General features: G+C 39.4%; 5 protein-coding genes, 1 long non-coding RNA gene and 2 pseudogenes across 7 annotated transcripts; 2 read left to right on the top strand and 6 right to left on the bottom strand.

Moving 5' to 3' along the window:
• Positions 1 to 10,711: 10,711 nt before the first annotated feature.
• LOC148873879 (glutathione S-transferase TCHQD pseudogene) lies at positions 10,712 to 12,753 on the bottom strand (annotated as a pseudogene). Its single transcript, XR_016099912.1, has 3 exons — positions 12,531 to 12,753; positions 11,340 to 11,624; positions 10,712 to 11,267 (listed from the first exon to the last, which is right to left on the bottom strand). The product of XR_016099912.1 is annotated as a glutathione S-transferase TCHQD pseudogene (transcript).
• Positions 12,754 to 64,066: 51,313 nt separating this feature from the next.
• Positions 64,067 to 67,867, top strand: LOC148873878 (protein kinase STUNTED-like). The gene is made up of 10 exons (XM_088962010.1): positions 64,067 to 64,454; positions 64,552 to 64,649; positions 64,735 to 64,984; positions 65,108 to 65,839; positions 65,942 to 66,190; positions 66,285 to 66,448; positions 66,547 to 66,626; positions 66,705 to 66,852; positions 66,946 to 67,095; positions 67,233 to 67,867. Exons 1-10 carry the CDS (start codon positions 64,271 to 64,273, stop codon positions 67,473 to 67,475), a joined length of 2,298 nt encoding a protein of 765 aa, XP_088818136.1. The 5' UTR covers positions 64,067 to 64,270; the 3' UTR covers positions 67,476 to 67,867.
• Positions 67,868 to 71,245: 3,378 nt separating this feature from the next.
• Positions 71,246 to 73,474, bottom strand: LOC148873877 (uncharacterized). Its single transcript, XR_016104488.1, has 2 exons — positions 73,210 to 73,474; positions 71,246 to 72,041 (listed from the first exon to the last, which is right to left on the bottom strand). It is a non-coding gene; the product is annotated as an uncharacterized LOC148873877 (long non-coding RNA).
• Positions 73,475 to 96,105: 22,631 nt separating this feature from the next.
• Positions 96,106 to 185,263, bottom strand: LOC148873875 (protein CHROMATIN REMODELING 24-like). The gene is made up of 16 exons (XM_088962007.1): positions 184,046 to 185,263; positions 157,344 to 157,451; positions 157,195 to 157,250; positions 157,028 to 157,118; positions 129,901 to 130,038; positions 129,726 to 129,803; positions 116,147 to 116,218; positions 113,951 to 114,031; positions 113,747 to 113,865; positions 106,671 to 106,782; positions 106,320 to 106,388; positions 105,229 to 105,323; positions 99,045 to 99,173; positions 98,040 to 98,105; positions 97,804 to 97,936; positions 96,106 to 96,504 (listed from the first exon to the last, which is right to left on the bottom strand). The coding sequence occupies exons 1-16, from the start codon at positions 185,096 to 185,098 to the stop codon at positions 96,463 to 96,465; spliced, it is 2,442 nt and encodes an 813-aa protein (XP_088818133.1). The 5' UTR covers positions 185,099 to 185,263; the 3' UTR covers positions 96,106 to 96,462.
• On the bottom strand, positions 171,203 to 184,014 carry LOC148873876 (uncharacterized). The gene is made up of 3 exons (XM_088962009.1): positions 180,945 to 184,014; positions 171,546 to 180,870; positions 171,203 to 171,321 (listed from the first exon to the last, which is right to left on the bottom strand). The coding sequence occupies exons 1-2, from the start codon at positions 181,347 to 181,349 to the stop codon at positions 180,277 to 180,279; spliced, it is 999 nt and encodes a 332-aa protein (XP_088818135.1). The 5' UTR covers positions 181,350 to 184,014; the 3' UTR covers positions 171,203 to 171,321; positions 171,546 to 180,276.
• A 16,992-nt stretch (positions 185,264 to 202,255) lies between the features above and the next one.
• On the bottom strand, positions 202,256 to 202,855 carry LOC148873874 (uncharacterized). The gene has a single exon (XM_088947590.1). The coding sequence runs from the start codon at positions 202,853 to 202,855 to the stop codon at positions 202,256 to 202,258; it is 600 nt and encodes a 199-aa protein (XP_088803716.1).
• Positions 202,856 to 208,209: 5,354 nt separating this feature from the next.
• ARC5 (P-loop containing nucleoside triphosphate hydrolases superfamily protein) lies at positions 208,210 to 218,075 on the bottom strand. Its single transcript, XM_088963356.1, has 17 exons — positions 217,648 to 218,075; positions 216,578 to 216,742; positions 216,320 to 216,442; positions 215,930 to 216,151; positions 215,371 to 215,504; positions 215,192 to 215,284; positions 214,943 to 215,006; positions 214,647 to 214,695; positions 214,385 to 214,467; positions 213,649 to 213,806; positions 213,487 to 213,547; positions 211,741 to 211,803; positions 211,504 to 211,604; positions 209,499 to 209,556; positions 209,047 to 209,397; positions 208,519 to 208,683; positions 208,210 to 208,434 (listed from the first exon to the last, which is right to left on the bottom strand). Exons 1-17 carry the CDS (start codon positions 217,978 to 217,980, stop codon positions 208,372 to 208,374), a joined length of 2,286 nt encoding a protein of 761 aa, XP_088819482.1. The 5' UTR covers positions 217,981 to 218,075; the 3' UTR covers positions 208,210 to 208,371.
• A 13,893-nt stretch (positions 218,076 to 231,968) lies between these two features.
• The window catches only part of LOC148873872 (putative calcium-binding protein CML44 pseudogene), an 11,873-nt pseudogene continuing 3,515 nt past the window's right edge, over positions 231,969 to 240,326 (top strand).

Here is a 240,326-nt window from a genome sequence, read left to right as displayed (position 1 = left end):
GTTGGTTGACAAGGAAAGTAGGAAAGCGAGGAGGCAAGAGATCTGTATTGGATGTCCTTATTGCAATTTCAATCGAGTTGGAATATGGGTTCAGCCATCTACGATTTGCAGTTTTGGAAACTGCATACTACGATCTAATTTTTGTTTTGCAGGGTAACAGTCCAACGAACAACCCTTCTAGTGATTCTTCATTGTCTTGTATCAGTTATTTAATTTCAGATCATCATTCTTGAATTAAAATCAAACTCTAGACCCATTCGAACCAGATTGGACCAAACTGGTTGGGCTGAATCTGTGGTTCGATGGGGGTTATTCACAGCCCTAAAATTTCATATATTGGTCAAGGAGTTGATGATTAATTGCAAGATGCAATTCGGCCCACATCTGTAAAACCCAGTTTTAATCTGTTAAAATTGTTTTAGCCCAATTTCAGCATAAAAGCTATATGGGCCGAACTGCTCTTTACACTTCAGCCCATATACCTAGATAATATTAATTAGTAATATTATGAAAATTTATGGGCTTTAATTATGGGTTTTACAGATATTAATTGATTGGATCAATTATGGATTTCATGCATGTGATGTATGGATGTGTTATGTGCAGCGTTCATGGGCCATAAGTACTTGGTCCATGCTGATTCAATAGTGACTCTTGCACACACCATGGCTGAATGCACATCATTACCATGGTGTCCTTAAGGTCATTGGATGATCTCCCTTCGTGGTGGGCCTCACACCAGTTTCCTCCCCAAGAGGAACCGTGCGGAACCCTAGCCGTTTAGGGCCCATCTAAATCTAGCTTTATGAAAGCCAGTGGGAGCCACTTTGGTTTGACCTAAATTAAACTAGGGCTTAATCTTCCGTTCCTTCCACTAAAATATGAGTGCATGTGATAGGGAGATTCATGTGATGAACTCTCTAAAGGCCTTCCATCATTAACATAAAGATGGGTCGTTCATTAATGAGGAGATGCACCATAAAATTGAGCTATCCATTTGCTGCTAGATCTATTGGATTGCTTCATAAGATGATATGGGCGTCATAGACCAATGTGGGAGGGGCCTATTCTAAAATGGAAGACTCTCTCACGGTACCTTGGCGTTCACAAATATGATGGGTAAGTACTCACTGGACATTTTAATCCTCCTAGACAAGATGGGATCAACCAACAAAGTTAGATTGGGTGGCCTTGGTGCTATGCCACCATTCTCTATCAAGCCTAATTCAATAGATCTTTGGAGGCTTGGGGCCTGTCATATTGCCTATAGAGGAAGATATTTGGAACAAAACCAAATTTCATTTAGATTTAATTTGCAAAGTACAAATAATGTTCTAATATTGGTCGATGCTCTAAGGTGAATTGGACACCATTCGAGTGGAGGCTTCTTGCATCATGCTTCTAAGATTCCAACTTTGATGCTTGTCATTGGTTAGTTGTTGGCCTTGGGTAACCATTCCTCAGTCCTATTTACGAGAGATGTGATTCCTGAGGTATTCTCATTAGATGAGGTACTCAATTTTGTTCTTGATTCCCTAGTAGTCATCAATGTCGTGTCCATGGTCTCTGGAATTTGTAGTGCTTATCTTAATCTCCTAGTTGGATTTGAGCTTGTGAGGCCATTTAAGGAAGGGTTTGTCTTGGACTTCGAGCAAGATCTAATAGTCGTAACTAGACATGTTCATGGGCCGGGTGGTCCGACGGGCCGACCCGTCCCCCGGACGGGCTTGAACGTGGTTATAGGCCCACAGGCTTAAATTCGGGCCAAAAAGCCCGGCTCACAATAAATTCGAATCGGACTCGGGTTTTATCAAAATAGCCCGGCTCGAGCCCGGCTTGGCTCGACCTAATATTAGACTTAAAGTGAGTAATATGATTATGTCCATTTGAATACATTTTTTGATTTAAGAATGTAAACTCTGTTTTAAAATATAAAAGAAAGGGGGAAAAAACATATTGTAGGCCCATTGTTCATTTAAATAGGAAAAAAAAAAACTATATGAATTTTTAATTCTAATTTGAATAGGGAAAATTGTTTTTTTTTTATTAGGTTGGGCTTTGAGCTCGAGCTCAGGCTTCAGGCTTTTTATCAGGGTTGGGCTCGGGCCCAAGTTATAGACCCGTGGGTCGAGCCGGGCTCGGGCCTAGCATATTTCCCTTAACGACAAGTGAAAGCCTAGCCCAGCCCGGCCCGGCCCATGAACGGGTCTAGTCGTAACTTGGTGCTTTTAGGATCCGACTAAGGTCATCAACTTGGGATATTTTTTGTCCTCAAAGTGTGTTACTAATCATTCTAGGCTTTCGGATGATGGGCTCAATTACTCGAGGCCCAAGGATTATGGTTACTCAGGGGTGGTCATTTTCCTTGGCTACCAAGTTTGCTACATTGAGTGGTAGGGGTTGTGGCCCTAGCCCTACAACTTGTTCAAGTAACTCATGCAACATATCTGCTAGGTTTAGTTGCTAAGGTGATTGCATTGATCGGTTGAATGCTTGGAATCTTGTCTTTGTTGCTGAGGTGTTTCTTAGTGACTAAACAATAGGGCAATAAGGCCATTGATCTGATGGTGAAGGTTCTGGATTTGTTATTGCATGCTAGGTCAAACTTCTTTAGCTGAATGTTGAGGATTTAATGGAAGAGGTTGGCTTTTAGGTTGGTTTTTGTGGCCATGAAGAATTGTTGGGAGGGGGATTGATTGTTGAATCCCTATTGGCAGTGTGTATGTCTTTGGAGGCATGGTAGTATGGCTTCTTGCTTGGTTCCCACAGATGGCGTCAATCTGTTGCTGTCTGAATCTGGGCAACAACTAAAGTGAAGAGATGATGAACCGAGTGGAAGAACTGGGGTGCTTTTGTAGACTTGCAAGAAAGCAGAGTCTTGAGTTGTGTCCCTAGGATGAGCTCTTTGATGATTAAGTTGGTAAGTAAGCAATGAATCGTTGGATTGAGTAAAGAAGCTAGTCAGTGAGGAAAGTAGGAGAGGCAAGAAAGTTGTATTGAGCATTGTAGCAAGGTTTTCAAACGGTTGTTAATCCGGACAGTCGGACCATTTGGCCCAAGAACCGTCCAGGCAATCGATTCCGTTTTACCCTAAACCTGGTCTTTGGCCAAAAACCATTGAAAAAGTCAACAACCCATTGATCTAAGCGATCGGACCATCAACCCATTGACCGTTCAACGATTTTGACTATTTTTTTATTTTTTTAATTTATTTATCAGAATGGGCCATCCATTTGAACCGGATGATTGGACTGTCAACTCGAAAATTGATGGCCAGAACAGTTCTGCTTCCATATCATTTTTTAAAACCTTGCATTGTATTATGCATTCCTTTTTCTGGGATGTCGTACTTATAAAATAGAGAAAACGTCATGTTCACCAAGGAATCCTAGTCTTATAGGGGAGATGGGTGGTAAGACCAACTCATGATTCTCAATTGTGTCATTATTGGTGGTGCTTTAGGTGTAGGTGAGTCAGGATGGTGGAGCTTTACTTGTAGGCGAGTGAGGATGGTCGGCTTAGCAGTCAAATTAGTTCAGGTCAACAGTAGCTCTTTGGTTTGTCTAGGACACACGGTAGCACAGGATTGGGTTTCAAATATCGGCCTCATTAACAGGCACACATAGTATGTGTTTGGTTCTGTTCACATCTATTGAGTAAAACGCTGCCAAATAGGTGTTTGGTTCCGTTTATGTTTATTGAGTAAATGCTGCCAAATAAGTGCTCCATCAGCAAAGACTTCATTAATTGCACCCGTATGAATCAATATTTGCAAATTCTCTGCGTCTCTCCCATTTCAGGAAGCTTCATTTTAGAGTTTCCTGAAACGAGTAGACGTTTATTGGCACTTTGCTGATGTGGTGCCTAATGGCGCCTATGTGTCATAAATGCCCTCATTAATTGTTTTTCTTGGTTTTGTAGCCACAGAAGTATCAAACATTTACTCAATAAACTTAAACGGAACCAAGCACCCTTATAATATTTCTAAAACTTTCATTTGTTTACAAAACGTTTCCCCTAACTAAAACTTTTTACCCATTTATTCTTGAAATGGCTTTTGAGACCCTCTAGCTCCATTGATTGTCATTATACTTTAGGAGACTTTTACAAAAGAAAAATAGTTTCTTTTGTTTCATATTTCTACTTTATGAAGGTAAAAATCTAATTTCATTTTATTTTTACTTTTATTTTTATTTATCTTATTTAATTAATTAATAATTTCCCTAAGTAAAAGAAGAAAGGGTATTGTTAAGCATAATTGCCTTCACTTCTATTCATAATCAATAAAATATTAGATAGAAATGAGATTCGTACTAGATATAGGACTCAGTTTTTTTGCAAAGAATTTTCTGCATTATTGACAGTAAGGAGGCAATTGAATTAAGCTCTAATCAAATAGTTCAAGCTCGAGTTTGGTTTAAGCTTCATTTATTATTTGAACACAAGCTCAACTAGTAAAAAGTTCAGCTCGAAAGCTTGCAAACCTGGCTTGATTAATATTAATATTTATATATATATATATATTATAGAATATAAAATTTATTTAATAATATACAATGAAACAAAAATATTTTATGTAAAATAAATTTTTATATTGTATATAATCTAAGAATATACTATATGTTTATTTCATAACTATTAGTATGTATTAAAATAAAGATGGCCACATCAAATGGAATTTCCTTTCTCTCCTTACACAACCCAGACTTCTCCTTGGTTCTCTCTCTCATCAAAATATACACATTCCCAATCACCTAAATCATCTCTTCTCCTAAAATTTTAATAATTAATTTAAAATATTTTTATATATAAAAATACTAAAATTATAAAATTAAATAAAAGTAATTAATTAAGTACATTTAATTATCTCAAATAATTACTGTTATTCACTAAATACTTAACTAATTAAGTAGACTTGATAATTAATTACTTAGTTAATTAATACTAAAAATTACTTGAATGATTGATAATTAATTATAGTTAATTAATTATTAAATTTTGCAAAAAAATAATTTAATAGTAAATTACCATATTTGATGAATTATTTAAATTATAATAGTTATTATTTTAATTACAATAAAATTATTTTAAAATAATTAATAATTATGGTAATTATAATTAAGCTATTACTGGAAATTACTTAAATTATTAAGTATTAATATAATTAATAATTGTGGTAATTATTATTGAAAATTACCATAATTTATGTATATTGTGCTACTTAATTAGTTACCAAGTTGTTTGAAAAAGTAATTTAATAGAAAATTACTGTTAATTTAGTGAATTTACCATAATTTTGTCAAGTAAAATAGTTAAGTAATTGACTAAATTATTTAAGTAAAATATCACAGTAATTAAAATAAATTTAACATTTATTTACTTAAATAGGTAAAATAAATTTATAGTAATTAAGATCAACCTAGGCCCAACCCTTAGAACTGAGCTTAAAGCCTGAGCCCCAAGTCAAGCCGAATCTATCCACCCCGAGCCCAAGCCCAATGCACACTAAAATTTGATGACTAGGGTTGAGCTTGGGTTAGTCAATAAGCACACACTAAAATTTAACCTAAATATATATGTATGCATGTATGTATATGTTAGTGTGTATATAAGTTGCCCAGTGACTAGGCTTGGGCCCCACCCCAAAAATTAAGAAATTCTTAACATTTAGGTCTAGCCCAATCCAAGGACCGGAAATCCAATCCTAGACTATATATATTTGTGGGCTGGGTCAGTCCAAACTTGGGCTACGCTCGCCCAAGTTGTACCCCTAGATGGTCCTTTTTGAGTTTAGACTCGTAATACATACGAGCCCCTTAGTTTGATGCCAATATGGCTCCATATGTTATAAAACAGCTGTAAGTGCAAATTATTTAACAAGCCCATATAGGTAACTTATTTATGTGCTTAAACAATCCTAGTTAGCATAATTATTAATTGCTATTATTAATAAAACTACAAAAGTTATAATTTTAATCCATTTAAGTCATATTTCAAAATTATAAAAATTGTGAAAAAATAATTCGAATTTGTAAATAAAAAAAAAATAATAATAATTTTTATTAACTGAAAATCAAATTAAATTACTAATACTATAAATAAAGTTAGTTTTATAAATAAATTAATAAATAATAGTAATCTTATAAAATTAAATTTTCTATGAGAAATATATTAATTTTAAAACTAAATTTTATTAATTCAAATTCTGTTTATAATAGTCACATTAATAAAGCCTTACAATAGACCTATAGCCTAACGTGGCCCATGTCCACACCTAATTAACAATGTTATAGGGCTCTTTCTACCTCTCAAAAGAGTGAATACATAATAAAAATAGACCAATGGATAATAAGGATGTCAACCCAATAACCCATAAAGCAATTTCCAACGAATCAATAGCTCTTGAGTTTTCAAAATGTGTCACAAAAATACACTTGAAAGACTGCACAGGTTGGGTTGTTATAAGGTTGAACCTTTTAGGGTTGAGCATATTGGCATGGGTTTGAATTAACCCTTCCCTGACCCTCCCATGCTTTCACTCAAACCCAACCCATCCCAACTCAATAGTATGTAGTTTTTGAACCTGCTCCGACCAATAGGGCTCAACTTGAAACCGTCCCAACCTGTATTATAGTATTTTATTTGTATTTTTTGTGATACTTTTTGAAAACTCAAGAGCTATTAATTTAAGTTGGGAATTGATTTATGGGTTTCAAGGTATTGCTTCTCCAAAGTGAAAGAAAAAAAAAATCAAAACAAATAGTAAAATAAATCATATACTTTAAGGTTAGGGGGTTAGAAGTTAGACCAAATTATAAGAATGCCCTTTATATGTGTAGGAGTATTATGACTTGATGGGCAAGGATTAGTCAAACCTGAACCCAATTTGGGTTAAATAATCAAAACTCTAACATAACTCTACACCCAATTTTGGTTGAAAGAAACTTGGGAAGAAATCATATTATGACTTGATGGGCTAGGTTGGCCAAACCTGCACCCTTTTTGGGTTAAATAATAAAAAATCTAACCTAACCCTATACCCTAATAAGCTTAACCATAACCTGACCATGTAGGGGTGAGTCAAGTTGAATTTACCCATTGACATCCCTATACGAGATAAGCCACTCACTAGGGTTTCAATTTGGATTGTGATAAGAACAACTAAACATAACTCAAAAATATAATACTTGATTTGGCTTGGACTGACTTGGTTCAATTAGAAATGTCAAAAGGCTTTTTCTACTTCAATTTTGCTAATAAGCTGTACATCAATTGGGTCCCAACTAAAATATTTATAAAATCGAAAAGTATTCATTTTTGAACTTTAAAACCAAATTCAATCTCATTGAATATATTTAATTGAAGCAAGCTCAAACAAGAAAACAGAGTTTGAATCAAACTCAATTTATCACTATGCTTAACATATACATTTATCTGCTCTTGCTACATTATTTGGTGAACTCATCGATAATAGCTATCTTGACCTAAGGACTGACTGCATTTTTTTTTTTTTTGCATTGGTTTTTTCGACATTCAGTAATATTTATTTTGTTATAGTCATTACTCACCAATTTTTTTTTTTAACAGATCTTTTTTTTTTTGGGAGGGGGTAGGATATGAGACATGATACCGATGAGGAGCTTCTATGTTTCTTGTTGTAACTTGTTATGTACTAGCACAAGGGTATTTCTGGCATTCCCTTATTTATTTGTTATAAGATCACCCTAAGTATAAATTCCAACTTAGGTGCTACCAGCTACATACTTGTGAATAGAACTAGTTTTCTCATCCTCTTCTATTTTTCTTCTTTCCTTTTTTCCCTTTTCTCTTCCTTTGTTCTATTTTTATTCTTTTTCTTCTTGTTGGACTACATGGTATCAAAGCATTGATCTGGGCATAATCTTCTCAAGTCATGTTCCCTATCTGGAACTCTATTTTTGATTGGAAGAGGAAAAGAAAACTCCTTCAGACTGACCTAGCCTTTCAGTCTTCTTGTTTTTTCTTTTTCTCTCTTGGTCATTGTACCAAGAAGAGGCTTTGTGGTGATTGTGTTGCCAGTCGAACGTAGTGAGTAGTATTTCTAGGGTTTGCACCTATTTTTTATGGACTGTGGGTTGTGGAATCACTATTGTACTCTAAGTATGTACTATTACAATTACATTTACGTGTGTGATTGTTGTGAATGTCATAATTTGGGGTTGTAGGAGCTGGTTGTCTCCTTTTCTACATAAGCTAAAGTGTTTTTGGCTAGGGTTTTTTGGAGCCCTTTTTTATAGGTACTGTTGTCCACCTTGTTTAGTGTGTTGCTATCTGTTTGGATGGTTTGTGAGCCTTCTATTTGTTTCAATAACAGTGTCGTAGAAGTATAGAACTTCTTTCTTAGTCTTTTTCTTGGAAAATCAACAAAAAACATTGGGTAAAAATGACTCTGAGGATTCAACAGCCTTAAGGAAACCTTAATAGGGGGAAGTGGACAACATGATTTTTTTTATTGTCTACTACCCCCTTTGATGGCTTGAATTATCTAGAAAGGTCTAAAGGCATTAAACTTTATATCACAACTAAGGGGAAGCTAGTTACATAAATGAAAAGATTAAAGAACCAAAATTTGGTATAGCTGAACATGATAGATGGGACCAAGAAAATAGTATGGTTATGTCATGGATTTTAGGTTTCCTATTGCCACATGTAAAGATGGGCCGATACAGCTTGTGAGATTTAGGAACAAACCAATGCAACTTACTTTGGATAGAGCCATTTTGCCAAGATTTACTAGCTCTAAGTAGAATCATCAACTTGTAAGCAAGGTGATGTAGCCTATTTGCATACTATTCAGCTGGAATTGGACTATTATTAGACTATTGAGTGGAAGAATGATGAAGATGCTAAAGCATACGGAAAACTTGTCTCCCAGCAATGAGTGTTTGATTTTTGTTGGGTTTGAATCCCATTTATGAGCCATTTCAAGTGCAAATCTTGGGAAGTAGAGAACTTCCTTCAGTTAAGGAGGTATATGCCTTAGTTCAATTTGAAGAGAGCATAAAAAATCTAATGAATGTTTTTTAGGGGGAGCAACCAATTGCTTTAGCTGCAAGAGGGGGTAACACTAGAATAAAAAAAGGAGAATCAAGGAAAAATGATGACAATGCCAAATTGTAGTGCACACACTACCAAAAGCCTAGACACACTCGAGACCTGTTGGGAGTTAGTGGGGAAACCTAAATGGGCAAACAAAAATCAAGACACATCAAAGAAGCCTCCTCAGAAAAAATTTACCTCTATAAATCTAGTTGTGCAAGATTCTCAATCAAATAATCTTACTATTGGTGCTTACCAAGAGCATCCTATTGATTCTAACCTTAAGGAAGACATCATTCATCATTAAATCCTTTAGAGATCATTTGGAACTATATGGTAGGACTTTTAGACAAATAGATAGATTGGCTACCCCTTCCACTTTATTTGCTTTTACATCAAGTAAAAATGCTTCTGCATTTCATAGTTCCATAGTTCCCTTGGATCATTGACTCAAGAACATCAAACCATATGACTGATAAGTCAAATTTATTTCTAGAACTTCCTTTTTTATTTGTTATAAGTTGTCACCCTAAGTATATATACCAACTTAAGTGCCGCCAGTTACATACTTTTGAATAGAACTACTTTTCTCCTTTTTGTCTTCTTCTTTCCTTTCTCCCTTCTCTCTTCCCTTCTTCTATTTTTATTTATTTTTTCTTCTTGCTGGACTAAACTTCTCATTCTAGGTTTAGTATCCATCTATGAGAGCTGTCCACTTTTTCGCTTCCATGAATTTCAAGGCATGGAAAGCTAGAAGAGTTATGTTTTACGAAGAGCAAAAGAAGAGGTCATGGCTCTCATTTCAAGTAGCGTTATTTTTGTGGTTGTTTGTTTGCTTTTAAGCTTTGGAGCAGCTCTTCACGTTTTTCCTTAAAAGTAGTGTTCTTTTCAGTCTTTTTATTGACAAAGAATCCAATTGCTTACCAACTATATTCGACTCTTTCCATTTCTCTCAGGCCAGTTCTCCTGGGTTCCTTTTGTCTCAAAATAAAGGGAGTGGAAAAGAAATAGAAACCCATTTTCATCCCTTTTGAAGTTTTAAAATTTCTGCATTCCTATGAAGGTTTTTCTTTTTTGTTTGGCCAATTAGAGCAAGCATATACTGATATGCAACCACGAGTAGTTTACCCAAAAAAATGTGATCGAAATTGTTCTGTTGCGTCTGAATGAAACTGGAAAAGGTTTAAAAATCAGATACTTGAATGAACAGAGGATAACAAGGGAAGAAAAATATACTTAAAGCGTGATGCTAGTTCTCACTTGGTTCAGCTTTCAGTCATACTTAATCATGCATTATATGCACTTCTTACAGTCAAGCTGGTATCAAGCTATATAGTCAAAACAGAGTTTGCCACTATTTCTAGGTAAAATTTTCCACCATCATTTTCTTAGATCTTCACTTCTCAACTGTTAATTTATACAGTCTTAAGGATTCACCATAAATGATCTCTACATTACAACTTCAGCTAAAAAGGTCATCGTTGAAATAGTTGGGGACCCATTGCTTAACAATAGATATGGCACTGAACAGAGTGGAATGGCGGAACAGGATTCAAGCCAATAGTTGAGATAGGGCTTAAGCTTAATTGAATCAAGTTGAGCCGGCATAAACAGTTTAGGTTCAGTCCCAATTTTATCCAAAAATATCAATCCCTGGATGACTTTTGGAGTCAATTGAGAACAATCCCTGATCAACTCTTAGAAAAATTGATGGATTTGCAGCACAGAACAACAATGGAATCTTAAATCTTACACAATGCATGCATATGCAATGAAGGTTGTACTTACATGGCAACACTTCAGTGTCATGATTCTTGAGGTGGGGATAATGACACAATCCAATCACAAACAAGCTTGAACCGTTACAAACAGAAGTTGCTATTGAAGAAAAAGCAAAATCAACAATATTACAACATTCAAGAACTTTATGAAAAGTGGCTATCATATCATATGCATCTCTCAGCTTGAGGTGATAGACACTTGCCAACTCTGGAGACTCAGCCATTCGAGCAATCACAACCCGCCTTATGAATTTTGAAACAAACAGACGGTACTTTTCAGGTATGTGTGAGAGTGTGAATATTTTGGGGTTCCATTCTTGTATCTTATGCATCCATTCTTCAACTTCTCTGCTACCAGTGGTAATATTATTGATGCTTGAAGAGACTAGTGCAACTCTTTCTATATACCTGTAAATATAATGTCACTTGGCTTCTATAATAGGAAAGCAAATGCGAGGGCTTAATGCAGATGAAACTTACTGGATTATGTCAATGGTGTTGAAGATTATCTGAGATCCATTCTGGAAAACAGGCAACTTTGCACTTGGATTTGTGCGAAAGAATGAAGATTCCATGTTCTTTCCTGTGAGAGGATTGACATGGTGTGATGTGTAATCAATGCCATACTCTTCCAAAGCAAGCCTTACCTTTTGGCTGTCCAAGGAGTAAGGATGGTGGTATAGCTGCATGGTTTCTTCAACATCAGCTCTTTGGATGTTGTTGGTTTGTGTCAAAAGTTGAAAGCTTACAAATCAACTTTCATACCTGTATGGCACAAAAACACGCTTCAATACAGGGCTGAAGGAAATAGCCTTAATAATTGTGAACAGCCAATAGATATTCAATTGGAATTTTAGGACTATTGAACATGGTAGCATACATTGTAAATGGGGTATTGAAGGTATACATGTAGAAACCAGAGGAAAATTTCCAGAGAAATAACAACTATATAATAATGAACTACGTCACTCATTGTCCCTAACTGAAGTCAGTCACCCTTCTTTCTAGCTCAACATGGTGGTAATTTCTTAAATTAAGGTTGTTTATTTCATCAGAAATCTCACTAACGAGACAATTTCTTTCACGACTTTAAATTTAACCAATTTTTCTTGGAATTTTGATAATCTGTTTCAATTTGAACTCCCACTGAAATGAAAAACAGGTGAAGTTGAGGATTTCAAGAGATTTGATCAAAATGTTGAATTTTCAGTGATGGCATAGAAGGAGATCATAGAAACAGAACCTGCCACGATAGGCGCTCTATACTGTGTTGACGACTGATCACCAGGGCTGAATTGTGCCCTTTACCCCTAACAATTGGTTAAAATATTTGTCTCGGATTTGGTTCAATAGGATAAAAAATTCAAACTGAGACCAGTTACATAAATCTTCTGAACTCTTAAATTATTATTCCATTTTTTTGCTTTTTTTCAGCAAAAGCCAAAACCTTATCTCCCAAGTCCTAACTCAACTACACTGAAAACCCGGTACTGCAATCGACAGCTTTACAACTCGATCCTACGAATTAACACGAAAGCCAGCTCAATTTGCAGAAATTCTGAACGGGAGAAACAGTTATAACAATCGAAACTCATCGAACCTAAACCACGACTATAAATGATTCTACTGAAACCAAGATCTCAAGTGTAAAATGGGTTGCAGAAAACATACCAAAAAGAAATCTCGAAACTTGTTGAGGGATGGAGACGAATTTGTGTGGGTTGTGCAGGATTGGAGTCGTAGTGCGTGTGCTTGCTTTAATGGACAAACCGAAAAGCTGTGAATAGAATATAGAATGGATTGAAGAGAAACTTCCTTCGGAAAACGCTCGAAACGCGAATGGCCAACTGGCCAAGGCGTTTTCCAGAGTGGACAAGATGATAGATTGATAGTTAGGAAGGAATATTTGCAAATATTGATCCAGTATAACAGATTTTTGGGTCCAACTGTTGAATGGGTTGGATTAGGTGAATGCGCAAGCGATAGATTGGAATCTTCTGCCTGGATGCACAAGGTCTACCGTCCAAGACTAAAGATTCCAATCATGCGGTGTTCTGATTCCTTCAAGTTCAAGTAGGGGGCCAACTCGCGTGGTTTGCGAGAATTGGGATGAGTTGAAAATCAATTCAATCCCAACCCTGAAGGTGCAAACCTCAGGGTCGGGCTTGATCCAACCCGAGCTCAGGCCCAAGTTTATCAACTCAAACCCAATCACTCAACAAAATTGGTTGAAACAACCTGACGTTAGAACAGATACTTTGAAAATGGAACACTCCCCGCACTTTAAAACTCCCTTAACTCTCAACATACTCCCCGCACTCAAGTGCTCAGCCTTACAATCTTTAATGCCTTCCCACTAACCAGCGCGGCCTTCTGCTGTTGCAAGTCTAAAGATGCGTCCCTTTCAAAAATGGCTAAAGATTCTTAGGACTCGGGGAAAACTATGGAAAACCATAATTCTCCGGTTACGACCCAACAGATCACAGATCTGGGTTTGGAGCTGGAAAAGTATATAACTGTGGGTAGGAAAATATTAAGAGGCAACTAAATGTGGAACCGGTACGAGAAGAAACTGAGGTGGTCAGGAAAACATTAAGAGGCAGAATCTTCCACCGCATTAAAGTATCCATGGAGAATGTCCATGCATTTATTAAGAATGCATGGAACCCGTCGCACCACGTAGAGGTTGGCCACGATGATAGCAGTGGCTGGTTCTTCATTTTCGAACAAGAAGATGATCTCTTGAAAGTCCTTAATGGTGGCCCCTGGTTCATTTGGGGGAACTGGATGCTGGTAGTAGTCTAGCAAGATGGAACTGCTGGAGAGAAGATAAAGTTGTGCTATCAAAAAGTTTGGCTATAGATGTATAACATCCCAATAAACTACATATTCAACCACAACTACAAGGTTTTTGCCTTTGCAACAGGAAGAGTGTTATATGACAATATAGAGATTGAACTGGGGAAGCCTACTCATTGATGCATGGTAAGGCTTCATATAGAGATTTACCTCAGGAAGCCATTATCAAGGGGTTTTTTCTTGAACAACAACAACATCCCAGTCTGGGCCATATTTGCTTTTGAAAATCTCACAAAATTGTGTATCTACTGCGGGTTAGTAGGTCACAACGGGAAGAAGTGTAAACTTATTCCTAAAGCAACACCACTCAACGAAATCATGTTAGAGTTAGAAGAAAGAAAGCTAGATGAGCCGGGTGAATGGCTACGAGCAGAGCATAATCCAGAGAAGCCACTTATTTTTCCGATCCAGAGAAAGTCTCAGGAGAATGCAAATGCATGCAAGCAGCTTCAGATCGTAAGAGGAGACTAGAGCTTAGAAGAAGATTCGGAGGATGAACTGGTTGAGAAGCGGTAGAGAATAACAGAGGGTTTCCAGCCACTGGTGAGAAACAATGGCAAAGGCAAAGAACGAGAAGTGAAAACAAGCCACAGTGAGTCAAGCGAGTCATCAAAGCGGAAGCAAGATGAGTCCAGCAATAGTGCAACTCGAAAACTGTTAAAGCGAGACTCTCTTATTCGGACCTAAATACCAAGGACAAGCAAAAGCAAGAAATGATTAATCCGAGCCTGAACTCCAAGGAGAATCAGTTTAAAATATACTCGAATGCAACCAGAGGATTCTGCATAATTAATTCCACCACTGGCTCGAGAAGAAGAGGGAGACCCTTCAAATACTAATCCTCACTAAAAGACAATTAGATTCCCAAGCTATGTCAGACATCCCCCCAAATTTCGGCCCAACTCTTGAGGAGCTCATTGGTCTTCAATCTATAGCATCTCTAAGGAAATGGATTCAAGAAATGAGAACTCCGAGCATTAACCACCTTGAGACAAACTCAATCACCAGCTCCAGCACCCCAGATCTCTTGCCGGTCAATCTGGGCCCAATGATCTTGCATGATCAAGACCTGGATCACTCTAAAAGGAGCCTTGACAAACTTACATGTCTGGAGGACTCATCATGGATAGAAGCCTGGGACAGTCTTTGGACAGAGCAGTAGCAGTGGGTTGCATCCTTAACAGCTCTTGTAATTTAGGTATTCACCTATTTATATTCTCTGTTATACATTATATTCATTCAAATAAACCTACATTTCTCTGCTTCGAGTTATCTGGATTTAGTCTACTTAACTTATTATCTTAGCACAATTGCAATCACTATGAGAATTTTGGATTGGAATGTAAGGGGAGGGAAAAGTAAAGAAGTTCAAAGAATTATTAGGAGATGGTGCAAGTTACAAAACCCATACATTTTGTTTCTATGAGAAACAAAAATGTCAAATGAAGAAGCCATAAAGTGTTTGAAATCCCTGGGGTACTATAACTTCAAGTCCATAGGATCAGTAGGTTTGAGTGGGGGACTGTTATGCGCCTGGAAAGACAACCTAAATATATCTGTAAGAAATAGCTCTCAGAGGTTCATAGAATTAACCGGGGGTAGCATTGACTCAACTGACCCCTGGAACATAGTGCTCCTATATGGAAAACCTAGCCATGGGGATAGAGCTGCTTTTTGGCAATAGTTCACAACCTCAAAATCATACCTAAGAGGAACTCCTTGGCTACTTTTAGGGGATTTAAATGACATAGTCTATTTAGAGGACTATGTGGGACCAAGTAACAGAACTAGAACATCTCAGTACCTCCGACAACTGATTAACCATTTTGCCCTCTAGGACTTAGGTTACTTAGGACCCTACTTCACTTAGACAAATATATGGCAATGAAAAAAGGGGTGAAAGAAAGATTAGACAGAGGTCTTGCTAGTGTGGAACGGCTAACCTGGTCCCCAGACACTAAATTATCAATCTTAGCAGGTATAAACTCGGATCACTCCCCAATTTTGCTTAATACCAAGCCTGACACATCTGAAGGGAAAAAATAGTTCAATTTCTTGCCAATGTGGGTAAATCACAAGGAATGTGATAGTATTGTTACAAAAAGTTGGAACCAAACAGTTGTAGGCTCTAGAGCTCACTCAATTACAACCAGGCTCAAGGTCCTAAAGAACCACATCAAATTTTGGAATAAGACCACATTTGGGGATATTCACAAAAAACTAATACAACTAGAGCAAGAAATTATGTTAGCCCAGTCCAACCAAGAATAAAATAGTATGCTAGTTGATCTGGAAGCCTAGTACAATAAGTGGCTCCTTGTTAAGGAACAACTATGGAGACTGAAATCCTGAGAATTATGGCTCTCAAAAGGGGATAGAAATACAAAATTCTTCCACCATAAAACAAAGTTCAGAAGGAGATGGGCTGCAATTGAATATTTGAAAGAAAACCAAAATAGTAAGGTCACTGGTTCAAGTGCTATAGCAAACCTCCTCAAAAACCATTTCCTAAGTAGCTCTAGGCAAGAAGAAAATTTGACCCAACCCTCTTAGAAGGACTCCAATTCAAACAAATCCCTGTTGAAGAGAGTCTAAAACTTCAACACCCCCTCAAAAAGAAGAAGTTCAGCTAGACTTGTTCCAAATAAACCCCCACAAAGCTCGAGGCCCGGATGATTATATAGCTTTCTTTGTTCAACACTATTGGAATTTAGTTGGTGATGAAATCACAAGTATGATCCAAAGCTTCTTTCATTCCAAAAAATTGCTAAAACGGTTGAACCATACCAATCTTGTCTTCATACTAAAGAAGAGAGATGTAGAGAAAGCAGAACACTTTAGGCCAATTAGCCTAAGTAATGTGCTTTACAAAATCCTAGCAAAGGTCCTGGCCAATAGAATGAAGCCTCTACTCCTAGACCTAGTTCAACAAAATCATGCAACTTTTATTATTATCTTAGCAAACGAGATCATCCACAAGCTCAAAACTCAAATAGGAAAAGGGAAATGGGCAGCCTTGAAAATTGACATGGCCAAAGCCTTTAACAAAATGGGTTGGAGGTTTCTCATAGAATCTATGACAAAAATGGGCTTTCTAGCAGCTTGGTGTGAGTTAACCTAGCAATGTATTTCCACCCCATCCTTCTCAATCAAGCTTAATGGGTCATCTTTTGATTTGTTCACCACCAAAAGAGGCTTAAGACAGGGAGTCTCCCTCTCTCCTTATCTCTTTATTATTGGAATGCAAACCCTCTCAGTCCTCCTAAATAGAGAAGAAAGTCTCTCAAAACTCTAGGGAATAAAACTTGCAAGAAACTCAAATCCCATCACCAACCTTTTATTTGCAAATGACTGCTTTTTATTCTGCAAGGTTGACCATGAATCCTTCCATCAGATTAAAACCACACTCAGGTTATTTGAGCAAATCTCGGGGCAGCACATAAACTTTGCCAAATCAGGGGTTATGTTCAGTAGAAATATGCACAGAACCCACCAAAAGCTGCTGAGCAGAGTAATAAAAATGAAAATAATAAATTATAGCTCCAAATATCTTAGGACTTGGTTAGTAGAAGGAGAAAATAGGTCGAGTAATACCAACAAACATCTGACTAATTGTATCTCCCAAAAGATAGATAGAACATTGGCAAGCAAAAACCCTCTCTCAAGCTGGTCGTACTACTCTCATCAAAGCAGTTACCCAAAGTATCCCTTTGTACATCATGCAAACAAGCTTCATTCCCATGGGTTTATGTAGAAAATTAGATAGGCTACAAAAGAAAATTTGGTGGGCAGGAAGATCCAACATGGCTACAAACTTTAACATGAAATGGTCTACAATATGTTCTCCCAAAACCCTGGGAGAACAGATTGAGGCTCTTGAACCTTAGGGATAGCCGTTGGGCCCAGCAACTAGAAGCAAAATATATCAAAGGAAACTATTTCTTTGACTTGAAAACAAAAGCCACAGACTTAGGTTGGTGGAAATGTATCATCAAATTAAAAAATGAACTGAAAGCTCATCTTTTCTGGAAGCTCAGAGATGCTAGAATTATCTTAGCATTCTTGGACCCCTACGTTCCCCAATTAGAGAGTAATGTCCCGGCCAAAAGAATTGAAAGTCTGGAACCTCCACACTTAAAAGCGTGTGATTTAATCACAGATCATCTAACCTGGAATGTTGATTTCCTTCATAACTATTTTGAAGATAGAAGTGTGTAAGCATTTTTGAACATTCCCCTTAGGACTTAGGCTCCTTTGGAAAGACTCAAAGAATGGGGAATTCATTGTAAATTCAGCCTATCACTCTCTTCTAGTAACCACACTACAAACTCAGATAGGTATAGTGAGTTGGTCCAAAATCTAGAAGAGTTCGTGCGCCCATAGATGTCAGATCTTCATGTGGAAGTTCCTCCATAAAGTTGTTCGAACAAAAACAGAAATATGGATCTGTAGAAGAAGAAAAGACACTTGGTGTACCTTTAAGGAATCTCTAAAAACCTAAGAGCACCTCTTCTTGGAATGCCCTCTCTCAAGGACTGCTTGGATGCAGGCTCAAGTTGGACTTGTGTCGGAAGATTTTCTAAGCTCTAGACAAGAGGATCTAATTCAATGGTAGTTGCATCATAATAACCACTTGCAGAACAAAGCCTAAAAATACAATTATATTGCAAAGATCCATGTTATCTTCAGAAGTGTATGGGATACAAGAAATTATCAAAACTGTAATAAAGTGAAACCAGACCCTATTCAAATAATGTTAAAGGCTGATAGTTACTGCACCATTAAAGACACTGAGATTCAAATTTCAAATTCATTATAACTAAAAATAGATTGGGTCTTGCATCATGCTCTTCTCACATATCTTCCGATCATCTTAGTGGATGGTTCATGGAGTACCTCCACGCAAACTGCATCCACTGGACTCTTTATGTTCTCTCACAGGTCTCCTCTTCTCATTGCAAAAGGATAACCATGCATGAAAAAATCACCAACAACAGCTAAGCTCTGGGCAATAGTAAGAGGCTTATGCAAGTTTTTTTGTATGACTGTTAAAGCAACTTTGTTGCTATTGGATGCCAAGGAAGTTCTGCTGAAGCTAAAAGGAATCGGGAAAAACATCATGTGGGATCTGCAGGCTTTTTATGATCACATATCTGAATTACTTTTATTTTTTGATAAAAGAATTTATGAATATGTATGTATGTATGTATGTATGTATGTATGTATGTATATATATATATGTATATGTATATGTATATGCATATACATATACATATATATACATATATATAGCACAGTCTACGTCAACATGCCTCTCCTTGCTCCATTACCCCTAAGTTCAAATTTACACCCCACAAGGGACGTGTTGTGGGGCACCCACTTGTGGGGCAAAGTCACTACCCCGACCCTGCATTCTCCCTGACTCTCTCTCCTCTCCTCTTCACATCACTCCTATTAAGCCATGTCAGCATTCCCAATCCAATTACCTAAAAATATTCTTGGAATCTCTCTTCTAAGGTATCTCCTTTAAGCCATTAGGAAATGATCACGTTACCCCACTCCCCAATCAATTCCTAAAATCTCTTTCCCTCAATTTATATCCACTCTTTCTCATTTAAAATATTCATATCAATCAATAAATAGTTAAATATAGTTAATATTTAATTGAATCCATATTCAATGAGTATTAAATAGTGTTATTACCAAAAGTTAATAAATATGGTTAGTGATGCTGCGCAATCCAAGCACTCCTAGCTGACAGTCGATTGGCTCTTAACTAGCGGTGGACGGTACCTGAGAAGAAGACGGTGAAAGATTCCCGGGGGACTTTCCCGGTGGGAATACTCCGATGCTTAAGTCATAACGCTTGATAAAGCAGTAAGTAGTGCAAAGAAGGCTAAGAGTGCAGGTCGCGCTAGATCAAAGAGAGCTCGAGATTAACTGAAGATTCATTCAAGATACCTTTGCCCCTTTGACTATGGGGCTCTTAAATATGGTCATTCTTGTCAAATCGGGCGTAACCGCCACTAGACCCATGTCGTTGTTAGACAGTTTTGTATGCCCTTAGCTTCAATCAAAATAGTATACTTTATGTGTTTATTGTAAATGAATAAAAGTGCATATTTGATTCATGTTCCCTTGGTATGTTTCTGTGCAATACCCTTAAACTGGACACTTAATGAGACTTGTGTTAGTTTAGAATGTTCACAGCTAGTGGATTGGTCTGAGGAGACCTATCCTGACAAGGCTGACACTGTGGCGCCACCAAGTCGGTTGGGGTGGCTTGTCTCAGCTACCGGGGTGAGACCCTAGGCACATACATTGTAGGATTAATTGAATATTTGAACTGAACCAGATTTCCAGTATTGCTCTAGACCTTGGAGATTGATGGGCAAAACTGGAAAGTTACACCCGACCCCTAGACTCGATTATGATACTGCACTAGGTGTCAGATTGGGTTGTTTTTGATGTACAAATCAGTGAGATCCTTAGTGGGGGTCAAAACCTGGGTATGTTGGGATAGTCTGAGAATTCATTTGAGTGGGTGATCATAGTGACAGGATCAGCCCCTTTGTCGGACAAAGGTAATGATCGGGGATGCACTCTAACTGATGGAAACCAAGACTGCCGACAACCGATTTCAATCATTGAGATTTGTTTTGCAAAATATATTTTATAAGAGATATAAAAGTATATAAATTATGGTTTCGAAATGATTTGCAAAAGGTTTTAATTCCCGGAATCCATACAAGAGAGAGTGCAACACTGTTCCTTGCAGCTGAGGGAGAGGTCATCTCTCGTCGGGCAGTGTATGATCATTATTGGCTGAGAGGTTAAGTGTAAGACCATTGAGGATAATACCTGATGGGCTAATCTTGCATCTGCCCACAGTCCCTGCGTGTTACAAGGTGGCTTGGCCCAGGGACCACTTAGGATAAGTGTTGGGCCCATAGAGCCCATCTGATGGGTTTCAGGGGGTGCACTGTCCATAACAGTGTATTCAGCCAAGCCTTGTAACAAAGGCTGGGCTGAACCCATGTGGCTAATGTGATCAATGTTTGGGTCCCACGCCATACAAGGTAGCCCAACTGGGCAGCAGTTTGGAAGGCTAAATGAATACATAACCTTAAATGGGCCTTAAGCCCATTTCGATCTGGGCTAATTTGATTAGTCACTTAAGGGGCAAATTCTGAGATGAATTAGCTAATAGGATTGGGCCCACACCTTATCCACTTAGAGAGTCCAAGATCTAAATAAGATTTGGATATGGAAACTTCCTAATTAGATTAGGAAATAACTAATCTAATCTGCAGATAAGATAAGGGTTATCCCTTATCTTAAAGGGACTTCTAATCCAGATATGATTTGGGTTAGCAACTCCTAATGGGATTAGGAGCTGATCCCTTTAAGTCTATAAAAGGAAGAGGGGCGGCAGCCTTTAGACAATCACAAGCAAGCAATAGATAGTCTTGTCTTCAGAACTGAAATCATAAAAGAGAAAATTCTGCACCTTGCAAATACTCTCTTGCCGCCTCCTTCCTGCAGCCGCCGCCTACAGCAGTTCGATCCCTAGTTCTTGGGAGAAATCAAGATTGGATCTTGATTCCAATCTTTTGGAGAAAAGATTGGTGGGAGTTGTATTCATAAGCCGTCCAGGTGATTCTTGAGAAGGATCAAGTTCTTTTGGAAGAACACCATTGATTCTGCTCTACCCTGCACTGCGCCATTTTCAGTGGGAGTAGATTTTGGATCCTTCCTTGGGTGTGAACACCTCCATTGGGAGATACTACTTCTCTGTATCAGGTATTATCTCTCCCTACTTCTTTTGGTTCAGATCTGGTTCAGTTTATGGTTCAAGAATGATCATTGAAAATATGATTTTCTAAATGGGGAATTCGATTCCCAATTGAAGGGAGAGATTTTTTTTTGAAATTCGCCCCCTTATTCCACAATCTTTGGGCGTCCATCTCTGCCCCCCAAGAATGATAGGCTGAGGCATGTTATCTATGTACACGGTTCTCATGGTGTTATCATTGGTGCAGGTTAACAGGGACAGGGTGTCGGCCTCAGCGTTCTCTGACCTTGGGATTTGCTTGATGAAGTGTGACTAGAAGTTGAGCAGAGCTTCTCTTACTTTGGCTAAGTAGGCAATCATAATTGGTTCACGAGCTTCGTATTCGCCTGTGACTTGATTGACCACAAGCTGGGCTGATGTCAATATGCTTGCCTTTCATTTCCTTGGCTAGAGCTAGCCCGGCTATTAGCGCCTCATACTCCGCTTCATTGTTGGATGCCGCAAACTCGAAGCATAGTGTGTACTCCAGTTTTGTGTTGCTTGGCCTAATTGGGAGAGATGCTGCACTAGTTGCTACCTCATGGTGCTCGAACTCAACCGGCCTGGGAGCTTTGGGCTCACCCGAGCTGGGGGCCTCGTGTTTGACCGGCCTAGGTACTTCGGAGCTGAAAGTGCATTCTGCGACAAAGTCTGCTAAGGCTTGGGCCTTGATAGTAGTTCGCAACTTGTATTGGAGATTGTACTCGTTGAGCTCAACGACCCACTTGGTTAGTCTATCAGAGACCTCAAGCTTAAATAGAACTTGTCTCAGAGGTTTGTTGGTGAGGATGATGACAGTGTGAGCTTGGAAGTACGGACGGAACTTTCGGGCTGCAATGACTAGTGCATAGGCCAGTTTTTCTATCTCTGGATATCTCATCTCTACTCCCTGCAATACTTTACTAACATAGTAGATAGGTTGTTGGACCCGATCTACCTCTTTTATCAGTACCGAGCTAACCACCTCGTCACTTGCCGTGAGGTACAACTCTAAAACATCGCCCTCCTCGGGCCGGGTTAAGAGCGGTATAGTAGCAAGGTACTTTTTGAGCTCGTCAAACGCGATCTGGCAATCTTCAGTCCATTCAAACCCCTTGCTTTTGATTGCTTTAAAGAAAGGCAGGCAGCGGTCTGCCGACTTGGACATGAAGCGGCTCAGAAAAGCTATTTGGCCATTCAACCTCTGAACCTCCTTCAGTTTTCGGGGTGGTCTCATGTCTAGGATGGCCTTTATTTTATCCGGGTTGGCTTCAATGTCGCGCCGGTTAATGATGTACCCCAGGAATTTACCCGAGGTGACACCAAAGACACACTTATTCAGGTTCAATTTCATGTTAAATCTACGCAGAATTTCAAAAACTGAATGCAAGTATTGTATTAAATCATGTGAAAACTGGGTTTTGACGACCGTGTCGTCTACATAGCATTCTATTTTTCTGCCAATCAATGGCTAAAATAATTTATTTACAAGTCTCTGAAAGGTTGCCCCCAGCATTTTTAAACCCGAAGGGCATGACCTTGTAAAAGTACAGGCCGAGCTCGGTTATGAAGGTAGTTTTTTCTTCATTGGCTGGGTCCATCCTGATCTAGTTGTAGCCCGAATAGGCGTCTAGAAAACTCAGCAACACATGCCCTAAGGTTGCGTCTACCAGACGGTCGATCCTGGAGAGTGGGAAGCAGTCCTTTGGGCAGGCTCGGTTCAGGTCGGTGTAGTCGATGCACATGCCCCATTTACCGTTAGCCTTCTTTACCAGAACGGGGTTGGCCACCCAGCTTGGGTAACGGACTTCCCTGATAAAATCGGCTGCGAGGAGCTTCCCAACCTCCTCGTCGACTGCCCTCCATCGCTATGGGGCTAGGTTGCGTTTCTTCTGTCTAACGGGCCTAACTACAGGATCGGTATTAAGCTTATGAGTTATGCTGCTAGGGTCTATACCAAGCATTTCTGTCACGGACCATGCAAAAACATCTAAAATTTCAAGTAGGAAGTGTACCGATTTAGATCGTAGAGGCTCCTTAGTGGAAGCGCCGATCTGAAGTGTCCAAGTTGGGTCCTATGTCGATGTCGGGATGGAGACGGTCTCTTTCATGGGCGCAGCTCACTCCTTGCATTGCTCCGTAAGTCACTCCAGCTCGAGGTCATCGGCCACCTTGGCTTTCCTTTTGATGGCGGCGACGTAGCATTTGCAAGACTCAAGCTGGTCACCTTGCGCTATCCCGATTCCGAAGCCCGTGGGGAACTTCATGGCCAAATAGTAAGTGGAGACCATAGCTCGTAAGGCGTGGGTGATCGGCCGACCTACTATGCCATTGTACGGGAAGGGGGTTGCGACCACTAAGAAGTTTTGGTTGATCCTCACTATGCTAGGCCAAGTGCCGACTTCCATAGGTACTGTAATCCTTCCTAGGGGCCTGACTTTCTCTCCGCTGAAGCCTACCAAGGGAGTGCTCGTGGGCTTTAGGTCACTCTCTTGGAGTGAAGTTGGTCGAAGGCTGCTTTGAAGAGGATATCTGCTAAGCTGCCCGAGTCGACGAGGACTCACCTGACTTCAAAATCGTTGATCTTTACCTTTATGACGAGCGCGTTATCATGGGGGTAGTGGACCCCACACGCGTCATCCTCTATGAAGAAGATTGGGTCTTCCACTCTTGGCCACTTTGGGGGGTTCTATTCTTCCCTGGCAGCCTTGGGAGCTGATGTCTGAGCTGTAGCTGAGGTGCAGCCCCCCACAATCGAACCTCCAACAATCACGTGGATGGTCCCCCGAACTGGTCTCTCTTCCGGGGGCTGCCTCTGCGGTTGCTCTGTCTGCCTGCTGGATTCGAGAGCATCTCTATTCTGCTCCCCCTGCGGACCTGCTTTATTATCATTATTATTATTATTATTATTATTATTATTATTATTATTATTATTATTATTATTATTATTATTATTATTATATACAAAATTTCTCAATTACCCGCGACGGATGAGCTCCTCTATCTTGTCGCGAAGGTTCTTACATTAGGATCTGCCTTCAGTCGGGGTGGCCACTTCACATATGGGGTGTCCTTGATCGCCATAAGGAATTTGGCCCGCTTCGCGTTCAGGGGCATGTAGTCCACCCTTTCTGCTGTTGGAGCTCGGAAAGGCTGATTTGGTCTTGCCCCCCGAGCATGGTCCTTCTTCTTCTTGCTATCATCTTGAGTTGGAGGCTCTGTCTCCCTTTTCCTTTTCTCAAGGGCTTGCTCACCCTTTTGGTTGATCTCTTCCTCCATCCCTATAAACCGATCCGCGAGCCTGAGGAACTCGGTTACGGTCTTGGGCTGACTGACAACCACATGCCACTTGAATTCTTTATGGGTAATTCCTCGCTTGGCCACGGTGAGACGAACTGCGGGGTCCAGATCGGATATTTACAAACAAGCATCATTAAACCGCTTGATATAACTCTGAATGGTCTCCCCTTCCTTCTGGACTACGCCAAGGAGGCTTTCTTGAGTTCATGGGCACCTCTTGCTGGTGACAAAGTGGGAGGTGAAGATTTGCACGAACTGCGCCCAGCTTCTTATCGAACCGGGCACAAGGTTTTGGTACCATGTGCGGGCCACCCCTTTGAAGGTGGTGGAGAAGGCCACGCACATACAGGATTCACTGGCTCTTGCTAGTTGCATCTGGGACTGGAAGGTGTCAACATGATCATTCAGATCAAAGGATCCATCATACTTATCCAGTGGAGGGAGCTAGAAGTCCTTTGGCGTTGGGACAACAAGAAGTTCTGGCGACAGAGGGGAAGGAACTGAAAGGAGAGGAGTAGCTTTTACTTCATTTGAGCTTACCTCCTCCTTACTTCCGAGCTCGGGCAAGACGCGGGTAGCAATTCGGCAAGCTCGTCTATGCCGCCGCTGCTGCTTCGTCGGCTCGGCGTTGGTGCTGTTGGCTTCAGTATTACCGAGCTCGATGGGCTCAGACTGCTGATGATAGCTGTGAACCGAAGGGCCCTGCCTGTAATCTGTGGCTAGGACCTCGAACTGGTTTTCTACGAGCGGGAGCTCGAATTGAGAGTGCTGAAGTGATACGGGCCTGATCGGCTGGGAGGCCCCTGACCTTCCTATAGGCTGCGAGGTGGGGGTGACTGGTCTCTCCTTCCTACCGTGGAACAAGGCTTAGCTCTTGGAAGGATTCTGAGTTTGAGAGGCCTCTCCCCGGCGAGGACGTTCACTTTGGCGGGAGGGCTTAGCCTGCTTTGAGGCCGGATGCCGAGGAGGAAGCGGCTGCTGGGCCTGAGGCAAGGAAGGGAACTGTTGTTGGTACTGGTACTGAGAAACTTGATGCAACACTTGCTGCTGGTAGAGTTGGAACTGCTGCATTTGAGCTTGCATGGCTCGCATACACTATACTAGGTCTTCCAACTGGTTATGGTTGGTCACTGGGGGAATAACTGAAGGTTCAGCAAAGGTCGCTCCAATTGTGGAAAGGGAGTGGAGCATTCACCGGTGCCACTGTGAGAGGCACGTTCAAGCTAGGGATTCCGTCCGCAGAGAGGGGGATAGTAAACTGTCCAATACAGACAGTGGGGAGCTGGGGTTGCTCCCCAAAAGCATTCTGGTCGGCACCATGTCCGACATTGCTAGAGGAAGCCATGAATGCTGAGTTCTTAGAGGAAAATCGCAGAAACTAGAGGAAGGCTTCCTAAAGCATTTCCCACAAACGACACCAAATGATGCTACACAATCCATGCACTCCTAGCTGGCAGTCATCTGGCTCCTAACTGGCGGTGGACGATACCTGAGAAGAAGACGGTGAAGGATTCCTGGGGGACTTTCCCGGTGGGAATACTCCGATGCTTAAGTCAGAACGCTTGAGAGAGCAGTAAGTAGTGCAAAGAAGGCTAAGAGTGCAGGTCGTGCTAGATCGAAGAGAGCTCGAGATTAACTGAAGATTCATTCAAGATACCTTTGCCCCTTCGACTATGGGGCCTTAAATATGGTCGTTCTTGTCAAATCAGGCGTAACCGCCACTAGACCACTGTCGCTGTCGTTATTTGCCAGGGTTGCGTAGGTAACAGTTGCAGAGTACTACCCAATCGAATGAGTGACACATCCTGGAAAAGACATACATGCCACCTCCTATCAAGAGACGTGGGTGCAGTCTGTCGGGCTGGCAGGGACTGCACCGTCAGTCAGGAGACGTGATGTAGTCTGACGGGTACGGTCTTGTCAGATAGAAGCTTCCTGAAAATGCTGCGTTGCTTAGTAGCAAGCTCCTAGAGGTACTTCGAGGTGATTCTACTTGAGGTTGCCTTTAGGGCAATTCTCCTGCCTAAGTATTGGAGCGAATTGGTTAACTTAGCTCGCGAGCTGGGATAGACTTGTCTTGGAGTATTCCCTTTTAGCATATTGGGGTCCTCGAGCTCGCGTTGTAGCGAGCTCACCTTGTGGCGAGCTATAATGTAGCGAGCTGTCCTGCGAGCTCGTTACTTAGTTGCAGCTAGGCTGTTACGCTGAGTTGTCGCTTGTGTTGAGTCACATCCATGTGTCACCTTCTCAGGCGGTCGAGTCAAATCACCCTCCATCAGTTAGTAAATTACCAAAAGTTAAATATTCTTATTAGAATAGTTAGTAGATTGCCAAAAATTATTAAATATTGTTATTAATTAACTCATTAGGACTTTTTAATGTATTTTGGGTAAATATTATTATATTCATGTTTATTAGTAACATTTTATAGAAATTGAAAACTCTTTAACTAATTTCTATAAAATTGAGAATTATATTTAATAATTATCGAAAAGTATAGAATTTTAGTTCTTGCTATTATTATAGTTAAAAACCGAATGTAGATGGGTGAATAAAATAATATAATGTTCGAAAATGAAATTATTAATTAATTTATATTGGAAAATAAAAGATAAATTAGTATAATTTTGTTAGTAAACTACCTAATAAAAATAAATACTTAATAAAAAATTAAGATAATTTTCAATACATCTCCATAACTACAAAAGTGTAATAAAATTTTCATAAAACTACATTTTCATAAAATAATAATTTGGAAATTAGAAGATATAAAATTTTTGAAAGTTTATTTAAAATGTATTAAATAAATATTGCAAATTATTGGAATATTTTGGAAAATTTATTACATTTGATAGATTTTGGAAAGCTATTGAAAATTTATGTAATTTTCATTGTAAATTATTGAAAATTATTAAAGATAAATGAATATGGGAAAGGGAAAACTGTAATTTGAACCAATATTTACACAAATTATTAAGATAAATTAGTATAAAATTGGAAAATGGAAATTATTGATTAGTTTGTGTGAGAAAATATGATAAATAAGTATAATTCTATAAGTAAACCATTTAAAAAGAAAATAAATTATTTAATAACAATTTAAAAATAAATTTGAATAATTTTTCAAAATTACACAAATGTAATAAAATTTTCAAAATTTTCATAAAATTACATTTTGAAAATTAAAGACAATTTAGTGTACTTTTAAAAATTTACCATGTGGTTAATACTCAGTATATCCTTTTGATAATTTTTTCCATCAAATTGAATATTGGGTTGACGAGGAGTGGGTGCCTTGCCTTGAACCCGCCCAACATTAGGGATGGAGCAAGGAAATTCGAGGATTGCCCATCACTGATGAGGAGTGTGTGCCTTGTCCTGAACTCACCTGGCATTAAGGAGTGGTTGCCTTGCCCTAAATCTGCTTGACACTGGGGGCAAGGTAGGGATGGGATAGAGTGTTCACATTAAATTAACAATAAATAATTATCTATAAGTCAACATTAAATGAAAATACAAATTTTTAAATTTTAAATATTAACAATAATTTAAATACTTTCAATTAATTAATAACAAATTTTGATTATTAATTTATTAATTAATTAATAGAAAATAAAATTATTAAATCTTTCAAAAATTTCCGTACATCACACAGGTCTCCACTAGTAGTTTCATATGGTCATCTTGTATTGAAATTTAATTGATGATCCAATTTAAGAGTATAATTGATTAAAGTTGTATACAAATTTTACACATATTATATACATAATTAAAAAGGATATTTTTTATATAAATATAATACATGTATGTATTTTGTTCTGATAAGTTCAGGTTGAATGGGAATCATATTGAATTGGCCGGACAGACTTGGACCAATTAGGTTGGCCCAAGTTTTTGGCTAGGACTATCCTGTAGCCTGAAAACTGACGACGAACCCATGCAAAAACTCAGGTTTAGACAGGCCAAGATTAAATTGGGCCCACTCAAGTTGCAACCCTAAGGGTACAAGTGAATTAAACTCGAATTCGATAACAATCGAATTCAAATCTCATGGTAGTTCCAATTAGTTATTGATATTCGAACTCCAATTTGCGTGATCAGATTGGCTGCCCACGGATTCCGTGCACTGGGAACATCTCCCGTGCTTGTGATGGGGAGATATTCCCAGTGCACGAAGGAGATGGGCAGTGAGGCGCCAATGGATGCGCTCGGTGGGCAGCCAATCCCATCTCCCAATTTGATCAATAAAATATTTGACTTGAATGCTCTTAAACCTAATTCAAACTTAGCATCTGTTTGGTTTATAGTCAGAATCGGAATCGGGCCCAATGCACGAACTGGGTGGGCAGTGGGGCGCCTGTGGGTGCGCGCTCTGTGGGCAGCCTATCTCGTTGCCCAATTTGATCAATAAAATATTTAATTTGAAAGGTCTTAAGTCTAATTCAAACTTAGGGTCTATTTGATTTACATTTAGAATCAGAATCGAAATGATCTACTTCTACAGTCTGTTTGGTTTAAACAGGAACTAGAATGTCAATTGAAATCAGCTGGAATGAGATTTCATTCCTAAGGGAGAGAGAATGAGAATGAGATTTAGATTCCACCCAACCAAATAGTTGAAATTAAAATGGCTTATTCCGGTTTTGATTCCAGACCCTTATTCCTGTAAACAAATTCGGATTTTAATTGAATGGAGCCAAGACAAGTCAAGATCTCCTATTCACGAAAACTCTACCTATGCCTACTCACAATACACTACCCCCGTAAATTGGAAACATATTCTCCTGCATAATGCTATGCAAAGATGAGATGTTGTCCAAGAATGAATTCAATAAATGTGGACAGGAAATCCGGATTCAACCATGACATACCGAATTTGACTCGGTCGGTTCGATTGCACCTCTTCAAACAAGAAAATGGGAGATCTGGCTGTCAAAAGGTGGGACCCATCATAGTTAATCTAATTCTAAAAAGAGAAAAGTTGCATGATTAGTAGAATGGTCGAGGAACGTAGTATCTTTGCTGCAGACAAAGATACAAGCACTTTCGGCAAGAAGTAGGAATCATGTCTTTTTCGGTAAAAGCTTCACTGAAGGTAGAGACTAGAGGGGGCCCATCTTGCAGTGGGCTCCATTGTTCCATCAATTAAATTTAAATTTTACAAACACATCTTTTTTATCAGTGAAAATTTTAGCTGTTTGGCCGTGAAACCCCATTTTATGACTTGAGCTGACCTCATCTCCCACGAAGTGAGAGAGGCTGAGGTCTTTTAAATATCCAAATATTATTCGTTTTATTCTTTTTAGGTTTTGATTTTTTAATTAATCAGTAGGTGAGTTTTAAATAATCAAGCTGAAGCTGTGTTAATAAGATGGTTGATATTATAAAATGGTATGAATCTTCGCTCTCGCTCATAAGCCATCACTTGGATTGTGGGACAAGAGATGTAACAATAAAAAATAGGGGTGATCATGGGCTGGGTCAGGCTGGGTTTAAGTCCAGGTTTATATTTCTTATATGAAAAATATTTTATATATAATATAGATTATAAGTGTTGTATTATAATATATATATATATATATATATATATATATATATATATATTAATACTTTAAACTAATCCAACCTAATGACCCATAAATTGGGTTGAACAGAAGTCTTAGGCTGCACTTGGCTTTCTTTATTTTAAGAATTTATCTTCTTTTTGCAATTAAAAATTCATTTTTCACTGGGGCATTTGAGCTGCAAAAAGAAGATAAGTACTTAAAATAAGAAATGCCAATACAGCATTAGTCTCTAATAAAAATGATTTTTTTCACGAGTGTTTTCAACCCATCATTGACTGGGGCAGTCCAACCATGAGGTCAAGACAATCAGGTTCAACTGTTCACCCACAAAGGCCCAAACCCATGAATATATAAAGATCCATTGACTTGGTCAACAAGATGACATCAGTGGATAATTAGCAATTTGTGATTTGTGCAAGGCAAATGCTAAGGTGTGGAAGAAAGTTTTTCCCACATGATACAAAAAATATTGTAAGCCCTTGCAAGTTAATCAATTGCTTGGTGCGCTGGAAAGATAGGGGTTTGGAATTGGAATGGGCTGTTTCAATTCCAACAGTTTGGTTGGGCAGAATCAGAATCTCATTCCCATTCTTCATTCCTACTGGAATGCCACATTCCCTGCCCCTCCCTTGGGAATGAAATCTAATTTCTATTAATTTCAATTCCCATTTCCATTATTGTTTGAATGAAATCTCATTACTGCTGATTCCAATTCTCATTCTCATTCCTGTCTGAACCAAACAGACTATGGAAATAGATCATTCTGATTCCCATTTCAATTGTAAACAAAACAGACTTCTAGAATGTCAACCCTATATATTTAAAGCTCTGTTTGGTTCGTATGAATAGGGGTCTGATTTTGGAATCGGAATGGGCTATTCTGATTCCAACTGTTTGGTTGGGTGGAACCGGAATCCCATTCTCATTCCCTACCCATCCCTTGGGGAAGAAATCTCATTCATGCTAATTTCAATTCTCATTCCCACTTATTTGAACCAAACAGACTACGGGAATAGATTATTCCGATTCCAAAAGGATTTCGATTCCAATTCTGGTTGCAAACCAAATGGACCCTAAATGCTTATTGTTATTTAAGCATAAAATGTTCTCTCATTCCATTATGTTTAATGTCATATTGTTAAATTATTAACGCTTAAATAATTTCTTAGGGTCCATTTGATTCGCAATCAGAATTGGAACAAAAATCCCCTGGAATCAGAATCAAAATGGTCTATTCCCATAGCTTGTTTCGTTCAGACAAGAATGGGAATGGGAATTCAAATCAGCAGGAATAGGATTTCATTCTCAAAAGAGAGGCAGGGAATGACCATTCCCTCAAATGGGGAAATGTCATTCCAGCATGAATGAAAATGGGATTTTGATTCCGTCCAACCAAACAGTTGGAATCAGAATAGTCCATTCTGATTCCGATTCCAAACCCTTATTCCCGTGTACCAAACAGGGCCTTACTACTTCAACCTGTACTTAGGACCCATATAGTTGGGTAAGGCTTAGAATCTTGAATGAATGATGATGATAAAATTCTTATTTGTTTATCATGCTGAAATTGGGTTTTATAACATGTAGATGTAGTTAATTCACTTTTTACCTACCTTTTTGTTTTCTGCCAAGACCAGCCCATCAGGACCTCACATGGCCCATTGCAGAAACCGGCCCATAGAGGTGGACTGGGCTGAACATGAATTTAGTGATACGTGACCCAATCCAACTCCAAAACCCAATCTTATTTGGACCTAGACCCAAATAATAACATTTTTTTTTATTTGGCCTACTTTTGGATCCAACTAGGCCCACTCTAGGTTCAAACTGTGCATTCCTTAGTCTACAGTCCACCACATGATTCAAAGTATTGACATCATATGTATCCAAGCATTGGAATTGTTATGAGAAATCGCCATGGAGAGTTCTTGTTTGGTCAGGTTATTACGAGGGATGAGGCAGATACAGAAATTACAGAAGATAAGCTTTCAGAGAAGGACTTCGTATGGCAAGAGACCTGAAGATCAACCACATCTATATTGAAGGAGGACATGCGCAGAAGGTTGTTCTTATCCTGTTGGACCCTCACTCTGAGGTCTCTTAATGTCCATTTGGTTCGCAGTCGGTCAGAATCAAAATCTGTGGGAATCAGAATAGTCTATTCCCTTTGGCTCAGACAGGAATCGGAATAGAAATTGAAATCAGTGGGAATAGAATTTCTTTCCTAAGGGAGGGTGAGGAAATGATCATTCTCCCAAATGGAGGAATGTTATTCCACCAAAAATGGGAATGAGATTCCAATTCCACCCAACCAAACAATTAGAATCGGAGTGGACCATTCCGATTGCAATTCGTGAACCAAATGGGCTCTTGGTAATTTCACTCAACTATCGCTAGTTGAAGGGATCTTTTACTTGGATTTCCTCATGCATGCATCTGTCTCCTTCATTCCTCGTATATGCATGATGCAATAGAGTGGCTCATATGTTACGATACCATGTCCCATCCCTTGCATCCTGTGGTTTCACCATGTACCTAGGGCTGTCGATGGACTGGATATTGGCCCAACCGATAAGTCGAATATGAGTCCATTACAGATGGACCAGGTCTAATCCAATTCGATGAATACTTTTGACCATTAAGTTTGGACAGATTCAACTCAATATGTCTTATTGGACCATCTAATCTGTTTAAATTAGTTTTAATTCAGATTGGTCCAACCCAAATCTGGTCCGTTGGCGCCCATACTCTTTTCTTCTATCAATGGATTCGATATTGGTTCAATCTGACCCATTCTAATGTAAATTTATTACAGATGGAACAGGTCCAATCCAATCCAAAAAATACTTCAAATCATTAAGTCTGGACTGGTCTAATTCAATGTCTTATTGGACTCTCCAATCTGTTCAAATTGATTTTGATTTGAATAGGATCCAACCCAAACCTAGTCCATTGACACCCCTATTTATACCTACTGCAACAAAACAATACCAACTTACCAAGCTGTTGTTGAGACCCTAAAATATCGGACGTCTCTAGCTTCTAAACCACCCAACATCATGAATTCAAGCTTAGTTCTGGAGCATTGAAAATTTAACAAATTCCTAAACCAACCTGACCCAAATTGCACCCCAACATATAAAGAATATTGTTGATGGTGATGCGCATTTGGGATGTAGGAACAAGCAAAGAAATCTATGGCAAGGCTGAAAATGGATTCGAATTTAATCCAATTCATTCACGTAGGATTCGGATATCCATTTAATCACTCATCAGATCAAATCATATTTTAAAATGTTATTCATTTATTAACCGAATTGAGTTTTTTTAGTGGAATATTAATTAAATTAAATTGGGATATTGCTTGATTCCATACACCAAGATCTGATTCAATTATTTTAAGATCTTCAGTATTCAATTGTTTTATTGTTGTAAACTAATAGTAGTTTTGTACAGATTTATTAAATTCTAAATCAAATCTGGTTAATCGAATAGATAAATGAATGAATGAAATTCGAATCTATGTTTAACATATACATAGGGAATGCAAACGGATCGGACCGGATTCGAATCAGGGTATATTTAAATCCGATCCGATATTATTCATGTTGGATCCAATTTGATCATATCTGATATGGTTCTATTTGAATTCGAATCCTATCAGTAATATAACAAATTTATAAAAATATAATATAAAGAATATATTTATAAATAAAATATTTATTTATATTTATCAATATATATATATATATCGGATCGGATAGAAGAATGATCCGAATCCATTATTATTTCTGATCGGATAGAAGAATGATCCGAATCCATTATAATTTCTGATCGAATTCTATTATCTGACCTAAAGATCCGAACAAAGGTGATCTGAATTCAACCAAATAGAATCGTTTCAGATGAATTTGCACCACTACATATACATCAAGTATCAAATTGTATTTGGATAGATCAAATTTGAGTAACACCTATGTCCAAAATTCAATATAAAATACCAATTATTTTAGCCTCTTTTGTAGCAAAACCTTTGTTTTCCATCCCTAATTTGTTTCAATTCATCATAAAAGAGACAAAATATAGTTTAAATATTTCACCCTGAAATTTTTTTCCACCAATTTAATATTGAAACAAATAGAACCTTTTTGTTTGTATTTTTTGGGGAGTCTTAAACAGAACCTTAAAATAAAGAACAAATATTAAAATAAAAATAAAAAATGGCACAATAGTAGCTTTCCCACTCTGTGACATTCAACTATATATATGGAAAAAATACGGAAAATGTACCATTAGGTACCAACAAACTAAATACCAAATAGGAAAATTGTCTCATTAGATAGTACAATTTTTTTTTAATATTTCTATTGTACACGTTGCATGGGCAAGTTCTGAGGGCAAATCAGAGGCCATGACACATTTATGATGGTCCTGTCGAGCCATTAATGGTCCCACATACCCATTACATACCCATTAGGGATGTCCACAGGTTGGGTTTGTCACTAGTTTAGGTTCAACCCAAATCAAACATGAAGTTAGCACAACCCACAACCCAGATCCGGACCAAGTAATCAAACTTTCCTACGGCTACAGCTTGGGCTTGGGTTTGGATTTGGGTTAGGGTTAGGGTTGAAAAGTATGAATCCAATTTAATCGAGTCATTGACCAATTTGGTCCAACTCAAATTTGATTTAACGTATAAATATAGATGTTATATAAATATGTATTTATGTATGTTAATACTTATATTTATATGTATATATTTATTTGCTCTATGCATTTATGTGTTTATATATGTATATATGTATATGTATCTATGTAGATATATAGGTATGTATATTGTATGTCAAAAATCTAAATCTTAAAAGGTGAGTTTTTTCTAAAGGGAAAATCTATGATACGGGAAAGATATGAAATGGAAAGATCTTTGACTAATCAAAACCCACTCATGAATTTTGATAAAAGGCACCTGATTTACTACCACGTTTTTTATTCTAATTTATTGGTCAATTGTTTTTCCGATATCATATCTTTTCTATATCATAGTTGAATTCATTATATCTTATAGTAAAATTTGTTTATTTTAATTCAATTTTAATTTGTTTTATTAATAATATATGATACTTCGACTATTTTTAGTTTAATTTATTTATACCATTCAATATCAAATTATTTTTTCATTTCGATTTAGATTTGTATAAATCCACTGGATAAAATCCGATTCAAATCCAAATATAAATGAACCAAATTTCGATCGCTAGCCATACCCGATTTGGTTCAGTCCATTTGCACCCCTATAATCGTCTCATGCATAATACAAGTAAGACTATCCAATTTGGTCAATTAAGCATATACATATACAAATATATCAACGTTTCAATGTCAGTGGGTCGGATTCATCACGGGTTCCAACCAACCCGAACACTATCCAAAACCCAAGTAAGACTGATCACACAAACCCCCCAACGCCATTAATGCGAAAAAGGGACCCCCAACCCCTAAAACCCTAAAATGGTTTTGGTTCTAGAGTTTAGAATTCCTCAGACTGTGTCATAGACACCGAGTCATCCAACTCGGTAGATGAAAATGTCGGTGCGGATGGACAAAAATGAAAGTACTTCTCCTGGCTCTCAACAAATACAATCCCTTTCGTAGGGACCCCTGAATCCAATATCCGATTCTCATGATCCATCTTCCCAACGAACCAACCAACAAAAAACCCATTTTTTATTGTGAAGCCTGAAGACTGAAGACGACCAGATGTGGCTGACATGGATTTGCCGGTGACCGTTCGACTGTTTTCTTAAAATCAATTCAAGCATGATCGTGATGTCTATCTTTTTTAATCCACCCCTCCCACCTTACATACCATATATATCTACTAACCCACCGTCCAAACGGATCGAATCAAATTCATATGGATAATATCTGAATTTCATTCAATATCTAAAATATAGATTTGTTTTAGATATTAGATACAACTGGTTCAATTGGTAAGATTTGAGATCCTGTTGTTAGGGTTTGGGGGTTGTGGGCAAGGGGAACAGTCTACCCCATCAAATAATACCGAAAATACTTGTAACCAATCAATTTAACCGTCAAATCGAATCAAAATGAACCAAATTAAAATTGGCAGTTTGGTGGAGTCTGGACTTAGCAATGGTTTGATAACTATGGGAGGTATTCCCAATCAATAGTGGGATGTGCTATCAGCCCCCAACAACGTCTCACAGCACATTCTGGTCGTGTATTAGGAATATTTCCCGATGATGATATCACCAATTTTGATATTATCATTGTGAGATGTTTTCAATACACAGCAGGGATGTGCAGTAGGATGTTATGAGGGCTGATTTGATCTCCCTGTAAAATTGGTGTGAGGAGAATATCTGAACACTTGATTTGGTTTGGGATTCTTTTAAATTTTGGTTTATCATTTTAGTTCAATTTCCTGAATTTTATAAACTAAACCATTTTATAAATTATCAAATAATCAAAATCCAACTTTAAGTCATCGATAACAAATGGATGAATTCTACATAATATGGAAAAGATATGATATCCGAAAAACAACTGACCAATAAATCAGAATCAAATGTGATAGGAAACATAGTGTTATTTATCAAAATTCATAAATGAGTTTTGATTGATCAAAACTCTTTTCATACCTATCTTTTCTGCATCATAGATTGGCCTTAGGGTTTTAAAAATGTATCATTCCAACCGTAGTGTGTCAATTACGATAATTCAATGATTTTGCGTTGACTAAAAGTATTTTTTTTTTCGTACCAAACCGTGATAAAACAATTTGATGTCAGAAATGCTTAAAACTGTATTCTGCTGATTTAATCTGAAATTTTCTCCAAACTGCACCTAATGGGACCATGGACACCCATAACTGATATTCATCATCATTTTATTGGTTAAAGTTCTTACATTTTCATTCCCTTTTTTGGTAATATTTTCATTCATTTTATGATCATACATATTGTCCGTCTGAATTTAATCTAATTAATAAATGAATCATAATTTAAAATCCAATTCGATAAATAGATATCATAACCCAACTTAAATCAATCGGATTCAGTTCGAATCACGATTTATTTGCAGCTCTACGTCTAATAAAGTGATACACTATATCCATCACATATTTGAAACTGATTGAATTGATTATACATAAATGTGATAATGCCCCATGATAGTGATAAATGCCGAATTCACTTTTGTTACGAGACTCTCTTAGTCCAGGACAAAAACAGAAAATCGTGACCTTCGATCTACTGCAGTGGTTCCATCAAAAGGTCACTCAATCATCTAATTATAACAGTAAATCAAAGTTTGATTAGAGAAATTTATTTACTAGGTAATTCTTTTTTAGAAAAGATTTATCCGGGTAAATGCATTTACCTATGTTCTTTTATTTTTTATGTAAATAAGGCACTAACTATTTTATTTATAAAAATATATTATTATAAGAGACATTTTTATCCCTTTCAAGTGTTGATAATTTTTTTTAAGGTGAAAAAATTATTTATCTGACTAAGAACAGGAAATTAAACTTTCCCGGTCTCTATATAAATCTGAAAAAAAGAATATAGGATTTTTAGTCAATAAAAAACAAAATGTCATTGACTAACTTTTCCCCTTCTCAAAATCCAGAAAAAAAACACCCCCTAAATGATTATTTATTATTGGCATAAAACTCTATCATACATCATTAATTTCACAACCAACTGAACAGCTTATTGCGTTCAGCTAATCCTTTTAACTGAACAGCTGTTACGTTCAGCTTATCCTTTTTCTCCACCGAATTCGCAGGATGCGCAGCCGCGGGTGTGGTGTCTGGTGTGGGAGAAATCCAAATTCTTCAGGATGGGCTTCTCCGGTCCAGTCCAACTAACCGACAGTTTCGTTTCTTTTTCGTGCAGTTACAATGGTAATTCTTGGAGTGAATATTTGACCCAAAAAAACAGATTGATTAATTAACTCATATTGGCCGTAGATGTACCTTAGTGGTCCCAGTTAATCTGTTCAAGCTTTCACTTCAGCATCGGTAGATTGCGTGCCACGTGTGAAGCTAGAGCCTTTAAAAAAAGTCATCAGTGATACATCGAGAGCGTTCAACTTTTAGACCCGGAACCAGAAGTCCATGTGCGATCTGTAAGGCTGTAGAGTTATTTCGTACGTTGTAGCTACATCATGGGCCCATCACCACCGTACGATATGTTTTATATGGAGGTGGGGCCCAACCGTACAGACATTTGAATCCATCATTTGAAATCAGTAGTCTTAGAGCTCTATTATTAGTACCTGAATATTGTTATGGGTCCCTTGATTTCTCCTATTTTTCTGGTGAAGAGAAAGGGGCCCCACGAAAGCGCAGTAAGGCCACAGCCCTCTAATTAGGGACGTCAATGGGTCAATGGATCGGGTTTTCCTTCATTCTAATCCAATTCAATTTATTCACCCAAGCCCGATCCAGAAGTCTTTCCATTGTATTTTTCATAAACATTTAAAAAATTTAAAACCATTAATGTATTAATTTAAGTTAGAATTCAGTTTATAGGATAACCAAAACAAGCATGAAAAGATTAAAGATACGACAATGGGAGATAGGCATCTACTTAAATATGTATATAGGTAAATATGTATACAAATGTATATATATATATATATATATATATATGTATGTATGAATGTGTATAGTTGGATTAGGCTCGGACTGGATTTGGACTATCTAAGTGCTAAGCCTAGGCCCAGCCCAACAAATAAGAAAGCCCAAATTCTTGGGCCCAAGCCCAACCCAAGGACCGAAAATCCAAGCCCAACCAATATAAAATTTAGGGCTGGACCGATATTGGCTCAAATTGGGCCTGCCCAAGTTGCACTCCTAATTATAGGTATCAAAATACAAGAATACCCACTAAGTATGTGAATATCATGACCCAACAAATCACTCGGGGGGTGCTTTTTCTTTTTGTTTTTTTTTTTTTGGATTTTGAGAGGAGGGAAAAGTTGGTCAATGGGATTTTAGTTCCCATCAACCAAGAAACCCATGTTCTTTTTTTAGATTTATGTGGGTATTAGGAAAACCTAAGTACCACTTACCTGGGTAAGTGATACCCATCTCCTAGGTGGATAAATAAACTTTTCCTTGGAAGAAAATTGCCAACACTTGAATAGGACAAAAATACTCCTTTTAATAATAGATTTTTATGGCTAAAACTGTGATTGCCTTATTTATTTGAAAAATAAAAGAACAAACACTAAAAAGTGAACGGGCCTTAGGATGATAGGATCAATTGCTTTCACCATTATATACTTACTAGTTACTTATCAATCAACATGAGGCCCTACAAAACGTTGTTTTCATTGGTTAGATAGAAAATAATACATAATTGAAATCCCTACTCAACTTAGGTTGAATCATCAAAATCCGATGTGGCCAATACTCTCCAAAGGAGGAAAATTTGCAAAGATGGTCGGTGGCAATAGTCCTAGACCTTTGGTTTCGCAATCTGATAAGGTTCAACAACTTCAACCTCTAGTGAAGTAGACGATTGAAGGTTTTAACTTGATGACTCTGAAACAAACCTAATCGAAGCAACGAAGAAGAAGAGGCACTATGTAACTAATAGAGGTTTGAAACTCAATTTCAAATTAATCAAAAAATTGTGTAATAGAAGGCTTGGCTAACTTATTTAATGCCAAGAAAAAAAGGTAGGTAATACAATTTTCATGCCCAACTGGTATCCCAAAATAACTAAGCAAAAGAGATGGTTAGTACAAAAGATTATTAATGGAGGGTGATTTGGCCGACCAACCATGAAGAGATATGTGGCAAGCCTGAACTGTCTAGTGACACCTTGGCGCTACGTGAAACAGGTCGACTAGATTCGAGATGACCTAAACCAATTTGCCCAACTTACATCTCGACTTGGAGAGGATAGCAGATCACCTCCTAATAGGGCAACACACACCACCTCAGGAGAGCCAACAGAGGACCTCGTAGGTTGGCTTGATTTTGACCTGAGTAGCCAAGGACTTGATTGACTAGTTGACATTTGGGGTACTGAGCTACCGACCTACGTGGTGGAAGACACTTATCCAGGGTAGTATGCCTTTTGGTCTTGAGCTAGGTGGTGACACATTACCTACCTAGTGTGGATGACCTCAGCTCTTGCACGACTCAGAAAGACTGGATGAGGATCACCACTCACATGGGACAAACATGCCTCAAAGATAACAGACTTATAAGGCCCGACGTACCTAGATATCTCGGACCCCAATGCCTATAAAAAGACCTCAACACTCCTTCATAAAGTACATGTAATTAAGTGCAAACTATCTCTTGTAACTATCAATTCATTATCTCACCTCAGCTCAGCTAACTTAAGCATCGGAGTGCTCTCCTAGGTCTAAATACTTTGACCTATCCATCTTATAAATTGGTCCACCAACCTCAACACATGTCATCTGAGTTGTCCTCCTGCAAGGAAGCAAGCGATTTCGAGCACCCTCGGACAAGTATCATGGTGTGTCCATGATGCTGCAATGAGAACCTTGGGTTGCATCAAAACCCTAATCTAGTGTAAGAACCCGACCCTATAGGGTCCGGTCAACATGAGTTTACTTTAACACGACCCATTGTAATCCCTACCTCTAATCTCTCCCGGACACGCAACCAGTACTAATCGCCTTCTCCTAAAACAAACTTGCCGACAAGTGTCTTTATAAGGATGCGAAAGAAAGTGAGGTGGTGATGATAGAAAACCGACTAACCATGCATTAGTTAACCCTATTACTACGGTGATGGTGGCGGCAACGACATGAGAGATGATGGCGGTGGAAGCCCAAATTTTGGGAGCTGGCTAGGTGTGGTGGGCCCATGATCAGATACGGCCCATTACATAAATGATGCCAACATAATTCGATATGATGGGACCCACCACTGATCAATGTACTCATAGAAGAGTATTGTCAACGTGGGGTTGCCGCGACATAGGCCGCCACGTGTTGTGTCTTAAACTAGGGTCATGTGATTGGAGGGAAACTACGGTGACATGGCATGTGTTTTAAACAGGGTCACGGACTCAGGGTGGCTGCTGACGAGACGACTGGCGGTACGGAAGGTTGTTACCATTGTGCCGACGAAATGAATGAAGTATATACTTGTCTAGACTCTAGAGTCTACCTTTATTTCACACATGTAACCTTTGATAAAATGACCAAAATGCCACTCACTGATCTTCTTTTGGTTAATAAATGCCACTTCAAACTATCTGGTTATCCTCTTTAGGCCACAAGCTTGTTTGAAGTTTGATAGAGATTCTGCATTTTTACTCTGATATGCTATACACAACACGCTGCCCACTCAGCTTCATTTTTTTTTTAACATAGCTTCCAACATTCACATCTCTTAATATCATTGGGTTTGGTTCACATTGGCCCAAATTTCTTCTCTTCTTTTTTGCTTTGAAGAAATGCTTTTAATAATAGACTTAAAAGATTATTTAATCAAGATTAAGGCCCTGTTTGGAATAGCTTAAGTTTTATCTTTTGTAAGTAGTTGCTTTGCTTTAAATGTTTTGATGAAATGTTGATTCATGGAGGTTAGGGCTGTGAATGGGTTGGGTCTGATTCGAGACATCCTATACTAGTCCCATCTTGATTATTAATTAGAACAAAACCATAAACCCAAAGCCCTCCCAATTAAACAATCGGATTTAACCTCGATTATATTGACAACTATAATTATTTAAACAAATAACAAACTAAAATTTGGTTTTTAATAATATAATATTAATAAAATGATGTTAAAATAACAAATTATTTATCAACTGTTTTTAATAACAATTATCTTATACATTTTCTATCAAATTTACACTATTACACATAAAATATAATAAAAATGACAAAAGAAAGAAAAACCTTTATATATAATTATCAAAATCAATTCAGGTTTAAATTGGTTTGGAACAAACAAGAATCAAGACCAATTCAATTATTAATTAAGACAAAATCATAGAACTAGAACCAATATAATCAATTCAGTCAATTTAGATCTATCAGGTAGAACCAATCCATTGATAACCTTAATGGAACTGGCAATGGTTTGAACTATTGTATGAAAGTTTGAGGATATGACCGGAGATAATGGAACAAATTAGTGGGGGAAGATGATGATAGGAGTTAGGCCTCGTTCGCTTTTTGGTAAGTTACTTACCCAGGTAAATGCAGTTACCTGGGTAAGTTTTTCCTAAGAAACATTTACCCGGGTAAGTGCATTTATCCATGTTCTTTTATTTCTCATGTAAATAAGGAAATGACCATTTTATCCATAAAAATCCATTATTAAAAGGGGCATTTTTGTCCCATTCAAGTGTTGGCTACTTTCCCCTTATGTGGGAAAGTTATTTACCCACCTAAGAGATGGGTACCACTTACCCAAGTAAGTGATACCTAGGAAAATAAACTTTGCCTGTTCCCCACATAAATTTGAAAAAAGAACATGGGATTCTTGGTCAACAGGAACCAAAATCCTATTGACCAACTTCCCCCCTCTCAAAATCCAAAAAAAAAAGAATACCCCTTAATGGGGAGAGAAGAGTAGTTGAAGGTCCTCTCACCCCCATATTGAGGAATCAATATAACTTGTATTCTTTCTTTTTGAGATATTATAGAATATTCCATTTATTAAGTAGTTATGCATATCAGCCAGGTGGGCAGTTATGAGCCACTAACTTGCATATTCATGACTTAACCTAGATAGTTATTTCATTACCGAGTTTAGTCATTAAATTACCTAGGCTGGTCATTGGATCGACCGAAGTATCTCAAGTGGTGGTCTACCCTCTTACATGGAACTATTAGAAGAGGCTTTAGGAATGAGCCACACAAGGTTCTAAGTATAAAAAATGCAAGTTGCAATGGAAAGGCGTTTTTAAAAGACATATTGGGATATGCCTTAGATACACATGCGTATTGGAGAAAAATCAAGATGTGCATAAATACATATGAAAACACCATAGATACTTCAATAAATTATAAAAAAACATCAATGCCACTAAATTTAAGGCCTCAATGAGGTATATATACATTATATTAACATATTTTAGTGTGTTTTATGAAGAAATGCATTGTAAATAACATACAAAAACATATAGACTTGTGTAAAAGGGTTGTAATAACAAAATATCAATGCTTGATAATTTCGTACATGTAGAAAAATGATTAATGATGAATTAAGGATGATTAAGCATCTACCATTACATATTCATAATAAAAAAAAGATATTTAGCAATGAAAGTATATATAATACATAACTTCATGAATGATAATGTTCATTAATAACCTATAGTGTGTGTGTGTGTGTGTGATAGATCATTCATATATCTACAACATATTTAATCCTTATGGTTAGATTACTAAAAATATAATTAATTATTAATTATTTTTAATTCTTAAAATTATAAAAAGCATAAATAATTATTGAAGAAAAATTTCCAATTTCTCTATAGATATGGCAGATCATCTGTAGATCTATAATATATTTAATCTTTATGAGCATATCACATGAAAATATAAATAATTATTATTTATTATTTAATTTTAAAAATTACAAAAAAATAAAAAATAAATATTTAAGAAGAAATTTCTATTGCTTTATGGATATGATAGATCATCCATAGATGTAAGCATATTTAGCCTTTATGGGAAGATCAAAAAAATAAATTTTCATTTTTTATTTTATATTTTCTTAAGTTCCTTTATAAAAAAAATCCATAGATCTACTCATAACACCAAAAAAAATTGTGATCTTCTCAAGCATTCAAGAAAAGAAAAAACATATTATTAGAAAAGTTAAAAAAATTACCTTTTTTGCAATATTTTCCAAATCTTGAAAAATTTTCAAAAATCTTGATGATTCACCCCCTATCAATATGGTTTGGAGTTTTAGAGTCATTTTAGGGTGAAAGAAATTCTTATTTTTGGGGAAAGAAGGGAAAGAAGCCTTCTTTCTCACTTTATTATTATTTTTATTTTTTATTTTTACATGTCACAAATTTGTAGCACATCTTCCAATACACCCTGATACACTAATATGGGGTGATATGGTGGAAAAATTAAGAAACACCTTATTTCCTACCATTCTCCATATCATGTAGTTAATGATATGATATGATACACACTGTGGCGAGCATATCGTGTTGAAATTTTAAACCTTAAAGCCACATAAATGATCGTATGATGACCAATCACCAAAAGCTAAATAGCACGAAAGTCCTCTAAAATGGGAAAATTTGGGTTATTTAGGTACTTCTTTGACAACATTACCCCACTTAGTCCCAAGGTTCAAAGTGTCGATACACCCTACTATGCTAGGAGTGTATTGGTACTTTGTACCTAGCAGAAGCCTCTTTTAGTTTTTGAAACACAAAAATATGTTAGGGGTAGGTCTTGGGATCGTCTACCCGGAAATGGGTCAAAAGGCCCAAAGGCCTATATTTCTTTCTTTGTACCCTCATCAATATGATATGATACATCCGATATAGGGCATGTATTGTGTGGAAAGCTTGAACCTTGCTCAATTTCTTGGTTGTCGTTTTGGTTAAAAGAATATTGAGGGAAATTACTCTTTTGCCCCACATCCATGGTGACATGTCATATGTAAGAAGCTCGTGAATAGCTTGATCTATTTTTTACAAATAGACAACATTTTTCCCTCCAAAATAGCCACTTATTAGTTTTGGCATCTAGGGATAAAGTTGTGATGCTTAAAGAACACTATACCTAAATTACACTGAAAAATATTACCTTTTAAGTTTAAAATTTGTTCATGCATATACATAAATGCATAGATACATACATGCATACATACATACATACATACACATGAATGGTTTCAAAAAAAAAAAGAAAAAATACATACACATGAATAATTTTGGGTCCAGTTGGTTGATGGTTGTGTTTCCTAAGGCCTTAAGTGAACCCAACCCAAAGTTAAATCGGATTTGTATCTTTGAACCCCAACTTGACCTTCTCAACTCAACAACCCAATCCAACCCAGCTTTTTAGAATGAGTTCGGGCTAACCCGGCCCAAGTTGCACAAATAATATTAGAGTATCCACAGCCTACTTAGAGATATCAAAATAGTATTTCTATAAACATCCTTTCCACAATCATCTAGGCATTGCATTGCATTGGCATTTTTGTATAAATGAGCACTTATAAACAAAACTTTTTTCTAATTATGTTTAAGGTTCATGTAGCAAAGTATTTAAGTGTAATGATCAAGACATATGTTGATGCTAAATATACATCATCATGTTCTTTTGCAATTGGCTTTCATCATAATCACCAACACAAAAATACTACTGAGAATGCAACATTTCTGCTACAAATTTGGTTGAAGCAAATGCTGATTAGGCATTTTCAGAGTTTTTCTCTTTTTGTTAAACAATTTTGTTATAGTCAGAAGATGACAACTCAAAGAAAGTGATTTGTTAATTTTACCAACACTAGCAAATGATTTTGCTAGGTTTGGTACCATTGTTATAGTGTTGTCACATCACATATGAGCCTTTTTTTTCATAAAGGTATAAAAGTCACTTCAGCTAGAGTTATAAGACCGCCTTCCACACCCAGAAATGTCAATTTGACGTTTTCGATAATAAACATCAATGATTAGTCCCACATGTGCATTTTATGGTATATTTAATTTCAACTATACAGGTTGTTTGGTATCGATGGCGTTTATAAGATAAACATTTTGTATGATTTTGTCTTAAAAAACGAGACAAAATCTGCTTTAAATGTTTTGTATGATTTTTTACACCTCAGCGCCATTAGGTGCCACTAGACACCATTAGGTGCTATATAAGCCAAATAGTGAAAAATCGATCTTGAAAATGAAAAACCGTCAAAGTTGGTGTTTTTTATAAATGGTTCACACAATTTTCGAGAGAGCCATTTATCAGATAAATGGCTCAACCAAATAACTTTCTAGGTGTTTTTTGTTAAATGCATCTACAATGAGCTGGCACCATTTCTTTGAAAAGCTACATCGATACCAAACACCATCATAATCTTCAAATAAAAATTGCATGCCAATTTATATTGATCAACCCAAAACATTTTAGGTATAAACAACAATGGTACCAACAAAATAGTTAGGAACTCACCAGAGTTTTCAAATTTGAATTCAATGGCCAATTGTAATAGCCTGATCATTATTTTTCAACCCGTATTAGTGTAAGGGTACGTGCCATATGCGCATGCAGTAAAAACAAAAAGGTATAAACTAAAGGGGTTTTTATTGTTTAGTCCACCTCAAAAATCGTAGCTCCACCGTACAGTTAGGGGTAGGTGCCAGCTTGGAATTGATGCCAATTCACGGGCAGGTATGGGTGTTATAGGTGAAGCTATTTATAAATTTGAATTGTTGTAGGTCTGCAGTTCAAATCAAAATTCTACGGTGGAGCTGTTTATAAATTTGAATTGATGCCAATTCAAAGATGCTAAAACAATATTTAGTTCTTAAATATTTGTTACTATATTACTCCAAATGTCTTAATTTATTTATTGGATTCAAAGAATAAAATGTTTGAATAAATGTTGTTTGTAAGTGTTAACCTTTTTATGATATAATTCTATTACTAAGGACCCAACATTCAAAATTGTCATCCCCCTCTTCAAAATAGGAGGCACAAGATCAAATATATAGGATTACAAGCTTTCCATGGTATGCCCAATGAGCCTCACATCACATGCACCCTGCTCTGCCCTAGTCCAGATCACCTCCCAACAAAACACGTTACAACACCCTGCCAACAACATCTGCCACTGCACATCTCATACATGATGGGTCCCACTTTTATGGTGCGCCTCAGCTTTATGGCAAGATGTGCGGTGTCAGATGTTGTTAGTAGAGTGTTGGAACTCATTTTGTTGGCAGGTGATCCCAACTCACTCTGCCCCGCCCCCAATTCCCCTATAATGTGGTATGTAGTGTAATACCAAAAAATGAGAATGATGCTATTAATTAAAATACTATGGTTGAACTTTTTTGGCATGCCGAAACCAATACAAGTATAAGTAGTATAGATATTGTAGCATGATTTTTGTTAGCTAAACTCCATAAAACTAACTATATGAAAAGCATGTTTTGAAGATAAATTATATTATACACATCATAAATTTTTTTAGTAAAATTCCACTTTAGTACCCTGAACTTTGAGGGTAATGTCAAGTTAGTATTCGAATTTTCAAATGTGTCACTGTAGTATTCCAACTTTCAAAAAGTGTCAAGTTGGTCCCTGTCGTTAATCGACCATCATCTGATCACGTGATTATATCTACAGCTTAAAATTTTTGAAAATATTAAATTTACCCTTCAAAAAAAGGCACTGCTCACTATCTCTTCTACCTTGAGACTGAACCATTTTTTTAATCCAATCCATCTCTAGCCACCGATATCGATTTTTACAATTTAGCAAACAGAATTTGGCTTAGTTTCCAAGCAAAATATATGTACATATATATTCACAACGACGTCTAGAAAGGTGAGAACAAAATGGAGAAAAGAAAAATGATTTTTACAGTGACTGTTTACTTAGTTCTGTATGGAAATTGCTAATTAATAACATGACGATTATGATGGTTTTCCATAAGGCATAAAGCAATCCATGAACAAGCAGATTGTGGTTTCATTGAGTGTTGATTTTTAAAAGTTTGTGATGGAGGGTGATTTGGCCCGACCTCTTAGCATGGGTACACATGTGCGTGACCTTGCTCAAGCAATGACTTAGCATGACAGCACAACAAGTGCAATTGCAACTCAGAGGGAAGGGCCCACCGAGTTCAGCCTGGCAATTCGGCGGGATAAGCTACTCGCCAAGAGCCGCCTGACCTGCACCTCCTCCCTCTAGGCTAAGACGTTCCGAGCTACCTCCGAGCTTGGGACCCCCTGACCTTTCCTAATGCCCGAGCTCCTCCTAGTGGATTTTGGGCCACTCCCAAATAGAAACACCCTGATCTGTCTCTAGATACCCCGAGGTAAAGATACCTTGGGCCGGGCAGCTCGGTGTAGCTTGCCACGGGCAGCTCGCCACTTGCGGGATAGCCCGACCACCGTACCCGTTAAATCTGGGGACAACAGCCATGTCCCTCATCAGACAGTGTCGTGTCTGCCACCTTTAGAGGGTGCCTTACACCTGACAGGCTACGTACCCTGCAATGACGGCCCCGCGTGTGCCACCTCAGCCCTGCCTGTAACGGTTGCGACAGGATGACAATGGCGGTTATACCTGCCCTGTCAGAGGCTAGTGGGTCTGATGCAACCGAATTCTGTTATAAGAAGCCCAATCTCAAGGAACAGAGGTAACTTCCACATACTTGCGCTATCTGCACTCTTAGCCATCATCCTCTCTTTGCATCTTTCACAGAATTCTAACTTAAGCATCAGAGTGTTCCCACCGGGCAAGCCCCCAGGGATTCTTCATCTTCTCCATCTCAGGTACCTTTTAGGAGCCACGCAAGTGCCAGCTAGGAGTGACCGGATTGCGCACCATCAATTGGCGCCATCTATGGAACCGCTTCTAAAAGCCTTCCCCTAAACTTTCATAGTTCTTTCTTCTCTGAAAACTCAATGTTCATGGCTTCTTCAAGCAATGCCGGACGTAGCATGGAGATGGATAACACCAGGGAACAACCCTAGGTTCCCACGGTCTGCATTGGGCAGTTCATCATTCCCCTCTCGGTGGATGGAGTCCCTAGCCTAAATGTGCCGCGAGCAGCGGTGCCTGTGGGTGTTCCCCTTCCCCCTCTCAATTGAAATGACCTTTGCTGAACCGACTATCGTCCCTCTGGCGACCACCCAGAACCAACTCGACGATTTGATGAAGTGCATGCGGGTCATGCAAGCTCAAGTGTAGCAGCTCCAGCAACACTAGCTTTACCAGCAACAAGTGTTGTACCACGTCTCCCAGTACCACTATCAGCAACAATTCCCTCAGTTGCCTCACCCTCAGCTCCCTCCTCGGCACCCAGCCTCACGGCAAGCTAGGTCTCGCCGCCAGGCTGAACACCCTTCTCGCCAAGGAGAAGCTTCCCAAAACCCCCCTTAAGAGCCAAGCCTCCTCTCACGGCAGACAAGAAAGACCGGTCACTCCGGTCTCGCCGCGGGCAGTCAGATCGGGAGGACCCAGCTCGCCAGGTCTACATCACCTTAGCAATCAAAGTTCAAAACCCCGCTTCTGGAGAACCGGTTTGAGATCCTGGCTACAGACTCCAAGCAGGATCCCTCTGTCCGCAGCCATCACTAGCGGCCGGAGTTGTTTCCTGCGCAAACAATTCCTAACAGCACGGAGGTGAGCAGCACCAATGCGGAGCCCGCCAAGAAGTAGAGACGCCGCCGTCGAGCTCACCGATCTACCACCCACAACCTGCCCAAGCTTGAAGGTAGGGAAGAGGTAAGCTCGGATGAAGTTAAAGCTCCCCTTCTTTCTATTTCTTCCCCCTTGTCTCCCAAGCTCCTGGCTGTTCCAATGCCTAAGGACTTCAAGCTCCCCCCTCTCGACAAATATGATGGGTTGTTCAACCCAAATGATCATGTAGACACCTTCTAGTCACAGATGCACCTGGCAAGGGCCAGTGAGTCTTGCATGTGCGTGGCTTTCTCCACACTTTCAGAAGAGTGGCCCGCACATGGTACCAAAACCTTGCACCCGGATCTATAAGAAGTTGGGCATAGTTCGCGCAAGCCTTCACGTCCCATTTCGTCACCAGCAAGCGGTGCCCGCGAATTGAGGAAAGCCTTCTCAGCATAGTCCAGAGAGAGGGAGAGTCCATCTGGGGCTATATCAAGCGGTTCAATGATGCATGCATGCAGATACCATGCCTGGACCCCGTAGTGTGCCTTGCAGCAGCCAAGAAGGGTGTGACACACAAAGAGTTCAAATGGCACATGGTAGTCAACCAGCCAGCGACTATAACTGAATTTCTCAAGCTTGCGGACATGTTCATAGCCACGGAAGAAGAGATCAACCAGAAGGGTGAGAGTTCGCCCGAGAAAATAAAGAGAGAAGGAGAACCTTCCAGCCAAGGAGACATTCTAAAGGACATAGCTCAGGGGGCAAAGCCAGGTCAGCCGTTCTGAGCTCCTGTAGCGGACCGAACTTATTACACCCCACAGAATGCAAAGCGGGCTAAAATCCTGATAGCAATCAAGGATGCCCCATACGTGAAGTGGCCACCCCGCCTGAGGGGGAATCCCAATGAAAGAAATAAGAATTTGTATTGTAGTTTTCATAGAGACCATAGTCATAGTACCGAAAACTATAAGAACCTCGGCGACGAGATAGAGGAGCTCATCCGTCGCGGATATTTAAGGAACTTTGTATAGAATAATAATAATAACAATAATAAGGCAGGTCGGCAAGGGGAGCATGGTAAGGATGCTCCCGAGTCCAGCAGCAGGCCGGCCGAACAGTCACAGAGGCAGCCTCCAGAAGAGAGGCCGGTTCGGGGCACCATCCACATGATAGTGGGAGGCTCGATCGTTGCAAGTTGTACCTTAGCGGTAGTTCGGACATCAGTTCACGAAGCTACCAGGGAAGAACAAAATCCGCTGAAGCGGCCGAAGATAGAAGAACCAATCTTCTTCATGGAGGATGATGCGTGAGGGGTCCACTACCCCCACGAAGACGCGTTTATCATAAAACTAAGGATCAATGATTTCGAGGTCAGGCGCGTCCTCATTGACTCAAGTAGCTCGGCAGATATCCTCTTCAAAGCCGCGTTCGACCAATTTCAGTTGTAGGGAAGTGACTTGCGGCCCACAAACACCCCCTTGGTGGGTTTCAACTGAGAAGAAGTCAGGCCCCTTGGGAAAGTAACAGTACCTGTGGAAGTCGGCACATGGCCCTGTGTAGTCAGACTCAACCATGACTTCTTGGTGGTCGCGACCCCCTCCCCATACAATGCCATAATAGGTCGGCTGATCACCCATGTCCTACAGGTGGTCTCCACTTATCATTTGGCAATGAAGTTCCCTACAAACTTCGGTGTGGGGGTAGCGCAGGGCGACCAGCTTGAGTCCCGCAAGTGATATGTCGCCGCCCTTAAGGGGAAGACCAAGGTGGCTGACGACCTCGAACTGGAGCGGCCTATGGAGCAGAGCGAAGAGCGAGCTACACCCACAGAAGAAACAGTTGTTGTTCCAACTTCAGCAGCAGACCCAACTCGAACACTTCAGATCAGTGCTTCAGTCCAGGAACCCCTACGATCCAAACTGGTAAGTTTCCTATTTCAAAACTTAGATGTTTTTGCATGGTCCGCGGTAGAGATGCTCGGCATAGATTCTAGTCTTATAACTCACAAGCTTAATACTGATCCTGTAGTTAGACCCGTTAGATAGAAGAAACGCAACTTAGACCCGGAGCGATGGAAAGCAGTCGACGAGGAGGTCGCGAAGCTCCTCGCACCTGACTTCATAAGAGAAGTCCATTACTCAAGCTGGGTAGCCAATCTAGTGCTGGTAAAGAAGGCTAACGGCAAGTGGCGCATGTGCGTTGACTACACCGACCTAAACCGAGCCTGCCCAAAAGACTGCTTCCCACTCCCTAGAATCGATAGCCTGGTGGACGCGACCCCGGGGCACGAGTTGCCGATTTTCTTAGATGCCTATTCGGGCTATAACCAGATCAGGATGGACCCGGCGGACGAAGAAAAGACTGCCTTCATTATAGAGTTCGGCATATATTGTTACAAGGTTATGCCCTTCAGGTTGAAAAACGCTGGGGCAACCTTTCAAAGGCTTGTAAATAAATTGTTTGAGCCATTAATTTGTAGAAAAATAGAGCGTTATGTAGATGACATGGTCGTCAAAACTCAATTCTCACACGAATTAATACAAGACTTACATTCTGTCTTCCAAATTCTGAGACAATTTATTATGAAATTGAATCCAAACAAGTGTGTCTTCAGTGTTACCTCGAGTAAATTCCTAGGATGCATCATTAACTGGTGCAGTATTGAGGCCAACCCGGATAAGATTAAGGCCATCTTAGACATGAGACCACCCCGGAAGTTGAGGGAGGTTCAAAGGTTGAATGGCCGCATAGCCGCCCTGAGCCGCTTTGTGTTCAAGTCGGCGGACCGTTGTTTGCTTTTCTTTAAGGCAATTAAAAGCAAAGGGTTCGAATGGACCCAAGACTGCCAGTTCACGTTTGACGAGCTCAAGAAGTACCTCGCTAGTGTGCCAATCTTAACCCAGCCCGAAAAGGGCGATATTTTAGAGTTGTACCTCTCGGCAAGTGACGAAGTGGTCAGCTCAGTACTATAAAAGTAGATAGGGTCCAACGACCCATCTATTATGTTAGTAAAGTATTGGAGGGAGCAGAGATGAGATATCCAGAGATAGAGAAGCTAGCCTATGCACTAGTCATCGCTGCTCGGAAGCTCCGTCCATACTTCCAGGCTCATACTATTATCGTCCTCACCAACAAACCTCTGAGGCAAGTCTTACTTAAGCCCAAGGTCTCTGGTCGATTGACGAAGTGGGCCATTGAGCTCAACGAGTATGACCTCCAATACAAGCCGCGTGAGGTCGGTCCAGCTAGGCAAGTCACGTGACGAAGCAACTCGTGCCCCGAGGCCAAATCCACTCGACGCGACATGAACTCCCTGCGCTGGGTCAACACCGCCAGCACACGGGTACACGTGTGCATGACCTTGCTCAAGCAATGACTCAGCATGACAACACAGCAAGCGCAACTGCAACTCGGAGGGAAGGGCCCACCGAGTTCAGCCTGGCAACTCGGCGGGATAAGCTATTCGTCGAGAGCCGCCTGACCCGCACCTCCTCCCCAAGGCTAAGACATTCCGAGCTACCTCCGAGCTCGGGACCCCCTGACCTTTCCTAATGCCCGAGCTCCTCCCAGTGGATTTTGGGCCACTCCCAAATAGGAACACCCCGATCCGCCTCTAGATACCCCGAGGTAAAGATACCTCGGGCGGGGCAGCTTGGGGCAGCTCGCCACGGGCAGCTCGCCACTTGCGGGATAGCTCGACATGGGGTAATTCGCGAAAGAGCAGTTTGGCATATCGCAGGAAGATCTCCTGCCCGACCACCGTACCCGGCAAATCTGGGGACAACAACCATGTCCCTCGTCAGACAGTGTCGTGTCTACCACCTTTAGAGGGTGCCTTACACTTGACAGGCTATGTACCCTGCAATGACGGCCCTGTGCGTGCCACCTCAGCCCTGCCTATAATGGCTACGACAGGATGACAGTGGCGGTTATACCTGCCCTGTCAGAGGCTAGTGGGCCTGATGCAACCGAGTTTTGTTATAAGAAACTCAATCTCAAGGAACGGAGGTAACTTCCACATACTCGCACTATTTACACTCTTAGCCTTCATCATCTCTTTGCATCTTTCACAGAATTCTAACTTAAGCGTTGAAGTGTTCTCGTCGGGCAAGCCCCCGGGGATTCTTCATCTTCTCCATCTTAGTTACCTTTCAGGAGTCACGCAAGTGCCAGCTAGGAGTGATTGGATTGCGCACCATCAGTTTGGATACTACAGTGACACGTTTTGGACCAATTTAACACTTTTTAAAAATTTAAATACTGCAGTGAAACATTTGAAAGTTCGGATGCTAACTTGACATTACCCCAAAAGTTCAGAGTATACCCTAAAGTGAAAATTTCCCATTTTTTTAAAGTCATTAATTTTTTTTTTCAAAGGGAGATATCAAAGTTATCATTATGCATTGTGCATATAAATTGATCAAAAGAAAAAGAAAACTTGATCACTAACTATCAATTATAAACAAGAAATGGCCCATTAAAGAAAGTATAAACATGAAAGACAAAATGACTTTTTTGCTTTATTCTCTTTCCGACTAAGATTGATCTAACCTATTTTGTCGATATTACGTGGTTCTCTTGTTCTTACCTGGGTTGAGTGTCGGTGAGGTTATTAGAACTTAGCAGCCATAACTTTGGAGGTAAACAGGCTCCTTAGATCTTCAGAGTTCAGAGTCTTGGTTCGCCTAATAATCCAAAATTTCACAATTCACCACATCGCACAATGTGTTGTAACGGGTCTTCCTTATAGCTGTGATCGGGTCGGATTTGGATTGGTTCAGCAACATTCACCCTATGAATTAACAGTGACTGAATTTAATAGCCCAAATATTCAAAACATATTGATATTTTGGAGTTTTGTCTTTAAAGATAAAAATCGTTTGGTAAGCAATTTAGTCTATCAAGTTTTAAAAAATGCATTTAGAGGCTATTTATCACGTAAAAAGACCATAAAGCTTTGTATGAAGCTTCTTGAAATTTAAAGTTTTCGATCTTTTTGGGTCTTTCCGCGCATACGTATTGATCTCATCTTTTCAGCTTTTTATTACCAAACGGAAAAAGACCAATTTGAGCTTGCCAAAACTCTGAAGACTGTTTCATCAACCCTCTTATTTTGCTCTTAGCAAATTCTCAACTTGTGGGACGTGGAATTGTCTCACTCAAGAATGATTATGTTACCAATAATTTTTTTTAGTGGATGACCAACCAAATTGCTTTATGGGGAATATCTATTGCCTACCATAGGAGTTTGAATTAATGGTGAGAGTAATAGAATTGTCGGCATTGTGTTCATATCCACTAATCTTGCTATAGAATCTTCTTTGTGGGGTTTAAAAATGATGGGAGTCTTGAATTGTTCTGTACTATTTTTGGTTTTTAGCTTTAGCTTTTCTACCATTGATAGATATCAATGGGTTGTGGTAAGCATTAATTGTCTTGTATAAGAAATTCTTTAATTAATTTCTTCAAGGAATATGACAATAACGTGAACATTTAAAAGCATTTACCACTTTTATTTATATTTTTCTCTATTTTATATATGTTTCTTTTTTAATTAGAGAGTACAGGATACTATAAAAGTTGAATAAGAGTAGGTGACTGTTTCTGTTTGCTAGGGTTGTAATTGGGTGTGGATTCAGTTCGGAACTGGCAATTTATCAATTCAATGAAATTGAAATCTAAAACCCACTTAAATTTAGGGATCTTGGATAGAATTCGAATCTTATCGAATTTGGATCAGATTTTTATGTAATTAGAATCCACTTCATATTTCTTTAAAATAAATACAAAATTTATTATTTTAACTTGTACATATATATACACACATGTATAATAAGTGTATATATATATACACTTTATAATATATAAAATTATAATTTGAATTATATATAATTGGATTCGGATGTTAATTGGGTCAGATGTTGAATGGGGTTTCAGACTTTCGGAGTCCATTTACAGGTCTAATGTTTGCTAGTATGCATGATTTTATTAGTCAAAACTAAGGGTGTCAATGGACCGGTTTTGGATTGGACCCCATCCAGTCCAAAATCAATTTGGACAGATTGGGCAGATCAATAGGACATATTGGATTGGATCAATCCGGTCCAAAATATTTATTAGACTCGATTGGACCTGGTCCATCCATAACAAATTTATATTGAATTGGATTGGATTAAGCCACTATCTGGTCCATTGGTATAAGATAAGAATATATGTGTCAATGAACCCACCAGGTTTGGGTTGAAACCAATCTAAATCAAAATGAATTTGAATAAATTGGATGGTCCAGACATTGAATTGAACCGGTCCAAATTGATCTAAAGCATTCATTGGATTGGATTGGTCCATTTATAATAGACTCACATCAGACTGGACCAAATCCAGTCCAATTGACAGCCCTAGTCAAAACAAAAACAATTAATATGGTAGTTGTTTTCATTTTGAAAAGCAAAACCATTGAGGAGGAACACCCCCTAAAAGGGCATCTAGAAAGTGAGTTTGTAGGAAAGATAGAGAGAAATGTGACTTTAACAGGGTATGGTAAAAGTAAAACCCAAGAAAAAGTAGGACAGTTGAAATAAGACGTAGAGGGTGAATAATTGAAGCTCAAGAGATCTTGCCACCTATAAAAATTAAGATTTCTTTTACAAGTAAGTTTTGTATTAAAAAAAAAGGAATGGATAATATCATTTATCTAAGGAGAATATGACATAAAAATAAACATTCACTACTATACTTCTTCAAATGTCTTAACCATGGTTTTTAAAATTGACCTGGAGACTGAATCGGTCAGAGGTCTGGTTACCGGGTTGAATGGTCCAATCATTCAAATCAAATGGTTGGCCTGTCCTGACAAAAAAATAAAAATAAAATAAAAAAAGGTCAAAACCGTTCGAACGATTAACTGCCCAGGTCAACGATTTGCTGACCAAAATCAACAGTTTTTTGAGAAAATCCAATTTTAAGGAAAAACGGAACTGATCACCTAACCGATTCCTGGTTTTTCTGGTCTGATTTTAAAAACCATGGTCTTAACTTATCAATTAGGAATCCATTTTCCACAATTTTTAAGTCAAAAATGACAATGGGCCGAATTATGTGATAAAGCCATACTGACCTGGGTTAGGGTCGGATCAGCCTTAGTCGAGTTTCGAGTTGAGGTGAACCCATTTTAAACTTAAAGATATACATGTCGATTTTTCATCATTGAGATATTTGTGTATATAGGCTTGTTTTATGTAACTGCATATGTAATGGGTCAGTTCGAGTTTGGGTTGGAGTTACTCGATTAGTTGAGCCGGAAACCCCTTCCAAACCTGATCCATTGACATCCCTATTTATTGCAATATTTAGTGGCTGACTTATAATAGGGTTGTTCTAAACTTGTTACCTTTTCCTATAGGGTTTAGGTTGGCTTGTTTTTATGATAGAAAATGGTTTACGTCTACACTAGACCTTTTCATAGGTGGACTCAGGCTTAAGTTTTGTCAAAATCTCAATGAGCCTGGCTAGGGGTTGCAAAATGGATTGGATTCTGATCCGATCCAATCCTATTTTGTTAGATTCAAATATCCTCTATTCGGATTTTTGGATCAGATTAAATCAGGAAATGGGATCCAATCAGAAATTGGATTAGATTCGGATCGCCCCCTATTCAATCCAAGGTTTTAAAAACTGATCCAGAAATAGAATAGTTCTAGCTACCGGTTTTCAGGTTAGTGGTTCAACTGTCCAGGTTGAACGGTTCGAACGGTTTGCAACTTTACATTAGGGCAAATATTTATATGTTTATATGAGAAAGGAAAATGGAGAAGAGACCGTTGTCGGTTGAGAAAGAAAAAAAAGAAAGAAATAAAGGAGAAAGGAAAAAAAGAAAAGAAGAGAAAAGAAAGGAAAGGAGGGAATGAGGGAAGGAGGGAAGAAGAAGGAAGAGGAGGAGGAGGATTTGATGCTCACCTGTGACGATAATGGCGATAGCAACGACAACATACACAAATCTAAGATTTGAGATCTGAGATCTGAGTTCTCGGATCTCAGATCTGAGATCGATTTCTCACTTTGCAATGTCTATACTGTAGTCTTCCTCTTTTTCTTCTTCTTCTCTCTCTCTTTGTCCTGGATCTCAGATCTAAGTTCATGTCTCAGATTGGATCTCAGATCTGAGGTCTTATGTTTCTCTCCTCTTGCAACTTTTTTAAATTGTGAACTGCTGTCCGGGTCAAACAAGTCGATGATTCGGCTGCCCGGGTCAGCAGTTTTTTACCCAAGAACGGGTTAGGGGTGAAACAAGATCAGTTGCTTGGACGGTTTCTAGGCCAAACGGTCCGATTGTTCGGGTCAACAGCGGTTAAAAAATATTGATCCAATCCAATATATATGTTATTTATTTATATAAATATATATAACACATATATGCTATTTATTTATAAATATATTATTTATATGCATTTTTGTAAATTTGTTATATTAATTATTTTTTATTAAAACATGTGTGTGTATATATATATATGATGAAAATAGTTGAAAAGATACTTGTATTTTTTGTTTTTCCTTTTTTAAATTATTATATTTTATTTTTCTTTTAGTAATTTATTAATATTTTAAGAAATTTAAATTGAATCGGATCATATATCCAAAAATCTGACTTCTTCATCCGATTTGAATTCAAATCCATAATTATGAAATCTGATCGAATCTTCGGATTGTATCGGATCAAATGGATTGACTGTTAGCAATGTCAGATCAAATTCAGATATACCTTGATTCGAATATGATCCGATCAGTTTACATCGCCAAACCTGGCCCAAAGCCTGAGCCTCAATGTAAAACCAAGCCAGAAGCTTGGCCCGTGGAAAGGTCTAATCTACACTGATCCAGCCTGGGTTCTAGCCATTAAAAGAGTTTAGTAACCATCAAATTGGAATCCATCTTTTGTTTATGCTAATTAATTAATGGCCAATCTTGAAATTTTGTGGATTTGATTCCAATGGCCAATTGTGGTATCATGATCATTATTAGAAAACTTCTATTTAGAACTAATTATTTTATGAAAAGCATGGCTTTATGATGAAATGTTCCAAACAACATTTTTTTCTGTTCATGAAAAGGAGATATGAATTTAATCACTATACTTTGTACATACAAGTTGGTCAAAACTCAAAAGAGAATTTGATTCTCTAAGTCTCAAAAGAAAGACAAAGCGGTTTTGTTGCTTTGTTCTCTTTCAACTAATATTGATGATCTAACCTATTTTGTCAATATTGCTTGTTTTTTTCATGGGCTCAGGCGTCATCGGTGGGGTTAGAACTTAGAACTTATCAAGCATGACTTAAAAGGAGAATATGTTTGTAGTACTTTTTTTTTTTTAGAAGTCATATATTATAAGTTGAAGGGACTACGAAGAGTCAAGCAGACAAAAAAGACTTGAATGAAGATAATAAGAAATGATTTAAGCACTCATAATTTGACAATAGATATGACATTGAACAGAAATCAAGAAATATGATTCATGTAATTGACCCCATATAGTTGTGACAAGGGTTGGCTGATGATGATGGTTTTTAGCACCCTGTTTTGTTTTTCTAGGAATACAAATCTAAAGGAGTGTTCGACAATGTGAATGGTTTTATTTTCAAATTTCACATTATACGAGATTTTTTGAAATTGCTATTTGAAATTGGTGAACACCCCTACTAATCCAAATTTCAAATAGCAATTCACCACATTGTACGAGATTTTTTGGTATCACAAGTGTTGGGTCAGACCTGGTGACTCTGGATCACCTGCTCACATCTACCCACATGACACTACCCCCATGAATTGGGAACATCTCCCCTTGCATAATGCTATGTAGAAGGATGAGATGTTCTCCACGTGGCTGCAATTATATGTGGGTAGACATGGGCAGAGTTTGTGTGGACAGAAGATCCAGACTCCCAAATGGTAGGTAGATTTTATTAGAGACTCAAGCATGAGATAGAGCAGGGTGCATATGAGGTCCACTGGGAACTAGCTATACCATAGAGAGACGAATTGAAATGGGATAGAGTAGTGTCCAAGTGAGGCCCACTGTCCATGCCATAAGAAGATGAATTCTGATCTGCTGCACTTGTTTGGGTTGAGCTTATATGCACTTAGCATTCAGCCAGTGACAACTATTCTATTACATATGTATAAAGATGACATGCATAATAAGACACTTGTCATAGATCGAATGCAATGGTAGGAATACAGTGAGAGCATGACATCTAACCACACACCAGGTACATATATGTTTCCATATATTTAACATACAAGTACAGAAAATATTCCTAATATTCAATTAAGGGAAATTATCTAAAACTCACATTGAGTTTTCAGCATTTCTCTTAAACTCACTACAACTTTTCAAAATGTCTAAAACTCACCATGCCACTAACTTGACATTAAACAAACTAGCGGGTGTTAATATATTACCATTTTAACCTTCATAGAAAAATATAAAATATATGCATATATTTTAATAATTAGACATGAAAAATAGAAAAAAAGTTCAAAAAAATATTTTTAAATATAAAATACATAAAAACACAGAAATTTCAAAAAATGTAAAAAAGTATAGAAATTTCAAACAAAATAAAAAATTATTTTCAAATTATAGAAACTATAGAAATTGAAAAACAAAATCAGAAAATAAAAAATGTAGAAAAAACACAAAAAATTATAGAAAAACACAGAAATTGCAAATAAATAACAAAAAATACAAGAAAATTTATAAATTATAGAAAATAGAAAAATATAAAAAAAAACAGAAATTATAAAAACATTAGAAATTATAACAAAACATTAAAAATGCAAAAAAAAAACCATAAAAATTGAAAACTGAAAAGAACCTTTTCTTCTAATTCGCCACCCAAGGGTAATTTGATCATAAAAATTGTTATTTATGCTGATGTGAACACCTCTGTTAAGAAGCATTAACGGTGCACTAACAGAAGATAAGTTTTAGAAAATAAAACTTACTGAGATGGTGAGTTTTAGACATTTTGAAAAGTTGCGATGAATTAAAAAAAAATGCTAAAAATTCATGATAAATTTTAGACAATTTCCCTACAATTAAATGTCTTGCTTCCACCGTATTCACATGAATTTTGCTTACAGAAGATGCAGGACCCTTTTGCTTCACCCCACCACATTGCACAAGCTGAAACAGGTTTTAAATGGTGAAGGGCCTTCTTAAAAAACCACCCACTTTTGCGACGGGGAATTTTATTACTTAGTCAAGACTCAAGACTCAATTTCACTGTTCCTGCCTTGTCTTTACTTTATACTGCCAATACTTACTATGGTTTCACGTCAAGACAATCATACCAAAATTTTACTCCAGTCTACTTCCCTCATTCTACCTACTCCTCTCCTCTCTCACAAAGGTTGAAACACTGAAGTAGCTGAAAAATATTAGAAAATAATTCCCAAGCCCGATGGCCTTGTGCATGCTCTTTCTTAGACAGATGGGCCCATCAATTGGTGGGCCCTGCTTATTTGATATCCAACATGGGGCAAGTTATTTGGGCCCCAGAACCAAAATAGTTATTTGATGTAGTGGATAAGTAGCTTAATTTTTGAGATAAGAGTTTAGGGAATGTAAACGGATCGGGTTCAGCACAGATTTGTCTCAACCGAAATCCATCTCATCCCATATATAATAATAGAATTCGGATCTCCTACCCTCATTCTTCCGAAACACTTAGGGAGTAGGGGTGTAAGTCGGCGGGTTCGGCTGGGTTTATGGTCAACCTAGGCCCGACTCTTAAATTTGGGCTTAAGGCCAGAGCCCGGACTAAACTTGATTTTTCCAATCCAAGTCCAGCCTGCATTATAATTTGATGAATTTGATTTAGGCTCAGGCCCGGGCCGGGCTTGGATTGATCAAAGAATCTACTCTAAAATTATACATATATACATATATACATACACATATATGCACACACATATATATATATATATATATAGCTCGGGTCAAGTTTGGGCTACCTAAGAGCTAGGCCTGGCCTCGGCCCAAAAAGTAAAAAAGCCCAATTTCTTGGGCCCAAGCCTAACCCGAGGATTGAAAAACCAAGCCCAACCCATGTACAATTTTGGGCTGGTCCGCTTCAGGCTCGGATTGGGCTCATCCAAGTTGCACCCCTATTAGGGAGAGATGTTCTCAATACACAATGAGAACATATAGTCAATAAAGTTTATATATCAAATATTTCAATGTTACAATATTAATGAATCAGACTTAAAACGGGATCATCTGAACCCCAACCCAAAAGTAGGGGTGGCAATGAGCCGAGTTTTTCACGAGCTGCTTAAGCTCATAAAATAATTTTTTTTCTAAATATTTTTATAATAAAATATTTACAAAATATATAATAAAAAATTTTTAAAACGAGCCAAACTGAACCAAACTCGAACTTATGAACTTTTGACTCAAGCCGAGCTCGAGCTCAAAGTTTTGGCTTGAACCAAGCTTGAACCTTGTAGAATAGTCTCGAGCTGAGCTCGAACCTGATACTATTCGACTTGGCTCGGTTCAAATCCACCCCTATCCAAAACCCAATTAATATTGGCCCGACCCGAATAGGATCGGATTATTTTACCACTTAACCCGACCCATTTGACACACCCCTAGACTTCTTTTTCTCTACAACCAAACCTTTTTTTCTTTTACCATTATGATCTCATCAAGGTCCTCATCAATCAAAACAATCAGCTTCACTTCATGCATGAAGATATTACCAACCAGAGCCTTGTTTCATTAGGAAAGGCAATTGAATAAAAACGTATGAATCAGTTGCTAACTCCAATAAATAAATTCACAAAAGCAGTAGACACCTTGCCACGAACCACCTGCTTCATGCCCTCCCAAAAGCACGCAAACGGGTCCGTATACAAATGGTTCATGCCAAAGCTCGGAATATCATAATACAGAGAGAGAGAGAGAGTGAGAGGATGGTGCATGCCTTGGTCCCACTGGTAACCCTGGCCCCACTTCTGATACTCACGGAACCAACCATTAATATGGTTTAAATGGATGTTTACAAACATCACACTCCATTCCCCGTTATAGATCACAGTCTGTGGGTCCCATGAATGATCTAAATGAGTGGTCAATTTGGTTCTCTCTTGGGTTGGAGTAGTCGAACCCCCCCCAATCCCATATCAAGTAGATTCCGATCAGAGGGCAAAGAGTCTTCCCTAATGCGAGGGGACCTTCATTGAATCAGAAACCAAGAACATGGGGATCACTGATATGGTTTAAGATTTTAAATAGATGGTTACAAACATAATCTGTGGGCCCCATGAAAGATCTAAATGAGTGTTTTTTTTTTTTCTGATAGATGAAGGAATTGAATATGGTTCATGGATTGGAATCTTTTTTTTTTAATATATTGATGGAGTTGGAACTCCACCCCTCAAAGTTGTGGACCCAATTAACAACATATGGTTATGTTTAGGGTTTTTTTAGGGCTTACAGTAAAATTAGAGTTGGGTATGTGTATCAAGTAGATTCTGATCAGAGGGCAAGAAGTATTCCTTAACGTGAGGGAACCCTCACAGAATCAGAACCCAAAAGAAATATCTAATTGGAATTTATTTTGAGGGCATTTTTGTCATACAAAGTATCACCTTTTAACCTTGGATTATCTTCTTTTAACCCTCCCGTTTTATTTTCTATTGCAGTGCTTACATGGTGGAGCATAAAAGTACCAGGATACCCTTATCTTAGGGCACAATAAAATCAGCCAGGTCTCAAAAGGCAAGCAAAGCATTATCCTTGGGTGCTACAACTGTAGATTTGATCCCACATTTTTAAGGCATCAATGGCCTTATCACCATCTACGTCACCTAAGGGGACACATAATGGGCCCACCACCATCCGTGTCAACAATGGGATACCCACGTTGCCGTGTGTTGATTCCTTTCCCCCTTTCAATTGGTCAGGGCCCACAACCATCCACATCAACTGGGCACTTGCATTCATTCCATCTTAGAGTAAACTGGTGTGGTGCTTGGTTCAACCCATCAAGCAAAATCCAAATTGTGGGCCCAACAACGCTGTATCCATGCCTATTCTATCAAGACCAGATGGGCTTGGGCCCTAGTAATCATACCATAAGTATCATTTCTTCATCATGATTTAATAATAATATAAAATAATCCAAATTTATTTACTACAGTGGGCCCACTTGCCTTTCCCAAATGAACGGTTGAGATTGATATGAAGAGATGCTGTATGATAATATAATGGGTCTGGCTTACCGTATACTGCATTCTTCCTTTCTCTCTCACTTTTGGTTTGCTGTCGAGAAAAGCAAATAAAAGCTAAGCAATGGCAGTTAAAAGCCATGTTGGGCAATGATGTATAAATCAGTTATTTTCAGGCAAAATGCGTGGACGAATGGAGGGACCGAAGAGCAACGGCGGGAAAGAGAAAATCGTTGGGATCTGATTGACGGAGTTGAAGAAGCGAGATGACAATGATGAGAACACTTCTCACCGGAGGGGTAACCGGCGGTGGCGATGGTGGGGATTGCCCGACGGTTGTGGTGGGAATGAAGTTGGATCAGCAAAGCAGAGAGTTACTGACATGGGCTCTCGTCAAAGTGGCTCAGCCTGGAGACAGAGTGATTGCTCTGCATGTTCTCAGCAATACTGGTGAGGCAGTTGGGAAATTAATTGTTTTTGGTTTTTGTTTTAGTTTACTGATTGTTAAGTGTTGATTTTGGTTTGTGGGTTTCGTCTTTTTGGTTAGAAATTCTGGACAAAGATGGTAAATCATCGCTTCTCTCGCTTGTTAAGGCGTTTGATTCAGTGCTCGCAGTTTATGAAGGATTCTGCAACCTGAAACAGGTTTAATTTATTAGTTCTTTTGATCTCTTTAGTTTGTTTTTTAATTTCGTTGCAAAAAGAGACTAATTTGGTGGAAATGTTGAAGGTGGATCTTAAGCTTAAGATCTGTAGAGGGTCATCGATCCGCCGGGTCCTGGTGCGGGAAGCGAAGTCTTACCTTGCTACTAAGGTCATTGTCGGGACTGCTACGCACCACCATGCAATTGGGTCACCGGTTTCGGTTGCGAAGTACTGTGCGAAGAAGCTCTCGAAGGACTGTTTGGTGCTTGCCGTTAATAATGGAAAAGTCGTGTTTGAAAGGGAATCAAATTCAGAGTCCATCGGTGACTCACGAGGTTGATATTTATTTCTTTTCTATGGGTTCTTTTTTTTTTTTTTGCAGAGAAAGTGTTTCTGTAACATTCATTCTGGACTTGATTTTTAATGAAATTCTTACTTAATTTCTTCTTTTGTTACAGGAGTGAATGATCGTCCAACGAAAAAACTTATTTGTTCAATTCACCGGTCGTTCAGCAAGAGCTCCAAAGTACTAAATGAAGTCTCCTCTGCTGTAGTAGAAGGGAAAATTAGTGAGGAAGGTCGGCGAAATTCTGAGGCAGATGCCCTGAAAGCCAGGGATTTTGACCCAGTTTCCATGAAACGGAATTGTTCAATTTGTACACCAGACCCTGTTTCAAGGGATACCCATGGTTCCACAATTTCAGAGGAATCTAATGGTGGCAATGCTGAAGATAAATCTTTGGCGTTGGTACCAGTAAAGACTTCACAGGTTACATCATCAAGTTCAATTTCCCTGCGGGAATTACCTGAGCTAAAGCCCGGTTGGCCACTGCTTCACCGTGCCATTTTACGTAATGAGAAAGCTAAAACTTTTGGGAAATCATCAGTAAGGCAGATCTCTGTAGTCCAATGGGCAATGCGACTACCCAATAGGAATCTTTCGGCAGTTGTGCATCCTGACAGCAAACACACTACTCGCGATCAATCTGAAGATCGTTTATCCAGTCTGAATGGAGAAAGTGGTGCGATTGTTCCAGTAGGAACTGATGCTAGTGTACCTCCATCTTCCCCCCGCTATGGACTGAAGAGACTTCCCAAAGAGTTGGAAGGGCTTCATGAGAAATACTCAGCAACTTGCAGATTGTTTGGCTACCAGGATCTCCTCTTTGCTACTTCTAACTTCAAGCCAGGTTTATTTTACTTACCAGTTTTGTGTTTATATTTATAAATTCTCTTTTATTCCTATTATGTTCAATGGTGTTTCCCTCTAATGGTCTTCTCTCTAATTCCAGAAAATTTGATTGGAAAAGGAGGTAGTAGCCGTGTTTACAGAGGGCATCTTCCCGATGGCAAGGAACTTGCAGTGAAAATATTGAAGCCATCTGATGATGCGTTGAGGGAATTTGTTTTGGAAATTGAGATCATTACTGCTTTACATCATAAGAACATCATCTCTCTCTTTGGGTTCTGTTTTGAGGACAACAATCTTCTCTTGGTTTATGATTTCCTACCGAGAGGAAGCCTAGAGGAGAACCTTCATGGTACATAACCTCTTTGTTTGGCTTACCATTAAATTGCCAGCTCCTGTTATGTTCTTCTTCTCTGATCTACTGTCTTCTCCCTGGTTTCTATCAGGTAATAAGAAAGACAATTCAGCATTTGGTTGGAAAGAGAGATATAAGGTGGCCCTGGGTGTGGCTGAGGCATTGGAATATCTGCACAATCTAAGTGATCAACCCGTGATTCATAGGGATGTAAAATCATCTAATATTCTTCTTTCTGATGATTTTGAGCCACAGGTGATTTTCTTTTAAGATCTGTTCGTCAATTATCTGGAGTAACTTTATTTGTATATGGCACTAATTTTTCATGTTTCCCTTGGGTTTTTCTTAATCAGATCTCAGATTTTGGACTTGCTAAGTGGGCTTCATCCTTGTCATCCCATATAACTTGCAATGATGTTGCAGGAACTTTTGGGTATGCATCTTTTCTTGCTCTGATTACTTTTTGGGTTTAACTGAGTTGAGATTAAGTTGTCAAATTCTTTTGTGGCAGATATTTGGCTCCTGAATACTTCATGTATGGCAATGTAAATGACAAAGTCGATGTATATGCGTTTGGTGTTGTACTCCTAGAACTACTTTCTGGAAGGAAGCCCATCAGCAATGACTGTCCAAAGGGCCAAGAGAGCCTAGTTTTGTGGGTAGGTCCTCCCCTGTAATCCTCATGGTGTTCCTTGACTCAGAATTTTCCTCTTCATATCAACTGATAATGGGAAATGGGTGATTATATCCAGGCAAAGCCAATTCTTAATGGTGGAAAGACCATCCAATTATTAGATCCATGCTTGGTTGGTAGTTATAACCATGATCAGATGGAGTGGATGGTTTTAGCTGCTACTCTCTGCATCAGACGTTCACCTAGGTCTCGTCCTCGAATGAGCCTCGTAAGCCATCTCTCTCTGTAACTGTATATATAATTGGAGTCGAAAATTTTCTTCCTCTTCTATGATGTGATAAATGAAGCATTGGAGTTAAATTTCTCTCATCATTAAAATTATATTTTCTCTTTATTGGCTCACAGGTATTAAAGCTCCTTCAAGGTGATGCAGAGGTAACCAAGTGGGCAAGGATGCAGGTGAATGCTTCAGAGGAGTTTGATGCTCTGGATGATGAAGCAATTCCACCTCCTAATATCCAGTCTCATCTTAACGTTGCATTGCTTGATGTGGAGGATGATTCACTCTCTGTGAGCAGCATTGAGCAAAGTGTCTCATTGGAGGACTACTTGCAGGGAAGATGGAGCCGCTCATCAAGTTTCGATTAACTTACAGTTTCAGCAAGTAAAGATAGAAGCCATCTTTTGCTTGTTCAATTCTTTCTGTATAGTCTTGCCGGTTTGGTTGTTTGTCTTTTGCCCTTTCTATGCTTTTTTTTCATTGCTTAGAAGTGGGTCTTGGATGAGAGGTTGTTGAGAAGGTGTTCCCTCCTCCTTGCCTTTGTTGTAGTTTTATCTCAGTCTCCATTTGTTTGGGCTGGTTTTAGGAACCTTTATGTCAGCTCTGTTTGATCATTCTTCATCAGAAAGATCAAGAGCTCAATGTACTTGAAATTCTCTGTAAACATGAGTACAAGTTAACCACTGCTCAATATGTGATATCTGAAGATTTGAAGGATAATAAAAGCATACTTGCATGACCGTTGGTTTTCTTTCATGAATATGATGCTTCTTATGTTATCAACTGTGAACATTTCTTGTTTCATCCTTTTGAACTGCCTAGGTAGTTTCTACTTTCTAGCTATGATACCCAGATACTGACATGGACACACAGACGTGTATATGGGAAAGAAGGATATGACTCTCCATTCCCTAAAATCTTAGACATCAATATGAGTTGATCACAAACTATAAACTCTTAAGATAATAGGAAAAAAAAAAAAAAAACTGTAAACAAAACCCAGTTGCTTGCAATCGTGCTTGATGTCAGATGCTTGATTACTATTGTTGAATTGGGTGTGCAATTCCATTTCCTCCCTTCAAAAGCCCAGCTTCATCCTACTTTCCTCAACCTTTTTAAGGTCAAGTGTCAAGTCAACTATCTCTTTTATACCAAAGAAAACCACTGTAGGAAACTACTTTGTCTGCTATCCAAGCAAAAGTAAACATTGAATCAAGTCAACCAGCAAACAATTGATTCTACAACTGGATGAGAAAGGAATATTTAGAATACCAGTCCATTCAACACAACACAAACCACTGCAAAAGTTGCTTTTAGAAACAGAATTTTCAACAAATGGGCACTCAAGTCAGCATCAGCAATCCACCCAAAACGAAATTGGCAGGTAAAGATATCTATTAACCGAAATCTTAGAGCATATTCTTCACCAAAAGATAAAATAAATAAGTAAAATAAAATAAAATAGAGCATATTGACCTTATCATCTTGTCCACAATTTAATGACCCATCTGTTTCTGATATTGTAAGAAAGGCTAAAACTGTAAACCAGATGCATTGAACTTAGTCTCCCAAATTGGGGGCCAAAGTAACGAGAAAACCTAGAGCACCGAATAGAACTGGGTGACTGAGATTTGAAGCACCTTCACTGTGTACATGTGCTGCTGAATGACGCTAGCCCAACCAGTCTCTGCCTAACCACGTCAAGGGCTGATGTGGCTGATCCGAATTGCCCGTCAAATGTCAGCATCAGGTTGGCCAAGTGTTCATGTTCTTGTCCACCTCGGCCCCTGAACAGACCATGTTCTGGACTTCCCAATGGTGTGATCATTTTATTTTCAATCTGTACATATGTTGAGTGCCTGTGGGGCGCACATGTGGGCAGCCGATCCCGTCTTGCTGAATGTTATCGGATCATCTCTCACTGACCGTGCCCCACAGCCCCTGAACAGGAGTTCAGATCTGCACCCAACAATGTCCCACAGTGCATTTCCGCCATGTATTGGAAACATCTCCTGATGATATATCAGACCCGATGATGTCATCATCAGGACATGTTCTCAATACAAGGCGGAGATGCACTGTGGGACGTTGTGGGGCACCCCATTGTGGGGTGCAGATCTGAACTCCCTGAGCAGGAGAACGGCTTCGGTCAAGGCTGTATAGGCTGCTTGAACGGGTGTTGCCCTGATGGAAGCCAAATTCCCTTAATAAACCATGTTTTGGATTTTTCAATGGTAACAATTTGGTTTTATAGGTGTTTATTGAAAAAATACTGTCACATCAACGTTATATAGGCATTGGTGTTTATTGCAGATGAAATAAAATGAAACAACTATTTGGTTTCACCATTTATCAAATAAATGATAGAAAACTGAAACATTTTGATTTTTGTGCATGGGGCATTTGAGAAAATGTGAAATTCTTGTTTCTCCAACTGACTGTTTTTTGAAACCAAATATTGATGCGACACACTTTAATTGGTATTAATCTGAGGTAGAGAGTAAAATCATTTAAAGTGACGCACAACCAAACAACAAAATTAAGAAACGTTTAAAATAAAAAAATATAAATAAGCATTTAAAATGAAAAAGTACAAATAAATGATTTATCCATAAATGTCCACGGAAACAAACACATACTATGTGAACAGCTGATCTCATCTCATTAAATGTGATTGGATCGGCTGCTCACAGAGAATGCCCCAGGTTCATCCCCTCCATGAGAACATCTCCTGTGCTTGTGAGGGGCGCATTATGTGGGCAGCCGATCCCATCTCCTGCGGAATGACGCTAGCCCAACCATTCTCTGCCTAACCATGTGAAGAGGTGATATGGCCAATCCGAATGCCCATCAAATGTCAGCATCTGATTGGCCAAGTGTACATGTTCTTGTCCACCTCAGCCCCTGAACAGACCATGTTCTGGACTTCTGAACGGCAACCATTTTATTTTCGATCTGTTCCAAATAAAGAAAAAGGCGGAAACCCAGTAACCTACCATATGGGTGGTTGAGGTGAGTGGGTATAATTCATGGAACCCTTTTGGGCTGTCATGTCAGCTGCTCACATGCAAGAAAGCCCCATCTGGGTCTGAAACCCGATTGTTGCTTCACAGATATTCCAATCAAACAAGAAACAACTCTAATTGCTTCCTGTAACTATACACAGTTGCTCTAATTGTTCTGAAGGAGGTCTGGTCGCTAGCTCTTGGCTCTTCTAATTGGGTTTTTGGGAGTTGGAATTGAGCTTCAGGATTCAGACCAGCAAACAACTTGGTTGTTTCTTTACTTAACCACAAAACAATTGGTGGGTTTGATACTTCATGGCAGGTTTACTGGGTATGACTGAAAAAACAGAAGAGGGCATGTCGAAAGGAGCTCTTGAACAAAAACAAAAAAAAGGCAGCATTGTGCAATGGTGGACAAAAGGGTTATACCTTCCTCGATTAAGTACCAGACACCGGAGAACCCCAGATTCACCTTTCCATCCTGCTTTGTCCTCTTGCACCGGTCAATCCAAACACAGTTCAGAAGAAATGAATTTTACCCAAATGTGTAGAAGAAAAATCAACATAAGAATTTGTGCTACTTTATTTCTGTTACTACCTTTCAGATTTCTTTCTAGTTCCTTTGGATTGTTATTACAAACCTTGAAATTAATTCTATAATTTCATCTAGTTATTGAACCCGCTTGCACCCCTTGACCGGGGCCAAGTTAAGTCGGGTTGTGGTCAACACTAATAAAATCCCTATACAAGATGTGAACTCCAAACTCTATTTCAGGTTGGGTTGGGTTCAGGTTCGCCCAACCTTTCAACTTCTTTTTGAAAATGTTCTTATTTTCTAGATTTAAAAGGTTAAATCGGTTGAGCTCAATTTAGATTTTGCTATGCATGTGTGCAATTAAGGTTGCGTTTGGAAACAATGCAAATGGAGTAAATCTCAATTCGGGGTAAATTTGCACTCTAGTTCACTTTTGCCTTTATTTGACAACATGTGACATTTGTCAATGCATATTTACATTAATAATAAGATGTAAAAGTACATTAATAAAAAAGAAATAAATGGGCTTTTGATAAAAAAAAAGCATGTACTTTATTGGAATTTGTATTTCTAAAAGTATGTTTGGTAAGAAATTAAATTTGTCAGTACAAAACTAATCCAACTTTACAATTTATATGAACTGTTTTACACTCTACATATTTGCATCGTTTCCAAATGCAGCCTAAATAAAAAATAAATAAAGATATTATATAATCACATTTAACTTTTATGACCTACACCAAAAAGATTCAAAACTAAGGCAAGACATATATCACTCTAGAAGAAATTTGCCTAAAATTATTGACATACATGCATAGATAAATAAATACAGACAGACATTTATGGCTACATAGTTGCATATATACAATGCATAAATATATGCATACTAGCATGTTTGTATAATATTCATATATAAGTCAGATTTGGATTGAATCTGATTGGTCAAGGCTTCAATCACAACCCAAATCAAAATTCATACTTTTCAACCCTAACCCTGACCTGAATTTCGACCCAACTTTTAAGGATACACTAGGATTAGGTTTGGGCTTACCAGCCCAGCCCAAATTGCAGCCCTAATTAATCCAACTGCTCCCTGGAGATTTAGTAGCACAAGATCTTATCATCTTAATTGTCATTTATATTAGCAGGTAACCAACCATTCATACTGAATCACACAAAGGATCCATGAATTAACTGGTTCAGTTTTCTATTGGGTGGCTGAACAATCTCAATAAACCCATCATAACTAAGTCCATAGGCCTTAATTCTCATGGAAAATACATGCCGATGTGACCCTCCTGTTACATCCATACACGCTGCACCTCAAATGTCATTCACTCACAACCACATCCTTTGTGAGACCAGAGTAACTTCAGCAGTCTCCCTTGTCCAGACTGTCTAACAAATTATCAAATAACCATTTGTTATTTGTCAATTCAGTTGGTTGTTGTTATAAATGCACAACCCCTGAACTTAAGTTCAGATCGGTTTTTCACATTAAGAAAACAAGAATAATAACCCATGAGCCATCATACCATCATACAAATGAATACTTGAATATGACTTCAGCTTGAAAATTCCAGTTTCTTAGTAGTATAAATGCAATGTCATTATCTAGAGCTTAAAATAATTATAAAATCTAAGGTGTATCTGCTGCACCTAATGGTGTCAATCGATCGGTTTTGGATTAAACCCTGTCCAGTCTAAAATTAAGTTGGACGGACTGGACGGATCAACAAGATATTGGATTGGACCAATCTAGTAAAAAATATTTACTAGATTGGATTGGACCTGGTCCATCCATGATAAATTTATATTGGATTGGATTGGATTAAGTCAATTTCTAGTCCATTGATATAAGATAAGAATATAGGTGTCAATGAACTAGGTTTGGGTTGAAACCAATCTAAATCAAAATGAATTTAAACAGATTGGATGGTCCAGACATTGAATTGGACCAGTCCAAAATATTCATTGGACTGGATTAGACCTGGTCCCTTTATAATGGACTCACATTGGACTGGATCGGATTGGACCAAATCCGGTCCAATTAACATCCCTAACTGCACCATATAGTAAAAGACATAATTGATTGAACATAATAGTAAGTATACCTTGTTAAATGTGAAGATACACCTTGTAAAATATGAAGTTGTGGACTAATGAAAAGTAGACTTTAAGGTGATTGATCGAGATATAGATTTAACGTGCAACCAATATTAGTAAGTGTATCATAGTTGAACTTTAGAATAATAAAAAATTTTCATATTTTTCCTTATATCACCCAATTGAACTTTGGTTAGAGGGATGCACAAATGGGATATTGACTTCGGCCAAGATCGGGAGTGCTTATATTAAAAATAAGTGCTTAAAAACAAGTGCTTACTTGAATAAACACTTATTTGCATTCGACACCCAGCTTTTTCAAGTGATTATTTAAAAAAAAATAAGCATTTATTTCATATTGGGTGTTTAGTGGTATTTTTCTCCAATAAACACTTATTTTTTCAAGAAGACAACTTTAACGATTGTGAAAAAATGACAGAGGAGAAGAGACATTACCTGGTTATCGACCAAGGAGGATTGATTGTTCTGGATTGAAAAAATGATAGAAAAAAAAAAGAATTGCTGCTGGTTGGAGAAGATGGAGGAGAAGAGAACAAAATGAGAAGAAACCAAAGAGGATACAAAATAGAGGAAAAGAGGACTGATCGAAACAGAGTATATGAAAAAAAAACAAAGAGGACTGATCGTTCTTGGCTGAAAAAACAAGATAAAAACAAAGTGAAATGAGAAGAAACCTTACCTGGTTATTGGCCAAGGAGAAGGTGCTGCTGTTGGTTGGAGAAGACGCAGAAGAGAAGCTCAATAAGAGAACCCTAGCTTTTCACATTCGAAGGGCAAAAAAAAATTATAAAAATTAAGTGGGGATAATTTTGGAAGAAAAAAAAATCAAATATGTGCTTATTGAATAAGAACTTAAAAGTTAGCTATATATGAAATAGAGGAAAAGAGGATTGATCTAACTAGAGTATATATGAAAAATAAAAAACAAAGAGGATTGATCCAAAAATGAGAGAAAAAAAAATGAAATGAGAAGAAACCTTACCTAGTTATTGGCCAAGGAGAGGGTGCCGCTGTTGGTTGGAGACAACAGAGGAGAAGAGAAGCTCGATAAGTGAACCCTAGCTTTCTACATTCAAAAGACAAAACAAGAAATTATAAAAGTTAAGTGGGGATAATTTTGGAAGAAAAAAAATGAAATATGTGCTTATTGAATTAAGAACTTAAAAATATGCTATAATTTTAGACTTATCTAACAAGCACTTATTTTAGTCTTATTTCCCAAATGCCGATAAGTGCTTAATGGTGTGGCCTTGGCCCAAAATAAATAATTATTCGAATAAACACTTAATTTTAAATACTCCCAATCTTAGATTTTGAAATTTGAAATGTAAGACAAATTATTTTTCTTGGAAATACATTAAATTCTCCCATGCTCTAAGACTCTTAGACATGAATGAACACTAATTTGCATTACATGCTTATGAGTTGTCCATGAAGACATTCTAGATAGCCCAATATCCTGAACAAGGATGATTTCTTCTTCCTATATATTAATGACTTGGCTAGAACTAAAAATCTGCAACCACCTTTCATTCTCTACTTGTCATCTTTGTATAAGGGTTGTGCATGCAAGGTTAAAATAAGTCTTAAAACGCTAGGATATTCAAAGTTAAGTATCAAGTGTGAAAATAATAGGTATTTAACAAAAATAAAAGCACGGAAACAGTGCAATATTCCTTTTTTTAATTTCGTTGGTCTCATAATTACTAATATATTATTTTAAGTTAATAAAATCATCCAATTCAAAGTATTCAATATATCAATAGATATGACATTAAAAACTGATATATTTCATACAATATGCACCAGCACATTGCCATACTATAAACCTTAGGGCTATGCTAAGTTTTACTTATATAGCTCTAATTTGTCAGATGCCCTCATGTAATATTTATACTTTTAGAAAAAAAAAATAAAGCCAAAGTAAAAAATTAAACACTGAGAGGAAAAAATGTACGGGAAAATTAAGAACAGCACAATGCAGATTTCTGAATTCCGCTGCAGACCTATAAACATTCAAAATGTCAAAATCCCTCATTCTATACATCAATGCCCATCCGTGAATTGGCATCAATTCCGAACTGGCATCCACCCCAACTGTATTTTGGGCCTAAAAATTCTGACATTGGGCTGAACTGTCATTCTCCCAAAAATATATGACTCTTTCATACTTGACATAAATTAAGCGACAGTTTCCTTAGCTGCAGAGAGATAGTTGTGGTACATATATACATATATAAGCCTTGCCCTCATAGACTTTTTGAGAGCAAATTAGTAAATAACTACATAAGAAAATTAGTTATTATACTAATACAAGTAATATGGTATATATTTAATAATTACTTGAAGAGAAACAATGTTAGAACAATTATTTGTTATACAATTTAATTGATCGAAGACCATCTATGACACCTATGGCACCTGTTAGAAGAAGTGATCTGTTATAAATTGAAGTGGCTAGATGAATAATGACAAACCGAAAAGGAATATGCCACTGAACAGAATAGAATGGAAAAACAAGATTCATGTAGCTGACCCTATATAGTTGGGACAAGGTTTAGATGATAATGGTGTAATTGAATTAAATAAAGAATTATCCTTGAAAAATCAGGAGAGAGAGAGAGAGAGATGGTGATGGCCATATGATGACTATATGACCCACAATTGCAGTTTTGGGTTGATGAAGGATAAAAGGATTATGAACCTGATTTGCGAGTTAACATTTTCACCTCACAAGGGGGCGCCCCACAATGTCCCACTGAATATCCCTGTCGTGTATTGGGAACATCTTCCGATAATGACATCATTGATTCTGATACTATCATTAAGAGATGTTCCTAATACACGACGGAAATGTATTGTGGGACGTTGTGAGGCGCAAATGTGAGCTCCTGATTTGCAAGCAACCTAGACAAAGAGATTGTAAGAGGATCCACAATTTGCAGTTATGGGTTGCTCAAACGATTATGAACCTGATTTGCAAGCAACCTCGAGAGTGACCCTGCACAGAGTTACTATTTGATGATGTTGATAAGCTTTTTAAACCACAATTTGCAGTTATGGGTTGCTCAATCGAATATGGCACATTCTTTTCCGACCTTGGCATGGCAGCCCAATGGCTAAGTATGTGAGAGCTATCATGATTCGTGAGGAAATGTTATAATCCATTCTGAAGGATGCAGCAGTGCTGAACCAATTCTTCTTTTTTTTTTTCTTCATTTTTTCTGCCACTTGAGTTCCATTTTTTTGGGCTTTGTGTTCATTTTTTTGGATAAGCTTAAGGATTTGTGCTTTCAGAGCTTAACAATGTTTTGGCGATTTTTTTAATATTTTTAAAAGAATTTTTATCAAAAACATTTTTTGCTCAATTTTGTTTTCTACCTAGAGTTCAAAAGTAAAAGCTTATCCAGTGGAATTAAAAGCCCATTTGGGAGAGCTGAAGCACAGCATTGGTTAAGCTGTTTAGTCAATAGCCATGTTTTCAGCTTTCAAACAATTTCTGACTCACTAGGGATTTCACCACATATGGCTTATAGGCTGTTTGGATGATATCCACACCCACTTTGCAAAGTCAGAAGTAACTGTGTGAAAACCCTCCAAACGGGCACTAATTCTCCCAAACATAGAAGATGATAGAATCAGTCTCTCAACACTAGTCTGAGGATCATGGTGATCCAATTGAATGGTTCACAGTCCAACCTTGGTTATAACAAGGCAGAGGTTATACAGATTGCACCAATAGATACCAGATTGATGAGTGATTAGAATCACATAAGTAATAAAGATTGCGCCAATAAGGCTATACAGCTTGCTATGAGGTATTTTCAATGTAGAATGGCTGAAGTGGCTGAAGTGGATAAAAGAATTAAATAACAAGATATTCAAGAGTATATCAATCAAACCAATTTAGCTTCAACCTCCTTAATCACTTCTACAGCAATACAAAATATAATCTATTCAGTTCAGCCACTTCAACTGTTATCAAAAGATTCAATTAAGGGGGTGTTTAATATTGTGGATGAGAAATTAGATGGTGTGGATTGATTCATTGGGCCCTAACTATCGTGGTGTGGTTGATTTTTGTAAGTACTCGTCACTGTGATGTAGATGGTGTGGATGCCTGTGGACAAACAAATATTGGTCATTTATTGCATGTTTTAAATACATATCTTGGTTGAAATGATCCATAATATTCAAATGTGAATGAAATTTTACGAGATAGTGTGGATCGGTCCATTCTATAGCCTCAAATTAAGAATGAAGGCCAATAAGGGTTTTGTATGGACCATAACAAACCATCTAAGACTTAATTTGTCCACAACATGGAACACCCCTAAATTGGACATTGTCTGTCACTATAGATACCCCTTTTATTAAGTACGAGGCTAGTCAGGTGTTTGAAATAGAACCCCTATTAACTAAGTGGGGCCCAATAGGAATGGCATGATGATGTAGATTGACAAACAGACTGAAGCTAATCAAACTAGACAGTCAGACCGTTCAGCTTGGGAACCGTTTAGGCAACCGGTTCTGTTTTATCCCAAATCCGGTCCTTGGCCAAAACCGTTGAATCGGGCAATGATTTGTTGACTCGGGCGTTTAAACCGTTGACTTATTCAATGGTTTTGGCCGTTTTTTATTTTTTAATTATTTTTAAATTTTGTTGTCAGAACGGGCCATCCATTCGAACCGAACAGTCAAACCGTCAACCCAAAAACCGATGGTCAAAATGATTTCATTTTCAAGTCATTTTTTAAAACCATACTTTCAACAGAAATATTAATGGTCCGGGTCTACCTGAACCAACCAAACCGATTATATCAGTTTTGGTTTTGAGAGTTTGTCCTGATTAATAATTATTGTTATTCTAAATCGATTCAGACCCAAACCAATTATATTGTTAATAATATATAAAGGCAGCTCAGTTTTTTTGAAATTTTTATTATAAGTTATATTCAAATGGACAAATTTTATAGATTGTATATAAAATAATTTTGGTCAAAATACTTGTTTTATCAATATAATCAATTTTGCTAAGGTTATATTATCAAAACATAAAGTTATAAACTGATTGATCAGTTTGGGACTGGTACAGTATTTGAGTCCCAATATGTTTCTAACAAAATACGTTCCAATACGCTTTCAATATGATTTGACATTGTACATTTCATCATGAGATTGATAACCACTATAAAAGTAGGAATCTAAGATTGTATGAGATGTGTAGTTTCACATCATGTTGGAAATACTGGGAAATTAAAAAACCACAGTAATGGAGGTTGAAAAATTCTGTTATGTAAGATTCAAAAAATCAACACGTATCAGCCTGTATTGGCCGATACATATCGTATTGGGAGCTTTTCAATACACCCCTACAAAGGGTGTATCGGGGTTTTGACCGGCTTAGGGGTGGATAGACCTTAAACCGGCCCCTTTGAATCAAATTTGAAAAAAAAACTAAAAAAAATAACCGATACTGCCCGATACGCCTCTACTAGCATATGAATATTTTGAACCTTGCTACTATATATTCATGTCACCAATAAAGCCTAGCTCGTACGAACTTTGATTGTGTGTGATCTGGAAGCTCCTAGCTGGAAGATGACCTGGACCTTAGTCACATGGCGAGCTGGACCAAGCTGCAAGACAGAGGATTAGAGAACCCAGGGCGGCTAACCCGGCGAGGTTGCTCTGATGCTTAAGTCGGTATTGTATGATGGTTGCGAGCTAAAAGCTTCAGTGCTAGAATACTAGTTAGCAAATAATCCCGCATACCTGAGTCTTAGGGGTTGATGCCCTTATATAGCTGGGATGTCGTGGGTCTCGTGAAACGCTCTCAGAATCTCTGGCTCATGACATAGGGATCCGTTGCGCTTTTGAAGGTAGGTAACGTACCAATTAATAAGGCTCAACATTTCCTTCCGATTCGGGCTAGGTGAGGATAAGGCCTACAGTTACGCGGTGTGATTCCGAGAAGTTCGAATATGACTAACGAACTTCTAGGTTCGATTATGTGGCACCTCGGCGCGCGTGGGTACCGAGGTGCCCCGGTTTCAAAGTGCTCTGGTTCTTGAGGTCTTGCAATCTGCTGTCATGGCACCACACGCTGATCTGTCGTCTGGCTAGCAGGCTGCATCCACGTGTCCCTTACTCATTAGGTCGGGTCAAATCACCCCTCATCAATTGCCCCCCACTCCACGTGCTAGGGGTCCCGACTCGGTGCAGGGAGTTCATGGTGAGCCCAGGTGGGTTTGGCACGACTTTCAGGCGGTTTGGGAGGTGGCTCTTCGGACGGACCTGCATAGCTCGTTGGCTCGACTAGGGAATACCCAAATTGCATACCGGGTACGCGCGGACGTCATGCTATTTATAAACTTCGCGGACGTCAAAACACGTGCTCAACCGATTTCGATCTCGGGTAGCGTGCAACCGATTTTCATGGGAGCCATCGGATCACATAGATCTCGATTGTTGAGTTCTGGTCGCGGTGGCTATAAATAAGGGCCAGAGGGACCCATTTTTCTCACCACATATTGCATGCTCGAGTTTGTTGAGGTCGCGCTTCAGTCTTCCAGGTCGGCTTAGTTGCCTTTTGCATCCGAGGTCTTTTGCTTTCTTCGGTCTTCTTGGTGAGTTTGTCTCTCTTTGTTTCTGTTTCCTTGTCTTGTTCCTCTAGTTCGATATGTCTAGCGTCAGCTTAGGTAGTCTTTTTGGCGGGAGTGATGAGTCTGCTGAAGCTGAGGTGGGCACTCAGCGCAGGCTATAGAGTCACACTCAGTCGGGGTAAATGGCTCAGCGTGGGGTTTGGACTCCAACCCATCCAAGGTGGACTCACTTTGGTAGGAGCGCGAGCATTCCGGCAAGGGGGCCTCCACTTCGCATCGAGCTCAGGGACCAGACAACTTCAATCCTTCAACAATGATGGCTGACATGCTCCTATCTCTAGTAGCTCGGTACAAGCTGCCTGATAGCCTTGTATACAACATTCCTTTAGGTAGTTTTCCTTGGGATCACTATCATGACGAGATTGTGGTGTTCAAGGAGCAGCTCGTAGCCGAGCTGCGATTCCCACTTCACCCTTTCATCATTGAGGTCGTCAAATTTCTTGACATCACTATAAATCAACTCCATCCCAACTCGATTTGTAACATTGTAGGTACCATCTCCCTTTTCCACGACTATAACCGGCCTTTGAACCTTGACATCTTTTCTTCGATTTTCTCCATTAAAAAGAATTCCGCCTTTGTTCTCCCCGAGTACAAGCGAAGTCATGTCTCCCCGTCCTGGCTACAAAATCTTGTACGACCTCCCAAACAAAGTCCCAACCTAGAAGAGGCACTACTTCATAGTTTGTAACACTGCGGGGTGGCCGTTTCCAACTCATTGGAGGCCTACCATTTAGGACCCCGGCATCAAGTTGGACAAACAAACACAAGAGGAAGTCCGATCTTGGGCGCAACTCAGGCTGAAATTCGAAAACTTCGTGACCAAAGAAAAGCTCATACAAGCTGGGTTGAGTCCTCCTGGTAGGTCGCCATCATGATTGTCATGCTTGTTTTCATGGTTTTTCTTAATCTTGTGATTTAACTTGTTCATTACTTTTTGCAGAAGCCATGGCTGATATCCCTACTGTCGAGCTCTTTGGAAGCATGAAGAAGGGGAAGAAGAGGAAGGCCTCCAAGAAGGCCCATCTCCATGAGGCTGCCACCACTTCTAGTGTCGACACTGCCGCCTCCGAGCATCCTTCGGTTGCTGAGCACCCTCCGGTTATCGACTTGGTCAAGGAAGACCAAGGTAGGGCTTCTCCGTCTCACCTACTCAAGGAGGTCCTGGTGTTCGAGCCCCAGCTCACTCAGGCGCCCACCCCTTCAAGAGATGACACATCTCGGGTAGCTCAGAGCATTTTGACTCCAAAGTTTGGTCTCCTCAAGAGTAAGGATGCGATTTTTTCCGAGGTCACGCATTGGGCCGATCTACCAGTGGCTCAGCTCGGGGCCAGAGTGGCAACTCACTGCATGGTAGTACGTATTTGATCCTTGGATTGTACTCTTTGTTGCTCTCCTTTGGTACTTAGATTTTGTTTCTTCTTTGGCAGGTGAACTCCACAATCATTCTCTTGCTTATCAATCCGAGGTGCAGCTGAAGCGATCCCTCCTGGCTGAAGAAACCTCCCGAAGCACTCAGCATGAACTGGACTTATCTTGTGGCAAGATTCATAAGCTGGAGAAGGATGCACGAGCTCAAAAGGAGTTGATTGTGCTATTGAAGGAGGAGAAGAAAAGGCTCAAGGAGGAGAGGGAGGCCCTTTAGAGGGAAAAGGAGAACCTCGAGGAGCTCGTGAAGGAGTGCACAGATATTTTCATCGAAGCACTGAAGGAGGCCAAGGTCAAGGTCATCGAGGAATACAAGTCTTCGGAGGAGCAGAACAAATTGTTGATCGAGATCGGCACAGCAGCCTACCGCAAGGGCTTCAAACTTAGTAGGTGGCTGACTTTGTGCGAATTCCCCAAGCTCGACCTCAGTACTATCACAACGTCCAAGGTCACCAAAGAGATGGCCGCGTAGGCTGCCAAAGACCCGGACACCGAAGAGGAGAGCGACGACGGCCTCCTCGATGATGAGACAATAGAGGAAGGAGATGGAGATGGTGCTGTTGAGGATCACATGGAGACTGACTTACCTGCTGGTGCTACTGTTGGGGACGAGGAGCCCCACTTCGATTGATAACCGTTTACCTCCTTTCTTGGACCCCCATACATACTAGATGTTCCGAGCCTCCAAGCTCGGTTGAGTAGTTGTAGTCTCTTCTTTCTTTTTTTTTGTCATGTACTTCAAACTTCACTTTATCAATGCAATGCAATAGTTTCAAAACTCCTTGTTGTGCAAAATTTTCTAAGTATAGATTACTCTCGAAGTATCAATCTGACGATCTAGGTCCGAGTAGGAATAACCTGATTTTGTTGTATGTCGAAGTGAATAGACACTGTAGGGTATATGCTTGACCTGTCTGCGCACGGACTACTTTATTTACCCATGCCAAAGCAACTGGGTTTTTGGTTGCCTATGTCAAAGCGATTAGGTCTTAAGTTGCCCATGCCGAAGAGGCGACTGGGTCTCAGCACGCGCTATGCCAAAGAGGCGACTAGGACTTATCTGCCCATGCCGAAGAGGCGACTGGGTTTTATATTGTGCTGATGTCTTTTGTCAGCTTGACACCATAGCCCTTAAGCTCTGGGAGTGACTTATAGTCCTCTTTCCAGCTCGGTGGTCTTATGGACTTAGTTTTTTTGGTTGTGTTGGATTTGGAGTCGTGAGCTCATAGATAATATCTCCTCAAGTTGTCAACGTTCCAAGCTCGAGGTATTTGTTTTCCTTCCATAATCTCGAGGTCATATGTGCCTTTGCCAAACACTCGTCTCACTCGGTACGGACCTTCCCAATTTGGTCCGAGCTTACCCACGCCAGGATCAGGTACCATTACTTTGCAAAGCACCAAGTCACCAACTCGAAACTGCTGTTTTTGACCCGGGCATTGTAGTACCAAGCTACTCACTGTTGGTAAGTTGCAGTCCAGATATAGGCTAGGTCGCGTACTTCTTCGATTTGATCCAAGTTAGTCCAAAGCTCGTCGTCGTTTGCCTTTTCATTGTATGCTTCAAGCCACAATGTTGGTACTTCGATCTCTGCCGGAATCACGACCTCTGTTCCATACGTGAGGTTGAAGGAGTGAAATTTTGTTGAATCCCTATCTTGACACACCAATTTTGGAATTTGATGTCTTTGAACTGCTTCCCGATGTCTGATATCAGCACCTTGGGTAGTGGGAAACTGCACACACTGTTCTTCCGGAAGAAATTTTGCACGCTCCAAGCTGTAATGTTCACCAATGGTTTGTTCTCCACCCGCTTTGTGAAGAATTCTACTGCTACGACCAAGAATTTCCTCTACCCAGTTGCCGATGGAAATGGACCAAGGATGTCGATCCCCTACTACGCGAAGGGCCATGGGCTGGTTAGGTACTTCAGATCGGTAGCAGGTTGATGAAGGATGTTGGTGTGCCTCTGACATTTGCCACATTTCTTGACGAACTCGAGTGCGTTTGCCTTCATAGTAAGCCAGTAGCAACCTTGCCTTAGTGTTTTTTGGGCAAGCGCTTTACCCCCCAAGTGTCCTCCGCATAGTCCTTCATGGATGTCGCGAAATACTAGTTTGGCTTCAAAAGGTATGTAGGGGAGCGTGAAGGACTAGTTTGGCTTTGCGAAGTACTACCCTCCGAGCTGCATTACGTTCTGCTAGTAGGGTCCCGTGGAGCAGATAATCAACAAGTAGGTCAATGCAACTCGGTTCCGCTTGCAACATGGGAGCGACCTCTTCTGCCCCCCTAAGGATACTGGGCCGAGGCAGGTCTTCTATATATACAGTTCGCATTGTGTTGTCGCTGGTACTCGCTAAGCATAACAGGGCGTTGGCCTCAGTGTTCTCAAACCTCAGTATCTGCCTGATGAAGCAAGAACAAAAGCTTGGTAGGATTTCTCTGACCTTGGCCAGGTAAGCTACCATGATTGAATCGTGAGCTCCGTAGTCACCGTTGACTTAGTTTACTACAAACTGAGAGTCGTTGCACACGACGAGGTGTTTGACACCCATTTCCTTTGCTAATTTTAGCCCAACAATTAGTGCCTCATACTTAGCCTCATTTTTTGATGCCTCGAATCCGAACTAGAGTGCATACTCCAACTTTACCTCACTCGGGCCGTACAGTATCAGTCCAACACCACTTCCTCGCTGGTTAGACAAGCTGTCTACGTGAGGATCCATGGCTCCTCGTCCTAGGTCGGTCCTACCCTGACTGGGACCGGTGTCGTGCTGGTTGACGCCTCTGACGCGTTAGCGGGCTCAATCAGTTCAGGGGCTGGCATGCTGAACGTACACTCTGCTACAAAGTCCGCCAAGACTTGAGCTTTGATCGCTAGACGTGGCTCGAAATGGATGTCGTATTCGCTCAGCTCAATGGACCATTTCGTCAACCTCCCTGACACCTCGGGCTTAAGCAAAATGTGCCTCAGAGGTTTGTTGGTGAGGATGACAATGGTGTGGGCATGGAAGTATGGACGTAGTTTCCGGGCTGCTACTACTAGCGCGTACACCAGTTTCTCAATGTTGGGATATCTGGTTTTCACATCCTGCAAAACTTTACTTACGTAGTAGTTTGGCCGTTGGACCCGGTGTACTTTTCTGATTAGTACCAAGCTGACCACCTCGTCACTCGCGGAGAGGTACAACTTTAGTTCGTCTCCTTCTTCAGGTCGGGTCAAAACCGAGGTGGTACTTAGGTACTTTTTCAGCTCATCAGATGCGAGCTTACACTCTTCGGTCCATGCAAAGTCTTCATTCTTTTTTATCGCCTTAAAGAAAGGCAAGCACCGACCCGCTGATTTAGACATAAACCGGCTGAGAGTGGTTACCTGGCCAGTGAGTCTTTGAACCTCCTTTATTTTTTGGGGCGGTCTTATATCTAAAATGGCCTTAATTTTATCCAGCTTGGCTTCGATGCCACGCCGGTTTACTATGTAGCCGAGGAACTTTCCTAACATGACCCTGAAGACACACTTGTTCGGGTTAAGTTTCATATTAAATTTCCTTGAATTTGAAAAACCGTATTTAAATTATCAATTAAAGAACTGGGTCTTCACGACCATGTCGTCAACATAGCACTCTATTTTATTACCAATCAAAGGCTCAAAAATTTTATTTACAAGTCACTAGAAAGTTGCTCCAGCATTCTTTAAACCAAAGGGCATGACTTTATAAAAGTACAACCCGAGTTCAATTACAAAGGCAGTCTTATCCTAGTTGGCTATGCCCATCCTAATCTGGTTGTAGCCGGAGTAGGCATCCATGAAGTTCAGGAACTCATACCCTGAGGTCACGTCTACCAGGCAGTCTATTAAGGGAAGGGGGAAGCAATCCTTTGGGCAGACTCTGTTCAGGTCAGTGTAGTCGACGCATATGCACCACTTTCCTTTGGCCTTCTTCACCAGCACGGGATTGGCGACCTAGCTTGGGTAATGGAGCTCCCTGATGAAGTCTATGGTGAGGAGCTTCCCAACCTCCTCATCGGCTACCCTCCACCGCTCCGGGGCGAGGTTGTGTTTTCTTTGTCTAACTGGCCTGACTAAAGAGTCCACATTTAACTTGTGAGTAATCACACTAGGGTCAATGTCGGGCATTTCTGCCGCGGAATAGGCAAAAACATCTAAATTATTAAGTAAGAAACTTACTAGTTGTGTTCGGAGTGATTCACTTATTAGGGCACCGATCTGGAGTCTTAGACAGCTCGGTCTTGGAAACCGATATGTGGATTGTCTCCTCCATCGGGGTTGCTCGCTCCTCGGTGTAGTCCGTTGGTTGCTCTAGCTCGACGTCTTCCGCCAGTTTCATCTTTCCTTTCAAGGCAGCCACGTAGCACTTATATGACTCGAGATGATCGCCCAACACAACTCCTACTCCATAATCTGTCAGGAACTTCATTGCTAGATAGTGCGTTGATACTATTGCACGTAAGACGTGCATGATGGACCGACATGTGATCGCATTGTAGGGGGATGGAGTCGCGACCACCAGAAAGGTGTGCTCGAATCGCACGATGTTTGGCCATGTGTCTGCCTCAACTGGTACTGTGACCCCGGCCAAGAGATCTAACTTCTTCACCGTTGAACCCCACCAGGGGCACGTCTACCGGTTTCAATTCGCTTTTTCGCTTTGTTGTAGCTATAGCCTGTCGAAGGTCCCTCTGAATAGGATGTCGGCCGAATTGCCTGAGTCCACTAGGATCCGCTTCACTTCGAAGTCGTTGATGATGAGCTTCACAACAAGGGCATCGTCATAAGGATATTGTATCCCATGTGCATTGTCCTCAGTGAAGTAAATGGGCTATTCTACCTAAGATCATTTTAGTGGATTTTCTGCTTCATGCTCCAGTTCTTTGACTGAGGTCTTCCCTGCTGCTGAAGTGCACCCCGCTACAATTGACCCACCAATGATCATGTTGATCACCCCACGGATCGGTCTTTCTTCTGGTAGCTGCCGAGGTGGCTGCTCATTCTATTTGCTTGACTCTGGAGTGTCTCTCCTTTGATCTCCTTTCCAGTCTCCCTATCCTTTCTCTTTGCGCAAGATGTAGTTCTTCAGGTATCCACGGCGAATGAGCTCTTCGATTTCGTCGCGAAGGTTCCAACAGTTCTCTGTGTTGTGGCCATGGTCCCGATGAAAGTGACAGAGTACACATTTGGGTTTCTGGTCATTGGGTCTCCACATAGCTCAGGTGGCCATTTGACAAAGGAGTCATCCTTAATTGCCATCAGAATCTCTCCTCGCTTCGCGTTGAGGGGGGTATAGTTGGTTCTTTCTAGAGGAGGGGTCTTGGATCGCTGACCCAACCTGTAGCTTCAGGAGGGGGAGTTACTCCTCGAGCGAGGTGACTTACTTCTCCTTGGTGACTTGCTCTTCTTCCTTTTGTGTTTGCTGCTCATACCTTCTTCTTCTCTTTTTCTCTTCTTGCCTTGTTGGTTTTCCGATTTCTGACTGAGCTCTTCTTCGGTGCTTATGAATCTCTCGGCTAACATGAGAAACTCTATAATGGTCTTCGGTTGATTCACTCTGACGTACCACCTGAAATCCTTGTGTGTAACTCCTTTTTGAGCTGCGGTGAGGCATACTGCTGGGTCGAGCTCCGATATCTGTAAGCACGTTTCATTGAAGCGTTTGATGTAGCTTTGGATCAACTCGCCTTCTCTTTGCACCATGTTCAGAAGGCTCTGTTGTGACTTTGGACAGTTCTTACTAGTGATGAAGTGGGTTGTGAACATGTCCATGAATTGTCCCCAACTTCTGATGGAGCCTGGCGCGAGGTTCCTGTACCAAGCTCGAGCCAATCCTTTGGTGGAAAAAGCTATACACATACATGCTTCGTTTGCCTCAGCGAGATGCATTTGAGACTGGAACATGTCTACATGATCGCTGGGGTCGTAGGATCCGTCGTACTTGTCCAACGGAGGTACCTTGAAAACCTTCAGCATTGGGATCGCTAGTAGCTAGGGTGATAGGGGGATGGTCGACTTAACAGAGTTGGGGCGTTCTTATACCTACGGAACTTACCTCTTCCCTTTCCTTGCTTTGTTCTAACGGTTAGTTGTTCTTCGCTAGCAGGCTATTCCTGGCTGAGGAACGGTGAGTCTTGAGACGTTGCCACTGTTGATTCCTTACTGGCTCAGCGTTTGTGCTGCTAACTTCTATATGGTCAAGCACTTCAATTCTAGTTCGCTCTCGCTCCTGAACACTATCGCGAGGTGGATCAGTGTTCCTTTCTACTGCTTCTTCTTGGTCTCGAGACCAGTGTTGACTGTTGCGGGGTGTTGAGGGGTCTTATCTTGAGCCCGCACCTCAGGCCCCAAGCTGACAATCATCGCATTGTGATCCATTATTCTCCGGTCGTGAATGTTGTTGCTGACTAGCCTTCTCGGGCTGGCTGACTTCAGGCCTATCCTTCGGGTTCCCCCTTTGATAGGCTGGGGGAGTGTACTATTTGTTCATCCTACCCCGATGTGGGGTCTGACCCCTAGGAGGGATCGATACCTGCAAGGTCCCTTCACCCTGATGGGGAGATCGGTGGACATTCTGATGGGCCCTGTGCTGGTTTTGGTTCTGGTTCTGTCCTTGGTACTAACTTGTATGCTGGGGTGGAATCTGCTGTTGGCTTGGCTGCAGTGGTGGGAACTACTGTTGGTATTATTGGTAAAAATAATACTATTAGAACTACTGGAATTGGTGGGACTGCTGCATCTGGATCTGCATTGTCCTGACACTCTGATTGAGGTCGCCGAACTGAGAATGTCCAACCCCAGGAGGAATCACCGAAGGCTCCGAAAAGGTGGTGTTCACCTGGGGCAACGTGACATTTATCTACTGAGTTGTCTGAGGCACTGATGAAGAGGGAATCCCTGAAGCAGTTAGGGGAATCGTAAACTGCCCAATAGTCACTGAGAGGCCTTGAGGGAGTGACGTTTGGTGATGCTATCCCCTAGTGACATTTATGTCAACGCCCTTACCGGTGTTGTTGGAAGAAGCCATTGATGAAATGTAGTCCTAACCTTTCGATTGTTTCCCATAGATGGCGCCAATTGATTGTGCGCGATCCGGAAGCTCCTAAATGGAAGATGACCTAGACCTTAGTCGTGTGGCGAGCTAGACCAAGCTACAAGACAGAGGATCAGAGAACTCGAGGCAACTAAACCGGTGAGGTCACTCCGATGCTTAAGTCAGTACTATATTATGGTTACGAGCTAAAAGCTTGAGTGCTAGAATACTAGTGAGCAAATAATCGCGCGTACTTGAGTCTTGGGGGTTGATGCCCTTATATAGCTAGGACGATGTGGGTCTTGCGAAATGCTCTTAGAATCTTTGGCTCGTGACGTAGGGATCCGTTCCGCTTTGGAAGGTGGGTAACGTACCAATTACTAAGGCTCACCGTTTCCTTCCGATTCGGGCGAGATGAGGATAAGGCCAATAGTTACACGGCTTGATTCCAAGAAGTTTGGAGATGACTAGCAAACTTCTAGGTTCGGTTATGTGGCACCTTGGTGCGCATGGGTACCACACGCTGACTTGTCGTCTGGCTGGTAGGCTACATCCACATATCCCTTACTCATTAGGTAGGGCCAAATCACCCCTCATCAAACTTGATTGCTTATGGACAACCCTGTTGCCTTCTCTCCCAACGAACTAGAACTATAACAAGAAGTATCAAACAAAACAAGTGAAACTCTTTCAAACTATTTACTAGAGATTGTAAATCTCTTACAAGAAGTATCAAACAAAACAAGTGAAACTCTTTCAAACTATTTACTAGAGATTGTAAATCTCTTACGATCTCTTCCTTTTATCACTACTTTTCACAAACACACATACATGAATTGTGACCAAGGTTCAAAACATTGGTATCACAATGAAGTGTATTGGTAAGTTGATTTTAGGATACATATTGCCATATGCTTCAAATATGCATGGATGCAAATGATCTCAATACAAATTAAATCTTAAGGCTGCGTTTGATTGTGGTGTAAATCTTAATTAAATGCAAATTTTGCATTGAATTCAGTTTTGCACCTACTTGTTTGTGATTATGATTTACACTCCTACCTGATAAAATTTATACTTTTTGTCTCGTTAGTAAGCATGCACATGCTTTGCACATGGCAATTCTAGATTATGAAAATGATAGTAATAATGTATCCAAAAATTTTTATAAATATGCATTTTTTTTTTGTTTTTTAGTATTAGTCATATGTTGCAAATTATATAAACACTTCATCCAAATATGTGATAATCAGATTGAGTTGTGAAGCTTCAAGTATCATTAACAGGCCTACCTATTTGGTTAGATTCTTATTTTTGTAATGTTTTATCTTCTTGGTGTATGTTTTTTTGTTCATTTATCAAGGAAACGTAAGATTTAAATAGAGAGAATTAAATGAGGTGAGAAGTAGTAGTTCAATGTACAATTTAAACCTCACAATTAAATATGGAGTATGTTAAAAAATGAGTATTTTAGTCAAAAGAAAATTCCACAATCTTATACATATTTTTTTAATAGTAGTGTAATTATAGAATTATATGCGTTCAATTTTTTCTATATATATATATTTGTATTTTTGTGTGTAAAAATAATCTTGATATGTCACACTTACTTTTTGTATAATATTATAATTATATGATATTATACATCTACATTAATTTGTTTTGTAAAATTTATGTAATTTTTTCATTTTTTGTTTTTTATATTATATTAATTTTTATTATTTATATATGACATTAAATGTTAACACATTTGACCCAAAACTTGAACTATTGGTCTCTGCCAAATAGTAAAATATTTTCATTTTTGGTCAGTTCTAAATTATGTATTTCGTTTTCAGTATCAATAAAAATAATTCTTGTTTATTACATTTATTTTTTAATTTGATTAATAAAAATATCATAAATGTGTCTATTTTTTCTTCATTTTTGTAATTTTATATATTTACTTCTATTTTAAAAATTTTATTACCTAACTATGATTTCATTATTTTCAGTATTGATAAAAATAATTCTTGTTTATTACACCTATTTTTATTTTGATTAATAAAAATATCATATGTCTATTTTTTCTTCATTTTTGTAATTTTATATATTTACTTATATTTTAAAAATTTTATTACCTAACTATGACTTCATTATTTTCAGTATTGATAAAAATAATTTTTGTTTATTACACTTATTTTTATTTTGATTAATAAAAATATCATATGTCTATTTTTTCTTCATTTTTGTAATTTTATATATTTACTTCTATTTTAAAAATTTTATTACCTAACTATGACTTCATTATTTTCAGTATTGATAAAAATAATTCTTGTTTATTACACTTATTTTTATTTTGATTAATAAAAATATCATATGTCTATTTTTTCTTCATTTTTGTAATTTTGTATATTTACTTCTATTTTAAAATTTTTATTACCTAACTATGACTTCTTAGATTGATCAATTTGATTATGATTGTTGAATTGCTTAACCACCACTTGTATAAAGAATGGTTTTGTTTTTTAGTCATTTTTAAAATATATGAGTTTATATTGTTAACTATATTGGCATAGATCTAATCAATAGCATTTATTAGTGAAAAATAACTTAAATATAGGATTTAATAAGAGAAAATGGGAGTTAATACCTTAAATATAAGACTCAAGGAGATGAGATTAAATGAGGTGGAAATTAATAATTTAAGTTACATTTTCAACCCTTACAATTAGAGATTGATTAGATACACGAATATAGGCATTTTAGTATCCATTAAAACTGACATTAAAATTGTAATAAAACGACTTTTATACACTTTCTCACACAAAGAAATATAGAGTTATTTTAGTCCAAAAACTTTCCACTCTACATCAAGACTTTTATATATAGTATAGATTTGTACTAACTAGTGGTGTAAATTTTTCATCTCATAGATTGATGCTAAGGCTCATAGATGTATTTGTACTCCTTCCAAACTGATCCTAAATTTGCACTAGTGCATTACCTTTCTCCTACCTCAATTCTCTCTCATATAAAGGCAGGACCATATATATATCATCTTTCTTCTTACCTCACTCCCAAACAAATAACCCTTCTACTTTCATTATTTGCATATATGTTAGGACCATACCATTTTATTTCCTATTTCACTTATCTGAAACACAAATAAACCACCTATTTGCACTCCCATGCATTACATGTTACACATTACATGGCGATAAAGCAAGGTGCACATAAGCCACAGAGAGCCTTTCGGTCCTGAACCTCCATATTCTGTGGCACATGGAATGACCATCTTAGCTATCGTGGTATTATCAGTGGACCTACTTAAGTAACACTTGGAATTTCGTAAAAGAATTAAAACATGCATGTATACTTTACATTTTACAAAACCAAAATAAATCTCATCAACATTTAAAATATTTTTATTTTGCATATCATTAATATTTAAGAATACATTTAGTGATAAATTGATTATTTTCTTTATTTTTAATTTTGTAGTCGATGATATTATGTCGACAAGAGAAATTTCATTAAAAAAAGTGATTAGAAACGTTAAAATTTAGAACTATTGTTATTTATTTAGATGTCTTAATAAGCATTAAATTAAATATTATGTGATTGAAATTTCACCAAATTTCATTAAAATTTGGTTATTGAATGAATTTTCCAGCCTTTGGCCTAGAGGTGCAGTCATGCCAAGCTGAGCCAAATTTCTCTATGTCTTGGCTCTCTTTAACTAAAATATTATTAAGCTTGAAAAGGTATATATATGTGTGTATGCTCATTTAGTCAGACTCATGAGCTTTTGAGCCAAACTTTTTATTAGTTGAAATCATGTTTGAATAACTAATCAAGCTTGTCTTGAAATTTGAAATCAATTCTAACTTGAGCCGAGCCTAATTAAACTCAAGCCCAAACTATTCGATTAAAACTTGATTCAATTGTAGCCCTCTTTTAGACTTCAAAAAAAATATTAGGATGGATGTAGAATACATATAATATAATTTTATAGACAACTTTAAAAAAGGACTATAGAAGTGTTATATATATATATATATATATAATGCTTTAAATGGCCTTTGAATAGGCGTCTTATTTATAAGCTTTGAATGGGCTTAATGGCATTTAGTGTCGGGTGTGTGAAGAAAATGATGAAACCCTTGAGCACTTTTTAATTTATTTCAGTAACCTCTTTCCCAGTTTGGTTTGGTGTTCAGTTGGCTTTCATTTTGAAAGTTCTTCTCATCCCTTCTTTGTGAAACGTGAGCCAACGAAAAGTAAAGAGATCCAGAGAAATTTTAACATGATTGATTAAAATTTTGATTCATGGAGAAAATATTCAAAATGCATCATAATTAAACCAAATGAACAACTAAAATTCAAATTGGATGGACAAGAAATATCGAAATTCAAAAAATCAAATTCAATGATAAATGTGCCTACCAAAAAGTATAGGCGTGATGACTCAAAAGTTGGGGCATTCCACGCATACCACCTAGAGGTGCAAGTCGGGCAGATTACGTCAAGTTTTAGCTCAACCCAAGTCCAACCCTAAAATTGGGCTTAAAGCCTGTGCTCGAGATCAAGTCCCAACTATTCAGATTGAACCCAGCCCACACTAAAATTGATGAATTTGAGTTGGGCATGGGCCCGGGTCAGGTTCACGTTGGTCAATTAGCCCACACTAAAAATTGATATTCATGTGTGTATATACATGCATGTATGCATATATGTATAGTTTATTAAAAATATGTGCATGTATGCATGCAAATATGTATCTATTTATGCACATATACATGTATATAATTGGGTTGGGATAAGGTCTACCTAGTCTCAGGCCGGGTTTGGGCAACTAAGGGCTAGGCTCAAACCTAGCCTAAAAAATTTAAAAGTCTGAACTTTTGGAACCAGGCCCAGCCGAAGGACCGGAAATTTAAGCCCACCTTGTGTAAAATTGTGGGCTGGGCCTGCTCAAACTCAGGTTGGGCCCGTTCAAGTTGCACCCCTAATACCACACCAGCTTTAAAACCAATACAATGCTTATTAGTATTTAAAACATTAGGCAATTTGGAAGGAGTACAAATACAAATATATAGAGTACAAAACTTTGTATTTTGTATTATTTTTCTATGTATTTGCACTGTACATATTTGTAGTTGTACTCTTTCCAAACTGAGCCTTGAGGAGGTTTTCTACAACATGAATGCTTTTGTTTTCATTTGTTTTTGAACTTGCCACATTAGCAGGGAAAAATACATGTTTTTAAACAGACTTATGTTTTCAAAGAGAAAAACAAGTTGGTTTTGTTTCAAAAAACAATACATGTTTTTGTAACTATCAAAATAATGGTATTTAAAATAAAAAAAAGTAGTGTAAAAATTATGTGATTCATTGAACCTAATATTAAATAACAAGATCAAAATATTGCTGGAAATGTTATTTGTCCCCACTTAATTGACTTAGCTTATCGTTTGATTGTAGGCAATTTTGTTTCTAAGATACAATAGACCTTCGGATGATAAACCATAACCAAAAATTCTGTGTAAAAGCAACAATATGAAACATTTGGAGAGACAAAAATTCTATGTAATAAACCATGTGTAAAAACGGCTTGACTTATAGTCATTTTACTAATTTTGAAAAATCACATGGAAAGTTTCAAGTCTATTTGAAGAGGCTCTCTGTATAGTCACAATTAGCTAATAGTTAATAAATGTTAAACATATATATGAAGTCGCTTGATCACACCCAATCATTACATTAAAAATTAAGCATCAATGGTCATAATTCAACCACCGCATGGTGTTGCATATAATTTCTACACAAATTTTTGCAAACTCTTGTGTGAAAATTGTAGTAGGATCCCCACCTAGATGTTGGGACCGATGGCCTTACCCAAGAAAGGGTGAATTGGGTAGAGCTTTAAAAACTCTAATTATGTTGGAATTCAATCTGAATTCATGGACTCTGGACAATCAAGCTTAGGATCCTTCGCCTCAGATTGAATCTAAGCTTTACAACATATAACGTGAAACAAAATATTGAAGGCTTTGTCAATTAGGTTCAACAGTTATTCAAGATGATACATTTGAAGCAAACAAACTACTGAACTAAGAAACCTATAGCTACAAAACAGATAACAAGATAGTAGTAGGAGTTGTAGGAATGACAGTCAACAATTAAGTACAGTAATAATAATGAGAACCGCTAGAGAAGATTTCCATATTTAATAGTAGTCGTTGGAGCCTACAAATGGTAAAATTTTCTTTGTGGTGGACGACTACACTGCTCTGATTGCCAACTACAACACAAAGGGAGAAATTTCTTTTTCTTCTTTAGTTGACTGGTTCCTCCTTAACAGTCAACAGGTAAGCTTGTGAATTCAATCAGTACGAGTAGTTAACACATGTTTACTAAGTAGTCGATACATCTCAAGTTGGGCAATTTGGATGCCTCGATTATCATAGTTAGACAATGCATCTATCTTAGTTGACTACTTCTCACTGTCAAGTCTAATTTGCCTAATAAATAGCTCAAACACTTGTTCATGCTCAAGAAAGCCAAGGAATCAAACCTAAAAAGATCATGATATCTAAGAGAGGTTGAGTCCAATCTTGTTCAACGTCTATAAAGTATATCATGCAACTAATTGACATCATTTCTAGAAAAGATAAAAAACAAATAAATACAACTTGATGTATAAATCTTGACTCTTTAATGAATTGTTGTAGTAGATCAATCTTCACAAGCTCCAAGCCTTTCAAGTTCTTAAACAACTTTGATGCTTGAATTCTTTGAACTTCTTTAGTTGGAGAAAAGATGATGATGGTGTAAATTCACATTGAAGCATATATAGCTATTTAGTAGAGCTTCTACTTGATCATATGTAGCATTCTATCTTTGCATACCAATTAAGAACAGAAAAACTCATTAAAGATGTTGTACACTTAAATACACCATTAGTACTCTTAATGTATTTATTATCATCAAAACCCATAAAGTCGACACCACATTCACATTTAAATCTAGCTTTGCAACCAAAACCATAATTAGAATTGAACATAGATTAACACCACTATTATGGAAATCGAAGAATACTTATAACGGCCCTATGCGGATGCACACAATGTATGAACAAGTGTGCCTCTAAAGTACATCATTGTTTCACACGTGCATATGCTTTATGTAATAGTGTATCTCTACTCTCCTCTCCATACTTTTTAAGGAATATAAATGCCTTATTTTGAAAAAAAAAGGCTTTTTCAAAGTCAAAAAGGTGTATGTATACAATTATGTAATCAATCAAACAAACAAATCTCAAAAAACATGTTTCTAAAACCAAAAATTCAATAATATGTTTTTTGTCAGTGACAATTCATAATTACCTTAAATGTGACAATTCATAAATAGAGTTCACAAATGCATGAAACAAATCTAAGCAAAACTACATTATATCACATTCATTCAACACTGAACCATAACACCAACCTGGGTATCAGGCAATATGGATTATGATGGTTGTAGGATTTAAAAATGTCATTCATTATCAGCTTGTTGTATATGAAACCATTCTTATACACACTTCAATCATCTCATTTTGAGTTTCTTGGCATTTGAATGCATAAACTCATTAGTAATACCAATCAATTATTGTAGTGAATCCCAAAATCACAATGCAAATCCTTCAAGAACACTAAAATCACAATGTCCCAATTAAAAAGCACAGAATAGCAATTGATAGCCCAAGGATAAATGAACAGAGCAGGAGAAAGAACAATAACAATAAAGCAGGTGAACAAAAGTTTACCTGATTTGGCTTATGACTTACATCCATGGGCATCAAAGAAGAAATCCACTATAGAAATAATAGAATAGAGAACTAAACCCTACCTTCCAATACTCCTAAAGCACTCTCTCAATTGTCTCAACACTCCCACTCTCTTTTTATTTTGTTGGTGCCCAAGATAAATAGCTTGCAGCACAAGATACACACACACGCAAGAAACAACTATCAAAGTTCATATTTGGGCCGGATCTGTATACAGAAAACAGGTTGGGTCAATGGCATGGAGGCTTAGTGGTTTTAAAATCTACCCTTTCAAGTTCTTCACTACTTGGTTCAGGGCAGGCCATGGAGTAAGTCACAACTAGAATTAAGGCATCAAGACACCAATTATTGGATGTTAATAAAGTATAAATGGTATTCAACTCTTGAAACTGTAAACGACTTCAATTCTACTTTTGTAAATTATTAGCACTTAAGAGCATACATTCATCATCCACAATGGACTTGCACTTGATGTTGACATGGTTCTAACAAGACCTTGTGTGACAAACAAGTCCAGAGCAAACTAACATTCTTACAAAGCTACTTGGTTCAATAAGATACTTCACTTTAATATTGATGACAACAAGAGTTGCTATACAGGGAAAAAAAAGGAACAAACTTTATACAGTCAACACCCGCTGAAGGTCCCCAGAGATGTCATCCAAATCAACTTCTTTCTCAGTTCTCTCTTCCATCATATTAAGCTGATCAAGCTCTAAATTTAGTTCAGCAATTTGCCTTCAAATTCTCTCTCCCTTATCTAGTAACCTTGAAATTGTGGTCTGAAACACATTGTTTCAAATACAACAGATCATGTTATTTGGAGAAATATTAACAAAATTAAATTATGTGATTTGGAGATCATCTTATTTGGGTTATTTTTAGACCAGACCAAATATACATTTTCAGCAACATGTTAGTTGTAGCAAGTTCAACATTTGGCTAGCTGAGTCTTCATCCAAAAAATGCAACAAATGATTAATTCAAATATTTTTTTTGAGGATATAATGTGACGAAACCAAAATTCTAAGTATCAAAAGCACAAAGACTATTGGAAAAGCAATTTTAAGCAATATATCACAATGTGCATTAGATACACATAGATATGATGAAAAAATTAAGATGTTCATGGATACACTAGAAAAGCTTAAACAAATCCGAAAAAATATATCAATGACATTAAATGTAAGTTTTATTTGACTATAAATAAGCTAAATACAAATAAGAAACATGTACTTTAATAGTTTATGTGAAGTGTGAAGTGTGAGGTTGAACAATTTGGACCAACTTGGTAAACAGTATAATTGATGGAAGAACTGAAATATAAATATAAATATACGAGTGAATCTCAAATTTCAGAAAAATAAATAGAATTAGTGTTTATACTTATAAATATATATATTTCCATTATCAATTTTTTAACTTTTATTGAAAAGCATCTAGTAAGAAGAGGAAATGTCTAAATGTTAAGATTCAAAATAAATGTAAATATGACAAGTAATCATAGCAGAGCATAGTGTAAGATTTGTTGTCTTTCAACTTAAAGAGCAAGGTTAAAATCTTCATACTTGTAGTTTTCATACCCAGGGAAAATGAACTAAAGTAATTAGGGGAATTTAATTGCGTGTGAGAAAGTCAATCAACCAAATTGGAATTTGAATAGTTGCCTTAAATACAGGAGTTCATTATGAGATAAGGCTTGAATTTAGGAGTTAATGAGTAATCATCAGAGTGAGGACATGATATATTAAAAAAAGTGGAACATCTTGGCCAATATATCAATAATATTGGGCCCTGTTGGCTAATATGGACCAGGTACAGATCATACCATGAAAGTATCAGTTGATACTGTGGATACAGGTGGAATAAAGTTGAGTTTCTTCCATTCCACCAATGCCACATACCAGTAACCTTAAAAACAATATGTATCTGTCTGTATGATCCGATATGTATAAATACTTAAAAAGGAAAAAAAAAACTATGGAGTTATTGACCATAAACCTTACCCAACTATAAAAGTAGATCAAGTGAACTTGCCAGGCCTTTACTCTTTGAACTTAAGTTTTGAAGTGTCATAATACCTTGTTTTCCAAAATATGAGAGAGCCGTTCAATTCTCTCGTTTATATCTGCAACTTTTAGTTTGCCAGGACCACCAGAGGCAGCACTTTTTCTGTGTATGCTGACATCTTTTGGTTTGAATGCATACTGAGCCCTGCAATAGATGTCAATTGTAAGGTATATATTCTATATTGTTTTACCACTGCAAGATATGAGATTACAGAGAACAGCATTGATATGTTATTCAGGGGCCTCACCCATCAACATTGGGTTCAACTGAATATCTTGAAGATGATCTTCCCACAAAAGTAATTTGCTTTCTTCTGCTCAGTGTCAACAAAAAAGATTATTATCTTCAGTTAAATTGTAATGGAGCTGTATTGTATAGATGACTGGACTTTTCCACCCTTTGTACTCAATCTATTTTATCATAAATTATGAAAGTTATGTTTCTTTTCCAAAATAAAATAACTCCAATGAAACCAACTTTAGGAAACAATCCGGATGATCCATGGGGCAGTCTAACATTTTGTGAAGTCAAAACATGAACAAAATATAATGATGAATGCTAGTAAACAATATGTTTATGGAACTCCTCATTACTGCATGCTACAGATAACATGGGACCTGTGCCTAATTTTGTTTTGTACCACACCTTTCCAAAAGTCTCATCATGAATGGGGCAAGTTATCCAAAAGTTGCATAAACACATATACTAGAATTCCTCAAATTTAATCTTGCTGAAAGAAAAGCTACAATGTCCCACATTATTGGGGCAGCGATACCAAGAAGCAACTTCATAAAATTGAAGTAATTTCCATCTTGATTTTATTCAAGATCTAATTGTTTCTCTCTTTGTATATTCAAATAGGTTTTTACGTGCAAAAGCAATCATTTGTTTTTTGTACATCGCTAGATTTTTTCATCTTGTGCTGCTTTACGGACATTTTTCTCCTCACCTAATATACTTCTTTTGTTTTCAAAATATTACATATATAACTAGATCTTTTAATGTTAATATTCATATTGCAACCCAAGTGGTTGGTCATACATAACAAGAATGAGCAGCCCAGCCATGTTCAATCACAAGTTCCTGTGTAAACCATTGATGGAATGGAATTATAGTTCAAATAAAAAGGTTTGATATATCTAGATCAACAGGAAAATGAAAAGTTTTCTTTATGTTAGGAAAACCACCCATGTATATACAATCATGAATTTTAACATCTAAATATCATTGATGGTTAAAATTGAGTTCTCACCGTAATGTTCCTTCATCGTCTTCTACTAATGGTACAGGTTCCGTTTTGGAGAAGAGCAAACTGTGATGACTGACCCCTGCTATACTTTGATGTTCCAAAAACTTTATATGGTCTCTTAAAGAGTCATTCCTATTGTAAAAGAAGACAATCAGGAGTTCAACCAAAAATTAAAAAAAATAAACAATAAATATCACAAATTAACAATAGAATGCCAGCATTAATATTTTACTATATAAAACAGGTACCCCATGCCATTGATGAGAGAGCGCATACAGGAAATCTACATAAAGTGGACCTCTTATCTTTTCTAACTAATAATACCAAATGCGAAGCCCGTCTCTTCCCACTTGTTTATATAAATTAAATCCCAGTTAAATCCCATTTAAGGTATGTATGTCATGAACCTGCTAACTCAGGGCTCTTCGAGGGGCCAACCTCCTGAATTCTTGAAAGGAGAGAGAAAGAGAGAGAGAGAGAGAGAGAGAGAGAGAGAGAGAGAGAGAGAGTTTAATGCTGAAAGAATCAATGTCCTATTCCCTTTCCTGCTCTACTACTTATAGTTTTACAATCTTGATTGTTACAGTTGTTACAAGGAAGTTGTTACAAGTGGATGGTTAGTTGTGCTGACGTGGCCTCCTCTTGTAAAGCTGCTTGACTGCCTTTTGTTGGTCTGTTCCAGCAGTCTTGACAATCCCCCATTCCTTTAGAGCGACCATGCCCTCAAGGTCTAATGTAGGAAAATTAGATTGCAGATATAAGTAGGATTCCCAGGTTGCATCCTCTTCCGGAAGGCTAGACCAAACAACTAATGCCTCTGGTATGACTTTGCCTCCCTGGCGCACCCATCTGAAATCAATGATGCGGGCTGGCTTAGTCTGCACTTGTCCTTCTTCTGAAAATATGGGAAGGGTCGCACTTGTAATGACTCCTGACTTCGGCCCCTTCTCCAGTTTGTAGGTCACTGATCCTATTCTCTCCAGGATTTTAAATGGGCCAAAATAGCACGGGCTGAGTTTGTTCCGCTGTGGCTTGCAACCGAAATCTGCCTAAAGGGTTGTAATTTGAGAAACACCCAATCACCTACTTCATATTGGACATTCTTGTGGTGTTTATCATAGGTGTGCTTCATCCATTGTTGTGCCTGTAAGAGATGATGTCTCAGTTCCCTTAGCACCTCATCCCGTTGCGTTAGCTGTTCTTCAACGGCCGCTACTGTGGTGGTTCCTTTTTCATAAGGAAGTAGAGGGGGAGGGTCCCGACCATATAAAGCTCTGAAGGGTGTCAACCCCGCGGCGCTATCGAAAGTGGTGTTGTACTACCATTCGGCCCAGTGGATCCACTTCACCCATTGTCTTGGTCGATCTCCCACGAAGCATTTCAGATATGTTTCGAGACTCTTGTTAACCGCCTCTGTCTGTCCATTAGATTGGGGGTGGTAGCTAGTTGACTTGAGAATAGTTTAACCCCATGTAGGCAGAAAAGTTCAGCCCAGAAACGGCTCATAAAGATAGGGTCCCTGTCTGATACAATTGAGTTGGGGAGCCCATGTAGGCGCACAATTTCCCGGAGGAATAATTCAGCAACTGTGGCTGTTGTAAATGGGTGTAACAGAGGTAGGAAATGACTGTATTTTGTCAGTCTATCTACTACCACAAGGATAACTGTTTTGCCGGCAGAAACGGACAATCCCGTGATGAAATCCATTGATATATCATCCCAGACTTGGGTTGGTATTGGGAGTGATTGCAAGAGGCCTGCTGGTGTTGTAGTGGCTGACTTGTTTTGTTGGCATACTACACACTCGGCTATGAAGTTATGGATAGATGTACGCATGCCTTTCCAATGAAATTGTGTGGCGATGTGCTTTTGTGTTCGTAGGATGCCGAAGTGGCCACCCGTGGGTGAGGCATGGAATAATTCCAGCAGCTTTCTAAGATGAGAAGAGGCTACCGGGATTTCCAGGCGTCCTTTGAAGAAGAGTAGATCATTCTTAATTGTGTACCCGGGGTGCAGTGAGGGATTTGCCAATACTTGGGCCTTCAACTAATGTAACTCCTTATGGGATTGGGCTTCTTTTCGCAGTAGATCCAGGAGTGGAGAAGTTGGGGAAGATACTAGTAACTGAAATGACTGTGGGTGCCGTGAAAGGGCGTTTGCCACTTGATCCAGGAGTGTATTAGGTCGTAGTTTTTGATGAAGTGGCGGTAGTACCCGGACAGTCCCAAGAAGGCCCTCAATTCTTTCACACATTTGGGTTGCGGCCAGCCCAGTATACTAGAGATTTTATTTGGGTCAGTCGTTACAATCCCCTTTTCTACATGTCCCAAGTAGTGAACTTGGTTTTTCCAACGGAGCACTTGGGCTCTTTAGCGAACAGCTAGTGGGCCTCAAGTGTTGCAAGGGTGACCTGTAGATGGTTCAGATATTCCTCCCAATTGGGGTTGTAGACCAATATGTTGTCAAAGAAAACAATGATGAACTTACGTAAATATGGCCGGAATATGTCATTCATCAAGGCTTGAAATGTGGCTGGAGCATTGGTCAGCCCAAATGGCATGACCCGGAACTCAGTGGCCATCATGTGTCCTGAAAGCCGTTTTGTGAACATCCTCCCTATGTACCCTTATTTGATGATACCCCGCTTGTAAATCCAGTTTTGAGAATATGGTGGCTTAACTGAGTTCATCAAGCAGCTCATCAATGACTGGTATTGGGAATCGGTCTTTAATGGTGATGTTGTTAAGGGCTCTGTAATCAATACAAAACCGCCACGTCCCATCCTTTTTCTTGACTAATAGTACCGATGACGAGAATGGATTGTGACTGGGCTGTATTATCCCTTGCTTAAGCATATCTTGAACTTGTTCTCGATTTCAAATTTCTGAAAGTAAGGGTATCGGTAGGGTCTTACATTGGTCGGGGCTGATCCCGGCATGTGGGGGATGCAGCGGTCATGCTCCCGGCGTGGTGGCAGTCCTTGGGGTTCTCTGAACACGTTGCCATAGTGTTGAAGGAGTTGTTGTAGGCGGCTTGGGAAGTCTCTAGGCCCATCTGGGCTGCTGTTAGCTAAGGATGGCCTGGTCCAATTTGAGTCCATGTGCATGAATATGGGCTGATCTGGATCTCCTCTTTGCTTTGTCAGTGTTGCAAGACTGATGGGCCTTGGGCCCTTGCATGTTTGCCCTTGTAGATGGACGGTAGAGTTTCCCGATGTGAAGTCCATGGTGAGACGGGCCCAGTCACAGACCATGGGTCCTAGTTGTCTTAACCATTGAATGCCTAGCACCACGTTCGCTCCACTGAGATGGAGAGGATATAGGTCCATCGCAAACTGATGACCTTGAATCTTTAGTGGTAGGCCCATGCAAATGCTATTGCAAAATAGGCTGTTACCGTTGGCCACATGAACCGTAAATGCCGTTGTGGGTTGAACCGGAAGTCCCATTTTATCCACCAAGACTTGAATTATGAAGTTAAGGGAGTTGCCACTGTCTATGAGGATTGACACTTGGCGTCCTAGGATCAGCCTTGCAACTCTCATTGTCTGAGGGGACGCAAGTCCCGTAAGGGCTTGTAAGGATATTTCAGGCATGCCATTGGATTGTATTTCCCACCCTGGGTTAGACTCTCCGCAACTGGTGATGTCGTCTTCCTCTTCGGCATCTGTTTGGAGGAGAAACGCTTGTTTCTTGCAGCGATGTCCCAGCCCAAATTTCTCTTCGCAGTTGTAACAGAGACCTTTGTCTCTGCGGGCTTGCATCTCTGCCCAGGTCAGCTGTTTGAAAGAAACCTGGGCCTGGGCCCAATACTTCTTCCTCCTTGTTTGGAGTTGTCGTCCTTTCTTGCTCCCTTCTTGCTCCGGGACCCCGTGGTCGCTGCACCTTTCTTGCTCGACTGAATTTGTCCTCATACAATCTGGCTAGTGCTTCCGCACTAATGACCGAAGTGGGCTGCATCACTTTCACTTCCAGTCGCAGTTCTTCTTTTAGGCCGCTGACGAAGCTTCCCACCAATGCCTTCTCCGTCCACCCTTGGACTCTCACGGCTAGCCTTTCGAACTCCATCTGTTATTCTTTTATTGATCCCACCTGCCGTAGCTTTGCCAAATTTTCATCAAGATCTTCGAACCCAGATGATCCAAAACGGACAGTCATGGCGTCAGTGAAGTCTGCCCAGGTTTGACGAGGGTGCCTCCTTCTGTACCATTGAAACCAGAGGATAGCTTCCCCTTCAAGAAAATCATTTTGTGTACAGATTAAGAACTTAAGACCCTAACATGAACTTTTTTGGCCTTGCCACAAGGGGCTTGGTACAAAGGTGACTCATAGAACAAGAAAACTGTTTTACATCACATTAGCTATTTGAAGTAATGCAGTTGGGTAAAAAAAGAGATTGAAGGTGTTTTACATCACATTAGCTATTAGAACAAGAAAACTGTTTTATATATTTAATTTTATTTTTAAATTTTCATTTGAATATGTTTTACACAATATGTTTATGTATTTTAATTTTTAGATAATAGGTTTTTTTAAATCTATTTTAAATTTTTTTGAAGTAAAGATAAAGTATTGATTGTATTCATTCAAAAAAGGCCATTACAAGTATAACCATGTACATCAAATCTTTACAAGAAATAGTTCTGATTGCTCCTTCCCTGCCAGCCTTACAAAAACAAATTGGCTGGGTCCAAATAACATTTATTTTAAATTTATAATTAATATTAATATTATTTTAGTTTTTTTTTTTACTTTTTATTATTATTTTTGCGCCTTGCTTCAAAAAGGCACCTTAGGCGCAAATTGTCGCTTGCGCTTTTCTGGCGCCTTGCACTTTTAGAACACTGGTTAAAGTATAATGGAGGCATATAACTCAATAGTCAGTGGAATAGCATAAAAAAATTAGATAATTTTCCTTTACCTACATTTCTCAGCTGGCGCAGACAGAAACAAAATGAACACCAAATATAGATGTTTTGTATCAACAGGAGTGTTTTTGGTTTTAGACAGTCTGACTATTTGATGCATAACTGAAGCAAAGAAAGGATTTTTGAGGAAGTACATCATTTTACCAATTTCTACTGCCTATACCAGTTTCAAATAGGATATTACTAATTTGGTATTGCTCGAGTTTCTTAAATTTATTTTCTAGTCATTAGTGTCTTAAGTCTTAACTCTTAAGAATAGGGTTATAAGTTTTCTAGAAATTTACTGTTATTTCAAAATTACTAGTTATGGTAATTTTTGAATTTACCATGTAAAATAATGCCTGTACCATTTATGAGAAAATGCAACAACTAATTAGTAGTGATCTATGGGGTCTTTACATTAACTAGTTTCAGTGGTATTGGTAAATTGTTATAAGAGTTATTTAGGAGTTAAGAGACTTTGTTTGAGTATTCTTACAGGTTCCCTATGGATTTGTCTTAGTTATAAAGCAATTAGAAGTTGATTTGTCAGTTTCCTAGTCTAAATTCGAGTCTGTAAAGAGACATCTGAACTCATTCTTTGGTGCACTTTCTTTCTAATTTCTTACTCATTCTTTGGTGCACAGCAAGCCATCTAATGGCTTTTCCATCCATGTTCTTCATCCTTAATCAACCGAAGCCTCCTTCACCCAATAAAGCCCACCACCAGATCTGGAATTTGTAGGGCCCTTACCCCATCCTACATCACTAATTTTATACTATGAAATATCCACATAAGTTAAAGTCTTAATTAAATTTGGCAAGGCATAAAGTCTTGAGAAATGGAATTTAGCAAAAAAATAGATATACACACATAATACAAGCATATTACATGGGATACCCATACCCATGTCCAAGATAGGAAGTGGAGGGTCTATATCACCATTTCCCATATCCATGTGCATATCCGTATCCATATCCAGGTATCATTGATTTTAGATGTTAACCTTCCATATTAAAAAGCATTGCACATTTCAAAGCAGCCCTGAAGATTAAACATCACCGATGCACAGCCATACAATCTTTTAAACCAACCTGAAGACTAAATAGCAAGGCTGCACAACCATAAAATCCCAATGAGAAACAAATTCACCCCACTTTCCTAAAGATGTATGCATGGAATTTGTGCCAACCTCAACATGAAGTTACAAGCATGATTCATGACCTAGTTCTGTGAAAGCAATTTGTAAATAAATAACTTGAATGGTATAGAGACATTACATAGTGTACTGCTGATCATGCTCCTCGTGTAATTGTTGTTGAGTGAGCGAAACATCAAATCCTTGTTTTGGGAGACTGAAAAGTTCCCGTAGATTCTGAAAGATTTGGGAAGTTAACAATAAAAATCCTTGACATAATGTCCTAAAAAGTAACCATGAAATACTTAAAAGCCAAGTCCAATAAAGGATAAAAGCTAGGGATGCAAACTGAGTAGCCAACTTGAAGAATTTACAATGCATTGGCCCCAGGCCCCTTCAAATTCTAATGAATGCTCACCCGAGGGATGATCATTTGTACCCTTTCCTGGGACCGAGCCCACATCAGGCCAAGAATTTTCTGGGACAGGATGGGCCTGGGCCCAATACTTTCACTCGGCTCTCCCAATATGTTTAATAGTTGATATTCATAGCCATAGGCCCAGGCTACAGCCCTTATCATATTAAGCCTGGCCCTGACATGGCTAGAGCTGTCAAAGAGTTGGGCAGTCCCAAACCAATTACTGATCAGTTCTATCAAGTAGACCCAGAACTTAACAAATTATTAATCAGGTCTGACCCAATCATACTTGACATCTATAATTACCTGTGATAATAACAACTTGAACTTCATTTTGATAATATAACCTTGATGAAAAAGGCAATAAATAGTAAGCCGTTTATATGTCAATAAAACAGTGTTTATAACCAATATTGTCTTATATACTGTCTATGAAATATACCCTTTTGGTAAAAGGAATCTATACATTTAGACAAATTATAACAAAAAGTTACCAAAATAGGAGGCCTTTACATACTATAAATTACATAATCAGTTTGGGTCTTAATCAGTTCAGAACAGCCAAAACTGGTCCTACCCAATTATAATCAAGACACAACTCAGAACCAGAACCAATAATAATTGGTTCGGTCAGTTGAGTTCTATCGATCTGGCCCGATCCATTGACAGCTCTGTGCCTGGCCCAGCCAACAAAGACCACCCCAAGCTCAAAACAGGCTAACCCATGTTGATCCCTAATAAAAGTCTATAAATATTTACAAACTTCGCAGGTCAGGCAACAATTACACATACACACTGGTCACAGGTATATATACCTGCTGGCTAAAGTACCGTGTTTGCTCTTTGTGCTCAGTTGCAGATTTAAACAAGCCTCCCTTAAATACCTGGATCACATGCAGAAAGCATAATGGCAGAATTTATATTAACTTCCAAAGTCCACCAGGACACTTGATTCCTAATTAATGATAAATAGATGCAAGGCCTCTCTGCAGGCAAGCATGCTTGCCTTAAAAATTGATGCTGTAATATATATGTGAATGCATGATTTATAGCACGCAAATTAACTCATAGTAAGAAAATACAAAAATAGGCAAGAATAATGGATCACATGTAGGAAAATGATCTCTAGGACCACATGACTAGATTTTTGTTGAGAAAGTGTCAACCTGCATTTTATAAATCTTCTCTTCAATAGTACCACATGTCATCAATCGATAAACAATAACATCCTTCTTTTGCCCAATTCGATATGCACGGTCAACACTTTGGTTATCCGTACTACAAAATAAGCCACAAACAGATGGATTATTCTCTTTTCCTTGTACAAGAGAATTGACTAGTTGAAAGAAACTATATGTAAAAACCAGTGGTAATGCAGTGTTACATATACCAATACCATGTCCAGATAAACAACTAATAGTAAATTTCAACTGGAATTATGTTCTACATTTCTTATAAATTTAAAAACAACTTATTCAAACAAAGGGCATTGTACTTATATCAAGGGAAAAAATCAATAAAATTTACATGCAAATAAATGACATGTCTGTAGATCCTAAAACTTGCCACAAAGAGTACACATGTTAGGTTAGAAAATACCAACATAAATCCGCCTGATATTAATATATTCTGTTAGAGATTACCTACATGACTGGGCAGACCAAGAGGAAATTTTCTTGGAAACAGGGAGTGCCACAAAAGATAATATTATTGCAAGGGTATTGCTTGGAAAACTCAGTGTCAATAGAAGTGCAGGTTTAGGAGGATACAAGGAGAAGAAATATTGTTTTTCCTCACCAAATGTATATGCCTATGCCCAAGGGAGTCTTCATGTTTTCCACTACTGATCTGTCATAAGTACAAGCTGCATTTAGACAGTTGGGACTTGGGACTTAGGATTCGCAGATTGCTAAACATTTTTCAGCTAGATCTTAAAGGAAAGTAGATAGGTAGAACACACCATTTATGCTTGACTGTCACTAGGTGCAACATGGGTAGAGGGAAATTGTTAAATTGTGAGTGGGCAAATAGTTGGAGACTGGGAGAATACTCCTATTCCTGTATTCCATGGTCTAAATCCCTCAATGTTCACCCCCCCTCCCCCCCACCACCCTTACAAAAAAATAAGGATTATCCAGGATAACCAACACAAATCTAACCATTCTTTCTTAAATTGTTTTGAATTCTGTAATACCACCAATCAAAATCAAATGGAGGCCAAGAACTGCTCAACTGCAATTCTAGTGTGGATTCATTTGCAAAGATTGGTACTACTAAATAATTCATAAAAGACGTGGGCCATCTATCCCTCTGTCATGTGCTGTCTATTAGCCATTCAATTTGACTTTATCTGTAATTCCTTCAATAGTTTTAAATTCTAGATTCTCATACAAAGTATATATAGGTAAATGATGACAGAATTCACAAGTATACCTGTTCATGGGCCAGGCTTTGCCAAAATTTAAATAGGCCCAACCCAAAGACCAACCCTGAAGCAGTGTAGAGCTGAGCCCAACGAGCTGAATAGGTCTATTCACAAGATATGGAAATTCTTTAAATTGAATACTGATTTTGAAAATGCCCCTAAATCTATGCTTTTTCACCTTGCTGCGTCAAACTCACTGACACATCATTTTTTTTATCAATAACTCAGGAAATCGATTTCATTAGAATTAAATAAAGCAGTACAACCAGAAGTTATGAAGGAAACAAAGAGGGCACTGAATGTCCAAACCCCCCAAAATTACATATAGGCCCAAAACATAGACTGCCTTTGTACCCCTTGTTTAGCCAAACTATCTGCTAAAGTGTTGGCTGATCTTCTAACCCAATTAAGTTGAATCAGCATATCCCTTGAGAGCCATTTGAATCTCCTAAGGCCATACCTTAGGTGCCAAGAGACTCTTTCCCCTTCCCTTAACCAGTCCACAACTGTTTTGGACTCACCTTCAATAACTAGCCTTTCCAGGCCTAATTCCTTAGCTTTCTCAAACCCAAATATAGCAGCTAAGAACTCTATAGATGCCACATCACTATGCCCAGCTGGACCCGAGAATAAGGCACAAATGTTGCCTTCCCTGATAGCTCCTCCAATATCTGTAGGGCCTGGATTGCCCACCCTGCTCCCACCAAAGTTCAATTTGAACCAACCACCAGGCGGAGGAGACCAGACCACTGTTTCAACTTGTCTTCTAGAAGATGAAGCAACTATAATCCCCTAAGCACTGAAGAAATCATCAATCTGAAATGAGAACAAGCTCAAGGACTTAACCCAATTATCCACTCGAAGGGTTATGGCCTGAATCAATGCTTCCTTTGTTCTTTCCTTTTCCCCAAAAATTCTAGAGTTTCTTTCCTCCCAGACTGTCCAAACAACTGCTGCCATGCAACCTCAGCTCTAATCCTAGAAGCAGTGTTGCTCAGACCCTCCCATTTGGGCCAAGTGTCCATATCAGACACGAATCAAATTCTAACACCCCATTAACTTTTGAGGGATACTTCCAAGGTAAGATGTTCCATTCTCTCTTTGCCTATTTCAGAGCTAATGTACACAATAAATGCCATTTTGCAAAAAAGATAGAATAAATTGTTAACTCTTTTTGAGGTACTAGTAAGTGGGCACGTGCTTTGCACGTGGCAATTCTAGATGATGATGATGATAGTAATAATATACCCAAATTTTCTATAAATTTTATGTATTTTCTATTTTTTGTTTTTTATTACTAATTGGATGCTGATTGCAAAATCTAAATCTAATTACATAAACACCTCATCCAAATATGTGATAATCAGATCATGTTGTGAAGTTTCAAGTATCATTGACAGGCCTATCTACTCGGCTAGACTCTTCTTTTTGTAATGTTTTATCTTTTTGGTGTATCTCTTTTTTTTTTGTTCATTTATCAAAAAAAATGTAAGATTTAATAGAGGGATATGAATGAGGTGAAAAGTTATAGTTCAAGTTACAATTTAAAAATGAGGTGAAAAGCAATAGAGGGAACTAAATTCAAAAATGAGTATTTTAGTCAAAAGAAAGTTCCACAATCTTAATCATATTTTTAATAGTAGTGTAAATATAGAATTATAAATGTGTTCAATTTTTTTATAATCTTTTTCTATTTTTGTGTAAAAATAATTCTGATATGTCGCACTTACGTTTTGTTTAATATGATAAATATATGCTATTATGCATGTGCTTGAATGCTTTTTTGCAATATTTATGTTTTTTTATTTCTATATTTTATTATTTTTTCTTATTTATTTATGACATTAAAGGTTAACACATTTAACCCAAAAGTTAAACTATTTATTATTAATTTTTATATTTCATTTATGACCAGTTCTAAATTATGTATTTTATTTTCATTATCAATAAAAGAATTCTTGTTTATTACACTTATTTTTCAATTTGATTAATAAAAATATCATAAATGTGCCTAATTTTTTCTATATTTTTGAATTTTTTATATTTATTTCTGTTTAAAAAATTATTATTTTTTTATGAATTTGTTTAAAAAAATTATTACCTAACTATAACTTTAGTCCGAAAGAAAGTTTCACACTATATCCACACTTTTATATATAGTATGGATATAATGCAAGAATTCAGAAAAAGACTTACTTAAATAGTTTATATTTGTGTCTACAAGTATAACGTAGGAGCTGGTTGAGAGAATGCAAGGTTAGTGGGTAGCCTTGAGCCCTTGCTTTCAAACTTCAACAAAGTAGAGTCCTGAATCTAGGAGAAAATCAAGAGAATTTTTTTTCTAATAGCAGAGAACCGAAAACCCCAGATAGCTGGGACCAACATTGGGCAACGTAGGAGCTGGTAGATAGAATGCAGGGTCAATGCCTTGCTTCAAATTTCAACGAAGTAGGCTTTCAATCTAGGAGAAAATCCAGGGAATCGTAGTTGGTTTTCTTCTGATAGCAGAGAACTACTAGAAAATAACAAAAAAAAAGATTACATGTTTCTTTTTTTTCTGATCAATAACTGAAATTTTCATTAAAAAAATTACATGTTTCTCCAACACTGATTTCAAAAGGTGAAGAAAAGCAGCTATAGAGAAGAAATGAAATTAACTCACTCAACTCTCATTCAATTCTGCTGTTCTGGACAAATTTACATGTATATATAGAACTCCTCACCCTGAGAAATTTGGTATACATTAAAACTGCAGCTGAGTTCTAATTAGAATCCTAGAAGCTGATAAGACTAGAAAATTCAGAAATAGAATCTCAGAATAGCACAGAAAAATAAGAGTTGACTTAAACTAATAGTTTCCTAAACAAAAAATAAGGAAACTACTAATCGCAGATCTAAAAAAATATAGGACACCCCCAAAAATAACAGCTGGTTAAAAAATAGAAGTTACAAATTTAGAAGCTGCTGCAACTTCTAAATCTGGGTGCAACCATTGGTTCCTGCTCTCACATGTTTTGGACTATCTTTGGGAAATAAGTGCCCATTTGAATAAGTACTTATTCAACAAGTTCTTACTATTAAGTACTTATAGTGTTTGGGAGATCTTTTCTCAAACTGCTTACACTTGTTTTAAGTACTCATTTGTGTTGTTTATCCCAGAAGTACTTATATTTGCAGAAATAGAAATTATAGCCTTAACTTGACATACACACACATTTATTTGATACAGGCGAGGCGCCCCGAAAATGCCCAGATGCATATGCCAGAGGCACTGACACCTCTGAGGCGTACGCCTCATACGCTTTTTTTCATGAGGCGTGCTAGAGGCTTACACCTCATGCACCTCATGTAAAAAGAATGAAAGAGAAGAAAAAAAAAGAGAAAAAAGAAAGAAAAGACAAGGAAAGAAAAGGGAAGGGAAGAAAAAATAGGGGGAAAGAAAGTGGGCCGGGGGAAAGACCCCCCCCTTCAAATAGTGCTATGCATCTTCATTCTTCTTAATATATAAGATTTTTATTAAAAAATAAAGAAAAATGAGATTCTTCTTCCTCCTCATCCCACCCACCCTCCTCTTAAGGAGGCATATGCCTCATTGTGTTCGGGAGGCTTATGCCTCTTACATTCTAAACTACGCCTCACACCTCTAGGTAGTGGAACGCCTCCGCGTTTTAAAACATTGATTTGATATTTATGGATATTATATTGACATGATGTAGAGAAAATAATGTCACTGCCGCTGCAAGTTAACATTTGATGAAGAGAAAAAGATAGGATTCTATCGGCCTTCTGAAGATGGGCAGCCCCTAGAAAACAAACATAACATTGGGGACAGACTTTTCCCAAAAAAAAAGAAACAAGTGCTTATTGAATAAGCAATTTAAAAAAAAAGCCACCCAACTCTGGTTTACTTTTTAAGTGTTTATTTTCAAAATAAGCACTTATTTGCCAAACACAAATGAGTACTTATTTTCCACTAATTGTGTTGCCCAGCACTTCAAAAAAGTAATTATTCGAATAAGAACTCTTTTTAAGTGTTCCCAAACAGGGGTGTAGTAACTTTGGTATGATCAAATCTCTCTACAATTTGATTTTCTGTAATTTCTATTGCTCTTGAGGGCTGAACCACATCAAAGTATTTGTGTCTTCATCTTGCCAGGTCAAACTCCTTGAAAAGCATCAAATTCTGGTTTGTGTCATATCCGTGCAACACAGACTGAAAGGCCAAAGCCATCGTCATCAAACAAATGATTATGATTTGATGCCTGCCCCAAAACTTACTTGCATTTACAGGGAAAAATATTTTATGGTAAAGACAAATATCACAATGGAAGATTGGAACATGATTTTTTTATCAGTAACAACCAAATGAATTTTACTAAAAGATGAAAAAGGAAGACCAGGAGCAATTTCTTGTTGCAATAGAAAAATCCCAGACTGGCAAGCATGGGAATCCAGGTTTGAGTCTGAAAACAACCACTTTTTTGCAAGAAATTCCAAAAGTTAGGTCTGCATTCAGTCCACCCTTCCCAAGACACCTGGACTGCATACAACAGTCCCTCATACACATCTCACCTCTAAGGTGGCAATGCTGAATTCAAGTATAGCCCTTCCCTTTGGACTCCTCATGCTGGGAGTCCACAACCTCTTTTTCCAATGTCCTAATCCATTGGAACAAAAAATTTCCCACAGTTATAATAGATCTGATTTCTCAGGTAGCCAGGACCAACATTGGTTAATGACCATTTTCTGTAAAAGGAAGGAAAAGCCCTGCTGTGGTAGGATACACACACTGCTGTCCCCTTGGACCAGGAACTCTGCATGGGTTCTCTTGCCACCACTCTAGCTAGAGCATCAGCAAGAGCATGAGCTGACCATGATCCACCTGAACGAGCTCTTCAATAGGGCAGTGAAGGTTTAGATTCACTTACTAAAAAACATATGGCCATAGTACACTTAAATATTACAGTCTCATACATGCAACATTTACATCCAACAGTGCCTTCTTAGTATCAGAACTGCAAAACATGTTTCCACAAAGTGGAAATTGCAAAAGTTTAAATTTTAAATTTAATATGTATTTGGGGTTCATTTAATCTAAAGTGTTCCAAGGGCTAGAAGTTTATTATGGGAATAAGTTTGATTTGTGGGGTACTTAAAAGACAACTCTACAATGAGTATATTGTGTTGAGAAAGGCCCAAGATCATGAAAAAGGGACAGAGTGATGAAGATACCTAGTTGTTTGCATTTCCGTGTACCAATATAAGTTATGATCCCTCCAAGCTGGCTTTTTCAAACATCAGAAGACTTGGGATTCCAGATTCGCTCAAAGACATAGTCTAAATCTCTACCAATGCAATACTATGTGAAAGGTAAGGAGAGCACAGTACCAAAATATGATTAAAGCTTCAAAGCAGTTCACATAATATTGTAATTGTAGCAGCAATACAGCATGAAAGGATTTGTTTCCTTTTAATAACAAAGTAAATTTTGGATTTGTATGTCCCTAAAAACAGTAGCTGGTTGTCCCAAACAACCAAAGTAACGTTCTCACCTTTAGTAAGGGACTGAGGATGCAAATATATTTGTCTCTTCTTTTCCTTTATAATCAATTACTATTCTTGCTCTTTGATTCACATCAAAAACTGGTACAGAATAACTTGTGTTGATAACAACAAACAATTTCAGGTTCAAGAAAAAAAGGAAAGAGTACTTCACAACATCCACTCTATATCAAACAAATGCTCGAAGAAATAATTAAAAAAAAAGGAAAACAAACAAGTAAAGATAAGAAACTACACTATTTACATCAATATTACCTTGGATTCCATGCTGGATCAACCACAATGACACGGTCAGCTTTTGTAAGTGTAAGACCAAGACCACCAACTTGAGATGACAATAAAAGAATAGGAGCACCTTTACCTTCTTGGAAATCCTGTAATTGAATGGCACAAATAAGAAAGAAAGTTCCAAGAGAAAAATAAGCAAACTGCTCCCTAGTTAAGTTACAGATAACTAACATTCACAATCTTCTCTCGATCACTAGCTTTTGTGGTCCCATCAATGCATAAGAACCTGTAACCCTTTGATGTTATGGATTCCTGGAAAAAGAAAACAACCATAGAAGAACATTTTTTCATATCAAACCAGGACAATTGAAAAGGTCAAAGCATACAAAACAAGTTCAAAATGTGTATGTCTAAGAACTAACTTCATCAACTAAGAATATTGAAGCAACATTTCAATTATAAAATGAATACCATTATTTGAATCTTTGATGTAGTGAAACTAATAAACCGGAGCCTAATAACAAAAAATAATAATTACTCATCCTCAAACATGCACAGGATGCTTTTAATACATATAATGATATAAAACAAAGTATATTCATATTTAATTGATAAAAAAAAAGTATATTCCTATTTAGACATGGACATTTTCGCATGAACTAGTCAAATTACAAGCAATGCAGAATAGCTGTAACTATAAGTGACCTAAAAACACCTGAAGGGATCTCAGGTATACCATTACTATGCTCCATAGTGCAGTACAACTATTAAGCCCAGATAAGGATATGGCACGCATGCATGGATATAGGAAATGGGGATACAAGTCTCCATTTCTTAAAATCCTTGACATAGATATGGGTAGGGACACAGGGTATCCCATGTAGTGCTGTAATTGGGCTGGATTCAGATTGTATCTGACCACATCCAAAATCCAAATCCAATCTGACAACTGGACATTGAATTACAAATCCAATCAGATCTAGGGAACTCGGATTGTATTCATTTAATACAAGTCCACTTTGTATTTCTTTAAAATAAAGAAAAAGCTTTAAAAAATGAAATTATTTTTACCTTATAATATAATCATGGTTTAAAATGTCCAAAAATTTCCTACTATTTCCACGGCATATTTTTCCACGGGTACAAACACAAAATTTTACTAAAATCGACATATTTCCCAATGAATACTATTGGAACTAAGTGGTGTACAAGAAATAGTATTATAATGTATATTGGTGACAATATTGTAAACACATGGAGTAGCAATCTTATTGCCCACCTAATGGACATGATTACCACTTTGAGCCGGCTTGATATTCTTGCCAAACATGAAGATAATATTGATTTTTGTTAGTATGAAAGATTTTTGGTTGATCTATTAGAACTATTTGCATTTTCTATAAGTTTAAATTTTGTTTGACCTTATTCTATCATGTACTTTTGACTCTTAAGGTTTACCGGACAACTTCACAACATATTATTTTGTCTCCAACTTAGTTTCTTAGCTTTGTTAAATTATTTGGAACAAGATAATAATTTTAAAAGGTGTGCCTACATTTCTTTTATCATTTCACAAAATATCATTCTATACGTTTGCATATTTGAAATTTCTAACATTTCTGACATGTTTCCTATTTTTGGATGACCAACATTTCCACCAACACTGACATTTTAAACCTCGTATATTATATAAATTTAAATAAATATGAAATGTTCAATTTATTATTATAAATTCTATAATATAATATTATATACATAATTTAATCATAGTTGGAACTTAACCAGATCAGATGTTACATCAGGTTTCAGACTTTTGGAATCAATTGACAGCCCTAATCCCATATAATAAGCTTATAATGCATATTATATCATTTCTTGAGACTTGTGTCTAGCCAAGTTTAATTAAATTTCTAAGATGTGCATATCTTAATAGCATATTTTGTTAAAATATACCATTTCACATATCCAGCTATCTAGTGTATTGGGAGGGAGGGATTTGATAAAGACCAAACTTTGGCATTTTTTGCACAAAGTGACATTCTGACCACTCTCAGACTCGAACCAGTGTTTTCACACTTATCCTGAGATTTTACCATCACACCAAGCAATAGCCCCTAAATTTAATGATTAATCTAGGCCCAATAAGCTTAATTTAATGCTTCCAGTGTGCTTTGAAAGAAAACATAACCTACCTTGGTTAGATTAGTTGCAACAATTAACTTCTTTTCTTAATTGGAAATTCCGGTACATTTTCTTTGATAAGTAAATGCCGATAATGATAAAGTTAGAGAAATAAGGGATACAAAGAGAATGCACTAATGCATATGTGGTAAGTAAAATACACAGTAAGGCCAGTGAAAATCAAAACAGGACCAGAAGCGTAATAATTCTAATAAAACAAGAAAAAACAAAGGCATCCAAGATTACCTGAATAAGGTTTAGCATCTTGCGAGTCTGAGAAAAGATCAATACATCATGCCCTTCAGGAATCAAGTTATCCTACAACAAAGTATTACAAATATCAAATTCAATTTGTCAAATGAAGCACCAAGAGAATCAATATGAAAAGGTCTGGATATCAAACCAATAAAGATAATATAAAAGTTATCTTGCATGAGACGTTGTAATGCATATTTTGAGAATTGCCATTATCAGTGACTTTTTCTAAATGTAATGACATTCTTTCCACCACACCAAGTTCTTACTGGTTAAGCATTGAATCCATCCCCTCTAATACATCTTCAGCAGCTCTTTTTGTCAAAAGAAATGGATGATCACATATTTTTTTCATGATCTGTTTCAAATAAATATAGTTTCAATTAAGACCATGTTTAGGATGAAAAATGCTCAACAAAGCATCAATGCATTCAAAGAATTTGAGAAGTTCAAATGAGCAACAAGAACCAATTAAAATAACATATTCAAATTTTAAAATAGCAAATTACTTTACCAGAGAATATTGTTAGAGCACCAAACAGTAACATATGAGACAACATTGTACATTAGGATATTCCAACCTAAAGTTTAACTACCTGCTGGATTTCAAAATATAGTATCTAGTCGTTGAATATAATCAGATATGATGAACTTACTAACTGGAAGTAAATCTAATTGAACAAGGCTATATGGGATTGAAGGACTACTCAAATAATAATAAGCTCAAAAACAAAAAATAAAATAAAGCAAATAACCTACAACTGAGTCAGGATTCTGTGTACAAGAATTAAGAGTTTAAGATCCAGAACAAACAAGGATCCTCCCTCTCTTCCTGTCTTTTTCCCCGTCTGTCTCCCCCATCACCCAAAAAAGCTGCATTCCTTTTCCCCTTTTCCCCTCAAATATGTGAATTTGTTCTGCATTTGTTTTAACAAACTAGTCAATTGCCATACTTGGTGTACACAGTCTCAAAATTGAATAGATCAAATGGTCCCGCTCCAAACATCTACCATGCATAGAAAAAGCAAACTCATTATGCATGAAAACTAATTCCAACAATCAGGATCCATATGGCATACAATGGTGTTGAAAATGAAATTTATAAGATACATCAAGGGCTAGAAGGACTAGGGGCCAACCAAATAGGACTTGGGTTGAAGCAGTATGAAATGATTTAATAACTCATAATTTAATATTGGATATGGAATAAACAGATCGAAATAGCAAAACAGGATTCATGCAGCCAACCCCATATAATCAGGATAAGACCTTTTTTAATAATAAACGAAGGCAGTGCAGTGCACAATGCTCCCACCAATTCGGCGTCTGGGGAAGAACAGATCCCGAATTGATCACCCAGGTCGCAACGAAGCAACCTAACCATTGCACCAAAGCCCACCCTCACTTTTTTTGTAATAAATAAAAAAGAAAAATATTATTACTAAAAGAGGAAGGTACAACCGAAAGGTGATGAGAGGTCACTATTAAAGGAAGAAAGCACCTCAAAAGAGATGCACAAGAAGAGGAAAAAAACACAAAAAGCAGAAATACAAAAGATCTAGACCATGATCCTTCTCCAGCAAATAAGAGTAATTCGGTCTCTTGAACAAGACTTATTTCTGAAAACTCTCATATTTCTTTCTTTCCAAATTTCAAAGCAAACAACAAAAGGGATGCAGCTCCAAGCAATCTTTGCCTTGATATTTCCTCTCATAGTTGGCTATCGAGCAAAAATTTCTTCTGTCAATCTAGGTTCCATCCAACTAGTGTTAAAGAGACCAAAGAAGAAACCCCTAACAAATCTACTGTAGGCACAGCCAATGAACAAGTGAAGAACATTCTCCTCTGCATTCTCACGTAAATTGCATCTACCAGCCAAGTGAAAGCCTCTACTTTGAATATGGTATAAAGTCAGAATGCTGTCCAACACCACTAACCATGCAAAAGCTTCTACCCTTGGAGGAACAGGATTTCCCCAAATCCCCTTTAACTCAGATTTTTCTCCTTCATTCCTTAGCAAAGCTTTCTAGAAAGATTTAACAGAAAATAAACCATTTCTGGATTCTTTCCACCATCTCAAATCTTTTCTTTCCGCTTGTACTTCAGCTGATTGTAGTTTTGAGAATAATTCCACAAAAATTTCCATATTTCCCAATCAAAAAGAGATCTTTTGAATTTTGGGCACTGTTGGGATTCTGCCCAACTCAGACTCTTCTTTCAGGGAAAGTTCCTCCAACAGAAAATTTGGGAGTTAGAGAATGAGAAACAAGATTTTTCTTATTCCTTCAGCTTCAGGTAATCTCTTACAATCCTTTTATACTTTTATGACTACACTATAACAGATTTGCAACAGATTGTTACAACTTGCATCCTTGGTTAAGTTCTTGGTTCCAGAATCTTTTTCGGTTGATGGCTTCTCACATGGCCTCTTTTTCCCCTTCCTGAAATAGGTGTTTACCACCGGCTTAGGTTGGCTCCCTAAAGAGTCCCTAACAGCTCTCTCCTCATCAAATTGGACCTTGTCGTCAAGGACAGGGTATGGAAACTACCGTATCAGTTCAATGTGAGGTTCCTAAGTAGCTTCCTCACTTGCCAGCCCATCTCACCGAACAAGGACCTCCTTAATAAATTTCTGGCCTGATTTGATCCAACAAGTATCCACAATTTCCTTTGGTTGGAGGTAGACTAGCCCATCTTCTGTAAAATCTGGTAATGATGGTGACATTGTAATCTGAAAGACTGGGACCCTACTGATTTCTTGATAAAAGACACATGAAATATGGAGTGAAGACGTGATGAGGTTGGCAGTTCTAGTTTATATGCCAATAGGCCAATGTGTTGTAAGACCTTGTAGAGACCGAAATACCTACGAGAGTGTTTAAAGTTTGCCTGCTTGGAATTCCAAGGGCCAATGCTTCTAATCATAGTAATGTTTCATGTATTGCTAAGCCCGCTCCAAATAGTACATTAGGAATAGCATCACAAGTAGTGAGGTGTTCATCCACCGCTGCATTGGCTGTTAAACCGTACTCGTAAGGAAGGATTGAGGGGGGTTCACGCCCATCTAGTGCCTTAAAAGGTGTCATGCTTGCAGATATATGCTAGGAGGTATTATGACAATATTCAGCCCATGGCATCCATGTATTCCATTGTTTGGGGCAATCACTGACAAAGCACCTCAGATATCTCAATACCCCTATTTACCACCTCAATCTAGCCATCAGATTGGAGATGATAGCTAGTGGAATTGTTCAGTTTCATACCTTGTAACATGAAGCAATCCCTCCAAAAATTACTCATGAATGCCAAGTCTCCATCTGAAAGTATGGTTCGTGCAGTGCCATGCAATCGAGTAACCTCCCTCATGAACGCTTCAGCCACTGAAGCTGATGTATAGGGCTATGACAATGGGGCAAAATGTTCGTATTTTGATAGACAATCAATTATCACCATGATGACCATTTTCCCTTAAAAGCCAAAAGTCCTGTAATGAAGTCCATAGAGACTTTGTCCCATACTTGGTCTGGAACTTTTAGGGGCTTTAACAGCCTACATGGCATCTGAGCCTCACACTTTTGCTGTTGGCAAATATGGCATGTTATGACAATCTCCTGTAAGTCCTCAAGATACCTGTGTCCTCCTATTATTGAGTTGTGAAAAGGGCTAACGGGTCAGCAATGTAGGCTGTGTTGGGAGAACCATACAGCCTTTATAGAAAAGGACAGAGCCCACAACTGAGTAACCGGATGTTGAGCTTCAGCCTTGGGCCCATTTGATACGTATTTGAGAGAGGTGCTGATCCTCTTGGGGCTTCCTTCTTGATTCAGTCCAACAGTAAGCAAGTAGTGGACTTTGAGAGGTTTAACTACCCCAATTCATGAAAGCAAGAGAGGGCATCTGCTACTCTATTTGCGGGCCTGGGCTTGTATTGTATAACAGCATCATAGTGCAGTAATTTATATGCCTAGCATTGTTGCTACAGATTCTGAAATTTTTGCTCCAAAATATGTTTCAAACTTTTTTTGATCAATGTGGATGACAAATTTACAACCTAACAGGTAGGCGTGCCATTTAAGAACTGCCAAGATGACTGCCATTAGCTCTTTTTCATAGGATGACTTGGTTTGGGCCTGTGATGACAATTACTTTGCTGAAATAGGTGAGGGGCTTGCCTTCTTGCATTAATACAGCACCAATTCCACTTCCAGATGCATCACACTCAAGAGTAAAAGTCTTGGAGAAATCCAAGAGGGCCAATGTAGGAGGTGTAGATACCGCCTTCTTTAGTGCCTCGAAGGCTTGTTGAGCATAATCATCCCATCTGAAAGCCTCCTTGCGTAGGAGGTGAGTAAGTGGTGCAGCCAATAACTCATACTTGGGTATAAAGCGCCTTTAGTAACCTGTATGGCCCAAGAACCACTTAGGCTCTTAACTGTTGCTGGTAAGGGCTATTTATGTATATAGTTGATCTTTTCCGGGTCAGCCATCACCTTACTGGCTGACACTACATGGCCTAAATACTAAACCTCAGTTTGTCCAAAGACACATTTTGAAGCTTTTGCATACAACTAATTTTGTCTTAGAAGATCCAAGGTAGTAGTGAGATGCTACAGATGTGAGTGCCAATCTCTACTATAGACTAAAATATTGTCAAAAAAAAAACTAATATAAATTGGCGTAAATGGGACCAAAGTACCTCTTTCATGATGGCCTGAAATGTAGACATTGGTCAACCTGAAGGGTATGACTAAGAACTCATAATGCCCATCATTCATTCCAAACACTGTCTTGTGGACATCCTCTGGATGTACTCGGACATGGTGATATCCAAAGCGTAAGTCTAGCTTTGAGAATACCAAAGCTGCTTGCAGGTCATCTAATAATTCGTCTATCAACGGAAAGGGGAAGTCTTTAACTATAAATTGATTTAAAGCTCGAGAGTCTACACAGAACCACCATGTGTTGTCTTTCCTTTTTACCAACAAAATGGGGGAGTACGGACTTGAGCTAGGCTGGATGTGCTTCTTGTCCGGTAATCTCACATAGCCCCAGTCTGTTTAAGCTTTAAGAGAGCTTAGTCATAATCTTCAAACCCTATGGAGCCGCATCTTACGCAGAGAGCTTTGGTAAAGTCTATCCAAGATATTTGGGGATGGGAGCAGCGCAGCCATTGAAACCACAAGATTGTTTCCCCTTCAAGATGGAAGGAAGCTATGGCTACTCGCTGATTATCGGATGTCTCATGATATTCGACGTAGTGTTCAGCCTTAGAGATCCAAGGTATGAAATTGTCACCTATGTATTTCAAAAGTCCAGTTTTGCCATTAATCTACATGTCAAAGCTCCACGGCACCCAGTGGTTTCTTGGTCACAACTTACTCCTTGCATTTCTTCCCTACCACTGGCAAACAAGCTCTTTTCCAATTGCAACAAGACCCCTTCCATGGTTTGGTTGATTTCTTGCAAATCTCTATTCAACTTGTGCAGCTTAACTTCCACTCTGTCGACCCGATCCTTAACTATTTCTGGACGAGTGCTTGGCATCCTCAATCCTCTGTTCAAGGCTTTTTATAACAAAATGTTGGCATTCTGCTCAATTCAGACTCTTCTTTGAGGGAGAGTTCCTCCAACAGAAAATTTGGGAGTTAGAGAGAATGAAAAACGAAGATTTCCTTATTCCTTCAGGTAATCTCTTAATCCTTAAATACTTTTTTAACTAAACTGTAACAAATTTGCAACAGCTTCTTACAACTTGCATCCTTAATTAAGTTCTTGGTTCTAGAATCCTCTTCAGTTGTTGGTGGCTGCTGACATGGCCTCTTTTTTCTCTTCCTGAAATAGGTTTTACCACCGGCTTGGGTTAGCTACCTGAAGAATCCCTAACAAGCACCAAGTCACTCTGCCTTCATTAACATCACAATTCTCTACAACCAAGCTATTCTTCTTAACCAGTCTATACAAACATGGGCAAAGATCGCATAACTTTCCGATTCCTAACCAATCATCTGATATGTCCTGGAGATCTCACACACAATTCTCAAACACACAGCAAAAATACACAGCTCAAATGAAAAGAAACTTGTATTCATTCAATGGAAAGTAATAACAGTTGGTCGGTTCTTCGAGAGACCGCCGGCTCTCCCAAACACTCAAAATATTCCTCACACACAGAATGATCCCTCCCTATCCCGAAACTCCCTTCTTAATCCCTTCTGACATCATAACTAACTCCCTCTAGAAATGCCCAGCTGGCATAGCTACAATAAGCACACCAATATCTAAACATTTCCCTCCTTAACTGACTGCTGACCAGGCTTACGCTACCCTTTCCCTCTCCTAGCATATGTAAGGATAATTGGGGGCCTATCATTACCCGCCGCCCAAAGTCTAACCTTGTCCTCAAGGTTAAAATGAGGAAATTGGTCTCAAAGCAAGTCAAAAGGCTCCCAAGAATCTTCAAAATCAGGCAGGTCCTGCCAATGAATAAGCACTTCCAAACGGCAGCTGGTTCCACAAGCATCTCCATATCAGCAAACAGAGTGGAAGGAATCATAGGAGAAGAGATATGGACTAGACAAGTGGAGAGGCTGGTATAACAGAACTGTAACAGCAGTATATAAATAAGGAAAGGAAGTTAGGAGGGGAATACAATCTCTCTCTCTCTCTCTCTCTCTCTCTCTCTCTCTCACTCAGGAGGCAAGCTCCCTCAAAAGAGTCCCTGAGTTAGGCAATCCCTAACAAGTTGGTATCAGAGCCAAGATGCCAAGCACAAGGTCATCCGCAATGGAGAACAGAGTCGACAACATGGAAGGAGAAATGCAAAGAATATCGGTTGACGTCAAAGAAATCAAAGAAAGTTTTGCATCCTTGCTTGAACGACTGGCACAAGCACCACCTGTGCCAAATCAGGAAGAGCGCAGTGACACCAATCATCGAAGCGGATCAAGAACAACAAGCATCGAGTTTCCCATCTTCGCAGGGGAGATCCCACATCCTGGCTTCTACGAACAGAAAGATACATCGATTACCACGACACACAAGGAACTGATCATGTTCCATTAGCTTCTGCACACCTGGGAGAGGCGATCGTCTGGTACCACTGGTACCGGCGATGGCACCCAAGAGCCACATGGGCAGACTTCACCGACGCCTTAACCATGCGATTTGGAGTCTCGGCTTTTGAGAACTATGATGAAAGCCTCGCTAAGTTACGACAGACCGGCTTCGTCCAAGATTATCAGATGGCGTTCGAAAGATTAGCTGTGCGCGTGCAAGGCTGGCCAGAAAACACGCTTGTCAGCAGTTTTGTTGGTGGACTCAGGGAAGAATTGCAGCTGGAGGTAAAAGCCATGCAGCCCACCACCGTTCTTGAAGCAGCAGCATTAGCTCGACTACATGAAGACAAACTGAATCGGGCAAGAAGTATTAATCGACCTCTGGGAGCTGCGATCAAACAAGGTATACCGAACCTAGAACCAGGTATCTTGAGTAAACCGGAGCCCACATCAGGAGTAGGAATCACAGGCAAGGACACCAACTTTGGCTCAGGCCCCGGCTCAGCCAAGAGGTTAACCTGGGCTGAGATGCAAGCCCGACAGGAAAAGGGCCTTTGTTATGCATGTGGAGACAAATTCAGGCCAGGCCATCGCTGTAAGATCCCTCAAGTTTTCTTCCTTCAACCTAAAACTGAATATGTCGAGCAATCAACAGACATTGAAGAGCCAATGGACAACCAAGAATGGGAGCACTGGACAAAGGAATACCCGGAAGTATCCCTGCAAGCCTTGACCGGTCTTGCTTCTTCTCAAACTATGAGAGTAACCGGACTGGTACAAGGGCGCCATGTGTCGGTTCTAATAGACAGTGGCAGCACCCTCAATTTCATTACCCAAACATTGGTCAGACAACTAGGGATTCCGGTCCCACCATGTACAGCCTTCCGGGTGCACGTAGCTAATGGGAGCAACCTGGTGTGCGACAGTACGTGCACAGAATTAAAGATGAAGATACAAGGACATGAGTTCGAGGTAGATCTGCACCCCCTGGAAATTAGTGGAGCAGATGTAGTTCTCGGAGTCCAATGGTTAAGGCAACTAGGACCGGTGATATGTGATTGGGCCCGTCTCACCATGGATTTTCAAGTGGGCAGCTCACAGGTGCATATTCAAGGGCAGCTGTCCAAGGCTCCAGGACCTATTAGTCTCGCCTCCCTATGGAAACAGGCAGCAGACCCAGCCCACATCGTTTTAATGTAGATAGACTCCCACAAGGGAACGGCCCATTCTAGCCCAAGGAAGTAGATCCGAAGAAGGCCACACACAACTACAGCAACTACTTCAGAAGTTCTCAATGATCTTCCAAGAACCTAAGGAACTACCACCGAAACGTGCCCATGATCATTGCATTCCATTGCTGCCCGGAACTGCACCCACAAATGTAAGGCCCAATCGTTACCCTTATTTTTAGAAACTAGAGATTGAGAGGCAAGTGCAAGATATGCTTGACAGAAAAATTATACAACCCAGCCAAAGCCCATTCTCCTTGCCAATATTACTTGTGAAAAAGAAGGATGGGACATGGCGGTTTTGTATAGACTATAGGGCTCTGAACAACATTACTATGAAGGATTGATTTCCCATACCGGTAATCGATGAACTACTAGATGAACTCGACAGGGCCACCATATTCTCTAAACTAGACCTGAGATCGGGATATCATCAAATTCGGGTCCATGAGGGAGACATCCACAAGACTGCTTTTCGTACACACGAAGGGCATTATGAATTTCTGGTTATGCCGTTTGGGTTGACCAATGCGCCAGCTATGTTTCAAGCCCTTATGAATGACATATTTCAACCCCATTTGCGCAAACTTATACTCGTTTTTTTTATGATATACTTGTATATAGCGCTACATGGGACGAACACCTAGTACATCTACAAATTACATTAGAACTGCTAAGGACTCATAAACTCCTTGCAAAGGAGTCAAAATGCGCATTGGGACAGACAAAAGTACACTATTTAGGGCACGTGGTCGAAAACGGCATTGTAGCAGCAGACCCGGAAAAGATCTCAAGCATGATAAATTGGCCCGACCTCAAAATGTTAAGGAGTTACGAGGCTTCTTAGGTTTAACAGGGTACTACTAGTGATTCATTAGAGGGTATGGACTGATTGTTGCCCCTTTGACAAGTTTGCTTAAGAAGAATGGGTTTTGCTAGACTAGGGAGGCCCAACAGGCCTTCGAGACACTCAAAACAACTGTCTCATCCCCACCGACGCTCGCACTTCTAGACTTCTCAAAGGACTTCATCATTGAATGTGATGTGTCAAGCCAAGGAGTTGGTACAGTTCTCATGCAAGAAGAAAGGCCACTAGCATTTTTCAGCAAAGCAATGACAACACAGAAATGGGCCAAAACAGTATACGAACGCGAACTGATAGCAATTGTTCTCGCAGTTCAGAGGTGGCGGCCCTACCTTCTAGGAAGGAGGTTCATCATACGAACTGACCACCAGAGCCTGAAATTTCTGTTGGAGCAGTCGTACTATCCCCGGAACAGCAGCGATGGATAGCCAAATTACTTGGCTACGATTATGTCATTAAATACAAGGTAGGACACACTAACAAGGTGGCGGATGCACTGTCACGCCAGCCACAACTATTTCCATTACTTCTCACGGGCCCAACATGTTCCATCATGGGTCAGCTAAGGGAAGAAGCTGAAAGGAACCCACAACTGAGCAATTTGCGTTCACAGGTCCAAGAGGATCCTACTAGCCACCCAGGGTACACAGTGGAGAATAACTTGTTGCTGTATAAACGCCGAATGGTGATACCACAGGATTCAGCCCATTTTCAGCAGCTTCTGGAAGTGTTCCACTCATCCCAGCAAGAGGACACTCAGGGATCCTGCGCACTTACAAGAGACTAGCCACCCAATTCCACTGGAAAGGCATGCGAAATTCGGCCCAAAAATTCATAGTCGAATGCGTCATTTGCCAGAAAAATAAGGCGGATACCCAGTCTCTAGCAGGACTGCTACAACCACTCCCAATTCCTACACAAGTGTGGGCAGATATATCCATGGACTTTATAGCGGGGCTCCCCCTTTCCTATGGCAAGTCCGTCATTCTCGTAGTGGTTGATAGATTCACCAAATACTGCCATTTTCTCCCTCTATCCCACCCCTTTACAGCCTCCATGGTGGCTGAGATTTTTACTAAGGAGGTGGCATGACTGCATGGTACCCCTAACTCTATTGTCTCAGACCGCAACCCCTTTTTAATGAGTCGTTTCTGGGCAGAACTTTTTCGACTACAGGGATTGAAACTCTTCAAATCTACCAGCTACCACCCTCAAACAGATGGGCAGACTGAGGTGGTCAACCGGAGTTTGGAAACCTATCTAAGGTGCTATGCAAGGGATAGGCCACGTCTATGGTTCAAGTGGCTTCATTGGGTAGAATGGTGGTACAATACCACGTATCATAGTGCAGCAGGAATGACTCCCTTCCGGGCATATGGACAGGACCCACCTCCCCTACTCGCATATGAGAAAGGGTCTACAGCAATAGCAGTAGTAGAAGACCAACTCCTCCAGCGAGATAGGGTGTTACAAGATCTCAAATCCCACCTCCATCGAGCCCAACAATGGATGGCAGACTCCTACAACAGAAGGCATAGGCTTGTCCAGCACCAGATTGGGGAGCAAGTCTTCCTTGAATTACAACCATACAAGCAAGTTTCAGTAGCAAGCCACCGGTGGAACAAACTGAGCCCTAGGTACTTCGGCCCATTTCGGATTGTGGAACGCATTGGGTCGGTGGCATACGGGCTTAACCTCCCAGCAACATCAAAATTACACCCTGTATTCCATGTATCCCTATTGAAGAAATGGCCAAAAACAGGAGCAATAACAACAACCAACCTCCCATCATTCTCGGAAGATGGCCAAGTTCAAAATGAGCCCACTCAGATAACAGATTTTAGGTGGATACGCAAAGGGAATCACATCGAACCAGAGGCATTGGTGGTATGGTCAGGTCTCCCAATTGAGGATGCAACTTGGGAACCTTACTTGAATTTACAGAATAGATTCCCACATCTTGACCTTGAGGGCAAGGTCGCTTTCAAGGGAGGAGGGACTGTTGAGACACAAATAAAAGGAATACAAGTGTACAAGAAAAGGCCACGCCAGCCTTTAAAGAATGTAACTAACAGCCAACCACTAGAACAAACTAAATAACAAACTAGACAAGTGGACTAGACAAGTGGAGAGGTTGGTATAACAGAATTGTAACAGCAGTATATAAATAAGGAAAGGAAGTTAGGAGGGGAATACAATCTCTCATTCTTTCTCTCTCTCTCTCTCTCTCATTCAGGAGGCAGGCTCCCTCGAAAGAGTCCCTGAGTTAGGCAGTCCCTAACATTCCTTGTCCTCCATTTAACTTTCTTTAACAGATCCCTATAGCCCCAACAAGTTGTTTCTAGGCTAATCAGCCAGCCTACTACTACCTTGGAATCCCCTTCTACTAACAGGTTGTTCACTCCAATTTGACTAGCCATCTGTATACCTTGTACCGCTGCTAGTAGCTCTGTCCTTACTGAATCACCTTCACCCACTGGTCCTGAAAATAGAGACAACATATTGCTGTCTTTGTCTCTCAGAATCCCACCAATTCTGGATGGCCCTAGATTACCTTGGCAGCTTCCATCAAATTTCAATTTTACCACACCATCTGGTGGGGATTTCCATTCAACTTGTGAATTGATCTTGGTGGAGACTGTAGAAGCCACTGCAGCCCAATTTCTCCTTAAGTCATCAAAGGAGTAATCTGCCAACAAGTGTGAAGATTTTAACCATGAGATAGTCCTTGTCAATATGCATTCCTTGATTTCAGCAAGACTTCTTTCCTATTCTTGAAACATTCTAGCATTTCTCTCCTCCCATACAGTCAACGTAGCAGCTCTGATACATTTCCACATTAGCTTCCCTCTTTTTGTCACTCTCCCAAAAGCAGCTGGAGTGAACAGCAGCTTTACTTCAGAGGGCAAGTTCCACCTGCACCCAAATAATGAAACAACCCAGTTCCAAATATTGGCAGCAAAGGAGCATGATCTCAACAAATGGTTACAATCCTCACCTTTCACTTTACACAGAAAGCACCAATTAGGGGACAAACACATAAAAGGTATCTTCTTTTGCAAGTTTTCCACAGTATTGATCTTACCAATAATAGGCTTCCCAACAGAACATTGCTATTTTGGGGGGAATTGGTTTTGACCAAACCTCTTTAACAGGGAAGACCTGAGAGGAGGGGTTGGAGCAAAGGGCTTTAAAGAAAGAAGCACAAGTGAATGAGCCAACCAGGGTTAGGGACTAGACTCTTTTTACTACTTCATGCCACAACCTCTCCCTCTCCAGGGGCCACCTCCAAAGCCACTTACCTAAAAGAGCCTCATTCTTACTCACCACATTCCCTAAGCCTAGGCCTCCTTTGCTCCGACACACCACCTCCCGCCTAATCAAGTGATCTTTTTTCTCTTCACCAGGTTCCCATCAGAAATCCCTCATCAGTTTTTCCAACCTCTTTGCCTCCCTTTTAGGAATTCTAAAGTCTGACAAGAAGTATAAAGGCAAGTTGGCTAAAGTTGCTTTAATCAAAGTAACTCTACCCCCTTGGAAATATAGTTTCTCTTCCAAGCTTGGAATTTTTCCAAGCTGACAAGAAGTATAAAGGCAAGCTGCCAATCAAAGTAACTCCTCAATTAGCCTTCTTTTCCTAGCACTCCCCAGCCCCCTTACATTCCAACTAATGATTTTCATGGAGATAAGAGATTTGGCAGCCCCTTTTGAGATCAGGCCCCTACTTGAAGGCTTTCCTTCTCTCCCCTCTTCCGCTGAATTCCAAGTTTTCTTCTATATCTGATATCAACCTTTCCACCTCTGATATTTTCTTCTTCCTTCGGTTGTTAATTTTTCTTCTGAGATCAGGCCCCTACTTGTATTTCTCAATTTTGTAAAATTCAGATATTGAAAGAAATACAACTGGTATCCAATGATCCAATCAAAAGAATTCTTTTATTGTTGACACACACACACACACACACACACACACACATATATATATATATTGGTTTTAATTCAGTTCATCTATTGCTTCAAGTCAGAATCAAAACATTTTCTCAACAAATTGCAAAAATGTAATTAAGGGGGCCATCCATAGAAAACCACAAATGGGTCTTACACAAAATAACAAAAACTCTATAATTTAATTGAGTGTATTATTTTGTATAAAATTTCCTCATACAAATAATGAAATCAAACTCAACAAGTGGTATTCTAATTAACCTCAATATAGATTTTTCAATAATCAAAACTCATTACATTTAAATAATGACACCAAGTATCAACAACTATATATAGTTAAAATACCATATGTATGGATATATGCATGCATGTACAGATATTGGTGCATTTATAATAGAAAATTCTAAAAGTAGATACTTCCATTCATATACATATAAAGCAATCAAAGAGATAACAGACATTGAACATATCAGTACCGTCAATGCAGCCAATGGTGACCCATCAAATGATGAAAGAACCAGCTCACTGTTCAAGAAAGCTTCATATAGTTGTCTCTACACAAGTGAAAGAACAGTTATGAAATTATCACATCAATTCAAAGTTATGGTGTTAAGATGGATTAAGTTAACTGTCAAAAAATTAGACCAAAACCTGGCAAGGGGCTAATCTCAACCACACAATGAGCTCAACCTTTTTAGAAAGCTTGGCACTTGTCGATGCTTCATTTTCACAAAAAACTTCACTTTTTAAACGACGCAAGAAATATGGTTCAATGCGTTCTCTTAGCTCCTGAAAAAAAATTCAGACTTGTACTTCACGTTCTAGAATCTTGGAGTACTATCTGATAGTGATTGAGATGAATGCGAATCAAAGCTAAATGCAAAAAGTTCAAAACAAGCTTTCATGTTAAGTCAAATAAAAAATCAAAATAAATGAACAGTTGAATAGACAAATAATTGAAATAAGAAATTAAACAATGAACAACAAGCAAAGTAGAGAATGAATTGATTGAAAAAGAAAAGAAAATATAATGGATGTAATCTATGTAATTACTACTATGAGATGTAAATCAGTCCTTTAATATCAAGATTAAACTTAGTGATTAGCAAAATAAAACAGGTCTGAATAACTGTACAAGAGAAGAAGATGGCGAAGAGAAGAGGTAAGAGAAGGAGTCGAATAATTCTCCATTCTCCTCTAACCCTATTTTATTAAGATCTAAAAATTTGATGATGACAAGAATGCCCTTAAGTGGGTGGCCAGCTTGGCAGTTACATAAAGAAAAATAAAACAAGAATAAATAACAGGCCCAGTAAGTGTGGCCCATCAACATAATAAAAGATATTACAAGAGAGGCTATTAGGGCCCATTCGGCCCAATCTCTTTACACTATGCATACTTTGCATTAATTAATTCAGTTTACCATTACATATCAAAAAGAAAAGAAAGGAAATATGCCATACTTTACACTCCCCCTCAAGCTAAGCATAGATGTCAATCATGCCCAACTTGCTTATATAGTGTGTCAATTTCCCCCTTGGAACTCCCTTGGTCAAGATATCAGCCATTTCCTCTTCTGATGTGATGAATGGTAAGCAAACTTCTCCTGAAGAGACTCTTTCCCTTATGAAATGCCTATCAACCTCAATGTGCTTAGTTCTGTCATGTTGAACAGGATTATGTGCAATATTGATAGCAGCTTGGTTGTCACAATAGAGAATCATTGGTTTCTCGTAATCCACCCTCAATTCCTCTAGAAGGGACCGTAGCCATAGTAATTCTGACACACCATGAGCCATTGCCCTATATTCTGCTTCAGCTGAGGATCTAGCAACTACTAATTGTTTCTTACTCCTCCAAGACACAATATTCCCAGCAACCAAAGCACAATAACCAGAGGTGGACCTTCTGTCATCAATACATCCTGCCCAATCTGCATGATAAAGGCTTCCAGCTTCGTGTGACCATGCTTAGAAAATAGAATACCTTTCCCTGGAGTACCTTTCAAGTAGCACAGAACCCTTTCTGCAACAGCTAGATGAATATCTCTGGGAGAATGTATAAACTGACTAATAACACTTACTGCATAGGAAATATCTGGCCAAGTCATGCAAAGGTATAACAACTTCCCAAGAAGTCTCTAAAACACTCACTTATCAGACAAAGGTTCAACATCTATGGCAGAAAGCTTACGATTAGGATCAATGGGATTGGAGATAGGTTTAGCTCCAAGTTTACCAATTTCAGCAAGAAGATCAAGGACATATTTGCGTTGAGATATGAAGATACCATCCTTAGACCGAGCAACTTCAATGCCCAAGAAATACCGAAGACCTCCCAAGTCTTTGATTTCAAATTCAGAGTTGAGAAATCCATTTAGTTTACTGGCCTCTTCAATGTAATTACCCGTGACCACAATGTCATCAACATAAACAATCAAGAAGGTCACCAGAGAGTCATTTCTCTTCAAGAACAGTGTATGATCAGATTGTGTTTGAATGTAGCTAAAGGAGACAAGAGCAGCCCGAAATCTCTCAAACCAAGCCCGAGGAGATTTTTTGAGACCATAAATAGATTTGTGTAGTTTACACACCTTGCCTTTCATTTCTTTCCCATACACTCCTAGAGGTAGAGACATATAGACCTCTTCATGCAAGTCTCCATTCAAGAAAGCATTTTTAATGTCAAACTGGTGTAGGGGCCAGTCAAAAGTAGCTGGTAGAGAAAGTAAAACCCTGACTAAAATCATTTTAGCTACAGGAGCAAATGTCTCAAGATAGTCAATGCCATACATTTGGGTGTAACCCTTAGCAACCAACAGAGCCTTGAACCTCTCAACAGAGCCATCAGATTGATACTTAATGGTAAACACCCATTTACAACCCACTAGTTCCTTCCCTTCCAGCAAGTCCACAATATCCCAAGTATGGTTCTTATGCAATGCATCAAGTTCAGTCATCATAGCATCCCTCCATTCAGCTTGAGATAATGCTTCCGATACAGACCTGGGTATCACATGGGAAGAAACAGATGCAAGAAAGTAGTAGGAAGGGGAGAGAAGACTATAAGATAAGTGTTTGGAGATACAGTGGGTTGTACACTTCCGCTTGCCCTTGCAAAGAGCAATAGGAAGGTCAAGGTCTGGGTGTTAGACAGTTTTGTATAACCTTAGCTTCAATCAGAATGATGTACATTATGAGTTTATTGTAAATGAATAAAAGTACATATTTGATTCATGTTCCCTTGGTATGTTTCTGTGTAATACCCTTAAACTGGACACTTAGTGAGACTCGTGTTAGTTTAGAATGTTCACAGCCAATGGGTCGGTCTGGGGAGACCTATCCTGATAAGGCTAACACAGTTGTGCCACCAAGTCGGTTGGGGTGGCCTATCTCAGCTGCCAGGGTGAGACCCTAGGCACATACAGTGTAGGATTAATTTAATCTTTGAACTAGACCAGATTTCCAGTATTGCCCTGGACCTTGGAGATTAATGGGCAAAACTGGAAAGTTACACCCGACCCCTAGACTCGATTATGATACTGCACTAGGTGTCGGATTGGGCTGTCTTTGATGTACCAATCAATGAGATCCTTAGTGGGGGTCAAAACCTGGGTATGTTGAGACAATCTGAGAATTCATCTGAGTGGGTGATAATAGTGACAGGATCAGCCCCTTTGTCGGACAAAGGTAATGATCGGGGGTGCACTCTCTCTAATGGAAACCAAGACTGTCGGCAGCCGATTTCAATCGTTGAGATTTGTTTTGCATAATATATTTTATATGAGATATAAAAGTATATATATTATGGTTTCTGAAATGTTTGAAAAAGGTTTTAATTCCCGGGATCCATATAAGCAGAGAGTGCAACACTATTCCTTGCAGCCGAGGGAAAGGTCCTCTCTTGTCGGGCAGTGTTTGATCGTTATGGGCTGAGAGGTTGAGTGTAAGACCATTGAGGATAATACCTGATGGGCTAATCTTGCATCTGCCCACAGTCCCTGGGTGTTACAAGGTGGTTTGGCCCAGGGACCACTTAGGGTAACTGTTGGGCCCATAGAGCCCATTTGATGGGTTTTAGGGGGGTGCACTATCCATAACAGTGTATTCGGCCAAGCCTTGTAACAAAGGCCGAGCTGAACCCATGTGGCTGATGTGTAGATCAATGCTTGGGTCCCACGCCATACAAGGAAGCCCAACTGGGCAGCAGTTAGGAAGGCTAAGTGAGCACATAACCTTAATGGGCCTCAAGCCCATTTCGAACTAGGCTAATTTAATGAGTTAAATATGGGGCGAATTCTGAGATGGATTAGCAAATAGGATAGGGTCTTAACCCTATCCACTCGAAGAGTCCAAATCTGAATGTGATTTCGATCAAGAAACCTCCTAATGAGATTAGGAGAAGACTGATCTAATCTGCAAATAAGATAAGGGTTTATCCTTATCACCTAAAGGGATGTCTGATCCAAATATGATTTGGATCAGCAACTCCCAATTGGATTGGGAGCTGATCCTTTAGGGTTACAAAAGAAGGAAGGGGCGGCAGCCTTTAAAAGGCACATATTCACATCCTCTTTAGAGCTGAAATCACAGAAGAAAGAATTAAGCAACCCTGCAGAATTCTTTCTTGCCGCCTACCTTGCCAATTCGATCTCCAGTTCAGTGGGAGAAGTCAAGATTTGATCTTGATATCAATTCTTTGTGAAAGGACTGATAGGAAGCTGTATTCATGTGCCATCCTGCTATTTCTTGCAAAGGACTAGGTTCTTGGAGAAGAACACTGTTGATTCTACTCCATCCTGCACTACGCCATCTTCAGTGGGAGCAGTCTTTGGATCCTTCCTTGGTCGTGAACACCTCCATTGGGAAATATTACTTCTCCGTATCAAGTATAATTCTCTCCTACTGCTTTTGTTGAGATCTGGTTCAGTTTATGGTTCAAAATTGATCATTGAAAATATGATTTTCTAAATAGGGAATTCGATGCCCAGTTGAAAGGGAGAGAAATTTTTTTGAAATTCGCCCACCTTATTCTGCAAGAATTAGGCGTCCATACAATGGATCTCTCATCCCTTCACTAGGACAGTCAGAGATGGGTCAGTAGAGGGCTGACCTGTTTCCTCAAGAATGATGGGAGTAGCAAGATGCTCTTCTGAAGGAGTGAAAACAACCTGCACATGTCTGAATCTCTGCCTTTGGTACCACCTTTGGAGAGCAGGAGCAGAAGGAGGAGGAGCAGGGATATCAGAGGTAGGTCCAGTGGAAGAGGTGGACACCCCATGATCAGACTCACAAGGGATAGGAAGAGGAACAGCTGGAGACATAACAAAGGGCTCACCAGATTTCTCCCCCTCAGGAGGAATACTAAAGAAGGGAGTCAACTCGGCAAAGGTGACATCCCGAGATACAAAGCGGGTGCCACGAACTGGATCAAAACAGCAATAACCCTTCTATGTGAAAGCATATCCCAGAAACACACTTATGAGCCTTAGGTTCAAACTTGTGCCTTTGGTGACTATGAATATGCACATAGCGAGCACATCCAAACACACGGAGAGGAAGAGAAAAGAGATCCTCATCCGGGAAGAGAAGACTAAAAGGAGTTTTAAAGCCAAGGACCCGGGAGGGCATACGATTGATCAGAAAGGTAGCAGTAAAAACAGCATCTCCCCAAAACTTTACAGGAACATGGGATGCAAACAAGAGGGATCTGGCAACCTCAACCACATGCCTGTCCAAACACACGGAGAGAAAGAGAAAAGAGATCATCATCCGGGAAGAGAAGACTAAAAGGAGTTTTAAAGCCAAGGACCCGGGAGGGCATACGATTGATCAGAAAGGTAGCAGTAAAAACAGCATCTCCCCAAAACTTTACAGGAACATGGGATGCAAACAAGAGGGATCTGGCAACCTCAACCACATGCCTGTTCTTTCTTTCCACCACCCCGTTTTGTTGTGGAGTGTAGGAACAAGAACTTTGATGAATAACCCCAAAAGTTTCAAGATAGGTGGAGAGGGTTCTCTCAAAATACTCCTTAGCATTGTCAGAGCGGAATATTATGATACGAGTATTAAACTGGGTGAGGATGAGTTCATGAAAATTTTTCACAATAGCTGGTACTTCATCCCTGGATTTCATGAGATAAATCTAAGTGTAACGCGAATAATCATCAATAAAAATGATAAAGTACCTGTAACCCCCCATGGTTGGCATGTGATATGGCCCCCACACATCAGAGTGAACAATATGGAAAGGAGAAAGTGATCTTTTATTGCTAATTGAACAGGAATGTCTACAATGCTTTGCCAGGTCACATGATTCACAATGAAGACTCGATAAAGACACTCCTTTAAACATATCTGGGAACAGATGACTCAAAGCAGAAAAAGACAAGTGACCAAACTAAAAATGACATAATAAAATTTTGTTAACAGACTCTAACACGACTGACTCTAAGGCAACTCCATGAGGTGGTCCAAAAGCTTGATCCAGTGTGTCCAGCAAGTATATTCCGTTCGCCTCATGGCCACTCCCAATCATCCTCTGAGACTGTAGGTCCTGAAAAACACAATGAGTGGGAAAGAAGGTTATGCTGCAATTCATGGACTTTGTTAAGCTACTAACAGATAAGAGGTTTGTGTTAAGCTTCGGGACATGAAGAACAGATGATAAGAACAGGGTGTCAGAGGTCTTTATATCACCTTTACCAGAGATGGGGGCAAGGGACCCATCGGCAAGGGATATTTTCTCTTTCCCAGAGAGAAGGTGATATGAGCAAAAAAGGTTAGATAGACTGGTCATATGGTCTGATGCACCGGAATCGATAATCCAAGGGATTTTATGATTACCTGAAATTGAAGCATGATTTGCAGAAGCACGAGTACCTGAGTTAGCAAAAGCCGATGAAGATGATGTACTGTTGGAAGGGTGAGCTGAAGAAACTACAGCTTCCAGGTGATTTAGGAGCCTCCCTTCTCAAAATCCAGCTTCATTGCATCCAACTGCTCAATGGTTGATTTCTCTTCACTCTCCTTACTTCCCCCTTCAGGTACTGTAGCAGCATTAGCAGTCTTGGGTTTTCCCACCTGACTGCCCTTCTTAGGGTTATTATTGTTCTTAAATCTATCAAGGAGAAGTCCAAGATGAAGCTTCCAGAAGGTGTCCTTTGTATGACGTGGTTTCTTGCAATATTCACACACCTGCTCTCTTTTCTCAGTAGGGCCCTTTGGTTTCATTCCCACATGTGCAAAATGTTCTATAGGTGGACTTTGCAACTGAACCTGCCGCCTACTCTCCTCACTACTTATCATAGCATATGCCTGTGAAAGAGAAACCTCATCCCTGGCCAAAATATTCTGTCTGATAATATCGAACTCAGGGTTGAGTCCAGTGAGAAGCTCAAACACCCTATTTCTCTCCACTAGCTTTCTATACATTTCAGCATCCTTTTTACTCTCCCATACCACTGTCTCCATAACATCAATTTCCTACCATAGGGATTTTAGTATAGAGTAGTAGATTGCTACACTCTTCTCCCCCTATCTCAGATTTTTCACATCACTTTTCAATTTGTACGGTCTGGCTACATTCAGTTTATGTGAATAAGTCTCAATTACACTGTCCCATATCTCCTTAGTCAAAGACATCCAGAGATAGTGTTGGCCTATATGGGGTTGCATAGAGTTGACAAACCATCCTATAACAATATATTTCTCTTGCATCCATTTTTCAAATTCAGGGTCTGTCTCTTCAGGTTTCACCTTACTGCCTGTGAGATACCCGAGTTTTCCTCTACTACAAACATAGATTTTTATAGACTGTGCCCAAGCAAGATAGTTCGTCCCATCTAGCTTAATTGCGGTAACACCAATCAAAGCGGAATCTACTGAGGCAGGTCCAGAAACCGGCACCTGCTTGAACTCACTTCCATATGTCTCTATTAATCAAACGGAAATCAAAGAACAGAAATTTTGACTATGTAAACTTACTTGAAGTCAAACTAGAACTCGAGTGCTTGAAAAACTAGGGTTTTGCTCCGTCCAGTAGATGGGAGGAAGAGAGAAGATGTTGTCGCACCTACCAGACTAACCCAAACTCCTCCAAACCTGAACCTCCCTCCTTTAAAAGTCACAAGACACCTTCCAAGCACAGAGCGCCGCACCCGAGCTTCACCTTTCCTGGTAACCTCGAAAATCTCTAGTCGGCTAGGGTTTCGGGTAGCAGCAGAACAACATCACTTCTTGGCAAAATCTAGCAAGAACTAAACTCTCTAAACCCTTCCACCAACTAGGCAAGTGATTGTCTATACTATAGAGAACCTATCTCTTCATACACTCTCTTGATTTTAGAGTGTACAGGAACGAAGAAAAAGAAGGAAGAGGAACTAAACCCGCTCTGATACCAAGATGTAAATCAGTCCTTTAATATCAAGATTAAACTTAGTGATTAGCAAAATAAAACAGGTCTGAATAACTGTACAAGAGAAGAAGATGGCGAAGAGAAGAGGTAAGAGAAGGAGTCGAATAATTCTCCATTCTCCTCTAACCCTATTTTATTAAGATCTAAAAATTTGATGATGACAAGAATGCCCTTAAGTGAGCGGCCAGCTTGGCAGTTACATAAAGAAAAATAAAACAAGAATAAATAACAGGCCCAGTAAGTGTGGCCCATCAACATAAAATAAAAGATATTACAAGAGAGGCTATTAGGGCCCATTCAGCCCAGTCTCTTTACACTATGCATACTTTGCATTAATTAATTCAGTTTACCATTACATATCAAAAAGAAAAGAAAGGAAATATGCCATACATTAATGGAGAGTTGTTGTGAACAGACAATACCAGAGGTATAGGAGAATCTTCATTCTCCCATTCAACTCCAACAGATTGTTCTTTTGCCAACAATCTATAAGATACACTTATTTTGACTAATAAATGCAATCCATCTCTAAACATCATATAATTGAAACACATTGAGACTATTTCATATGGATAGCACACCTCTAGATTGGTATAGCAGCTACAACATTAGATACCAAATAGTAGCCATCAGTTTATGACATACTCATGCCCGTTTATTACCTAATATTACAGTTTTATGAAGTGCACCTTATAAAAAAATCACAAAACCAATCTCAAACACAAGATGCAAATTGCAGGAAATTAGTTGAAAAGAGTTGTGTGGTAGGTGTTCATCTGGAGGATAGTGTTGTTGAGTCTATTGCAGCTTACTTGGGATGCTCTATTGCCTCCTAGCATTTAACTTATTTGGGTTTTACCTTTGGGTGGGAATCCTAAGGAAAGCAGTTTCTGGAATCCAATTGTGGAGAAATTTGAAAATAGATTGGCAACATGGAAAAAGAATTACATCTCCTTGAGTAATTTTGATCAGGGCCAGGCTTACCAATCTCCCGGTGTACTTCCTTTTTATTTTCAAGATCCCTCTAGGGAGGCTAAAAATTTGGAAAAGTCGATGAGCGGTTTTCTGTGGGAACTAGGGGGTGAAAAAAAGGATGATTTAATTAGTTGGGAGATTGTTAACCACAGTAAAGAGAGGAGGCTCGGTTTAGGGAATTCAGCTCTTAAAAATGAACCTTATTGAGAAAATGGCCGTGGAGATGGCCGATGGAGAGAGAGAGAGAGAGAGAGAGAGAGAGAGAGAGAGAGAGATTTTGTAGCATATGGTGGTTGATAATATTCATGGCTGTTCTGATTTAGGTTATGCCAAAGTATCACGTCAGGCTACCCTATCAACACCTTAGAAAGCAATACATGTCATTCCTCCCAAATTTATCCAATGTGTAAGGTATGATGTTTGTGTGGGCAATCTTGTTCTTTTTTGGAAAGATTCTTGGGTGGGTACCTTGCCTCTCAAAGACCTTTCCCCCTCCCTTTACTCTCTTTCCCTTCAGAAAAAAAGAGCTTATTTCCTCGTTTCTCTCCCCTCTACCTCTTTCTTTGAACTGGAACTTCGGATTTCGCAGAGGTTTGCGGGAGGTTGAACTTCCTTTGCGTCATTGAGTTGCTTTCTTCTCTTGGTAAAGTTTGTTTGGACCCTTCTTTTGATAAGAGAGTGTGGGCCCCTGCTCCCCAAGGCTCTTTTTCTTGTGCTTCTTTCTTTAAATTCAAGTGTTCAATAATGTGCCTGGGTCTTTCCCTATGCGAGAAGTTTGGACCAAGCCTATTCCCCCTAAACTAGTTGTCTTTTGCTAGGAAGTGTACCATGGTAAGATTAATACTTTGGAAAACTTGCAAAAGAAAAGACCTTTTCTGTGTCTATCCCCAAATTGGTGTACATTGTGCAAAACCCATAGTGAGGACTACTACCACTTACTGATTTCCCGCCCCTTTGCTACAACTCTGTAGGATTGGATTTCTGATTTGTTTGGTTGCAGGTGGATTTTGCCATCAGAAGTAAAATTGTTGTTTAGCTCATCTACCCTTGTTTGGCCAACAAAAAACGGGAAACGCATGTGGAGATGCATTAGAGCAACTACATTGTGGACTATTTGGGAAGAAAGGAATTCTAGAATTTTTCTAGACAAGGAGAGAACTCTTCCAGCAATGGAGTGTATATTAACAAGAGCTTCTACACTGGTTGAGAACCCTAGACTCCTTTACTCCTTTTTCCTTTGATGACTTGTGGAGAACTGAGTTGTAATAGCTAACATGACCTCTCAGAAAAACAACTCTGCAACAGTTTGGTACCTCCTCCGGAAGGTTTTATAAAACTGAATTTTGACAGGAGCAATCGAGGCAATCTAGATTTGTTAGGGATTGAAGGAGTCTTGATAACTGAGGAAAGCAAGATCTTATCTCTGTTTTCAGACCCAATGGGAGTAGGTATTCTACAGGGGCTGAGTTGTTGACCACTGTACAAGGTATTCAGATTGCCAACCAACTTGGGATAGAGAAATTACTAATTGAAGGGAACTCTTGGAGATACAGGGATCACATGAAAAAAAAAAAAATTAAATGGTTAACTTAACAAGACACATGATAAATAGAGTCCAATGGGTGGGCAGGTCAGCAAATGCTTTCATTGACTCTCTTGCCAAACCACGGGTATCTAGGGAAGAGCTATTTTGGTCAAGTATGTACCTTTTCTGGTTTTTCTTGTTTCACTGTAAATCTAGGAGAGGCTGCACCTCGCGCCTCTCCAAGGGATATTTGTAACACCTTAATTCTCTCATTAATGCAATTATACTTCAATTATAAAAAAAAAAAACGTAGATTCCCCACTTAAATCAAAATGAAAACATTTAACAAAGATTCCAAGACACCTCAAAGCTAGATGGAGACCACAAAGGAGATCGATTTGTTTTTCAAGAGAGACAAAAAAGGAACAATAACAATCTTCCAAAGGATAGTGTCCCAAACAAAGGTTTTCTAAAACCTAGTCTTCTTTCTATTTACAATTGTTGTAGATTCTAATAAAATTGCATGTCGAGCACAAACTTGTTCTCAAAATATAGAAAGCACAGTGCATGGATATATAATTTATATTACAATTTTTTATAAAAAAACTTATATTACAATTTAAAGCATATAACATGGATAGGTAATCCAATGTTTGGGTAACATGGAGCACAAGAACAGTAGTTGGTACAAGGTTAACTCGCAACTACTGTTTTCAACCCAAGGTCAAAGCAGTTAATCAGACCAGTCAACCTATCACCCAGCAAAATTTTGACTTCGTTTCACTACAGAACCGCTTGCCTGCAAAAACCATTAACTCAATTAACAACCCAATGCCAAACCATTTGACCAAGTCAATAGATCACAGGTCAAACTTTAATTATCTTTCTTCTATTTTTGTATTTTTATCCATGTCCACTAATAAAAATGAATCCCATTTATCCCACTTATTTTCCTTTAATATGATGAATGCATTACATTAGAGATAATGCCAAATTTTTAAACAACTTTTTTTGCATTTATGGAATTTTTGTATTTTTTATTTTTTATAGTTATTAGTTAATTATGACATAATGAGTTGACCCATTTGAGCCAAATGATTGAACAAATAACCCATCACCTAGATAGATACGTGGCTCTATTTCCAAGTAGGTTTTAAAAATACCAATCTCAATGGTTTAACTTAAATCACATTGGGAATCGGAGCAGTAAGATATTTTGCTAGAAAACACAACAAAATATGTTATTATAGTTTCAAACATGTAGGCGCCATTATGTCATGGCCTCATGGGGTTAGTCGATGAGCCCTGTACAGTGCCCGATTAGATCGAGTAAGCCTACGAAAGCAAGCAACACACAAAAAGGCACACAAATTGATCAAAAAGGAATTTTATATTTATATTGCATTAAGATGGCAAGCACAAGCCCACAAGTTTGTGTCGAGGGAACCTCGTGCTTAATCTTTAGACAGTCTTGGCACCACTCAACTACCTACCTCCCCTCAAAAAGTAAGTTAAGCTTTTGGGGGAGTGATAGAAGGAAACATCAAAATGGCAAAAAATTATACTGAATAATTACAATAATACCATTGGCATTGCCCCCATACAAAATACATACATAGCCCACCCATGACACATGATGACACTCCGAAGGCATGGTTGAAGGTGCTTGTTGGTGCGATGAAGGAGTCACTTGTGACAATCTCCCCCACTCAATTCGATCTGCGTCCTCTGAGATCGGCTTCGGCTAGTCCCTTGAAGCTATTGAAACAGAAGGAGGATTCTTCAACTATTCCACGAACATGTTGTCGTCCAAGGCCTGGGCGTATACTTGGGTGGTATGGTTGAAATGGCTTGTTAGGTTGGGGAGTCCTATGGCTAGGTCCTTTCCTAGCTGCTTCCAAGTATGACAATGGATGATTCAGCTTGGTTGTGGGCAAGGTTCGAGCCAAGTCAAGGTCAAAATGTTGTTTTGGATTGTTGGGGGATTTGTTCCCATGCATTTTTGCCCAAGGGTTTGGCTTGAGGAAAGGTGTGAAAGTGGTCCCTACATGGATTAGGTGGTACTTGCTCTCTCAATGGCTAAGGTAGTAGGTGTGGTTGTAGTTGGAGACAGCCTTGGGTCTTCTACTTTGCTTAAGTGTTGATGGTAGGCACAATGACCGTTGCTACTGGAATGCTAAGGACGACTTGATGGGTTGTTGCTTCATGCCGGCGTCGAGGTCGGCCTTAAAAGTGACTACTTCGGCTAGGGGCGTGGAGGTCTTCTCTATTGCATGCTTGTTGGCTTCGAACAAGGCTTCATCATGGAAAATTTGTATTGTTAATACTTGCTTTCCGTGGACCCTAGTGGAAGTCATGACCGGGTACCATGCAAGGGGAGCGCTCATCTAAGATGCATAATGCGTCAATGTGAGGCATAAGTGCTAGTTCCGCTTGCGTCAAGAAGTCCATTCCCAAAACAACTTTGAAGTCATCCAAGGGTACCACCGATAAGTTAATCTTGCATGTCCAACGCCCAACTTGGATATCAACCCCACGGGCCATGCCTTCAATAGCCTTGGCGCCAAAGTTCATGGCCTTGAACCACCATGTCTCCTTGGCAATGTTCAAGTTGAGTTGCCTGGCCTCAGCAACCGAAATGACGTTGTCGGAGTCCCCTATATCAACTAGGGCCTGAGTCGGCTTGCCGCTGAGGAGAATGTCTATACTTTCAGCCCTTATGGGCTTTCTTAGGCCATTTAGGATTGGCCACTTTATTCACCATGGCAATGAAAAGTTGTAGGGTGTCCACTCTTGGTGTCTGCACGGACTTTTCCTCGTCACTTTGCTCATCATCACTGAGCTTGGAAACAAGGGCATTGATCTTCTTTGTTAAGCAGTCACGAACCCAATGCTTCTCCCCACAGATAAAGTAGGAAGGTGGGGGTTCAATGGTTCTAGGCTTGTATTGGTGATGGGAACCTTGTTCTCCTTGTGGCTTCTTCCCATAGTCCTGTCTTGCTAGCTTGTTGAGGTTGAAGTTGTCATAAGGAAGGCATGATTGATTTGCTCCCCCACTCAAATTTGAGGCACATGGGCTGATTAGCTTGGGGGTTCTAAATCTGACAAGCTTGTCTCAGTGAATTGCTTTGCCACTGCCATTGCCATGGCAAGGTCTAGCACATTGTGGCATTGGAGCTCTAGTTCAGCCCATGGCTTCAGTCCATCCATGAAGTTGAATAGTAATTCCTTGTCAGACATGTCCGAGATCTCCAGGGAGTGAGTCTCCGTGGTTGAGTCACTTCAACTTTTTTTGGGCTAGGTATTCCACGTTATCCGAATAGAATTGTCGCTTCAGTTCTCTCTTGAAATCAGCCCATGTGCTAAGGGTGCCCATGCCCCATTCCATGTCTTGGTATCGCCTACACCACCATAGCATAGCAATATCAGTCAAATACATGGTTGCAATTAGAGGTGTAAATCAGGTTGTGCCACTCGCAGCCCAGCACAGCACGGTACGGCACGACACATGGGCCATGCCAGGCCCGACACAATGGTTTGTTTCATGCTATGCCAAGGGTTCCAAGTCCACAGGCCGACACGGCACGGCACATGTCATGTCGCCTGCAACACAGCCTACGGCCACACTCAGCCCACCCGATTCAGCTTTTTTTTGGGGGGGGAGGGGGGGTATAAACAACTATATAGGGGGGCATTTATGTATTTTGGTTTTGGGGGGGAGAAAGAATGACACAAATGCCCCCCAACAGCTATATAATAGCTAGTTTGGGGGGCATTTTGGGTAAAGTGATAAATAACTTTACAATGACCAAAATACCCCTCCCAACAACTAAAAAATGGCTAGTTTTTACGCTATTTTGGGCAATTGAATTATTTTCAATTCCTATAAAAAGCTCTCTATCCCCCACCATTCTCATCACACCAGTTCAACAACTCTCTTTAATCTCTTCTCTAGTTCTCATACTCTCTCAAGTCTCAATCTCTCAATCTCCCATACATTCATTGATTCTCCAATTCTCAACTTTATTGAAGTTTCAACAGGAAGGCTTGCTCAACAGCTCAACTATCTCAAGTTAGCAATTTGGGAGGCTTGGACTCTTGGAGTTGAAAGGCTTCAACCATTGAAATCAAGTTAGGATTTCGAACTGGCAACCCAGGTTAAGTGCAATTAAATAAATCTTTATTTTTTCTAGAATTTAAAAAAAGAATGGCCGGTTCCTCTTGAAACCAATTCCCCAACGTGTTCAATGTCAATGATATTCAGTCACAGTATGATAGTGTTAGCATCGATATGGATGCTATTGATATTGATGGAACTTCCACCCCTACTACTGATAGTAAGGGAAAGAAAAAGAAGGTCACTAAGTTGATTAGCCCAATTTGGAAAATATTTAAAGTAGAAAAGGTTCAGGGCAAGGGAAAAAGAGTTGTTTTCCAAAAATGTAGAAAAGACTTTAGCTATTATAACAAGGGTGGTACTAGCCATTTGGGCAGACATTTTCTCAGCCATGAGAAAGAAGAAGAAGAAGAAGGGAGTGAAACAACACAAACACAAATTGGGCAGGGGGTTTTGGTACTTTTAATTATTCTCGAGAAAAAATGAGGTAAGAATTAGCAAAATACATTGTACATGTTGAACAACCATTTTTGTTAACTGAAGATACTAAACATGAAAAACGGTTACGTAATTCTATAAATCCACAATTTAAAAAAGTTTCTAGGAATAATATTATATCAGATGCTTTAAAAAATTTTTATGCGTATGAATAAAATTTAATTTATATATTATCAAACCTTAATTCTAAAGTTGCAATTACTTCTAATATTTGAACTTATAAATTTAACATAAATTATATTTGTTTACCAGTCAATTTTATTAATGAAAATTGGCTTTTAAATAAAAGAATTTTAAGTTTTACTAGGACTCAATGGCCACATACTGGCCTAGCTATTGCTACAAGTATTTTAAATACTTTACATGCATATAGAATTGACAAAAAATTATTTTCTATTAGTTTTGATAATGCTAGTAATAATGATTCAACAATAGTTATCTTAAAATCTCAATTAAAACCATGTTTAAATGGTAAATTATTTCATAACAGATGTGCATGTCACATCTTAAATTTATGTATTCAGGATGTTTTAAATATTATTTCTACTCATATTTCTAAAATTAGAAATTGTATTATCTAAAGCAAGAAAACAAGAATTTAAATATTTATGTTAAAATTATGGTTTAAAATATAAACATTTTATATTAGATGTTAAACATAGATGGAATTCTACCTATGCTATATTAGAAAGTTGTATTTCTTACAAACAAATTCTTAGTGATTTTTATAATGCAAAAAATGCCTCCTGATATTATATTTGAGGAAGACCAGGAAATGGCAATTTGTATAAGAGATTTTTTAAAACATTTTTATGATGCAACTAATGAATTATCAGGTATTTATTACCCAACTAGATGTAATTGAACTTATCAATTAATGATGATTAGTGATTGTTTTGCAAAATATAGAAAGAATCCACAATTTAAAAGTATTGTTGAAATAATGGAAAATAAATTTAAAAAATATTGGAAGAATATTTCTCCTCTTTATTGCTTAGTTACAATATTAGATCCTAGGATTAGGAAAGATGGTTTAGATATTTTACTTGAAACATATTGTGACAATATGAATATTAAAATTAGATATAAAAAAGAAGAAATTAATAATTTATTATTTGAAATGAATAATTTATATGAATTTGAAGTAACAGTGAATAATAAAAATTGTACAACTGGTACAGTTGCACCTTCCACTTCGGAACTTGAGTCCAATAGTGGAAGAGAAAAATTTTTTTATTTAATAAGAGGTAGAAATCCATTGCCTCAACAACAAGTTCATTTACTGAACTTAATTTTTATTTATAAGCAAATTTTTCTATTTTAGGTGATTCTTCCTTCACTTAGGAGGGAACAAATAATTTTGATATTTTAGCCTAGTGGAGTGAACAGGCAAAAAATTATCCAATTCTCGCCACCATGGCATGTGATCTACTAACCCCTCCGATGTTTGCAATTCCATCGAATTCTTGTTTTGGTGTAGGTACTAGGGTATTGAACGACAAGAGAAGTTGTATGAATGATGAAAGTCTAAAAATGTGTATCTACTTTAAAGATTAGTTAGATGCTGAAGATAAATTACAAGACAAAGGAAGGCATGACACTACACCTAATGTTTCACCTGAAGGAGATGATCAAAGTCAAGAAGAATAGGAGAAAATGATGAAGTCAATATTTTTATATACTCGATAGTTGTATAGCATTTTTTCAAATTATTATAAATATTGTTTTAATTTTATTTAATTTATTTGATATTTTTTAATAACATAATTTTTTATTTTCAATTTGTAACTATATTGTATTTTGTATATTTTATTAATTTATTCCATTCTCCAATTTTCATATTTCATTCATCCAACCATTGTATGCTTTGTATCATTCAAATTTAATTGAAATAAAATTCCTATTTTTCCAATTTGTTATTCACTTTGAGTCTGTCTCTTTGACTTCTTATTTGGTTAAGTATGTTTTTCATTTCTTTGTTAGATTTCTTATTTTTTCAAATAGTTCCCAAAGGAAAGTTAAATATTTTAGTTTTACTTAGAAAAGAAATAAAAAAAAATCAAAAATGTCAAAAAAAAACAACAAAATAAAAACAAAGTCTGGCCCGGTTCGACCCACGCCCGAGGTCGAACCTGTGGCCCGACCCAGCATAGCCCACACATTGCATGGGCTGCAGGCAAGTCGTGTCGTGCCGGCCCATCACGGCCCATTTTACACCTCTAGTTGCAATACGAACATGAGTTATGTCATCATCAATGCCAACAACAAGGCAATATTGCTCCATTTACCACAATAAGTTGTCAGGTTCTCAAACATCGCAGGAGTCGACATAAGGTGTAGGCTCCCGAACCTTCACACAAGCAGGGGCCAATGATGTGGAAGGGCTAGGTGTGCTGGCCATTGCTCTCTTTAGAAGGGTCATATCTCCTATCATGTCGTCTAGTTGTGCTTGTATATCTATGGGGGTGGCCATAGCAGCTTTCATGGCCATCCACTCTCTCTTGATGCTTGAATGGCTATGAGCATAGGCATGGCTCTCTTCCATGTTGACCACTCGGCTCTCATCTTGTCAACCTGGTCTTGTATGTTAGATCGATAGGAGCTCCCCTCTTGCTGGGGTGACATGCCAAGGACTTCCTTGATGATGTCATTTAGGACGTCTTAGACATCATTCAAGATGACATTCAAGCAGGCTTCTAGCTCCACCATGGAGCTCTCGATGGTTTCAACATTAAGATGGATCTCTTCCGCTCGATCATGCATCTCCCTAATTGTTACCTTGCAACGAAGAATGTGTGTACAAAGCAGCAAGCTTGTCAACCGACTTGTCATGCTTGCTTGATTTGGATGTGCAGCCCTTCGGAGCTTTCTCTACGATGGTTTCATCGCCTAGTGCTTCATTGGTCTCCTAGGCGTGGGCAAGCCCATGTTGTGCTTCATTTTTTTTTTTTATGAATAACTGATTACTTCATTGAATTTAAAAGAAAGTATACAAGACAAAGTGGGAAAGAGACAAGCCCTCTTATCTCTCCCTTTAGACTTTAATTATAATTAAAAATTACATTTGTGCCCAAAATGTTTGAATTCTCCCAACCCCTTGCTTGGCTAGTGCATCAGCCATCGAATTAGCTGTTCTTTTCACCCATTGTATTCTCAGTTCCATGTCCTTTGTGATCCATCTGAATTTTTTCTTCTCATTATTGTATTTCCACATCCTACTTTCCTCATCCAGTAGCCAAGCCACTACCAGTTTGGAATCTCCTTCAAAAATTAGCTTTCTAACATTCATGGTTCTAGCCCTTTGCACCCCTTCCATAACTGCCCTTACTTCCGCTCTTAGTGAGTCTCCTTCACCTGCTGTGCCTGAGAATAATGCGCACATTTTACCCTCCTCATCCCTAAATACACCTCCAATTCCTGACCTTCCTGGATTTCCCATGCTACTTCTGTCAAAGTTAAGCTTTATGAATCCTCTTTCAGGAGGGGCCCAGATAGGAATAACAGGCTGCTTGTTGACATTTGAGTCTTCCACTACCTTGAGTCCAGTTTCTAATGATGTCATCAATGGATATATATATATATATATGAAAAGCCTTCTAAGGATTTCAGCCATTGAGCCACTCTAATCAGAATTGATTCAATCAATGCCTCTTTTGTTCTTTCCTTTTCTCTAAAAATTCTTGTGTTTCTTTCTCCCCACACTACCTAGATTATTGCCGCCCTAGCACTCTTCCACATTATGTTACCTATCTTCCTCAGGCATGGACAGGAAGTTGAGTCAAAGAGACTTTTGATGTCAGCCGGAGGTGTCCACCTGCATTCAAATAAGGAAAAAAGCCATTCCGAAATGCCAACAACAAACGAACAAGCAATAAATAAATGAAAGCAAGTCTCACTATTAGCCTTACAAAGAACACACCAATGTGGGGTAAGGCACCACTTTTTCCTCTTCCTTTGTAGCTAGTCAAAAGTATTTCTTCTTTTGCGAATAACTTCCCAACAAAAAGCTACAATCCTAGGTGGGATAGGCTTGCACCGTACCTCCTTAACAGGAAAAGATTGAAGGGGACTAAGGGGAGGTTGGGTTAAAACTTTGAAGAAAGAGTTACAGGAGAACAAACCCAAAGAGGAAGGTGTCAAAATTCTTTCATCAAACTTATCAGGATCAAAGAAAATTCCTTCAAGGTTTTGGATTAAAGAGAGCACACTATCAATTTCTGAATCCCTTAATCCCCTTCTAAAGCCAAGGTTCCAATCAGAGCCATTGGTTGAGTTTGAAGGGACTAAGAAAGTAGAAATTGGCTCATTCTTGAAACATGATAAAAAATACAAAGAGGTAAGTCCTTCAAAGGGGAATTCCCATACCAAATTTGATCCCAGAATTTGATTAGGTTGCCAGAATTGAGTTCATACCTTACAAGAGGCAAGAAACAAGGTAGAATCGCTTGTATGGCCTTCCAAGGTGAAGTTCTGGTAGCCCCTTGCAGTGAACCAGCATCCCATCCATTGTCCAATAGCCCGTGTAGGCTCACCACCACCCTTGCCCAAAGTTTCTCTCTTTCTTTCAGCATTCTCCATAACCAGTTCCCTGGTAGAGATAAATTTCTTTTTTGGATATTTCCTATTCCAAGACCCCCATACTTTATATCTCTACTAACTATCTCCCAGCACACCTTATGATCTCTTTTCTCTTCACCTAACTCCCACAAGAAATCCCTTATTAATTTCTCAATGCTCCTGCTTACTCCCACTGGCATCTTGAAAACTGGCATATAATAGTACACAGGGAGGTTTGCTAGGGTCGACTTTATTAGGGCGATCCTACCTCCTACTCCTAGGGAGATGTAGCCCTTTTTCCAACATGCCAGTTTCTTTGACACCTTTTCTACAACTTGATTCCCAAAGCTTGAGTCCTTTGGGTTGGCTCCTAAGGGTAATCCTAGGTAGCTTAAGGGCCATTGAGAGATATTGCATCCCAAGATTTCAGCACAAACTTCTAACTCTATCCTCCATGTTTACACCAGCAATGCAACTCTTCTCGAAATTGACTTTTAAGTTGGATAAATTTGCAAAGAGCTGCACTGTCTACTTTAGGTTCCTAATCCATGTCATATCATCCCCTTCACAAAACAGAAGGGTGTCATCCGCAAATTGTAAATGGGTAACCGACACCCTATCCCTCCCCACTCTCCAACCTCTTAGTAGCTAACTTGTATCAGCTTTTGTTATTAATCTACTCAAGACATTTGCAATGAGGGTGAAGAGAAAGGGAGAAAGGGGGTCTCCTTGTCTAATACCATGCTCTACTTCAAAAAAATCCACCACCAATCCATTTACGAGCATCGAGTAATGACATGTTTGGATACAACCCCAGATCCATTTGCACCACCTCTCCCCGAATCCAAAGTGACTTAAAACCTCCATCAAAAAGGAACAATCCACCAAATCATAGGCTTTTTTTAGATCCAATTTACAAACTATGCCGTTTCTTCCAATTCTTTTCATTTCTTCAAGGCACTCATTTGCTATCAAAACTTGATTTGTTATTTGTCTATTTTGAACAAAAGCCCCTTGGTTAGAAGAGATGATGGAAGGGAGCACTTTCTTTATCCTCAAAGAAAACACCTTAGCTGCGACTTTATACAGGCTATTCACCAAGCTTATGGGTTTGAAGTCCTTTGGATGGACCACTCCAACTCTTTTTGGCACCAATGCAATGAATGTGGCATTCATACTAGGATTTATTACTCCTCTGTCAAAAAATTCATCGTAAACTGCTTTAAGGTCATCTTCTAATATGTCCCAACAGTCCTGATAAAATGCCATGGTGAATCCGTCTCGCCCCGATGCTTTTGTTCTATCCATAGAAAACACTGCCCCCTTGATCTCTTCCAACTCGAACCTCCTTTCTAACCAATTCTTGCAATCATCTGAAATGGTTGGCCAGTCCAATCCTTCTATCACCTTGGGGTCTTTGAAACACAACTCTGAAGTGCTCTGCAAAGTTCCTTGCAATCTCTCTTTGGTCCTCTATAACTTCCCCTCCAATTTCCAATTTGCAAAGATCCTTGCAAAGATCCTTGCTTCTTCTCCCATTAGCTAGGGCATGAAAAATTTTTGTGTTCCCATCCCCTTCTCTAATCCATTTGTGTCGGGATTTTTGTCTCCAATTGACTTCTTCTTTGTACAAAATGTCTTCCAACTGCTTTTTTAGCTCCCATCTCTCTCCTCCAAAGTGCCTTGAGTTTCCTTCTCATCTAGCCCTTCAATTCTATCTATCATTTCTTGTTTCTTCTCTTCTATTTTCCCAAACTCTGTCAAGTTCCACTCCTTAATTTTTCCTTTTAGTATCTATAACTTCCTATGTACTCTCATTCCTTTCCAATTGGCTCTAGGTCTACCTTCTCTCCACCACTACACCACTTTTTTTAGGAACCCTGGATGGGACAACCACATGTTCTCAAAACTAAAGGGTGTAGGTCCTAGGCTGAAGCTTCCTTCCTTACAGATGGTAATTGGCCAGTGGTCAGAGGTGAGTCTAGGTAATGCTCGGGACACTAGTCCTCCCCAATGTTCTTCCCAATCCAAGGTAAACAAGAATCTATCTAGTTTAGAACAAATTGGGTTTAGTTGCAAATTGGACTAGGTGAAGTTATGGTGTACTAGAGGAATTTCCTTAAGCTCAAAGGTATTGATAAATTGGTTAAACTTCCTCATGCTAGTATTAATTCTCTGTCTCTGGTTATTTGTCTCTCCTATGAATCTTATTACATTAAAATCTCCTCCAATACACCAGGGCCCTTCCCATAACCCCTCTTATGTCACCTAATTCTTCCCACGTCTCATTTCTTTCCCTATAGCCATTTGGTCCATAGACATTTGTCAAGACCCATTCAAAGTCATCCTCCACTTATCAGAATTTAATTGAAATTGTGAATCTGCCTATCAGTTCCTCCTTGCCTTGTACTACCTCATTTCTCCACAAAATTATAATTCCTCCTGAAGCTCCCCATGAGGGTGACCAGGCCCAACTCAGACCTCTAGATCTCCAAAGACTTCTAGCCCATTTATTATCAAATTCTGCCAACTTAGATTCCTGTATTATTACTATGTCAGGGTTTTCTTTCCTAATGACCTCCTTTATTACTACTCTTTTCCTCGCACTCCCCAAGCCTCTAACATTCTAGCTCAAAATTTTCATTTGAAATCACCTCAAATTAAGCCCAAGCTGGAAGACCTTACTTATTACCTTTTCTTTTCTCCCCCTTCTCACTAAATTCCTTATCCCCCTTCACATCTAGTTTCAGTCTCTCAAATTCATTTAATTTTTTTTCTTTCTAGTTTTTTTAGGACCATTTGAATTTCTAATGAGGGCCTTTAGAACATTCAGGTTTTTCAGTTTGCAGCCTAAATTCTCCACAAATCATGCTATGGTTTCTATCTTTTCTCCTGTTATATCTTGAGTCTCTTTCCTGTATTCTTGTTCTAAGTCTGGTAACTCCTTATCCTTTCCTTCCTCTCCATTTTCTTTGTCCTCCCCTGTACCTAGCGGCAGTTGTTACTCCTTCCTCTTTAGCTGCTCAAAACTAGCACTTATTTGCTCCCAGATTATCTCTCCTCTTAGCCTCTCTTGCTCTTCCTCATCTTCTCCTGCAGCAATTACAATTACCTTATCATCTACTACTGCCCCAACTTTGCTTACACAGGCTCTTGGCTCGGTTCCGATGTTGGACACTTGAACACCTGCTAAAGGCACAGACACCTTATTAGTATCAAAAACCAAATTGACTGTCATATAAACAGGCTCTTGGCTTGGTTCCGATGTTGGATGCTTGAACACCTGCTAAAGGCACAGACACCTTATTAGTATCAAAAACCAAATTGACTGTCATACTTGGGGGGGAATGGAAGGGTTGCAACAAGGTGAAAGGCTTTTCTGAAGCAATATTTTCCTACTCAGAGTGTAGGTTTAAGCCTACTCTCATAGATGTATTGTGGCCAATGGGTGCTATAATACCATTTTGTTTTCTTTGACCGCTAGGGATTCCTTTTAGCCCTTCCTCAACTGGAGTAGTCTTAGCAAACTTACAGATACACTTGGCAATTCCTTCATTTAACACTTGTTTGAGTTGTGGGTTTAGGTTTGGATTTCCTTTAATGAAATTAAAGGCTTTCTCTCCTGCTTCTACACTCTCTCCTCGTAGGTCTACAATGTCTTCACCACCGAAATTTCCCTGTGCATAACCATCTGTATCTCTGGAGCCTTCTTCCTCCAGAAATAGTATGCCTGTGTTCAGGTCCTCTGAAACCACGCCCCTTTCTCTTTGGTAGTCATCAATACTACCTATCGAAGAATTTTCGATGGAGTCTCCATCATCTGAACCACTGTAGTCAACCCATCCTTCGTCTTCAACGTCAGAATCTTCCACTTTATCCCTAGAGTACCTAGGATTTGGTCTGTCACCATTGGACGCACTGTAGTCTTTTCAAGGTCGCCACTGCAAAGATGAAGTTTGGTCCCCTGAAACTTGTTTCCTTCTCAACAGAATAGGAGGGAGCGAACTTGAAGATGATAGACCACAAGTTCGACCCACTAGCTTGCCCCTCTTCTCTAAGGTCACGTGGTTACTTGAATAGTCATGAGCAGGTGTGTCCTTCTTACCACCCAAGAGCATTCTGAGTGAGCCGGTATGGGCCTGGGTCGTTCCTTTTGGGATTGGACCCGGTTCAGTTTGGCCTACCTTGTCTCAGCTGCCAGGGTGAGACCTGAGGTACATGCACTGTGGGTTTTCTTGAAACCCTGAACCGGACCAGAATTCCAGTATTGCCCTGGACCTTGGAGATAGATGGGAAAAACTGGAATGTTACACCTGACCCCTAGACTCGATTATGATACTGCACTAGCTGTCGGATTGGGTTGTCTTTGATATGCCAATCAGTGAGATACTTAGAGAGGGTCAAAACCTAGGTATGTTGGGACAATCCGAGAATTCATCTGAGTGGGTGATCATAGTGACAGGATCAGCCCCTTTGTCGGACAAAGTGAATGACCAGGGATGCACTCTCTCTGATGGAAACCAAAGCTATTAGCAGCCGATTTCAACCGTTGAAATTTGTTTTGCAAAATATATTTATATAGAGATATACATATATATATTATGGTTTCAAAATGTTTGCAAAAGGTTTTAATTCCCGGGATCCATGTGAATAGATAGTGCAGCATTGTACCTTGCAACCGAGGGAGAGGTCATCTCTTGTCGAGCAGTGTTTGATCATTATGGGTTGAGAGGTTAAGTGTAAGACCATTGAGGGTAATACCTGATGGGATAATCTTGCATCTGCCCGCAGTCCTTGGGTTTTTATAAGGTGGTTTGACCCAAGGACCATTTAGTGTAAATGTTGGGCCCATTAAGACCCTATGGTGATGGACTCAGGGGTTCACTGTTTCCTACAGTGAATTCGGCCAGGCCTTGTAACAGAGGCTGGGCTGAACCCATGTGGTTGATGTGTAGATCAATGTTTGGGTCCCACGCCATACAAGGATACCCAACTGGGCAACAGTTTGGAGGATAGGTGAGCACATGGACTTAATGGGCCTAAAGCCCAATTCGAACTGGTTTAATATGATTAACTAAAGAAGGGGCGGTTCTGGGATTTAGATCAGTAGATAGGATAAAGAGTTATCCCTATCCACTCAGAGAGTCTAAATCCAAATAAAGATTTGGATTAGGAAACTCCTAATAAGATTAGGAGGGTTGATCTTTATCTGTAGATAAGATAAAGGTTTATCCTTATCTCTTAAAGAGAGTCCAAATCCAAATACAATATTTGGATTAGGAAACTCCTAATGGGATTAGGAGAACCTCTCTTTAAGGCTATAAATAAAGGAGGAGGGCGAACCCCAATTCACCCAATCAGATTATTGATACAAGAGAGAAGACAGCTGTAGTTGAACTGACGCCATCTTCTGCTATTGCCTTCTCTTGTTGCTGCCGCCATGGTCAGTTCAATCTCCACCTGTAGGAGCGATCAAGAAAGGTTCTTGATATTAGTTTTTGGAGAAAAACTGATCTGAAATCGTGCTCACTCGCCCTCCATCAGATTCTTGGTGAAGAATCAGGTTCTTGTTGAAGGGCCACCCTGTTGATTCTGCTCCACCCTACACTATGTCATCTTCAGTGGGAGCAGTCTTCGGAGATCTCCTTGGGCGTGAACACCTTCATTGGGAGTTATTACTACTCCTACCTTTTGGTTTCAGATCTGGTCTGGTTTAGGGTTCAAGATTGATCCTTGAAAATGCAATTTTCTAAAATAGAGAATGTGATTCCCACATGGGAGAGAAATTTTTGAAATTTCGCCCAACCTACCTGCAGGGTTCGGCTATCCATATGTTGGATCTCTCATCCCTTCAGTCTTTAAAGTGTTCCACCCACATCTTCAGCACTCTGTTGCTTGCATCAAATCTTACGTCTTCATCATCCTTTGTGACTTCATTTTGTTTTGTCTCAACCTGTAGGCTTTCCACCTTCCTTTTTACCCCACTTTTCTTTGAATCTTTTTCCATTTTCCCATTCTTGACTGTAATATGTGCTTCAATACCCCGTGCATCGCTAATTGGATCGAATAAGCCTATGAAAGTAAGCAACACCACACAAAAGGCAACAAGGAGGTGCACCAATTAGTCAAAAAGGCACTTTATATTGCATTAAAATGGCAAGGACAAGCACACAAGTTTGTGTTGAAGGAACCCCGTGCTTAACCTTTAGACAGTCTTGGCACCACTCAACTACCTACCTCCCCTCAAAGAGCAAGTTAAGCTTTTGGGGAAGTGACAGAAGGAAACGTCAAAATGGTGAAAAATCATATCGGATAATTACAATAATGCCATTACCATTCCTCTCATACAAAATACATGCATAGTCCACCCATGACACACATGATGACACTCCGAAGGCATGTTGAGGGCACGGTGGAAGGTACGGGTGTCAATGGACCAGTTTTGGATTGGACTCCATCCAATCAAAAATCAATTTGGATAGAGACGGATTGGACGGACCAATAAGACGTTGGATTGGATCAATCCGATCCAAAATATTTATTAGATTGGAGTGGACTTGGTCGGTCCATAATAAATTTATATTGGATTTGGTTGGATTAAGCCAATATCCAATCCATTGATATAATATAAGATTATAGGTTTCAATGGACTGGGTTTAGGTTGAAACCAATCTAAATTAAAACGAATTTGAACAAATCGGACGATCTAGACATTGAATTGAACCGGTTCAAAATGGTCCAAAATAATTCAATGGATTGGATTGGACCTGGTCCATTTGTAATGGACTCACATTGGACTTGGATCGGATTGGACCAAATCCAATCCAATTGACACCCCTAGTGGAAGGTGCTTGTTGGCACAGTGAGGGAGTCACTTGTGACAATTAGGCACCACGTAGGATGGGATGAAGTGGGAATGCCCCCTAAATACTAGAAATGTCCTTCTAATGTTTTCCCCCACTTGCCCATTAGCAATGGCAATTTTCCCCATCCTCGCTGTGTACCCGACTTCCCCAGCCCAATGGGGTTGGGGATGGGAACTAATAGGGATCCCCAGCCGGGGTTGGGGTTGGGGAGGGGGAATGAAGCCCTTGCCTCACCTTGACCCCGATATATATTATTTATTTCTTTATATATGATATTATTTATATTATATATATATATACATATATATATCAAAATAAATTTACAATATTATTTATATTTTAAAATTTTCCTTTATTGTAAGTAAATTTATTTTTCAAAAAATACTGTTAATTAACAATTTTGGGGGATTTAGGTCTCCACGAGGAACCCATCTCCATTGGGGATGAGGATGGAGGACAACTTTTATCCCCGTCGGGGATCGGGGTCATGGACGAGGATTTATTTCAAAATCAGGATCGGGGACCGGTAGCATGATCCCCGCCCCGATGCCATTCCTATTGCCCATGCACATAACCCAGTGCAAAATGTGGTGTAACCATTTGAAGTTAAATCTGCCCAACCAAATGCATATTTCATACTTTAAGTCAAATCACCTATGTTGCATTTACATTGAGTCAAAATGGGAGTGCAATACTACAGTTCCAGACACCACCTTAATAAATACAAACAAAACAGAAGAAACTGTTGATCAACAAATTCATTAACACAATATCATGCCACCCAGCTCCAAATAAGCCAACTTCCTAATAATAAATCAATACCTTTGCAACTGTAGAACCAATACGTTTTTCCCTAGTAGAAGCATTCTTTTCATTCCCACGAAGAATTTTTTGTTCATATCTTTCCTTAAACCTAAAAAGACTTCAATACTCAATGCCATGAAAGTACTATGTCAGCAAAAGATAACCAAGCATGATATAGAACTTACTCTTTCTTATCACCCAAAAGTTCAGGGCAACAGAAGTTGAACAAAGCCCAAAGTTCCTACTTGATAGCAATAAAAAGCATCAAAGAATCTGTAGCATTGTATATATGGGTTTCATAAATCATAATATAAAAGTGTAAAAATAAAAGCACCTTCAGATTGTTTTGCAGCGGTGTCCCACTAATAATGATACGGTGAGCACTAGGTATCTCAAGCAAACTTTTGGCCCTTTGGGTACCGGGGTTCTTTATCAGATGTCCCTTATGTGGTAAATAAATCAAGGAGAAGGGAAAATCAAATCAATAAAAATAACCAATAAAGTTTCATTTGATTAAATATAAAAGAAAATTATGGTCCTTCCAAATATTCACCTAGACGTAGATGAAAAAATTCCAATGATATTAGAATGTAAAAGTGAAACTGAAACACAATTACAAAAAACCTCCATTGACCACCATGACAACCTAACAAGGATAGAGAATAAAAAGTTAATTTGCATATACAACCACTTATTGTATTATATACTAAAAAAGGCAAAAAGTAGATAAAGTTTTCTACATCGAAGTTCAAAATATCGAGACACCCCAACATGGCAGAAAGGATGTATTGACACTATGAACCTTGTATTTTTCATTGGTCTTCTTTCAAAAATTCAGGATTTCACCTATTTTATATTTTTAATCATTTTTTTATACATGAAAATAATTTATTAAACCAGAAATAATAAGGCAATACAGGAAACCCAAAAAGAGGCACGAGCTGTTACCTCTTCTAATAAAGTATTGCATCAAATTAAAACAGAAATAGCCCGAAGTAAAATTACAGAGCAGCCCAAAAAAAATGTTCCCTTGAAGCCCCCTGCTTAGCTAACCCATCCGCTAAGGTATTTGCTGATCTTCCCACCCAGAGAGGTAACAGTCATGTTTCTTGTGAGCCAGTTGACTTTCCTCAATAAATCTGTGTCACCACATAGCTGAAGCTGAGTCTGTCAACCATCCCACGACAATCTTAGAGTCTCCTTCAACTACCAATTGCTGAACTGCTAGTTCTTTTGCAATCTGAATACCTTGTTCCGCCGCTAAAATCTCAGCTCTATTAGAGTCTCCTATTCCCACAGGGCCTGAAAACAAGGCTAAGATGTTTCTCTCCGTATCTCTCAGCACCCCTCCTATCCCCGATGGGCCTGGATGGTGTTGGACTGATTACTGAGTTGTTTTAATGACTGAACCATCACAGAGTTGATTTCAGCAATTTTTTTGTTTTCTTTTCCACATCCCAGAAGTAAATTTCTTCAGGGTTGGTATTCTGTTTGTGGTTGTTGTGTAGTTGTGTGGGATTTGGTCTGATTTCAGCAGTACTCTATGGCAAACTATGATTCAACTTCATCGAGGGTTACACCGACCCGCAGCACAGCTGGTATGGGAGGTGAAAACATGATGTTTCCCATGCCCATTACCCCTTTAAATGGTCTAAACTACCTAGAGTGGGCTAAAAGTGTAAAACTTTATGTAACGGCAAGGGGAAAAGCTGGTTACATAAATGGAAGGGTGAAAGAACCCAAGAGTGAGATAGCTGAACATGATAGGTGGGACCAAGAAAACAGTATGGAGATGTCTTGGCTCCTTGCAGCCATGGAACCTGATGTGAAGAACTTTATGTGGGCAAACACCGCTAGTGAGATCTGGGAACAAGGAAAAACTACCTATTTCGAGCAAAGGCATTATGCCAAGGTTTACCAGTTGCAAGCTGAATCCTCAACCTGTAAACAGGGAAATCGTAGTTTGTCTTCCTATTATTCAGCCCTTACTTCCATATGGAAAGAATTGGATCATTATCAGGCTATAGAGTGGAAACATGACGACGATGCTAAGGCCTACAGGAAGTTGGTTTCTCAGCAGCGTGTGTTTGCCTTCTTGTTGAGACTGAACCCTGCTTATGAACCCTTGAGAATTCAGATCTTAGGAAGCAAAGAGTTGTCGTCGGTTCACGAGGTAAACTCCCTTGTTCAATCGGAAGAAAGTAGGCGGAGTGTGATCGTTACAACCGAGAGAGAGCAACAAGTTGCTTTGGCTGCAATGAGTAATAACAACATGGGGAAGAAAAGTGACACCTAGAAGGCTGATGATAAAGACAAGTTGTTTTGTACCCACTTTCGGCGCTCACGGCATACACGTGACACATGTTGGGACATTCACGAGAAACCCAAGTGGGCAGTGAAGAACCAAGAACAGGATAAAGGGCAAGGTCAGAAGAAGATGAACACAACACATAATGCAGCACATGTGGCAACCCAAGATACTCAGGTTGCCGGTACTACCCGAGACCACCTTAATAATTCTGACCCCAAGGAAGATATAATGAATTCCTTCAGAGACCACTTGGAGTCATATGGTAGGGCTTTGCGAAAGATGGATAGCTCAGTCACTAGTACTCCTACTTCATTTGCATCTACATCAGGTAATATGGCTTCTGCATTCCATGTCACTCCCACTGGTTCCCCTTGGATCATTGACTCAGGGACCTCTAACCACATGACCGGTAAGTCGAACTTGTTTCAGACTTATAGCCTTTTGTCAGGAAGGGATAAAGTAAGGCTTGCAAATGGCTCATTCCCCTCCATTGTAGGCCAAGGATCAATATCTCTTCCCCATGGCCTTAACCTGAACTGTGTATTGCATGTCCCTCAACTTACTATAAACTTGCTTTCAATTAGTAGTATCACAAGCTCTTTAAACTGTAGTGTAACCTTTTTTCCTGGTTCATGCGTTTTTCAGGATCTAACTTCTGGGAGGACAATTGGTAGAGGGAGCCTAGTGGATGGTCTCTACATTCTCGACAACAAAGCTGGTCTCTCGGTGTCATCCTCAGAGTCACATAGTCAGTCAAATAAGAGTCAAATTTTTTTGTGGCATAGTCGGTTAGGTCATGTATCTTTTGAAATAGTAAAGTCTTTGTTACCGGTTTTATTTAAGTCATATTCAGTGTCAGAGTTCCAATGTCAAACGTGTCAGTTGAGCAAACAATGTAGAACAACTTTTCACTCAAATAATAAAAGATCAAGTGTTCTTTTTCATGTTGTGTATTCTGATGTATGGGGGCCTACTACTTTAATCTCTGAGGGCGGATATAAGTATTTTATCACATTGATCGATGACTACTCTCGCTATACATGGGTATTCCCTATGCGTAGTAGAGACGAAGTTCCAAGGATTGTGAAAGATTTCCAGATGATGGTATTTACGCAATTCCATGTTAAAATACAGATCTTCCAATCCGACAATGCAAAAGAATACTTCCATGGAAAGCTCAATGAGTTCTTTGCCTCCCACGGATCTATTCATAGGAGCTCATGCGCCAGAACACCACAACAAAATGGTGTTGCAAAAAGAAAAAACAGACACCTCCTTGAGGTAGCTCGCGAGATGATGTTACACATGAATGTTCCAAAAAGGTTTTGGATGGATGCTATACTTGCAGCTGCTTATGTCATCAATCACATGCCCTCCAAAGTGCTAAACTACATGGCCCCTCATCAGTTGTTGTTCCCTCAGTTCCCTTTATTTTCCATTCCCATGAGAGTTTTTTGTTGTCATGCCTTTGTCCATGATTTGTCTCCGTCTCGAGGTAAGTTAGACCCTCGGTCCATTCCCTGTATCTTTCTGGGGTATCCCTCCTCTCAAAAAGGGTATCGGTGCTTTGATCCTGTTAGTCATAAGTTTTTTGTGTCTATGGATGTGTCCTTCTTTGAGTTTGAGCCATTCTTCCCTGCTTCTCCTTAGGGGGAGAGTAGTAGTGTGGAAGAGGAGAAGCAGGTTCAGGTCCGCCAAGTCTCTCTTCTTTCTATTCTGAACCTTGCTCCCTTTCGTGTCTTTCAACGTACACGTCGTAGAGATCAGCAAAGTGATAGAGATGTGGAGCGGTCAAACATTGAGCAACCGACACCATTAGACTCCCAGGAGGCAAGTCCAATCCCTGTTGCACCTACTAATACCCCTACTCCTACTGTGGATGACCTTGACATTCCTGTTGCTCAAAGAAAGGGAGTTAGGTCATGCACTACCAAACACCCCATTACCCAGTTTGTCTCCTATGATCACATTTCCCCCTCATACTGAGCCTTTCTATCTGTAGTTGATTGCATCCCTGTTCATAGAAATGTTGCAAAAGCCTTAAAATGCCCCGAATGGACAGATGCCATGAAGGAGGAGATTAATGCTCTTCATAAAAATCAAACTTGGGAATTGATGGATCTTCCAAAGGGGAAAGACCCCATGGGGTGTAAGTGGGTGTTTACAATTAAACACAAGGCAGACGGAACAGTTGAAAGGTACAAAGCAAGATTAGTAGCCAAAGGGTACACTCAAGTGTACGGGGTTGACTATGATGAGACTTTTGCTCTAGTAGCTAAGATTAACTTAATTAGGGTTCTCTTGTCATTAGCTGCTAACTTTGACTAGGAATTGCATCAACTGGACATAAAGAATGCTTTTTTGAATGGTGACTTAGAGAAGGAAGTATACATGGTTCAACCCCCTGGATTATGTGCCAAGGGAAGTGAAAATAAGGTGTGCAAGCTGAGAAAGTCTCTTTATGGTTTAAAACAATCTCCTAGAGCTTGGTTCAATAAGTTTCACATGGTAGTTAACCAGGTGGGCTTCAAACAATGTCAGTCTAATCATACACTCTTTGTGAAGAGATGTTAGGAACAGGTTGTTGTATTGATAGTGTATGTGGATGATATCATCATTACAGGAAATTGGAGTTCAGAAATACAAAAATTGAAACAATTCCTTGCATCTAAATTTGAAGTGAAAGATTTAGGTCCCCTGAAGTATTTCCTTGGAATTGAAGTCGCCCGCTCAGAAAAAGGTATATTCATTTCTCAAGGAAATACACCCTTGATCTATTACAAGACACAGGCAAATTAGGTGCAAGGCCAGCAGATACTCCCATGGATGTTGACCACAAGTTGGGTGACTGTGATGGTGAACCTCTGAAAGATGTGAAACAGTTCCAAAGGTTAGTGGGAAAGTTGATTTATTTGTCCATGACCCGTCCAGACATTGCCAATTTAGTTGGGGTTCTAAGCCAATTCATGCACTCTCCTAAGAAACCACACATGGAGGCAGCAGAGAAAGTTCTTAGATACTTGAAAAAGTATCCCGGAACAGGTCTACTATTCAGTAAACACAATCACCTAAAGGTGGAAGTCTTTACAGATGCTGATTGGGCAGGTGCTGTGGATGATAGAAAATCCACGAGTGGGTATTGCACATTTGTGGGAGGAAACCTAGTGACCTGGAAAAGCAAGAAACAAAGTGTGGTAGCAAGGTCAAGTGCTGAAGCTAAATATAGAGCTCTGGCACATGGGGTGGCTGAAGTCCTTTGGCTAAAAAATCTTCTAGGGGAGCTTGGAGTTGTTGTTCATAATCCTATGTCTCTTTACTGTGACAACAAGGCAGCCATAAACACCGCCAGCAACCCTGTCCTACATGAGAAGACGAAGCACATTGAGGTGGACAAACACTTCATAAGGGAAAAATTGGAAAAAAGGGAAATTTGCATCCCTTATGTCAACTCCAAGGAACAACTCGCTGATGTCCTCAAAAAAGGGCTTCCATACTTGCGGCACAATGAGTTATGTGACAAGCTGGGCATGATAGACATATTCATCCCAACTTGAGGGGGAGTGTTGTAAGGATCATTTAATTGTTATTTTATAGTTGTTGTTAGTGGGTTGTCAGCTTAAGATGCTGTCAGTTAGTTATTTTCTTTCTTTCTTATTAGTTTGTTTCTAGGGAGTGCCGCCAGGGGCATACTTGTAATCTCCATTCTTTTTATATTAAGTTAATATAAATAATGAACTGGCGGCAGCCAGAAGTGGTTTTTCTTTTTCTTTCAATCATATCTTCCTCTTCTTCTCTTTCTCTCTCTCGTCTCTCTCTCTCCATGAATGATTACAGATGTTATCAGAACAAGAATAAATAAATAAAGATGGTAGAAAACCTAGAAACAATCCAGATTCAATCCAGACTGAAGTAGGAGAGAAGTAGAGAAGAAGTTGAAGAGCGAAGGCACAAAGTAAGCTGAGATTGAACTAGAACCAATTTCAAACTGCCGCTCCACTTTTCTTTAATTATAATTGAACTAAAACTACATTATTACCCTTGAATTAAAAAGGCAAATAAATAACAAATAAAAATTAATGGAGAAAGGCTAAAATACCCCTATGACCAGCACTTATAGATTAACTCTCCCCTCAAGTTAGAGCATATACATCATAAAGTTCCAACTTGTTATAAATGTATTTCATCCATGCCTGATTTAACCCTTTGGTGAAGAGAAGGGCTGTTCATAAAACCTTAGAAACCGACCAAACTGATCTGACTTGACCTAAGTTGGTCAGTTTCTCAAAGAGGTTGGTCGGTTTCAGTTTAGAAAAGTATAGAACCCAATTAATCTGTTCGGTTCTCGAGTTATGATTGTGTATCCAAACCGAAACTGACCTGAATCAAAATATATATATTCTAATACTTCAATTCCCAAACTACCCCTGACTAAATAAAACCCCACAACCCTAACCTTATTCTCTTTATTTGCTTTCGTCCTTGACCTTCTTGAGCAACAGCGAAAACTCATCAGAGATGGCGATGGGGGTTTGAGAAATGGGGATTTCTCCTTATGTCTCAGTCCTTGCAAACACCTCCATAAGATGCACCCCCTTCACATCTTTTTTTTTTCTTTTTCTAATTTCCATTAACTGAGGTTATTACTATTAGTCTATTAGATTTTTAAAAATAATTTTAGAATAAAAATGACCATTTGTTTAGGTTCAAAATATGTGGCTAGAAGATCCCACCACCTTTGTGGAGAAATTAAGTCTTGGTGGTAGGAGTTGGGTGCTAGAGGCTTGAAGAAAGGGGTTGGCTGCTTAATAAAATTAATTTTTCTTTGTTGATCAAAAAAAATAAAATAAAAATAACCATTTGTATATTTTGTTTTTGTTATGTTGCTCATATTTTCTTGTTTATGTGATGGATTATATCTTGTGGTGGTGATATACCACCTATGAAATTTGTTTGTGTGATAAATTATTTTGTTCCTTTTCTTTTTATTGGATATAACACAAAAAAGTGGCATGAAAATTTCGTCCAGTTTAAGAAAATTGAAATTAAAACATGTTTTCTTTTGATTTTTGCCATTCATGACAATTTTATTGTTGCAAAGAATCATTTCGGTTCTGTTAACCAATGAAACCGACCAAAATGCAAAACAAATCCCAACACCAGTTCTTAGTGCTTGTAGGTCAGTTTCAGTTGGCCCACTGGTCAACCCAATAGTATCGGTTCAGTAGACACAATTAAGTGAACCTGAACTGAACCGACCCGTGTACAGCCCTAGTGAAGAGGTCAGCTAGCTAATCTTCAGACTTCACGTAGGGTGTAACTATTTCTCCACTAACATCTTTCTCCCTTACAAAGTGGCAATCCACTTCTATACGTTTGGTCATCTCGTGAAACACTAGATTTTTTTATTGGAAGAGTTCAGATCTCCTGCCCACGAGAACTCTGCCCACGTTTATCACAGCTACACATGGAGAACATCTCATCCTCTGCATTATGCAGGGGGAGATGTTCCCAATTCACGGGGGGAAGTGTATTGTGGGCAGGCATGGGCAGAGTTCTCGTGGGCAGGAGATCCGGAGTCTTATTGGAAATGGTAACTTCATTAAAGCAACTTAAAAGAAATATCATATACAACTGTATGCCCCAGAAATAAGGTGCTAAACCCACAATAATCCTTTTTACAATTCTGCCCAGAATAGATTCTCCCTCATTGTCCCCCGTTTAGCTAAAGTATGAGCTAGTCCATAAGCTGACCTTCTAGTCCACTTTTAGAGTGCTTTATTTCTTAATTTGGCATTTCTTATTCCTAGTCGTCCTCCATCTCTACTTTTAGAAACCACCTCCCACTTCACTAGGTGATCCTTCTTAATGCCCCTTGGTTCCCATAAGAAATTCCTCGTAATCCTCTTTAATTGGTTTGCCACTTTCACTAGTATTCTAAAGGTAGAAAGGAAATACACTAGTAAATTGGCCAATGTTGACTTCATGAGTTATCCTACCCCCAATGAAATGTAGTTTCTCTTCCAATTCGCCATTCGTTTGGTAAATCTTTCAATCACTAGGTACCAAAAGCTATTTGAGTTTGGATTCCCTCCCAATGGTAGCCTCAAATATTGCAATGGCCATTCCCCCACTACACAATCCCAAAAGCCTACTAGAAGATCCACCTCTTCACTCCCTAGATTCCACCCCTGCCACACAGCTCTTGCCCCAATTCACTTTAAGGTTGGAAATTCTTTCAAATTTGTTCACAAGCCTCTTTAAGTTTACAAGCTCTTCTATTTTTCCTTCACAAAATAAAATAATGTCATTTGTAAATTGTAGGTGTGTGACCACCACTTCCTCCCAACTCTCCAACCTCTAAGCAAACTATTAACATCTGCCTGTACAATATATCACTCAAAACATTGGCCACTAAAGTAAAGAGAAAGGAGAACAAGGGATCTCTTTCTTAGCAGGAAAAAACTCCCTTGCTACTCCATTCACCAAAATTGAAAAGTGACAAGAGGAGATGCAACCCTTCACTCATTTATACCATCTTGCTCCAAAGCCCCTTCGATTGAGAATTTCTATAAGGAACTCCCAATCAACCATGTCATAAGCCTTTTCTAAATCCAACTTATAGAACATCCCCTTTTCATTTTCCCTTCTAAACTCTACACATTCATTGGCAATAAGAATTTGATCCATTATTTGTCTCGTGAAACACTAGATTGGAGGAAATGCAAATAGTTGCTTGATTATCACAAAACAACTTAACGGGAGTTAAAACAGCTACTACTATCTCTTGTAATAGTTGTTTTAGCCACATCAACTCACAAGTAGTATGAGTCATGGCATTATTCATTGTCTCAACACTAATCCAAGCCACTACACTCTGCTTCTTACAAATCTGTGATTGATCCTACCCAATCAGCATCTGACCCATTTGTATAGCCCTCTAAAGAGAGTTATCCTCCTTTCTTATACAACAATCCTTGACCTAGAGCATTCATCAAAAAAAAAAGAAAAAAAACAATCCTTCACCTAGAGCTCCCTTTAAATAACGTAACATTATAATGATATTCCTGGGTCGACCACGGATTCTACATAAACTAGCTCAACAATCCAACCATAGTTTAAAATGCCCCTAATGTTCCTAATATTTCCACAAAATATTTCCATTTCCATGGGTAGCGACACGAAATTTTACCAGAATCGACATTTCCCAAATTAACACTACTAGCACTGTGGAATACAAGAGATAATTTCTATATTTCCATTTCCACTTCCATGGGTAGCGACATGAAATTTTACTGGAACATATTCCCCAATGAACACTACTAGTACTATGTGAAGTACAAGAGATGGTTTTATAACATAAGTTGGTGACAATATTGTAGATATGTGAAGTAACAATGTTATTGTCCACCTAACTTACATGACTACCACTTTGAGCTAGCTCAATATTCATTTCAAAAATGAAGTTAAATATTAGTTTTTGTTTGTGTAATAGATTATTTGGTTGATCTATTATAACTATTTACACTTTCTATGAGTTGAAATTTTGCTTTAACTCATTCTATCATGAAGCTCTGAAACTTAAGGTTTATAGGGCAACTTCATAACGCATTCATTTGTCTATAACCTTAGTTTCTTAGCTTTTATTAATGATTTGGAACAAGATAATAATTTAAAAAGGTGTGTGTTTATGCTTCTTTTATCATTTTATATTTTGCATATTTTATAATGTTTCCACCATGTCTATAATTTTTACAATATTTTCAACATTTTTTACAAGTTTCTTATATTTTGGATGACCGACATTTCCACTGACATCAACATTTTAAACCTTGAATCCAACACTAAAGGAGATATCTAATCTTATATTTGTAAGATAAATTAATTTCCTTACTAACCTCCTGTACTCCAAGATCAGCTAAAAACTCCCCCTCACTATCAGATATCCTTATATTCAGATCTACAGGGGTGTGTATTGGTTTGTCTCCAATAGACCTGTTTCTTCCAACAAATCAAGCACATATTTCCTTTGTGTGTGTATGAGAGAGAGAGAGAGATTCCCCACTTTAACATTGCTACTTCAATGCCCAAAAAATACTTTTTAAGTGCCCCAAGTCCTTAGTTTGAAACTAACTCTATAAAAATTGTTTCAACTCTTCAATACCTTGTTTATCACTTCTGGTAATAATAATGTCATCAACATAAACCACCAAAAAAATCTTCCTTGAAGTAGTATCCATATTAAACAATGAGTGATCAACACTACATTGTTTCATCCTGAACTATTGTAGAATGCTACTAAATCTTCCAAACCAAGCTCTCGGAGATTGTTTCAACCCATAAATTGCTTTCCTTAATCTGCACACCTTCCTCTTTGAGGGCATCATGGAGGAAAGCATTTTTCTCATCCAACTAGAACAGCCATTCAAAGTAAGCAACCAAAGAAATGATTACACAAACCAAACCCATATTATCTACAGGTGAGAAGGTATCAGTATAGTCAAACTCCATAAGTATACCCTTTTACCACCAAAATGCCTTGTACCTCTCTACACTGCCATCTATTTAGTGTTTTACAATATAAACCCATGGACAACCAACCACTTTCTTCCTTGGAGGAAGAGAAGTAAGGTCCTAAGTGTAGTTAGACTGAAAAGCATGAATTTCATCATCCATTACCTTCTTCCACTCTGGTAAGAGAACAGCATCATGAACCAACCTGAGAACAGTCACAAATGAAAGCAAAGACACAAAGTTCTGATATGAAGGAAGGAGATAAATGAACAAAGAAACAAACCAAGAAATAGGTGTTCAATACAAGCATGTTTACCTTTGCAAATAGCAACAGGGGTCTAGGTCTAAAGGACCCATCAACGGTGGAGCCAGAGATGGCTGAAGAGAAGCCAGAGTAGGCTGAAAATATTACTAGATGAGGACCATAAGTGTACGCTCCATGAATTGATGGTTGCATGGGCTCCTCAACAGTAGGAGCTAGTAAGACACCTACTAGTAGAAAACAACTCAACCAAAGAAAAATAAGGAACATTCTCAAAAAATGACACATCTAGAAGTACAAAGGAGTGGCGAAGAGTAGGATGATAACATTTGCATCCCTTCTAGGTCTTGAAATATCCCAAAAATACACATCTAAGAGAACGAGAATCCAAATTATCCAACCCCAAACCCAAACCATGAACAAAACATACACAGCCAAATACCCAAGGAAGCAAAGGAAACAAAAGCTAAGAAGACAAAACAATAGAGAACAGAGAACCGATGAGGGCATACAATTAATGAGGAAGCAAGAAGAACAACATCACTCTAATATTTCTTAGGAACGGGCATTTGATTCAAAAGTGACTGGGCAGTGTCAAGTAGATGCATGTTCTTCAACTCTACCACCCCATTTTGCCGTGGAGTAGAGTAAGAAGACTGATGTATAATAATGCCATGTGACTCAAAGAAAGTATGAAACAGGCATTGAAAATACTCTTTTGCATTATAAGAATGAAAAAAAATCAAAACACCAAATTAATTCTTGATTTCAGCATAAAAGGAAAAAAAAAGATACCAAATACTTATGTACGAGGCTTCATCAAATAAATCCAAGTCTTTCTTGAGAAATCATCAACAAATGAAGCAAAGTACTTAAACCATTTTAAGACTCAAGTGGACAAAGACCCCAAACATCTGAATGCATAAGTTCAAAAAGACTTGAAACTCTATTGTTTTCCCTTGGAACAAAAGAGACATGGTGATGTTTACTAAGCTGACAAGCTTCACATTGCAATTCATGGACAGATATACTATATCTCGAACAACACTCTTGTTAAATTACAAGTGTAGGTCATAGGGTATTTTAGTATTTTTCCCATTTATTTTTCTTTGTTATTTATTTGACTTTTTAATTCAGGGGTAATAATGTAATTTTAGTTCAATTGTAATTAAAGAAAAGTGGGGCGGCAATTTGAGATTAGTTCTAGTTCAACTTCAGCTTGCTTCATGCCTTTATTCTTCAACTTCTCTCCTACTTCAGTTTGGATTGAATCTGGACTGTTGTTAAGGTTTTTACCATCTTTATTTATTTATTCTTGTCCTAATAACATGGTATCAGAGCAAGGAAAGGACACTATAGCGGAGGTCAACTTGTTTTTTCTCTCACCATAGTTTGACAAAGGGAAAAGGTGACCAAAAAGGACTAATCACCCACTACAGGAGGCCTCCATGCCTCAAATTGCAGTGTTTATGGTGGTTTCAGTGGTATTCTAGTTTCCATCTAATAGGCAGTTCAAAGAGGGTTTGATGGTAAATCGTACATGTTAGTATTATGTTTTCTTCTTGTTTCTACTGAAAGGGTGGGTGGAAATAGTGTGTAAGTGTGAGGTTTTTATCTGCAATTCATGTTGATCGGATTGGCTAGATGTTAAAAGGTATTTATTATGCTTTTTCATAGTTTGTGTCTATCCTGTTGGTGCTCTCTGACTATTACGAACTCAACACTACTATCAGGCAGATACTTAACCATATAAACTCATTTACAACCAACAACTTGCTTCCCAGGAGGAAGAGCAGTGAGGTCCCAAGTATGACTATGATGAAGGGCTGAGAGTTCTTCTTCCATGTCTCGGCACCACCATGGAGAGGCAAGGGCTTCCTGGACATCCTTAAGGACAACAACTGATGATAACAGGGTGACAAACTGGCGATGGGAAGCGAAAAGGTGAGTAAGAGAAACATAATTAGAAATGGGATGAATGGTGCAAGTACGTTTACCTTTCCGCAAAGCAATGGGTAGATCAAGCTCAGGTGCTGAGTGCGGGTCTGGTGCCAGATCCGTCGACGGAGATGTAGCCAGAGGAGTAGTAGCTAGTGCGCGCGGGCGATGTGTATACACATGACGGATAGGTGGGCATTCAACAGGTGGTGGCACCGGAGGCAAGGGTTTGGTCACAACTGGAACAAAGGAAGGAGGGTCGACAACGGGAAGTGGAAGAGGAGGAGGTGATGATGAGGAAAAAGAATCACTGAACCCCAAAAAGAACGGAATAGACTCAAAGAATGTGACATCAACACACACAAAGGACCGTCGAGAACCAGAATGGTAACACCTATACCCTTTTTGGGTCCGAGAGTAGCCAAGGAAGATGCACTTGTGAGAACAGACATCGAACTTGTCATTCCCAGGACCCAGATTATGGACGAAGCAGACACACCCAAAAACTCTCGGCGTAAGAGGAAACGGAGACAAAGTGAGAAACAAGACCTGAAACGGAGAATGATCATCAATGATGAACGTGGGCATCCGATTAATCAGAAAGCAAGAGGTAAGCACTGCATCACTCCAAAAAGGTTTGGGAACATGCATGTGATGCATGAGGGATCTTGCTGTTTCAAGGAAATGGCGATTCTTTCTCTCAGCCACCCCGTTTTGTTGTGGGGTGTAGGTACACGAGGTCTGATGTATAATGTCGTGTTGGTCCAGGTTTTCCTGAAATGATGAGAATAAATATTTGCGGCCATTATCAAAACGAAAAACTTTGATGTAGGTACCAAATTGGTTACAAATCTCAGCATAAAATTTCTGAAAAATGGTAAACAATTCACTTCTTTCTTTCATTAAATAGAGCCATGTCATCCTTGAAAAATCATCCACAAAAATGACAAAATATCTGTATCCATTATATGACATAACTTTATAGGGACCCCAAACATCTGAATGAACTAAAGAAAAAGGACTCGACACACGGTTATCAACCCTAGAACTAAAGGGAACACGATGGTGTTTCCCAAACTGACACGACTCACAATCCAAAACAGAAAGCTGACTCAAGGACGGAACCAAGGCCTTCAAAACTTTTAGCAACGGATGACCAAATCGGCAGTGCCACTAGAGAGGAGAAAGGAATGACTGGAGAGTTGTTGAAGTTCTACCACCACCACCGTCAAGATAATACAGTCCACCTGCTTCATGCCCTCCACCAATCTTCATCCCCGTCTTCAGATCCTGAAAAACACACATAGAAGGATAAAAGGTAATGGAGCAGTTAAGTGATTTGGTCAGATTACTAACAGACATAAGATTAAAGGGCAATTTAGGAACATACAAAACTGAGGAGAGGGATACAGGATCTAAGTCAACATTACAAACACCACAAATTGAAGATGTGAAACCATTAGCAAGGGTGACAGATTGTGATGTTGAGCAATGAGATAAGGAGGAAAACACACCTGGAGTTCCAGTCATGTGATCGGAGGCTCCAGAGTCAATGATCCAGGGATTGGGTGTGGATGCCAAACAAGCCATACCTGAGTGAGCGAAAGTCGCCGTGTTCTGTTGTGATTGGATAAACCCCTCATATTCATCATGGGGAACACTCGTCATCTCCTTCACAAGACCATCTGTGGATGTAGGAGGCATCTGATCAGATGAATGATTCTCCTATCTAAAGCTGGAACTTGAGTCACCGGTCGCGGCATGATTAGCCCAGGTTGAGGGTGGACCATGTAGATCATAACAACAGTTGATGTTATGTCCATCCATACCACAATGAGTGCACTTCCTCGGGCCTGAGCCATGTTCTCTACCACGGGCTCCCCCTGAATCTCTGCCCCCAGTACGACCACCACCACGATTATGAGTAGGCCCACCATTGCCACTTCGGCCATACGCAGAACCACTACCACCACCACGGCCAGACTGAGCTCCCCTAACTCCACCTCTAGCACCACGGCCTCTCGATACAGTAAAGGCAGATCTATCTGAGATATTAGAGTTTTCAGTAGATCCGATAGAAATCCTCTGGAGTCGAACAAATACCTCTTCTAAGGAGGGAAGAGCTGATCCTCCTAATAACTGAGCCCGTACTAGTTCATATTCAGACTTTAGTCCCACCAAAAATCTAGTTACGTCAAGTTGTTCTCTCTGTTGTTGTTGAATCTTGACATCAGATGTGAGAGGATGATAGACATTCAACTCATTACGTATGTTTCTCATGTTGGCATAGTACTCCCCAAGACTCTGATTGCCCTGTTGCAGGTTAAAGTACTCTTGATACAGCTGATAAACTGTGGTTGTATTGTCCTGCCCCGAATACAATTTCTTCGCATGGTCCCACACATCTTTGACGGTATCAAGAAACATGAAGTTCACACTAATCCTGGGTTCCATACTATTCCACAACCATGTGATGATCTGAGCATCCTCGTGCTCCCAGTCTTCATAATCGTGAGAGTCAGAGGAGGGTTTCTCCTCTCTTATGTGTTTTACCTTCTTCTTTGCCTTCAGAAAGACTTCGACGGATTTAGCCCAAGGCACATAATTCTCTCCATTTAGTTTAATGGAGGTCATCTGAACATTCAGGTATTTTGTAGGCACCATCACACTAGGTTTATAATCACTATTATCCCCCATTATGTTATCACCAATTCTGCACACTTGTTGAATTCTATTACCACTGAGATCTGCACTGCACACCACTAGGTCACTCCTGTCACACTGATTGCAGCACTTATTGTTGCTAAAATGTGTGTTCTTTACACCACAAACCCTAGATCACACCCGTCACACTGATTTCAGCACTTGTTGTTGAAAAGTGTGCTCTTTACACCACAAACCCTACTCCTACAACTACCTGAAATCTCACCACTATATGATCATATCTCTTCCTTCGAAATGCACAAAGAAACCAACATAAACCCTAGCACATTACTATCTGAAACCCTAGCATATGGTCTGAAACACACTTCCTATTTAATCCATAACAGATATCATGCACTGAGATCTCTTACCTTATCACTGAAATAACAACCATACGAGCAGGAAATCAGTCCACACACGACAGCCACTGCACACACAGTTCAGCCCTCTATTCTTCCTCTACTAGGAGAGGGCGATCTCAGAAACCAAAGCAACCGACCACATACAACTTGACTGGAGGCATAGAAACCTCCAAGGGAAGAGGGCGATCACTCCTTTTCAGCCCTTTCCCTTACCTCCAATTGAATGCAGAAAGAAAAGGAAAAACGCTAGAAGGGTGCGCCGAACTGACCCACCTTGTAACAGCTCGGGATAGACTTCACCGAACTGACCCACCTTGTAACAGCTCGGGATACACTTCGCCGAACTGACCCACCTTGTAACAGCTCGGGATACACTTCGCCGAACTGACAAACCTTGTAACAGCTCGGGATACACTTCGCCGAACTGACCCACCTTGTAACAGCTCGGGATACACTTCGCCGAACTGACCCACCTTGTAACAGCTCGGGATACACTTCGCCGAACTGACTCACCTTGTAACAGTTCGGGATACCTCCGAGCTCAAGACCACCTCGCTCAGCACTTCGCATCATCTTCTGGGCACCAAAGCCAAACAAGTCGTACCATGCCTGACACCAGGGAAGTCCGTGCCCGAGGGCGCCACGCCTGACTGACTTGGGATCTGACGTTTGGCAGCAGCACTCTAAACGGCCACCTGCCACCGCCACTGACGCCGCCATCTCCAGTTAGACGGTTAGGCAGTGACGGTTCTGTCTCAGCAGAAGGGACGACGGCCGAGTTGACAAGCGCAAGGGTAATCATACCCGGTCTGACAAGGGCCTCGGGACGAGTACACGAAGTGACTATAAGAGCCCCCTGCCCCCCAACAACGAAGGTATGCAAACTTTGCGCTATCTGGTATTACCTTGCTTTTGAAAGATTCTAACTTGAGCTTCGGAGCCTCTACATCGGGTTCCCCCCGGAGCTTTCCCATCTCCTCCGTTTCAGGTTCCCTGCTACCCCGTTCGGAAGCAAGGCAGCGGACAGCTAAGACCGGCCGGATCGCGCTCCATCAATTGGCGCCGTCTGTGGGAAGACGCTTCAAAAAGCCTCCCTCCAAACTTCGATACCCCCTTTTTTTTCTTCAAAAAACCCAACACTCATGGCCTCCTCCAGCAACACCGGACGTGGCACGGAGACAAACGCCACCAGGGAGCAACTTCAGGTCCCCGTAGTGTGCGTTGGACAGTTCACCATCCCCCTTTCGGCGGATGGGATCCCCATCCTGAACACGCCACAAGCAGTGGCACCCGTAAACCCTCCTACCACAAATGTCCCCTTTCCTCTCCCCATTGAGACAACCTTCACTGAACCAACTGCCGTCCCCCTGGCAACTAGCCAAGACCGATTGGAGGACCTGATGCAGTGCATGCGGGCAATGCAAGCCCAAATGCAACAGTTCCAGCAACACCAGCTTCACCAGCACCAAGTGCTGCACAACATCTCCCAGTATCACTATCAACAGCAGTTCCCCCAACTACCACTGAACCAACCACTACTTCCACCTCGCCACCCCGCTCCGAGGCCGGTCAAGGCCTCCCCGCAGGATGGGCGCCCCCGCCAGGCGAAGGCCTCCCGGCCCCAGAACCACCCCAACAGCCAGGCCTCGTCCCCAGGCCGAAGAGAGAAAAATGTCATCCTCGCCTCGCAACCCGCAGGCGGGTCGGGAACCTCGCCCGCGAGGTCAGCACCCCGATGCTCCCAGCCCGAGCTCCCGCTCACCGAAAACCGATTCAGCACCCTGGCGGCAGACCACCAGCACTCCGGGCCCATTGAGCTCGGTAACACGGAGGCCAGCAGCGCCAACACAAGGCCCGCTCAACGGCGAAGGCGCCGGCGAAGTCGCCAAACCGCCACCCGCGCCTTGTCGGAATTCAAAGGCAGAGACACGAGCTCGTACGAGGTAGGGGCTGCCCCGGCTCTCTCCGTTCCTTCCCCCCTCGCATCGAACTCCTGGCGGTCCCCTTACCCAAAGACTTCAAGCTCCCACCTCTGGACAAGTACGACGGGTCCTTCGACCCCAACGACCACGTTGACGCCTTTCAGTCGCAAATGCACCTCGCCAGGGCTAGCGAATCGTGCATGTGCGTGGCCTTTACCACCACCCTCAGGGAGGTAGCCCGCACATGGTACAGGAACCTGGCCCCCGGGTCGATAAAGTGCTGGGCCCAGTTCGTGCAAGTCTTCACCACACACTTCGTCACCAACCGACGGTGCCCCAGAACAGAGGAAAGCATCTTCGAAGTGGTCCAAAGAGAAGGAGAATCTATTCGGGGCTACATCAAGCGGTTCAACGAAGCATGCTTGCAAATACCGCGGTTGGACCCCGCAGTGCAGCTCGCGGCGGCCAAAAGAGGGGTGACGCACAAAGAGTTCAAATGGCACATGGTGGCCAATCAGCCCGCGACCGTGTCCGAATTCCTCAAACTCGCGGATAAGTTCATGAGGACAGAGGAAGAAATCAACCAACGAACCAAAGGCGGGAACGAGAAAAGAAAGAGAGAAGGCGAGCTCTCCAACCCGGTGAATAGAAAAAACCCGACCCGGGAGCCGAAGCCGAACCAGTCCTTCCGGGCCCCCCTAGCAGTTCGGACGGACTACACGCCGTTAAACACGAGGCGGACAGAGATCTTAATGACGATCAAAGACGCTCCGTACGTTAAGTGGCCACCTCGCCTAAAAGGAAATCCGAACGAGAGAAACAAGAATTTGTATTGTAGTTTCCATAGAGACCATGGTCATAGCACCGAACAGTGTAATAACCTCCGGGACGAGATAGAGGGACTCATCCGTCGCGGATACTTGAGAAACTTTGTACAGCACAGCAATAACAATAAAGCATGTCGGCAAAGGGAGCACGAAAAGGATGCCCCCGAGTCTAGCAACAGACCTGCCGAACCGTTGCAGAAGCAGCCTCCGGAAGAGAGGCCAGTTCGGGGAACCATCCATGTAATAGTGGGAGGTTCGGTGGTAGCGGGGTGTACCTCGGCAGCAGCCCGGACTTCAGTTTGCGAAGCGGCCCTCGAAGAACGGAACCCCCCAAAAAGACCAAAGACCGAAGAACCAATCTTTTTCACGGAGGACGACGCGCGAGGAGTCCACTACCCCCATGATGACGCGCTTGTCATTAAGCGAAGGATCAGCGACTTCGAGGTCAGGCGCGTACTCGTAGATTTGGGCAGCTCAGCGGACATTTTCTTCAAATCAGCGTTTGACCAGCTGCAGTTAAAGAGGAGCGAGCTGAAGCCCGCGAACACTCCCCTGGTAGGCTTCAGCGGAGAGGAAGTCAGGCCCCTCGGAAAAGTAACTGTCCCTGTGGAAGTCGGCACATGGCCTTGTACGGTCAGACTCGACCATGATTTCCTGGTGGTCGCGACCCCCTCCCCATACAATGCCATAATAAGGCGGCCGATCACGCATATCCTACGGGTGGCGGTCTCCACCTACTATTTGGCCATGAAGTTCCCTACGGACTTCGGTATAGGGGTAGCGCGGGGCGACCAGCTCGAGTCCTGCAAGTGCTACGTTGCCGCCCTAAAGGGAAAAACCAAGGCGGCCGACGACCTCGAACTGGAGCGGCCAGCGGAGCAAGGTGAGGAGCGAGCTTCGCCCACGGAGGAAACAGTCGCAATCCCGACTTCAACTACGGACCCAGCTCGCACACTGAGCATCGGAGCTTCCATCGAAGACCCCCTACGAGCCGAACTGGTGAGTTTTTTACTTAAAAATTTAGATATTTTTGCCTGGTCCGCGGCCGACATGCCCGGCATTAGCCCCGGACTGATAACTCACAAACTTAATACTGACCCTGTAGTCAGACCCGTTAGACAGAAGAAACGCAACTTAGCCCCAGAACGCTGGAGAGCGGTCGACGAGGATGTTGAGAAGCTCCTCGCCGCAAACTTCATAAGGGAAGTCCACTACCCGAGCTGGGTGGCCAACCCGGTGTTGGTAAAAAAGGCAAGTGGCAAGTGGCGCATGTGCGTCGACTATACCGACCTGAACCGAGCTTGCCCGAAAGATTGCTTCCCCCTCCCCAGAATTGACCGCCTAGTGGATGCTACCTCGGGAAACGAGTTGCTAAGCTTCCTGGACGCCTACTCGGGCTACAACCATGTTAGGATAGACCCATCCGATGAGGAAAAAACCAGCTTCATAACCGAGTTCGGCATGTATTGCTACAAAGTCTTGCCCTTCGGACTAAAAAATGCCGGAGCAACTTTCCAAAGACTTGTAAATAAGCTATTTCGACCCCTGATTGGTACGAAGATAGAGTGCTATGTAGACGACATGGTCGTCAAGACTCAGTTTTCACAAGAGTTAATACAAGACTTGGATTATGTTTTCCAAATTCTGCATCAGTTTAGCATGAAGTTGAATCCCAACAAATGTGTCTTCGGCGTCACCTCGGGCAAGTTCCTAGGCTACATTGTCAATCGACGCGGTATTGAGGCGAACCCGGACAAAATAAAAGCCATTCTAGATATGAAACCACCTCGGAAAGTAAAAGAGGTTCAGAGGCTAAACGGCCGCATAGCCGCTCTAAGCCGCTTCTTGTCTAAGTCAGCAGACCGCTGCCTACCCTTCTTCAAGGCAGTCAAAGGCAAAGGGTTCGAGTGGACCCAGGACTGCCAGTTCGCGTTTGACGAACTAAAAGGTTACCTCGCTAGTGTGCCAACCTTAGCCAGGCCCGAGGTGGGCGAGGTCTTACAACTGTACCTCTCGGCCAGCGACGAGGCGGTCAGTTCGGTACTAATAAAGGAAACAGACCGGGTCCAACGACCCATATATTATGTTAGTAAAATTTTGCAGGGAGCAGAGGCAAGGTACCTGGAGATAGAAAAACTAGCATACGCCCTAGTAATAGTAGCTCGGAAACTCCGCCCGTACTTCCAGGCTCACACCGTCATCGTCCTAACTGACAAACCTCTTAGACAAGTTTTACTCAAACCCGAAGTCTCCGGTCGACTGACGAAATGGGCCATCAAACTCAGCGAGTACAACCTCCAGTACAAACCGAGAACCGCTATCAAGGCCCAAGCTTTGGCAGATTTTATCGCCGAGTGCACTTTCAGCCACGAAGCCCCACAGGTCGAGCCCGAGGTCCCCATTTGCGGCGAACCCGGAGCTCCTGAGCCCATAGAGTTCGAACCCCGTGAAGTAGCACCCAGTGTGGCATCTCTCCTGATCAGGCGAAGAGCGAATTGGGATGAGGAGCCCTGGATCCTTCACGTGGATGGTTCCTCGAACCGGCAGGGCAACGGAGCTGGAATAGTCTTGTGCGGCCCGAGCGGCACAAAAGTAGAGTACGCACTACGCTTTGAGTTCGCGGCATCCAACAACGAGGCAGAGTACGAAGCACTGATCGCCGGGCTGGACCTAGCGCGAAAGGTTAAGGCAAAACACTTGGTCATCTACAGCGATTCTCAGCTCGTGGTAAACCAAGTTACCGGCGAATACGATGCACGCGATCTCTCCATGATCGCATATTTGGCCAAAGTAAAAGAAGCCCTGCTCAACTTCCGGTCACACATCATCAGGCAAATCCCGAGGTCCGAAAACACTGAGGCCGACGCCCTGTCCCAGTTAGCCAGCACGAGTCACAACAATATGAGAACTGTGTACATAGAGGACCTACCTAGGCCTAGTATTCTCGGGGGGACAGAGGAGGTTGCTCCCATCTTAGAAGTAGAGCCGAGCTAGATCAATCCACTCGCGAGCTTCCTGATAGACGGAACCCTCCCTGCAGAACGCAATGCGGCCAAGAGGGTGCAGCGCCAGGCGGCCAAATATGTCATAATAGACGAACGGTTATACCGACGGTCGTACACACTCCCCTATTTGCGGTGCCTGCGACTTACCGAAGCCGAGTTTGTACTCCGCGACACTCATGAAGGCCTGTGCGGCGGACACTTGGGGGGTAGAGCATTCGCCCAAAAGGCACTTCGACAAGGATACTACTGGCCAACGATGAAGGCAGAAGCTGTCGAGCTCGTCAGAAAATGCGACAAGTGTCAAAAGCACGCTAACATCCACCACCGACCTGCCTCCGACCTCAAATACCTCGCCAGCCCGTGGCCCTTTGTACAATGGGGCTTCGACCTCCTAGGGCCATTCCCACCAGCAACAGGCGAAAGAAAATTCTTAGTTGTTGCAGTAGATTACTTTACGAAGTGGATAGAAGTCGAACCTCTGGCAACTGTTACGGCCCAAAACATATAGAACTTCTTTTGGAAGAACATAGTATGTCGGTTCGGATTACCTCGGGTTCTAATCTCCGACAACGGCAAACAGTTCGAGGATATCAAGTTCCAAGAGTGGTGCCAGAACATGGGGATTCGGCAAAATTTCACGTCAGTCGCGCACCCACAGGCAAACGGCCAGACGGAAGTGATGAACAGAGCCATCCTGCGCGGACTGAAAGCACGTATGGATCGTGCTAAGGGATTGTGGGCCGAGGAGCTACCAAGTGTCTTATGGGCTCACTGAACGACCGAAAAAGCAGCCACGGGAGAAACCCCTTTCAACCTCACCTACGGCACTGAAGTGGTGATCCCGGCGGAAATCGAAATACCAACGTTGTGATTAGAAACATACGACGATCAAACGAACGGAGATGAGTTACGCACCAACCTCGACCTACTGGACGAGGTAAGGGACCTCGCGCACATCCGAACAGCGGCATGCCAGCAGCAGGTAGCTCGCTACTACAATAGCAGAGTAAAGCAACGAAGCTTCCGAGTCGACGACCTGGTCCTCCGTAAGATTATGGTGCCCGAACCCGGCGTCGGCAAGCTTGGACCTAATTGGGAAGGGCCCTATAAAGTAAAAACAGCGCTCGGGGGTGCATATGAACTCGAAACCTTGGAAGGCAAACGAGTACCCCGAACGTGGAACATCGTGAACTTGAGGCGATACTACCTATAAAGCACCTAGCGAAGTGGACGAAATCAGGCCATGTGCCACAAGGCAAGCCGAGGAACTTCAGCACATTATCAGCTCGGCAAAAATCAGTTCGCGGCATAAAAGGCCACAAAAATTTAAAAACCCGGCAAAGAAACAGCTCGGGGAAGATGAGCAAGGGGAAAAAGACACTCCATTGCAAGAAACAGTACACCGGCAAAAAAAAAAAAAAAAAATTTACATGCCCGGAGCCACTTCTTCGCCATCGGAAGGCACTTCAACAACACCCGAAGGCCCTGCCTCTCCTTCAGAGTCTGGCTCGCCATCAGCAGCATTGGCCATCTCCTGAGTTATACGCGAAGTGGTTATGGCACTTACATCGAGGTCGGGGTATGTATTCCGGATCATCCACCGGCTCAACTTGAACCCCCTCCTGTAAGAGTCCACCATCAGATCGTCAAAACGCGGGGAGGCGATGTAGTCTTCAACTGCCTTCTTCTTGGCGTCTTCAATGCCTTGGGAAAAAATCTGTGTTCTCTCCCTAATGTCCTCCTGAAGATACTCGACTTGATGCTGCAAATCCAACTTCAAGTCCACCATATGCTTGACAACTACCTCCATGGCCTCGGCGTCACGCTGAGACCTCGCCTGTCTGGCCATCGCGATGCGAGCAGCCTTTTCAGCAGCATAAGCAGCCACCTCAGCAGCCCGGGTATTTGCCTCTGCAGCACGGAAGGCTTCTTCAGCAGCATGAGCGGCAGCCTCAGCAGCTCGCGCCTGTCGCGATCTCCTCTCCACTTGGGCCGCCAAGGCATGAATCGAAGAATTCACCTACCAAAAGAAACAAGTGAGCAAAATGGCAGTAGAAGCAACAGAATAAAAAAGGAAGACAGAATCTAACTTACCACCATGGCATGTGTTACAGCGCGGCAAGCAACCTGATTCAAGGGAAGATCGGTCCACGCCGCGACCTCCTCGGGGAAAGTAGCGTCCCTACTCTTCTGAAGAACGTAGTTCGGCGTCAACACGCTCCTAAACTCCCCTTGAGCTCCCGAGCCTGAGGGCCCAGCCCGCGTATGAGCAGACCCGGAGTGAGCAGGAGCGCCCGTATGAATGGTTTCAGCGAAAGGCGCCCCGACAGTCTCGTGCACCGATGGAGTCACTTCGGGCTCCCTGGGCAGATCCTCTAGCGTATGGTCTGGGGCTTGGGGCTCCTCATCCAGGGGCAACTCGTTACGAGTTCGCTTGGCGACCCGCTTCCTCTTCATACCTTGGAACAAACGCCCCCTACGAGTTCTCTCTGCATCCATCACACCTACAGAAACGAGTTCGACATCAAAAAAATAATAATAATAAAATAAAAAAAAATAAACTGCATAGCCAGAAACCTACCCGAACTCAGGCCGGCTGCAAAAAGCTTAGCCTCCGTTAAGTAGTGATGGCACTTTAAGCCTTGCCGTGCCCACTGCCGGAGACCCTTCACCGTCTCTTTATCAAGAGTTACGCCCAAATCGGGAGCGGCCTCACCCCACCCGGTCTGAAAGGGCCATCCTTGTGCACTTCGCACGCCGAAGTAGTCCCGCTTCCAAGCCGGGACCTTATTAGGAAGATCGTGCAGAATCTTGAAACCCTGGCGAGGAGTAAGGTAATACGCCCGTCTCCCCCCAGGAAGAGAACCCGCCTGTCTCTTGAGCATCAAGATAGAGGAGAATATCTCCAAGTCTAAGGGAAAGTTCTGCTCGCAAAAGAGGGAAATTGTCCCCACCAGGTTCCGGATAGAGTTCGGATGAAGCTGGCCAATGGTGACACCGAAGTGGTTTATAACTTCGACGAGAAGGGAATGGAAAGGAAGTCGCAACCCTGCAGCAAGCTGCTCTCGAAAAATCACGATCTCGTCGGGACCGTGTTCCCAAGGAAGGCTACCCGAAGGAATAAAATATGTGTACCCCCCAGGAAGATTATAAGACAGAAGTATAGATTGAAGCCCCTCAGGCGTCATGGTTGAAGGGCCAAATCGGTCTAGCATCCGACCTCGGCGGGAGGTAGACGCCAAACTGCCCGAAGCGACTCGACCTACTGGTTCGTAGTCCTCAAACTCCACCTCAGGATCACTGAGGCAATCTGGGGACACGGCTCGGTTGGTGGAACCTACATCGGCCCTACTCGAAGAATCGTCTGAGCTATCAAAGCTAAACATTGGGGAAAAGACGAATTCAAAAAAGTACTCACCGGAAAGTTTGAAGAAAAACCAAAGAACCGTGAACTGTATAAACAGCCTTGACGCGAGCTGGAAAAGACTTGGACGCGAGCTGAAAGGTTGGACGCGAGCTCAGTAGACAAACCGCAGAAGTGACAACAACCGGGGTCCCCCACTATTTATAGCTACAGTAACCAAGAATTGACCGTGCAGACCGAAGACGATCTGACGGCCAACGTTCTTACCGGCCGCACAACCCTTAAGGTCAAGACGTGATTGGCGCACGTCTTTCTGAAAAAAGCGAAACGTCAGCGCGTCTTTTTGAAACCGACGTCGCTTCGACACGCGTCTTTTCGAAACTGACGCGCCGCACGTCTCCCTGACAGTCGACCGTGCACGTACTACAGTGGCGTGCCTTTTTGAAATGACCCGCTGTCACGTCCCAGCGGCGCGAGTTGGTTTGAAATTTAAAACGCGCGGTCACAACCACCAGCGTTCTTGAGTAAGCACGTTCCCAGCCTCCTCGGAAACCGAAAGAACCCTAGCAAAAGCGTCTCGTACAGTGAAGGTTTGAAGGACGGGACAAATCCACCAGCTACCTCGCGAAAACTCCCTGCACCATGGCAAGACCCTCGGTGCAAGGAGTGGGGGGCAATTGATGAAGGAAGATTTGGCCCGACCTCTTCATTATGTGACACGTGGCAGAAACGACAGCTCGGCAGAAGGGGCCAAGCCTAAGCGGGAAAAAGGGCATACCGCCGAACTGACCCACCTTGTAACAGTTCGGGATAGACTTCGCCGAACTGACCCACCTTGTAACAGCTCGGAATACACTTCGCCGAACCGACCCACCTTGTAACAGCTCGGGATACACTTCGCCGAACTGACCCACCTTGTAACAACTCGGAATACACTTCGCCAAACTGCCACCTTGTAACAGCTCGGGATACACTTCGCAGAACTGACCCACCTTGTAACAGCTCGGGATACACTTCGCCGAACTGACCCACCTTGTAACAGCTCGGGATACACTTCGCCGAACTGACCCACCTTGTAACAGTTCGGGATACCTCCGAGCTCAAGACCGCCTCGCTCAGCACTTCGCATCATCTTCTGGGCACCAAAGCCAAACAAGTCGTACCATGCCTGACACCAGGGAAGTCCGTGCCCGAGGGCGCCATGCCTGACTGACTTAGGATCTGACGTTTGGCAGCAGCACTCTAAACGGCCACCTGCCACCGCCACTGACGCTGCCATCTCCAGTTAGACGGTTAGGCAGTGACGGTTCTGTCTCAGCAGAAGGGACGACGACCGAGTTGACAAGCGCAAGGGTAATCATACCCGGTCTGACAAGGGCCTCGGGACGAGTACACGAAGTGACTATAAGAGCCCCCTACCCCCCGACAACGGAGGTATGCAAACTTTGCGCTATCTGGTATTACCTTGCTTTTGAAAGATTCTAACTTCAGCTTCGGAGCCTCTACACCGGGTTCCCCCCGGAGCTTTCCCATCTCCTCCGTTTCAGGTTCCCTGCTACCCCGTTCGGAAGCAAGGCAACGGACAGCTAAGACCGGCCGGATCGCGCTCCATCATGTACCATTTCCTTTTTTTTCTTTTTTAAAGCGATCTAAAATAAAAGAAATGTAGAGGCTATTTCATGATTTATAACATGCCACTTATTTCCAAGTTCAAACCAAAACTAATGTTATATATTCTATGAAGCATTATGGAAAACCCAAAAAATAAATCTAACCAAATAAATCACCAAAAGGAAAGCAATAATAGTCGGTGGAAACAATTTCCACAAACCTGCATTGTTTTGCCTAAACCCATGTCATCCCCTAAAATTCCTCCGGTACGACGACAATGAAGAGACCACAACCATTTCAACCCATCACGCTGATGCGGGTAAAGCATTTTTGCAATTTTACCAGGCAATTTGTAGTTCGACATGGGCCCATTCAAAGTAATTGTATCCTTCTCATCATCCTCAACCGAATCATCGGTATAATTTTCGGAGACAGCATTATGAGATTCATGCTTTACACTTTTACTGGCCTCGTTACTGCTTAAAGCTACACTGTCATCGTCGTCACCGTCACCATAGGGAACTACAGAATGTCGCACTGAAACAGCGTTGTTTGTCTTCGCATCATTGTACCCATGTCCTTTACTAGCATTTTCTACAAATTTTACCCCACCAAAGTTATCACCTTCACATTCACTTCGTATATCCAACGACTTACTCGGATTCTCTATGTGTTTCTCCGCATTGATCTCAACATCCTCGGCGTCCTTAAACTGAGTTGCAGAGTCCGAAGAGGAACTAGAGGGATCCGATGAGAGAGAAAAGGAGGAAGAAGCACTGGCATATTCAGGAACGGGAGCAACCTGTTTCTTGGGCACTTCATCTGTAAACAGCGGAGTACACCCTTCAATTGGCTCAACCGTTTTAGGGATTGGTCTTCTCTTCTCGATGGATAAATATTCGAGTCTCGAGCTTAACTCGTTAAGTATATCCCTTATCTCGTTACCTCCACTGGCAACGCTCTCGATGACAGGCTTTGCAGGTGGACAATTGAAGTCCGCAATTTCGTTACCACCGCCGAAGACGCTATCGATGAAGTCCTTTGAAGGTGGAGAAACAAAATCGGTGATTCCCGAGAAACTAGGAGCATCGAATCCGGCGCCATCGTCGTCGTCTCCGGACGAGAGCTTGCAGAGACGGCGTCGACCTTCTAGCTTGACCTTGCGCGGCTGCTCTGGGACTGGAGAAGTTTTGGCTGATCGGCTCTGGGGGTACATATCTTCGAGGAGGCGGTTGTGTCGCTCGTTGAGACTCGGAGGTTTCTTCTCCGCCATTGTAGCGGGAGGATCCACTGCGCCAAAGCGACAGAAGAAATGGAAACGTAGTGTGTAAGAAAGGTGTAGGTTCTCAACTTCTTTTGTGTAGCTGTTGCGTTTTGGTTTTGGGGTAATGGGTCAGAGTCAGATGGGGTTTTCTCGTTTCCCCGCTTTATTCGGATTTGAAATTTGGATGTCCATTTTATGAGTTCGGTTGATGAGGCCTCTGGCTCTGACTGGTTGGGATCCTCTTGTTAAGTTGTTCCCAGGTCAGTTTGATTTTGTTAAAAAAAATGGGTAAAATATAAAAATCTCCATGAAATCTCTGACAATTATAAAAACCTTTCGTAACTCAAACGGACAATAAATCGAAATTATCCCCAACGTGTCACTTAAACAAATGAAACTTTTATATTAGTCCGTTGTATTTTGGGTCTAGTGCCACTTTGGTCCCCAAACTTTAAAATGTGATAATTTAGTATTCAAACTTTCAAAACGTGTCAATCGAGTACTTGCCATTAACAAACCCGTTAACCAGCCGTTAAATGACATTGTAAAAGACACAAATAACCTTCAAGTGTCATCTAACTCTCTTTATCTACCATCCAAATGTTGACAAAAATTTAATGGTCTCAAATCCTTACCTTTGTTCAAGAAAGTTAGGATCACCAAAATGCCCATTTAGACGTAATCCCAAAATTTATGAATAGAAGAGGCAAGGATTTGAGACTATTCATTTTTTATCAACATATAGATGGTTGATAAAGAAAATTAGATGACAATCAAAAGGCATTTGTGTCTTTTCAAATGTCACTTAATGGCTAATTAACGGGTTAGTGAATGACAAGTGCCGGATTGACACATTTTGAAAGTTTGGGTATTGAATTGTTGCATTTTAAAGTACGGGAACCAAATTGACACTAAACCCAAAGTATAGGATACTAATCAGGAATTTTCCCTACAAAAGAAATCATAAAATACCATATTTTCCCTCAATCGAGCAACATCTCCCAATTTCCCTCATTTTTGCTGACGAAAAAGCCCTAACTAGTAGCTACAACCATAACCATCAAACCACTCTCATTCTAATAAAAGAGGGGATCCCCAGCTGAATTCGTTCAAATTCATTTGAACAAATCCTTTCACCCACTTAAGCCCAAACATTTGTTGCCCAAAAGGTATATCAGAATACCTTATCATTGAAGGCACGCATCTCCATTTTAAGAACTCCACAATCTTCAATCCACTTGGCATCATTTCCATTTAATTTGTTAGCCTGTGATTCTAACGAGCTAGTAGAGTTGTAGGGCAGTAATGTCTTTATTTTATTTATATTGTTGTTAATGTCATTGTTGTTAGGGTAAGTAAGTTAAATTAGTTATTTTTGTTGTTATTTTAAGTTGCTGACATGTTAAGTTAGTAGGGGCAATATTGTAAGTGTACTTCTCTTAAGTTATTATATATATAACCGAGTGAGTCGGCAAGCCTATTTCACTCTCCTCTATGGTATCTTTTTCTTTGTCTTCTCTCTCTCATTAATCCATTCTCTATTTTGAATTCTCATGTAGACTAGAGCTGATCCCAGTCTCTACTAGACAAGTTGGTATTAGAGCCGTTTCTCGTGAGAGTCTAATCAAGTTGACTATATGAGAACTTTCTAGGGTTGGGAGTTTTAGTAAGATTTGGTAATCGACAGGTTCTTGAAAATCATGGGCAGAGTGCAACACCTTTTCAAGAACTATTTGCGGTATTGGACAGAGTCTGATGATCAAGAAGAACCAAAGAGAAGAAAAGAAACTCAAGATTAGGGTTGATCAAAGTGATCAAAGTGATCTTTTCTTGAGATCGACTCCAATCAAGAATTGATCAAAGTGATCTGGGAGGAGCAGTTGCTTTTTTCTGATTTCTCCTGAATTTTTTTAGGGTTTTCTTTAGTTTTTTTAAAACCCTATTAGTCTGAAACCCTATTGATTGTGATCAAGTTCTTTGTAAGAATTGATCCTTTTTCAGCATTCCATATTGGTTGGTAATGAGCTTTTAAAGATTTTGTAATTTACCAAAAAAAGTCATTCTGGTCCAATTCAATATTTCTTATTGGTCCATCCAACTGATGCAAATTGATCCCGGTCCATTGAAGCTTTTGGTTAGAAAGATTGAAGAAGTTAGAATTAGACTTTGTCAATTTAAAATTTGAGATTGGAACCGGAACGACAAAAAGATATCGCTAAAGATGAACGGGAAAAAAAAAAAAAAAAAAAAACTCTATTAAAATGAGTTTGAGATTCGACAGATACGAACAAAAAAACGACAGGTACGGAGCAAAGTAAGATCAACGTACGTATATCCGAAGCAAACCTGAAGTACTTGTAATCGTTTCGAGTTAGAGGTTCTTGTAGCGTCGGTGATGGCAATCATCCTGCAAAAGAAAAAGAAAAGAAAAGAAAACTGTTAGTAGTTGCTGGTTTTCAAATCTTTCTTTGGAAACTATACATACTCGAGAGGAATCAAAAGATTCAAAACCAATAAGGGTCAAGACCCGATCTGCAATCTCTGTAAAGAAAAAGACGAGTTAGCTGTTTCCGGTAAGCCAAGAAAAGGCAAGAACACAAGACAAAAAAAAAAAAAAAAGATAATTAATTTGCTTACTCTGAATTATCTCCTATTCTCTTCTTGATGAATGCTGATGCATCCCGCTGGACTTCCGGCTAGCTTTACAATATACCAGAGGAGTAGGGAGCGAGGAGGACGATGACGGTGGAGAGATGAATGGGAATTTTGTTCCCCACTCTCTTAAACGTCATGGCCTTCCTCGCTTCCTACAACTCTGATCATCAACCCATGCATACCATTGGTAACACTAACAAAGTTTCGTGTATTATAGCTACATATATTTATATATAGAGAGAGAGAGATTGGTTGTTGAGTAAAATTGCGGAAAGAAACGTTTCGAGGTCAATTAGTCCATTAATTGGGGTAATCCTTCTTGGCGTTGGCAACAACTTCTAGAATTAATTGATCCAATTAGTCCATTCTTTTATCTTAAACCATTTTGCTTCCAAGAGAATTTCTATTCAGGTTTTGGGTAGCCCATGCCCGTACTAATTAGACCTGGCAATTGGGTTGGGTGGATCGGGTTCGGGTTGGGTCAAGGTATTTGGGTTGATTTTGGATCGGGTTGAATTTCAGGCTGGGTTGTTAAATGCTAGACCCTAACCCTAAATGTTCAGGTTAGGATTGACCCATAGGTCAATTTGGGTCATTCAAAAAATAATTAAAATTTAAAAAAATAAAAAAATAAATTATATGAAAAATATCAAAATTAAAAGAATTAACCTTAAAATTCCAAATATAAAATAAAAAACTTGAACATTTAACAATTTAAAGAGTAAACAATAAAAAGTAAAGATTAAATTGAAAAATTAAAGAGTGAAAAATTCTAATAGTGCATAAATAATCCCAATTAGACTTGACAATCGGGTCAGCGGATTGACCCATGACCCAACCCAACCCAACCCAGTTTTTTCGGGTTGAGTCGGGTCGTGTCATTTTTACATTCGGGTAACTAAATATGAGACCCTAACCCTGTCTTTTCGGGTTGGGTCGGGTTTGCTGATTGGGTCAACTTTTTACCGGGTCTAATAGTAATAAGTAATAACAATTGGTATAAGATCTATGTGCAAGTTTGGCCCGTTATGGTCTGGCCGAGTTCAATCCACTATGATTGTGTGTTCGGCCTGTACCTCAATCAACTACTCATTGCTCAACATCGTATACAAGTTTTTACTTACATGACTAAGTACGTTTGCCCAAGTCAAGTGTTTTTCATATAAACTTGCCAAAATAAGCAAGTTTCTAGTATTCTTGTATGATATTAGTTACTTAAGTAAAGAGAGGTGAGAAGAAGAGAGCGCTTATCGGCTTTAACAAGCAGGTGGATAAATTGTTTATCCACCTTGTAAGAGGGTATCGGTTACTCGATCGGGTAACTAATATTCTCAGATATCCTGAAGTTCCATGAGACTCAATATAGCAACAAATAAACGCAGGTATTGTAGTTAACCTACTCAACCCCCACTAAATTACCAGCAAATTAACAAATGGGTTATATCAATCTTCCAACCTGACCCCACAAGTCAAGAAGATCCTTGCTTGTAACTAGATATCTGCATTCCAGTATGGTAGCACAAATACTAGACATAGAGCCTCTCTTGTGCATATTCCAAAAGGACTCTCCATGCTTAATTAATTTTACTTTGAAAACTTGGGCCCATAATTGGCTCCATCACTTGCATGGAGGCATCATTCATAGAATGCCTTTTTCTTAAGCAATAATCCATTTATTTTAATGAATTTGATCCACCTCCAACTAAAATTGCAACTAGTGCATTGAAGCCCATAACCATTCATCTCATAGCACCAAGGAGCCTTGGGCCTCCAAGAGTCCAAATAGATGTGGCATTGGGCCAAATTGTACTCTACTACTTCCAAAATTCAAACTTGTAAACCTGACCCATGCCCTCTTAGGATGAATGGCTAACAAAAGTGCACACCACAGGCTCTGCACATCTCAATGTGCATAAGGGAGATGTTCACAATGCATAGTTGGGATGTGTTATGGGGTGTGCTATGTGGGGAGCCAATCCAAATTCATACTTTGGGGGTAGTGATACTAAAGGGCTTCAACTTTCAATTGCAATAACCAAGTATTTTAAGCAGTCAAAAACAACACTTAAGCCCAACATTGTTAATTAATGGGCATTATGTTAAGTGGTAAAATTACCAAACTACCTAATTTAATTTTTTTATGCAGTTTAGATAATGAATTTATTGAGCTAGTTTCAAAGAATGGTTAGATTTTGTTTAAGGTCACTCTGGTAGAACTCGAAAGAGCCCCCTCATGAAACAGTCTTATGAAACATGTGAAGGGTAGTTTTAGGATTTTGAAATGTTCAAAGGTGGCACATGACATCACATATTGCTAGGGTAGAAATCAAGGTAGGTTTGGGGAGAGTTTTCTTTTTTTTTCAAAATTCTAGACCTTACCCTCCCCAAAACCTATAGTGGGTTGGATTTTTAGAGTCCAAACCCTCCTCGCACATGAAAATGTAAAACCCTTCCTGACCCTACCCTCCACCCTCCCCACATTCATGAGTGGGGTGGGCCGGATTGTTGAGTTGGGTCTACAACCCACATCTAATTTCTTCTTATATATAAACACTAAACAAGTAAAATGACATGAGCAAACATCAAATTTCCAATTATTTGATTTAAACATGCAGAAAACACAAATCAATTAATTTCACATAAAATTCAAAACATTATTTTATTCAACACACAATACATAAGTTCATATACCTTATAATAATATACTAGTCGAGGAGGTTTGGATTTAGCCTAATACAATACCCTATTTGTATCTATACCCGTGCCAAAACCCATTTACTCCACAAAATCCATTTTTTAAGCAAAAAAAAAAACCCACCAATTGAAGATGGTAAGGACGAATACCCATGGTAGAAATTGCATCCCTAGACAAATAACTAATGAAATGCTAACAGTCAGACTTGTGTTCATTTTGAAAGTTCAGAATAATTATTTATCACACTTTAAAAGTGTTAGGCACTGTATGCCCTTAGCTCTAATAAGCATTATGTACATTATGACATTTATTGTAAATGAATAAAGTATATATTTGATTCATGTTATTATAGTGTGTTTCTGTGTAAAACCCTTAAACTGGACACTTATGAGACTCGTGTTAGTTTAGAATTTTCACAACTGTTGGATAGATCTGGGGAGATTTATCCTGCCAAAGCTGATACTGATGTACCATCAAGTTGGTTGGGGTGGCTTGTCTCAGCTGCTAGGGTGAGACCTGAGGTACATGCAATGTGGGTTTCATGAAACCTTGAACCGGACCAAAATTTCAGTATTGCCCTGGACCTTGGAGATAGATGGGCAAAACTAGAATGTTACACCTGATCCCTACACTCGATTATGATACTACACTATATGTCGGATTGGGTTGTCTTTGATAAGTCAATCAGTGATATCCTTAGAGGGGGTCAAAACCTGGGTATGTTGGGACAGTCAAAGAATTCATTTGATTGGGTGATCGTAGTGACAAGATCAACCCATTTGTCGGACAAAGTGAATGATCGGGGATGCACTCTCTCTAATGGAAACCTAAACTGCCGGCAGTTGATTTCAACCGTTGAAATCCATGTGAGTAGAGAGTGTGGCACTATACTTTGCAACTGAGGGAGAGGTCCTCTCTTGTCGGGCAGTGTTTGATCATTATGGGCTATGAGGTTAAGTGTAAGACCATTGAGGATTATACCTGATGGGCTAATCTAGAATCTACCCATAGTCATTGGGCCTTCATAAGATGGTTGGACCCAATGACCTTTTGGTGTAAATGTTAGGCTCATTATGAGCCCATAGCGATGGACTCAGGGGTTCACTGCATTCAGTAGTGAATTCAGCTTGGCCTTGTAACAACAGAGGCGGATCTGGGATCTGGATTAACAGATAAGATAAGGGATTATCCTTTTCCACTTAAAGAATCCAGATTCAAATAAAGATTTGGATTAAAGGAATCCCTAATTTTTTTAGGAATGATGATCTTTATCTACAGATAAGATAAGGGATTATCCTTATCACTTAAAGATTCCAGATCCAAATTAAAGATATGGATTAGGAAACTCCTAATGGGATTAGGAAATTTTCTCTTTAAGGCTATAAATAAGAGAGCAGAGCGAACCTCAAAAGACACATTAGTTGAATATAGAGAGAAGACAATACAGTTAGACTGCTCTTGCCTTCTGCTCTATTTCTTCCTACTCTTGCTGCCCCACCCTGTTCGGTCTCCAGTTCTTGAATTGGATCAAGATTGGATATTGATATTGTTTCTTGCCATAATAAACAATTTAGAAGTTGTGCTCACTGTTCTATTCAATCCTTGCTGAAGAATCACTAGTTCTTGGTGAAGAACTACCTGTTGATTTTGCCTCACCCTAAGCTGTGTCATTTTTAGTGGAGGGAGGATTTGGTACCCTCTTTGGGCGTAAACACCTACGTTGGGACGAGCATTCTTGTGTGGATTCTGTATCAGGTATATCCCTCCCTTAATTTGGTTTCAGATTTGGTTTGATTTGGTTATAAGAGCGAACCTTGAACTGTAATTTTCTAAATTGGGAATAGGATTCCCAGATGGGAGTAAAGAAAATTTTTGAAATTTTGCCCGACCTTGTTGCAGGGTCTGACCATCCATATGATGGATCTCCCATCCCTCCAGTGGTATCAAAACTAGGTTCAAGTCTTGAACCGAATTAGAATAGATCTGGATCTACGCAAATGAGCAGAAGGTGTTCTACCTGATTTGCATAGTTAGCGCTTTTTTCTGGGAATTAGTTCCCAGATATGTGGAAATGATCTGGAAAATAAATCTTTATTATTCTCTAAAATTTATAGAATTGTTCTATGAATTTTTCTTGAATTTTTGGGCCGCACATGTTTTGATGATTTTTATATTTATTAATTAATTAAACAATTAGTATGGGTAATTTACCATAATTTATAGAAATTTATATAATAATGGTTTTGTTAATAACATTTTTCTAAATATTATTAAAAAATGATGGTAAATCATTCATGTTAACAATTTTTGATAATTATTAATAGTATTTCTAGAATCTTAATCTTGTTTAATTAATTACCAAGTGAAAGCAACCCAGTAATTACTGTCATATAAATAATAGTAATTATTGATTATTATAGTAATTAATTATTGTAATTTAATAAATATATAATTAGTGACTATAATTAATAATTACTGTTGTTATAAATATTGTTAATAACTAGATATTTACTTTAAAATTATAAATATTGTTATTAAAAAGATACAGTTAATAAATTACTGTTATTATAAATATTATTAAAAAATAGATATTTACTTTAAATTAAAATTATAAATATTGTTATTAATAAATACCGTTAATAAATTTAGTAATTGTTGTTATATTAAAAACAATTGAAAATGTTATTAAAAGTGTTGTTATTGATTATTTAATAAAATATTATAATTACTGACTATTACTGATAAATACTGTTAATTTAATTTAATTTTGGTAATTATTAATCTAATGAATATTGATAATAAATCTTATTCATAAATTTAATATTTACTGTTATATTAAAAATAACTAAATAATATTATTAAAACTATCATTAATGATTATTTGATTAAATATTATAATTACTTACTATTATTGATAAGTGTTGTTAATAACGTTCTGACAATCGACAATTTGACCGTTTGGTTTGAATGAATGGTCATTCTGACAACAAAAATTACAAGCAAAAAATTACGAAACTATTATGGCCACCAGTTTTTGGGTCAACGGTTCAATCATCCAATTCAAACGGACAATCTGTTCTGACAACAAAAATTATAGGCAAAAAATTGAGTTTGTGGGGTCCATTAAGTACTATCAAACGTGTTATGTCATTCAAGCATGTGACTCATACGACCCGAAAATGAAACCGTTATGGCCACCGGTTTTTTGGTCGACGGTTCAATCGTTCGGTTTGAACGAACAGCTCGTTCTGACAATAAGAAATTATAAGCAAAAAATTATGGAACCGTTCTATCCATCGGTTTTCGGGTTGACGGTTTGATCGTCCGGTTAGAATGGATGACCCATTCTAACAACACAAATTATAGGAAAAAATTGAGTGTGTGAGGTCCATTAAGGAGCATTATACGTGTTATGTCATTCTAGCATGTGACTCATACAACCTGAAAATGGAACCGTTCTGGTCACTGATTTTTGGTTTAATGGTTTGGCCACATAGTTCGAACGGACGGCCCATTCTGACAACAAAAATTAAAAATATAAAAATGGCCAAAAACCATTGAACGGGTTAACGGTTCAACCACTCGGGTCATTGGGTCGTTGACCGATTCAATGGTTTTTAGCTAGGGACTGGGATTGGAGTAAAACGGAACTAGTTGCTTGGACGGTTCCCAATTAAAAAAAAATAAAAACACGAACAACCCGTTCTGACAAAAAAAATTACAGGCCAGGGACGGTTCCCATACGTGTAATGTCATTCGAGTGTGTGACTCATATGACCCAAAAACGGAACCGTTCTAACAACAAAAATTAATATAAAATGACCAAAAACCATTGAATGAATCAACGGATCGATCACCTAGGTCAATGGGTTGTTGACCAATTCAACAATTTTTTCCCAATTAAAAAACAGCCAAAAACCATTAATCGGGTCAACGAGTTGACGGTTCGACCGCTTGGGGCCCATCCACTAGTTATTAATTATTAATAGTAATTTGGGTTTGTTGGGCCACAATTAACTAGGCCTAAGATGACAGATTTGGTTAAGCCACTATTAATTGGGCCTAGAAAACAGTCCAAACCAATGGGCTTGGCTAGACCGAGTATAACTAATATAAACATGGATATGAATTTCGGATCCAGTTTGAATCGTCTAAACCCAACACAACATCCTCGTCGCTCGCTTTTTAGCTATAGTGATTAGTGGACAAGGCGATCACAATAGCAAATCAAATTTGTGTTTTTAGCAGAAAAACCCATTTGTTTACAATGTTTTGGCTCCCAAGTCCCAAAGTCCAAAGGATGTGTTGGCCAATATTTTCATAAAGAAAGCCTGAAATATCAAGTTTTCTACACAATTTTGTTCAGTTACAGTGGTCGTTTTTCATTGTAACTTGGCTGCCAAATATACCCAAATAATGGTTTGGTCATTATTTTCATCAGAACGATTGTAAATTGGTGCAAAGGAATACCTCACGTTTGTTTTTTCTTAATAATTAAGAGAGGAGACCAAGGTGTTGAAACGTGAGTGAACCAGCTCCGCCCTTGCTTCATGATGAACATATCCGCCCTATTTTTTTTCGTCCAAGATGGTGAGGGAAGATGAGAGAAAAGGGATATAAAGAGTAAATGTTGTTTATTTCCTCCAATGGAAAAAACAATGAGGAACAGTGGGAAGTAAGGGACAATGGAAATAACAAGAGAAATAATTTCAATGTGAAAGGATGGAGAGAAATTTGGATATAAGGAGACCCTCTAGAATTGCAGGATGGGAATAAGGGAATAAGAAGAGGCCATCTGGTGTAGCCATCAGGCCATCGTTGTTTTAATATATATTAATAGAATTTATCATAAAACTATTTAATAAGGTTAATTGAACATTTTAGGGATAGTTTGGTTATGTAAAATATTTAGATGGCTACATTGACAACTCCTATTAATGCTCACCAATGGTGGCCTAACTGAATGAGTTTTTGAACAATAAAACTCACCAACAAGGGGTTCATTGGAGGTTTCGAAATGTTATGACTTGAATCATGTCTTAAACCCTTCTCAGAGTATCTCAGCCACATTTTTTCTCCAGCAACTTCCCTCTTTACAGTTGGTAAACAACAAGAACCGAATGAATCAATCAGAGAAATTTAGGTGCGGATGATCTAGGTAAATATGGATTCTGAAAGTGAAGCTGTAGTACTGGGAAGGCATAGGGCTTGAGGACGTGATCGGTTCCACAACTTGCTGAACAGCCAAAGCATTCAACTAATCCAATTTCAGGAACATAACCAAGGACCCGATATAACTCGATATAAATCCTTCGATCAAGTTGACACAAAACTACAACTGAAAGCAGAATACAACTGAAATCCCAGAAGATGCTCCTAGGGTTTTAGACTTTGTTAGCAGGTTGAGAGATAAGTGGCCTGACTTAAGTTGTATTCTGACTTCAAACCGTTGGTCCCTAGGGTGAATGCTTCTCAGATAAGGTCGGTTAAGGATCTCATTAATAGGGATGCAAACGGATCGGATTCGAATCCGATCCAACATTATTCATGTTAGGTCGGATCCAATCTGATAGGATTCAATCTGAATTTGAATCCTATCAGACCTTTGGATCTTCGGATCTGATTTAGTTTTCTTTAAAAAATAATAAATTATTAAAATAAAATATAAAATATATCAATTTAAATAAAGAAAAAGTAAAAAATATAAGTATTTTTTAATTATTTTCATCATATATATACATGTTTTCTATAAAAGAATAAATAACATAACAAATTTATAAGAATACAATATAAATAATATGTTTATAAATATATAACACATCAGGCCGGATAGGGGGTGATCCAAATCCGATCTGAAGATCCGACAAGGGGTGATCTGAATTCGATCAAATTAATAAGATAAAATCTCGGATCAGATCAGATCATGACTCGATCCATTTGCACCCCTACTCATAAATCCCATTACAAAGAGGATGGGAAAGAAAAAAAAAAATCTTTAATTTCTTTGAACATGTAACAACATATTAGATTTGTAACATAGAACTACCAAGGTCTGGTGGTGAAGACAAGTTGATGATCCAAGGCAAATTTTCATTAAAATCAGAGAGGATTATTTGTCTTACAAGACAAAAAAAAAACTTGTTTAGGATTTAAATGTTCCCCCAAAATTTGAACTTTTAGGAGGCATTCTTTTCTTGTATTTGGAGAGGGGGGAAAGTTAGTCAGTTTTATGTGAGGACCAAGGAAAATTTATTTTTATTTGTATCGTTTACCCAAGAAAGTGATACCCATCTCTTAGATGGATAAATAGCTTTCTCACATAGGAGGAAAGTTACCAACACTTGAATGAGACAAAAATACCCCTTTTAATAATGGATTTCTATGGCTAAAATGGTCATTGCCTTATTTACTTGATAAATAAAAGAACATGGGTAAATGCACTTACCTTGATAAGTGTGTCACAGGAAAAACTTACCCATGTAATTGCATTTACCCGGATAAATAACTTACCAAAAAGCGTATGGAGATTTATTTGGAAATGCTATCTTAACCGCATAGCAGTAAAAGAAAACTTAGCTCATAGAGGCATGGCCATTGATGTGTCATGCCCAATCTGCAATAAAGAGCATGAATCCATTTTCCATGCTTTCTTCTATAAATCACTCCCAAATGGGCTCTAAGAAAGGTTGATGGGCCACTACACTTGGTTGAGGTAAGTTTTGTTAAATTCTTGAAGGTACCTGGCCTCAGACACAAGGCCCGAGAAAATTAATTCAGTTGGTACATGATCCACGCTCCTACTTGTGCAGCTCACATTTGCACCACTCTTGTCCAATGACAAACTTGAAGAATTTACGCATCATTGGGCCCAGGTTCTCGTCCGTGCCCATTCAAATTTTAGCAAATTCTCAACTTCATCTCACCCCAAGTTGCGGCCTAAAGAACACGAAATGGAAATTCGTAGGGTAGAGTTATTTTTTAATTTCATATTGGTTGTAGCTGTGGAACCAATGATAATAGCTCATGCCAGTGATAAATTACATGAGGCATGTTGAATAATTGTGGGTTCCACGCATTAAAAAACTGGTGTGGAGCATTGTTATTGGTCCCACAGAAGCTATAGCGTTCAGATAATCCTGTCTCGTTAGTTTCACTGCTGGTAGCTCAGTTGGTAAAGTTCTCCGGCTGTTTATAGCGGAGGCCTGGGATCAAATCCTGCCATCTTAAATGATGCTTGCTTGCTTGCAATTATGCATTCAGAAGTTCAGCATTCTATCCTTCTCGTCAACAGATGGGTGGAGTGTTCATGGGCTAGGCTTGGGCTTAGCTTTTACCAAAATTAAGAATGAACCAAACCCAAAGCAATGTAAAATGTTGATGGACCAACCCCAAAATCCAATCCTTGAACAAGTCTATAGTGAGAGAAATTTGAGAAGCTGTCCGCTGAAAGAGTTTAGAAGAGAGAAAAGAAGAAGAAGAAGAAGAAGAGGAGGGCTTGCAAACTGCAGAGGCGATGGCGACAACGACTTATAGTGGCAACAGTGATGACGATGGCGATGGCAAACTACAGCAGCAACAACGGTGGCGATGGTGGAAAACTGGCGATGAAAGTAAATCTGAAATTTCTCAGTCACAGATCTCACACTCTCTTTCTCTCTCTTGCAGATTTGTCGTCTAGAGTCTAGACTCCTCTCCCAGATCTCTAAATGTGAGAGATCTCACTGTCTCACACATCTCTCTCTAGTAGATCTCAGATCTCAGAGATCTTCTCTTTTCATTGTTATTATGACAAAACTTATCAGAAGTAATAAATCGCAAACCATTCTCTGGGTCGAACGGTTCAATGATCAAATCATTTGGGTCAACGGTTCATTGACTAATTCAACGGTTTTAACCAAAGACCGGATTTGGGATAAAACGGAACCAATCACCTGAATGGTTTCCAGTCTGAATGATCCAACCATTCAGGTCAATGACGGTTCAAAAATACTGCATTTAACAATGAAATCAAAGCACCCTTGATTGGTCACCATTGATTCGTCATAAGTTTTTTAGGTGTTATCTTTATGGTATTATAGTGGAATTCATCTATATTATATTTAAATCTATATTTATATGTGGGTGCTGAATTTTTTTTACTAAAATACCTTATTTTTGGATTTTTTTATTGTTGAGGTCGAAAAATTCTAAAATGTAATTTGACTTATTATTCACCTCATTTAAGTCTTGTATTTAAGAGTTATTGTCTAAAACTCATGGCCCCTCACTTTTACATATTTCCCTCAAACTTACTCTCACTTTTCCAAACTTCCAATGCCTCCTCTTTAGAGAATTTTTGTTATCCAGCTAAAACTTTCTGGCGGGTCACTGTTAGTAACCATTAAACGGAGTTGTCAACTATGTTGTTATTTTTCTATGACCAAACTAACCCTAACCCTCTGTTAAATTATCATTTAAATAAGAAAATAGGGAAAAGTCCAAAATATTTCTATTTTTGTCCTCAACCTAAAGATCATGAGCCCTTCCGGATGAAGAGAAGAACCTTCCAAGTCTCTCTGATGGAGTGATAGTATAATAGATTTCATCATTGCACAATTTTGGTTCACGGTAAACTCAAATGGAGGGGTAAGATAGTAAACTTGCAAAAACCCTTCATCTCCTAGTGGTAAATTTCTGATGGGGGTCTTTGGAAGTTTTAAAAATTTCATGATGTCAAAACTAACCTTTATGATAATATTCAGACCATTTTACCTTTTTTTTTTCTCTTCAATCTCGGTTGAAGGAACGAGAGAGGGAAGGAGAATGAATGACCGTTCTGCTATTCTGAGCACGCGAGGTGGTAATGGTAAGCTTCAATCAACTCTAACCATTTATTACAAAAAAGGTGATAACCATTTATTACCCATTCCGTCCCTTTCTCTTCAAACTGCCTTGAAGGAACGATAGAAGAGACTGTTATTCATTCGAGCACGTGCAGGTTGAAGGAACAACGAAGAAGGTGGTACGCTTAAGTTTTTCACCCCTAACGTCTTATTAGTTTCTGAAATTATCTTCTGTAAATAGAGGTAAAAGAGATTCACTTAAAAACCAACGACTGGCCTCGTAATAGCTTCCGATTTCTATTTAAAATTCATTGAAATTCTTTGATATTGAGGTCTCGTAGCATCCAAAGCCAGTGCAAGATAAATTTGTCAATTTTGCATCGTTCAAGCAAAAAAAAAAAAAAAGCGCATTGACACCATGCGCCCCACATTAATTTGTTCTTGGTATCAGAGACTCTGTACGCCTCTAGAAGCACAAGAGCTGAGCTATTCAACTGCTGGAGGGTTTCTACGTAACAGGTTGCAAGTATGGGAAAGACTATCTTCACTTCACCTTGCAGAGATATGCTCATAACAAGCCAACCATGGTGGGTCATCAATACTGGAGGGTCACTAGTGGTGTTGCAGATGAACTGAAAATCTCCATTTCGAAAACAGTTGGGATCATTTCCAACGCCAAACGGATAAGGGATGTTGAGGATCCCAAACTTCTTCCGGTAGTCGTGCTTTGTCAAAGACAACATCGGAGCTGCCACGGTTGCTGTCACCATAGTAGAAGGACATGAAGCAATATGGGCCAAAACATGATCAGATGATAATTGGAGGTTAAAAGGAGTTTAGGAGGGGGCAAGAGAAACAGAGCACCGCTACCTTCAGTCATGTTAAATACTTCAGATACAGCTTAATTGTTCAAGTCACCGTGTATTGTCGGGTACGTTTGGTTGACTTTGCCTGAGTCAATGCTAATGGCATTGGAATAAAAAACGCTAAAAAATCAAAATCCTAAATAATCTTGCACTAAAATCAACTAGAAAGTAGAAAAGCATAGAATTGTCTCCTCGGCACCAGCAATACAAGGTCATCTTTTTCGACAATAGTTGAGTTAAAAACAAGGGGTACCAGAAGCAGATGCCATTTGTTTCGAATATTTCTTTCAAAATATACGGAGAAGATCTTCCTATGATGCTCTGGTGTGTGACTCGTCGATTTCAACTTTTTCAGCGTCGTCTTCCACTTGACATCACTGGTGAGAGGAACTGGTTTCTTCAGAACTTCAGGTCACAGAGTGGGTGAATAGTAATTCCCACTTGAAGAGAAATGATGTTATAATTGGGGTCATTTTCATCATTTTAAAAAATAATCAAGACATATTGGATTGGACCAACCCAGTTAAAAATATTTATTAGATTGGATTGGATCTAATCCGTCCATATTAAATTTATATTGGACTGGATTTGACTAAGCCAATATCTGATCCATTGATAAGAATATAGGCATCAATGGACCGGATTTAGATCTAAATCAAAACAAATATGAACAAATTGGATGGTCCAGATATTGAATTGGACCAGTTCAAAATAGTTCAAAATATTTATTGGATTAAATTGGACCTGATCCATTTATAATGGATTCACATTCGACTGGATTAGATTGGACTAAATCCAGTCCAATTGACACCCCACTTATAATTGAGCGTTGAGAAATGATCTAAATCAACAACCTCAATTCAGTCTTAATCTCACTTCATCTTCAAGTGCACCTTTCTAATACCTTGATTGCAATCGGTTATTCCTTGATGATCACGTCTTAGTTGTGTCTTAATATGTATTGATCGTATTTCAGTGATTATAAGATGACTAGCGTGCATTTGATGGTTCTGGGCCATTTATTCCAACTAAGAAACAGATACTAGAGGTGGTACCGATCTTTCTTAATCCTTCTTAGTTCTTATATGCATTCCTTTCAGCAATCAATTGGGGTGTTCAACAAAAACTGAATCAAAACAAAAAATCCGATCAACCAACCGAATTGATCGATTTGGTTTTGGTTCGGTATTTATAATAACAGTATATAAATTTATATGTATTATTATTATTATATATATATATTTAATTGTCTATTTATAATAAATTAAATAAATTATATATTATATGTATTTGCAATATTTATATATTTTTATAATATATTAGAAACATAAAAAAACCAAACCCATTTAGTTGGAAATTTGGAATAAGGCATGGATGATGATGGAAACCAAACCCAATTTTATTTTCTTTGGCCAAATATATATACAGCAATTCAAACAAATAATTTGTTAATAATATTAGACTTGTGCACAATCCAGAACATCATGAAATCAAGAAAATACCATGGCAAAAGCCTAGCAGTGCTTCACTACTACCAAAAAACTTGATCTTTCTTGTAACCCGGCATTTATGCTGCAGGCTAGAACATTTTCTAAGAAATATTACATTGGATGATCATAGGTATCAGTTATAACATCAATCAGCAGAACCTCTAATTAATATTTTTCTTTATACAAAAAAAAAAAAAAAAAAAAAAACAGAATCAAGCAAGCATTGAATTTCCTACCAATAAAGGAGGGGATGAGGCTACAATTAATGGATCTCCATATGTTGTAGTCTGATGTAATCAGTTCTAATTCTACCGAAAAATAGAGAAGAGAAACTGCTGCTACCATGAAACAAAAAATAAAAAACAGAGAACCCATAATTTACAGAAAATCATCAGCAGACCAGAGGATAAGGATATCTGATGGTTTCAGATATGAAGATCGAATCACAACCCAGATGAATGCAAGTATAGAGCTTGTAAATGGGTGTGGGATGAAGGAAGCACAAACAAACTGGAGAAAAAGGAAGGAATAATTCATCCCAAATCGTTTTCTTTTTTTAAGAACTTGAATCCAACCTGGTGCAGTAATGCATCAAAATTAAAACTGTTGATTATCAATTGCCCATCTCTCTGATCAATTCAACAATGCATTGATAATGCCAATGGCAATTCACATTCACGTGAATCCGAAGAAGATAGGTTATCATAATCGACACTTGAACCTATTGATACCGAGGCTTGATGATTTTCTTCATCATCATCATCATCCTTTCCCTGGCTCATGTTATCGTCTAGTTCACCCACCACGACAGCGGCCCCAAACCGAACGCGCCGCACTCTGTTGTCAGGGGATTCGGCCGCATGGGTCGGAGATTCAGGACCTGCAGATGATGCTACCCCACCCATATCTATAGTTTGTGCTCCGGCGACATTTGCACCGCCACCACGCCAACCACCACCACCACCACCAGTACTACAACGGGCAGCAGCAGGGCCAACAGCAGCTACTCCTCTAATAGAATCCCTGGAAATGCATCTATATACCAATGTGAGGAACCAGAATAACCATGGAACACTCACCAGAACCATCCCAGCAACTGGAAACCAGGCTGTGGATTCTGTTTCAGGGAAGAAAGTATACAATAGCAGGAAAACTCCTCCTGCGGTTATGGTGGCAAGGAAAAAGCAAGAGATGAGCCATATGCAGATGTTGCCTATTCTTGGGTCCGGTACTGACATTGGTATTCACTGTAAGATTTAAATCAGAGCTAGAAAACAAAGAACAAGTATTGATCTTTCTCCTCCTCTTCCTCCATTTGAATTTTATGTAACAGAGGTTATTATCTTGTTGGTAAGATGAAAGCAGGACTCATTCGAGATGGGATGTAATTTTGTGTCCTTCTTTCGTCTGGGTGATGAAATGGGTTTGGCTTCTGTTGTTGCAGGAAGCCTGGAATGGGTTGGTAGCCACAGATTCAGCAGGTAGCCACGTAAAACGAGGCATACGTCAAACCAACATAGAAACATTAGAGAGAGAGAGAGAGGCGCGGAGGTTGGATTCTGGTGGGTTGTTTACTTCTTTTTTTTTTTCTAAAATGTTCCTATTTATCAGATTTCAGATTTGGGATAATTAAGTTTGACTTTGAAACGTCATACATACATACATGCATACCATTCATTCATACATATGAATCGTGTTTATTTTAATAATTATGTTTGACTTTAGCACACCAGTCATACATACATATGCATGCATACATAGAAAAATTTTGTTTTCGACATAAAATTGTTGATGCATATATAAACAAATGTATTTTTTGGGTTTCTATTAAAGCTATAATCACCTTGATACCACCTTAAATTATCCTTTTCCTTAAAAGTTGCCACTTAAATATCTCCCTCCACATTCCTACAATCTCTCCTCTATTCATTCTTATTTTATCTCTTCTTTTCACTTTTCTCCTACATACCACCGAAGGGATGAGAGATCCATCATATGGATGACCGAATCCTATAGGACAAAAATTAGGTCTCAGCATGCAATTCCAAAACTGCAAATCGCAGATGGTTGAACCCATATCTGCGAAAATCTCTCATTTGTGCAATCTGCTTCATCTTCGAATGGAATAAAATAGAAAACCTATTTTTTATTAATATTACATCAGAATTGAATTCCTATACGTTCCGTCTAAAAATTAAAAATAATTAATTACATATCAAGAATGAATAGAACAGTAGGTACACAGTTTTCTTACGCCATTAAAGAATTCGATCTCTACCATACGAACAACCCAAAAATCAAGAAAAATATATAAAACAGTTCAAATCTTGAACCAAATTAAACCAAATATGGGTCTGCACAAATGGGCTATCTATTTAACAAATATCTACCACTAATATATTTATATTAGTGGTAAAATAAATCATATAAATATAAATAAATTAATATGCATATATTAACTAAATAATTAAAATAAAGGTTATAATATTATTAAGTTAAAAGGTAACTATTAATTAATAAATAATAGTAATATTTGATTAAATTAGGGATGATTGTCAGCTAGGTTAGTTTGGCTTAGCACCTATGATGAGGGCTATAGCTTGAGATTAAACTAACCTATGTGATGCATGAGTTTTGTTAAGAAAAATTGATGCAAAGGAACCCTATGGCATTCTTAGTTAGAGGTGATCATGGGTCGGGCCAGGCTTTGCACCTATGGATTGTAGGGCTCCTACTTCATTTTTTGGTTAAAAAAGCCCATGGATTGCATGAGTTCCAATTAAGTGATATGTACAACCATGAAGACATTGGGGTTAGGTTGGGTCAACTTGCCGAAGGCCTCAACACTAACACGAAGTTAAATCGGGTTAATATTTTTCAACCCTTACGTGGACTTCAACAGTCCAACTCAAGCTGAATTTTTGTGTTTCGAGCTAACTCAGCCCAAGTTGCAACCCTGTCTATGAGGGGTTGAAGGAGGCTTTCATACATTTACATTTCGTTTTCCGTTTTCCTTGGATGATTTTATCTTTAAGGTGATATATATCAGTTCCCATTTTCATTTCTTTTTTCCTTAGTTGGTATTTTATTATTATTTTTTTGTGGGGAAAATATGAAACCGGATTTCATCCTCACAAAACTGTCCTCACAACTCTTGCAGCCGTGTATTAGGAATATCTTCCAGTGAATAAAAAGATACAAGCATGAAGATGTTCCTAATGCATGGCTGTAAAAGGCTGTAAGGACAGTGTGAGAACAGTTTTGTGAGGATTGAATATGAGGTCAGAAAATCTATAATACCAAAAAGACATGGTACCACAAGAGCTTTGACCAATCAAATTAAGCACCCCTGTGAATTTTGATGAATACCACCTGATTCGTCACTTAGTCTTTATAAACATAGTTTTCTAGAAACAAAGGTTTGAAAGATTCCTTCTTGGTTTTCTGTCTATTAGGTTCTTTCAATTGCCAAACCAACCATAAAGGGTCTTTGTTTCTCAGTCGTCTAGCCAAACTGTTAATACAGAAATGCCATACCCAATGTTTGTCCCAGCTATCTTGGGGACTGAATGTGGACCTAACATTTGGCTTTTTTTTTTTTTTTTTTTGCAAAAATATGACTATTCTCAAACATGAACACTTTACCATTACATCAAGTAACTGTATGGGTATTTTGGACATTTTCATGTCTCTTTTTAGAATATTGTAACAAAAGGGATCAACATGCATCTATGTCATGAATTTCAGTGATTGCAATTATCAAACTTTAGGGGAGGTTTCAGAAACAATCAAAAACTTTAGGGGAGGTTTTAGCAATTTACGCTATAAAATATTCTAAGTTGGGCTCAGGCACAGACCAAGTTTTTTTGAGAAAGCCCGAACCTGACCCAGAAAGAGGTTGGGCCTGGTGTTTTGGACTCAAACCTGAGCCTATAGGCCTAAAATCATGTCCAAGCCCAACTTAGAACAGGTTGGACTGAACTGACCCAATGGGCTACCTGGCCCATAAACATGCCTAATTATAAATGGGTAGGTAGAAATCAGTTTTGGTTGTTTTGAAATTTGAACTGATTAAAATTGGCATGATACCTAAAAAACTGATGAACAATCAATCAACAACATAAAAAGTAGTAAGCGATGTCTACCAACCCAAGAAAAAAAATTAATACAAAACGTTTGTGGCTGATCAACTGGATTAAACAAGATTTTGGGTTGGTAGAGTAAAAATGCCTATATAGCAGCGAAACAGTTGCGCAACGCAAGCAACACAAAATACTAGGATTTTGGGTCTAATGTCCTTTTGAAATACGGTGCTACCGTGCTACAAACATTAAAAAGTTTTGTTTAAAAATAAATAATAGCACTAGAACTTAGGAAAATGAACCATCAATGATTTTATCATCAATTATCAGTATTAGGTATCATATCGAACTGTCCGGATACAAATACGAATACGTTTTAAAAATGCATAAATATAGACGAAAAAAATATGGATACACTGGAAAATACATATCAATTTCATAAATATATTAATAACATTATATTTAATGTCAAAATAGACATAATTAATATATAAATATATAGGAAATGTATATTCTAATAGTATTTGTAAAGAAATGTATTACAATTAATATAGCAGGATGCATAAAAATCACACAATTTTATTGATAATGTATCAAACAAGAGTTATAGAATATACATGCATACATACATACATATACAAATTAATACATGTATAAAACTACTATTTTGTTATTTTCTATTGAAGTTCAAGGCACAAAACATATGCAAATATTATATGTGGACTATTATATTAATTATTTTTTATTCCACTATTTTTAATTTTTATCATTAACAAAGAAGTCAACTAAAATTAATTATTAAATGTTTGGTAAACAACATTTTTATTTATATAAACAAAAAAAATGTTATTATAAAATGTAATTAGGATATCAATTAATAATTTAAAAAATATATATAATCTTTATTTAAAATATATCAAATATATTAAAATTTCTAAGATACACATCATATGAAAATTCTTAATTTTTAATTACTAAAATAATTATTTCATTATTAGTATTTTATTTTTTTTTAATTTTATGAAACAAAAATCATTTTTTTGATATAAAAAGTAGATTAATGGATTTGACAAATTTAATTTACATTATACTCTCGAGTATTTTGTAAATAGTATTTTTATTTAATTCAAATTAAAACATTAATTAATAGTTTATAAAATTTTAAGATACATATCATGTTCAAATTTATAAATATTAAGTATTTTAATTCAAATAAATTTTTTGAGATTAAAAACAACTTTTTGATATAAATGAGGATTTGAGAATTATTTATTCTATAAGTTTACTAAATATTAGTTTTGAATATTCTTTTTTATTTAATTGGAGTTGTTGAATACAAATGTGAACTTTAGAATTGATAAAATATTATTTTATTGTGACCTAATGGATCAAGGGCGCATTTAAAGCTTTAGCGCTATGTGGCGTGAATTTGAATCACAGTGTTCAAGTTTTTTTACATGTAAACACGCGAGTACACATTCATCCGTACGGATGCTCTATTCGGCACACACAACTCAGGCAATATGAGCTTAATTGTAGCCTTTCCTATACCACCCTTGGTCGATCCGTATTGTCTACATCCATTGTCTATTATTAAACTATTGGCATTTAAATAATTTCTTATTATTTCTATTTGTTTTTCTTTTTTGGTTCAAGGTTTAAAATTTCGATACGATAAACCCTCATATCGGGCGTAACATATAATATCGGTGGCTTCACAATATGCCCATTTAAAGGTGTTTTTAGGAACCACTCCTTTTTTAATAAAAAATATGGTTAAAAATGTGTCCAAAAACCAAATTTTGAAAACTAAAAAAATATAAAAACACATTAATTTAAGTACCGATACACATGGGCGTATCGATATTTTGAGCCTTGTTCTGGTCTACCCCCACCCCTCTCTATCTTCTTCAACTTGCAACAAATCTTTGGTTAAACAAAACTCACTGGTCTCTGGTTTACTGGTTTAACCAGCAATTTAGTCATTCAACCCCACAAAAATCATTCAGAAAATTGAAACCCTAGAAGCTCATTCTATGTTGATTCATGGTCATATCCGATAAGTTTCGAAAGAGTAATTAATATTGTAATTTATAATTCAACTACAGTACATTCACTAGTATTTGATTGTACACTAAATCTAAGTCTCAACTAATTATTTTAAAACCTATTTACTTTCCATTGATTTATTTTTCAAAATGTGCACTTTCATGTTTAACAAGGTGTACAGTGTACTTACCATCATGTGACCAATCATGTCTTTTGCTGCATGGTGCAGTGGATGCATCATGGATTTTGCCTATAATATAATGTATTGTAAATTTGAAAGGATATACTCTCACTCTATATAACACCGGGCAGGGGGGAGGAGCTTTGATTGGCTGCATTTCGATATTTCTACAAAACATTGGCTAGCCAAATAAGGTCGACCTGAGCCAATTCGTTCGTGATTTTTTTCCCTGATTGTGAGCATTGAGGAATAGCAGCATACAAGTGTAGTAGTGTCCATGTAAGGGAGAGGGTTGAACACAATCTTCGCATTAGTCTGCTCTAATTTCTGTTTAAACAGATTTCGTTTCAACTGTTCGGTGCATATGAAAATGAAAAGGGTCGGTACTGACTCTGGCTTTTATCAGTAGAATCACAAACAGTGCCAATACTAGTTTTCTATTTTACCTAATCCGAGAGTTGAGCTGCTCGTGTATCCGTCTGAATTTCTCCTTAAGCCTTTGTATCTGCAATTTCGAGTATATTAGACTAGTCAGCAAGAACTGACTTGAAAGAAAATCCAAGTGGTGAAAGGACAAAATATAATATACCCGTTTCAGCTCTACTTCGAAGTCATGCTTCCGTTGTCCCAATGAACGGCGTAAGTGGGTGATGTCAAAGACATTATCCAAGTCATCCTCAAATGCAGATTCCAGGTCTTCCCGGAAAAGTGCTGGTAACTTGTCAACCACTGGCATTAGAAGAAAACAGTTGAACTGCAACAGAATAAAATGAAAGAATATAGGTAAGAACCAAGACACAGTACAACTAATATACTAGAAGCAGAAAACATAAAGATTTGGAATAAAAGCACAGAAACAGTGGAAGTTGTAGATATAGAGAAGCGTGATTGTCCAAGCCAACCATCATATAACAGAAAAGTTTTGTTCTTGTGGTCGAAATCTCAATCATTTAATTGGTTATCTCCCTTGGAATATCCAATAAGGGTAGGGTTTAAAGTGCCTATCAAAAAAAGAGGGTAGGATTTACAGGATCCAATGAGGTCTTTGTAGAGCAACTTCAAAAGTATAAGAATTACATGTGAACCTAATGAGAACAATAGCATAATAGATTCAGACCTTTAATTCTGCAGAGGCCAAGAAATATTCTCTAATGCCATGGAATATCTGTTGTACCAATGCATAAACAATCCTTTCAGATGAGGGAGCAAGCCTTCGATTCCATAGCGTGCTATCTAAAAGATCAGCCAGCCTTGTTTCTGTTGACTGAACACAAGGATTTGATTCAACTCCTGAAGCCAAATGGCTAAGTTTCACATCTGCTCTCCCCTTTATGTCAAGCTTGTGGTCATTTGCAACTGGGCCCAAGGATGATTCTTGAGATGCAGCAGCAGTAGGAGAATTCCCACACAAAGATGACTGCTCGGAGCCAGCAAATGAGTCTAAGAATTGGCGTAAGCCAGCCCGATTCTGCAGATTTAATCATATACAAGAAACAAGTAAAAACCCAACAGAATGCACAACCATGACCTTGTTTGCAGTCAACAAACTAAGAAATCAACTGTGTTTACCTTATTGTGGAGAGACCAGGTGACATAACGTGTTGTGCTCACTAGATCCTCCATACATCTGCAGAAAGTTTTATGGTATAAATAGGGCAGAATAAGTCAAAATGGTTTTTTCCCTTTCTCCTTCATCAAGAGATGAAAGAAAAGGCAGAGGAAAAAAGAATGGACATCCATTAATAAAATGACAGTGGAACCACAGACTCTCATTATCCTTGGTAAAAGAAAGCTATCAATTTAAAATTACTTCCAAAATGCAAACAATTACATGTGTTATGTTCTAGAAATAGAATTTAAGGACCAAAACCACCAATAAAATGCTTATGATGAATGAAAGAAGTAAACAATGCTTCTACAAGCATAACTACATAAAACAAATTCATTTCATATGGTTATGGAATAGGATGGAATTTTAAGTGATCTAGGAAATAAAGTGTATTTGTGTCAAAGGTCTATACCTATGCTCGACTCAGCCTGAAATTTCTTATGCCACAGGTGTGGTCCGTCAACGTATGCATCAACCTTGTGTTCCTCATCTAATGGCTGCTAGATAGATATTGTGCTATTTGAAAGGTATACTACAGCATGGTACTATCTATTCCAATAATGATCATCCTCAATTAGGAACTTTTATAAATGTAGATTGGGCAAGTTTGTTTGACAATTGATGGTTTAATTTTGGTTACTGTACAACTGTTGGTAGTAACCTAGTTTCATGGGGAGCCAAGTTGAGCATTGAAACTGATTAATAGAGCAATGACACGTTAGGTTTTTGAACTGCTGTAGCTAAAAACTCTTTTGGAAGAAGTATGCATTTCATTTGATGGTATGATGAAACTCTACTATAATAACTAGGCATAAGTAAATATTGCACTTAACCCTGTGCAACATGACATGTTGAAGTTGATTATCATTTTATCTAATAAATTGAAGGATGGATACTTTGTTTGGTTTTGTTTAGTCTAAAAACCAACTAGCTGGTGGATTTATAACGGTGTTGTCAGGTTTCGGTTAATAATTTAAGCAAGATCGACAAGATTTAAAATCTAGGGGAGGGGGGTATCATGTTACTCCTTAGCATAGTTGTCAAGGCAACACCTAGGCAACAAGGCGCCCTTGGAGGCTCGCCTCGCCTAATTGCTAAGCAGTTATACTGTTATAAAACACTTTTATATTCTTAATTGTTTGAGATTATAATTATAAAATAGACATTGTTAAACAAAAATATTCATTTTGTGTGTTCATATACTAATTTCTTTTCATTATTTTCTTATTTGTTAGGGTTTAATCAACACAGACATTGCTAAATGCTGTATTGAACTCTCAAAGACTTCAAAACCTGAACCAACAAGGAAGAACTTAAAATTTTGTCTAATCAACACAATTTCCTACAACAAAAATAGGGGTTCTGCCCCTGTAATTTTTTTTTTTTTTTTTGAAATTTCTTTTCTTTCTTCTTTTTCTTCTCATGAATATGTTGATTTTCTATAATTTTACATGAAGTTTATACTTTTCTTATGAAAGTTATGGATAATTATCAAGGAAATATGATTATGGAACCTAGGGAACTACCTTAGGATATATGTTTTTTACTTACAAAAATCCATTGCCTAGGTGACTAGGCGACAAGGCAGTGGCACCCTCCCGTAGCCTAGCCTCGCCTTGGCACCTTGAAAACCATGCCTTAGAGGTACTTTTGTCTTTTATATATTGTTATATATGTAATAGTAACTCAGAGCCTGATGGTCTTTATTTCCATGATCATTGATCTGAATATATGGCATTGTTTCACAAATATGCTCTTTGTTTATGATAGTACCACAAGAACACAAACAATGGAAGTCTGCTTCAAATAGGTTTGAACTTTGAACCAGTGTTCCCATAGAAGGGATGCTGCAATCATATCTTCGGAGATAGAGTCATGGCCACATGGTAACTTAAAGCATTATGATCATAATTAGGAAAATCAACTAAATTTGTAAGATAAAAGAAATTTAGGCATGTTATTAACTTTTCCCGGCATGCTCGTTCAGTAGACTCCGCAAAATTATTGAAGGCAGTCTCAACACGCTTCAGAAACACCTCATGGCCACTTAGATATTCACCATCTTTCTGTTGAAAAAGTAGTCACAATAAGGTGCAAAATTTATTCTAGGAATCAGAGAGCAAGTCACCTAAAAATCAAGGGATGTTAGTGCAAAAAGAAATAACACATAAACCACCAATCACCAGGAGACAAAACCCATACCTGAAGAAGATAGACAGAAATAGGAAGCAACCTCTTTAAAATGTGTAAGAGTCTAAAACCCAGCTGTAATAAGAAAAGGTAAACATCAGTAACAGCATAAATATATGCCATCACCAAAGAAATAATCTTTTTCTCCCTCTCTCTCTCATATAAAATCAGGGAAAGAGTACAGTGGGAGAATATACTAGAGATCAAAATAGAATCTAGATTGAAAAGAATTTAGATTTGTATTGAGGGCTGGTAAATCCATTGTAAACCAAACTATATAGTTTATTATGCTGGATGAGTAGGATAGCAGAGGCTAACCTATTAAGGGCTTCTATGATTGTAATACTCTCTTTTCATCAATGGAATCTTCTTTCAGTTGCTGATTGAAAAAAGAGAGAACTTAGATCGACTCTTATAGTTCAATTGCAAAGCATCACCTAACTGACATAAAGGTTTTACTAAGTAAAGATGCACACTCAAATATACCAGGGTAGGCAATTCTTGTCAAGCGAATAATAGTACCAAAGGCTAATAATTAGAATGCAAAAAGATTGTTTTAAAATCTTTAACTGGGTTTACACAATAAGATTAGTCACTACGAGTAAATCAGTAGTGAATGGAAAATCTAGTCGTTTGCTTCTTTCAGAAGGCCCAGCAGATTGCAAATGGTGTGAAATTCAGAAGTTGGCCTTGTCTGCTAAAGTCTCTCATGACTAAGGGCAAGCATCTATCAGTGAGGACATATTTGTTCTGATTACCACTTCCTAAGCTTTACAAAGTCTGACCACACTGAGATGTAGTAGTTATGGTGAATCCAAACTTGATAGATTCCTCGAGATTGACTTTTAAAGCACATAGTTTTTGAATATCCCTTCCTATAGAGGAAGCACTCAGGACCCCTATCCATTTTCAAGGAAAAAATAACATCTTAGCCACCTAGGCATGATAGGTAGCATGACCTTTTATTTTATTTTATTTTGTTAACTTGAACCCCAAACTATACTCCGGGTGTAGGGGGATAGGTAGCATGACTTGGAGGAAGAAAATCCCCCGACGATCCAATTGACTGTATCACATATCCTCCTATCCTCTATAGTGTATCTTGTTTTGGAAACTTTCCTAGGTTATCAAGGAAATACAGGAGATGTACTCTTCAACTCTTAGTTGTATAGTTCATTTGCCCCTATTTTTGCAGTCAGCAAATAATTGGGGTGACTCAATAGATGAAGGTGGAGATTGGGAGTGGAATTTAATTGTAAGGCTATTTATTCTGAGTTAAACACTAGATAGAGATTCATTCTCTACATATTGTCTTTGTTCAGTGGTTTCAGAACCTTAGCTCCCAATGAGAACTTGAAAATAAGCCACTGCTGCCCACCATAGTTATATGGCAGAGAATGAAAGAGATGAACTCAAAATACAATGAGTGTATCAAGAGGTGAAACTGAAAAACAGGTCCATTATACAAAAACTTAGATCTGAATGAGGGACTTGCAAAGAATATACTGGTTCTGTAGGGGTATTGATCACATCACATAGCAGTCAATACCTAATAGAGGGATAAATAACCAACTGATGGTGGCTCAGTTTGTGAGATCTCCGGCCGGTTGTAGTGGAGACTCAGGTTCAAATCCCACTGCCACCAAGGTTGGGAGGTTATGGCTACCCCTGTTATGTAGCCCCATGAACCCACAATAACAACAATAAAGGGATGGCTCAAAACACAAGTGAATCAAGAGGTAAGGATGAACCTCTAACCTGATGAAGAAAAGGTTCAAATGTATCACGAGCTTTGGCAACAGCAATAACACAAGCAGTCCTGTTGAATAAATTCGAAAAGAAAACAAAGAAGCTATTGTAACTAAGAAATAATTAATGCTATTATGTATGGAAGGAGATGAAGCTAGAAAACCATGATACCTAGAATAGTTTGTTCCATCGTGAATATCTTCTACTCCACATGCATTTACAATCTCTTCCCGAGTAATTGGGGGGCACTTGATTCCCCCAACAACAAATCGGAATTCTGCCATTGCACGGTGATATTGTGCACCGCCATAGAGACGCATCCCAGCATTCTAAACACAAGAGTATCATGGCCACCATATGCAAGATAAGCTCGCAAATACATGGAGATCAAATTTTGACAAGGAATGATTAGGAGAAAAAAGGAAAAAGAATGGATGTTTTTATCCATTATATAGCCATTTTACTTCTTTCAATTCCATGGCATATCTCAAAAAGAAGTTCTGAAGGAACTGAAGAAGCAAATAGGAACATATGTACAAAGCCCAAAATCTGATATAGGAAAACTATCTCTAGAATTTCACAAATATCATGGAAATGATCTTGGTACTTCTCTGCTTAGTTTATTATTGCTAGTAATTTGAGATCACATTACCTAATGCAGCAACTTTAGTATCTTAAATCAATATGCCTTATATTACAAGAAATGTTTTCCATTTTCATTAATTATTTGGGGCCTGCTGTCACATAATTAGTAGCTTAAGGAATCAAATTACTTAAGGATTGATCCCTTCCACTGTAAACAGTAGTCCTGTTCTTTGGTTACAGAAGGAAATTTCTATAATGTTGTTGACAGCACCAGACATGTGGAAGAGACAAGCAACTGTATTCCATCCCTTTCATAACTTACAGGTATTAGTTTCTGTGGGAACTGGAGACCATCAGTACCAACAAATGCTCCTCCATTAACTCTCTCATCTTGCAGAGTTTCCCCTGCATCCAGCATCTCAAAAAATTACTCAAACTACTTAATATTTTACCATATAATTTGGAAAAAAAAAACAGATGAGGAATAAGGAAACCAATTGCACTTCATTTATTGTACTAGAATTAATCAACATCTACCATATATCTACAACTGTCAGTACTAATAACATGAGGATGATTTTTACCAAATTTATCAGGAGGCGCAACCACTGTTCCTTTCAATAGCAATGACAACTGAGGAGATGAACAACAACATGCTTAGCATAAAATCAACAGAAGAATAATGTCCAAACTAATTCAAAAGACTTATTTCCATTTGAAATTTTCTATTCTCCTTGGTAATTTATATATATATATATATATATATATATATATAGTAACAATAAAGCGCCAACTTAAAAGGAAAATGAAGTATCAGATTGACTTGAAAATGAGCAACTTTTTTTTTCCTCTAAATGAAATTGCTCTAAACAACAGAAACCTTGGTCAGAAACATATCATGAAATGCTCTTCCTTTCTCCTTCAATTTTGTTTCATCCAAATTGCTGCATAAAAAGGAACAGATGGAATATGATCAAATAACAACATATCTTTTTCTCATAAATATTCTAGGTATGCAAAGCAAAACCAGAATCTCAGAAAAAGGAGAGAGATAGAGGGATTATGAGATTTATCTCCAGCTTGAGATTCATTCTAGTATATAACAGAAGGCCAATTCCAACCAACTAACCTGAGCTCCTGATTTATTTCATTTAGCTTTCTTGTTGTGCTTCGATATTCCTTTTCAAGCAGCGGAATGATAAGAGGGACACTATCCATATACCTTACAACAATGTTTCACATTGAAGTTTGTTTAGAGAATATATTATTGAAATGGACTAATAAAATGGAATATGAGAATCTCTATACCTTTTCAGAAGCATCTCTTCCAAAAATAATCTAAGCTTGCTTACACCTATTCTGCTTCTTTCTTCCTTTGTCAGGGACCGTCCTAACTTCTCTTCCAAAGAAGCAATATCCTCCATCTCTCTCAAGGAAATAGCCTGTGAGTTATAGAAAACAATAAATCAATGGGAATACTTCACCACAGACACACACAATTTCCTATATTCTTTAAACTCTTCTAGCCAATGAGTTATAATTGGCAGAGGGGCTCTCGCAGTCGCAGGTCATTCAGGAAGAGTGATCCTGCCTGATCATCATCCTTACACTAACCCAATGTCATTCCAAAAACTTTTTAAGGGCAGTATATAGGCTTCTATCCCCACTTAACTCTTTCCGTCAGCATATGGTAATGAATTTAGTCAGGAAGCATTACAAGCAAGTAATCATAATTAGTACTTTTTTGGGGGGTTCTGCTTCCCCTCCTGCTTTAACTTCCTGTGCATTCTAGTAAAACCAGCCAACAGAAATATAATCCAAAACAAATAAACAAATCAGAAAGAAATAAGAATAAAAGAAGCTTAACCTGTTTAAACTCATCATTTGATCTGTAAACTGATTCATGTCCAGATCCAACTCTTCCAGAAGGCACAGATGTAAAAAAAGGAGAATCACCTAATATGCAGCCATCAAGAGTAGAAGCAGGTGGCCTAAGAAAAACTTCCACATCTGAGGAGCATGCAAACTGTGGTATTTTTGTATCAAGCTTTGTTGATACAATTACAGTCCTTGAGAGCTCAGGATCAATCTGCATGATATTAGTGAAAAGAAACTCAAGATTTTCCAATAAAAACTACTTAGCATCAATTTACTTCACTCCCTGAAACACAGGGCTACCCTTTTGACAAAATTAATGCTGAGAAAAGAGCAAATAAAATGAGAAGCAATGCAAATTAGGATACAATTAGGCATTTACTTGCATCACCACCCTCCGGGTTGTAGCATTACTCCAATCACTGCAATCCTCAAGGCATAATATGATTAATTCTTTATGCTGCATTTTAGCTCGGATAAGAGACTCCGCAGCACGGGCATGTACCTGCAAAGCCAACAAGGATGCAAAGCACATGTTCAGACACAGTTTCCATCACTATCATTATAAATGTTGTTATACACTTATACTTGGGAAAGAATGAAGGATTTAGAGCATATAAATTTGGAGGCAACACTTCACCTGTAAAGCCCGGTTTTTCCGTCCTGGAGCAGGGGCAATTAGGCCTGGTGTGTCAATTATGGTAAGGTTAGGACAGTATTTATACTCTATTCTAATAATTATTTCCTTAGCAGAAAACTGGCAAGGCTCCTTCTCCAACCTCAGGTTTTCAGCTTCAATATAAGCCTACACAATTGAAATTTTAGAACTACATTGTTTTAAATTATCAACCTCAGACAATAGAAGAATGGAAAATCAAAACAATAGAACTAAAATTCCACAACACTGTTTCAGTTTCTCTGATGTCATTATATGCAGTTCACATATTCGCCATTAACATTAATAAATTTGAAATTACAAGATTCTTACTGTTTCAGCCTTTGGATCATATTTTGATGGGAATGAAAGAAATAAGAGAAAATAAAGGAAAACAAAAATCCTCTCTAGCATGCAGCAAATCAACAGTCCATTCAAGCTACACAGCCAGTTTGTGTTTTAGAATTTCAATTTGCAAATCACCAACTTCGGTTGCAGTTGTTAAGGAGCAAAATCCCATATCAGAAGTCGACCCCCTTATGGCATCCATGACCTAATAAGGATCATTCCAAATGTAAAACTTATGATCTTCAGCCATTTACCATACATTATCTAAACGAAACTAAAAGGCCTAAATAGGTAATATCAATACACCACTTTTGGAAAGAAGATCATGTTAATAATTATTAGTAATATTTAACCTTTTTTAACAAAAGTCGTATACTCTTTATACCAAAATAATGAACAGAAGAAAAGAGTGAATAAAAAGCAATACCATAAGATCTCTTTCCTGGGTTATTAAATCTAGCTGAAAGCATGGTAAATAGGATTACGTTGTTTCTATTTTGCAGAGAGTTCTAATTACACCGTAACAAGCTACATTACCAAATATCTACAACTTGGGTATGCATTCAAACAACATAAAATTCAAAAGCAGAATCACAATCAATGACAAGGATAATACAATTCAATCTTGCCAAGCTAAAATGCATTTAATCAAGCCACATTTACCGAACTAACAAGATAAACTTGGTTTGTAATTCATCTATCCTTACTTGAATTTCTTGAAGAGATTTCTCTTCGGCGACCATGGGGCCAGTTTCACCGACGAGACGACAGCGGGGGAGTTCGCAGTCGGGATCATATTTCATGTGGAGAGTAATGGGTCGCCTGGTCTTGGTCCCGCCTCCGACATGGTTGAACTGGAAACCCATGAGGGCTTCGACCAATGCGCTCTTCCCGTCGGTTTGGTGGCCCACCACCAGCACCGCCGGAGCGTCGAAAGGCGTCTCGAATTCCTGGGCGAGTCCATGGAGCTCGTTGTAGGCCTCGTACAGTCTCGACTGATCATCCAATTGAGCTCCTACACGCCCCTCCTCGCTCCCCATTTCTCTTTCTCTGCGACTGAGAGAGAGAGAGAGTGAATGGCAGAGGCCGCGCTTCTGTGAGACTTTAGGAGGTTTTTTCGGATGGCAATCGAATGGAAACGAACCGCGGGAGTGGCGAAAAGGAAGAAAAGTTTTGACACGTGGCGTGCATCCACAGTTCAGGGTGCCACAAAGGAGATTCTCCGCCGGGTACTGACAGATGAAATGGGGAAGGACTGAAGGAGTACTGAATTTCAAAAATACCCCGTTGTTTTGTTATGATTATCGTTTATAGAAGGGCATCAAGTGTCTTTTTGTCATTGTAAGCTCCGTCAGAGGGAGGATATGGCAATTGGCAAGGGTTAGATATCCCAAATCCAATACGAGCCGATCAGCGTTTGCTCTTTGACTCGCCAGTTGGTCTGTAGACGGGTCGGGTATCGCTCCTTCATAGTGGGTCCATTTGGTTCACAGTTGAATTCAGAATCAGAATGGAAATTCCTTAGAATCAGAATCAGAATGGTCTATTCCTATAATTTGTTTGGTTCCGACTGCAATCAGGATGGGATTTGAAATAAGCTAGATGGGATTTCATTCTCATGGGAGTGATGGATGATACAGTGGCCATGGGCCCTCATATATTCTTTAACATGTTGGAGTATCCAATGGCCATATTACAAGTCACATATTGATGGAAGATTGTCTCATGGTTATCTTTTTGCAACACTTCTACACAATAGCCTTTTTCTTTGTTTTCTTAAATTATTATTTATTTTCTATAAAAAATTATTTGGTTGATTATTTATTTTCTATAAAAAATTAATATGTCTTTACAAAAAAAAAAAAAGCATCTTTGGCTATGCTAGGGTTAGCAGTTTGAAGCGCTTGAATTAATTGATTGCAATCACTTTCCAAAATGAAACTTCCTCTCCAAAATGGTTCTTTATAACAACTCCAAAAGCTTCTACCCCTAAATCATTAAAGCTTCCGTCGTGGTTAATTTTTAACACATTTACAGGGGGAAGGTGCCATAAAAGATTTTGAGATTCCCTTTCATGAGGAAGTGAAGAATCTGGCCATCTTAGCTGCAAAGTCTTCGTCCTCTCCTTCCAAATCCTGTTAAGACTTTGCAAAGTTGTATTTGGGTCAGGATGGTCTAAGTTTTCAAAGATAGCTCTATTTCTAGATTTCCACAAATTCCAAATTAATAGAGTAGTAAAATTAATTATGACCTCCTTGGTAGCTTTGTCTTGAGGCATTCTTTCAATCCAATCAGCTAACCATTCTGCAAAGTTTGCACTGTTCTTTGCTTGGTTCGAGTCATAGCCCAGGAAAGAACCAAACAATACCAACTTGACATGGCTACAGAAGAATAAGGCAGGCATAACTGATTCTAGTTCTTTCCCACAGATTGGATAGGAGGAATCATCAGAAATTTTCTTTTTAAACAAATTTTCTTTCACTGCAATTGCATTTCAAATAGCATTTCCAGATGAAACGGGATAATTTTGTATCTATTTTAAGCTTCCAAATAGTTTTCCAAATCTTCTGACTTTGGGAGCTTGGAATCCTATTTGGAGATGAGCTCTCAACAATGTTTTGTTTTGCTAATTGTTTGGCTTTATAATATGTAGATCTAACTGAAAATTTCCCAGATGCACAGACTAGTCTATTTCCCAGGGACCCTTAGCCAGCTTTAAACTTAAAATCTGATTTGCTATTGCTTCACTAAAGTTCTTTCTTATAATATCTTCCTCCCAGCATCTTCTATTATTGTCAATTAGCTCACTAACCCAGATTGGGGATCTAATTCCAAGGTTCGGACCTATTGCTCTCTTTTCTAGAAAATTTTCAAGCCAATGGTCTTTTCATATTCTCACTTTCAAGCTTGAATTGATTTCCGAAAGGACTTCATTTTTAATGATTTTTTTACCTGCCAATAAACTTTTCCATCCCCATAAGCCTGACTATTTTAGATTGTCATTTAAGAAGTCTTTACCTCTTAAATATTTTGCTCTTATCAACTTGACCCAGAGATTATTTTTCTTTTTTACAAGCTCTCCAAACTTGCTTTGCTAAAAGAGCCAAATTGAAGTAGTGTGGGTCCTTGAATCCCAACCCCCTATTGTTTTTGTTTTTGCTAATTGTCTTCTGAACCCCACCAAAATTCTATTTGAGTCTTTACCATCTCCTTGCAAATTTTCTTTGGGATTCAAAAATAAGTCATAGGGTAGGTTGGAATGGTAGACACCACAGATTTCAAGAGAACTTCTTTTCCCCCTTGAGATAAAAACGAGTTTGCCCAGTTGACAATTTTTACTTGGGTCCTTTATACCAAATAGTGGAAAAGGTCCTTTTTAGATCTACCTACATCTATTGGTAGTCCAAGGTATATAGATGGTCTTTCCACATTTTTATCCCTATGCTCCTAGCCAGCATTTTCTGCAATTTTGGATGCAATTTTTTACTGAAAATAATCTCAAATTTAGAGAGATTTACCTGCTGGCCAAAGGCTTTTTCATAACTTTTGATTGCTTCTAGAAGAGTTTGACCTTCTTCTGGAGTGGCCCTTGTAAAGAGAAACTATCATTTGCAAAAAAAAAGTTGAGAAATCATCGGTGATTCCCTATTAATTTTGATACCTGATAGTTTCTTTTGAAGGACAAGGTGTCTGAGATGGGTTGATAGAGCTTCTAAGCATAAAGGAAATAGGTAAGGGGATAGAGGATCCCCTTGTCTGATTCCTCTTTCAAGTTTCAATTCCCTGCCTAGAACCCCATTTATTAATATCTGGTAGGTTATAGAGGTTATACACTCCATGACCCATCCTATCCATTTTCTTCCAAAGCCTATCTTTTCCATGACTTTTTCTAGAAAACTTCATTCTACTCGATTATATGCTTTGCTCATGTCCAATTTCAGGGCCATCCAAGATTTTTTTTTCCTTTTGTTTTCTTCATAAAGTCAATTACCACATAAGCTATTAGAATGTTATCTTGAATTACCCTGCTTGGAGTAAAAGAACTATGATTTTCACTTATCATTTGGTTGAGGAGAGGTTTAATTTTGTTTACCAAAACCTTGGAAATTAATTTGTAAATTGTATTACACAAATTTATAGGATGAAATTGGCTTGCTTTAGTCAGGCTCCAAACTTTTGGGATTAGAGCTATGAAGGTTTGATTAAGGTTTTTGAGAAACAGGTTTCTATTGAAGAAATCCTTGATAGCTCTTGTTACGTCTTACCCTACTATATCCCAGTATTTCTAGAAAAAGATACTTTGTAAACCATTTGTTTCAAAGCAGTTTTGATCTCTTCTTCCTCAATTTCTCTCTCTAACCAAATTTTCTCTTTCCAGATATTTTCTTATCAACACTGTTTAAGAACTGATTCCAATTCGTAGGTTTTGAAGTTTTGTAAACATCCTCAAAGTGATTGTACATGATCTCCTCAATTTGGTCCTCATCTTCCACCCACTCCCCATTATCTTGTTCTATATTCAAAATCCTATTTCTGCTCCTTTTCATGGTTGTTGAGTAAAAGAATTTGGTATTCATGTCTCCATGTTTCAGCTTGTTTATCCTCGACTTTTTGGTCCACATTTGCTCCTCCCTTTTAAGCTAAATCCCCATCTCTGTTTCTAGTTTCTTGGCTTTAGTCTTATCCCCCCACCTACTTTCCCAATTTCAGACTCTTAAGTCTTTTTTGTTTGCTTCCAACTTCCTATGAACATTTCCAAATGTTTCTTTGTTCTAGGATCTCAGTCTTTTTTGAAGCTTATTTATTTTTTCTTCTAATTGCACTTGGACTGAATCCATTTGTTGAATCTTCTAGGCATCTTCTACTATGTCCTTAAAACATTCATGGGAGAACCACATTTCTTCCATTCTGAAGTGTCTCTTTCTCCACCTTAATGTGTTCTCACTTTCCACTAAGATGGGGAGGTGATCTGATCCCACATTAACCAAAATTTTGACATATGCTTCTTCACTAATTGCTTTCCATTCTTGATTGCACAGTGCTTTGTCCAGTTTTTCTCGAATGCAATTTTTCCCATCCCTTTTGTTTGACCAGGTAAAATTAACACCATGACTTTGAATTTCATGAAGACTACACTTCTCTAAGAGTTCCCTATTTGTCTTTAAATAATTTTCACTACATTTCCTTCCACCCTCTTTTTCATTTGAATTAAAAACAAAATTCAAATCTCTACAACACATCCAAGGGACCTTGACTAGTTTTGCTAAAAAATCCCATTAAAAAAAAAAGACTTTCCTTTTTTTCTATTTGACTCACCATAAATAAAGGAGCAGAACCATTTTTTACCATTGAAATCTTTGATTTTAACATGAATAAAATTCCGATACAAAAATAGCGCTTTGTTGACATTTCCCTCCTTCCAAAATAATGCTTGACCGCCACTTAGACCCTCAGCATCACTTCCCCAACAATCCTAGAGTCTGAGAAATTTCAAATTTTTCCTCACATTTAGAGGGAATGTTTAGTTTCCATCAGAAACATAATATTAGGATTTGTGGTCGTTAAGGTCTCTTTTAGGACTTGAATTGTCAGGGGAGATCCAAGACCCTGACAATTCCAACTTAAAATTCTCATTGATGACCTAGGGCCTGTTCTGGGACAGGACCCCCAACTGACTTATTGTAGTCATTCCATAATTGACCCCAAAGTTTTTCTTTCTTTGATAATAATAAATCACCAATTCTCAAATTCTCTAATTCTCTGAGATTTACTAATACATTCCTTCTTTTTTCTTTTTTTCATTTTTTTACACAAGTCCATCAGGGTGGCTGGTGATGTTTCTTTCCCTCTACTCATACATAAATGAAGGTTTTGTTTATTCCCCAATAATTCTCTATTAAATTTCCATCAATGGATCTAATAACAAACTTTGATTCTGTTGCCTCTTGACTATCATTGACTAATACTTCTTCCTTAATAGCTTTGAAGACAATATTTCTAGATTTTCTTTTATTTTTTCTCCTTCCTTTTTTGATTCTTTCCAAAACAACTTTTTTATGTTTCTACCTTTTTTTTAATACTTTTTTATACAGATTTCATAGGAAATTTTCTTTTTTTTTGGTAATAACCCTTTTTTAAAGTCCACAAACTCAAAACTTTAGACCAATCATGAACCAAATGCCATTCATTGTAATTCAAATCATGAATGCTATTTAAAAAAGAAGGAAAAAAGAAATTAAGTTGTACCTCTTCTCCATGAATTGCTAGACTAGAACTTGATTCACCCAACTTTGGATTTTGAAAAATGACCATCCTTAGCTGCTTCTGGGTTTACGTCCTTGGGATGGTTTGCATCTTCTTGGTCTTCTACCATTTGAGTAATGGGCTTTGGTTTTGTAGATCCCCTATTCCTTGGATTGAGTTCAGGTCATACGAACACCTCACTCTCTTTTCAGCCCAACTCCTATCATTTTCCCTTCATCCTTGTCAGATGGTATTTCCTTAATTATTATTCCCGACACCTTTGTTTTTTTGTTGAACATCACTTTGAATGCCATGTCATCTAGGCCATCATCATCTATCTTGTTTTTGTATTTTTTGAATTATGAAATATCTCTCAGAGATCCTTGTTTAAGATTTGCTCCCTCTTGAAATTTTGCTACATCGGCTTCCAAAATCTCTTCTAGTTGATCTTGTAGCGTATTGTCCCCTTTTTCCTGCGCACTGTAGCTAGATGTCTTGTCAAACCTTTCAGACATCAATTCACTTTGATTCTTCTTGGATTTGCTTTCTTCTCCGATTGAACTTCGTCAGTGATCACCTCTCACTGGCGAAATCACTACATGAATGGTATTCCTTTCCAGCCAACCCAAGTTTACATTGGCTTCTTGGGGATGCAAGCTTTGAAAGAGTCTGCATTTTACCTGCATGTTAATTAGGTTGTGGCTTCCCCTATGCGCAATTCTTTCCGGTGAGTTTTCTTGTTGGAAACCTTGGGCAATTATGGCTCATTCCTCTGCAACTCTTTCTTGTTGTTCCTTCTGTCTCGCCAATCGATTATTACTATTCCCTTGGTCATTCTTGTTGATAAACTCAAAGTTATCTTTGTCCGAGTTAACTCGCAGCCATTCCCCGAGAAAAACCACTCCATCTTCTTGGATCCATTGATTGTTTTGCCATTCTCTCTACAAGTTGATCCATGAATTGTTCTTCAGAGACTCGTGAACAGTTAAACTCCCGATGCCCTATAAACCCACATCTGATACAAAAGATTGGGAGTTTCTCGTACTGAAAAGAATACTATATTTTATTTCCATCACCATCCTTATCGAAGTTACCAAGCACCAAAGGCCTTCTAATATCAAACAACACTCGGATTCTATAAATCCTTTCCCAATCCGGATCCTCCTCCTTAGAGTCTTCCTCTTCCTTGTCTTCTGCTAGCGGGGTTCCTACAAACTCACCATCTTCATCTCCCAATCCCAAAATCTTTTCTCCATAGGTGTGTCAATTATTCTAGCATAGATCTTCATTTCAGTAAAGTTCAAACTTCTTGGTATTGAGTTTGGTTCTCACTCCTTAAAAATAGAGGATACCCTTGAATTAACCATGGTTCTTGGTCCATAAAAAGCTCCAAATCTGATCTTTTCTTGAAGACAAACCAAAGCACTTCGTCTTTGAGCCATTTCACCTCATATTGATTATTCTACCAAAAGTTTTTAACTTTTTGGAGCACTCCAAATGCATCCATTGGTTTGTCTGCTACTATCTTACCGTAAAGTGCTTTTTTGTAGGTATCCTCTAGTTTCTTCCTCCAATGATTGATTTGTTCTTCATCATGCTATATACTGCAGTGATCTTCCATGAGACTTTTTCTCCCTCCTTTATCAACATAATCCTTATCTGGAGATTTCAAATATGAAGAGTGAAGCTTAGATTTTCTTGGTTGATTACTCTCTCTTGTGATTGATTTTTAGAGCTCTTGATTAGAACAAATAGAGGATTTTGGTTATTCGCTCACCAGAGCACACTGTTGCCACACATGTCGCTCACTAGAGCACTAGTCCCACTATCTAATTAATGTAATTTTTCTAGCTCTTACTGGGTCAATGAAAAAAACCCATTTATCTTGGGGTAGGCTGGATGGCCAAGTGTTGAAAGCCTTGGTCATTGAGATAGTTGTCTCAATTTGAAGGGACTTGAACTGGTCTTGCTCCCAACATATAGGTTAGTTGTGTTCCCCACCTCAAAATGAGGAAATGAGTGTTGGGGAAGACCTATAAATAGCCTTCTCTCACAATGTTGAAAGACATGTGTGCTGAGAATAGAAAGTTTGGAAGGGCAAGTAACCTCCACTTTGTTTTGAGCTCAATTCAGATTCAACTTTTCCCTTCTATGCATTTTCTCTCAAGTGGATTAGTGTCTTGGGATTCCATGTTGCATTTCTATTTTCCCTCTTTGTGCATGCAGATTTGGAGTAGCCAAAATATTGATTGCATCAAGGAAGAGTGAAGACATTCAAGTATCGTTAGGGAGAAGGAAATGGTCATTCCCTCAAATGGGGAATAAAATGGATTCCAATTTCACCCAAGCAAACAGTTGGACCCATTTCTGATTCTTAATCTAGATTCCTATTCCCATGAACCAAGCAATACACACCTCTATGTACATACATTTTAATGTTGCAATTTCAATGGGCTAGGGTTAGTATAGACCCAACCTTAACTCGAACCTAACCAAAAACCCAACAAAGTAGACCCAACCCCAACCCTAATAGAGTTCGGGTCAGTGTAGATTTACCACTTAACTTGAACCACTAACATCCTTACTTTTCATGGTTTAGTAGAGATATACCTGTTTTGGTGGCCCATAAATTGCTTGGTGAAGAACTAAAAGGGGGTCTGTACCTTGAAAAAAAGAGGTAAATTAGAAGCAACCACCCTATATTTGTGAGATAGTGATACTTAGCTACTTGAACTTTGTCTGCAAGTTGCACCATTGTACTTTGGATTCCAACACTTTGTCCATGTGGTTAGTTTCTATCAATTCATTTTTTATTTCAAAGAAGAGTTCCATGTGATTGTCATTAAGGTGTTTAAACATTTTTAAAATTACCCTTGCAATAAGGATTTTCCCCTCTAAAGTCCTATTTCATACCTCTCTCTCTCTCTCTCTTGTATTTCTCTCAACAAAATCTCATCTTAGAGAATGATGTACTTTGTTTATTTTTTGGTTAAGGGTTTGGAAGAACAATAACCCAATTCAAAAGAGATATTATGCTTTAGCATGCCCATTTTTGTCATTTTGATAATGTTTGATCTTAGCCCATCAATTTCAGAGGGTAATTTAATAATTTTACCTTTTACCACCCCCCTTTTAACATAGTAAGGGGCAAAGTGCTAGAAACTAGAAGTTTAATGGAGTATTTGTCACAAAACAAAGTTTGGGGGGTTGTTTAGCTACTCGCCACTAGGGGTGTCAATGGTATTAAAAAATCTGATCAAACTGAATTCGAATATCTACCGGTCGGATTCAGATATCCTATTCATACCGAATAGCTAATCGGATTTGAATTCAGATATGACCTGATTCGATTCGATAAATATCTGAATTCAATCGATTATTTAATTCTTATATATAATATATAAAATTTTTAAAATTTCAAATAATTTATATATATTATAATTAAATTATATAAATAATTTATATATTCATATACTTTATATAAATAAAATATTTATTTTATATATTTATTAATTACTTAAAATAATTAATTAGTCAAATTTGAATTGAATTGAATATTCAAATATTTAATCGGATTTGAATTTGAATACTAATTTTTAATATCCGTTAGATACCAAATCAAATTCGGGTATCGATTTTTTTTAATCGAATTCAAATTCGAATATTACCTGATCTTATTCAAATTCGATCCCTTTACACCCTTACTCGCCACCACTAATTATAGTGTGGTAGTATGTAATTTTTTAGAGATTTGTGCTCTTAGTTTTTTTGTTTTTTTTTTTTTTATTTTTTGGTTGTAGGGCTACACAACGATAGATAGCCCATCCCCCAAACTCATAAACCCTCAACCTTGGTGTAGGAAAGATTCAATCTCAAATCTCCGCTACAACCATCGAATGACCTTAACAATTAGCCTATAATTTATCCAAATAAAAAATGCAGATGCAAGGAAGATTCTTTGTTCTTCCATTGACTTGCTTTGCCAATTAAAGGGTCCCTTAAAAAGTTCGTCTTTCTAAGTTTAAGGTGCCAATTACCATTCCGATGTATCTTTCTTAGGATGATAACTTAAGGAAATTCTATGCTGCTGGAATAAAATAATAACGAAGACCTTTGACCAATCAACCCCTCATAATAAATACCACCTGATTGGTTCTCACTTTTATGATGTAGGTTGATTAGTTACAAGCTTTTCCGATATCATGTTCTTTTTGGTATCATGATTGAACCCCTTTCACTTATAAGCTTCCAAAATTTAAGGTATCAATCAAGGGCTACAAATTGAGTATCAAAATTGAATAATTTACCCAGCATCAAGCTCGGCTCTAGGGCTGCAAGTTGGATTATTGGATTTAAATAACTTCAACTACATTGGGTTTGGGTTCAAATTGCATCCCTACTTGGATCCTTGGTTGGGCCTATTCAAATTTAACAAATTGAGTTTGTAAGTTCTAATCCTATTCCCAGGATCCTTTTTGAGAGGGCCTCAACTTTGATTTTGATTAAGCTTAGTTTCTTTAATAATCTATCAAAAGAAGCATTGATGAAAAACTATATGAGCAGCTGAATGACAAAAAACTATAGGACTCGTTTGGAAGGGTTGAATTTTGATTGAATTACTTTCTTTGAGACGCTTCGAAGAAAGACACTAAAAAAAGCCTCAATAGAAAGACAAGTTTTTTGATGAATTATAGTGTATTTGGGTTTTCCAGATTTTCTGCCAAACATAATTTATAGGCTATCCATGTCGTAACCACCCTGTGAAGTCAAAGGATTTTGCATGAAAACCCTGCCAAATGGAGCACTTAGGTTGCATTTTCCACCTGCTTTTTACAAAAGTCTCACTTCAAAAATGCCCAAATATACTCGTGTGAAACCCAAAATGCCCAAACATATTGAATCCAAAGTAGCAAGCTTTGAGTTCAACTCAAAACACATTATTGATTTTAAGAGTGAAGTCTACTAATTATGCAGTAGGGGTGTTAATGGATTGGGTTTGGATTGGACCCATCTGAATCAAAATCAATGTGAATGGGTTGGATAGTTCAATAAGACATATTGAATTGGACCAATCTAGATTAATTGGATTGGATTGGACCTGATCCATTTGTAATGGATTTAAAAAAGACTTGATTGGGTTGAACCAATATTTGGTCCATTAAAAACCTCCAAAATATTTAATGGATTGGATTGGACCTGATCCATCCTTAATGGACTCATATTGGACCGATATCCAGTCCATCGACAACCCTATTTCTGAGTCATAGTAGCACTTAGGTGCTTGGACCAACCTCGTCTGATTAGTATAATTGGGTTCAAATTATATGACATGATCAATATTTTTTTTTTAATTCTTATAAAAGTTCATCTAATCTTATCTTTTGTTTATGTATAAAAGGATGCCATAGAGATAAATATTAACTTGATTTTCATTTGTTTAATGTCTCAACTGGTCACAGGGGAATATCCAGTATGTAGTGCCCTTTTTGTTTTTCTTTTATTCACCAAAAAATATCAAAAATATATTCCTAAGATTAGATGAAAGGGATTAGATTATTCCTTTAATAGTATGATTATATTTTAACACCTGTTATAAGAAATTAAGAAGGAGATAAGCTTTTAATAGTGCAAAGGAAATAAAAAGTAAATTAAAATATATAAAAAAGAACTAACAAATCAAAATTTAAATGTATTAATGACATGCAAATTTAATAAATCAAACCAATTAACTAATTAAGGAGGCCAAATATTTTTTTTATACAATGAAAAAGACATTAACACCACCGGTGGAGGTCTTTGCCAGCAGCATCAAGGTAAACAAAAAAGCTTAGTGATGTAGCGTGATCTGACTACTCCCTGATGGAGGATGATCTGGCTTCCAGTCGGGCAACGAGCTAGATGAATCTACAAGAAAGGATCAGAGAACCCGGGGTGGCTAACCCAGCGAGGTCGCTCCGATGCTTAAGCAAGTAAACTGATGCGAGCTGAAAAAGCTTTGAGAGCTTAGAGAGCTAGAGAGCTAGAGAGTAGAAAAACCATGCTTACCTTGTGTCATTGGGGTCGGCTCCTTTATATAGTTGAGCCCTTGTGGGTTTTGCAGATCGGTTCTAGGATCTTTGTCCTAATGGGATCCGTTTCTACTTTAATTGGGGAGTAACGTTATCAATTAAGTGACGTGACGATCCAAATCGGTAGCCTCGAGCTGATACTTCAGTCTTTTTAATTCCAAACTGGATTGAGTGCCGAGGTGCCTCGATCCCGGGGTTACTATACGCCAAGGTGACCCTGTGCCGAGGTGACTGAATACTCGAGCTCAATTGTTGCGAACTAATCTTGCCATGTTGAGCTGTCATCTCTTGGTCAGATCGTGTCCACATGTCCCCTTTTCACTAGGTTGAGCCAAATCACCCTTCATCATTTGCCCCCACTCCCCGAGCCAGGGGTCTCAACCCAGTGTGGGGAGTTCATGACAAGTCTAGGTGGATTTGGCACGAGGTCTAGGTGGTTTGACGGGCAAATCATTGGTCGGACCACCTCGGTCGCTTGGCTCAACCAGGAATAACCCAGGTCACGTCAAGTGTACGCGTGGACGTTAAGCCATTTTATAAACTCCGCAGATGTCAAAACACGCTAAATGGATTTCAACCTCGGGGGTCGTACAATCGGTTTTCCTAGCAGCCGTTGGATCATGACAATCTCGACCATTGATTCCCAGACACATTGGCTATAAATAGGGGGTAAGGGACTCATTTTCTTCACCACAAGTCTGCTAATCTTCAATCTGAGGTTGTGCTCGAGTCCTTCAGGTCGGTGTTGTTTCGATGTCATCTTCCTTTCTCCAATCTTTATTTTGGTGAGTCTTCCCTAGCTCTCATTTTCAATTTCGTGTCTTTCCATTATGTCTAGCTTTAGTTTCGGTAGCCTTTTAGATGGGAGTGGTGAATCCGCTGGAGCCGAGCTGGGTACCTCGGCTCAGACTGTAGATCTTCATCCTACCGAGGAGGTTACTTCGGGTCAGGATGCGATCCGTGGTCCTCCCAAGGTAGATTCACCCCGGGGGGAGCGAGAGGCCTCTAGTGACCTGGCTTCCACCTCACATCGAGGTCGACAGCTAGATAACTTTGGCTCGTCGACAATGACGGCTGACAGGCTCCTACCCCTAGTAGCCTGGTACAGACTTCCCAATGACCTCATGTACAGTATCCCCTTAGGAAATTTCCCTTGGGAGCACGGTCACGACGAGATTGTGATCTTTGAGGAACAACTTGTAGCTGGTCTTCATCTTCCACTTCACCCTTTGATAGTCGAAGTCATAAAGTTGTTCAACATAACCATAGACCAGTTACACCCAAACTCCATTGGTAACGTAGTAGGAACCATCTCCCTTTTCCACGACTACAACATTCCTCTCGACCTCGACATCTTTTCCTCTATTTTTTCCATTAAGAAGAACTCATCCTGTGTTCTGCCCGAGCATAGGCGAACTTATTACCTGTCACCTTGTCCCAGCTTCAAGCTCTTGCACGAGCTCCCGAATAAGGTCCCGCCCTGGAAAAGGCGTTATTTTGTGGTCCACAACACTGAGGGGTGGCCTTTTCACGACCCATTGAAGGGCAGCCATCCAGGACCCCGATGTCCAATTGGACATGAAAACAAGGGAGGCGCTCCGATCTTGGGCAGAGCTCGGCTTGAAGTCCGTAGACTTTGTGACTGAGGAGAAGCTCATACATGCTGGTCTAAGTCCTGGTAGGTCATTGTTTATTGTAATTCCTTTGTTTTATTTCGGTACTGTTTCTGACAGTTCATTTTTGTTGCAGCTATCATGGACATCCCTGCAACCGAACTCTTTAGGAGTATGAAGAAGGGGAAGAAGAAGCGAGATTCAAAAAGAGCTCGCATTGAGTCCCTGTCGGCTTCAGTCCTAGATCTCGAGTAGCCATCAACCGCTGAGCAAACTCCTATGATAGACCTGGTCGAGGATGAATCAAACGAGCTCTCCCCGCCCCACGCGCCCGAGGAGGCTATATCTTCAGAACCCGCCCCGGTAGCTGCCGCTTCTTCAGGCAACGACGATGTAGCTCGAAGCATTCTGACTCCGAAATTCGACCTCCTGAAGAGCAAAGGCGCAGTGTATGCCGAGGAGGTGGCTAGCTGGGCCGAACTTCCGATTACCCAGCTCGGAGCCCAAGCGGCTACTCATTGCATGGTGGTAAGTTTTTGGGCTTGTCTTCTTCGATCTGTCTTGTATTTCGCTTTTTATATGCTGATGCTTGTTTTCTTCTCTTGGCAGGTGAATTCCGCCATCCATGCCTTGACTTATCATCAGTCTGAGGTGAACTTGAAGCGGGCCCTCACAGCTGAGGAGACTTTCTGCAAGGCCCACATTGAGCTGAACTTAGCCCGCAACGATAATAAGCAACTGAAGATGGACGTGCGGGCTAAGAAAAAACTGATCACGTTGCTAATGTCCGAGAAGAAGGTGCTCAAAGAGTGTGAGGCAGCCTTGAAAAGGGAGCTCATGGAGCGGGAGGCAGTGTTGAAGAGGGAGGTGGAGAACCTCGAGGCTCATGTGAGGGAGCGGACTGAGATACTTCTTCAAGCAGTGGAGGAGGCCAAGGTTAAGGCCGTCGAGGAGTACAAGACTTTGGCAGAGTACTAGAAGGAGATGGTCGAGGTGGGGACAGTGAGCTACTATAAAGGTTTTAAACTTAGTAGGTGGCTGACCCGACGCGAGTTCCCCCCACTCGACCTCAATGTCAGTACTACCTTGAGGATCACAAAGGAAATGGCTGCCAAAGCTACTGAAGATTCGAATTCCAAAGCAGAAAGCAACAACGACCTGTTTGTTGACGATGAGGAGACCGATGTTGGTGAGAGCCACATGGAGACGGATCCTCTTGCCGAAGCCTCCGACAAGGGTGAGAAGCCCCAAAGTGATTAGGTGCCTCTTCTTTGCCCTTTAATGATGTATATTCTGAGCCTCTAAGCTCGGTTCATAGTGAAAGTTTCTCTTTTTTGTTCTTTTTTTTGTACTCAAATCTTTACATCAATAAAATACAAATATTTTGGCTCTCTGTGCAAGAAATTTTCCAAGTGTAGATAACTCCCGAATAGACAAACTAGACCAAATAGGAGAAGTTTTTTTCTAAGTGTTGGTTACCCCGAACTGTCGAGCTAATGAGCTGGACTTCAAGTAGGGGTAACTTCACATTATTGTATTGCAAGGTGGGCGGACATTGTAGGGTATACACCCGACCTGTCTGCACATGGGCTACTCGCTTAGGTGTCGGTTATCCCTCTGTGCCAAACCGTCGGGCCTGACTTCAAATGGGATTAACCTGTTGTTATATACCGAGGTGGGCTAGACATAGTAAGGTTTGTACCAGAACTGTCCATGCCTTAGGCATGAGAACTCATTTGCCTATGCCGAAGAGGCGACTAGGATTTGTTTGCCTATGCCGAAGAGGCGATTAGGACTTGTCTGCCTATGCCGAAGAGGTGGCTAGGACTTGGCTACCCATGCCCAAGAGGCGATTGAAACTTATCATAGTGTCGAGATCTTATGTCAGCTCGACATCATGACCCTTGGGCTCCTGGGAGTGACTCGTAGTCCTCACTCCAGTTTGGTGATCACAAATAATATCTTCTTAGGTTGTCGATGTTCCATGCTCGAGGACTTGCTTCCCTTCTAGAGTCTTGAGCTCGTATGTACCTTCCCCGAATACCCATCTTACTCGGTATGGACCTTCCCAGTTCTGACCGAGCTTACCAACGCCGAGCTCAGGTACCATAACCTTTCGAAAAACTAGGTCACTGACGTGAAAGTGTCACTTTTTGACCCGGGCGTTATAGTACTGAGCTACTCTTTGTTGGTAAGCTGCAGTCCAGATGTATGCCAAGTCTCGTACTTCTTCCACTAGGTCCAGGTTAGTACGGAGCTCATCATCATTCGTCTCTTCGTTGTATGCCTCCAATCGTAGTGTAGGCACCTCGATCACTGCTGGGATCACCATTTCTGTGCCATAAGTGAGGTTAAAGGGAGTCTCACCTGTGGTAGTCTTGATGGTAGTCCGGTAGGTCCATAGTACACTGGGCAGTTCATTTACCCATAATCCTTTGGCTCGAGCTAAGCAAGCTTTTAGCCCGCGAAGTATAGCCTATTGGTGACTTTCGCTTGCCCGTTCGCCTGGGGTGTGCCATCGATGTGAAATTTTGCTGAATTCCCATTTTGGCACACCAATTCTGAAACTTGATATCCTCGAATTGCTTCCCATTATTGGAGATGAGTACCTGAGGTAGCCCGAAGCAACACACTATATTCTTCCAAAAGAAGTTTTGTATGTTGCGGGCTGTGATTGTTGCTAGAGGTTCAACTTCCACCCACTTCGTAAAATAGTCTACTGATACGACCAGAAACTTCCTCTGTCCTATCGCTGGCGGGAATGGGCCAAGTATGTCGATTTCCCATTGCGCGAAGGGCCACGGATAAGTGAGGTATTTCAGATCGACAACATGTCAATGATGGATGTTAGCGTGCCTCTGACACTTATCGCACTTCTTGGTGAGCTCGAGTGTGTTTGCCTTCATCGTGACCTAGTGGTAGCCCTACCATAACGCCTTCTATGCGAGAGCCCTGCCCCCCAAGTGTTCGCCGCACAAGCCTTCATGGGTGTCGCAGAGTACATGCTCGGCCTCTGAGGGTCGCAAGTAGTGCATGTAGGGGAGAGTGAAGGACCTTCTGTACAACTTTCTGTCTATAATGACGTATTTAGCCGACTGGCGCTCTACCCTTTGGGCTGCATTGTGTTCTGCAGGGAGGGTCCCGTGAAGCAGGTAACTCATGAGTGGGTTGATCCAGCTCGGTTCTGCTTGTACTATAGGAGCAACCTCTCCTGCCCCCTAGAGAATGCTAGGCCGAGGTAAGTTCTCTATGTACATGGTCCGCATGGTGTTGCAGCTTGTACTGGCTAATCAAAACAAGGCATCGGCCTCAACATTCTCGGACCTCGAAATCTGTCTGATGAAGTAAGAAATGAAGCCGCGCAGGATCTCCCTAACTTTGGCCAAGTAAACAGCTATAATGGGGTCGTGGGCTTCATACTCGCCACTGACTTGGTTGACTACGAGCTGAGAGTCGCTGCATATGACGAGGTGCTTTACCTTCATTTCCCTTGCTAGGGTGAGCCCGACGACCAATGCTTTGTACTCTACTTCGTTGTTCGATGTCGCAAACCCAAACAGGAGTTCTTATTCTAGCTTCACCTCGCTTGGGCCATACAGAATTATTCATGCACCACTTCCTTGTTGGTTGGACGAGCCGTCAACGTGGAGAATCATGGGCTCCTCGTCCCAGGTTGGACATGCTCTGACCGGGACAGGTATCGCACTAGTTGATGCTTCCATCGTCTATTCGAGCTCGACCAGCTCAGAGCATTACTGAATGTACATTCTGCCACAATGTCGGTCAAGGCTTGGGCTTTGATAGCCGTCCGAGGTTCATACTGGATGTCGTACTCACTTAGTTCGATGGCCCACTTCGTCAATCTGCCAGACACCTTGGGCTTCAACAAGATCTGTCCTAGAGGCTTGTTAGTGAGGACGATGATGGTGTGGGCTTGGAAGTATGGACAAAACTTGTGAGCTGCTATGACTAGCATGTACACCAGTTTGTCGATCTATGGGTACCTTGTTTCGTCATCCTGCAAAAATTTGCTAACAAAGTAAATGGATCGTTGGACCCGATCTACGTATTTGATCAATACCGATCTGACCACCTCATCACTCGCGGAGAGGTACAACTTTAATACATCCTCTTCCTCGGGTCGGGTCAAAACAGGGGTGCTAGCTAAGTATCTTTTTAGCTTGTCAAAGGCGAGCTGACACTCTGTAGCCCACTCGAAGTCTTTACTCTTTTTTATGGCTTTAAAAAAGGGTAGGCAGCAATCTGCTGACTTGGACATAAAATGGCTCAGGGCGGCTATCCGGCCATTCAGCCTCTAAACCTCTTTTAGTTTGCGAGGTGGTCTCATATCTAAGATGGCCTTTATTTTTTCCAGGTTGGCTTCGATGCCACGTTGGTTGACTATATAACCCAAAAATTTACCCGACGTGACCCTGAAAACACACTTGTTGGGATTTAATTTCATATTATAATTTCGTAAAGTTTGGAAAATGCTTTGCAAATCATCTAGCAAAAAATTTGAATACTGGTTCTTCATGACCATGTCATCAACATAGCATTCGACTTTATTGCCGATTAGCGGCTCAAAAATTTTGTTTACAAGTCTTTAAAAGGTTGCCCCAGCATTTTTTAGTCCAAAGGACATGACCTTGTAGCAATACAGCCCAGGCTCAGTTATAAAAGCAATCTTTTCTTCATCAGCAGGGTCCATCCTAATATGGTTGTAACCGGAATAGGCGTCAAAGAAGCTCAGCAACTCATGCCCTGAGGTCGCGTCCACTAGGCGGTTGATCTTAGGCAACGGGAAGCATTCTTTCGGGCAGGCTTTATTCAGGTCAATGTAATCGACGCATAAGCGCCACTTGTCATTGGCCTTTTTTACCAGAACTGGGTTAGCTACCCAACTTAGGTAATGGACTTCCCTGATGAAGTCTGCCATTAAGAGCTTCCCGACCTTTTCATCAACTATCCTCCAACGTTCTAGGGCGAGGTTGTGCTATTTTGTCTAACTGGCCTGACTAAGGGATCGGTATTTAAGTTATGAGTTAGAACCTTGGAATCTATCACGGGCATCTCTATCGCGGCCAAGCAAATATATCTAAATTTTGCAGTAAGAAGCTTACCAACTGAGAGCGAAGTGGCTCCTCGATTGAAGTGTCGATCGGGAGAGTCTTGGTTGGGTCATCGGTTGAGACTGGGATATGGACTGTCTCCTCTGTTGGTGCAGCTCGTTCGTCGGCATACTTCGTTGGTCACTCGAGCTCGATGTTAGCCACTAGCTTTGCTTTCCCCTTGAGAGTGGCTATGTAGAACTTGCGAGATTCGAGCTGATCGCCTTACACAACTCCTACCCCATAGTTCATTGGGAACTTCATTGCTAGAAGTAGGTGGATACTACCACACGTAGGGCATGCATAATGGGTCGACCTACTATGGAATTGTAAGGAAAGGGAGTTGTGACTACTAGAAACATGTGCTCGAACCTCACTATATTTGGCCATGTGTTGGCCTCTACAAGTACTGAGACTCACCCGAGAGGTCTGACCTCCTTGCTGTTGAAGCCTACCAGGGGAGTATCTATCGGCTTTAGGTCGCTTTTCTGGAGCTGCAGTTTGTCGAAAGTGTCATTGAACAATATGTCTGCCAAGCTACCCGAGTCCACCAGGATGCACTTGACTTCGAAGTCGTTGAGCCTCAGTTTTATCACCAAAGTGTCATTGTGAGGATATTGGATCCCGCGCACGTTATCCTCTGTGAAGTAAATTGGCTCTTCAAGTCGAGGTCGCTTTGGCTAGTTCTGCTCCTTGTTTTCTAGCTTGCGGACTGAGGATCGTCTGGCTGCTAAAGTACACCCTGCGATGATGGGCCTGCCAGTAATCATATTGATTACTCTGTGGATCAGTCTTTCTTCAGGCAACTACTGTGGCGGTGGCTCATTCTGCTTGTTGCTGGACTCGAGGGCATTCCTTCTCTGGTCCCCCTACTGGTCTGCTTTCCAATCTGCCTAACTTCTTTCTTCTCGCTATACGAAAATTTTCAAGTATTCGCGATGGATGAGCTCTTTTATCTCGTCGTAGAGGTTTTTGCAGTTCTTTTGTACTGTGCTCATGGACTCTATGGAAGTGACAGTGGACGTTCCTATTTCTTGTTACGGGATCTCCCCTCAACCTAGGAGGCCACTTGACAAAGGAGGAGTCCTTGATGGCCATTAGGATTTCTCCTTGCTTAGCGTTGAGAGGTGTGTAGTTCGTCCTTTCAACAGGTGTGGTCCTAGAGCGTCGGCCGGACTTGTGAGATCCCAAATTGAGATTGGCTTCTAGACTTGTTTCCTCCTCTGCTCGGGGACTTACTCTTTCTTCTTTTGTGCCCATCATTACCTGCATTGTCATTGTCTCTTTTTATTTTTTCTATCGGGTTATCAGTCTTCTGGTTCATTTCCTCTTCGGTTCCAATGAACTGGTCAGCTAGTTTGAGGAATTCTATGATGTCTTTAGGTTTATTGGACACCACATGCCATTTAAACTCTCTGTGAGTTATTCCCTTCTTGGTTGCCGTGAGTCTTACTGCCAGGTCTAAGTCAGGGAACTGCAAGTAGGTGTCGTTGAAGCGTTTGATGTAGCTTCTAATCGACTCCCCTTCTCTCTGAACCATGTTGAGGAGGCTCTCCTATGACCTCAGACACTTCTTGCTGGTGATGAAATGCGAGGTAAACAACTCAGCGAACTGCGCCCAACTCTTGATCGATCCCAGCGCGAGGTTTTGGTACCATGTCCGGACTACCCCCTTGAAAGTGGTGGAGAATGCCATGCACATGCAAGACTCGTTAGCCCCAGCTAGGTGCATCTAGGACTGGAAGGAGTTAACATGACCATTAGGATCAAAAGACCCGTCATATTTGTCCAGGGGAGGCATTTTGAAATCTTTGGGCATCGGGGTCGCCAAGAACTCGGGAGACAGGGGAGATGACCCGAAAAGTAGGGGAGGAGTGACCTTTGTTGCTATCGAGCTTGCCTCCTCCTTACCTTTAGCATGTTCTTGTTAATTTGGTCTTATTGGCTGATTGTTTTGAGTTGAAGTACGACCTTCCTTGCGACGCCTCTGTTGTTGCTTCTTTATCGGCTCGGCATTGGTGCTGCTGATCTCGGTATGCTCCGGTACTGTTTTGCCACGGGGTAGCTCCTGGTTCCTCATGGGATTCTGGGTTGGCTATCATGGACGGAGAGGCTTTGCCTTGAGTTCGCACCCAGAACTCCGAACCAGTTACCTGCGAGTGACCCAGCTTCTTGTTGTGAATGCCGAGGAAGACTGGCCCTGTTAGGTTGAGCATCTCCGGATCTGTTTTCGAGGTTCCCTTGCGAAGAAGGTGGGGTGATCTGACCATCTCTCCTCCCGCGGGGTGAGACTTGACTCCTGGAAGGAACTGGGAATTGCGAAGTCTCTTTGCCTTGGTGGGGAGATCGAATGATGTCTTGGTTCACGCGAGGTCTGTTTTGATTTTGCTAGGCCCCTGGGAGCCGAGGTGGAACAAACTGCTAGCTTTGTGGCAATGGGGGGAACTGTTGCTGGTATTGCTAGTAGAGCATGTACTGTTGGTACTGTTGGAATTGTTGAACTTGCTGCATTTGGACCTGGATGGCCCGCACACACTGCACCAGGTCGTCAAATTGTGATTGTCCAACTCCGGGGGGAACCACAGACGGCTCAAAAAAGGTTGCGCCTACCACTGGAGGAAGTGGGGCATTCACCTGTGTGGTGTTTGGTGGCATGGTCTGTGTTGGAACCCCAGCCGCAGTAAGCGGGATGGTGAATTGGCGAATGCACACTGAAGGAAGGAGAGGTTGTCCCCCAGAGACATTCATCTCACTGCTCTGTCCGGCGTGACTAGAAGATGCCATTGATTCAGAAGGTTGATAGCTTGTAAGAGGGATGACTTTTTGATCGAGTTCCCATAGACGACGCCAATTGATGTAGCGTGATCTGACTACTCCCTGCTGGAGGATGATTTGGCTTCTAGTCAGGCAGCGAGATAGATGAATCTGCAAGAAAGGATTAGAGAACCCGGGGTGGCTAACTCGGCGAGGTCGCTCCGATGCTTAAGTCAGTAAACTGATGCGAGTTGAAAAGCTTTGAGAGCTTAGAGAGCTAGAGCGCTAAAGAGTAGAAAAATCACGCGTACCTTGTGTCATTGGGGTTGGTGCCTTTATATAGTTGAGCCCTCGCAGGTTTTGTGGATCGGTTCCGAGATCTTCGTCCTGATGGGATCCGTTTATGCTTTAATTGGGGATTAACGTTATCAATTAATAAAGATTATCAATTCCGCCCAAACCGGGTAGGGAGAAGATAAGGCCTACCGTTACGTGGCGTGATCCCATGAGGTTCAGAGTTTGTTGGAGAGACTTCCGGGATCATTACGTGACGGTCCAAATCAGTAGCCCCGAGCCGATACTTCAGTCTTTTAGTTCCAAACTGGATTGAGTGCCGAGGTGATCCTGCACCAAGGTGGCCCTTGTGCCGAGGTGACTAAATACTCAAGCTCAATTGTTGCGAATTAATCTTGCTAGGATGAACTGACATCTCTTGGTTAGATCGTATCCGTGTGTCCCCTTTTCGCTAGGTCGGGCCAAATCACCTTTCATCACTTAAGTTCCACAGACTTTTGTTCAAGTGGGCATTATCCTCTAGTGACCACCATTCCAAGATCTCCCAATTTGAATTGGATATTTGAACATACATTTAATCTTTGATGATTAGGCCATTAGATAGTGTTGATTGAAGGAGGAAGAAGAGTAAAATGAAATATGGATAATAAGAGAAATGGAAATGAGTAATAATAGGCAGCAACCATATGGCAAAAATGATAACTGCATTGGAGGCAAAGTATGGGAAGTCTTACTCTTGGAGTGTCCATGGGGTCTTTGGTATAGTGACATTGCATTTGGGTTGATGAATAAAAGTTTATGAGAAATATGTGTTGCAACATCCTAAAAAGTGTCATTTTAACTAGAAAAATGCATGTGCGGTAAACATTAAATTTGACGTTTTAGGTAAAAATAGAAATTTGTATTGATCAACTCAAAACGTTTTCAAAACATTTCAATCTCTAACACAATAAATTTGTATTGATCAATCCAAAAAACAATGGCAATACAATACCAATCTACCAATTATCTCCCATGTTATAATTCCTTTATGCTCTTGACTCCTTTATATTTTGTATGTTTATTTTTTAATTTTTGAAATATCAAAATATTTATCTAATATCAAATCAAGTTATAGATTAGATTCTCGATGACCCCACCGAATTCTAGAATCCTAGCTTGGCCCTAATTGTATAAGGTCACCTTGTTTGGGAGTACTTATTGGATAAGTGCTTATCATGATTAATGCTTATGAGTGTTTGGTGAAAAAGTGCCTTTTTTTCAAATGGAGGTAGTATAAGTATTTTGAAAATGACATGGTGGG

This window comes from Nelumbo lutea, chromosome 1, assembly GCF_056320005.1.
Source record: "Nelumbo lutea isolate HS-2025 chromosome 1, American lotus-T2T, whole genome shotgun sequence".
Lineage (NCBI taxonomy): Eukaryota > Viridiplantae > Streptophyta > Magnoliopsida > Proteales > Nelumbonaceae > Nelumbo > Nelumbo lutea.
Note: the sequence above shows the minus strand (reverse complement) of the source record. Positions and strands in the feature narration are given on the sequence as shown.

What these genes read in the sequence shown, in the direction of transcription:
- LOC148873878 (XM_088962010.1), top strand. Translation starts at nt 64,271, where the DNA reads ATGACAATGATGAGAACACTTCTCACCGGAGGGGTAACCGGCGGTGGC. An exon ending in AAGAGAGCCTAGTTTTGTGG is followed by an intron (nt 66,853 to 66,945) that starts GTAGGTCCTCCC and finishes GATTATATCCAG; the next exon opens with GCAAAGCCAATTCTTAATGG. An exon ending in CTCGTCCTCGAATGAGCCTC is followed by an intron (nt 67,096 to 67,232) that starts GTAAGCCATCTC and finishes ATTGGCTCACAG; the next exon opens with GTATTAAAGCTCCTTCAAGG.
- LOC148873876 (XM_088962009.1), bottom strand. Translation starts at nt 181,349, where the DNA reads ATGGATGCAGAGAGAACTCGTAGGGGGCGTTTGTTCCAAGGTATGAAG. An exon ending in CTGTAACACATGCCATGGTG is followed by an intron (nt 180,871 to 180,944) that starts GTAAGTTAGATT and finishes TTCTTTTGGTAG; the next exon opens with GTGAATTCTTCGATTCATGC.
- LOC148873875 (XM_088962007.1), bottom strand. Translation starts at nt 185,098, where the DNA reads ATGGCGGAGAAGAAACCTCCGAGTCTCAACGAGCGACACAACCGCCTC. An exon ending in AGATGCTAAACCTTATTCAG is followed by an intron (nt 114,032 to 116,146) that starts GTAATCTTGGAT and finishes TTCTTTTTCCAG; the next exon opens with GAATCCATAACATCAAAGGG. An exon ending in ATCGAGAGAAGATTGTGAAT is followed by an intron (nt 113,866 to 113,950) that starts GTTAGTTATCTG and finishes ATTCAATTACAG; the next exon opens with GATTTCCAAGAAGGTAAAGG.
- LOC148873874 (XM_088947590.1), bottom strand. Translation starts at nt 202,855, where the DNA reads ATGTCAGTACCGGACCCAAGAATAGGCAACATCTGCATATGGCTCATC.
- ARC5 (XM_088963356.1), bottom strand. Translation starts at nt 217,980, where the DNA reads ATGGGGAGCGAGGAGGGGCGTGTAGGAGCTCAATTGGATGATCAGTCG. An exon ending in GATGGAACAAACTATTCTAG is followed by an intron (nt 213,548 to 213,648) that starts GTATCATGGTTT and finishes TTTATTCAACAG; the next exon opens with GACTGCTTGTGTTATTGCTG. An exon ending in GAACGAGCATGCCGGGAAAA is followed by an intron (nt 209,557 to 211,503) that starts GTTAATAACATG and finishes AACTTTCTGCAG; the next exon opens with ATGTATGGAGGATCTAGTGA.